At 37.4% G+C, this 223998-nt stretch overlaps 3 protein-coding genes and 2 long non-coding RNA genes across 11 annotated transcripts; 3 read left to right on the top strand and 2 right to left on the bottom strand.

Annotated features, from left to right (window-relative positions):
* Positions 1–8866: 8866 nt before the first annotated feature.
* LOC120316041 (guanine nucleotide-binding protein G(q) subunit alpha) lies at positions 8867–107196 on the bottom strand. Its single transcript, XM_039361184.1, has 7 exons — positions 106950–107196; positions 69046–69230; positions 40934–41088; positions 29533–29661; positions 27953–28082; positions 16756–16909; positions 8867–15380 (listed from the first exon to the last, which is right to left on the bottom strand). Exons 1-7 carry the CDS (start codon positions 107083–107085, stop codon positions 15190–15192), a joined length of 1080 nt encoding a protein of 359 aa, XP_039217118.1. The 5' UTR covers positions 107086–107196; the 3' UTR covers positions 8867–15189.
* Positions 107197–107355: 159 nt separating this feature from the next.
* Positions 107356–126165, top strand: LOC120316032. The gene is made up of 3 exons (XR_005558846.1): positions 107356–107909; positions 109002–109077; positions 125724–126165. It is a non-coding gene; the product is annotated as an uncharacterized LOC120316032 (long non-coding RNA).
* LOC120316034 lies at positions 114712–142775 on the bottom strand. 2 transcript variants are annotated; one of them, XR_005558849.1, is made up of 4 exons: positions 142638–142775; positions 133728–133804; positions 116888–117019; positions 114712–115865 (listed from the first exon to the last, which is right to left on the bottom strand). It is a non-coding gene; the product is annotated as an uncharacterized LOC120316034 (long non-coding RNA). The 2 variants fall into 2 exon arrangements; XR_005558848.1 differs by lacking the exon at positions 142638–142775 and adding an exon at positions 142446–142568.
* CEP78 (centrosomal protein 78) lies at positions 142564–171117 on the top strand. Of its 6 annotated transcripts, none has more exons than XM_039361142.1 (17): positions 142564–142703; positions 147041–147324; positions 147805–147980; positions 148067–148139; positions 150178–150281; positions 151595–151769; positions 152705–152818; positions 155168–155232; positions 156910–157015; positions 159338–159355; positions 160626–160761; positions 162047–162092; positions 162286–162429; positions 166343–166420; positions 167127–167293; positions 167753–167903; positions 170216–171117. In XM_039361142.1, exons 2-17 carry the CDS (start codon positions 147072–147074, stop codon positions 170708–170710), a joined length of 2301 nt encoding a protein of 766 aa, XP_039217076.1. In that variant the 5' UTR covers positions 142564–142703; positions 147041–147071; the 3' UTR covers positions 170711–171117. The 6 variants fall into 6 exon arrangements, with proteins under 6 accessions (XP_039217076.1, XP_039217062.1, XP_039217053.1 ...); XM_039361128.1 differs by having other exon boundaries at positions 142601–142739; XM_039361119.1 differs by lacking the exon at positions 142564–142703 and adding an exon at positions 143024–143142.
* Positions 171118–177755: 6638 nt separating this feature from the next.
* On the top strand, positions 177756–201268 carry PSAT1 (phosphoserine aminotransferase 1). The gene is made up of 9 exons (XM_039361102.1): positions 177756–178029; positions 182003–182063; positions 183250–183319; positions 184960–185165; positions 187919–188091; positions 188313–188482; positions 194383–194511; positions 197064–197201; positions 199061–201268. Exons 1-9 carry the CDS (start codon positions 177970–177972, stop codon positions 199161–199163), a joined length of 1110 nt encoding a protein of 369 aa, XP_039217036.1. The 5' UTR covers positions 177756–177969; the 3' UTR covers positions 199164–201268.
* The last annotated feature ends 22730 nt before the right edge of the window (positions 201269–223998 follow it).

The raw sequence follows: 223998 nt of genomic DNA, 5'->3' as shown, positions 1-223998 counted from the left end.
CTACATCGTTCGCATCAAGGGTGCCTGTGGGGGCCTGGGCAGGAGTGGGACAGATCTGAGGGTCTCTGGCAGAAGGGGGTGGGACCAGGGCAAGTGCCAAGGCATGGTCCACCTGGCTCAGCCTCTTGACGCTATGAGGAGAGTGCCCCACTGCCTGCCAAAACCCCTCCCCCGGAGCCCATCAAGCTGGATATGTGAAGTAGGCCAGGGCCATTTGCTGGCCACTTCCAGGCGATGGTGTATTTCTTCATTCCTCACAAAGAGTGACACCTCCCCAGCATGCATCCTGGGGATGGGGCCGACAGGGCAGGTGCTGGTTCCTCGCTGTTTCCAGACGGCCTTGTGGAGCTAAGACTAAATGCATTTCAGCATAAATGGCCACCACAAAATTGTACATTGGCTCCCGGCCAGCCTGGGCCAAGGCCAAGACAGCGGGGGCCGTTCCCTCACTGTTTCCAGCATGGCTTCGTGGGCCGCATCTGCCCCCCCTGGACTTGTGTTTGACATGTCTATCTTAGTGCATTCCTGTCAGAGAGGCAGTTAAGCAGTGATTTGGAATGTTGCTGATTGCTCCATTCTAAATGCCCCTCCCTCTCAGTCATGTGATCCAGAGAGGAGGTATATAACCTGCTTTGTTCCTCAGAGTCCTTGCTGAAACAGCTATACAGAAGTGCAACATGGTACCTCACTCCACAGCAGAAAATGTAACCACCTCCTAGGAACACTGTTGGCAAAGAGAGAAAAAAAAGGTTTACTCCACCTTTTTATTCTTTTCAAACCCAGCAAAATCTTTGTAAGAAATTACATAAAGAGGCTTAAGGCTTTGGCTAGTAGATAGACTTAGTATAAGGAAGTTTCTGATGTGATTGAACCGGCTAGATATTATATTCTTATGACATATTCTCCTGGTAATCTTCAAAAAAAATGTTGTAGCGAGTTACTTCCAATTAGGATAAGAAATACTTCCTATGGGGTTGCTGATCTACAGCCTTTACTTTGCTTTGATTCCACTCTGTTGATGGTTACAACACTGAACTCTTCTCTTGGGTATGCATGTTCATACTCTTTCCAACTCAGCTGATGGTCTTCTTGTCCTCACCCTCCCTCCACCCATTGCTATATATATTTTCACCTTAAATCATAATTTCTAGAAGAGGTTGAGGATGAAATTTGGGAAAGGATTTCTTAAACTGGCTTTATTTCCAGCCAGTTTACACATGGGAGGCTAGCAGCTGATGGCTACAGTGCCGAAAAGCCTATAAAGCTTATTCTTGTTCTTACTGTTTATTTTATTACTCATACTTTTATTTTCTTACTCTTTTTTCCTTGCGGGCTGACCCTGGTAACCTTGAAAGGAAAGTGTGATGGGGATATATTACGGGAATTCCCCAAACTCCTACTGCATTGTGATCCATACTGAGGCAATATTAGCTCATGTATTGAAAAACATGGTTGGGCCTAAGGAAGTGCAAGGCTGGAGGGCCCTCTTTCTGGGAATCAGGTACAGAAGGTGGGGTAAAGGGCATTCTTTCGGAGTTGAATTAGCAACTGAGGATTGCTAATTAAAGTAGCTAGTTTTCTTGAAGAAAGCTTTCCAGTACATAATTGGTAGACATTATTTGATCCCAGGAGTATAGAGATGATAAGAAGTTAGTCTCTTTTCCTGTATTCAATCCTGCCTTGTAGGAATTCCCCCCCCCCAATCCATAGGTGCTGCCTTTCATTTACAGATAATTAAACTCCACTTATTCTCAATATGTAGTAAATTCTGTGATCTGATCCCACAGATTCCTATCTTGCAAGTTTCATCCTTGATGTCTTATTTTCAGTACTGCTTATTGCTCTTTGATATGCTAAGCACAAGGGTGCCCTTGACCTAACCAGGAGAATATGGTAATCAGGGAGTGGTGACAATGAAAGAACTGGAACAGTTCATGGGTGTAAATGGTTATTTATTAATATCAGACAGCCTCCTATATCATAAACTTAGGAGCTATAAGTTACAGGTAATCTATGTTTTATATACAGAATACAAATAAGGAGAAGAAAGTGCCAGTGGTTGAGTTTAAGACATTCTATACATTGGTCTAATAAAAATATTAGACATTGCCTCTTCCCCAGGCTAATATAATTAATTTTGCTTTTGGGCGTACTGCTTGTATGATGAAAATGAAGGTGAAACAGGCTGTAACATTCAATGCCTATTGAACAGTGTTATACAGAATAATAATTGATCTTTAGATTGCTGTCATTTTAATATTCCATTTATCAATATTTTAACATTTTAGAGTATCAGTGCATTTAGGTCTATCCATAAAGGTAGTCCTTGACTTATGACTGTAATAGAGCCTGTTCATTATGATAAGTTGTAGTGATTGTTGTAAAGTGGTGGTCAGGTGACTGACTGATTTTATTTTTTGGGGGAATGGTGGCCTTTAGTAAATATACCAGTTGTAAAGCTAATGCTATGGTCATTAAGCAAGCCAATTGTTCATTATGGGCTGGGTTTGCTGAAAACCAGAAGCAAATGCCAGGTTTTGGCAAAAACATCATTAAATGTGGTCACATGACTGCAGGATGCTGCAAAAAGCCATAAATTCCAAGAGCCCGAAATGTGGTCATGTGACCAAGGATCAGCTGTCAGAACTTGGAATAGCGTTATAGCTACTTCTGCTAAGCTCTGTCATAACTTTGAATGATCACTAAGCAACTGGTTATAAGTTGAGGACTACCTATAGTTTCGAGTGCACTTTATAATAATAATAATAATGATAAAGTTGGAAGGGACCTTGGAGGTCATCTAGTCCAACCCCCTCCTCAGGCAGGAAACCCTATACCATTTTGGACAAATGGCTGTACAGTTTCTTCTTGGCGCATTCACTGCTTCTGGAGGCAGGTTGTTCCACTGGTTAATTGTTCTAACTGTCAGGAAGTTTCTCCTTAGTTCTAGGTTGCTTCTTTCTTTGGTTAGTTTCCACCCATTGCTTCTTGTCCTGCCTTCAGGCGCTTTGGAAAATAGCTTGACTCCCTCTTCTTTGTGGCAGCCCCTGAGATATTGGAACACTGCTATCATGTCCCCCCTCGTCCTTCTCTTCGTTAAACTAGACATACCCAATTCCAGCAACCATTCCTTATATGTTTTAGCCTCCACTCCCTTAATCATCTTTGCTCTTGCTCTTCTTTGTACTCTTTCTAGAGTTTCAACATCTTTTTTACATCGTAGTGGCCAAAACTTGATATGTCTATCCATAGTTTCAAGTCCCTGGTTTCATCAAAAGATGTTTTGGGCAATGAAAAGTAAGTTTGGATTAACTTGTGTATCCTATAAAACATCAACTTCATTTTGTTGACGTTTACAGAGGAGCCTGAAAAAGTCTGGCTGGCTTGAATGAGAAACAAAAAGATGTGCCTGAATGAGATCCAAAAGCAAAGCCACATTGAGATCTAATCAACTGTCATACAGTATGCCTACCTCCACGTGCATAATAGAAAGCTGATTTTAGCTCAAAAGCTAAGAAGATTTTTGCAAAATATGTATTATTTATATAGGAGCAGCATGCTGGCCTAGTGTTGAAGATGCTTGCCTCTCACTCGGAAGGTTGAGAGTTCAATCATAGGTAGCCGCTGACATTTCTCTCCTAGAGCACAAATTAAAAAAATCTGCTGTGAACTCCGTGTGACATCAGGAAGGATATCCGGCTAGTAAATGCTCAGCTTCATTCACCACAACTCAACCCAGAATTAGGGAATTATGGGATTGTAAATAAGGAGTTTAATGTATTATTTATATCATAACAAGATTATATATAATTTGTTTCCTTTGGTTTCACTTTACATTTTGGGGCTATCACCATATAATACAGTAATAATATAACGAGGAAATGTATCAATAAAACAAGAGCTGAGCGTGCCCTTTCCTGTACAAAAGATTGAAACTCACCAATTAAAATAACAACAAGCCAACACAATTATTCCAAGGTAATCACAATACAAGGGCATTTTGTTCAAGTATGATAAAAATGGAACCTAGGTATCCATCAGCTGATGCTGCATTTCGTTTCTAGATTTTCCAGTTTTGTGTTTATTTGGTCTTAACCACAAAGAGTTGTTCTTAAGGTTCGGAGGAAGAAAAGACAAGGAAATGCCTGTGGAGAACCATTTTGGTAGAACTAGAGAAGTTAAGAGATTAAGGAGACAGTGATCCATTGAGCAATTAGTCTCTATCATAGACTGCTGGACAAGAGCCAGGTCTTAACAGATGATTCAAATGAAGGTTTAGCCATTGGTCAGAACCTTTAGTTTTATTTTAGGAAGGTTCTGGTTGGCCATTTTCCCCCAATATTTTTGGTTCTTGTATTTCTTGCAACACTGCTAATGAGAGAAGACTCCTCTAATCAGCTAAGGAAGTCCGCTCTACTGCTCTAGCAAAATAGTAGCAGCAGCTCAAGAGAATCAAATTTTTAAAATGTGTATGGTATCAGGATCAAATTGCATGGGCCACTTAAAATATGTTTAGTTCTAATATGTCCTCATTTCTGTCTTAATTTTGTGGTAGCATGGAAAAAAGTGGATACTGGGGAAGATGACAGCATGAAATGACTGGATTGTCTTAAGTGGCCTCTGTATAATGGAAAACAACACAGCCACTATGGAGAAAGAGTGGAGTGGCCTCTAGCTCTTTTTATCCATCTAGCTAATCAGAAGAAAATATCCCAGATATATTTATGAAAGCTGTCAAGAATCAGATCTTCTAGTCCAGTGGTTCTCAACCTGTGGGTTGGGACCCCATTTGGGGTCGAACGACCATTTCACGGGGGTCGCCAAACAACGCAGTCCGCCATTTTCCCCCCCTTTTCTTTAGCTGTGCTACTCCCTTTTATTCTATTGGCTTTTGAAAGCCAATAGAATAGACTCTCTTGAATAGAGTCTAATTCTATTGGCTTTCAAAAGCCAGTAGGAATTGTCCAGGCTGTCTCTGCCCTGCTGAGCCCGCCAAAAGTCCATTCTGCAAACGGTGCTGCACCAGTTGAGTAGTCCTCGACTTACGACCGGTTGAATAGTCCTCTACTTATGACCGGTTGGGGGTCGCAGCATTAAAAAGGTTGAGAACCACTGTTCTAGTCAGATGTTCATGGTGCAGCAGGATTTTTTTTAAAGGAATACAGTAATTATTGAGAACAAGAGAAGCACCTATTCTACTGTAGAACAATGTTGCATTCACAATGCTGCATTGTCAGTCCCATCCTAGACAGTCAATCAACATTTATGATGGCCGAGGTGTGGCTTTAGATCATACATAGAGGCAAGTGTCTTTGAACCCAAGCTCTTTGCTAAGATAAGAACATGTGGATTTCTTCCAAATAAAGGCAGACACTATAGATTGAAGCTGAGAAAAAAATCTGAGGTTAGCATCTCTCAATTTATTACAATTCAGAGAAAGAAAAAAGATGAGGAATAACTGAGGCAAAAAGAACAGACAAATAACATGACTATAGTCTTCAGTCTGATCTTTGTTTTATTGTGCTGTGTTGAAGTTTTTATTTAACAATTCTTTGCACACTAACTTTAGCATTTCATCTGTATCCTTAGATTGTACACAAGGCAATAACTTCTTAGAATCTTATCTAAAGCTTTCTCCAACATCTGTACATCCTGGCAGAAACTCATTTGTAGCACATGAGTGGCTTTGTGTGGTCTGTCGGGAGTCTTCCATCTTCTTCCATAAATTTTATTTTTTAAAAACAAGCAGCTAATCTGAACGCCTCCACAACTGATTTCCATAACTACTGTACTAAATGTTTGCATTTCAGATTTTAGATTTTTTTTTTCTTAAAGAAGAGTTTATTTTGCCTCTGGTGAAAATCATCTATTTGACAAGAAAGAAAGGAAGGACTGAAACCTGTAGACACATGCATATAAGCCATATGGGCAGCAAGTTGCATCACATTGACCTTATAAACATCAGAAGGCTAGGACAATTTATGACAGCCCTATATCCTTCAAGGTTGGAGGAAGAATTCCAGTAAGGCATCAAAGCAAGTCATAGAAGATAAGAGATGGCAGCTGGAATTATCCAGCTGCTTGATCAAAAGCAGAAGGCAGGGAAGGTTGTGAAAATCTAAAGGACTTTGTGAGAAGTGGAATCAGACCTCCAAGCATTTACTCCCCAAACCCAGATATCTTATTAAATAAATGTTAACATGGATGTCAGACAATGATTTGCAGCCTATGTGACATGCTGCCTGTGCAGGTGCAAGATGTTCTGGCACTTACAACTATGAGAAAATGGACATCAGCATGTTACCTGCTTTTATCAGAATGCCTTCAAAGCCATAATTGTGAGAGTGTTGTCTCAGCAGTAGCCACATAGAAGATTTCTATTAGTACCTACCGTATTAAAATATTGTGACACTATTTATCTTCCCCTTTTTTGTTGTGAGAAAAAGAGAAATGTAAAAAAACATATAGGAAGGAGGGCAAAATATGATTTGATCTCTCTGTAAAATTCCCGACACAAACATTCCAGCCACTTCTTATGTGGCTCTATTATTAACCACAGTCTGAACTAAATTAAGGCTCTCCAGTGAATTAAAGATGTTGCAGATGAAAATGTCCCTAAATTTAAGATTTGTTCCCCAGAAAATGATCAGTTTAGACTGCATCCTTTACCACATTCTCAGAACATTAACACTTTCCTATTTTCAAGGTAAATTATCTGGGAAACCACTACTGTATGTTACTGCCAGTTTAAGATCAGAAGAGGAAGAAGTGATGATGGAAACCACAGTAATTGAGCCCATAGATCTTCCTTACTCAAGGATTCAGTCCTACCCCTGGACAGGAATTTGATCTTACCTGCCTTTTCCACATTTAGGAACTTTATGGATCACAGTCTTGAATCAACACTCAGGTTCTGATGCCTAAGATGTCTTGGAACGTGACAGAAAAAGATGGCTAATTGAATGATACAGGAATGCTGTTTATATAACCAGGTTCCTTGGGAATTACCACCAGTCTAGAAATGAATGCTGGCTGGGTCCTGGGATCAATTGGGAAAGAGTTGTCACAAAAGAAACAAATACTTTTGCAAATAATTGAGTTGTGTGCCAATAATTCTTACTCTTGGATTTCGTGAATCTCAACTTTGATCATGGTTTTCACTAAAACACCTTTGTTGCATTTCAATGTTGACTTGATTAGATTACTCTTTTACCTAATCAGCCTATCTATTCTTGACTTCACCTGCCTGACTCATCTCTCTTTCTCATGCCTGGAGGAGAGAACAGCAGAATATCTCAAATCGTTGTATAATAGCTCAAGCTTAAAGAAAACAGGCCAAGCGGTCTGATGCAAGACCATTTCCTATCAACCTCTATTACAGCAGGCTGCAGACAAAAAAATAGTTTGGTCAAAAATCAAGTTATCATGCTAGCAGTAAACACCTACCAAATTAGGATATTTGGGGAGATCAGTACAGTAAATTATTAATAATGTCAAGGTGAAACATACGATAAGAAAACTGGTTGATTTTAATTACTAATAGTGTGCTCATATGCTTAACCATTTGTACTTCGTGGATAAGCATTATGAACTAACAACTACAACTTACTATTACATTTCCTACTACAATACTTAGACTTCTATTATTACCATCCTATATAGACACAAAGAAGGGATTATACCATAGAGAGTAATATATAGCCTTTTTCTTGGCTGAAACAATCATTCTAAATTTTACTGGTCATCATTGACCAAACATAATCATAATTTGCTTCTACTTACTAGATTTTATTTTAAGGACCAGACAGTTTGATGTACAAATCCATTTTTTTAAACACGTAAACAATATTAACTCAAATAAAATGTTAATTACAGATTGATCAAGAGGGGCACGATGGTTCAGCGGTTAAAGACACTAAACTTGTCAGTTGGAGAGCTGACAGCCTCGGTTTGAGACCCAAGCTCTGTGCAAAGGGGTGAGCTCCCATTACTTGCTTCAGCTCCTGCTCACCTAGCAGTTTGAAAGCATGTGAATGCAAGTAGATAAATAGGTATCACTTTGGTGGGAAGGTAAAAGCATTCCATGCACCTTTGGATATAGCCATGCTGGCCACATGACCATGGAAATTGTCTTCGACAATGCTGGCTCCCTTGGCCAAGAGATGGAGATGAGCATCATGCCCCAGCGTCAGACATAACTGCAAGGGAAACTTTTACCTTTACCTTTTTACAGATTGATCATCTGTAAAGTTATCCAGTTAGCTTTTCTTATGAATTTAGAAATTCCCATTCTATAAGTACTGTGAACAACTTACACTCAACGCAGTTCTCACCACCTAGCAAAAATTTAAGTGTGTTCTAGAGATTAAAGTAGAACTCAATGTTAGACTGCTCACTATGAAGTATACGCATCTGATTGCTATTTGATATTTAAGGTTGTTCTGCCTTCTGAACATTATTTTAAATTGGATTAGGAATATTCTTACCATTCATTTAAATAAGTAGTTGTAATTTCAAAACCAAAAGCCAACAGGTGTACAGTATGAATTCATGTTGTATGTCTCCAGAAAGGAAAAAAATCTATTAAGTTTTATATAGTTATATATTCTTTAGTGGGGGTCTGTTCAGTCCTTAAGTTTTTTTGGTTAATATAAAGTGATACACATAGTATGAACTTCTCACTGAGTTATTTACATATGTATATGAAGGGGTATTAATATATCTTGATAATGAATCTATATTAAAGATGTTTATACCATCCAATATGGGGGAGTGGGCGAACATATTACCTTTTTCAAATATATTTAGGATATGTAGCTTTTTAGCATGCCTGGTTAGGATACAGTATTGCACTTTGAAACAATCATGGGAATAAAAGTATTTATTCCTATAATTATAAAAGAGCATTTAAAGATAACAATGAGCCAAAAGTACTTTAAGAGATGCAAATGTAGAGGAAGAAAGATGCCGGAGTACAAAAGTATGGCCAAAATGCTGTAATCATAACTAGTGCAGTCATTTGGGTATTGTTATACAGTAGCTGATGTCAAAAATGTTCAGTCTCAAACCATAGATGATACATGCATTTGAAGGATATTAAGAACAAGCGTAAGTAATAAAATACTGCTGAGTTAAAAGTACAAGAGTCCCATCTGGTCAACATGTAGGTTCTATAAGGCGAGCTTTCAAGATATTGTTATAAAGAAATCACTAACAAATTGAATTTTACAAGTATGTTGAAGGAAGGACACATGGCTGAATCCTTCTGCTACCTGGCACTTTTTAAATCTTGTATCAAGTCTTTCTGATTAAACTTACTAGCTCCCATTTCATTTCCAAAGTACTTGTTCAAACATAAGTATTGTCTATAAAATTGTAGTTAACTGCATTCAAGGTTTACTTTGAAGGAAATACAAGGAAAGTGACCCATTTGCAAGAATATAGGCATAATAACAATTACGGGGATTATCCATGTTTTAAATGCTATTTAATCACAGTTAAAATGTTTTCCAATATACTAGAATAAAATGGAAAAGTACTGCTGATGAAGCATGCCTTGCAATGTGTAAATGAGTTATTGTGAATTATTCCTGGACAATTCAATTCAATAGAGAGATCAAAGCAGAAATATTTATTAACACTGTATCTTTAAGTGAATAATGTCTCATTCACTTAAAAGGCCCAAATAGCGAACACAAAACTCCAGATTAGGGGCTATAATGATGTGCAAATGAGTTTCCAAATTAAAATAAGGCTATATAACAAAAATATACATTTAATATCGACTATGATGTATGTATATGAGGCATGTGGGCTAAAAAGCTATTTACAAAAGCCAGGAATCTGCCTAAATAACAGGAATTAGCCTTTTGCAATATTTTCCAGAATTTGAGGTCAGCAATGTGAGGGAACTCCAAAGCCATGTTAGTTTCCCCTAAAATAGGGCTTTAGGAAGAGGTAAAAATGTAATGATAGCAGTCACAGCCATTCCACATAAAAAAGAAGTGGGATTCCATCATATGGTTGTGGCCATAACCTTGATTTTTTTTTTAACCCCACCTGCAGAGATCCTTGAATGTGGATTTGGATGTTCTCACCACTTGTGAAATGAAGGTACTATTGCTGCAGGCGTGAAAGGATGCTTTCCTCAGTAAAATGTTTTGTTTTGAAATACAAAAAAAATTCAAGAAGAGGAGCACATATTTACACCCGGTGTACATTTTATTTTTGTTGTGTTTTAACACTTATTAAAATTCTTTTAATCATTTAATTTTTTTTTGTGAAAATTCCAAAACAAATGGGAGAAGTCAACCTGTACGTCAAAAGCAATTTGGAGCTCACAACCAAAAGCTGTGGTAAAGCCCAGCGGTCTCTTTAATATGCAGACATTTCCCCCTATCATTTCTTTTCTGGGGTTTTTTCGGGGGGGGGGGCAAATCATGCAGTCATTCTTGACTGATACATCACATAAAAAGTCTGTTCCCTTTAAAACCTGGAAAACAAAAATCCTGCCATGGTACAATTAAAATGGATCTGGTTCAGATAATCTTCACAATGGGAATACTTTTGAATAAAAAAGGAAAAGCTTTTTGTCATTTATTCATTTTTTGTATGTCTGGACTGAGGATGGGAGATATCAAGAGATTTAGAAAAAGAGAAGCTGTGAGTATTTTCTCTGGTAAGATCATTTCTATGCATGGATATGATTCATCAGCTTTCTTGGACAAGCCCCATTGAATTGAATGGGAAACACTGTTGCACAACTTCCATTAAATATAAAATAGACGTAAAAACAAATTTCAGGTTGGCTGGGATCCTAATAATTATTAAGACACAGCTTTCCAAGAAACTGATTTGCAGTGTTACATTGTTTTGGCAAAGTTACAAATCATCTTAAGTTTACTTTGGATAACTTGGGAGGCACTGATATCTGGGCTCAAAATCTGTTAAGGCATATACCAAAACCACACCCGTAACTATCCTCACCTTAATCTTCAGATAATAAATCTTAAATGGGATAAGGAGTACCACTTTAAAAATCTATGTTGCATTTTGATCTCTGGCATAAAGCAAGGTAGCTATTGCAATTCAAAGTTAGGTTGCCTTGGCAAAGTTTTCCTTCAAATTCAGAATATTCCCACAAAAATGTAATTTATCTATACTATAGCTAAGAAAAAAATGTCATGTTTAAATTCTTTATTATGGAAATTTAAAATTACAGAGGTCTTTCCAGATGATGGCCTCAGTTGAGGTTGTCACTTCATAGTTTTTGATTCTCCCTTCTTCTGATGCTTCCAAAATTCTTCCAAAGATCCATAATAAAGAACAATTCCACATCCCACAGCATATTTAACCTCTTCTGTTCTTTCCTTCCTTCAACCTATTTTTAAAAAAAAAAAATAGAAGAAAAAAATCCACTTGAAGTGAAAAGGTTTGCTTCTTCCCATTTTAAGAGAAGAGATATTGTCATACACCAGATATGGGACTCAGTTACCACTTCCATTGAAGAAAAAAATGTTTGGTAGGCCTGGGCTCTGACTTTTTCTGACCTCAATCACAAGCCCCACAGCACCTTTCTACTTCTTCATGCTTGAGTGAAGCTGAAGAAAAATTTCATCTGCTTTAAGTGTCTCATTAACTTTAATGCATGGATTTCTTCCGACAGACATGATTTTTTTTGCAGGCCCGCAAAGAAGCCTGAAAAATGGCAGCTTCTTTAAGAAATAGCAGGCCTTACAAGAAGCTCAAAGCACTTTTTCTGAATTCTTTTCCAAGTATACACTGCTTTCACGTGCAGGCCTCACTGAAGAACTGGCTGAGATCCTGGGCATCAGATACAAAGTCGCTTTCACAAGGTCAATTGTGATGAGAAAGATAAGCCGAGGCTACTAACTACTTTCTGATCATTTTGTTATTTGCTTGCTATCACTTCTTCCTTGTCTCCATTCAGAACTGGGAGGAAAGCTTTGTAAACTGAGTGAGGGGTTTGCCATTTCAAATGCTACGCGGAGATTCAGCTCCTATAATGGCAGTCTTCCTAGCTGAAGGATCCTGTAAAATTGGTAATGCCATTTATATATAAAACCTCAAGTTCCATTCTTAAAAGCTCAAAGGTTAAATAAACAATAATTCCTTTGTAGGATATCCTTCATTTGCATCAAAATCAGGAAAAATCCTTAATGCTGTAAGAAAAGACTTATGTGTCATTTTTCTCCTACAGTGCCAATTTTAGAGTTAATTTTGACATTCCAACATGAAATATTTATAAAGGTATCAGCTGCAACAATGTCACATTTAAAGAAAAATACATTTTTTTCAAATGTTAGTTTGAACTAAAATTTGAAATATGACATAAATGAAGAAGTGACAGCTGACCCAAACTGGAGAGGGTAACAGGTGATAACTATTGCAAAAATGAATTCCTATGAATTCCTATTGCAAAAATGAATTCCCCTGGTGGCATGAAGCAATTGTATGTTTCCAATTTCCACTGGGTGTTGGAAGTACAAATACAAAAAAATGTAATACATGTTGAAATGTGCACCCTATATTTAAGAATGCTTCCAACCCAAAGTGATTTTTCATGATACTGTTGTTGCACCTGGAAATTTATTGCAAAGTTGTTACTATCATCCCTTTTTGTGATGATGATAGTTTTCAACATATGCTCCTATTTCCTTATCAAAGCAGACAAGCTTAACTAATTGCAGAGTTGCTAGCTCAGTGACTCTTGATAGCTGATAAATGCTTTCAATATCATGTGGCCACAGAGAATCCTCATTGTGGTAAAAAATAAACCAAAACAAAAAATAAACCATTTTTACCATGAAAAGACTGGGGATGCAAACTAACCTTTTCATTTGCCAAAGAACAATGTAATCAGACAAAAAAGAGCTTAAATTCCTCTGTGTATGCATGTGCATGTGAATGTCCACTCCAATTTTTCTCAGGGCAGTGCAAATGATTTTATACTGCATAATTCTAGTACCACTCTGAACTATAATAATTGTTTGTAAATAAAAATTAAAAACAAACCTAGTCAGAAATAAACTGACAAAATGTACATTCTTCTCTGTTAAAAAAGTAAATAAAATAACATTATTTAAATTGTGAATTATCTGTAAGACATACATTACAATTACATAGATACATATCAATACAGCACATTTAATCTGCCCAAAATGATTACAAAGCCTGTATGGATGCTGTGAGATACATATACATATACGTATACATATCTCACAAGGATTATAGCATTCATAATTGCACTAGGCCTACTTTTTTAAAATTACAAGATTTCATGATTAGGGAACAAAAGCAATCCAAGTTTTAATCAATTTTAATATAAAGAATTAAGGGTCAATAGAAATTTTATTAGTAATATGTTGTAGATTATCCATGAAGCATTATTTTAAGAATGTTACACTGGGAATCTGGCCCTTGTGCCAATAATACTAATGCTTGGCAGATTGCTCCTACACTTGAGGTTTAGTTGTAATTTATCGCATTCGTTGTCTCCTCTGTGTCCCAAAATGTAATGCAGATAATTTATTTTAATCCTACAACTGCAAAATCACCTTTTAGAAAAATTAGTCGAATTTCGTATCTGACTTTTCTACCTCATGTGTACAATTTTCCAAACTGACAATTTTTATTTACAGAGTTGTTTTACACAAAATTTTAAAAATCTGATTTCATCCAAAGGAGAGAGAGAGAGAGAAAAGAGGCAGAGAGAGAATGTCCATCAAAACAGGTATAGTGGATCCCCCCCCATTCTATTATTAAAACTGATATATTTACTCAGAAGCCGTTCTTCTGAATCCACTGGACTTTTTCTCAGTTATATATAGTTTAGCCTTCCATTTTGTCATTTCACACACAAATATAGCTTTATATGTACATTCTCTCTCTCTCTCTCTCCCTCTCTCTCTCTCTCTCTCTCAGCTATTTTGTTTTTTTTCCATTAAAAGTGCCTTACTAAAGAAAAGAAAATAAGAACAGTGTCCAATCTTATAGCACTTTATAAATACAGTATTAAAACTGTTTTTGAATTTAGCCATATGCATATGTATGTAGCACCATTTTTTACTTATAATGTTATGGGGGAAAGGTTGGCGTTGAGAAATGGAATGCTTTTTAGTACAAAGAGGAAACAAAAAAGCTAAAATCTCTTTGTTTTAATATTTGGCAGTTGTCTGGAAGAGATTCTCAATCAGTTAACTTGGCATCTCAAATCACCATCTTATATTTTGCAGTCACTGTTTATAAGAAGAGCCAAATCTGGCCAATACTTTCTGCACAATTTTTAAAAATCTGAAACTGGGATGAGAAATCTAGATAGTCTGCTTAATTTAAAAAAACAGTCATTCCAGACCATAGTATTTCCAAGGTATATATTTGGCATTTGTGATTAAGAAGAAAAAAAAAAAAGGGGGGGGAGGGGGGAGATCTTTTTTAAAGGTTGGTTTTGGAAGAGAGTAAATAGATCAAAAAGCTAATCTGCTTCAAAAATGTCCTTTCTCAGTAATTTGTTGCTGTGTTCTATGTAGTTTGTTTAATTTCTATGGTACTGTTATGGATAAAAATCTATAATACTCCCAATGAACAACATTCCTTCAGTGCAAAGATGATACCAAAAGGTAGGTATACTTTACATCTGCCAAAAGTTAAACAAAACCAGAACACCAATAGATTTGATCCCTCATAAAAGCAGTTTCCTATGGCTTAAATTCTAGTGACGGGTTCCTCCCCCCAATCTAAAAAGGAAACCTGAAAATGAAATTTGTGGGGATAGGTATTGTACCTGAAAAAGGTAAATCAAGACAGACACAGGCAGAGACAATAGGAGAGCCCAACTTGATTTTGCTTCAGTCACAACAACAACAAAAAAATCAACCCAAACCCCTATCATTTTGTGAGTGCACAACTGAGAATTTAGAACACATTAAGTCACAAAATTTTGACTTAAAAAAGAGGAAATGAGCTGTGAATGTAGTTCAGCATCTTTTGTTTCTTTTCCTCTGTAAAGTTTAAATAAAATTGTAATATTTACTACAAACTCTGCAAATATTAACAGAGTCCAGGCCAGCAATAAATTAGTATTACGCAGATCGTTTTCACAGATAATACAGTCCCTCTTGAATATCTTCAATTGCCCAAAGTGGGTGGGTAGAGATCTAAGAGGCACAGTTAGACCAAGTTGTACTCCTTCAGGTTTAATTGTAAGATAGTGTCCTTGACGGCAGCAAAGACAAAGCGGATATTCTCTGTGTCTGTGGCACACGTGAAATGGGAGTAGATAATTTTTTCACTCTCAGGATTCAGGTCAACAAACATCTTCAAGATAAATTCTCTTGCTGCCTGTGCATCTCGCTGAGGTCCTGTTACACCAGAAAAGAAGTATATTGAATTTATCTTCGAAAAAATAGAGGTAGTCCTTGACTTACAACTATTCGGTTAGTGACCACTTGAATCCATGACAGCATTTAAAAAAATGACATGACCATTTTTCAATTTATGACATTGTAGTAACCCATGGTCATGTGATCAAAATTTGGACGCTTGGCAATTGGCTTGTATGCATGACGGCTGCATTGACCCAGGGTCATGTGATCACCTTTTGCAACATTCTGACAAGCAAAGTCAATGGGGAAGCCAGACTCACTTAATGACTGCAGTGATTCCCTTAACAATTATGGCAAGAAAGGTTATAAAATGGGGGGAAATCTCACTTAAAACTGTCTTGCTTAGCAACAGAATTTTTTAGCTCACTCTGCTCGTAAAATCAAGGAATACCTGTAAATGGCTATTATTACACTGTGGTGATATCTAAGCAAGAAATGAGGACTGAATATTGAAGGATGGAAGAGAAGTTGTGGACTGAAAAATGATACATCCCAACATTTTACTCAACAATCATGGTAACTTGGAGAATTGACATTTAACCTTTTAAACTAAAGATGGTTAAAAACAAGCCAAAGGCAAGAATTTCACAGTACATTAGGATGGGAGCTACTATACTGGTATACTTTAAACAAATAGAAAGAATATAGAGGGAGAAATGATTGAGAAAGAAGACAGGGGCTTCATTTTAAAACAAGATTAGAGTGACTGTCACTGGGAGATTCCAGGCAATATAGCCATTGGGAAAGAAACATGTCAGCTTTCAAAGGTGGCGGGAAAAGTGAAGGGGAAAACCCTTCTCTTTGCTTCAATTGCTGGTACGTTTTTCAGCAGGTGCGCTCTCTCTCCACTTCTCAATAAGTAGAGGTACAAGGCATAGAATGTATAATTATCAATTTAACAAACACATCCTTTTAGTAAGACATGCAAGTCTCCCTGCACTGCCTCTGAATTTGACTTATCCTATTCTGTTAATCCTATGAGATTAAGAAGAATGAAAAATATGGTAAACTCCATCACTCCAGTTATGTATACATGCACAACCAGACAGTTTAATAAACAAAACATCCTCCAGTCACATGGATAAATTTCTTCCTCCTCAAATCTTATTCAGATGAACTGAAGAAAACAAACCATGGTATGTTCAAGGGCTGTTTTTCTAGTTAACAAATAACAACTGACGCTCTGAACATGTAGTTAAGAATGCACCATTTAATTAGAAGTTTGGGAATGGTGGCCATAATAATAGAACTACAAAAGGCAAGCTTGTTCTCACTTATCAACTCTATAATGTTGTCTTAATGCTGTTATACTACTTGCACACAATGTCTTATTAAAAACAAACAAACTTACCATCATACTCCGGGAAATAGTCAACTAGATGTGAATACATTATTTTCTCCTCTAAAAGGTCTTTCTTATTTAAGAATAGAATGACTGAAGAATTCTGGAACCAGGGATATGTGATAATTGTCCTAAATAGTGCTTTGCTTTCCTCCATTCGATTCTGGAAGAGCAAAAAATAGTCAATTAACATTAACGTACCTATAGTGATTGTTTCAAAAGCATAATCTGTTCATATGTTTTTGTTTTGTTTTTCTTGGATAGATGCACAAATCATATAATTAATAGATATATAGGCATATGTATAGATACAAATTTATGAATTGATGAATCTGGAGTTCTGATTAAATTCCAAGGTTCAAGTCATCTGATGAATTAGAAAATAACTGGAGGTTTGCAATCTTTCTCATCTTCCCTTTTAGCACATTTCTTCCGTTTCTTTTTTAGTATTAATCATAGGCTGAAGTGATTTCAAAAACAGTTTACTACAGAATATTTTTTCCCCAAGTCAAAAACTTCCGGGAAGAAATGGTGAACTGAAGATAATTCTGCCCAAAATGGATAACTCAAACAAAATGAAGACCCAGTTAAGACCTGCTCTTCGTATGTCCTCTTCAAACAAGGAAAGGACCCAGGATCACCCACAAATGCTCCTTATAGTTGCTCCTCACAAAGAGGTTGCAAAATAGGTTTAGAGCTCTGGGAGACTAGGGAATAGTCACCTTACTCAAACCGTAGTCAGGATCTTTGAAAGGACACTGGACAAATATACTTCCTTTTTATATCACTTTTGGAAATGGTTTTTTAACTGCTTTTCAGCTAGCAGAAACCTTTGGACTGACAAGTTTTACACCACTTGGAAGATTTCCTTCAAATCTTAGCAAAATAATTTTAAATAAGATTTTGGAATTAGTTTTAAGTATCCTTCCCACAAGAAAATTCTTTTGTTTTAAATTCTCTTTTTAAAAAAATGATAGGATGAGACTTTGAAAGTGGACACTAGAGGGAATCAGAAAGAGCTAAAAATTACAATTAAAGGAGAGGAGCTCTTAAATGTGACTTACAGTACTAATGTAGAACGAAGCATAATATTGGATATGTTGAAGGATATTTTTGAACAACTGACCCAAAAATTAATTTTAAGACTGTCTATTTTGGGTGTGAAAGATAAGGTCCACATAGGAAGGTCCAATTAAATGGATTCATTGCTACTTGTGCCTAGGTATAGGAATATTCTGAATTAATAATAATAATAATAATAAAGTTGGAAGGGACCTTGGAGGTCATCTAGTCCAATCCCCTGCTCAGGCAAGAAACCCTATACCACTCCAGACAAGTGGGTGTCTAGTCTCTTCTTAAAAACTTCCAGTGTTGGAGCATTCACCGCTTCTGGAGGCAGGTTGTTCCACTGGTTAATTGTTCTCACTGTCAGGAAGTTTCTCCTTAATTCTAGGTTGCTTCTGCACTCCAATTCCCAGAATTCCTCCCCATGGACCATTTCTGGACTCCAAGGTTAGAGACCTCTGGTCTAAAGCTCTAAATTTCCCATTTAAGCTTAGTTCTATACCTTTTAACTTTCCTGCAATCCCACAGTTCTAAAATGGACCCTTTAGATCAGGGGTCTTCAAACTTGGCCCTTTCATGACTTGTGGACTCCAACTCCCAGAATTCCTCAGCCAGGCATGCCTGGCTGAGGAATTCTGGGAGTTGAAGTCCACAAGTCATAAAAGAGCCAAGTTTGAAGACCCCCTGCTTCAGATCCTCATCCTTATTGTTAACAAGGAACACGCCTGACTGAGGAATTCCGGGAGTTGAAGTCCACAAGTCTTCCAATCGCCACATTTGGAGAGCCCTGCTTCAGATCCTCATCCTTATTGTCAACAAGGAACATGTCCCATGCATTCACCACAGCTTTAAACAGTTAGCACCTGGTAGTAGTTAGTTAAGGGTCAACGGAATTCAAGGGGGGGGGTTGACTTAGTTTACTTATGGCTATGTGGATATCTAGGCTGATCCCACTTTTAACTTTGCCCCCAGTGTTTGCCATTCCTTCCTCTACAATCTACCTTTAGAGATAGACTGTGTTTAGAAAATGTTAAGGGATGTATAAATAAATAAATAAATAAATAAAACGGGATTTACACCAGACTTGAAATGCTGAGGTTTTAAAGATTTGTTTGTAGATAAGTGATGGGATAGAGAAAGAAAAGATCATCCTAATAAATATTAAATGCTCCCTGAAGAATGTTTTCTTCTATTTTTGACTGAACCCTATGGCCCCACTTTGCTTCTAATAGTTTATAAATGAAGAAATATCCTATCTTTAAACACTGTACCACTGTAGTCAGGGATTATTGCAGTTAGACAGCTGCAGGTTTTATTACCTGATTTGGCTATAATTTAACCAGTAATGCCTCCTTTAAATCTGTTGCTAAATTTGCATTCTTCAAAGATGCAAAATCATTTCAATGATATTGTTTTTACACAGAAAAGTTCTAACAGCATAAATGGAAGAATCAAAATTAGTAAATGCACATATACACATAAACATATTTTGCGCCTTAATCTGTTCCTTAGTCTATCCTTCTAGATAGGCCTTTTAATATTTGTTGGCAATAGTTCATTACAGTAATTTCATAATGCACCTAAACGTCTCTATCATCTATTAGTCATTAGACCATCTGTTTTTTCTCTTGATCAGGATTACCCATTTAATTAGTAATACCAAGAACAGAAGCACAATTCTTTGTATACACGACTGTTCTTTAGTTCTTTACTTTCATACATTTTAGATAGAAGTTGCTTTGATGCTATTCTCTGTTCATTTCTTCAGACACAGCAGCTTTTGTGAACATATGCTCTGCTGGTCTAGATACTTGCATACATACCTCCTAAAAAGTTATCCAAAATTCCTAGATTTAAAACTACTCCAAATTCACATTTTTAAATACTCGGTGCCTTCTTTATACATTTCTACCTTTTCATCTTTACAAAATAAAACTGTAGGTATGGAGCTTTAGAATAATGGACAGCTTATCTGCAAATACCAATAAATACTTTATTATACAGTGGAATTCTCCAAATTAAGATATTTACTCTTTGCCAATCACAAATTACGACCCCCATGTTTTTCATCCTAAACTAAAATCCAACACGGACTACGATTTGCTCTCTGTCTCCTCAGAGTTATAGTTAGACAATGTAAAACTTTATTTTATGCCAAACCACACAAGTATTGCATTCTTGTGTGCTGCCATTATGTTAAAAATATGAACACTAATTGCAGAGAATTGCAGAGATAACTAATTTTCAAAAGATAGTTTAACCTAATGGTATTTTTTTTTTCAAGACAGTTTCTATATACATTAGTTAGCCTTAGCTAACTTGAGGTATCCAATTTCAGGTAGTTAACAATTTATTTCATTGTTAACAGGAATACTATAATTCCATTAGGCAGACTAAGCAAATACACCAAGTACCCAAAACTTCTGGAACATGTAGTAGAATTCATGTATAAAGGATTTTTCCAGAGTGGAATCAATATTTTATCACAGCTTTAATGGCAAGGCCATGTTTAATCCTTGTGATCCTAACACTTGTAACTTTTTTGATAATGAGTAGAAAACTCTACTGCAGAAGCATTTTGGGATTCATTAACCCACAATTTTGATAAGATATGGCACTTAGGATTAGGTAGTGCACATGTGCAATGCACTAATTAGCTATTTATTATTATGATCACTGGAAAAGCTTTTATAGCAAGATAGATATTAGGAAGGCTAATGTTACGTTTTAGTAAAAAATCAGCCCTCAGACAGCTAGTAAATAGATCTCTGATTGTAAATAATAAAGCTTAAGTAAGGCCATGAATAGCTCAAAGTAAACTAATTTTTTTACAGTTGACTAATCAATAAGCTGATGACCAAATATAGGCAGGATTGGATTCTTTGTCTTTATTGTGGTATGTTTGATTACTTGATTATTTGACATCACGTCATTGTTGACTCTTATTCTGCACATTAAAATAGCAGCTATAATTAAAAATGTATTTTGAAGCTTCAAAGTTATAACATGGTTTTACCAATTTATGATAATCAATAAACATTTTGATTATAACCCTATCCCTTTATCACATATCATAATGCAAGGCAGACTACTTGAATTTTAAAAAAAAATTAGTGAAATAAGGTTTCAATAGGATCTTAGACATTTAAATAATTTTCATACCCTATTTATTGGCATTGTTCACAAAAAATAAGTATATCTACTGTGTAACAATCCTGTTTCGAAAGATAATTTATCATACTTTTCTTCTTAAAGAAAAGAAGAAAATCTGTGAGAATGGGAAGTATAGACTTCAGGGTAACTTTCACTAGGACCAATAACTGGCAGAAAAGAATTTTTTCTTATCCTTATTTTTCTTTCTATTCTTTATATATTTCTTATTTGTTCCCTTTGTAACTTTTACTTGTTCTGTTTTCCTATCTTTTTCTAATGTGCATTCATTTTTACTATAGTAATTATAATCTTTAATAAGATTACTTGAAAAAAACCTCCCCCATGTGTGCAGCATCACATCATTCTATTCCATCCTATCCATTTTGCATATTATTTTTTCATTCGGTTTGTAACAAAAATATTTACAATAGATGCCACATTTACCGAATGTACAGTAACATTGATCTGTCCTGATCAAGTCATTTTCAACTCCTGTTGACCACATGGATAGATTTTTTTCCACGATAATCTATCCCTAACCTGTTCTTTTGAGGCTCCCAATAGTGTAGTCATCGCCAGTGAAATTGAATCTATCCATCTTGCTATTGGCCATTCTCTTCCTCTCTTTTATTTTTCCCAGCATTACAACCATTTCCAGAGAGCTGGCCTTAGCATAATCTGTCCAAAGTAGAATAATTTGAGACTGGCAATTTGTGCCTTGAAGGGTTGATTTGTTTGAAGATCCATCTGTTTGTTTTGTTGGCTGTCCAGGAGTCATCTCCAACACAAAAGTTTAAAAATGTCATTACTCTTCCTATCTTGCTTCTTAAAGTTCATCTTTTGCTTCCATAGAGTATCACAGGGTATACCATGGCTTGTATGATTCTGATTTTGGTAGATATAAAAACACATCATGGTATTTGAATACATTTTCCAAGGCTTTCATGGCTGGTCTATCAAGGGCTAGCCTGGATCAGCGTTATTTCTTGACCACTTGTTCCTGTACCAGTGATACTAGATCCTAAAATGCAGAAGCTAGCCACCATTTTGATGTCTTCATTGTCTTTTCTAAAGCTGATTGTTCTACCTGTTGTCATTAGCTTGGTCTCGTTTACATTTAATTTTAGTCTCTTCTTTTTCCATTGTGCTTTTTGAGTTTTAGTACTAGAGCTTGCATTTTCAGCTATCAGGGTAGAGTTATCAGCAATATGCCTTGAATAGTGGTTCAAAAAAAAAAAAAAAGGAATTGGAATAATTTGTGACCAAATGAGGCAGTATTTGTCATATGGTAGGTATCATCAGACGTTTTGACAGACTCCCAAACATAAAGATATGCACTTAAATCTTAGCGCCCAATATGAAGACAAATATTCCAGAGAAATCCACAAAACATTTCAACATTGAGTCAAAACACCCATAAACCTTCCTAATATTTTTAGAGGATCAAAAATAAAATATAACAGTATCTAAACATACAAATTATTCCAGGAAATCTGAATTACATACAAGCATAAAAATAATAAATAAACACTGACAAATGCAAACACCACATGCCAGATATCAATCCTGTTTAGAGTCAATCCCAGCTTTCAGTCTTTGGATACTGTCTTCCCATCCAAATGGAACAGGGAGGTCTTTGAAGCTTTCCAGAAACTTATGAAAGATGAGGTCAATTGGATTCCCACTGGGAGTTCCAACTAATTGGGGCAGCTAATCAGAATGGCTACTTTTGAAGCCAATCAGAGGGTAGAATCTGGAGAAAGTTGACCCTATTTGATCTAACAGAATGGATACATTTATATAAGGGAAGCCAATTCCTCAGATAACTGGGTTCACATCCATATAGGGTTTTAAAATGCCAACATACACCTTAACTTGCACTCAAAGGCCAACTGGTAACCAATGAATCTCCTGAAGTATAGAGGATAACTGAAGATATTGAAATACTCCAATCAGAACTCAGACTTCCAGGTTCTACAACAGCTATGGCTTCCAGATTTTTGTCAAGGAAAGTCCCATGTAGAGGACATTATAGGAATCAAAACGGATGTGACTATGGCATGAATTACTGTGGGCATTCTGATCCAGGAAATTGCTGCAAAAGATGTAGCTGTATAAAAAGCCTCCTATCCACAAATGCCAGCTATTCCTTGAGCAGGAACTTGAATTTAGTAGAATTCCTAAATTGCAGATTCTGTACTTACTTAGCATCAGAGACTAAACTTCCCTGGAATAAACTCAAACTCACTTTGTCTTGGAGAAATTCAGCTGAAGATTCTTCCTATCCATCCAAATCTTGACCTATTCTAGGCACTGGGTCAGCACTTGTACCACATCATCAGTTTATCTTTTATCTTGTCTAGGGACAAGATGTATAACTGCGTATCATGCACATATTCATAATACTAAACCAAAGGAAATCTCTACAAGTTCAAGATGAAGGAAAACCACTGCAAGACAGCACTCTCTCTTCAATCCCTTGAAGACAAACCAAAAGGGTGACATGGCCAATGGAATCAAAAAACATCAAAAGGTTAAGGAAGGCCATGGGGGTTGCACTGTCTTGATTGTGATCTCTCACAACCATCACTGATGTAGATTCTGTGATGTTACCCAGACTGAGTGCCAGGGATACAAATTAACTGCTTCCTCTAGTTAGGATCCTTTGCATCTTATGGGATGAGCAGAACTGAATCATGGAGACTTAGTCATCTCTGGTGAAAGTCTCATGCTACAGTATGCTAACATTCTATTGATTTTCATATGAAAAAAGGCATAATCTTTTATATTAAGTCTTTGTCATACCATGCATCTACATTTGCCTCCAGAACCAAATAACGGTTCTGCCTTAATGGCAGCATTTTATAGGCAATTCTGGGTTAAATTATAAAGGAAGAGATTAAAATAGATAAAAAGAAAAGAAATGGAGGAAAACAAAAATAATTTACAATTAGCCATTCTACCCAAAGGCTTATAGAACCCTCTAGTGTTCACACAGTATATAAATAAAATACATCTAAGCTGACTTGCAATTTAATGATGAGGCAGAAGGACTTATGGTATAACTGCATCTGTGGAATGCTAAAAATTCACGTAAAATAAAATAAAATTGGTTTGGAGAGATTTGCCAATAAAAACGTGTTATGAATTGATATATCAGTATTTCATATGCTTATTTTCAGCTTTGCTTTAAATTTGTTGTTTTGGAAATTTTTTTAAAATGGAAACATCTCCCCAAATATTTGTTTTAATTTATAATTTGTATGATGGTCTATGTCTGATATTTGCCAATTTTTTTTCATTCTGATGTGCACATTAAAATTAAGCATGTTACACATAAAATCTCACTCATCTTTCTTTTGCAGATTAGAATATTTCTTGAAATGGTCATTTAAAGTCATCCAATACAAAATACTTTTAAATATATTTTTCTATTTTGGATAAAGCTATAAAGAAAATATCTTCCCCAAAACTACAGGAATGCATCCCATTCCCATATGGAGAGTAAATGTTTCTTTAAAACTTCCTCCTTCCATTATATATTCAAGATGGACAGTATTTAATATTTATTTACTACGTATATGTAGGGGTGTGGGTCTATACATATGTTGTTCATAGTATGTTTAGGTGTGTCATGTATGTGTTTCATTTTGAGAGCGGGCAACTAAATTTCATTTTTGATGTGTGCCGTTGTGCCCACAGTAAAAAAATGACAATAAAGGTTATCTTATCTTATCTTATCTTAAAGAAAAAAATTGGGAGTATATATTCACTTAATGAGAATAGGAATTTGTATACTGTATATTCACTTAATGACTGAAATATAACACATTTCTGAGTTAGAAAGTAAAATAGATAAGAGAATCCTCAAAAAGTCACACATTTCCTAATGTACTTTATTAAAGAGTTTGAGGGTTTACAGTTTATTGGCAATAAATTATTCCATCAGCCTTACTAAATATAAAACAGAGAGACACAGATACAGAAAACTGACATTACCTAATTTGTGATCAGTTATTTCCAAGCAATGGTGCACATATTTTTGGGGTATGAAAACTAACAGGGCAAACTATTATATACAAAAAATATGGGCAGCAAATCTCACATTCACTTGGACCGATGATATTAGCTAGTTGGATAATGAAAAACCTACAAGCAATAACCATGCTCAGAAAGTACCAAGAACTACACAATTCAACCAGGAGCTACATACATTCCCTTCTATTGGAAGTACATATTTTTACTGTCACCATTATCCTAATAGCTTATCCAATTAGGACTTTATGCGGGCAAAGTATGTTGTCTATCACTGAACACTGAGCTGTTCCCAGGAAATAGAAGATTTCCATTTGATTGTGGCAGGTTAAAAAAAGCTAGAGTGGGAAGAAGGGCATTTAGATGTCAATATAACTATTACTTCTCAAGTATAGCTCTTAGAATCCTTCCTCCAATGTCTATGTTCTCCCACATCTAAAGAGGCACGTTCACCATTCCCAATATAAAAGAATTTTAAAAGCTTCCTATGAAGACCCAATCAATCTAGAATAAGCAGTTCTAAGTAATGTCAATCAAATATGCTTCCTGTGTCATGAAAAAAGAGATTATTCACAGGTTAAAAATGCTACAGAAATCAGAAAGCAATAAGGAAAACTATTGCTAGTTGTTCATCTTCTTAAAACGTAACCAAAAGAACAAAGTAGTACGATAGAGCTTTGTTTAATCATGTATCAATTACGAGACTTAACACACAAAAATGCAAAGTAGGATTATGCTATGTCATAAGCTCATCTTAATGACGCTAAGGGATAAGTGAGATATTGAGTTCTCTTTCAGAATATGTTGAGATATTCTGTTAAAGTTATTAACAGTAAATTCTGACACTATAAAGTGCCCCCAACGGATTGTGTTCTACTCAAGCATAAAACAATTGTTCTATTTAGACAAAAGAGGACCGCACAAAGATTGATGTTTTAATTCATAACATACAGCAAGAAATTCCTTTACTAAATAGTACCCTTGCACTTTTTACTGTTCCAGTGTTGTATTTTCATTTTTTCCCCTTCCTATTTTTTTCCTGCAAGTGTAGGGTCTGCTTTTTTCCAGATCAACTGAGTGATCCATTAATTGATCCATTAATTGTGACAGGAATTAATGATCAACTTGTCACTCCAGTCTAAAAGAGAATGGCCCAAAGTCACCTAGCCAGCTTTCATGCCCAAGGCAGGACTAGAATTCAGAGTCTCCTGGTTTCTATCCTGGTGCCTTAACCACTAGACCAGGGGTCTGCAACCTTGACAACTTTAAAACTTGTGGACTTCAGCTCCCAGAATTCCTCAGCCAGCTATGCATAGACCAAAGTGGTTCTCAATTTTATTTCTATAAATATCTCATTCCAATAGATTTGCATTTTAAATGACATTTTGGGATAAATTGTGTCAACAGAAAAATTTCGGAGTGGAGAAAGAAACTGATGAGAAATGTAAATACTAGGGTTCTGAAGTGCTCCACATGTGATGCAGAAGAAGTGCTTTAGAATAGGCAAGAGTATCAACACAGGAACTTTTTAAAGCAACTGCTATTATTTGTACATCTTGCAGCTTCCCTGCAGAAACTATGCAATCCTAGAGAACAAAATTCTACTTTAATGATAAGTGTACATTCAGATTACAGCCTATTTAGTACCTACCGTCTCTTACAAACTAAATCCAGAATTTTCACTGTCTTAATATTATGCCTGAATTAGGTGTCTGAATGCTTTCATTCCCAGGTTCTAAAAAACATTTTCGTAAATAGAAGCTAGTCTTCTTCCAAATTATTGAATTTTAACACATAAGCCATCTCTAATCTGCCTAGCAAGGACAGTTAACAAATTTCCAACTTGGAATTTTATGCATGTTTCCGTTTACTTTTAATAGTATTAACAGTAAAGTCTACATAATTATTCAGGCTTGAAGGATTAGTACAGGCATATTTCCCCAAGCTGTGAAGAGAAGAGTATGAGACCTTTGAACTTTTCAATTAGCACTTGCCAAAGCAAAGAGCAGGTCACATGGCAAAATAGTCTGTGGACTGTAGGTTCTTCCATACAGCAGCATTAAAGTGCCATTATCCCATGTAGGAGTTGGCAGAAAAGTACTATGCTAATTTAGAAAAGTACTCACATACCACAGCCCTCAATCCATTTAAAGTGGGAGGGGACAAGAGGGTAGGGTGGGGTGGGAAGCACCACCTTCACTGCCAGTTACTGCCACTTACTATTTGTAGAGCCATTGCCCCACCCCTGCTATTCTCTGGAGTTGCTGGAGAAGTGAGAGAAGAGGAATGAGGTCTTCTGTTATCAGTTCAGAGAGTGATCATTTTGTGTAATCAGAGAACTGAAGGGGAAGGAGCCATTTCCCCCCCCCTTTCCTCATCCCTTCTTTTGCTACTCAAGGCAGGAGAAGAGGAGAGAGAGAGATAATGAGCAACTGAGAATACAGTACTCATGAGGAACATAGAAATGGAGAAGAGAGCTCAGAGTTCCACTAGGCCTAAGAATGAACAGGCCTTTAAGGGGCCCAAAGTATAGATCATATAATAGATATCTATTAATTTGGGAGTTATTCTGCTTAGAGCTTAACTAGTTGAAACATAATTTTGTTTATAATTGATTAGTTACTTCAGAGATAAAAACATAATTAGCATTGTTATATCTATCCTCTATGCTTACTAAAGGAGTTATAAATAAAAACATAATTTTGGAGAAGCAGAATTTCCAGTTTTAGAGAATAAGAAATATTAGTTAACGTCCAAAAGATTAAAGCAGAACCATATGGACCAACATCTCCGAGCCCAGTATTTCAAAACCAGGATGAAATCATAGAAAAAAAAATCCTGGCACTAGGTCAGTCATAGAATACTATCACAAAATTATATGAGAGTTTTTTGGGGAAGCAATTATTGCCTTAATTAGAAACATACTTCTGGAAGGCATTTGATAATGGCCTACCTCATTGTCTGACTCCACAAGTACTTGATCATATTCGCTAAGAGCTACTAGAAACATAATGGAGGTGACATTTTCAAAACAGTGTATCCATTTTCTTCGTTCCGATCGCTGTCCCCCCACATCCACCATTCTGAAATAGGAGCAAAAATCATAGAAATCAAAGCAATGTACAAATACTAGAATGTTAGGACATGTTTTCATTATTATATTATTTATATGCTATGTCTGAAAAATCATGATAATAGGGTGAATACATCTACACTTCAGCATTCTGCAAATGCTACAAGCCTACCATTGTGAGGCATTTATACATTGTAACTTGGAGTAAATATAGTTTTCTTAAACCCATTTAATGTTCTTTCTTCTGGACTGTTGATTTCACAATATTCTTTATCTTCAGAGACTTTGCACTTATGGCTCTAGGGAGGTAGAAATTCTTGTTTTCCTTATGTGATTCCCTGACAGGTGCTTTGCTCTTCCAATTTTTTTCCAAATGTAAGGGTCATACAGACTAATAAAGCCAATCAACATCTTTACTAACAAAAATGACCCTCTTTTTATTTTGCTTCATGACTACAGTTAATGAAACTCAAAATAGAAAAAAAAACTTCAAAAAAGGTTCTTTAGAATACTGTATACATTTGTATGGAACAAGAACCATTTGTCAAACTTTGTATTTCAACAAATCTACCAATGAATTTCAACAAATCTACAAAGTAACAAGTTTATATAGTCGCTACCATTATACAAGTTAAACACAACACCTTTAAAAATGAGTGTAATTATTAAAATTCGAACAGGAAGGTTTTATGCTCAATAAGGGCAAGAGTCCAATATTTTCCAGAGTTAACTGTAATAGCAATAATCTTCTATGTATAATGACAGAATAATAAAATAGGGAAATTCTTATAAGGACATTTATATTATTTTTCCAGTTTATGTTCTTACATAAGATGAAGCAGAATTAATAGCTAGGATTTTTATTAGAATTGGTGGACTTGATCTATAAATATATAAAATACCATTTGTCTGCAATTTATAAATTATATTCATACTTTACCACACAAAAAAAGGGAGTGGGAGAAAATAAGACATTTCCAAAAAACATTTTTATTGGTACAATTATCTTTATATATATATTTGCTCCTGTTTATGACTTAACACAATACTTTGTTTTGCATTCTCCACTTTTGATCAGTGTAAAATATTGATCTAAACCAGTGTTTCTCAACCTTGACAATTTTAAGGCATGTGGACTTCAACTCCCAGAATTCCACAGCCAGCATTGCTGGCTGTGGAATTCTGGGAGTTGAAGTCCACATGTCTTAAAATTGTCAAGGTTGAGAAACACTAATCTAAACAATGAACATCTCAGGGGTTGAATTGTTTTTCCTGAATTGTTACTATTAAGCAAAAAGAAGAAAGGGAGTAGGAGAAAAGAATGCATTTCCAAAATAGCATTTTCTATTGGTACAATTATTTAAATATATTTTTATGCTCTTGGTAGGAAACTCCTCTCCCCCCTAAACAAACTCCTCTAAAGTAGCATTTTAAAGATTAAAAAAAAACCTTTTATCTACCTGAAAATAACACTTTGTAAGTCAAATGGGTATTCAATGATTCCTGTAGTTGGAACCCGAACTCTAAGAACATCTTGTTGAGTGGGTAGATATCCAGAGGCTGCTATGCGGTCCAAATCGTTAAGATAACTATAGATAGAAGAGAAAAATCAGGAGTGAAAGATAATGCCCCACTGACAGAAGGAATTATATAAAGATAAAAACAGCAAAAGAGTTGAGATAGGGCACACTTGGAAAAAAACTCTTGAAAACATAATTTTATAGCAGAATTTAAAAAAAAAACCTCTGTATAGGTTTTGTAACTTTTACATTGTTACTAGAATTTTTCATGATCTCCAGAATGATCAAAGTATTAAGGGCAATAATTTAAAAAGCATTAACCTGTCCTGGTTGTACAGGTTCAATGTGAAAGAGATGTGGATTGGTAAGATTCAAAATCAAACGCACATAAAGTGAATTGGATCAAAGTGCTGAATGCAATATAGAATAGTTGTTTGCTACAGTGAAGTTCTACCTTAAACAGAAGTTTGTCTGTTCTTTTTCTATATATGTACATCTAGCAGTGGCATTAACAAATAAGTTTAATTATTGTTAGAACAGGTTCACTGATATATTATTGCAATTTAATGAATTGCAATTCATTAATGAATTTAATACCACCCAATTATGGTTCTTGAGATGGTTCACCATCAACTGGCTCAATGCAAATATAGTATGACAAATGATCACTTAACTGTACAGGTAGTCCTCAATTTACAACCACAATTGAGCCCAAAATTTATGTTGCTAAGTGAAACATTTGTTAATTGAGTTTTGCCCCATTTTACCACTTTTCTTATTAAGTGAATCATTATAGTTGTTAAAATAGTAACATTGCTGTTGAGTGAAATCTGGCTTCCCCAGTGACTTTGCTTGTCAGAAGGCCACAAAAGCTGATCACATGATCTGGGACACTGCAACTGTCATAAATATGAATTTTGATCATGTGACCAAGGAGATGCTGCAATGATCATAAGTGTGAAAAATGGTCATACGTCACTTTTTTCAGTACCGTTGTAACTTTGAACAGTCACTAAACGAACTGTTGTAAGTTGAGGACTACCTGTAGTTAAGTAATATGATTTTCTCCCCAATTTACATGTTATTGTATACAGTATCATTTCATTTTTACTGGCTTTTACGGAACTATGATGTTATATTACCTGCCTCTTGGCAGATCACTTACTTAACAAAACAACAGCATTTAGAATAGCATCTCTATAACAATTCTATACTGATATTTTTCCATTTAAAAAGGAGCCCACTTGATCCTAGCAGCTTGCCAGATCTTTATAGCCAAGATCAGCTCTCTACTTTTCTACAGTGTCCATATCTGTACTGTATTTAGACCAATCTTGACATTCTTGAAGCCATTTGCTCTTATTAGAGCTATCCTTGCAGACTCATGATGAATTAAGATGTCTGCTCTACATTTAAATATGGGCTTGGTCTCTGTAAATACTAGACTTCAGCATTATCTTTTTAACTTTTGGCTAATGTTAATTTCTTTCCCATGGGTCTGCTCTCTCTGATTCTTAGAGAGACCTTCAAATCAACTTTATTAAAAAAAAATTGGCAAGCTTTACTCCCTGAAACTCTTAAGGAAAGATTTATTCTTTCAAAGATTGAAGGATTAAGCTTCCCAACTACCGGATGTATCCTTAAGTAGTGTATTTGGGACAGTGACCTTCAAAGCAAAATGTGGTTCCCAGTTTAGCAACACAAGGGGTCTTTCCAAGTGACATACAGATGGGAGGTTGAACAACTGGCCCTGTGGTAGAGCTGGAACAATCTGGAGCTGAACACACTTAAAACTGTAGAGATGAAAATGGATTTTAGGAGGAGCCCTCCTATTCTACCACCTCTTACAGTATTAGACAACAGAGTATCAAGTGTAGACACCTTGAGGTTTCTGGGTTCTATAATCTCCCAGGACTTGAAATAATACCTAATATTAGAACCATCATTAAAAAGACACAACAAAAGATGTTTTTCCTGCGTCAGCTCAGAAAGTTTAGACTGCCCCAGGAGCTGTTGATAGAGTTTTCCAGAGGAATTATTGAGTCTGTCATTTGTACTTCTGTAACTGTCTGGTTTGGCATAGCAATCAAATAGGACAGGTAAAGACTTCAATGAATAGTTAGGATTTCAGAAAAAAACCATTGCAATCAGCCTGCCTTCTAACAAGGACCTGCGTGGGTCAGAAAGTGGACTAAGAACGTATCTACAGACTCCTCATATCCTGGACATAAACTGTTTCAACTTCTCCCCTCAGACACCGCTATAAGGCACTGCATGCCAAAACAACTGGACTCCAAGATAGTTTTTTCCCTTTTGCCATCACTCTGCCAAACACCTAATTACCACAGTACTGTCTTAAGTGTAGTATGGCTGTATTATTATTACCTTTCTCATCTTTTCTACTACTATTTGGACTATTTCAATTAATAGAGGTATTTTCAGAGAAAGCTAGGAGGTGGCTGACTCCCAAGATTTTGCTGTATTGATTTGTGTAACTTTTTCAGATACAAATTTTTGTATTTTGTATCAGAAACTGATCTAGTGTATCTTGTCCTTTTTCTTTGGTATGTCATAATGGGACAGTGCTCCTTTTTGCTATGAGTGTCTTATACATGACACCAGCTTCACTTTTCTGAGCCTATTTCATTATGGATTCAGGTGGATCAAGATGGAACGGATCAACAGTATCCAATTATTCACTCGAGATGAGTCAACTAAAAATATGCTTCCGGCTCATCCTAACTGCATCAATTGTGTTATTTTTGTAACTGATGCCCAGATTGATCTCCATCCTCAATAAAATTGAGCTGCCAAGTAGGGTGACACATAATACAGTCTTCTCCCTGTTAAATGAAATCACAGGGAGCTATATTTATCCTCAGGAAACTAATGTATATGGGCATAAGTCTAACTGCTAAACTTCAATTCTGATCTAAGTGAGAGAAAGAAAGAAAGAAATACAAAGATGGAGACAGAACACACAGATCTACTGGTAAGTCAATGAATGCATCATCCCAAATTAGCATATCTTTTAAAACAATTTAACTTCAGCATTAAAATATTTATTTATCTAAACTGAAACTGGATTCATGAATATGAATCTTCACTATTAAAGAGCCATATAGCTACATTAAATTGCTGAACATGAAGCTTCTGGATCAAGAACCTATTTTTTCTTTTTTCCTATCTCAATTTTAGATAATCCCTTTTGCAGACATGAATGCTTTCTTGGAATTGGATAGTCTTGCCTGGATTTTAAAGTATTTCTAGCAAAATGATTACTGCTGTATTTAAAAAGTTTTTAAGCTGTGGGTTACATTCTAGGTAGCTGCAAGCAACTGGCAGATTGTTGTTTAAAGCTGACCAGGCTTCTGCAGGAAAAGTGAGCCCAATGTCAACCCTCATTCCCACTTTGTCTGGATAAGGCTGCAATAAACTTGCTCAGGAAAAACAAGAGCAGGGGGCATTCTAAGAAATGGTTAACCCCACTAGTGCTGTAATTGGTTTTGGTAGCTTTCATCACGCCATCTGGAGTATATCTATAGGTGTTGGAATTTCTGTGGAACTGTGTTAATGAAGTACAATATTTTATCCATTATTTTAAATTTATATTATTTCAAAATAGGGAAATATGGGAGCTTTTTTACATTTTTACTGAAGAACCACAGCATTTAATATAACAGCCAGATATAAACTAATCCTATACCAGCATAAAACTAAGCCAGGAAAAAAGAAAAGAAAAAGAAGATAATTATACTGTGCGAATACAGAATTATTTAGATAGATAGATAACCTTTATTGTCATATTTATATTGTGGGCACAATGGCACACATCAAAAATGAAATTTAGTTGTCCACTCTCAAAGTGAAACACATACATGACACACACCTAAACATACTATGAACAACATATGTATAGACCCACATCCCTACATATATGTAGCAAATAAATATTAAATATTGTCCATCTTGAATATATAACAGAAGGAGAAAGCTTGAGAGTTCGCAAGGTTAATGCCTTATGGAATGAAATTCTGGCTGAATCTGGATGTTCTGCTTTGGATACCACGAAGCCTCCTTCCAGAAGGTAACAAGGAAAACAGGTTGTGTAGTGTCCCAGATAATCTTACGGACCCTGCTCAAGCAACGCTTCTGTGCTATGTCCTGGATGGGAGGGAGGGAATAGCCATTGATCTTTTCGGCCATTCTTACCACTCTATGCACCGCCTTCCTGTCTGAAGCAGTGATGCCTCCAATTATTTATTACTTATATAGTAAAGCCATGATTTAATAGACTTGGGGAAAGTCCACTGTTCCTCAGGGTCTGTATAATAAAGCATGTGTCATCACAGCAATTTAAATAATTTGTGTGATGACAACATAATGTAAATGATAGACAGTTGACACAATGACATCATCACATAAAATGATAAAGAAAAGCTACAAACAGGGCTTGTTATGGACTGCCATTCTACCCTTCAAATTTTTTGTGTTTTTTTAAATTATTTTCTGAAATGGATTAAATTATTAAATAATTTATTAAATAAATTGTTATGTCAAAGAGTTCCATTGAGATTCACTAAGTTCCAACTCTTAACTCCCAACTTTTTAATTTTTTTCTAAAGTACCAGTATTTATCAAATATTATTTTAAAAAATCAATGAAGTTATACTTCTAAAAGTTTCAGAGATGCACCATTTCTCAAATATTTCAATGAAATTTACTGATACAATTTCTGAATAACTTGCCTTATCTGAAATTAAATGGGGACTTATTTCCATTCCATCTACAAAACATTCTGCGGTAACCGATTTATTACCTATGATTGGGACACTAACTAGTAAAGCAATCTATCTTCCCATTCTTCAGAGAAGTGAACAAATCTCTCCTCTTACTGAGCACTGCATGATCAAGAATTGGGATAAAAAGAGGCAGATTAGAGGTCAATATGTGTTTCTATATTATTCAAGGTTCTAAGGACAATTTTAAATACTGTATGAACTTATCATTGACATAGTGGGCAGACTCAAAGACAGTGTAGGATAGGGGGACCTGGTGTGCTATGGTTTGTGGAGTCATGAAGAGTCAGACATAACTTAGCGACTGAATAAAAAATGAACTTATACTGGTAGTTATTAAGAAAACTGTGACAGTTCAGTTGGTGCCTTTGTATATTTGGTGGGTGATAAATAAGCTCACTATGATAAATCTATCAGATTGGTTGATAGGAGTAAATCTATGCTAAGAAAATACAATGAAAATTACAGGTCTTTCAGTTAGCTTTCGCGCCCCCCCCCCTTTCAGTTAGCTTTTGGCAAGAAACAATATACTACTAACCTGAATGAAATTACTGGTTTTATTCATGGGAGAAGGGTGCACAAACTCATTTAGCATTTTAGGGGTTGAAGTATTGCAAAGTTTGAGTAACTGCCTTACTGTTTTGAAAATTATCTATTCTGAATCATATTTACTCCCAGAAAAATCTGGATAGACTTATAGCCAAAATGGATGCTAACAATTTTCTATTTTTAGGTTATGCGCATATTACACAATTGTAGAACTACAGTATGTCAACTTTTGTTCTTATGTTTAATACTGAATAAATTACAGATAGAGATTGAGGTTCCTTTGAAATTATTGACAGTCAGCTCTCCTTCATAATACAAACATATGATTTGCAATGGGAATTTACTATTATTTACATAAAAATAGGTACCAATCTGTTCAACTAGTCTTTTTCTTGAATCATGCAGAGATATACCACTGAAGACAGTGCACTACATGAACAATTAATTGTTTAAAAATGTATCTTATAAAAAAGAAACAGAACCCCCCCCCACTATACATATAACACCTATTTTATAAGCCCATAAAACTATTTAATAAGCCCAATAAAATTGAATAGGACTCATTATGAGCAACAGTTAAAGCATTAAACCACAGAACTAAAACATTAGAATAGGGAAAATAAAAGAAAAAATGATGAGAAGCTTTTAGTACCTTTGAACATGACGTTTTTCTGGACCAACTTCAAGCTTAAGGAGTGGGAAGTACAATGGATCTAGTCAGTAACTGGGTGGGGTGGAGAAAAATCTAGCCCATCCAGCCCATCCACCTCTTAGGGCTTACTTTTTTTTTCACTCTTATTTAACATTTATATTAAGTCACCGGGAAGTCATTCATTGGTATGGGGTCAGGTATCATTATTATGCTAATGAAACTCATCTATACATCACTATAAGATGACTAAGCAGTGTTCCAGTATCTGAGGGGCTGCCACAAGGCAGAGGAGATCAGGTTGTTCACCAGAGCACCAGAGGGAAGGATGGGAAACAATGGTTGGAAACTGACCAGAGAGAGAAGCAACCTGGAATTAAGGAGAAACTTCCTGACAGTGAGGACAATCAACCAGTGGAACAGCTTACCCCCAGAAATCATGGGCGCTCCATGATTTTTAGGAAAAGACTAGACAATCACCTGAGATGGTATAGGTTCTCTTGCTTGAGCAGGGGACTGAACTAGAAGACCTCCAAGGTCCCTTCCAGCTCTATTCTATTCTATTCTATTCTATTCTATTCTATTCTATTCTATTCTATTCTATTCTATTCTATTCTATTCTATTCTATTCCATTCCATTCCATTCCATTCCATTCCATTCCATTCGTTCTTTCCCAGTACTGGAGGCTGTGGGGGTGGGGGAAGAAAATGCTTCAGCCCAATACATGATTGAATGGCTGTGGGTTTTGAAGTCTCCTAATTCTAGAGATTCTCTTATTTCAGTTCAGGATTGGATTGCATTTCCCAGTCGGAGACGGTATGCAGTTTAGGTGGTCCTTTTGGGACTACTGGCTCTTGTTGAAAACCAGGCAGCAGCAATGGCCAAGACAGCCTCTTTCAATAGATCTATCATGTGCTCAATTGTACCACTCCTAACATGGTTGGCCCTGGTAACTCACATTTGGATTACTGAAACATGCTTTAAGCTGCGTGCTCTTTTAAACCACCTGGAAGCTGCAATTGGTCCAGAATGGGCCACATTGAGAAATCTTTGAAAAGTCATTCCTCTGTGACCTGTACTGCCTCCCCATGGATGTCTGCATAATTCAAGTTGCTAATTATCATCTATGAAGCCAACTGAATTACTTAAAAGTCTATTTCTGCTTGTCCCAGAAGAATGAGGAAGGTGGGCAATCTTTAAATCGCTTTTTTGAAGCCATCTAACTTGGAAGGATCCAGGAGGCTTGCCGTCTCTGCTGCAGCACCCAGCTTATGGAATATGATTCTTCCCAAGGTTCAGATAGCCCTGTGCTTCCTATCCTTCTGTAAGGTCCTGAAAACCTAGTTCTTCCTCCAGGCACCAGGCCAGGCTGTGAGTTGAACACATGCAGAATGAAAGGTTTTTGAACATGCATACAGTGGCAATTTGGTTATTCTGTTTCTCTTTATTTCATTATATTATTGTTCCATTATTTCATTCCAGATGCTTCCTATAATTTTTTCCACACTTCTATATAATTATAAGTCACCCAGTCCTTTTGTAAGTTGGGCAGCCATATCAATGAAACAATCTATCAATTGGTCAAAGAGATACATAACAGCAGGCTCACCATTAGCTTATATCTACATACCTCTGCTGAACAAACACGTTTTCCTTCTTGCTAGTTACCTAAAACTAGCAAGAAGAGGCGAACTGGACTTCCCCAGAGGGAAGAGGAAATTTTGTCATAAGGATACTGCATTCAAAAAGGATGCTACTTCATTTTCAACACATGGACTATGCCTTGTATAAAACCCTTAATATCTCTAAGCTTTTTCTGTCTATCCTTCCCTGATACTCTTTCTTTAAACTTATTTTTACATTTGGATACATTGGCTTGTCTTGATAACTGGTAACTTGCTTAACCCTGTTCTCTAACTATTATTGATAGGAAGGTTCATCACATGGTCTCATCATAGTCTTTTGCTTGCTTACCAGTCAATTGAATTAGCTTATTCTAAGGGCTCCAATGTATTATCATATAAAGGCGCAACTCTAAAACGTTTAGTTGTATTAGAATTTGTGACTGCCTCAGAGAGCCATGATTGCATTATGACCACACAAATTACCTTGCTATAGCACCTCGGGCCTATCTCTATGGCAACCCAATAAAATTACTGCAGCCGCCATTCTAGATTTTATTGAACAAATTACAGCTATAATTAACTTTTAAAATATGGTTTATAATAGAAATATATTAAGAAGTGCAATTTCTTTTCAATAACTGTATCATTAATAATGAGCTTAAATGGTTAAAGTATTTTTATGATAACAGATCTACAATATTTCCCAACAAAATATGGTAAATAAAGGATTAGGGGATCAGGAGAAGCAAGGACCACACGCTTCTGTGCTACACATCTTTCAAAGGTGACTAAAACCATCTCACTAATGAGAATTTCCAGGAAAAAACATTACAGTGCATTACTGTAAATATAAATTATGCAAAATAAATAGGTCATTTCTGAATTACAGAAATCTACAATTTTCTATGTGTCTCAGAATGAAAGGCATGATATTTGGTTCAAAGTTTCCTACTTTGGTAGCATAACAAAAGAGATTTAGAAGCCTCAATCCCCTTCTCCCATTTTGCCGTATAGTTGTTTTTCAAGCAAGCTATATTGGCTTCTTTTAGGCATTTTGGCTATGATTCAAGATCCTAGTTATCAATAAAACCCTTAATGGCACAGGGCTGATTTATTTGTTGGATCATCTCTCCAACTGTTTCTGCTTGTTTCATGAGGTCCACCAGGATAGGTGTATTTTGGGTCCCCTCCTTGAAAAATGTCACTTAATTAGTCCTTTTATGTTTTGGTGCCTGCCTTTTGGAACAATACACCCAGTGAGATTTGGCTGGCTGTAGTATGCAACAATTATTGAAATCTGACCCTGCCAATGTACGCATTACTGGGGTTTTAATGTATCAAAAGCCACTCTAATTTATGCTCTTGTGTTTTCTGGATGCATTAACCCATACATATAAGTACGAAAGAACCACTAATGGGTTGCACATTCCTAGGATAATAGCCTTTTTTGTTACCTAATTATCAAGCAGTGCAAATTGCTTAATAAAACTACTCAACTCTGGACACAACTGGCCTAATTGTGATCAAATTTGAAATTATATAATTATAGGTTAAAATAAATATACTATGTAAAGTTGAACCCAGAGTGCAGAATGTTTAGGGTTAGGGCAGTGATGGTGAACCTTTTAGAGACCGAGTGCCCAAAAACTGCCTCCACCTCCATCCCGCCCCTGCTCTGCCCCATCCCACCTGCTTCGCTCCGCCCATCTCGTCTCCGCCCCGCCTGCCCATGGGCCCACTCACTGCCCCCATGGCCCGCCGATCACCCAGGCGGTCCAGCAGCACGCCCTCCACCCACACTCCACAACATCAAATGGACGTGACAGGACGTGAGGGCGGAGTCTTGTCCCCGCTCCCCAGCTGCCATATCCTTGGCTGTGCTGCTCTGTGCGGGCTGCGCTCAGGGGGTGACTCTCCTCCAGGGGGGCTACTGGTGAGGGGGGGCTGCGGGGGGAGGAGGGGCTGGGGCAATGGTGTGCGTGCCCCCAGAGAGGGCTCTGAGTGCTGCTTCTGGAATGCGTGCCATATGTTCGCCACCACTGGGTTAGGGTAATTAAAAGAGGAGTGGCACTGTCCCAGTGATCCTACTGGAGGAGGCCTCCTGCACTGGACATCATTAAGGAGCTATTGCACCTCATACCCATCATTACACTTGGTTTGCCTTGAACATCCTGTCCAACCATAAAACTAAGAATCAAGATCTCAGACACTTTCATCCACTATCTCACACGTCTGTTCTTTATTATCTTTTTTGTTATACTTTTTTTTCCCAATTTGATGATGCTGAATGTGATTACAAAATTCTCAGCCAGCTTGGCCATGCTATCATGGCCATTCTGCTATCAAACCAAATTCCTACTAAATGGTTTTAGAGCTTTTTAAAAAATATTTTCCTTCTAAATTTGAGTGAGTCAAGAGTTTCCTAGACATCTTGAAACCACACATTTCATTTTAATCACCAGGCACTCAACTACCCGAACTTGCTATTAGAAAGAATATAAAACATATACGTGTAAAACACATCAGTTTTCTATGTACAATTCTTCAACTAGAATTTGCTGCAAACAAAAAACAGTATTCAAGATAATACATTATTTGTATCCTCTATTCTGTACATACTATGTATAAAAAAACCCTACACAGCACTTTAGGATGCAAGTATGAGGGACAAGACCAAAATAACCAAGCATGTATTTATTATTAGTGCTGTTTAACTAATCCAGCTGAGCTTTTGAAGGCTAGAAAGTGTAACAGACAAATAAATATATTTTGCAAATTTTGCCAAATAAAACTTTTGAGCTTTTATATCCAGACATTTTGGTCTAGGTTCAAAATGTTCATGTTCATACACAGCCATTTGCCTTATCAGTCAGATTCTGTCAGTTTTGACTGCCAATTCTACTTCTTGGTCATATGAAGAGGAACTTCTGGAAAATATACCATATTATCTCCAAAAGAAGTAACCCTATCTTCTTTATTCCAGAAATTCTGAAAAATAAGATATTATTTCTCTTCCTGCCCTACAATAATGTATTGTTTTCACACACATAGCAACAAGTGTGAACCAAAGTACAGGACGTCTCTTTTGCCGCAATATTCAATGCATGAACATCATCTCTTAGTCTCGCTTTCACTGGGTAAGGACAAACAAGAAGAGAAGAGAAAACAATGCATGTTTCTTTAACATCTTTGGAGAAAAGGTAGGAGACATACATACATACATACATACATGATTATACAAGACTCAGAATGAGAACTTCATTCTTTGAAAACCAGATTATTTCTTATTTTTTGAAGGGTAAAAAAATAATTTTATAATAATTAAATAATCCCCTGTTACAGCTATTGTAGCTTGTGAAAAATTAATAGAAAACTCTTTTGATTTTTAATGAGATAAACTGAAAGATAACTAGATAAAAGGTGATCAAAAAACTGGGTTCTGGAAAGAAAAGCAAGGTGGCATATTTATGTATATACTAACAGCATGATCATCATTTGACAAGAAGGTTTAGGATAATACTATCACCATCAAAGCATTTCAAGAAAGCATCTCATACTTGCGATATACATCTAAGTAATATCTGATTAATTCAGCAGGTTGAAGCACCAGTTAAAAGTTACATTAACTAGCTTTCGAAATTGAGATGAGAAAACCAATATTAATGTGTGTATATTCATATACATTTTAAAATTACATTGCTAAAACATCTAAACTTACTATTTAGTAGAATCTGACAACTGATATTCCCGTCGTCTGTCATAGCATTCTTGAATACCAGGATCGTTCCATAAGATCTTTATTGCATCTACATAGGGGTTCTCAAATGAGGACACTTTCTCTATATCAACTTCTCGAACTATTTGTGCATTGACCTATTGAAATAAAAAAAAGAAAATCAATACATATTTGTCATATAAAATGTACACACACCAATTTTCCTTATTGAATTCCCAGTTCAAGAAATGATTTGCAGGTAAGGAATATATTATTATAGCCTTATAGCAATACATTTTCACTATAGATAGGAAATGAAAGTAGGGCAGTCTTTTTCTAGAAATGCAGTGAGATTTTTTTCATGGTTTTGATCAGCCATTTTAATTAATTAATTTCCTAATTCCTTCCTGCATCATAGGTCAACTCCCTTGAGACCTGCTGGCTCTTAAAAAAAAAAACCATCTAATTTTCAACAAAAAATTACCTCAAAATAGTTTTAATCTGGACAGGGAAGTAAATGGGAGTCCCAGAAGGAGCTGTTACATTATATTAACAAAACAATTCCTAATATTTCCCTTTTTCTATGGAAAACTGGCCCCAAATATTGAATATGCATTGTTAAATTTTTGTATACCTCCTTAAGATTCCATATTTAAATACCCCCAAAGTGCACATTTTCTTTCCAATATTATGTGATTTTTAATTTTACGTTTTTTTTTTCAAAATTTTGCACATGCGCTTCTCATTTCAATGAAAAACAATGGATTTTGGAGAAACTGAATTTAAACATAAAACAACTTATATAATTTAAACTTGCATCTGAATACAAAGGGAGAATTCATTAAATGGGGTTTCAAAGCTATCTTTGCTAGTCTTTTACAGCAGCAGTCTCCAACCTTTCTGGCTTTGCAAAGCGGCGGGTGTGGGGGGATAGAGGGGATGATTCTGTGTGAGCAGCTCTATTTGCGCACTTGCGCAAATTGAGCGGCACGCATTCACTTCTCTCACAGCCTAGTTCTAAATGGGCCATGGCCTGAGATTTCGGACCCCTATTTTACAGTATCCCCCTAAAACACCTTCCCCCCCCAAATCACACTGGACAACACAATCAATACTATTATTACTATTATTCCTGTTACTATGCTTTGCTTTGTATTGTTGCTGCTACATTTTGATATTTATTCATCCTTCAGCTGCTAAATGAAAAATGGGATATTAAATAAATAAATAAATCCATCCATCAGTAGCCATGAGTTTAGGAAGATGCCTCAAGTCACAGTCCTGTTCATTTAAGAGTAGTGCTTTGCCATGCAAAGAAGAAAATGGGTCTAACAAACTACCACAATTAACAGCTACTCTATCATATCTTGTTCAGGTTCAACCTTACTGTAGCTTGTTTCATCCTATCTGGACCCTATTACAGGTATCTCTCAAGTTACAACCATTCATTTAGTGACCATTCGAAGTTCCATTGGCACTGAAAAAAGTAACATCATTGTATTTCACACACATGACTGATCACGGTCATGTGATCAAAATTCGGGCGCTTTACAACTGCCATGTATTTATGATCAATATTTGTTACCTTCGCAGATGGCTTCTGACAAGCAAAGTCAATGGGGAAGCCAGATTCACTTAATGACCCATGATTCACTTAATAACTGCAGTGATTCACTCAACTGTGGCAAAAAAGTTTGTAAACTGGGATGCAATTCACTTAACTGCCTTGCTTAGCAATGGAAATCTGGGGCTAAGTTGTGGTCATAAGTTGAGGACTATCTGTACATTAAATCAAAATCAAATTAACCATGATACAGCACTACATGTAATGTTTTTACTTAATGAAAGTTAGAGATAGACCTACAGTCCTCAGATATAACAGCAAACCATTGCTTGGAGCTTATAAATGAGTCTTCTTACAGGATGCTGCATCTTCACTATCCTAATTTCTTTTGACCAGAATCTCTTTTCTGCAGCTTCAAAATCAGCACTTGGACCACCTTTAATTTCAAGAGTATTGTTTAAATTTCTATGGAGATTTATCCAGGTCATAGTTATCCCAAAGATGCTTTTTCACGAGGCAACTGGACTTTCTTGTTTTTTTTTTGAAGATGTTTCGCTTCTCATCCAAGAAGCTTCTTTAGCTCTGACTGGATGCTTCTTCTTTCCATTCCCCACTATCTAGTCAGAGCTGAAAAAGCTTCTTGGATAAGAAGCAAAACACCTTCGAAGAAAAACAAGAAAGACCAGTAGCCTTGTGAAAAAGCATCTTTGGGATATTTTTTTAATTCTCAGTTATCCAGGTCATAGTTATCCCTTTGGCAGGCTGGGTTCTTTCTGGCTCTTTCTGCTGAGCATTTGTTCAGCACTTCTCTCCTCATGGCAGGGAGTGGGAGGTGATGTAAGCTCCGCCTCTTTGTGTTCAGAGGCCAGCGATAGCTGTCAGTCTTGGTTGGTAGGCCACACTGTTTTCCCCGCCTGCTACTCTTCCAGATGAATTCTCACAGGCTGATGACTCTCCTGTAACTTCTCTTCCTGGTCTGAGTTGGTTATGCCACAGCAATAGTAGCATGGGTTAGGGTTAGAGGAGAATAGCCGTGGAGGGAGAAAAGGATTTTCTAGAAAAATGCTTCAAAAATATAGTATCAGAATCTTGGGATAGTTTGAGGGTAGGCTGCATGCCACCAATGAATTGCAGGTAATGTGCATCTATATGTACATAGTATGTGTAAATGTACTGACATTTCTATTTGGACTATCACAAAATGCAGACTGTGCATGTACCTGCTTCACAAAATTGCATTCTTTGTGAAGGTGTCTTCTGAATGCTTTGCACAACCCCAGTTTCCAGTATCTTGAGCATATATATTCTGTGTGGATTGCTTATCTACTAGTGCAGGAGTCCCAACCCCCAGTCCGTGAACCAGTACCAGGCCGCGGCATGCCAGCAATCAATCTGCACAAACAAGCAAAGCCCCATCCACGAGATCAGGCAATACACAAAACCACGCACCCTCTGGTCCGCAGAAAAACCTCTCTACATGGAACCGGTCCCTGCTGCCCAAACGGTTGGGGATCTCTGTACTAGTGTGTCACATTTTTTAAAATTATTCTTCATCTCCAAAAATACAAAACAAAGAAATAAAACTAAAAGGTTGGGGATCTCTGTACTAGTGTGTCACATTTTTTTAAATTATTCTTCATCTCCAAAAATACAAAACAAAGAAATAAAACTAACAGATATCAGACACCAACAATGAAAACAAAAAATACATATGTAGAAACAACCCCCCAGATATCAAATACATCATAGACAACTAACATTAAACATAAAAAATCTACCCTAGATAAATGCTAACAAATGTTTTTTCCTCCATGTACATAAAAGGTCTACAAATGTGTAATTATCTTGCAAAATTGCTCTTTAACTATTTCTAAGTGACCTTTGGAATAACAGATTTGAAAATGCCAGGTGAATCTAATCCTCTATGAAAGAAAATTTTAATTACAAAGTTAAAGATTTAAAGAATCTAAAAAAACAGCAAAAAAGTTAGAAAGGGATTAAGGATCCAGATAAAACTGGAATATTGAAACTTTTACAGTAAGATTTTGGAATTATGAAACTAACAATAATATTTTCGAATTAATTGTAAAATGTAAACAGCTTCTTATGTGAAATAGATCCTATTTTAGTTTTTGCAAAACATAATATAAAGAATTCCATGATTTCAAAAACTGGACACTAGAGAGAAATAATGATACTGAATAATACTTTTAAAGAAAAGAATCAGAAATAGTAGCCATAATACCAATAATGGTAATGATGTCTGGTTCTGTGAATAGACTATAAAGCCATTGAAGAAATGTTAGATACAGAACAATCTTTTCCTGGTAAGATAAAGATGGCATCGAAAGTGAATTTACAACTGACAGGTGAAAATAATGATTTAGAAAAGATGTTTCAATGGCTCTACAAAAAAAATACAAATAACAAACAATGAGAGTGACCTGGATAATATTTTTCTACTGAATTTACAATAGAGGCCTGTTAAATCTTGAAGAACTTTGTGCAATGGAACAAGGAAGAAATGAAGAAAAATCAAATCCTATGACTGTTAGTTGTAAAAGGAAGCAATATAATTTAGGTTTATTTGATCAAGGTTAAAATAAGATACTGTTTGTTATTACTTCTGGCTATTCTGCTAACATCAGGACTGAAAGGAAGTTTTTTATGGATTTGTTCATAGAGAAGAGATGGGATATGTAGTGAAGAGATAAATAACTTACATAGGGTGAAGAGTTACTAAATTTGTTTATACTTGTGATGAAGTATATATACATAGATATAAAGATATAAACAGGGAAGATAGATACAGTCTTCTTTTCCTTTTTCTTCTTCTGTCTTCCACTTTTTACTCTTTCCTATTTTCTTTTCTTAGTTTAGTTTATATTAGGTTTTAATATTATAATGAATATTCTTAACAAAATTATATATAGACACAGAGAGAGGGGGGAGGGAGAGGGAGAGGGAAGGAGGGAGGGAGAGATCTATGTTCTTCTCCTGCCCCTGAAAATTAAATTCTGGAGACAATGTTCTGGATCTGTATTTTAGTACAGTTGTCCCCAACAAGGTATTTTCCAAGTGTGGACATTGAAAATATTTCTACAAACAATTGAAACCACATGATGTGTAATTTATTTATTTATCTAACATGGTTCTTAAACACACCTTGTCTAAATCTTGACTTGTGTAAAGCAGTAAATGCTTGCTAATTATTTTCACACACCTTTCAATGAAGCTATTAGCTCAACCAGCTGAAGTGCTAATTTAATTGCTTGAAATAATTATAGTCTGTATACATATTAACTCTCTTTTATATATATGTAACTCAGAAAGGATCCTGTAAAGAAAATCCTGGACCAAAAATATGGATACCTAGATCCAAAAATAAGATATCAGATCAAGAAATATGATTATGAAGTGATGAATATAAAAGCCAAAAATTTCCGACAATATGTACACACCATCTAAAATTCACTGTCCACAGGACACAGCTGTATATATTTCACACACAGTTTTTTTCCACTGGAGTATTAGAATATGGGATGTCCCCAGCACAGGCTTTCAAATTCATGAAGGGGGGGGGAGACAGGACAGCCCATTATAGACAGTAGTCTGATCTTTAAGGGGGGGGGGAGAAAGCCTTCTTCAAGCAAGGCAAATGAAATCCATCTGGATCTGTGTTGAATAACAATTGCAGAAAAATTGCTAAATTATTTGACAACATTATAAGCCTGCAGGGACTTCGTTCAAGAGTCATCAGGAGTCAACAACTATATGGCAAGAAAAGAAAAAAGAAAAAGAAAAAGCCAGATAAAATACAACACTAATTTTCTACTCCCAACAAATCAAACAAAAAGGAAGCAAAACAAAAATACAAAACAAAACCCTCTGAATAATTCCAAATCATACTGTTAAGGAATTTTGCTTTAGTAAAACTTAAATTATAGCACCCACATTTTCATGGTTGCCAGATTTGTGACTCATGTAGACATGCACAAATATTAGGAGAAAGAACTCATGCTTGTAAACTTCACTTTAAATATCTCATTATTTATGTAAAAATTAATTAGGTTATATTGCTTTGTACATTTTCTACTGGAATGTTTATTTTGTTTAATGCTTCTTTTTAAACAAAATGATCACTATTTTACTCTACTAACAGTGCTAAATAGTGGCAAAAAGAAAAGCCATGACTATCACATATTTTTATATAATTATAAATAAATTATATAATCTGAAATAACAGTAGAATATAGATAACATTTAAATTAAAAATATCTAGAGAATTATATCACAGATAAAATAAGTCTAAAATATTAACCAGATTATTTAAAAGCCCTATTTTATTGCCTTTGATTACAGGGCTAACATATCTAAGCTGCAGAAACCCAGGGTCAAAATCAGCTTAATCAAGTACTTTTGGTTATGTCTACATCAGGGGTTCTCAACCTTGGCAACTTTAAGACTTGTGGACTTCAACCCCCAAAGCTGGCTGAGGAATTCTGGAAGTTGAAGTCCACAAGTCTTAAAGTTGCTAAGGTTGAGAACCCCCTGGTCTACATTTTGGCAACCCAGATTTCAATAGCCATCCCTATTTTAAAAAGAGAGTAATTAAATAGCACATGTGAGAATTCACTGCTACAAATCAGGTGTAGATTTTTCTTTTGAGTCTTGTATTATAGTATCTTGGCTATTCCCCAAGGAGGCTTAAGATACTAATCTTGCTAAAGCTATACAGGAGACAGATTGGTAGGTATTATGGAGATCAAGCAAATTCATCTCGACTTCAGTGGAAGATTATACATTAATGGAACTTGACTCCAGTCAGATTGGCATGCACACACACACAGACACACTGTCTTGAAATCCACAAGTCATAAAAGAGCCAAGGTTGCCTACCCCTGTCTTAGGCACAAAGCCAGCTGGGTGATCTTGGGACACTCACTTCTCTCAGCCCTACAAAGAAGTCAATGACAAATCACTTGAAAACCCTTTCCAAGAAAACTGCAGTGACTTAATGTCCAGGCAGTCCCCAAGAATTGGATTTGTCTGAACAGAATAAAATTAATATTTTTAAAATGTGCATCCTGGATTCAGGTTATTCAGTTATTTGATAATGTCTGTTAATCACAGTTCAATTTAAAAAGTAACCAAAAATATGTACATAGGTTCAAATAACATAAACAAATGTTCCAACTTCTGAATCTCATTTTACTGAATATTTTCTAAAATTCCCAATATAACATTTAAAAACACCCAGTTTGCAAGAACACACAAGTTTATTATTTCAAAGCTAGTATAAATATTTGATAATAATTTCAGATGTTACTTAAAGCTTCTTACAAAGATGAGGTTTTGTCTCTGGAAGTAAACTTCCAGGACCTTTAATGAATACAAAATTCAGAGGTAGCAATACTACCACAATTAATGAATTTAAATAATAACTTGAACACTGTGCCATTCTGAAGCATGGGGTATGTACATTGGAGTAGAGAGGATGGGGTAAAAATTGGCAAGATGGCAGATAATGCATTGAGATGTAAAGACTGCCCCTTTTGTTGGTGAGTCACTGAAGTATGCATATTCGAAAGGATCAGAGTTTGTATCATAATGCTGTCTACCATCCTGCTGATTTACAACCCTTTGTGCAGATTCTATTGCACTTAAGCATCTCAAATGTTAAAATCTGCTCTTACAATTAAGCTCTTTCAGGATTTCTAAGGTCCTTTTATTGGCTACCTGCTGTTTGGTTTAGGGTCTTTGGTCTCTGGTGAGATACCTTTTTCTTTAATATATTGTTTTCTTTCAGTTTTTATCTGTAAACTGCCAAGAGCTGAAATTGAAATTATATGAAATAAATAAAACATGGATTTGGATAGGATGCTAAGAACATGTCTCCAGGCATACTAGGGATGCTAATCATCACTACTTTTTATTGAAAAGGGATCAAACAGGATACAATATTTTTGATAAATCTTGGAGGACTGAACACTGGTATATATAAATACATGCCCTGTGATAAGACGGGAGGGGGGAGGCATGGAAAATTCAACCATCCTTTTCAGCAAAAAACTGGAAAATTCAGCAACTCTTTAAAAAAAAGGGCAAAGAAAGCTTTTTCACAGCTATGAATATTGTCATTCCAAGTTGAACTGGTCCTTATGGTTGTTTTCTTGACAATAATGTGGAAACGATTTGTTACTATCTTGCTATTTTCTGTTTCCTATTGTCTTTTTAATTTTCCAAGTTCATCCTATGTCGCAAGTCTTTTGTGGTACCTTTCAATCCAAGTACTAATCAGATCTGATCATTCTTAATTTGACAAAATCAGCCAATATTTGTTAGATGAATCAACCAGACTTGGTTAAAATAGTGTGAAGAAATAAAAATAGGAAGAATAGAATAGAAACAAAACTACTACTGTGTTTAAAAACTACCTTTTTAAAAACTACCACTTTAGACCATCTCATTAATTAGGATTAAATAGCCAATCATGCCTAAATACCCTAACCTCACTAAACCATGATTGCCCTCTTGGTTTCATCCAACATAAAGAGTACATATTAAGCAAATGCACAGCTCTTCTGCTAATGATCCAGAAAGCAGGTTTGTTCAGTTGAAGAAATTAGGTTCAATTTTCAGTGGAAATTGCATTTGTGCAACTAAAACAATGCTCTATTTTAATATTTTATGCAATTGGTAATCTGTAACTGGAAAAAGGTTCTAAAGTGTAACAAGATGGCCAGTTTGGAATTAGCAAAAATAGTGCTGGGAAAAAACTGGTTTATGTAAGTGACAAAACACATGCTGTACTTCCAAAAGTATCTGACAGTATACGATTAATGGACCACAATATTCAGAAAACCGTGTGGTATCTAATGCTGACACAAATAGAAAATACATTGTAGTATATTCTAAATAAAAACTGCTCACATTTTAGATTGTTGATTAAGCCCGGTGTGTCATTTCTATATTTGTAAGTACTAGTATTAGAAATTTTCCTTGTTTAGGAAGAATTTGTGTCATCTTTTTTTTTACTCTAGGTAACAACAATAAATTTGTTCCCACCAATTTTGTTATCTTCTCTTCTGCATATTATAGATGAACATTCGTGTCAATGTATATTAGAAATACTGTAAATAATAGATAAAAGGTAAAGAAGGCCCTGCAGATTTTACTCTGCTATTCATTGCTGACTGAAAGGGGGCGGTGCTCATCTCTTTTTCAAGGCCACTGAGCCAGCGCTGTCCTAAGACATTTCTGCGGTCAAGTGGTCAGCATGACATCATGGAGCACTTTCCCACCATAATGGTACCTATTTATCTACTCGCATTTGCATGCTTTCGAACTGCTAGGTTGGCAGGAGCTGAACAAAACAGGAGCTCACCCTGTCATTTGGCGCTTGAGTCTTGAACCTGGACAGCCGGCTTTCCAGCTGACAAGCCTAGCATCTTAACCACTGAGCCACTGCAACACCCTGTAAACCAGGGGTATCAAACTGCCGGCCCATGAACCGGACACGTCATCTGAAAGCTGCGCCCACTCCATTGCCGGCAATGGCAAAGCTGTCCCGATACATCTTGCGACGTCACATGACATCGTGAGTTTGACATGTCTGCTGTAAACAATTGTAATAATTTCCTGGCCAACCCAGGAGAAAATGTCTTCATAACAACTTAAACCCTTTTTAGTAGCATTGCACTACATTCTAACAGTTGTGACAGCTGGCCCCAGATTCATGACTCTTCTTGCCCTGCAATAATGTTAACTCAAAACATATAATGAAATAATAGTATGAGGATAAAACACTAGCTTATCTTCCAATCAGGAAAGGCATTAAGAGCAAACTTCCCCTTCCTTTATGGCATAGCACCAATATGTTTCTCTTTATCTTACAAAAACTATTGTAAATTCATCTTCAGGGATGGAAGATGGAATGGGAAGGGGATTGATATGGTACTCAAAAGTGTTTTAACTAATAAAATCAGTATTGTACTTTTATGATGCAAGATCTGTCTCTTTTACATATCCACTGTGACCATGCATGGCTCCGTGAAAGGGGCAAAGTCTGCAGGATTATGATTATTTTGATGAAAACATCAGGCCCGGCACATGGCTGTATTTAGGATCTATTCATTGCTCCTTGATTTTCACGCTTATCTTTTATTACTTCATCTAGGCCAGTGGTGGCGAACCTATGGCATGTGTGCTAGAGGCGGCACTCGGAGCCCTCTCTGTGGGCATACGTGCTGTCACCCCAGCCCCGCCTCCTCCCATGGCCCCACCAGCAGTCCCCCTCGAGGAGAGTCACCCCCAGGCACAGCCTGCACGGAACAGCGCAGCCAAGGACATAGCTGGGCAGCAGGCAAAAGACTCCACCCTCATGCCCCATAACATGCAGATGATGCTGTGGGGCATGGGCGGAGGGCGTGGCTGTCATGGCGCTGCAGGGCTGCCTGGGCAATCTGCTGCGGTGGGCCATGGAGGCGGTGCATGGCCCTGTGGGTGGGCGGGGCAGGGGGTGGGTGGGGGCAGGCAGGGCGGGAGGTGGAGCAGGGACGGTGGCAGTTTTGGGGCACTCGGTCTCTAAAAAGTTCACCGTCACTGGTCTAGGCTGTTGTCCTAGAGCAGGGGTAGGCAACCTTGGCTCTTTTATGACTCGTGGACTTCAACACCCAGAATTGAAGTCCACGAGTCATAAAAGAGCCAAGGTTGCCAACCCCTGTTCTAGAGTATGAGATTTTTTTTAAACATTATTTCTAGTAATCCCAAAGGAGATTACTATCCCAAGATCATGCCCCAGTTGATCATCCATAGATTGATGATCTACTTGTTCCCGACAGAATTCTTCTTCTTTCTTATTTGTTACCCAGACTAATTTATATGAAATTATTAATAAGCACATGGTGTTCTGCAATTATTCTTGGCAATTTGCTTCATCAAAAATTAGGTTACCGCTTATATAATATTTATTAACATATTTCAATGCTTTAGACCTTTAGATACAGGAAGAAAATATGTTTGTGTATTTTAAAATGAAACTACCTTTCATATTTATGTTGTCTCTCATGTTTCTATATGATTTCCTATGCATCACTTTTAGAATTGTCTTGCAAGTGAGGTTAATCAGCTGGAAAGAATCTTTAGCTGGTTTAACAAAGCCAGTGAAAAATAAAGCCTCAAGCAGAAGAGAGGAAGATAATGGAGAAGATATTTGAGAAGGTTCTGCAGGGAATAGTATGTGATCCTGCATATAGAAGGCTGGCCTTGGGGGAAATGATAGCTTTCAAGGCTGTCAACCTGATTAACAAGTAAGTTCTAAGTTGAAAGCCAAGTATCATAAATTCTAGTGAGGCACAGTCATTCATTTTTTCAGATCTAATTCACAGATATTGATGGTACAAGTTTAGGAGATCTAATCAGATAAAACACTTTTGGGATAAGCTTAAGCTGCAATATGTCTCCTTTTCAAAATCTGTATTTTATGTTACAAATAGTAACAAAAGGAATGAATAATTAATTTTTGTTTATGCTTCATGTGGATTAAAGTGTTTCTTGACAAATCTCTCTCTAATGGGCAATGTAAATGGCCCTTCAGTTTCTAAAGAGAACATCCATCCAATAAATCTTCCACTGCATTTTGCTTAATTAATATGTTTCAGTAAAAAAGCTATAGGTTTTGGCCATATATTGTGTCAGAACCCTATGCTCTCTTTATTAATGATGAATAAATTAATAAAATTGCTGCATGCAAGAAGATAAGCTACAGAAGCACTTTTCTGCATCTTGCACCCAGAACCAAAGATACACAACACACACTATTAAAAATTGAAAAATGTAAAAAAAAAAAAGTAAAACAATGTAAAAAAAAAATACACATCATGGTAACAGAGGAAAGGCTATAACAGAATTTTTGAAATGTGTCAAAGAGAAAGCATAACACCCTGTTCCATTTTTGCTCTAACAAACAATAGATTTAATTTTTAATAAAGCAAGTTTCTTGCCTTCAAGTTGCAAATATTGGCTTGCAAGTATATAGTTGAACAGGATTTCCTATGTTCACACAAGACTTGTCATGTTCTGACTAACTTCATATTCCTCCTGTATGATTATATGCAAGATGCAGATTTTTAATTTATATGGTTTACAATTGGATGTCCAAAGTACAAAGCGTTCTAATTTTTCTCATGCTACACACATCATGTCATAGACATGCGCTGTGCTACAAAAGTATGCTAAATACTCTAAACTGCAAAAGGAAACAATTAACCTTAAAGCCTTTTTTTAAGCATTTAGCAGGACTCATTTGGAAATACGTTATTTTTAAACTCTATGAAATTTTATGTTCCCACTGTAAAGCCTGAGAACTTTATAGGTCTTGCTTAAACTGCCAGGTAGAACAGAGTAGACCCTGTTATGAATATTATTATAGAGAGATAAAATTGGAAGAATTTCTTTTGGCTTTATGTACTTGCCTTGTTGAACAATGGTTTCTGCACTAGTCTCTGAATAATTGATTCCATAAGTATAAAACTCTGCCAACTCTTCAAAACTGTTACAAAAACATCTGAAAGTTTGGAAGAAAAAGGCCAATGGCTGAAAGTATAGTTTTGAAAATCTCGGTATAGTTATCTTTAAAAGAATTAGCTGTGTATTTTGTAATTTCAAAAGAAGCTCAAGAATTGCACTATAGTACACTTAAGAGGAAATAATTATTTTCAAAGGCTTTGCTCTATGTCAAGGGTCCCCAACCCCCAGGTCGCGGCCCATTACTGGGGCTGTGGCCTATCTGGAACTGGGCTGTGCGAGTGGTGGGCCAACGCGCATGCACACAGCTCGACTTGTACAAGTGGCAGGCCGGCATGCATGCACACAAATGTACAGCTCAACTTGCAAAAGTAGAGCTGCGTGCACATGTGCACTGGTCCGCTGCTTGTGCAGCAAGGTTTCCCTCCCTCCCAGCTGAGTTGCCAAGCTGCAAACTGCTGCTCTATGTGACAAAAATTTTGCGATAATTGGATAAAATGACCCCCACACACACAGAGAGAGAGGATATTCCTATGCAATGTGTCTAGCATCCCTAGCATGGGGCTTTGGTAACAATATTACATTTAAAGCCAATCCCATATTTTAAGTATTGGTAGTCCATGTACCCACCTTGGTAGATGACTTATGCAAGAAAAGAGATTGGAAGTGAGAGGGGGGATGCAACTCTAATAAACTTCCAGGACTTCAGTACCATTGACCATGGTTGTCTTCAGGACTCTTGGAAGAGTTGAGTACTGGGGGCAGTTTTATAGTCGTTCTGTCCTGTCCTATAAAGTTGATTTCAAAAGGTGGTGTCTGAGGTCCATTGTTCATCACTCGGGTTACTGATCTTTGCAGTCTCTACATAGTTCTACTGTATCTTTTCTGCTATTGAACAGTGACATTGCTGGGAGAGATCAGTGAGAATTTTGGAATGAGGTGTATTCAGAATGCTAATAAGAGAACTACAGCTTCCTACTCTCTAATTCCAAAGAAGCATTTGGCATACTTGAATTTTGGCTGAGCTTGTAAATGGCTTGATGAGAGAGAACAAGATGAAATTATATTCAGACAAAACAGAAGTGCTAGTGGTAAAGAGGAAATTGGACTTGAGAATTGAGGTGAATCCTGTTTTGGATGGGGTTGCATCCGCCAAAAGTAAGTTTAGTTTAGGAGTACTCCTTGACTCCCAGCTGTTGCTGGATTTGCAGCTGTGACAAGAGGCACCTTTGTACAACTAGTTAATATGCTAACTGTGGCCACTCCATAGCTGACTTGGTGATACTATAGTTATCTACGCCTTGATTACAACCTGTCATTGCTACTGTAACATGCTTTTTGTGGGGTTACTGGAAATACTCTAAAGCTGCAATTGATATGTATCATGGGAGCTAACCAGTGCAAGACCCAGGGATCATACAGTGTTTGCACTAAAAGACCTGTATTGGCGTTCAATTATCTAGTGGGCACAAACTTAGCCTGAATTAGATTGTGCTCCAGGATAATGAGAAAATAGATGACTTAATTGACTGCTCAGCTACATAATTCCTCTGTGAAAAAATGCTTGTGCTAGTTTTGCACATTATGTCCTTTAGTGTCCTTCAAGTTGAGCTTGACAGGATCTTCAAGAAAGCCAGGAGCCTTTAAAAAAATATAGGTAGTCCTTGATTTACGACCACAATTGAGCCCAAAATTTCTGTTATTAAGTGAGACATTTGTTAAGTGAATTCTGCTCCACTTTATGACATTTCTTGCCACAGTTGTTAAGAGGATCACTGCAGTTGGTAAGTTAGTAAAACAGTTGTTAAGTGAATCTGGCTTCCCCATTGATTTTGCTTGTCCAAAAGTGATCGCAGGAACTTGGGACACAGCAACGGTCATAAGAACGAACCAGTTGCCAAGCATCTGAATTGTGATCACATGATCATGGAGATGCTACCAAGGTTGTAAGTGTGAAAACTGATCATAAGTCACTTTTTTCAGTGCTATTGTAACTTTGAACGGTCACTAAATGAACTGTTATAAGTCAAGGACGACCTGTAAAAGGAAAACCATTCTGGAAGAAGGCAATGTCAAATTATTTCCATATTGTTTCCAAGAGAACGACATGGGCTTGACCATGAAGCTTAACTTGAAGGACACTGAAGGACACAGTGTGTAGAAGTACTGGCCAGGTCTGAGATCATTTCGTTTTGTCACTTCAACCACTGTCAGAGAATGCTGCTCCTACCTGAGCCTATTTAATACAGACATGTCAAACCTGAATAACTTGCATGTTAAATTTAGGTTGGGCATGTAAAATATCAAGGCCAATGCTGTAGATGGGAGGAGATGCATCCTTCAAATGTGTCAGTGGGGACCGGTTTAGGTGTATCCAAGTACTGCAATTTTGGAAGAATTACATATGCCATTCAATAATTCATAATGTGAACAAAACTCACTTCAGTAATGCCTCGATTTCTATTTTGAAGATCTCTAACCTGTGTTTCACACCTTTTCAGTTTAAAACTCTTTGTCTTTTTGCTCTCTTATAGGGGATAGAGCTTAACTAGCTAGGGGTTAAAACAAGCTTAAGATCATATCTTAATTGTTATCATGATTCATTGCTGTCTCCTAGAAAGTAATCAAATTTATCTGTGTAAGGTTAAAGTAGATGGCCTCAAAACATGTAGCAATATAACTCAGTTATTAGACTGAAACTGGTATCCCCAACTCAGATATTCTTATTGCATGCCCAGATAGATTATTATCTTCAGGAAATATCAAAGTAACAATATTCAGCCAGAAAACAGAACCCCTTCACATTGCTATCCAAATCTTTAGAAACATTTGGAAGTGGTATCTTTAGTCTTTATTTCAGCCAATTTGAAATGATGAGATCAAGCAACAAAAATTGGTTTGCTTCAGGTTCTGAACTAAGGGAAAAAAATCATTCATCCTCACTCCATAGGACAGGACAAGAAAAGCACAGGGCTAAAGACAACTTCACATTTTGTCAGTTGTCAGTTTTTATCAGTTGTCAGTTTTGGGGATGAAGGGTAGCAGCAAAGCCATGGGGGGGGGGGTTTGCTTTCCCCTTACAGAAGCTCAAGGGAAGCCAAATGAAGATAAGAGGCAAGAATTCCCCTAATGGGAGAAGGGAGCTACAGCATCTCAAAAACAAAACAAACAACTAACTTAAAGTAAATAGATTCCTCCCCACCCTTTCAAATTAGGCTGGAAATAAATCAGCTTAGCTTTCCCACTCAGTTGACATCATGGGAATATAGAGGCCTACAGCTGCTTTCAAATTGGCACAGAATCCTCATGTGGAATGGTCCTTAGAGAGAAGCAGCGAGAGACTGTATTTGGGAAATAGACAATTAAAATTATTATCCCCATATCAGGATCCAAGACAATAGCAGGCCTCTGGGTAAAGTGAATGGTGAATTTCAAATGTGAAATGTACTGTTTAACAGAGTTGTAAGAACTGAGCACTTGACCTCCTGGTGCAAAGGAATCAGTTTTAAAAGATGTTTCTCTCAGTATTTGATAGATGCTATCCCTACTAGGCAGAGAATTTTTCTGACGCAGAATTTACTAAATATGGAGCACACATATACCATTTTTGCATTTTGTATTTTTCCTGTTCATCAATTTATTGCTACATATCTAACTCTACAAGCTCTGTGATATAATTAGAGGTAGTCTTTGATTTATAACAGTTTATTTAGTGACCATCGAAGTTACAGTGGCAGTGAAAAAAAGTGACTTACGCCAGTTTTTCACACTTATAACCATTGTAGCACCCCCATGGTCACATGATCAAAATTCAGACGCTTGGGAGTTACGTTCCAGAGTTATGCAATCACCTTTTGCAAACTTCTGAAAAAGAAAGTCAATGGAGAAGCCAGATTTGCTCAACATCTGTTACTAACTTAACAGCTCCAGTGATTCACTTAACAATTGTGGCAAGAAAGGGGCAAAACTCACTTAACAACTGTCTCGCTTAGCAACAGAAATGTTGGGCTCAATTGTGGTTGTAAGTTGAGGATTATCTGTATTTTACAACCCGACTGGATCAGTGTGGCGCATATGTACATATGCATATAATCAAACCTCTGAAAAAGGTAAGGCATACGCTTGGGAAAATGCCACACTCTAAGAAATATCTGAAAAGAAACAAATAAATGTTCCTATTTAACTTGGGTTGGATTTTGCCTAAGAGGATTGTGTAGGTATGTATTTGTTGCACAGACACTTACACATAGAAAAATATGGCATAAGCAGAGAGATAAATTACTATATAAAAGAACAAAATCTGTTTTCTAAACTGCAAGATCTTTTTTTTTTTTTTTTTTGCTAGAGTGGGCAAATGTCTGCTGAATGTCTAAATCTATATCCTTTCATCATCTGTTAATGCTGCATTTTGTATTAAAGAGCTGAGAGATCTCCCAGCTTGGCTGTTTACTCTGACCTAAAAGCTAGTCCAAGCTTGCCAGAAATCACATGAAACTGGACTTTCTTTTGAGGACAAAATCTCTATTGTTTGTAAAAGGGATTATTCTAATAGTCCTGGTAGGAGCAACTGAGGTGAAAAAAAAAACCTCAAATATTCTCTTTAGGTCATGTGCTGCTAATAGGTATAGTGTATAAAAGGGAATACGAAGCAAGATTATTTCTGTTACAGTTATATTTTACCTAAAACAGAAGCCACTTTCAGTACACTACCTTCTTACTACTAATTTGTGACCTCATTCAAGAATATCCTTGTAGTGAATTACTTTGTCTCACATTTACTGCCCTCATGTTACAAATGCATGGATTAAATATGCAACTGGAACCGTTAAAATATAACTCTTTTCAGTAATATATAAGTCTGTACAATATGGTATTCAGGCATACAAATAAATTAACTCATAATCTGGAACTATTCAGAAGTTAGAAGCTGACAGAAATTCTTCATTTGGGAGGCAATTGGCTATTTCTCATTTCTCCTTGGACAGCAAGACTTTTGTTCATTTAAATCTATTACTTCTCCAACAAATGAACAGCTGCAAAAAGATGAAGAGATATAAAGAAAGAATAATCTATAACAGAGATCCCCAACCTTTTGGGCACCAGGGACTGGTTCTGTGGAGAAAGGTTTTTCTGCGGACTGGAGGGGGGGTGGTTTCATGCACTATCTGCATTCTGCAGATGGGGTTTTGCTTGTTTGTACGGACCGGTTTCTGGCATGCCGCGGCCCAGTGCTGGTCCACGGACCAGGGGTTGGGAACCCTTGATCTATACACTCTGAAATACTTTACAATGGCTATCACCAATTAAAAAAGGAGGAGAAAGGTATATTGTACAATGTTCTGTGAGCAGTCTCTAAAATTTGATTAAATAAATAAATAAATGCAAAGAATTTCCTATGGCTTCTCATTGTGTAATAATTGCATAGTATTTGGACAAATTGATAATAAACATGATTTCATATGATAAAAGAAACTACTAGATATGATCAGTTTATATAATTAAGCTTATCAGTTTCCACATTAAAATTTCTTTACTATATACAGTAACTATATTCAGATGTTATTAATTATTAAAGTAACTATATGAAAGTGTCAGAATACACTGAAACATAAACTAACCAAGGACATTGTATTCACATAATACACTGTGTTATGGAAGGAGGAAAAAAACCCATTTTTTTGCCTTTATTTAAATAGAACAACAGCAACAAAAGAACAAGAAAATGGAAAAAGCAAAACAGTAACAGCAAAATAAATACTAAGGCTTTTTGTCCATATACGTAAGTATATAAAGTTTTACACAATAGTTTCAATAAAAGATGATTATATTTTATTTTAATTGTCCAAACATCATCCAAATCTTTAAACAAGTTGCAAGTAACATCAGACATTCAATTTATTTAATGTTTGACATTATAATGGTAGGTTTGTGCTTTATATACTTATGTATATCGACAAAAAGCCTTAGTATTTATTTTGATGTTACCATTTTGCTTTTTTCCACTTTCTTGTCCTTGCTATTTCTTGCTAACCCTGCCTTTAATGGGAACCAGCTATCTAAAATGGAATGTCATCTCCCAATTTTAAGGAATCATAATTACATTATGGTACAGTTAAATTAAAGAATTTCAACTAAAGTTAAGTGCGTCTTCTAAGACAATAGTGCAAGTCCTTTTATCATCTGAACACCAATGCAATTTTTCGGTGAAGCAGTTGTTGGCATAAGATACATATTAAAAGGGTCCTTTTCAAGAGCCTATTACCATGTCAATGGACAGAAATTATACCTAAAAAAAATTGTACTTGGTTGAAGATGCACACATGCTTGTGCACGTACGTACACACACACACACACACACACACACACACACTCTCTCTCTCTCTCTCTCTCTTATATCACATAGACATGCTATGTGAACAAAAGATAATTTATTTTATGTCATCTGGAGCAAGTTGATTTGAAGAAAGAAACTATATACAGTAAATATTGCCATTTTAACGTTATCTACTGTCAAATGGACAAGCCACCAGACACAGTGCTGAATCACATAGTGTCATCAATGTACAAGGAGCACAGGAAGCCCAACAGGAAGACAGAAAAGAAGGATGCACAACTAGATTTGACTTAAAACTACAGAAGGGCCAAATGAGGCGACACAGTTATTTTGGGAAGGTGAGGGGAAAAAGCAGAAAGATGGCTAAGTTGCTTGCTTACAGAATTCTTTAAAAAATGTCCATTTAAATAAAAACAAAACAGGGAGAAAAAAGTGTTTAATTAATTGCCTAAAATGACAATAGATATTGCATCTTGCTGATTGAAATTTATGGAACACAATAAGGGGGGAGGGGACTCAATAGTAAAATGCCTCTTATAAGGAGAAAAAAGTTGTTCTCAGCTTCTTAATTTCTTATGTATGTCGTAGACAGCCACCATTTCATATTAGCACATATATTTTTCATTACCATCGTAACTGTGAACAGTCGCTCAATAAGACAGTCAATACACAAGGACTATCTGTACTTATATACTACCTGTATAATAGCACTTATACCATACAACCTACAAAATTATTGCCCTGCAGCATGACCCACATTAATTGAAGCTTCAGCTCACAAACAGTGCTTTCTTCCAGCTATCTTCCCACACCTATCATTCTTGTTCAATGCCTTTCAGTGTAGAAAAGTGATCTGCGAATCCTTTGTTTTTACCCTGGGTTTCCTATCATATGGAAATGTATGAGAACAATACGTATTTTTCCGGGGTGATTTTCACTGGATGATTACTTCTGGGAAAATTAACAATAGCATTACACTTCCTCCACTATCTGTCTAATCATGGTCTGATGGATACCAAAATCTTTTGTGATAGTTTTGTAGCTCTTTCCAACCTTGCAACCATCAAGTACCCTTTTGGGAGGGCTTCCTGAGTACTTCTATAGAGTGGTCTCCAATGGAGCAATCAATGCATTCGTTATTTTTTTTTTAGGAGAGGGCCTTTCAGTTTCAAATCTGATTGCTGTCTCTTTGATTTGATTTAACTGGCTCCCTTAGGAAAGTTGATTATCCTACAGTGAATGTTGGATTAACATAACACACAGCACTACTGGGAATACTTTAACCGGAATTTCTTTATTAACTTAGATGAAGTTCTGATCATATTGTGAAATCACAGTACTGTGGGATTATCCATAGCAAAACATGGTTCACTTCCTCTCATTGTTGCTGAGCATGGTATTTTTCTAATATGGAATCAATCTTTTCTTGATGATAATTTTGGCAAAGAGGAAAACAACAAATGGTCACGTCCATAGTACACAGAAATGATGAGTAACACCATGCCATAAATATGTCAGTGATCTTAGTATCTGCATATTTTTAAGTGACCGGTCTTTTTTATTATATCAAAAGCCATTCCTTTTAAGTGAAGTGAGCTATTAAAAAGATGAGCTATTAAATCGACATTTTCCTAAGCTGTATATGCAGGTATATTATTTTTTTTATCAGAGGACCTATTACTAAACTAAAAACCAACTTCTCTGAACTGTGAGCTATCTGAGGTGCAGTGTGATAATTTACAACATGAGCCTGAAGGTGTGTAATGATTGTTGAAAGCTTATTTAGTATTCCACCAATTCTTGTTCAAGTGATCCTCAAAGAGACACTGCATTAATTTCTGCTACCATATTTCTTCAAACAGAAAAATAGAAACTATTTCTTCAAATAGTTAATACTTAAAACACTTAAATAAAGTTCAAATAAATATGCTCCCCCAAAAGACCAGGCTAATAAGATCTTTATTTGAATCATTTTCATAATTTGAACTCAATTTTGATTTGTATTGTCATAAATGAAAGCTGGATTATCTATCTATCTATCTATCTATCTATCTATCTATCTATCTATCTATCTATCTATCTATCTATCTATCTATCTACCTACCTACCTACCTACCTACCTACCTACCTACCTACCTACCTACCTACCTACCTACCTCACACACACACACACACAAGCAATGTTCTTGTCTCCTAGAAAAAACAGACATGGTCCAAGACAAAGACATCCACAAAAGGTGAGATCCTGTAAGCATGTGAGCGAAATAAATTCAAAGATTTCTTTAAAATTTCAGGTAAGATAAAGATGGAAAAGAAAAAAAAAAACCTGTGCAATCTTTCCAAGACTAAAAGGCTCCACAAAATGGCAAAAGCCTATCTAACTTTTCACATTTCAGCAGTAAATGTGAGGTTCACCAAAAGCACAGGAGACATGACTAAAGCTCCCAACAGCCCTGTAGCTTTGGGATGATGTTCCTGATGATGATAAAAAACAGTGGAGACTTTCAAACCTGCTGGCTGTTCATTCACTATCCAAAGAATGACACTGCTATACCATCCAGATGCGGTGTCAGCAGCTAGCTAGTAGCCCTTTTCCATTCCTTCATTTAAATAAGAAGAGACACAATTTCTTCAGCCTAATGTAAAAACCTACCTGTTCTCTCTGATGTACAACAAGACGACATTTCTGATCATCTGTCTACTGCCTTTGTGAAACTCTGGAGCCATCCTTATCTCTATGCACATTACAGCTCAAAATAAAACAAAGAGAGAGAAGCTTGTTATAAAATAAGCTACTACAAGTCCCATAAGAAAGAAACTATTCCAGTGCATTACAGGGACAGTAGTTCTCTCTCAAGAGGCAGGTGTAGCCATACATTTCTTTTTAAATGGTTACAAATGATCCAAAAGGAGATTTTAACAGTGCTTTTCTCTTTCCTTTTTTTTATAAAAAACAATAATAAAACCATTATTTGAAGCTTCTTTTGAATCAGCTACAATGATGCTTTCTAAGCATCAGACAAAATATAAACTCCTCTGTTGAGGGTTTTTTTTTAAATATAAGCAACAAATCAAGATAAATGTAAAAATGCTGAACAAAAAAGCAAGAACAAAAGCAAAGCAAATGCAAAATTTAAAAAAAAATCCAAAAGATGTATCTCCTTCACTTCCATCATTGTCAGCGTTCCAGCTGTTTCTTATCCATTGAATTAGGCTGCAGTCCTAAATATGCTTCTTTGGAATGAAGCCTCTCTAGGCTATGTTATATAATTCTTGGATATTTTTTTTAAATAGCATACAGTATTAGGAGTCCACTACAACCTGGACTCATTAGGGAAAACAAATAATCAATAACTCTTTGTTACTTTCTAGCAGTGGTTCTCAACCTTTCTAATGCCGTGACCCCATAATGCAGTTCCCCATGTTGTGGTGACCCCCAACCACTTATACATCACCGGGTGCCAGGGGCGTGGCCAAAGAAAAGGGGGAAAAAATGGCGGACAGCCTTGTTTGGCGACCCCCGTGAAATGGTCGTTCGACCCCAAATGGGGTCCCGACCCACAGGTTGAGAACCACTGCTTTATAGTGAGACTGCTCTTGTGAGAGTAAAGGTTAAATTTGTATATATTCCTGGAACTCTTTGAGCCACCATCTTTAACCTATCAGTTCTATGCATGTAGCAATCAGAAGAACTTTAAAAATCAAAGCTGATAGAAAAAAAAACAAATAGCTTATTAAAATTAACAGTTACTCAGACTAAGATACATTTTCTTAGTAAAAGATTTAAGTAATTCCAAAATAGCCTTTATGTCTAGAACCCCCAGAATCACAGGCAACAAAAGTAAAGCCTAATTTAAAGACTAATGTGCGGTAGAGTCAGAAATGTAGTTAGTAACTGGCAAATGCAAATTTTTTTGCCTGATATTCAGATTACATCTTAAGTCAAATGAATTGAGATATGTAAACTGAGGATTTACTGTACTTTATGTGTCATTTGCTATGGCCTCAAAGTGAACAACAGTTGCAGCTTTCCATGTTTCCTGAAAGCATCTCAATAGACCTGTGTGATACAAAATGTTGGATTAAATTACTTCCCTCCTGATCCAGCATCTCTTCTGTTCAAGATCTAGGATGGACAATATTTCAGAGTCTGCAGGGCCACAACTCATCTGTTTCACTTTCTGAAGAGCTGTAAAAGCCATCTGGTAAGGCTGTGAGGTAGTAGCATGGACGTGTGTATGTTTTTTTAAAAAAATATTTTATGGGTTTCCTCCCTCAGAGCATATGAACCTTTGTCCCTTTGTTTCATGGTGTTTTACCAATCTCATCAGCCAGCCTTATAATTTCCTCTATGTGACCAAAGTCAAGAATTGCTTTGTTCATTCAGTGAGCTGTTGTACAAAAATAATATCCTACAAAGTGAGAAATGCTATAGTGAATTATCTAAAGCGAGAGCCAAAAGTAAATCCCCTCCAAATTCCAGTTTGCCATTGCGGCCGCCGCAACCGCTGGAAGGCAAGCTCCGTCTTCCACGTTCGGTTTTGCTCTGCTGGGGGACCCTGGAAAAGATCGAAAGTCACCCTGTAGGGGTGACGAGCAAGGAGAGGACCCCCACTTGATCGAGGAAGGGCGGCAGCCCTTCCGCTCAATCCGGGGCAGCCCTCCAAACTGGCAGAGGAAAGATCGGCCATAGTAATATGGCCTGTTACTAGGCTGCAGACAGCCAAAGTCAAACTTACCACCAAGCACTTCAAAAGTAACGCAGATGAAACTGGGTGAGATCCGATCTTCTCTTTACCCTACATATTTTCTTTTCCTTTAAAAGCTACCGAAGTATCTTTCCCCCTGTGAGGAGAGAGGGAAGGGAATTTCTATCCCACCCTCTAAGAATAGCGGCAACTGACTACCCAGGTGAATTAAAGCACTAAAAGAATATCTTTAATCTAATTGGATTTATATGTTCCTGAAACTTGGGGACCAAAATTTTTCCTATTGTTATTGGAGACTTTTGCTTTTATCTACAAGAAAGAAATAAAACTGGAAAAAGCAGTATAAAAATTTTGGACTTAAAAATCTTTAAACGGCATCTGTAACATCTTGTGGTGAAGTTTGGTATTACAACTTGTTATTTCCTAAAAGAGACTTGGCTCAAAGCCCAGACCTTAGATAAGACTCTTCTGATCTTGGCACCACCTGTGAGAAACCCAGATGTAAAAGAACAGCTGGGCGGCATAACTGACCTACTTGAACTGTGAATGTAAATCTTTATTGACTTTCAGAGTTATATATGGGGAATTGCCTTCCTATCTCTTTATTTGAGGAATACTGGTTACTATATGAGATGATGAAATACCTTGGACTATAAAATCTTGCTTGACAAATGACTTCTACTATAAAGACTATTTAAAAAAAGTGAAAGTGATGGATGAGGACCAGGAAAAGATTCTTTCCATGTTGAAAGCAATACATGAAACCATTCTTTCAGCTTGTGACGAAATAAGATGTTACAGAAAAGAACAAGATGTCAGCTTAGATATACAAACCCAAATTCCAACTACAACTAAAGAACTAACATTACAGAAGGTAACAGAAGAAGTGGAACAATCAAATACTAAGACTACAAATACTAATACAGTCAATGGAATATCCAGAAAAGGAACTGACAACACTGAAAATGGAAAAGACTTCCTGTATAAACCAGAAGAAATTTGAGGAGCAAGAAGAAGAACAGAGTGAATGGATGATAAATATACCAGGACAATTATGGGGATTTGGAATAATAGGGAGATGATTTAAGGAATACAAATAGGCTAGCCCTTCCAAAAAATGGCAACTAAATGGTATCTCTTATTCCAAACAATATATATAATAATATAGGGAGATCTATTTGATGATTTAAAAGCCTTGACATGGAAAGCTAGTTGGCAAAGAAAGAAAGCCAGAATAAGGCTGAAGAAAATTGGGGTTTTGATTTATTAGAGGGGGTTTCATATTACTAATTAGAGGGTCAAAGGGAGAAGTTGAGATAAGAGAAATTTTGGTCATTAAATTTAAAATATTTGGAAATTAATCAAAAATAAGGATGCTATTTGTTTAATACTTAAAAATTAGATCCAAAAGAAAAAAATATTATGAATATGTTTGATTTATTAACTCAGACAATATATATAATGGGCTTTGATTTATTAAATGGGATACTGTATTATTAATTAGATAATGTAAGATGGGGGAAATAGATAACTTTTAGGAAATAGAAATAGGAAATAGAACAAGATTATACCAAAATAGATAAGATGTATTTTGAATATTAGATTCTTTTATGAATTGAGATAAAGGAAACTTTGGGTACCTAAAACCTGGAAATTATAAATATCAAATGTTAACTCTGAATATATTGATGGGAAACTAAAATTGGGAAAAACCAATAACAGGACATTGATTGAATGTAAAGATTGAATGTAAAAGTAATTAAGATATGTATAAGCTAAAATTTTATTGATAAATGTAACAATGATGTTTTTATTTAGTTGATATAATAAGAACTGTATTCGCTTAAATATGAGATAGTAGATATTAAGAGAAAAAGAGAGGAAATATTTGAGGTTGTAGTTTGAGATTTGTACTAAAAAATTTTGTATGTTACTGAATTATTGATTAACCCAGCCACCACATTGCTTTTTAAATACCTAAATGTAAAGTTAGAAAATTAAAAAAAACAAAAACAAAAGTAAATCTCCCCAACAGATCTCTCTCACATATGCTCTCATTTCATTCCAGAAGAAACTGAAAAACCACCAAAGTGTTACTGCATAATGTTTTGTTTTCAGAAAGCAAATGCTACATTTTTCCTAATTTCCTTTGACCATTCAATCACACACGTACCTACTGTAATTGCTTTTACAGTGGATATCTCTGAACAAATGAATTGCTAAAAGACACCTACTGATCAGTTAAATAAAGCAGATATATTTAAAAGAAGCTGTACTGCTAATGAATGTACAACACCTAGAACGTAGACGGCATATAACAATACTAACAGCAATCACAAAAGGATTTTGTTTTGTTGAAATTCTTCTAAGCTATATCGTCATCAACTTATTTTAACAATTGGACTAAAAAAAATAACTGCAACATGGGATAAATCAAATGGTTTTGATTTGATTTCTCCTCCCATCTTCTTTTTTCTTTACATAGCAATAAGGACCCAAATATATGCATAATATTTTGACATTTATTACCCTTCCTCTTGGTCAAAGCTTATTAACAAAATCAGGACTTTTCCTAGGGATTTAGGTAATCAGCACTAGTATTATTATATACAAACTCTTCCCAGGTCAGCCTATAAAGATTCACGTATTTCATCTATGCTGCCAGTTTATAGTACAATCTACCTGAAATAGCAATAGCATTTAGGCTTATATAAAGTCCCACAGCGCTTTACAACACTCTCTGGGTGGTATATAATAAGCATTATAAAAATGCCTCTTGAGCAAGCCCCTTATATTTCATTTTTCACCCCCCCCCAATCTGTTCTTTTGCCTTTGTTTCTTCAAGCTGTTTCCAGAATATATTCTCTGATACTTTTGTGATGCCATACATCAGGATTAAGCAACTTGTTTTCTGTTTAAAAGTAATAGTTCCCAGCAAAATCATCTGTTGGAAGTTGCATCATATGTCAAGGCAAACGCCAAAGGGAACAGGACCCCCTGTGCTCTCTCAGATACTTTTTTTCATTTCTTCTCTTTTTTAGAGATACACTTTTCGTTCTTTTCCTCCTCTTAACCGTAGCACACTGCAAACAGCTGGTGCCAGAAGTCTGCATTCATCCCTAACAGAGGGCTTCTGAAAAAGGCCAAGGGTTGCAGGAGCTCGTCTGCCTCAGCAGTAATAATGTTGTTCTCACAAAAAGAGTGGAATGTGGACACTGTGCCATTTCTAATTTCTTTTTGACCGTTCTTACTTTCTGTTCTCCAACCCCATTCCATTTGCAAGAGAAGCAATCATCCAGCAAATCAGAATTACATTTAATCACAATGGAAAGATGGTCCATTTTTCCCATTTACTATCTTCAGCAGCTGACTAGTGATATTTAAGTTAGCCTCATGGCAGGAGGAGGTAAACGTTTCCTTTCGCTAAAGTGTTGGCATTATATACCTCCAATATTTTTCCAAGTTAACATTCCTCTCTTTCCTTCAAACTCAATTACAAATAGTCCTCAACTTATAACCACAATTGAGCCCAAAATTTCTGTTGCTAAGCAAGACAGTTGATAAGTGAATTTTATCCCATTTTATGACTTTTCTTGACTCAGTTGTTAAGTGAATCACTGCAGTTGTTAAATTACTACTACGGTTGTTAAGTGAATCTGGCTTCCCCATTGACTTTGCTTATCAGAAGGTTAAAAAAGGTGATCACATGACCCCAGGATACTGCAACCGTTATAAATAGGAGTCAGTTGCCAAGCGTCTGAATTTTGATCATGTGACCATGGGGATGCTGCAATGGTTGTGTGAAAAATGGTCATAAACCACTTTTTCCAGTGCTATTGTAAGTTTTAATGGTCACTAAATGAAATGTTGTAAGTTGAATTTAGAATTCTGATAATTGTTCTGAATAACTAGCAGGAAATGCCCAGAATTGTTGTTTCTCCTGCAGATTCTTAAAAGATCAGAAAAACAAAATAAAAAATAGACACAATTTTTCCAAGCACATTTCAGCAGAAATTTAGGGGAGATAAGGCAGAATCAAGACAAGCTTCTGAATATAATCCAAACTGTTTCTCCATGACATTGTATCATCAATGAGCAGATTTCATGCTGCCTAAGGGCAAAATTCTTGATGTGCTTCCATGCAGCTTATATTTGTTAAGTTGTTTTTTTAAGCTGTGTTCCTTCAAGCACAGATTGGTTGTTTCTAATTTCCTCAATCTTTGGCATACTATGATACCATAAACTGTGAAACTGGCACTATTTCTTGTATCTTTTTATATTAAGTAAACACTAGACATTCTCCTTTGGAGAAGCTATTCTTATGGCCTGCAGAAGCCATTCTGGATAAGAAGATAGCAAAAGACTCATTCACCTTTTTTCTACTTGCTGGAGATAATGACAATACTTACAGACTTAGAAATTAAGATTTCCTTCCAAACACTCATTCTATGAAATCCTGTTCTGTTTATAGATCTAGTTTATACAGATCTCCTAATTTTTCACACAGGTGGTAAAAATATTTGGGTGCTACAGTATAGCAATTTGGCATACAAATAGGAGATCATATGATTCAATATGACTTTACAGAAAAAGATTTCTTTACATACAAAGCAAGCATGTTAGGCTTAGATAAAGAGAGATAAGGATTATTTTCTGTGTGAAAGGAAGAGTGATTAGTCATGTGACTTCCCATTTAATACATATGCATACATATCATTATTATCATTATCATCATCATTATTATTATTGAAAAACCAATGAAGGTAAAAAATCCAACAGAATAGTACTTAACAGAGACTTAATATTTTTATCAACATGCTTTAAATGTCACAGGATATATCTTTCTATTACTTTCCACACTAGATGATAAGAGTCTTTTGTTTTCCAGAACTGTGAATCCATAAATTCAAAGTCATCCAATGCAATTCCCAGATTAATAATTGGAAAATATTTTCCGGTATATTTAAAGCAGAGAGCCTACCTTATTATGCTCATAATTGTATGGGATTCTGAGTGTATCCATAGCTCTGATCATGGACTGCATTGCTGTAAATATATTCTGATACACAAGCTTTGTGAACCCTCTTTTGTCTTCATCAGAGTATCCTGAACCGTGGATGATTCTCATTTGTTTGATAAATGTGCTTTTGCCACTTTCTCCTGTACCTGCAAAACATTTGAAAATAGATGCATCATTAGATTACAATGGTTGTAGCAAAAGCATCAGCTCCACAGCTTTACTTGCCTAATTTAAGAATTACACTAATAAAATAATATAAACCCTAACAATTAACTTATTCTATGTCACAATACTAGGTTAACGAGTTAAATCAAATCTAAAACCTTGTCATATTAAGCGTTACTTAATCTCTACCTTGTTATCATATGAAGAAAAAGAAGTAATTTGCACCTAACAATGAAACATTTTATATACAGTATAAATCTCATTTTCCAAGTGAGAATATTCTGTCATTCATAATCAAGTAATTAGTTACTTCATCACAGTACCACTAGAACCTTTATGTGATAATGAAATACAGAAAAATATCCATATCATCACAAAATAGCTTTAGATCCCCCCCTCACAGTGAATTTTAAAAATATTTTGCTCAAAAATCCCCACCTATGTTCACACCTTAGAATTAGTTTTAAAAATTTTGTTACATTGCATTTGAAAGTATTTATGTGCCCTTGCCCCTTTCCTATAAGGGACTCAAGTAAACGTCTTTTCTACAAGAAAACATTTTACAAACATACAAAGTGTAGAAGACACTATTTAGATGACATAACAGCAGAGAGGCAATGCTTCTATTTTGGTGTCACAATGAACAAGCTCATGCACTAAAAAATAAATAAACTCATATTCATCCCGATTTCACTCTAGATTAGAGGTCTCCAACCTTTTTGTTTTGGCGGCCCAGAAAGGTAGGCAGGCAGGCACCGCTATGTGCGTGCATGCAAATGGACTGCGCACATGTGCATGCAAAAATGACCCCTCACACACGTGCATGCACACAAACAGCAGCACGCAAGCACATGTGCAAACAGGGCTACATGGGTGCGAGTGCTGCAAATGGGGTGGTATTATCGCTGGCGGAATGCTATGGGTGGCGCTAGAGCCAGTGGGACGCTCAGGGGCGGGTATAGCACTGGTGGGATGCTCCAAGCGGCATTAGCGCCAGTAGGACGCTTGAGATGGCGTTAGCACCAGTGGGATACTCGGGGTGGTGCTAGTGCCGGCAGGACGCTTGGGTGTGGGGCGGCGCTAGCACTAGCGGGTTGCCTAGGATGGCGCTAATGCTGGTGGGATGCTTGGGGATGGGGCAGAGCTAGCACCAGCGGGATGCTCGGGGTGGCGCTAGTGCTTGTGGGACGCTTGGGGTGGGGTGGTGCTAGACCCGTGGGATGCTCGGGGCGGTGCAAGCACAAGTGTGCACTGGCCATCTCTTCACAGCCTGGTGGTCAAGCGGCTGTGGCCTGGTAGTGGGCTACGGCCACAGGTTGGGATGCCCTGCTCTAGATGTTTAAAGTAGATGTCCCAAAGGAAAATAATTCTATACATCAGCCATTCAACTAATTTTTTTTATATATATCCAGGATGAAAATTAGAAAAAGAAGAACATCCAAAATTTGATTTAAGGACATCCAAAATTTGATTTAAGGACATCCACTAATGAAATGAGTGACTTTTAGCAATTCTGCAGTTTATGTACCCTCAACATTATTTTGATATGATATGCTATGGTGTGATATATGATATGGTACGATATATATGTTGTTATATGATATTATGTTAGACTTAGGAGTTCAGAAGGTGTTATCAGGCAAAGAATAGTTTTTTAAAAAGGTGAACGAAGTATAATTTCTGTGTTTCTCTAGATTCTATCCTAAACGTACTACTCATAAAGACATTATGGCTAAACTGGTTACACAACAAGCAGTGGCAAATCCATCTAAGGAAAAAATATGAAATATACTCGATGTGAACAAAGATATGCATAAAATAGTTATAAGTTTTCAGAATTTCCATAACAACATAAAAAGTAATGTATGCTGTTTTCTTTAGCAGCAGGCATTTTTACATAAAATTTGGTATAGCATATCTTTAGGTGAGGTCAGTCTCTTCTGACCATTGGCATTGCTTATGAACATATAGAGCATATGTATCAGATAGGAAAGGCAATTTGTAAATATTTTAAAGAACTTGAAAATATTTCACTATATTTTATCTGACATAATAATATCTCCTTGACCCTTACAAACAGCAATCCCCAACTTTGTGGCTTGGTGGCCCAGCTGGGACGGGAGAGAGGAACTGGGCCGTGTGAGCGGCTGGCTGGTGTGTGCACGTGTGCAGCTTGACTTGTGTGAGTGGCAGGCTGGCACGCACACACATGCATGTGCAGCTCAACCTGCTGAGCCGCTGCTCACACAAGTCTAGCTAAGCCCGCGTGCTGCCCTCCTAATTGCACGGCCTGGTTCTGAATAAGCCGTGGCCCTGGGGCTGGGGACCCCTGCCTTATATGATTCAGAGAGAATCAGAAGTAGACCTCAAATGTTTCTATCACAAATGCTCAGATTTTTACACCTCTTAATATTACATGTTAGCAACCAGCTACTTTCAGAAAATTGAGTCTTAGACTAATTACAAATAGAATACCTTCAACAGGTAAATCTACATAGTATTTACTGTCAATTCAGTATTTTAGCTGGGTTCCAATTTTCTCTGAATAAGTCAAACTAATCATCACAATTACAACAATACTGACTCTAGGTTCATGAAAAAATCAAGCAAAAAAAAAAAAAGATAAAAGGTGATGACTATCTTCTAACAGCCATTTCAGCTCAAGCATTCTTTGTCTGCCCATCTTGTGCTGAGGAACATCCATTCTAGTCCTTGAAGTTCTATATATCTGGCCACTGATATTACAGAATATGATTCTTAATGTTATTTTTCAAGATCTCATAAACTGTCTAATAAGGAATTATTAACCATCTTGTTTGCAATTCAGCCAAGATGAGCCATGTATGTCACCTGTAGATTAGATTACAACCAGCTTTCTTCCTTATAGTGAAGGATGCTTGAATGGAATGAAGAAAGCTGGATTGTATTTGAATTGTGTTTGAATGCAAACACATTGCTGATTTACAAAGCAATACAGCATAAAAGATAGAAACTTTGGTTGTTGTGATCTAAAAGAACCACTACAACAAGTGAACTTCTTAATTTGCCCAAAATTCAGAGATCCATTAATCAACCAGAGCTGCAAAGATTTTCAGGGTTGATAGAGTAGCTCACTCAAGTTAATAGAATTTACTTTTTCATTGACAAATGTAAGTCTCTCAATGTATTTGTAAACCTGAAGAGAAAATTTGGAAAGCCCAATTTTGATGGTCATTGTTTATTTTGAACATTAGTGAATAATGCCGAGCTTGCACAATATACAATTACTTTTTCAATTCTGGAAGTGAAAAATGGTACAATTATTTTGCATATGCTATTTTCTTTGTTCCATATTCTAAAAGTTATTTAAAACCTCAATAGATCTGAGGACTTCCGGTTTTGTGTGATAGTGACCGGTTGCGGGCTTGCGGATTCTCTGCACCCCTGTGGCTAATTTCGCTCTGCCTGGGAACCCTAAATGGGTCTAAGTTGCCCCGGAGAGGCGACAAAGAAAGAAGGGTGCTCCAGCAATTCTAGAATGGTGGCAACCATTCTGTTCGACTTGGGGAAAGCCTTCTAACCCGACAGGAGAAAGACTGGCCATATTGTATCGACCATCCCAAGCTACTAGCAACTGAAGTCCAAAAGCACTAACCAGCACAACTGTGAACAGCGTGCTTGAAACTGGGTGAGGATTTTGATCTTCTCTTTTCTATTCTATTTAACTTCCTGGAAAAAATGCCCAAGGAGCAAAATACCTCCGAAAGGGAAGGAGGGGGATTTCCGCCCCACCCTTATACTAATGGAAGTGGTGAATTAATCTTTTTATGGAGGATCAAAATATATGGAAGTGAAATAAATATAAAACCTGAAATTTAAAACTTAAATCTGGATAAATCTAAAATTGTTTGAATGGTTAAGACTCTCATTTTAAAGATAATTGTTTATTTTGGAAATTGAAACATAGTTGCTGACACCTAGTGGTGGATGAAGACTATGACAGCTATGACTTTAATATAAGACTTGGCAAAACTTGGGAAAAGCTCATCTGTGTTTGTGACCTTCAAAGTTTTAACAACAAAGAACAGCTGTGACAAAAAAAGACAATAATCTGGACTGTAGACAAAGAGAGAATTATAAATTTCAGAAAAAAATCTTTTTTGAACTATTTGGATTACAAATATCTGTTTAATTGGGACTCTAAAGCTTTTTGCAGAGAAAAGAAAGGAAGAGAAAAACTCAAATTCTTGGCCATCATGGATCAGAGACATGTAGAAAGAACATATCAAGAAAACATAAATACTTCAAAGGAGGAAATATATAGTATACTGCAACTAATTCAAACAACAATGACTTTAAACCACAAAGAAATCCAAAATAACTTTGAAAATATAAAACAATCTATTTCTAAGTTAACTCTACAACAAAAAAATTCCCAGAAAACAACAACAGAGAAGGAGCAGATAAAACAGATAAATGGATATAGAATTGAGAATAGAGACTTTAAAAATGGAACTTAACAAAACAAGGAAACATGATTTAATCCTAGTGGAAAAAAATTCATAAGAATTGGAAAAAACAACTTATCACTTAAGACTACAAAATAAATCTGAAGACAAGAAAATAGATTGGATAAAATGGACTGTAGAGATGTCAGGAACATCGGAGAGAAAGGAAATGGTAAGAGAAGCGGAGAGAAAGAAAAAGAAAAAAGATTTTCAACAAACGTGGAAAGTCAGAAGCCCTGTACAAAGACACTTCACCTGATTTACTTTTTATATCTACAGCAACATTTAAAACATACGGAAAAACTTTCTGATCCAGCAAAATACATTGATTAAGAAAGATACTGGGCAAAGAAAAAAGACTAAAGTGGAAACCAAGAAAATAGATGATGGGAGTTACCAGAGAGAATATTTAAAAAAGAAACATTTGTTTGACTATGGTTAAAGAAATAGAAAGGTTTTGGAGTTATGTATGTCATTCTAAGAGGGATGAATTCCCTAAATAATATAGTATGCTTTTCCCCTTTTTTTGTTCTCTTTCTTGATATAAGTAATATAAAAAAGTTGAAATGACTTAGATAAAGGAAATGTTTTAAGATACTTAAATGTAATTGAATTTAAGAAAATTATAATGGATAAAAATGTTTTGAATAAGAATTAAAGGACTAGATGATTAGATGTATTCAATGGAATGTTTAAAGATTAAACATATTTTTAATTAGCATTAAAAAGAATAAGAAATTTAGGAAATAAATATATATTAGCTTAGGAGGGATATATATTTTAAGTAGTATGTTATTTTTATGTTTCTTTATTCTTGCTCTCTTTTTTTTTCATTGTTTTATCTATTCCTTAAGAAACATAAAAATGTGAGATGGTTCATATGGAAAAAAGAGTTAAATTTTTAAATGTAATTAATTTCTGAGAAAATCTTAACCAGTAAGAATACCTAGAATTTGGTGGGAGAAACAAATTAAAATAAGGACTGTAATAGGATCTATGATAAGGCAACCAGAATGATTGGATAGAAAAGAATTATTATATTGATGTGATTATTATTTTTAAGAATATTGGGGGAAAATTATATATTTAATTGTTATCTATCAAAACAATAAGAATTGTATTAACTCAATGTTTGCAAAAGAGGATACTTTGTGGAAAGAGGAAATCAGCTAAAACCATTATGTGGATTATGGATTATAGAAATCAATTGTTAATGATTGTTTTACCAATGTAACCCAGACAATACACTATTCACCAATTATTAAGTGATTTATGTTTTTTAAAAAAATCAATAAAATATATTACAAGAAAAAATAATAAAAATAAAACCTCAATAGATCTGGGGTTCTGTTCTTTGATTTTTTTTGCATTAAAATTCTATGCCAACAGAAATTACCACGCTTTCTTTAAGTATAAATCCTGCAAAATGATAACTTTGGGATACTGTTATATACTTCGGAATTCCAGCTTATTTTAACATTAAACTGCTATTGTAAATATTTGTGAACTGCTCAGAGACAGTGAGATGAGTGGTATATAAATGTGATTAATAACATATAAATAGTTGACCCAATATAACCTACCTCTTTGTTTTAAGATGGAGTAAAGGGAAACTGGCTGGTTTTCTTTGATAATGTCTCTGGTCTAAAGTTCATCAACAATGAATTGCAGCACACTTTGTACCATCTATCTAAAGATGAAGTGTCAGTAAAGATAAAGGAGTTGTTGATTAACTTACTTCTTCAAGTTCATTAATAGGCATAAAAACTCTAAGCAGCCTATTACATATACAATGGTAGAAAACCTCTGTTGCGATGTGCCAGATGAAACTTGTAGAGTTCACTGAATTGAGTTTTGCTTTGCAATGGTCATATAGTGAATTCAGTCTTAGTGGTCTGTCATGACCACTTCGTTTCGCCAATTTCATGGGATCTATTCGGACTAATCAGAGTTGAACAAAAAAAAAAATGACCTCAAGTGTTACAGTCAACCTCCAACTCAGCCCAGCATCTGCCAAAGCACTTCAGGGAAATGGCTACCCAGCCTCTCTTTGAAGATCACTTGCCTTGCCTTTTTCCTAATGTCCAATAACCGTTCTTAATGACCCAGTAGTTTTAAACCACTACTTTGATCCTGGCCCCAGAGGAAACAAAAAACATTCTCCTCTCTTTGTAACAACCCTTTAGATATCTGAAGGTTACTGTAATCTCTCTCTCTCTCTCTCTCTCTCTCTCTCTCTTCTCTTCTCTTGAAGCTAAACTTAATTAAATTGTTTCCCATAGGACTTCATTTCCAGTTCCCTTATCAACTCAGTCCAATTTGTTGATGTCCTTTCAGACTGCAGTGCCCAAAACCAGACACAGTATTCCAAGAGGTTTTGACCAAGGCAGTGTAAATGGAACAATTACTTCCTGACTCTATGTTCCTGTTAGTACATCCCAAAATAGCACTGACTGTTTTAACAGCGACATGATACTATGAGCCTATATTCAACTTTTCTTCTACCATCTCCTGTATCCTATACTTGTGCTTTTCATTTTTCCCTGTTAAACTTCATTCTGCTTGGGCCCGCTGATGTTTATCTAGAATGTTTTTAGAACTATTGTGGAAAACAAAGCAAAGATACTACCAATAGTAATAGGTCCTTTGGGAAAAATCCCAATAGCTGAGCATCACTTGAATACCACCAGCATTGACAAAATCACCACCAGTCAACTGCTTTGCTTGGAGCAACTTATATCCACTTTAATACCAACAAAGAACATCTGCCTATCCCAGGTCCTTGAGAAGGAGTAGAGAGTTTGATAACAATGCCAAAAACAATTTAAATATTTACCTGTGCCACCAACCGTAACAGCATTTTTTTAATTACATGATATCAGGGCAATGCATTTGGCACTTATCTCAATCTTCCAATAAAAATTGAAGTAAAGTCATTAACAAATACCTTTTGGTTTTGATTATTAGTCAATAATGAATCCGTATAGAAAGTATTATCATCTAGCCCATATTTTACCATTTTGATCATGAAAATATCATAAGATTTTGCTGAGGTCAAGGTATACTGTATTCATGGCTTTTCCCTGATCTAGTAGTTCTGTTGAGGGGGGAAAAAGGTATTTTGCCAAGACTTGTTTGTGACAAACCTATGCTTGCTCTTATTAACTTTGAATTCCTATAAAAGTGTTCCTAAACTTAATAATCTGCTGAAGGACCTTGTCCCATGCAGATGTCAAATTGATAGGTCTGTAATTTCCTGTGTTCTCCTCTTTCCCTTTTTTGAATACAGAGGCAACATTTACATTCCTCCAAAACCTCACCAGTTCATCCCTAGTTGTCAAAGAATATAGTAATATAGTATAGTATATAATAATATATAACAATATAATATATTACTATATTTCACTACTCTGGATTGTATTCAGCCACAATTTTTCCAAATTTCTTTCCCTCAGGAGTCATGGTCCTGGATTTTGGACATGTTTTCTAAGTCCATTTGAGATACCGTGGTTCAAAAATTATTGCCCTATGATGCATGCTTTGCCCAATTAAAGATCACACATACATACGTATACAAATATAGATATAGAGTTGGTGTGAGTAGGTGGCTATTTAAATTTTCCAAATAAATAAATAACTAAAATATACATGTGCACATGCACACACAACCCATAAAGGCAGCGCACAACTCAATGGAATGCATGAGATGCATTTATCTCTCCCTGGGTTTATGTGACATGGTTAAGAATACAGAAGGTGATACGGTATTATGGCAGGGGAGGGGGGAAGCTGTTTCTCCAAAAACGAAGAGGAGAAAGACGGACTTAACATAAAAGGAAGGATTTTGTAAAAAGTCTGTTTCCTGGGAACCTGAATACTTTAGTAGTACTATTATGCCAAGTACTCTAACAGACAAAATACTCCAAAGGCAAAGATCCAACATCAATTCCATTCCATTTTAACAACAAACCACAATTTCTCACTTCACTGTCTTCTTCCTTCCAAACAGCAGGTATCATTTTGCAAAATTTACCAGCGAAACAAATTAAGTTATCATTCTTCTTCTTACACACAATGTTCTACAACATCAAGTTGACAATAATGCTTGTTTCATTTCCAGTTCTTTCCCAACAGTTAGCACCCAGTCGCTGCATGGAGAAGTGAGACAAACACTGATTTATTTTGCTGCAAAGCATTTAAGCAAATGCATGAAAACACTAGTCATTTGTAACAGCAAGAATATTGTTGAGCTGTAATACAAAATGGCTAATTAGATGCAGACATTGTGTTGCACTAATAGAAGTCCAACTTACGTACACTTACACACACACAGTATCCTAACTAAATTTCAACACGCTCCACCCGTATTTAATTATTAATTAATAAAGCCATAATATAACTTTCCATTGGGGCAAACCAAAAGATGTACAGCAAATTTAAATACATCGTAGCAGTTTCCTTTTCTCCACAATTTCAGAAAAGTTAAATGTTTGATTGCTTCCATCCTTTCCTCTTATATGTACATGTTTACATTTGATCTGCTAGATGTGTTTACTACTTTTATCACTGGAGTGATAAAAATGGCCTTCTACAAGTTTATTAAATGAAGATTTGGGGCCACATTTAAGAGTTTAAGGCAGAGGAATAGAAGATTTTGTCAGACACAGATCTCCAGCTCCTATTTGTATTATTAAAACTTTAACAAAACAAAAAACACAAGCAGTCCCCACTGCTTCTGGCAATGTATCTATGCTGTTGGATGGACCATGTTTTTGGAAGATCAGGATGCTAGTTGTGGCTTTTAAAATTTTGATCAACTGTGCTATAAATCTTCAAAAGAAAATCTGACACTCTAAATGTTGTGATACTGGCCAGACATGTATCTTGCAAACTTACAGTACAGTAATTTTTGTTCTTTTTAGTTCAAAAAAATACTTCTGAATGTTCAGAATTATCTGTTAGTACCAGGTTTCTTCAAAATAACACATTTGCTGTTAGTCAAAATCCCATCTGTGTATTAGGATGAGCTCTTACTTTGCTAAGTACTTAGTATAAACAATAAACAAAAAACATAGAAGCAAACCAGAAGTATTCTCCATAGCTAACTACCACAGTGAATAACCAATCAGTGAAAAATATAAGCCAATAGTTTACTTATTTACAGTTTTTATGCTTTGCTCTATGCCATTTTAATCCCAGCAGTTCACAACACTTAAATAAAACAACAGAAGTTGAAAAACTCTTAAATATTTAAAGATCAATTAAATTTTCAATAACACAAAACCAGTGTACCTCAGCTGACAGTACCTGACACAAGCAGGTGAATCCAACTGCTATTAGGCCAAAAGGTCCATAAAACCATTAGTACTTTTTCAAAAGTTAGCAGGGTAATTGGCATCTTAATGTCTAAGAGAAGACTTTTCCAGAGAGTAGATGCCATCACCAAAATGTCTGCCTCTGAACTTCCCCAAAAGCAATCTCATGAAGGTAGGTAGCCATACCTCTGCTCCCCAATCAAGTTAACATGATTCAACTAGAAAGACAGTCATGGAGATACCTGAAAGCCAAACCATGCAGGGTTTTATAGATTAAAAGGGGCATTGTCTTACCTGAACGCCATTTCTCAGTACGGAGATGGAGAATCCACCAATGGGTTTTCTCTGTCTGCCTGCTCTTGAGACCAAGTAGCCAAACTTGACATGCCCCCTCTTGCTAGGAGATCCAGTCTTGACGAGGGCGAAAGTGGCTGATACTAGACGAGGTGTTGGCTCTCAACCCCAATGCCTAACTGACCTTAAGGACGGGTGTGGATTCTCCATCTCCATATTAAGAAAAGGCGTTCAGGTAAGACAACGCCCCTTCTCCAGTACAGTAGATGGAGAATCCACCAATGGGACATACCAAAGCCTCACTGTCCCGATGGGTGGGAAACAGATAAGACCAGATCCACTTCCCCAGAGACCACCTGCTCGAGGACCCTCCGACCAAAGGAGGCATCCGCTGAAGCGAAGCGGTCAATCCTATAGTGACATATAAAAGGTGAGGGCGAAAACCATGTCGCAGCCCTACAAGTCTCCTCGATGGAAGCCTGAGTGGCCCATGCCGCAGATGTCACAGCGCTGCGAGTGGAATGGGCTGTGATATGACTTGGAGCCGGCAGGGAGGCAGAACAGTATGCCTCTGCTATACAGGCCCTGATCCACCTGCCTATAATGCCAGCGGACACCTTCTATCCCAGGGAAGCTGGACAGAAGGAAATAAAGAGGGCCTCAGATCTGCGAAAGGGTTCCGTGCGTTTGATGTAACGCTGCAGGGCCCTGCGGACATCCAATGTGTGCCACTGCCGCTCCAAGTCATGGGAAGGATCAGGACAAAAGTTAGGCAAGATGACTTCCTGTGTCTTATGAAAGAGTGAGTTGACCTTGGGCATGAAGGTGGGATCCAACCGAAGGACTACCTGGTCCCGGTGGAAGATGCAAAGATCATTCCTGACCGAGAGAGCAGCCAGCTGACGTGATGGTGATTAAGAATGCGACCTTAAGCAATAAGGCCCGCAATGGAATATTAGTGATGGGCTCAAAAGGCAGTTTCGTGAGTGCGTGAAGCACATGAGGCAGTTCCCAGGAAGGATACCTATGTACCACGTGAGGCCTAGTGTTGCATGCACCCTTAATGAATGCGCGTATCCTGGGATGGTGAGCTAGAGGAACTGAGTCCACACAAGTGAGCAACATCGATAGCGCCACCACCTGCCTATGAAAGGTCGCAGGGGCCAGGCCTCTGTCCAGACCGTCAAGAAGGTAGTCTACGATCTGGGGAATAGTTAATTTGTAGACATCCAGTTGCCGCCTTTTGCATCAATGGCAAAAATTTTCCCATGTGGAATCATAAATGCAATTGGTTGCCAGCCTACGAGAGGCCTGAATCATGGCAATTGCCCGTGGTGAGAATAACTCTTGTGTCATGATGCTGCACTCAAGTGCCAGGCGGCTAACTGCAACCACTGAGGGCCCGGGTGTTGGAGGACCCCCTGGTGCAAGGACACACAATGTGAGGGAATCTTCCACGGAGACCGGGACAGATTCATCAGGTCGGCAAACCAGGGCCTCTGAGGCCAGTACGGGGCCACGAGGATCACCTCCGCCTGCTTCTGGAGCAGCTTGCGGATGGTCGCTGGAATGAGCGGGAGGAGAGGGAAGGCATAAAGTAGACCTTGCAGCCACGGAATCTGCAGGGTGTCTGTCCCCTCCGCCCCGGAAGGTAATAACAGGAGAAGTACCTGGGGAGTTGGGTATTGCTCAACGATGCAAACAAGTCGAGGACCAGATGGCCGAATCTGTGGGATATCTCGGAAAAGAGATCCGGATATAGTGCCCACTCCGAGGAGTCTATCGTAGAGCGACTTAGAAAGTCTGCCTGCTGGTTCTTGACCCCCGAGATGTGTTCGGCTCTGAGAGAGGCCAGGTTGGACTCTGCCCAGGATCCTATCAGCTGTGCCTCGGCCATAAGGGACTTGGACCTGGTGCCTCCCTGCCGGTTCACGTGGGCCTTGGACGCCATGTTGTCTGTGAGCATCAATACGTGACGGCCCCTGACCCAGTGTTGGAATTGGCGAAGAGCTAAGTGAATGGCCCTGAGTTCCAGCCAACTGATGTCATGTCTCAAGTCTGTGCGGGACCAACAGCCCTGCACAAACTGAGACTGTAGATGGGCTCCCCAACTGAATAGGCTGGAGTCCGTCGTGATGGTGAGACGGTCCGGCTCCTTGAAGGGTGACCCCTTGGTTACCGCTTGTGAGAACCACCAGCGTAGAGACCTGAGGGTGTGAACCGGGAGCCTCACCTGGCGGTTGGATGTGCTGGCATTCACTCGTTGGAATGGCAAGAGGAACCACTGGAGATCCCGCAAGTGGAGTCTGGCCCAGGGGACTATGGCTATGCAAGAGACCATCTTTCCCAGAAGCTGGGAGAGTAAGACCAGTGGAACGATGCAGTCCTTGTACATCGGTGAGCCAGGTCCGACTGGGCTGCCCAGACTGAGGACACTTGGATCAAGATGTCGTCCAGGTAACACTGGACGCGTACCGGTACCTTCCGTAAGTGGGCAGCTAGGATCTTGGTGAACATCCTGGGTGCTGAGGAGAGGCCGAACAGAAGGGCCTTGTACTGGAAGTGACGGCCCCTGTAACAGAACCTGAGGAACCGCCGGTGATCTGGATGGATGGGGATGTGGAGATATGCTTCTGTGAGGTCTACTGATGCCAGGAAGTCTCCTTGTCTGATGCCTCCTAGGATGGAATGGTTCAGACTCTTGAGGTCTAGAATTGCCCTCCATCCCCCTGAGGTCTTGGGGACCACAAAGAGGATGGAGTAGAATCCCGTTCCCCTGTGGTCCGGCGGTACCAGTTCTATGGCCTGAATCTCTAGAAGATGTTTTATGGCCTCCTGCATAAGTCCCTGTTTGGTTGGATCCCGAGAAGTGGGACAGGTGATGAAGCGACCCGGTGGGTTGGCCAGGAACTCCAGGGACAGGCCGAACTGGATTGTTTGTAAGACCCAGGCATCCGTGGATGTGAGTTCCCACTGATGGAAGAAGTGGGCAAGTTTTCCCCCTATGGGAAGTGTGGTATAAGAGTCACTTGGACCTCCTGTAGGGGCGTCCTGCCCCTCGAAATGGCCTCTTGGATAGGTTCTGCTGCCTGGGCCGAAAGGCTGACCTGTCATATGGACGGTCATATGGCCTGTCCTGCCTGGGTATGAACGGGAGAGCTGAGTGGCTGTCGAACCTGCTGCCAGTTGAAAGGACTGCCTGCGAAATAGGGAGTGGCACGTTTGTCGGACCGTTTATTGAGATGAGCCATGATCTTCCACTTGTCCTTGTTTTCCACAAGGTACGGAGTCAGGGCCTCCCCAAAGAGATTGTTGCCCAGATATGGGGCAGTTGCGAGATGCCATTTGGCCTTGGCGTTGGCCTGCCACTGTTTCAGCCATAGCATCCTTCTAGCTGTAATGTTGAAGGCTAGAGACTTGGAACCAAAGGTGGCCGACTGAAGTGTTGCGTCCGCAGCATACTCAGTGGCCGCCACCATTCTGCTTAGGTTCTGGTGAGTCCGAATATCCTCAGAAGGGACTCTGGCCTGAAGCTGACGAAGCCATAAAAGGGTGGTTAGGACAAAGGACACACAAGTGGTCGTTTTAATTGCCCATGCCGCTGATTGATGGGTCTTTCAGAAAGTTTGGTCCCATTTCCTGCTGTCCGCTTTAAGTGCCTCAGACATGTCCCCAGAGAACGCAATCTGGGATACCAGCGGGGTCCAGGCCTCATCCACCTTGGGGACCTCTAGGGCCTCACTTAGGTCTATAGAGGTACTAAAAATCTTTTATCTGTCCCGCTTACTGAAGGAAATGAGGAAGGGGAGACCCATTGCTTTTTGATCCCTTTGAGAAATATAGAAGGACAGGGAACGTGGTGCTGAGCTGCCACAGTTTCAAAGAATATCAGATTTGGACTGGAATCCGATGTGGCCTGCGTCTGAGGGAACTGATCTGACCCAATGTTTGCCATTGAGGTGGCCTTGCGAAGCAAGGGGAGAAACAGGGCTGCATTGAATAGATCTCCAGATGGGTTCAGGGGGGAGTTCCTCCTCCTCTGAAAGATTGAAATCCGGCTGATCCTAACCCTGAGGAGATGAGTATCCGCTCATTGAGGAGTGTGCAGGAGATGTGGGCTCCTGAAATATAGGGATCCCCGTAGGAGGGACATAAGGTGGCATAGCTGATGTGGAAGCCCCTGTCCAGGTGGATAGAAGGACCGTTCTGCTAGAGCGCGGTCCACAACCTTGGATAACAGGGCCTCAAGTTGGCCATCGGAGAAAATGTCTCCGAGGTCTGGACTCCTGAGCCCTGCTGCAGTTGGTGTGAAGGTGGTCCAGGAGCTGAACCTGAGGGAAGGGGCGGTAGACTGGTTGCTGTGTGCTGAACTAATACAGAAGGGGGACAATGTGTGGCGGGGGTTTCTGTCAGGGAGCACATGCCCTGAGTTGAGGTTGAGGAAGGTCAAACTCAGGGGCCGCCATTTGATCCATCTCTAATCCTGCCTGTCTCTGCACTCAGGAGAACTCCTTCTCTAGAACCTGGTGCCTACAGCTGGCTTGCTTTTCCGCCAACTTGGAAGGCTTCTTGAGATGGCCTTAGACTTGGTTTTGAGCTTGCCTGCTGCCTCCTGTTTGGAGGTTTTGTGCCAGCTGTAACCGGAGGACGGGGAGGCAGTGCTCATGGGTTGAGGCACCGTGGAGTCCTCCATTCTGGGTTGAGCTGTCTCAGGGAAACTGAGACGGAGCTCTGGCAGGCAAGCGGTTGGCGGAAGTGAAATTGGAGCAAGTAACAAGGACTGCTCACCTGACTGGAAAATCAAATCTATCTGGGCTTGGTCATGGCAATTGAGACAGATGCCGAAGGCACGGTTGGGGACCCACTATGGGCTCCGCCTGGAGGCCTTAGGTGGCCAGTCAAGGTGCACCAGATAGCCCAGTGAAGGGCGCAGAGGGCCTGGGCAAGGCCTGGCAAGGAAAGGATGAGGACAAAGGTGGTTGAGCAATTTGGCGTGGTCTGTACGTTAGTAAATGATATAGAACAAACGCTCCTCCAATGCAGCCTAGGTCTGTATGACTATGAGGCTCTGACTTGATAAGGTCTAAAGAAGAGACCATGTGGCAATCAAAATGGCGGCCGACTGAGATTGAAGAGATAATTAGAATTCCTAGAGCTGTGTGTCCTAAGCAGGGAGTGAAGTCCTGAAGAAAGGGGGGGATTGAGCCACAGGAGTAAGAAAAAAATGACTAAATCATGCAAAGGAACTATTTGATTCTTTGTTGCCTTAGGCAGCAACAAAATGGTGGCCACAACTCTTTCTGTCGTTGAAAAAGGGCCGCACCAATGTAAGGGAAGTTTTGGCAATGCTGGGGTAGCAGTGGTCGCAGCGCTAAGTGCTATGCCGGGAATAGCTCCAAAAATTGGCCTCCGATCGAAGAGCGAAAAACGGAGCCCTGGAATCAGTTTTTTTAAAAACTTCATTGCCTGAAATGGCAACCAAAATGGCGCCTGCGGCTTGCAAATGGCTCTGGAGGCCTGGGAATTAAAATTGTACAGACCAATGTGGGAATGCTGAATGCAGCTTCTCAGGTCCTGAGAAGGAAGGTGAAGATCGTTCTTAAGGTAGCTCTGTGAGCTACCCAAAAAATATTTTCCCCCAGAGCCCTGGGTAAAACAAAACGAATAAAAGGCAGTTGCCTCCCCTCACCTCCCACAGTTCAAATCCTCCGATTTGAGGCAGCGCTGAGCCCAGCGCTTCAGGGGAAAACAGCAGGGAAGGATTCCCAGGCTGTGGTAAATTATCAAAATGATTGAGGGATATTGTTAATAAGGGAGAATTCACCAATAGGTCTCTACCTGCTAATCTGCTGAGAGAGCCAACCCCAACATGTCTTAAAGAGCTTGAGACCCAGTCAAGACTGGGTCCCCTAGCAAGAGGGGGCGTGTCAAGTTTGGCTACTTGGTCTCAAGAGCAGGCAGACAGAGAAAACCCATTGGTGGATTCTCCATCTCCTGTACTGGAGAACTAGCAGTTTTAACTGTAAATTTTCTCTATTCAAACAGAATCTGTCTGTCTATCTCTCTTCTATCCCTCCCTCCTTCCCTCCATTATATTTAAGAACTGCCCAATTCCCTCACAGAGGTACCCCGGGCAGTGTACAATATTGAATTTAATACTTTATTTGGCCAAGGAATTTGTCTCAGGTGCGGAAGCTCTCAGTGTACATGCAAAGCAACAGAATCATAATCATAATACCAATAGGGGGGGAGTAAGAAAGATAAGAACGAAAAACAATAATACTACAGCCATACTACATGAGTAAATTCACACAGACATTAGACAGCACTGTGAGAATTAGGGGTTCAGCAGAGTGATGGCATGAGGATAAAAACAACTAAACTGTATCTAATTGTTTGGGCCTGCAATGCCCTGTAGCGAGGTCCCAAAGGAAGGAGTTGAAATAGCTTATGTCCAGGAAATGAGGGGTCTGCAGATATTTTTTCAGCCCTCTTTCTGACCCACACAATACACAAGTCTTCTGTTGAAGACAGGCTGGTTGCAATGTTTGTTCTGCAGTCTTAACTATCCTATAGCTATTCCATAATTAATTGTAATAAAAGATAAAAGCATAAAAAACAGTATGTAAAAATTTAAAAGTGGCAAGAAATGTTAAAAATTGATTAAAAACTTAGGGGAGGACATTCAGGGGGTTAACCAGCCACATGGCTGCATGCTCCTTTGCACACCCGAAGCAAGGCCACTGAGCCATTTTTACACCTTTATGGGAGGCCAAGGGAGTGCAGGCCTGTCTCACTTCTGCGGGGAGAGTGTTCTACAGGGTAGGGGCAAAGGCAGCTATCAGAATTCTTTGGCTGATGGGGTCCTGTCTAACCGGGTGGCGCAGGCTGATGTAATCTGGGTCAACGTCATTAGGGCTTTATAAGTCATAATCAACATCTTGAATTGGACCTGGAAGCAACCAGCATCCAATGCAGCTCGCATAGCGTAAGTGCAACATGCCCATTCTTTGGGTGCCAGGATTGCCTGTACAGCTACATTTGGTACCAGCTGAAGCTTCTGGATACTCTTCAAGGGTAACTCCATGTAGAGTACATTGCCTCAGTCACTTATACTCCCATCATCTCCCATTTGGACTATGGAATGTGCTCTACCTGGGGCTACCCTTGAAAACTATCCGGAAGTTTCAGCTGGTACAAAGTGTGGCTGCACATATAGCTGTTAGATTAACTGGAATTAGGAATCTCTTTAAAACATCAACACTCTTTCATAGCAGTCAATACTGTATAATATCTGAGTTTAAAAATACAACAGTACTATATATGTCATCTAGTTCTAATGAAATATGCTCATTTATCAACACCTTTCTGGGTCAAAATTCTATGGAATCTTGATAAGTTTTACATCTATGATAGTGTTATTTTAAAAATAAATCATAAGCCTGACCCAAATTAGTTGACTAAGAGTAGAAATCAAGGATCTAATTTCTGCAGCAGCAACAGAATTTGCATATGGTAATTAATGTAAGCTATTCTTTGGAATTTGTCTACTCTTTGCATCCTCATGGAAAGTCCATCTATTCAATAATGTACATGAGAACATCAAGAATAAAATTGGATGAAGCCTAGAAATAATCTAAAACCAGCTTCATTAAAAATGGCCTTCTACAAGTTTATTTATTTCATTTGTACATCACTAATTTTGCCAGGAAGTACCAGAGATTTACAACAATAAATCATACAGTTAAATATGCTTTGTGTCCTCCAGATGTGTTTGACAGTAACCTAGATTCCTAGCTATTCACCATAGTTACAGCATATTCAGTCCAATACATCTGGAAGGCACTAGTTTGGGGAAGATGCAATCCCCTACTTCCAATACTACTTAAAAAGAACTATTTCTCTTACACACTGAAAAATTTTACGAAAGAATTTAGCACACACACATTAAAGTAGACATTTATGGAACTGAAGCATTTGTACAACTGCCAGCACTAAGATTCTAACTCTGACTAAATGCTAGAAGTTTACAGAATTTTATTTTAGATTAAATGAGGACTGGAAAGCTTTTTAAGGATATGCTATGGTGGCTGCTTTCAATAGTTTTGCATATTTATTTATTCATTTATTTGCTACCTTTAAATCTAGATTTTAACTCAAGAGTTCATGGTAGTTTCAAAGACATTTCATTTTACAGCCACAACTACAATGCTATGAGGTTGATTGGGCTGAGAGAATGTAAGATGTATGATGATCTTAGTCCAACAGCTTCAGCATTATACAAATACATAAAAAAAATATTCTAACCAATGACTGCATGAGTAGTAATCCATCAGTAAAAGGAATGAAGCTATGAAAAAACAACCATCAGACTTTTGCAGAATAATTTTTTTCAAGATGGTCCCCTAGGCTACCCAGTATCATGCCATGTGTTATATAGCAATATAACTGTTGGGAATCAAATTCTAAATGAAATATAGTAGCTTTCAATTCAATTTACTATATTAAAATTAAAACAGCAAATAGTCTGATTGTGTAATAAGATGAATATCCTTTCAGTGACACAGAACTAACATTCCAATAGATTTAAAGATAAGGAATTTTAGCTGCATCCCAACTCAGCTGCTTCTGATTTCTTTTTCTCCCTTTGAAGTAATCAAATTCATGCATCCCATTTCTTCACAAGCTGAATCTCCTTCCTTTCTCTTTCTATGGTATAACCCAGAGGTCCCCAACGTTTTGGGCACCAGGGACCGGTTATGTGGTGAGAGGTTTTCCCGCTGACCAGAGGGTGCATTGTTTTGTGTGCTGCCTGCATCTTGTGGATGGGTCTTTGTTTGTTTGTGCGGACTGGTTGCTGGTATGCCACGGCCTGGTACCAGTCCACAGACCGAGGGTTGGGGACCCCTGGTATAACCTCTCACCTGGCATAAAACTGGCTAGAAAATGCTGCTATGCATATTAAATAATCTCCCTCATTATTCTTGTGGAATGAGGAGTGGAAGGGAAAAAACTGGGTCAAACACTGACATTTGTTCGGCTACCGAGTGAACCCATCTAATCAACCAGCAATGCGCTTCCAATACAAGGGATTAGAAATCAATTACAGAGCCGAACAATTTCCATGGCTTTTTCCATAGCAGATTAAACCATTCCCTGAAAAATTCATGAATTTTTATTAAAATCTGCAAGACAAAACGGGAGCTTGAAAAATATATTTTTAATGGAAAACATTTGCCAATGCTATGTAAGTCTATATTCAAATTATTAGTTAATTATGAAACCTATGCATTTCTGAGATCAGCAGTGCATAGATAAAGAAGAATATCCTTTTTGGGTCAGTCAAGAATATATTAAACAGGCCATGGAGAGGAACTTAATATACTTTACTAAGTCTTAGGATGTATATAGTGATATTTTGAGATGTAATATTTATCACATACTGGTATATTATTCATAGATATACATACTCAAACACACACACATATATAAAATATATGTTGTAATATTAGGACAGTATTAGTAAACATAATTATAAATTATACTACAATCAATATAAAATAATAATTATGTAATATTTATGATATATATGCGATCGTGAAGCATGATTGACATTTTCAGTAAAACTAGTTTTTAAAAGCATATTCTTTCAGGACTATACCTCTATTTTACTAAACAACATTTAACATATAAAATATAGAAAATCAAACATTAAAAAGGAAAAAAACACTGAAATCTACTTGAACTAGAGCAGTTATTTTTGAAAATATTAATTCTGTAAGCAATTTAGTTTGTTGAACAACATTAACTGTGAGAACGTATTACAAATGTCAACTATTTAGCATAAATTTAAGTCTGCCACATTTTAAGAAAGCAGAAACCACATCCCCAGTTAAATAATAAAAGTCCCTCCTTCTTAATTTGACCCCAATAATCAATTTGATGCATCCTGCAATAAAATATTGCTTCTGAAATTTATGTGAAATGGAAAGAACATGTGTTAGGACTTTGAACTTTTTGAATTTCATTCCTAAACATCTTTCTGTTTAGTTAATATAAATTACAAGTATATTGAAACTTTTTCCATGAGTAAATCACTTAAATATTTTATAAAGGCCAAGCAATACACAATACAATGATGGTATACTGGTACACAATCTTAATTTTCAACTTAGAACTGCTTATCACCATAAATTTTTCAACATAGTGATTACATCATGTTTATTTCTGTATCAAGTACAGCTGATATAGCAACAATGACTATCTAGAAGGATCTAGCTACTGTCATCTATACTTTTGTAACTTAAAGATCAATTTCTGTAGCACAATACTCTTAAAAGTCATTTGAAAGCTACTGCTAGTAGCTTTTACTGCTACTGCAAAATAAATCTCATATCCACCCAGCTGTGGGAAGGCAAAGCATATTTTAATAGTAGTAGATAGGTTGTGGCAATTCAGGAAGAGGTTTACACACTTGTACCATGCCAATATATTGACGCACATACAATGTGGATGAAATTTCTTTTATTTTGTGTCCAGGATCTACTACTATATGTGGTTGTATTTCCAGTGATGCCATTTCTTGTACACAACCATCCAAAGTAAGCCTCCTTTGGCTTGTTCAATTTCTCTGTTCCTTCCTTCCCTTTTTCCCTCCCTCCTTTTTAAAACGTGCTCTAATTTTCTATTTTGTATAAAGACAATATTTTCAAGCTCGTGAGTTTTTTCTCTTGTCTTCTTCATTAATCCCTCCCACAAATAATTTATTATCTTGTTTTTTACTTGTGTAAATGCTAACATTAAGATATATGTTAAGATGTCATTTTAATTAACATGTTTATTGATATATTTGTATTGATTACATTAAAAAGTAATACATCATTAGGCATATTTATCCACTGTCTTTTGTCCTTGTAAACAAACTCTCTCCTGTCTCTTTTTGAGAGTACAGTACATGTGCACGTGCATGTACACAGGACAGAATATGACAGGAATTATTCCTTCATAAAGGTTGAAGCTATCGTATAAATAATTTCATCCTATTTTGGTGAAAAGCAAACATTTCATGGGCACTTTAATAGCCTAGATTGTGCAGGAGTTTAATTCTGAATAGCAGTGATAGGATTATATTGAAGTTGGTTTTCCCCTATCTAGAAGCACTGGGGCATCCCTGTGACCTGCTGCCCAGTTATCAATAGACAGGGAACCCCCAGGATGAGGAGGACCCTCTGCCTCTAGCCATAAGGGGGGGGGGGACCGTCCAACTCCATCTGACCGTGTAGCAAACTTGTTGGTTGACTCTGGGAAATGCCAAGTGAGGGTGGAGGAAGTGAGTCTGCAATCATTCCCATGGCAACGTGCCTGGAATGTCTTTGCATGTAGGTGGGGAGATGGGTTCTGCTGGGGGAGGGGGTATGGAGAAATGCAGAGGTAATACTGCTGAAGGAATGTAAAAATCATGAGCAAATCTGTTAATAGACAGCAACTCCTGTCCTGGGAAAGGAGGAAGTGTGAGAAAGAGACGTAAAATAACCATATAGTGATTCTGCATGGTATGGGTGTGTGTGTGGAGAACTGTCAGACTTTCAAGATCCTGTTGATAATGCTTGCAGCAACAGAGTTCAAGCCATCTTTGTAGTGTCTCTTTCCTGACCTGGCCTACCTTGAAGGGTTCACAAAACTCTTTCCAACTTGGTTTGTCTTGGTGGACTACTGCTTCTTTTATATGATTTAACATGATGGTCCCGGGATTGCATGTACCTCATGAATAGTTTTGCTTCATCTCCGAAGTTGCTACTCAGTGAATTTTTACTACAGTATTTCTCAACCTTCTCAACTTGAAGATGTGTGGAATTATATCAGTTGAAGTCCATACAGTTTAAAGTTGACAAGGTTGGGAAATACAGTGTTAATGTATCAGAGCAACAAAATTATTAAATGTATGGGGAAGAACTACGTTAACCGGATTTAATAAATTTCAGTTTAATTAATTTTAATTATATGTTTTAAATTAATTAATTAAAGCATCCATATGACTGCCCAGATCACAGTATGTGAAAATACTGCAGTCCTGGCTTCACTCATTTTTTGGTGACTATTATCATTCAAAGGCTCTAGTCAACCTTTAGCTTTAAAAAGGTTGCGTATCATTGCTTTGAAACACATGCAACTCAGTTCACTAAGAGCAACACAAAAGGAGGAAGACCTTTTCCACAATATCAAAGCTCTAAAACTAGTCGCTGAAGATTTGCGCTGAAGACTTGCCTATATACTGTCTTATCAACATTTTAAAAACTATGGCAATCTTATTTAACAAAACTTTTGGTCGCAGAGCTGATAGTTCAGCAATAGTGTAGCTGGCAAACAAAGTCTGGATATAATTATAACTGATAGCAATAACAACAATTAATCCTTAACATGGTGATTTCTGGGAACAAAAAAACGATTTGAAAATTTCAATTTCAAGATGGTCCATAGACACTACTTTTGTGACAAACCAATACCCTTTGTTTGAGGGATAATTTTTACACTAGATCAGGTTATAGAGAGAGGGTAATGTGATGATGTTTATTAATATATAATGCCTAAATCAGGCCTGAAACCACTTCAGATACATAGGATAGATGCTTGAAATTCTGGTACAAAACTATATAGAATTAAAATTGCTTATGAGCAGGGATTTGTTCAGAATAGCAAAATTAAAAGGAATTTAATTTCTATATAAAATTTATTCCTATTTCTTCCATGATTTTTTTCATGATAATAATATCATTGAATGTGCTATTTAAGAATATTTTCCTATTTTTGTATTTAAACAATCAAGAATTGGATTTTTTTATCTTTCTAGTGCAAATATCTATATATACTTCCACAAAACTTAGTTCAACCTTCTAAATACCCCTGCATGTTATGTCTTATGGGACAATGGCTAATCTGGAAATGTCAGATTTAAAATACTATATTCTATTTGATATTGGCCTTTAATGTTTGCAAACACATTAGTTCTTGACTTATGACCATAACAGCATAAAATTATGGCCATAAATTTTATCATTAAACAGGTCACCACATCACCCTGCTGGATTTTATGATCCTTTTTGTGGTAGTTGTTAAGCAAATGTTAAGTGAACACGCAGTTAAGCGAGTTTGTTTTCCTCGATGAGTATTTTTTTATTTTGCCAAAAAGTAGAAGTAAACACAAAAACAATGAAAATTGTGGTCACATGACCACAGGATTCTGCAAATGGCTGTAATGCGATCAAACAAATTAAGACAGAAATGAGAGAAGAGGCTAGAAAGACATTACTTCACTGACTATCGAAGATTCCTTGGATATTGGAATGGGACAACTTGCCACAGCCAACTCACCACGGCCAAATTGCTGCCGGACAACTTGCCAGAGCTAACTTGCCACAGGACAACTAACTGCAGGACAATTTAACAATTCAATTTAATTATTCAAAATAAATAAAAAATTATTTTCATTTTTGTGATTCACATTTCATTTTGTCCCTCCTTTTGCATCCTTTGTTTAATGATTCTATTCCACCATTTCTTTGATATTAGTGTAACACAGTGGGAGTCTTGTCCTGTAGTGAATTGTCCCGTGGCGAGTTGGTGGTGGCAAGTTGTCCTGTGGAGAATTGACTGTGGCAAGTTGGCTGTGACGAATTGTCATAGACCCCTTGGATAGATATTGCCAGAATGGATACACCAGAAAGTCTAATCAATCTTTTGAAAGAATCTTCCAAATGAACAAGAAACTAAAATAAAACCAAATTTGAAGAAACAATGTTCAGAATATAGAAAAAAAAGTGAAACAAGGACGTACAGTGTTCCTAAATTTGTTTAAGTTGTATATGTGTTATGATCCTTCAACTCAATTTTAATTCCTCGTAACAACCTGAATAGGTCCATGCATTTTTTTGGCAATATTTTTGAAAGTAGTTTCCTTCTCCCTGTGCTCAAAGGAAATGTTTGAGTGTGTATTTGTTGCTAAATTATCCATGTTTGTTAACCATGTGTGCAATGTAATTTTATTAATTTATGTACTGCAAGACCTCGTATTTCAAATTTCCAATGACAAAGATCTGCAGTAATACATTTTCCTTCCTAACATATACTGGCTAGTGAACGTTTCCTACAATTTCACAGATAAATTCGACAGCACTTTGTGATTTCTTCCCTCAAATATATTAGCCACATAGAATATAGGTGGAGGTGGGAACCATATACAGTAATTTCATGAATTATAGCGTTCTGATTTGATTATATGCTGGTCCACGTCAACTTTTAGCAGGTACATAAATAGAATAGCTTCTGAGTTAGCAGATTTCAAAAGCGAATTCTCATTAAATATTGCCAGAAAAAAGTAGTGTTCCATTAAAAAGCTATTTTTCAGTAAAGGGTCAAAAAAGAGGCACACTCCAGTTGGCATGTTTAGTAACCAATCGTGGTTTCCAGGAGTTAGTAAGCCTCAGCTTTCTGTTTTCTATAGCACTTCCTTTTGTATGACCTGCCAAGTAACGTTTTTTCAAACATGGATCAAAGTGGAATCTTTCCTGTTTGAGCACTTAGACCAATCCCACTGTTTTAAATCAAGCAACTACAGTATGTTACAGTTCGTCATATGACACCACCCGCTGTGCTGCTGTGAAAACAATGATCTCTGCTTCCTATTCCGTAGATGAAAAATCTTCAAAACCCTGCCACCAATTTTGATTTCTAGATGTCACTTGCCGTTTCATTTTTGTGGATTCCTAGCTAGCAGAATAATAATTTGTTTTACAGCAAAATCTCCAAACAGTAACTATAAACTACTTCACTGTTTACAGGGTAAAATGGGAAATCAGCACCAAGGAAGCAAAATAAAGTAGCATGCCAAAACATAACTAAATATAATAAACAGTAGACTAATACTAATACTAAAAACCTTGCCAAGCTGTTCCATCTCTTTTACATGGACAATCTGAAGCTGAAAGAAAAAACACAATCTGAAATAGAATTGTTATTCAACATCGTTAGTATATACAGCCAAATTGGGCAAATGTACTATCCTTACCATCAACAGGGAAAGAAAAGTGAAAACTGAAGGAATCAAGATGTTTAATGGAAATAATATCAAGAGTTTGAATGAAAATGATCATTTCAAATATTTGGGCATCCTTCAAGCTGACAAGATCAAGTATACTGAATCACACTGTAATCACACAGACTGATTACAAACAATGTTGTAACAAAGTAGTAATAATGGTGCATTGGAAGTTCTGCAAGAAATACCATTTGCCTGCAAGCAAGAAACTGGTGGGACCACAACATAGATAAAGTAATAGAACATTAAGAAGCAAAAGTGCTTTGGGCTTTAAAAGTAAAACAGACAAGCACTTGTCACACAATACCCCAGATTTAATAAGATAAAAAAAGTCTGGATAGTGGACATGACAGTGCCTGGAGACAGCAGAATAGAAGAGAAAGAACTGAAGAAAATCACAAAATACAAAGATCTGCAAATAGAAATAGAACAACTATAGCAAAAGAAAGCAAAGATAGTGCCGATAGTAATACTGAAGGTGTCTTGGATGCAATTCCAAAACATCTGAAGCAGTAGATGAACACCATCAACATTAACAAAATCACCATCAATTAATTGCAAAAGGCAGCTTTACTTAGAACAATCTGCAATGATACCTTTAACACAATCAAACAACACTTGTCTGTCCCAAGTCTTTGGGAGAGATTCAATAAGGGGGTAAAAATGCCAAATCCAGTCTAAACATCTGGCTCACTGTGTAATAATAAGCATAATAATGTGACAGGACAATCAATCAAAAGTTAATGCATAATAGGAATTATACTTCATTGTTAAAAATGTGTGATAAAATAAATTCTGCAATGGTCACAATACAGAAAATAATTTCATAACAAATCATTAACAAAATATTAACAAATTAATAATTTTCTATAAATGCAGACCCCCTCCTCCCAAATGATATATTAATTCCAAAGTCTGTGAAAGGTATACCATGCTAAATTTCATTCAAAGCATCTAAATATTTAATAATGTATTAATTTTTTTTCTCCCTGACCCAATTGGAACTGGCAGGACTTGAATAAAACTTGAATGTACATCAACTTTATGATTTGATTTCAACTGATCCTCAGTTACCTGCTCTGTCAGCACTACGTATCATCAAGATATACTTTCATTAAAGACAAGCCTAAATTATATAGAAGCATTGCCTTTATCTAATAAAAATATGCTTGGTTCATGAAACCTATATTATTTTATACTGACTGTTCCCACCCATCCCCACCTCATAAATGATTGCATTTTGCAACTTTTAATATTTAACATTAGCCTTATAGTTTAATGCAGGAGCATCCAACCTTGGCAACTTCAAGACTCGTGGACTTTAATTCCCAGAATTCTCCAGCTGGCTGGGAAATTCTGGATGCTGAAGTACACAATTAGAGTTGAAGTCTTCAGTGGTGCATACTACAACCAAAAATATCTCTCTCCCTAACACACGGGTGTCAAACTCACTGCGTCACATAACATATCGTGACTTTTTTTTACATTGCCGGAGCTGGGATAGATGCGGCCTCCATATGATGCGACCAGCCTACAGGCCGGCAGTTTGACACCCCTGCCCTAATATCACCTATATATTTTCTTGGTACAAATATACTGTGTAGTAGATCCTTTCTTTTTTGTACACTAGTAATACTAACTTTTTTTTGGTTCCTTTGAGTCACTCTGGACTCCTGATGACTGCCTGATCATGTCCCTGCAGTTTTTTTGGCAAGATTTGTGGAAGTGGTTTGCCATTACTTTCTTTCTAGGGCTGAGCAAGAATGACTGGTCCACAGTCACTGTGTTGGCTTTGTGTCAACTAGCCGTAGAAAATAGAACTCATGATCTTTTAGTTTCTAGCCTTCTGCCTTAACCACTACACCAAACTGGCACTTCAACACTAATTTATTAGTGTATTATTGCCAAGCATATATACGAATGCTCTCAGTTGTAGAAATAAATTCCTACAGCCAATGTAGTTTCCAGGCATTCTTTCTAAAGGAGATCCTTGCCAAATGTAATCCTCAACACCCATGACGTAATTGGGTATTATGGGTTTTGAACTCCAATAACAAGGAATCATGCAATTTTTGAGGATTTTATGCTGTTGTAAATTTAAAAAGATTAGATGCATGTAAAATTTTTTGCCACTTAATATAACAGACATGCAAAATTTGGAAGTCTTATGGAAATAAAATGGAACTCATTTAAACTATGGATTGCTGTACTTAATTATGCGGATATATGAGGCAAGAGAAAGGAGATGAAATAATATAAAAGGTTCAGCTGAGAAACACTAGACAACAATGAAACATGTCTACACACATTGCCTTATTACTGATTCAGTTTTATCAACACAAAATAGTTTAAGAGGAAATGTTGCTGACATATAGTGCATTCAGTAAATATTCAGACCCCCTTCATTTTTGTCAATTTTGTTATGCTGCAGCCTGATTCTACAGTTGTTGAAATTCATTTTCCCCCTCAATCTACCCTCAGTACCACATAATGACAGTGAAAACAGAATTTTAGAAATGTCTGTAAATGTATTAAAAACTGAAATATCACATTGACATAACACTTGAAATTTAGCTAAGGTACCTCCTATTTCTCTTGTTTGCTGCTGACACGTTTCTATACCTTGGAGTCCATGTGTGGTAAATTAAATTGATTGGAATGATTTCAAATGGCACACACCTCTTTTTAGAAGGCCTCACAGCTGACAATGTATACTGTAGCACAGGGGTGTTAAACTGCCGGCCCGCGGGCCGGTTTCATCATACTGAAGCCGTGCCCACTCCATTGCCGGCAACATCGAAAAAGCTCCGATATGTTGCGTGACATCACATGACGTCGTGAATTTGACATGTCTGCTGTAGCACAACAAAAGCCATAAGGTCAAAGGAACTGCCTGCAGAGCTCAGAGACAGGATTATTGCAAGGCACAGATCTGGGTAAGACTGGGAAAAGCTACAATAAAATTTCTGCTACACTGAAGGTTCCTAAGAGCACAGTGGCTTCCATAATTCTCAAATGAAACAAGTTTGGCACAACTAGGACTCTTCCAAAAGCTGGTTGCCCAGTCAAACTGAGCAATCAGGGGAGAAGGGCCCTAGTAAGAGAGGTGACCAAGAACCCGATGGTCACTCTGACTGAGCTCCAAGATCCTATGTGGAGATGGGACAGAGTTCCAGAAGGACAACCATCACTGTAGTCCTCCACCGAACTGGGCTTTATGGCAGAGTGCTAGATGGAAGCCTCTCCTCAGTGCAAAACACATGAAAGCCCACTTGGTAGTTTGCAAAAAATGCACCTGAAGGACTCTTAGACTGTGAGGAACAAGATTCTATGGTCTGATGAACCCAAGATTGACCTGTTTGGCCTCAATTCTAAATGTTACTTCTGGAGGAAACTAGGCGCTGCTCATCATCTGCCCAATATCTTCCCAACAGGAAAGCAGGATGGTGGCAGCATCATACTGTGGGGGTATTTTTTAGCAGCAGAGATTGGGAGATTGGTCAGGGTGGAAGGAAAGCTGAATGGAGCAAAGTACAGGGATATCCACAAGGAAAACCTGTTCCACAGTGCTCAGGACCTCAGACTGGGCCAAAGGTTTACTTTTCAAGATGACAGCAATCCTAAGCACACAGCCAAGACAACTCTGTAAATATCCTAGAATGGCTTAGCCAGAGCCTTGACTTGAACCCTAATGAATATCTCTGGAGGGGCCTGAAAATGGCTGTCCACCAATGGTCTCCATCAAACCTGACTGAGCTTGAGAGGTTTTGCAAGGAATGGCAGAAAATCCCCCAATCCAGGTGTGCAAAGTTTGTCGTGTCATATCCCAAAAGACTTGAGGCTGTGATTGTTGCCAAAGATGCTTCAACAAAGTCCTGAGTAAAGGGTCTGAATACTTATGCCAATGTGGTATGTTCTTTCTTGTTAATAAAGCTAAATAGACATACACTGTGCACACAATTATTAGGCAAGTATTTTGACCATATCATTATTTTCATGCATATTTTCTACCTCCAAGCTGTATAAACTTGAATGCTTAATGGATATAAGCGTACCAGGTGATGTGTGTTTGTGTAATGAGGGAGGGTATGGTAACAAGGTCGCAAGAAACATGTTGAGAAAAAAAGACGCACATTAACTGCCAAAGATTTGATAATAATCAAATGTGAAGCTACGAGGGAACCCACTATCCTCCAGTGCTGTCATATTCCAGAATTGCAACCTACCTGGAGTGCCCAAGGTAAGAAAGGCTGAAATCCGACTACCATTGAATAAGACACATCAGTTGAAATGGCAAGACTAGGCCAAGAAATATCTGAACACAGGTTTTTCAAAGATTCTATGGACTGATGAAATGAAAGTGACTCTTGATGGACCAGATAGATAGGCCCATGGCTGGATCAGTAGCAGGCAGAGCTCCACTTTGGCCAGCAAGTCGGAGGTGGGCTACTGGTATGGCTTGGTATTATTAAAGATGAGTTAGTTGGACCTTTTTGGGTTGAAGATAGACTCAAAATCAACTTCCAAATCTACTGCCAGATTTTAGAAGACACTTTCTTCAAGCAGTGGTACGGGAAAGTCAGCATCTTTCAAGAAGACCATGACTTTTATGTAGGACAATTCTCCATCACATGCATTGAAGTACTCCACTGCATGGTTAGTCAGCAAAGGCCTCAAAGATGAAAGAATGTCAGGGCTCCCTTCCTCACCTGACCTAAACCCTATTGAGAACTTGTGGGCCCTTCTTAAAGGAGAGATTTACAGTGAAGGAAAACAATACAGCTCTCTGAACAGTATCTGGGAGGCTGTGGTTGCTGCTGCACAAAATGTTGATCATCAACAGATCAAGAAACTGACAAGACTCCATGAATGGAAAGCTTATGACTGTTATTGAAAAGAAGGATGGCTATATTGGTCGCTGATTTTTTTTTTAATGTCAGAAATGTTAATTGTACATTTTGAGTTGTTTATTATTCTCACTTTAACAGAAACAAATAAATGAGATGGGCAATTTTTCATTTAGTTGCATAATAATTCTGCACACTAATAGTTGCCCAATAATTGTGCACTCATAGAAATAAGCCAAAACATCACTTTTACTTTCTTAAATATTCAGGTTTGAGGTTTATTAACATTTTGGGTTGACCGAGAACACTGTAGTTGTTCAATAAGAAAATTAATCTGCCAAAATACAACTTGCCTAATAATTATGTCCAGTGTAACTATATCAATAAAAATATATTAATAAATAATGCTATAGAATTTACATAGCCATTTTACATTTTTCATTATGACATCTTTCCACTTTTAAGATGATGTAACGTAACAGTGCTTTATGCTGGAATAAACCGAATGTAAGATAAGGAATGGCAGGAGCTGGAGGCGGATTGACAACATGGATCAGCCTAGTTAGTATCTCTATGTAGCCACAAGTGAACTAACCTCATTCCCCCTTTGAACCCCAAGTACTGACTGCTAGTTGAGAAGATTCCTGTGCATAGGCTTTTAGCAATAAATCAGATTAATTAAACTTTCACGTGTGGACCTAGTCTTTTGTTCCTGACATTTACCAATTTTCCCAACATTTTACTGGGCAAAAAATTGAGAATATTAGAAGGTATTTGCATAGGAATATATGTATGTATGTATATCCTTAATGTAGTTTTCCCTGCAAATCATCCACTACAATGTGTTTTGAATTTAACAATCCAGCCAGATCAAACCAAATGTCTTCTAATCCAATATGCTGTTCCTTATAGGGAACAACCAAATATTTCTAATCAAATCAAAATATAAAAGCAATTGATAATAACACAGGAAATATAACCTAACATTCTATTATTTATTCAACAGTATCTAATGCAAGCAAAGTTAAAAAAATTAATACAAAGTGATATCTTTGTTTGCAAACAAGTAATTGTTTTGTTCTCTTACTGAGTTCTATTACTTTAACGTACAGTAATTAGAATGACATTTATATGTGTATAAGGGTAAAAGTAACTATTTACTAGTTACTACTAGCCCTGGAAGGTATTGCTCTCTGTGTCTACTTAGACCATTTTAAGGAAGAAAATGCTAAGAATATTATAATACCATCTGATCACTACACTATATGTAAGGACTTGTATCGCCATAAAGAAGTGTTGTAAAATAATTCATGTATTTTTTTAAAATTAACATTTTATTATTTGGTGAAATCAAAAGATGTTGTAAATATCTACTATTATTTCCTAAGTGCCATTAAATTTAAAAAATGGAACAGAATATTCTAGGTCTATCACTGATTTTATTTCATTGTTTGGTAGTTTTTACTTGATTATTTGGTAATATAGGGCAGGCTATTTTTGTTGTTTTATTATAGTTTTTAAAGCTTTACAGGTCTGTCATCTACTTATAAAAGTTAATTTAACGACCATTCGAAGTTACAATTATGATAGTACAATACCCTGGGGTCATGTAATCACCTTTTGTGACCTTCTGCCAAATAAAGTCAACCGGAAAGCTAGTTTACTTAACAACCATCTTACTTAACTTAATAACTGCAGTTAACTATGGTGGCAAAAAGATCGTAAAATGGGGCAAAATTCAATTAACACTTTGCAATAGAAATTTTGGGTTCGATTGTGGTCATAAGTTGAGGAATACCTGCATTTACAAAAAAGGAAATTTAGAAATTGTAGTCTGGGGCTCAAGAGGTTGGAAAAGAGTTGATTTACAGACAGAGCTTTTGAAATGAGCCATTAACTGTTGTTTCTGAAGGCTGAGTCATTATTCTATTATTTGGGAAGGAATCAATGTAGAATTATGAAGTCAATAATAAAGGGCAAATATCTTTCTACTTGTGAACCAAAAGTTGTGGAAGATGTAGATTATCTCCTAAATTGACAATATCGGTTACCAGAAAGAATTGAGGCAATAAATCAAAGAATTTGGTTGAGAAATCTTTTTTATTTTCATCAATACAAAAAGTATCCTGAATGTGTCCAATAATCCAATGGCAAAAACCTGCGTTAATATAGTGTTCAGCAATTTTTTTTCTGATTGGAATACTAGTAAAGAATTTCTGTAACTTGAGTCTAATTTATTTATTTATGAGACTTATATACCGCTTTAAGTGCAAGCACTCTCTAAGCAGTGTACACCAGTAAGCAATGTATATATATATATTTACATTGCCCCCAACAATCTGGGTCCTCATTTTACCTACCCCGGAAGGATGGAAGGCTGAGTCAACCTTGAGCCGGTAAGATTTGAACCGCTGACCTGCTGAACACAGTCAGCTAAAGTGGCCTGCAGTACTGCACTCTTAACTGCTGTGCCACCTCGGCAATAGCAATAGCACTTAGATTTATATACGCTCCATAGTGCTTTACAACACTCTCTGAGTGGTTTACAGTTATCAGTATATTTTCCCCAACAATCTGGGTTCTCATTTTACCGACCTTGGAAGGATGGAAGGCTAAGTCAATCTTGAGCTGGTCAGGATCGAACTCCTGGGTGTGGGCAGAATTAGCCTGCAATACCAAATTCTAACCACTATACCCCCATGGCTCTGAACTGACATGTTTCATCCAGAAATGTAAAGAAATCAAACAAGTTATTTACTTCTTAGTTTGTAGGGTTTTCTAGCCTAATTTTTTTTGTTTTGCTTGGTACTTGGCATACTATAAAATTAGGCTTGATGGCAGCAGACCCCTATATATTGCTGTCTGGAAGTTAATTTTAGCTTTTAAATCCCTTGAAATTAGGATTTTACTATCCAAGAACCTGATTGCTGTCGTCGTCTTCTTCTTCTTCTCCTCCTTCTCATATTGTTATTGTTATTACAGTATCTCATCTGATTTTTAAAAATTTCCTCAGAGATCTTCCAAAAGTCACAAATTTTCATTGAAACCCATTTGCCCAGACATGTAACAAAAAGTTTTTTCTTATGCTGTTTTCAAGTACAAAATGTACTTCATCCAAGGAATCTCCTGGTAGTAAGACATGCCACTAATGTTCCCTTTTCAATAATCTTTAAATTCTACTATTCTAAATTCATGGTTTTATTTCAAATTATTTACGCAATGGTTTGGTGCTCTTAGCAAAAAGATGTTCCAAAATATTAATAAATTAAGTATTCAGATTATTGGATTTATATAGTGCATTTTAAATGGGACCCTAATGATATTTTTCACATTAAAGATCTACACCAGTTCAGCTTCAACAAAGATCTATTACTGTGTAAACTGCTCTCAGACCATCCTTCTTAGATTCTTAATATTTCAGTTGGGAATCTGCAAACCGCTGTCATCTCTGAAACATTATCCACATTTTTGCACTTATTTTGTCCTGAATTTCAAACCGACTTTTCTTATGTTCTTGTCTACTGGAAGATTTGCATATTAATTTGCAAATTCTATTTGGCTTAATAAAGGCCAAAGGCCTATTATAAATTGCTTTTTAAAAAAAGAATCATTAAATAAAACATTTATTTTAAGTTCAATAACCTTTACTTCCAAGAAACTGACACATATTTTATAAAAACTTCATTTCAAGTTATGGTTCCATGTATATAAAATCTGTTGGGTGCAGCACCACCTGACTTTGGTTGATCTGAAAAAAAACCTTAAAAGCAGAGCCTGTTAGTATTCTACCAGGAAATCCCAGGGCTATAGGCTAATCTGGGGAGTAAAAACAATTTAAGATGACAATACAGTACAACGTAACTTCCATACTGTTGTCAAGGAAAAAAAAAAACCAGGGATGTGTTCACATAATCATCATGAGTAGAATCTGACTAAATAAAATCATTATTATTTTTTTTACAATGGAGAATATTATAGACTCAATAAAATGGCTTTCCCTTGTTTTTATGATCTACGTTCCTTCTGAATGTGGAGCAGGATATAAATAAAGTCTTTTTCTAAAGTGTTCCAACTCCACATTTTAGTCAATAGTTCTGCTACTTCTTGGTAGCTTCCCATCCAATTAATGACTAGGTTTGATCCTGCTTATAGCTTGTTAAGACTGCCCAGGTTCAGTTAGGACAGTGGTTCTCAACCTGTGGGTCAGGACCCCATTTGGGGTCGAATGACCATTTCACGGGGGTCGCCAAACAACACAGTCCGCCATTTTTTTCCTCTTTTCCTTAGCTATGCTACTCCCTTTTATTCTATTGGCTTTTGAAAGCCAATAGAATAGACTCTCTTGAATAGAGTCCAATTCTATTGCTTTCAAAAGCCAATAGGAATTGTTCAGGCTGTCTCTGCCATGCTGAGCCCGCCAAAAGTTCCATTCTGCAAACGGTGCTGCAAGTTGTCTGCAGCGAAGGCGAGCTATCTGGAAGTTTCCACTCCTCCCTGCTGAGCAACTACTAAAAATGTAAGTAGAAGAGGGCCAGGGGTGGGAGGTGGGAGGCTGGCGGCACAGGGAGGGTTGCTGGCGCGCGTGGGGCCCGGCGGGTGCCTTACCTCCCTTGGGCTGGGCCAGCTGGTGGCCCTGCCAGCTACACCTCGGCCGGCGCAGGGAGCAGCACCACGCATGCGCAGCACTCCCGGGCAGGGAAAGTCCTCGACTTATGACCGGTTGGGTAGTCCTCGATTTACAACCGGTTGGGTAGTCCTTGATTTACGACTGGTTGGGGGTCGCGGCATTAAAAAGGTTGAGAACCACTGAGTTAGGAGGTGCTACCATTTAGCTTCAGTAACTCAAAAGAGAAAACAAATGTTGGAAACAAATGATAAATGAATATACCTTTATTAAGTGATAATTGGAATATAGGTCTTCTACTGAATAAAATCCGTATGTCAAATACAGCAGATAAATAACACTAAAGGTAATTTTTGGCTTACTCTCCAATCTCAGAACATCTATTTGGAGTTGAGGGAAGCCTTTTTTTAATTTCTGCAAAGTTTGTTCTCAGATTAACATGGATCATTCTGGTACACAGGCTAAAAACAGTGAATATTGTACGTTATGATATAAATGTTTTCAGATGTTTGATGAAACCCTCAAGAAAAAAAATTCAAATTTTCTGTTCTTCACAAAAAAGTCTTACTGAGATTTCTGAGCTTTTATAGTTCTAAATTTACTTGCAACTTATTGAATGTCAACTACATTTGTATAACTACCAGTTTAGTGACAATAGTCTTAATCTACCAATCTTTGGAAAGCTTAATTGGAAAGCTCTGTACATACATAATTGAAATTTTCATAGAAAAATTGGTGGATCTGAACAGTGCATTTGTTAGTTTTTAGAAAAAAAATAAGAAAACTGTAATATCTTATAAGAATTTGCCATCATCCACCCATTCTATGACCCATTCCTATTTTTTCTCCCAAAGAGTGGTGACCAATGTATTTGTAAATGAGGCATACTATTATAGTCAAGTTTTTAACTAGCATACAATATGAATATTATTCTAACAGACAAACAGAACTCCTTATGTTCACAAGCAACGAATACAAAAAGTCTACTATTTATATATCAAATCATCTGGGTTTATTAAGAATAAAAACCAGATACTCAGAGACATCTGATTTTGTTATAACACATCCTTGACATATATATTGGTTAATTTCTCAGCTATGGGTAAACACTCATAAGGAAGATACCAAGTATCTAAATGCGCTTTCCACACATCCCCTTTTCCTCCAATCTGAAATTGTACTTAAAGACTATATTTTTAATAATTCAGCAACCAAGGAACAAATTATCTGATAATGTTGATCTGCCTTCCTGAACTTGACATCCTCCAGACACGTTAGAATTATAATGTCCAAAATCCCCAGGTAACTAATTTTGAGAGTTGTAGTGTCATCACAATTGAAGGCATCAGCTCTGAGAAGGCTACCCTAAAGAGTTGGGTAGAGCAGTTACTTGCCCCAAAGGTGTTATTATTCTACCTGGATATTCTTATGACAATACAAAGAGAAGTTCAACTTATTTATTTCAAGTCAGCTTACTCCTGACAAGCCTGAGTCAATGGAGCCCAAAGAGCAAAGATCCTTTTCTTTGCATTATTATATTCTTTTTCCACCCATAACAATATGAACTACACAGCAGAACTTACATAAGAAAAAAGACATCTATGTTGCTGTGCAGCCCCTGACTGCAGAGTTTGTTTTCTGAGCTATTCGCCAATTTTAATTTTTCTTAATGGAAATGTCCCTAAGACTGAAGAATTAGTTTTGTGTGCAAAACAGAGGCAGGCTTCAATAAAGTCATGAGCTCTTTGTGAGGTTCACACATGGCAGTCAATTTTATAATACCACGCCTTCCAAGCAAACAGTACTGCAGACATTTTTTTTTCAAGCCATTATTCCTAGTCACAGCCTCCCCTTTGAATTAATTACAGCAGAACATAGAGACCCTCACCAAATGGACAAGTACTTTTTTCTCCCATGTCTTTAATTTGGGTGGCTTGAAGCCCCAAATGGCAAGAGCTCCACCGCTTCCTATTCTCACACAGATCTAGCTGGCCAATTATAGGAGTCCCTGATCCAAAGCTTTCATCTTTCTGTACCAATAAAAGATTCCCAGTTCACAGCCAGCCTCTGGTAGAAGGCTAGATCCAGACCCTTGCTTGCCTTCCACCTCATCTGTGTTCAGATCCTGCTGCCTTTCAAAGAAAAACCACTGCTCCAGGGCAGAGGAAGGACTCCAGCCTTCCTGAAAAGGGAACACATATTCACAATCCTGTCTTCATCAATCCTAGAAGGCAGCTCCTTCAGTCCAGCTCTTTATTTCGGGTCAACCTTGGCAAAGGCGGGGAGGGGGAATGCGTTTTCCCTTCTTGCTCTCTTCGCATTCCCACAACAGGCGTTTGCCGCCCATCTCTCTGCCTGAAGCTCGGCATCTTGCTCTACTTCTCCTCTCTCCCTTTTCACCCGACCTCTCCTCTTTCTCTCCATTTTCGGGAAGGCGTCCACTCCACACACGAAACTACCCACAGCAAGCACAAGCAGCCATTCGATTCGCTGCTTGCTCGGAAAGGCAGGAGGAGACGGCGGGCAAATATGCCAGGAGAAGAAAGGGCCGAGACGGCTAGGCAAAGCAGCCCGGCATCCGCATACCTCGCTCCTACGCCCAGGATAACGCATTTTGTTAAGGATGGAGATGGCACAGTCCCATTGAAAAAAAAAAAAAGGAAGCGGGAAGGGATTGCAATTCTCTTACGGCCCCTCCTCATCCTGCCGTTTGAACACACCTTTCACGCCAACAGACCCAAGCTCTGGTTTCCTACAGCAGCAGCTGGCTTGGCTACCGCTACGATGTGCACAACTGCATGGGAATAAATCCAAATAATCTAGGGCCACTATTCTTGTGAGAGCTCTCGCGTGCGTGCACACACACGCATCAGCACACCCAGGATCACCCCTTTCTTCTAGGTAGACCTAAGGTCCTCCGGCGCATTTATGCAGTCTCCCTCTTTCGCCTGGGATGAAGCCAGATTGGCCCGAAGGGAGGAGGGGAAGGGGGCAAAGCAGTTGGCCAAAATGGGGTGACGGGCGCCGCCGGTTAAGTCTTACCCAGCAGCAGCAGCTTGAGTTCTCGGCGAGCGTCCCGCTTGTCTCGGCGGAGCTGCCTCTCAATTTCATCGTTGATCCGCCTGGCTTCCTTGGCTTCCTCGCTCAGGCAGCACGCCATGATGGACTCCAGAGTCATTCTTCCGAGCTGGTTCAGGCGCAGCCCCCCACCCCCCGAAAACACGCAGACCCCGAGCCACAAAGCCGCGAGCGCCAGAAAGCCCCCCCGCTCCTCAGTCGGAGCGCCCCTCCCGTCGCCAGGCGCAAGCGAAGGCAAGGCGACGAGCCCCGGGGAGAACCCTGGCTGCTAACACGCCGAGACGCCCGGGCACCTCCGCGACGTGACCCCCCCCCACGCCTCCGCCACAGGCAGGTGTCCCCCACCTACGCCCCCCCCCCAAACTCTTCGCCGCTTCCCAGTCCTCCTCTCCCTTCAATCCTGCGCCAAACCGCGGAGAAACACCCGCCCAGGCAGAAGAAGCAGCAAGCGCGCTGCCCGGCAGAAAGCAAAAGCGTCCTGCTTGCAAACAACCCCGCTTTCCTACCCCTCCCTCTTATTTCTGCGCTGCCGCCGCCTCTCGGCTCCCTCCCTGACCTCCCTCCCGGCAAATCGCGCGGCTCTTCCCTTCTCCGCTGGAAGCCCTAGCGACTGCGCCCGAAGCCGCCCTCCGCTCCGAACCCGTCCATTTCCTTCGCTTTCTCTTCCCCCTCCCTCCCCCGCTGCCTTTTCCCGAACGCGGCCCCCAAGCGTCCGCGCAGGAGACGCGGCTTCTCCCCTGGCCCCGAGAAACCTCCGGACTGCTTTTTGGAAAGTCAACTTCCCTCGCTCGGAGCCTGGGGGCGAAGAAAGAGGGAGAGAGAGGGAGAGAGAGCAGCGCTTGCTTGTCCTCGAAGGCGGCGGCAGCGGCGGCGACAGCCGGGGAGGGCCAGCTCTTCCTTTCTCGGTTCCGCCTTTCCTTTGGTGTAAGAAACGGGGGTGGGTACCATGGGAGGCGGCGGGGGGAGGCAGAGACTGGTGCATATACTGTGCAACCAGACTGATTTCAGTAGCTCAGCTCTCCGGGCGTGGTAAGGCAGGAATATGGCGGATCTTTTCTCTTGCTTTCTATTCTGCGCGCACCCCCCTCCTCCCCCCCCCGAAATGAAATCCCAGGGAAGTGGAAGCTTCACACCCGCCGCTTCGCACTGCAGCGCCCGCAGTCAGAGAGGGAGGATCGAGCCTTTTCTCCCCCTCCCACCCCCCACCCCCGCGAGGGGCTGCAACTAATGGATTCATATGAGCGTCGCCGTTATTCTCTAGGGCAGGGGGCTGCCGCTTGAGAAAACTGAAAACCTTAGAATTTTACAATTTTACATCTCGTCTCCCCTTCTTCAGTTCTGCATTTCTTTCTCTGCCCTTTCCACAACATCATATGGCAAGCCTTCGCGCTCTCTCTCTCTCTCTCTCTCTTTTTTTTTTTTAAAGGATCCAGGATCCTATTGGGAGAAAGGAGGCTTAATGGATCAGGTGAAGCTGAGATGAATTGCTTGAAGATAAATCCAGTTCTTCAGAAATATTATGTCTGAGGTTAGATGAGAGTCACCAAGGGAATTGCATGCTTGCTGCCTGCTATTATATTTGTTAGATTTATATCCTACTTTTCCTGCTCGAGACATTATATGGTAGCTAGCACTCCTAGTGAGATTTCCTCACAATAACCCTGTGAGGTAGAAAATGGAGTGACATAAAGTTATCTGGTCTGAGCATACTGTTATTCCCAGTAATGGGAATAATGGTAATTGAACTGCATTGGTTCATTATTTATTATATTTCCGGTGGATAAAACAGAGTTTAATGATCTTTAAATCACTTCACTTACCAGATGGTGAAAGTTTAAGCCAGACATTTCCATATCTGTTTCCTTCTAGGGCGACTGCCTGCGAAGACCAAAATAGTCTCTAAGACCTACCCTCCATGCACTTAAGATAGGTTCTTGTGTAAAAATAAATAGTTGACAAACACAAATTACTACTGAGTGGACTTAATCTGCTTTATTTTTCTCTCTTGGAAACTAGAATCCTGAAAATGATTGAATGGAGAGAATCAGAATATACAAATGCTTACTTGAAGATTATGGCTTCAGAAAGAGTTGTAAGTGTTTCGGTCTCCAAAATCTTGGTCTGCAACAATTAGAGACATTAAAATAATCTTAAGAGTCCTGCCATAGTCAACACTTAATGTTGTTACAGTATACGCACAGCAGTCAAAAAGATTTGGCACCCTTATGCGAGAAACTGATTCTCACACAGAGCCAAGTTTTGCAAGTGAATTACACCATTATTTTCATGTGAAGATGTAATACAGATGGGTCCATGAAATTGGAAGGGCTTGAGCTCAGTTTGAAGGATATTTTTTACCTTCACATCTTACATGGCTTTCCAGATGTTATATAATTATAAGGAGAAAATTGGACTCAGTTAATTAACAATTTCATAACTTATTTACAAAATATATGAAACGGGACATGCAAGATTTTTTATTTTGTACCTATAAGACATTGATCAAGCTTCCCTTGATTTGTGCGGTTGCTGGGCAACATCAGTGCACAGCTGCCACTTTAGGTTTGTTCTCTAAGTGACCTACTACTATTCTTAGACTCTATAGAGTTAGTCCATAGTTTAAATCTTGGGGTTTTTTTATAAGAAAGAAAAGTCCAACACCAATACATTTTCTGAAAGAACAAGAGTAAGGAAACACTTGCATAATTTCAGGGTGACATTACAACCTGAATCTGTATGAGAATTTCTATGACAACCTGCCAAAATGATTTTATTAAAATAAATTTACTGCCATGCAGTTAGAGAATCAATTTGGATATAAAGATCCACTGACAAAAGTTCAACAAACATCACAAGTTTACATTTTGTTCTTTCATGTTCAAGTACCAAACTTAAGTATGAACCATTCCCATATTATGACAGAAGAAAGTTTCAGCAAATCTAGGCTTCGTCAATCATTACCCTGATAAATTATAAGAAATTGGAACATAAACATAAGCAAGGCAGCAGTGGTGATAAACAATAGTAGAATAGTACCAATAGAACATCAGTGATAAAAGTATCTTCTATATCAAATTGTGGATTTCTGATTCAAGTTATGAAAATATTTTCTATTTTTGTTTAGAAAAAAGTATGGCTTACATACTATATATACATACGCATATAAGAATTGAGTGTCTTCTAGTAAAAAGCTTAAAAAAACATGGTTTATTATAGACCTCTTAAAAAGGGCACAGAACAAGGAAATGGAATGCTTACATATCTATGCAGACTCATGATTGATTATATCTTGATGTGATCTGTCCTCATTGCTGTTCTGACCACTGCAGCTTGGTTCCTGGTCATTAGCTCTGCTAGTGGGAGCTGATGAGAGCGGGATACCAACAAATATGAAAAGAAGACCTGTACTATTTTAAAATTTGTTACATATTTTTATAGATTGGTTGGCTAAAGTCTATTGATTTATTCACAAGGAGAGAAAACATATGCATTCCATATTATCCAGAATCTAGATTCATCAGAGTTTGATCTTAAAAGAACAATCTAATGATAATGTATGCAAATATTTAACTAATATTGTTAAGTTCTTCCTTTTTATTGAAGTATCAGTTCTAAGGCATCTTCTCTAAACTGGTGGCCTCCAAATTAATACCTGCAGGGAGATTGGAGTGAGATTTATATATACATATATTATTCCTTTATCTAGAATAGTTTTGATTTTCAACTAGTGTTGGTGCTTTTGTTTGCGATGGCAACTTAATGTGGGATATTTATGAGCAGCACTTATTTTCATTATAAAAAAAACATCTCTTAGTGATCTTAGCAGCAGGTAGCTGTAAGAAACAACTAGTTTGGTGCACTTTCTCTAGTGGGATAGTAACTATATTTAGCTTTGTTCAAAAGAAATGTGATTTCTACAAAGTTCCTAATGGGATGAATCCAAAAAAGGCTTTCTGGATTCAGCTTTGTTGTGTAGTTCTTTTCTATGAAACCCGTTGTGTCCTGTTTTTACATTTATTTCCGATATTTGCTATTCTTCCTCTTCTCATTTTCTTCATTTTCTGTTCCAGATAGGAAGCCTACATGCTTTTTTTACTTCATGCACCTCCTAGGTACCATGCAAACTGATTGTAAAGTATTATTTATTCCTGTAGTTATCTTCATTAAGAGTATTAAGTTTTTTTCAGGGGACTCATATAAATGTGTTTTCACACAGTATTGGCAACTATCATGTAATAGCTTGTTGTTTAGAAACAGCCTTACCATTTATGCCAAGACTAACTCTTCCTTGAGGGTCAGCTTGGGACTGCATGGCCTCCATGACAACCATGGAGATATCTCCACTAATAACTAGCCAGATACGTGAGGCCAGGCACACTCTGGATTTGTTTTTTTCCACTTCCCGGCAAGAGCTGTAAGACATTCTCTTTGGGCTGATTTGTACCACTTAAGGGTAAAAGGCTAATGTGAGGTGTAGATTAATATATTCATATTACAGAGATCTGCCCTTTTTAAAAAATATATATAATTTGTTTTAAGGTATTGCTTTTCATGCAAAGTTCTTTAGATATGATGGGAACATATAATGATGCCTATTTTCTTTATATTATGTCGCTTTCCCTCCAATTTGTCAAAGCCATTGAGCTTTATATTGTTAAACACCAAATATATTGTGAGCTCAATTACACTAACTCTCTAAGAGTGTGTATCAAGGGCATCCTCCCAAGGAAGAATAATTGTGTTTTTGTACAGATGATGGATATACATATTCATTTTCAAGATTCACTAATGCGACAGTTACTTAATAATTTTCAAACTTTTTCTTAGGGTTGACATGGCTGGAATTGTTTAAGCATGGCTTACTGTATATGTCACAAGTAGGTGGGCTCACACCACACGCTAAGCTGTAATAGTTGGGTTCACAGGTTATAGTATAGCATTGATATGTGAACTTAGCCATTACCTTTTCATGAAGGAGTTTAGTGGAATCAGAAAGAATAGGTGCACAAATGTTTGTGATCCTTCTGTTACAAGAACTTGAATACCCTTATTGATGAAGCAATGGTCACTGATAGAAGTGGAATATGTATTCTTTTTAGTAATAAATATGGAAGGCAATTTAGCCCACATGTTTCTTCATTAAGAAACTAAACTATAGAAACAATGGTTTGTCATAATTAAGTGAATCACTATGTGCATGTTAAGTGATGACAACATGTAGTCACTATTTGCAATCTACCAACATTTCCAACCTTGAATGATCCCTGTAGGAGTGGTCATTAAGTGAGGACCACCTGTACTTGGTTATTAATCTACTGAAAACATCAGTTGGTGCTTCTGAAAGATTTGGGCTATTGCAGTGGTGGCGAACTTATGGCACACGTGCCAGAGGCGGCACTCAGAGCCCTCTTTGTTGGCATGCATGCCATGCCACGGAGATGGCAACCATCCCTCTTCAACCAGCCGCCTGAGGTCCCACGTGGCCGGATGCATCCTGGAACAGCTGGCTTCCCTCCCCCTGTCCCGTCCCTCCTGGCCTCGCATGCTCTCCTTTTCCCGGGCATGACCCACTGCATTGCCTCCTCAGTTGTAGGCCACCTGTCCAGCTCAAAGGCAACTTCTCTGAACTGCTGGCAGCGGGCTGTGGAGCCCCAGAGTACACCGGTTGAGGAGCCGGCAGGCTGTGGCTGCTGACGGACACTGTCGGCCCCAATGCGCTCGCTGGCCTCTGTGTGCGGAGGCCAATGGTGTCAGGGCAGCAGCTGCCCCGGCCCCTGCCTTGCCTTGCCCCGTGGCAATGGTACCCCCGCCCTGCCTCGCCTCGCCTCGCAGGACAAGTCTGCCCACTGCCCCACCTGCCGGAGACACCCTGGATCTCCCCCAGCCCTGCCCGGCCTCCACAGGCATCCCTCCCCATGAGCAACATCGAGGCCACATCCCACCTGGCACCCGGCAATAAATAAGTGGGTTTTGGGTTGCAGTTTGGGCATTTGGTCTCTAAAAGGTTCGCCATCACTGGGCTGTTGCCTACTTTTCTGTTTTCCAATTTGATTTTTATTCATATGGGTTTCAAAACTGGTTGGTTCTGCACATTATAGTACCTAAACCATAATGTGGTTTGTTTGATTATAGAACATAATGGCTAAACAGAACCAACTGGTGGCCTAAAGGTGGAGGTGTTTTTTAGACTATATTTCAGATGGCAAGACAATCCAAGCCTATATTACTCACCCTAACTGAACTCACAAGTAAAGTGTAGCTTACTAGACTAATCTGGAAAAAGTGTCCTCATCTCCACTCTGACACTAGACTAGAATAGGAACTACTTTGTGAGATAGATTTCTGGAATTTTTCTCTTTATTCATAAGATCTGTATTCTGCTTTTCTCAAATATATATATCCATTCAAGACAGTTTATTATAACTAAATCACAATAGGGAATTACCACTTTATTGTTATTGTTAACCTAGTAAGCAAAAATTCTGCTGAATGAAGCCTGTTTTTGCATGCCAGCAAAAGCAAATAACGGAGAATATCTTTTAGTACAGGGCTTTTCAACCAGTGGTATGCGTACCACCTGTGGTACTTTGCCACGTGGCAGGTGGTACGTGACTGCTAGCCAAGTGTAGCAAGGGAGGGGAATGAGCCAAGCAAGCCAAGCCTGAGGGAGAGACAGCTGCAGCTGCAAGACTGTCTGGGCTGAGCAGAAGCCGCAGGAGCCAGCAGGGCTCCAGCTGATTGGGGCTTCCCGAAGCAGTGAGGAGCTGGAGGTGAACTGAAGAAAAAAGGAGGGGGGAGGGAGAGGAGAAGCTATAAAAGGAAGTGGTTTGGGCAGGAAAGGGGGAAAAAAGACAATGGAAAGAGAAGGAGAGGTCAGCCAGCAGGGAGGAAACAGACAGAGAAGCAGCAGCTGTTGCTGGAAGAAAAAGTCCCCTGGTTCTTTGAAGGTGAACAGGTTTCATTTTAAAGCTAAAGCTTTTTGCAATTGCCGGAGCCTTTCAGTCGGGGATTGCAACATGGTGACACCCCTGAGGCAGCTTAAAGAAAAACAAACAAACCCAGAGTTTATGTGTTTCTTTATTTTGTAAGCCTCTCTTGCTTTGTACTGATTCCTGTGTCTTTAAGGGTACAGGGAAGGGATTGGGGGGTGCATTCTCAATACACTGTGTGGAAGAAGAGCTAAGAAGGGCCGACCAGCTAGCTCAGGGGTCTACAAACTTAGCAACTTTAAGACCTGTAGACTTCAACTCCCAGAATTCCTTATCCAGCCATGGTGGCTGAGGAATTCTGGGAGCTGAAGTCCACAAGTCTTAAAAATGCCAAGTTTGAAGACCCCTGAGCTAGCTGATAGTGGTGCATATTAATAAACATGGATAAATTCATCATACATTTGTCAGTGCAAAGGGAAAGTGATTCAACAAAGGAACAGCCACCAAAGAAATTAAAACAGATACTTTTTTCCTACAGTTTGTAATATTTTAGTAGACTATAGAATAAAATACAAAAGCAAATAGTAGGACACTGGGGAGGAAAAAGGGAAAAAATGTGAGGGGGAGAAGGGAAAACGAACAGACTTCCTCTGTTGCAGTAGAAGGAAGCATTAACACTGAACCTCAACTTTTTACTTTTCCATAATATTATAAACTAGCCATTTCTAGAACAACAAATGAATCTAATCAGTAAAACCCCAAATTCCCCCCCCCTTTTTTTTTTAGTCATCAAATTTTTGACACCTTGCTAAGCACTGGTGGTACTCAACTATTGTCATGTCCTAAAAGTGGTACAATCTGTGATAAGGTTGAAAAGCCCTGTTTTAGTAGGATAATCTATTAAAAATATAAATGAAGACATGGAGAGTTCTAAGTTTGGTTTCAACTAGTTGTGTTTCTTCTTTAGATGGGACATAGAGAAGGCCTTTACCGCTTCACATAAAGAGTAGGTAGATTGTGCTGCAAAGTGGTAGGCTCTTAGGAAGAACTAAATTTGTTTTTTATTGTTCTAAATGTCTCCATAATTGAAATGCAGAAGGTAATTGTGGAATGTACAAATACAAGTAGTCCTTGCAGGCAGCCAAATACTTACGGTCCATACTTAACATGTCAGATCAGAGGGGCATGTAAATCCTGCAGCCTGTACCAAGGATTTCCTTTCTGTGCATGGAGGGGAGGGGAAATCCTTTGGCAGGCTGCAGGAACAGAGCTAACCCACACCCATTCCAGCAGCTCCATAAAGGATTTCCCCTCCATGCATGGGAACCCTCAGGCAGGCAGTACTCACTAACAGCCAGGAGGATTTCAGGTGCAGAACTGAAATTCTTTAATGGGCAGGGCCTTTATTCTGGCCACTTAATGATCTGGGAGATGCTTAATGACCACAGCCTGGAGTGCCAGGTTTGTAATCTTACTTAATAACTGCTTCACTCAGTGCCCGTGATTCTGGTCTCAATAATGGTCATTATTACTAGACTACAAAGCACCAAACTGAGTTCATGTGAATGAATTCCAGATGAATTTTACATAAGAAAGAAAACAATAGTTCAACATTATCAATTGTAACATCTTTTTAAAAAACAGGGTCATAATTAATGAACAATAAATTCTGAGAAAGGTTTCTACTTAGACCTTTAAGAAATCTGGGCTAAAAGTAGGCAGTAAGATGTTTACAGTAGAGGAGCTGCAGCTAGTCATGAGACTGCTTACAAAAGATCCCAAATGGTGATTTTCCATAGTTGCATAATTCCATCAATTTAGTGCTATAATGTGAAATTGAAAGCATAAAACACACAGGAAGTAACCCTGTAACGATAAGGTACTTTCTGTATTTTGCTGGAAGTCACATTGTACTGCTGGCTCAGACACAGCTGTTCATTAAAATGAAACACTGGAAGTAGAAAGACAAGCAACAGAAAAACCTGTGAACTTGAAGAAGGCTGCAATACAAGTAGTCCTCAGCTTACAACAGTTCATTTAGTGACCACTCAAAGTTACAACTACACTGAATAAAGTGATTAATGACCATTTTTCACAGTTAACAAGCTTTGTAGCATTCCCATGGTCATATGATCAGATGCTTAGCAACTGGTTCATATTTATGACAGCTGCAGTGTCTCGGGGGTCATATGATCACCTTTTGCGATCTTATAAGCAAGGTCAATGAGGAAGCCAGATTCGCTTAACAGCTGGGTTATTAAATAACTTCAGAGATTCACTCAAAAACTGTGGCAAGACATGTCGTAAAATAGGGAAAAATTCACTTAACAAATGTCTCACTTAACAACAGAAATTTTGGGCTCAACTGTGGTTGTAAGTCAAGGACTACCTGTATATACAGAACTTAGCATGCTAAACCAAAGGATTTGCCATAGAGCACTGTTTTTCAAACTTAGCAACTTTATGATGTGTGGACTTCATAGTTGGGAAATTCTGGGAGATAAAGTCCACATATCTTAAAAGCTGCCAAGTTTGAATAACATTGCACTAGACTAAGGTAGGTACACTAAAGTTCCACTGAAAACAGTGAAGAAACTTAGTCATGATAGTGATTTATGTAGAAATTAGATAATTAGTTTACTCTATATTCAATGCAATAAATTTAGACGTGTCTAAAATGGCAGAGGGTTAGCTTTAAGCTATGTATCCATTATTTGTATTGAATGTAGCTCAGATATTAATATCCTCTGCTTAGTTTACCATGCATTTTAAAACTGATTCGTAAAAGAAGAAGATACTGAGGGAGCAAATGGCCAATGGCTTTGTATACTATTTCATTTGGATGGACTAAATATGTTGCAATTAAATTAAATACACATATGATTTAGGTGATTACCCCATCACAATTCTAATAATAGAGTGTCTAACAATATTAAAAACATGCCAACAATGTAATACACACGATGACTACACCTTGAATTGTACATGAAGCCTTCGGCAATCCCAAAACTTGGGCTTCTGGACTAGTTGCTGCTTCTGAATGCTCTTCAAAGGTAGCCCCACATAGAGCACATTGCTGTCATCCAACTGGGAAGTGATTTAAGGCTGTAGAAAATGCAACAAGAAGAATAAACACAGGATCACAATGTACACTGATTCATATAATCTATGGGCTCAGAATTATCTGTGATTCCCATGAATCTCTTTTATGGCCCATGGTTACTATAAGTAGCAAAATCAGTGCAGTTTTTTGAAGCAAGAAGTACACAAAACATCATGACATTATTTGCAGGTAGTTCTCATTTAAGATCTACTCAGTCATCAACTGCTCGAAGTTCCAATAGCACTGAATAAGGGGTACTTAAGACAGGTTCTGGTAGTTGTACAATAGTGGCCAAAATTGTGGTAACCTTTTGGGAAAAGTGTACAGTAGAAATGCCACCTTTGGTTAAGTTTCCACCATTTTTTCTTCTAATTTCTTTATAACTGTAGCCTTGTTCACTTAATAATACTATTTTACATAGCTTTCTGGGCAACTCAACTCTTTGCACCATTACTTTAATTTTATTACGTTTTACAAGCTCACTAAATGAAAGAACACAAAAAACCCAACCAACTTAATAGCGATCACCTAACACACTGACAAATGTCCTCCTCTCAGCTTCAATACATGACATCAATAACTGAATCCTACTCTGATCTGATTGGCTCATTGCCAAAACAAGATGACACCTGATTGGCTCTCTAAACACTCATGCTCATTGGCTACAATCAGATGAAGGAAAGCTACCTGATATCAGCCTAAGCAAGTTGTGCTTCCTTTTTCTGCTTACTTGGCTATAACGTTTCATAGAATACAGTACAGATAATTGAACAAACTTTGTTGCATTACATTCTTGATTAAATTATCTTTCCACTGATATATAATTTTATGGTACTACTCCAAAAAAAGTGGTGTCATTAGCCATCAAACCTCAAATGTACACTTTTCCCCAAAGGTTTCCACAATTTTGGCCACTTATGTACATGTCCATTTTGGTCAGACACATAATAAAGTATTGGCTTTTATTTATGATGGGGTTGATAGCTTTGATTCCAGGAAAAAAAAAAGAGATAAGGGTTTCTTGGACATAGAGAAGTATTTATAGGTAAGATTACTCCATTGTATGGTCAGACTGCTTATACTTTTCTGATTGCTACTGCAGCACCTATAATTCACTTTCCTATACTTAAGAGGCAATATGTTATCTAGTACTTCAGCCATGAAGCAGAGATGTGAAACATGACCCCTCTACTCTTTTTTGTAGCTTTGTAGATGTCTCCACTTGCACTGTCAAATTACATGGCACAACTGCCAAAAATAGGAGTTTTCCACCTAAAATAAATAAGATTATTGAAAGTTGTGGAATAGACCCGAATCTCCCCAACTATTAACCAAAAGCTAAGAAAGCAACTCTTGTAAATCTGATATGCATTAAATTGCCCTGCCCTCTATGACAACTCCATACATTTCTGAAACATATTGCTTCCTGGAGACATTTTTCGTTTATTAAATAAAAACTGTTATACGAGCTTCGGTAAAAGCTAACCAAATTCCATTGTAATCATCCATGTATAACCTAGATCTATAGGAAATTCATTCATTAACTGTAAATAACACCAGGTCTTCAATCTACTCAGTAATTAGATCATAAACTTGTCTTTCTAATTGCCAATTATAAGAGCACAGAGAATCCATTTTCATCACCCAGTGATCAGTTTCCATAGAGTAAGTAAAAGAAATGTGTGTGTCTGAAAATATTAAACTTTGTCTCAGTCACATTTATACGTACCCCTAATTCTTCCCAGAATACAGTAACTTTACCACATTGCAAAAACATGTGTTTTAATGAAGTGTTATTTTGATGCATTTCCAACAGCATGAAGATGTAATTCCTTTTCTGTACAAACAAAATGGAGCCTAATAATGCTGATGTATTTGTTGTATAAGCTGCAATCTAAGACTTCATGAGGTTCAGGGAATTTCCCAATGGAAAACAGATTTCTCCAGTTTCTTATTCTGGTCACTCTTTAAAATTTGCATACAAAATTTATTGATAACATATAATTATAAAGCTGTGGGTTTTTTGATTTCATAAGATTTAATATATCTCTTCTGATACCAGAAAAGGCTGCAAATGCTGCTGATGCAAATCAAGATGTCATTAAATGTAAACAATACTAATGGGAGTAAACAGCACTTATCTTTTAACATAGCAAATAATAAAAAATTATTCTTATCATTCATTCGCTAATGTAAATATATAATACAATGGGCCCAGCATCTATCATATCATTTTTTTAGTGAACTTTAATTTATGGACTACTTCAATTACCAGCAATTTAGTATAAGAAAAGGTATTAAAGCACAGGTTCTCTGAAATAATATACTGAAGTTTTAGTGATAAAAGAAATAGTAATTCTATTATATTTTGAACCCCAAAGAGGCCAATTAATTAAAAGTATTATGGATGGAAAATTTGCATTAAGTGGAGATGTCCAAAATTTCTCAAAAGGTATGCATAATGTTCTAATTCAAGATCCCATATTTAACTCATAATTGCATCTTTTTTCAAAGATATATTCAGAACTGAAGAATAGAAATTAATAAAACACTGTGTTAGGTTTTTGAGTATATTTGTATATGAAAAATATGTTATATGTTGTTATGTTGCTATGTTATGTTATATATTATTCAACACATATATATCCAGAAAAAAAATTGTGCCAGTAGCACTCCCCATCAGTTCACAGAACATCAGATAGACTGTTTGCCTTTAAACCTATTTGTTCTGTGAATATTTCTTTCAATTTTTCTTTGAATCTTTTCAGTCCCTTCTCATAAAGTCATACAGTTTTGATAATTGCTTTTTTCCATTGTTTTCTTTTTTCATGACCTCAACCAATGATAGGTATTATTCTTACAATGGTATTTTTAAGCATAACACATATTGATCAGATTTAAATACAATATTTTAAATATTGACAAAGCAGTTACATTAATGTACGCTCATCTGGGCATGCCTATAAATGTCAGCAATCTACAAATGTCATTTCCCATTTTGATACTACTGCTTACAGAATTTTTTCCTTCTTGATATGTGTGTGTGTGTATGCGTACACAGTATATAGTTTATGTCAGAGACCCAGTATATTAATAGTTAACAGTGCTGGACTGTGAGTAAAAAAAGTCTTCCTTAGGCACAGAAGCTGGCTAGGTGATTTAGGGCTAGTCAGTCTCTCTTAACTTTAGACTTGGAAATCAAAAACACCTGTGTACCATCCCACATTGGACCAATTGTAGATAATGGTCTTTAAATTTCAAAGGACAGCTCTTTATCCTGGAGTAGATTAACCTGGATTGCCCTTAGAGGGGGGATGGTTCTTTAGGTGTTTTGAGGTGGATATTTTTTGGGTGGTTATGTTTGTCCTGGGTGTTCAGGGTTGTTTTTGTTTTCATGATTTTTCTTTCTGATATTATTGCTTTTTATTTCCTAATGTAATACACCAAGAGTTTTCTAGTATAGGGCAGCCTCTAAATTTAAACAAATAAACAATATACAGTTTATGAATCTATTTCTGTATAGTTACTGAAGGTTACATTTTTGCATTTGTTTTAATTTCTACATGCATACACCAGTATTTTACATTGTAATTGTTTAATATGCTAGTATGCCCTTCTTTCTTTAATCCTGCATATGATGGATACTTACTAATAGGAGCAGTTCCATTAAATCTAGCCAGAGTATTGAATAATCCAATTGCAATAAATGAGATTATTCATAACAGACAGCCTTGTATTTAGCCATAAATGGTCTGAGGTCAATCAGATATCTGAGACTATAACATTTTCCCTACTAAAACTTTAAAGATACTGAATATTTTATTAAACAGGCATACATAACATATTGTGATCTATTTCTGTTTTAAATTGTGATAACCCAGTAAAATTCTGATTAATACATGCTAGATTTATTTTTTTTACATTCATGACTTTTATTGTTTTATTAAAGTATAAAATACAAGGAAAAATAAAAATAGGAAATTAAGGAAAGGAAAAAGAGAAGGGCGGAAGAAAATATGAGGTACAAGGGGAAAAGCATTGACTTCCGACTCTTTTTAGCACAGTAGAAGATAATATTACAGCCTCAACTTTTTACTTTTATACATTTGTATATAACTAGCCATTTCTATAACAATAAATCTATCTAATTGGCAAAACCAAAGTCAAAGTTTAATTTTTTTATCACAAAATCCAGAAATGATATACAAGTAAAAAACAAATATGTTCTCCTCTTTGAATAAAGCAATCAATTTAACCATTTCTGCTTTATTTTACTTGCTGTGGAAATAATATATATTTCTGTTTGCACTTAATAATCTTTATAAACTATCACCATTTATATTAACAAAATTCACTGTATTCTTTCAGATTCTTTAACCTTAAAGGGGAAAAAATACTTTTTTTCCATCCATTTTAAAACATTAAATTTTTCTTTAAAAGCATTTCTAAAATCAAAACATTCTAATACATCTTTTTTAAAACTTTCCCTTAACATAACTACTTTAAACTTCACTTTCAGACCTATAAAAGTCCAATTAACTCATTAAGTTTAAATCACTCCCTCTATGTTACCCTCATAGAATTTTATTTTGTATATATCCGTTTTAAAACTCTATTTTTTTTAACTTTAACATCTTTTTAACTTTCTCTTAACATAGATACTTTTAAATATACTTTCAACAATATTTTACAAGCTTTAGAAATTAAGCATTATATATAAATAAAAAAATACATGTTTAAACTTTACAATAAAACTTTATTTCAATTATAAATATTAGACCAATAAAAATCCATCCTAATTCCAATTGGCTCATTAAGTTCAAGTCATTCCTTCCAGCTTATCCTCATGGAATAAATCTTTTTCTTCTCTGGAACGTTTATCAAGTAGTTACAAACTTCTCTTTTTCTCAAGGATTTCTCAACCTTGTTAATGTCCATGAAAAAAAGTCCCAAATTTGTGCTTTTGAAGGCTGCAGATTTTCTTGGAACTCTTATTTCAATTGTGTTGGAAGATTTATATTTAAACCAGCATAATAAAGATTGGTGTCAGATTTATATTCCAAAATTGCAATTGACTCTGTATTGTCAACTACTTGTGAAACTGCCTTGGTGGAATACATGCTAGATTTATAATCTCATAGTCCTGATGTTTATTTCATAGTCAAATATTTTCCATAGTAGAATTCTATAGAATTTGATAATTTTTAGATTACTATGTTCAATACAATGAAGTAATACATTCCAGATGCAAATTACTTCGTGTCCAAACTTAGAATTAGGTTGCTCTGATGTTAACTCAGTTTACTTTTGGGAAGAAGTGAGGCTATGTATAGTGTAATCAGGGAAATTCATCTAAAACTGATGAAATATTGTTCTATTGTTTGTAGACATTCATATTCACTGCTTTTTAATGAGCAATTTTTTTAAAAAAAAACTAATAAGCTCAGCGGTGAATTACATATAATTTCTTCAAAGTAGGATGAAGTGAATTAATTTTGAAACTTATTAATTAATGGTATATATGTATTATTGTGCATGGCAGATTTACTTGAATCTATTGACCTGAAGAAAACAAATGTTTAGGTAGATTTTATTACTTTGCTGCTTTTTTTTTTTTGCTTATTAAGAATATATTATTAGGCTATGTTTGTATCAGTGTTATTCATGCATATCAGTGAGGTGCAAGAAAGTTCTGCAGTTGTTTAGGGTCCAGAAATGTGATTAAGGTCCATAGTTAACACTGATGGGTTTTTGAAAAAGTTTCAATGAATCCCTTTGAAGTTTACAAGGTAATGTCTCACATTTTTTCTACTAACTTTGTTTAATCTCTTCAGAATGTATCTTTGAGCTTCATGAGACCAAATGTTGTTTTACTTTTGAATGATAAAATGTCCCTTGAATTTGGCTCAACTTCTGATGATTGCATGGATGCAACCATATAGATATTTTTGTAAAAATACAGAAGTACTTAGTTGAATTCTCTAGATATATACTTTTTTTTTTACATCCAGTCTAGGTTCTAGCTATGGAATATTCTGAGAATTTCCCATCCTGTTTAACTTCTCCAAAATGAGCCAAAGTTGGCTGGAAGTCCCTCCCTTAGAAATATCACAAAATGTGTGTGCTTTCTGGATTCCAGTCTAAGACATGATTTACATGAATTAGGAAGAGCAATCCTCAGAAAATGATATAGCAATTATTCCACAGGGAGAAAAAGATAGCTTCAGTAAAGAAGTCAAAGGGAATAAGAAATACTTGAGATTACAAGAGGCAGAGAAAATGCAGAGTAATTTTAATAAAAATAAAAGATTGTTTTAGAAATGAATGAAGGGATAAACAAGATGCATTCAGCATTAAATGGAATTAAAAATAAAAGTGATGACATAATTTGAGATACTGGAAGAAGTAATTTATAGATGTTTATGGGAATGGTAAATGTTATATCGAAGAGTGTAATTGAAAAAAAAACAGTAAATATTAGTGTCCCAAAAAATGGATGAAAAGAGGTCTTAAATGCTGGGAGGATATTGCATAATAGTAAGACTGTAGATGGGGATAAAATTTTACATATGAATATGAGGACGAATGGTTGTGTCACTTGTTTAATGTTGCATTAAGATGCATTTGTGCTTGATATTTGAAAGATTTCCATTATTGTTTTGCTATGTAAAGAAAAAGCTAGCAAGAGAGGCTACAAAAAGCAATATTTTAAGATTGCCTGGTAAGGTATTCAGCAGAATCCTGACTCAAAAAGTGATAACAATAAACTTTTGGACTTGTACTGTGGCTTCATGTCAGGCATGGGTTTTGCAGACCAGATTTTTGTCCATTATCAGGTAACAAAAATATTCATATCGATGAATTTTTACTAGACATTTGTGGATTTAGAGAAAACCCAAGTGTGAAAGTGAATACATTTAAATTAAGGAAGGCTTTGCACAAATAAGCAGTTGAAAACTGGTTGCTAAATGTGAGAAAGGTGATTTATGATAGAAGCATGAATTAGAATAAATAGAATGATTTAAAAATGATTCTGTGTTGAGCAGGGAGAAAGATAAGGATGTTCCCTTGATTGTTTAATATATTTCTGCATCAGTAAAAAGGAATGCTTTCAGTGACATTAAAGATACATTAGTTGATGATGTGAAGGTATATTTATTTATGTATGCAGATAATATTGTGTCGTTGGCTGAGAACCCAAATGCTTTGCAGTGAATGTTAGATTTCTTGTATGGTGCAACTTTGAGTCTGAAAACTAATGTAATCATAATAGTTTTGTTTGATTAGAAAAGTGATGAATGATTGGAAGATTTTCATAAATTGTGGGAACAAGAAAAAGTTGATGAATTTGTGCACCTTATGCACAATGAATTTGTGTACCTCTTCTGTAGATGGAGAAAATGGATGGAAAAATGTTAAGATGCGTGGATGTTTTGAGCTAGTCACTTTCTCTCAGCCCAACTCTGCTCACAGGGTTGTTGTTGTAGGAAAATTAGAAGAAAAAGGAATATTACGCATATCTCCTGCTTTGAATTTCATGTAAAGTAATGAAGGTGGGATAAAAATCAAATAACTCCTGATAGAAAGATAGTGAGTGATCTATGATCTGTTGTGAGGAGCAACTGCTTTTCTTTCTATCTTTAGGAAGATCTTGCATAGAAATTAGAATTGGGATCAGGAATTCTGTTGCTAAGCAATATAATCGCTAAGTGAAACATCATGTGACTGTGATAGACTTACAACATCACTTTCCATTCAGTCATTGGGAGTCACCTGAGGTTGCTAAATGAAATGTCACGTGACCAAAACTTGCAACTTTACTATGGGCTTCTCCCTTGACTGCCTGTCAGAAGCTGATTGAGAAATGACAATCACATGACCATGGGGATATTGCACCCCCCCCCCGTTGCAAAGTGCTCAAATATCGATCATATGACTGCAGGGATGCTGCAGTGGTTGCAAATATAATGACCAATTGTAAAATTACTTTTTCGGTGCTATCATAAAATTTGAAGAGTTGCTAAATAGAGCAGTTGTTAAGCGAGGTCTTCCTGTTCTTTGTAAAATGAAAGTTTGGTGTGTCAGGAGAAAGATAGTAAATTGAGTGCAATTTGAATGGGGCCTTAAGAAAAGTGCACGATAAGGTATAGAATCAAGTTAATTGTTCAACCTTGATTTTTGTCTATTTTAGGGCATTATAGGCCTAGTTACTTTGCCTTCATCAAATTAATGCTCTCTGAATCTGTTAGACCAGTTCCCACATTTGCAGCCAGGATTTCAGAGAACTGATTGGAAATTATTGAAACTACATAGTTCATCTGGAATTTATGAACAGAATACAATTTTTTAATGTGTGAATTGGCTGATTGCCTCCAGGAAGATATGCCCAGACAGCACCTTTGATCTGAGCACTTGGTTTGGTTGGTTGACTGCCAAATAAATTGGAATTTGTTGGCACATATCATAAGGTCCTGTAGAGCTTGGTTATTTGACTCAGAACAGAATTACAAGAAAAATGTAGATTGGGGTGAGGTGAATTCACAGTAGAAGCAGGAAGAAACATTCATTTGTAAACTTGTGCTAATATATGTGTGCTGAAAATACCATCCAGTTTAGTGAATCACATAATGAGATATGATACAAATATGCAGTCTTGATTTTTCGAAGTCTATTCTGAAGATAACAGAATATTTGTTTTGTTTGTAGATCCAGACAGAGAAAATACAACTTTCTTGTGAGTGCCTCTCAGTGGATTTAATGATTGGAGCTAGACTTGATGATACTGGATGATAAATGTATTTCCAAAGTCAGAAGAATTGTACAAACTGAAAAGCATTGCCCTTCCTCTGTAATTGTAAGTGACAAGATAACAATTGTTTTAGTCACCAGTTGAAATGGAATGTGGTTGATAGAGATTGGAGAACAAACTCCACTGTCTGTATTGTTAAAGTCAAGCTACTTTGTTAGTGTAGTAAGACTAATTGGCTTTATTATTACACTCTTAAGTACTTTCATTCATCTTCCTCTTTGCCTGCAGTGTTTGGAATCATTTGTTTAATTCTACCTATATTTTATGACTGTGATTAAATAATAAAGTTTTTATTACGTAATAATAAAAATGTTCATGTGACACATTTGATTTAAAAAATATAGTAAATAATATTTTGGTTTTGCTCTTTAACAGTTAATTTGGAAGAATTTGATATTAACGTAACTTTCTGCGTGTTAATATCATGTCTGTGTGCCCATGATCAAAGTAGATTTTCCTAATCCAAAGCTCTCTAGATATGTCTTAGAAAATAGCTCCTATTTAATGGATTGTGTAGTTCTGTGAGCTGCAGTTCCAGCACATTTAGGTGACAGCAGATTGGAGATGGACGGACTATTTATATGGGTCCTGCAAAAAATATACATGTATATATATCAGGTTTGATAGGTCATCCTTATCAAAACTGATTCTCCCATGTTTGAAAACATTAGAACTGATATAATCTGAGGAATGCTTAAGATTTTGGAAGGAGAATAAAGAGTGATACTATACAAAATGCTGAAAAGAGATTATCCCCCATAACTGATTTTCCTTTGCAATGCTTAGTATTGAGCTGAATGCATCCATATATCTGATTGATAATGGATTATACATTTTAAAAGTTCATATGGGTGGGGTTACATTATTGAATCCTACAAAAATCACGATGCTAAAAAGGGGTAGATTAATGTTTTCTTTGAAATGCTGTTTATCTGGTTGGAAGCAGTTTTTAAGCATGGGGAGATCACCCTAATCATAAGTGAATCTCCTATATTTCAAAACATCAGAGCTCATTTGTTCTAAGGAAATGCGTAACAGTGTAGAAGACATAGAAATTAGGTGCTTTTTTTGCAAATTAAGGCACACTATTAGTGACATAAAGTATGAAATCTTTTGCTTTGGGAGAAAGTATTTTACTTAGGAACTACACAAAATATTATATATTATCTATTATTTCACTCTTGTTCTTAAAATGCTGATTAACAATATTATATAGCGAAATTCTACATAAATATCTTTTATTTTTCTAAAAACTGCAACTAAAGGCCTCTTCTTCTATCCCTTTCTTTTGTATTTCTTACATCTTTGTGCTTTCTGAAAAAAATTCACCAAGATTTTCCATTGATGAATTTACATCATAACCTAAAGCAAAAGTTATTCTCTAATTTTTTTATTATTAAAGAGACTGATAACACTTATGACTTTTAAACTGAACAAATTAGAAAGACAAATTGTAGGATCCTATGAATGGAATCACAAATGTGGTTTAGCAGGCTTATGTTCAGAATGGAATGCATTTTGTAAATAATAAGACATATAATATTTTGCACTTTTATTCACTTAGTGAAGAGCTTCATAGTACTTGCCACAAATTCACTTACCTTAAAACTGATGAGATTTCCAGTTATAGTGTTGTGTATTTACAGAAAATGTTTTAATAAAGTAGCCTCTTTAAGTCTAACACCCTCCTGTTAGTTTTTTTCAGTTTTCATCAACCTCAGCAACTTTAAGGTGGACTACAACTCCCAATTTTTCATCTTTTTATTCAAGTATATCACCTTTATATACTGTTAGAGTAAAGATATTTATATGCCCACATTTACTAACAGAAGAAAAAAAACTTTACATGAAGTAATGTACTTACTTTTCCGCATAAGAAATTTGCATTTATCTTTCAAATGTATGGTTTAAATTAGCAGTAACAATATTATACAAATAACAATTCCTTATTCTATTTGCCCTTATTTTGTTTCAATTGTGGCCAATTTTATTTTCTGTAAGCAGTTAAGTACTGTTGTAGCTGGGTATTTTGGTTCATACATTAAATGGTTGTTTTTTAATTGGTTAATTTGGCATACACTAAGGAAAAGGCTACATATAAATGCAGTAATACATTAATAAGCCTTCAGATGGAGAAAAGGGTGCAGACAGTGTTGTTATTTATTATAACTTCAGTTTCTAAGGCCAGTCAAAAGTGAATCCACTGGGGTCCTCTGCATGGCCTGAGAGGGACAGCAAGGCTCTTCTGGTGGACAAGGGTACAGTGCTCACCCTGACCTCGCCTTTCTTGGCTGGAGACAATGGATCCCCCCAGCCCCGCCCAGGCCACCACAGGCGCCCCCTGACATGAGCAATGTTGAGGCAGCCACGCCCACCCTGGTCACCCCCACCCCAGCCCCCCAAGGTCAACCACAATCCTGATGCGGCCCTCAATGAAATAGCGTTTGACACCCCTAAGATAGATCTACCAGATAAGGATTGCAAAAATCTGAAGTTATACTGTAATTGCCACAGATAGTCCTCAACCTATGATGGCAATTGAGAGCATGACTGCCATTGCTAATTAATTTGATTGTAAAATGTGACTGCTTTGCAATCCAGATTGTCCAAATTGCTATTGTTAAGTGAATGCCCCAATCATTAATTAAAGCAACTTCCTACTAGCTTCCCACAATCAAGTCACTGGGGAAGCCATTAGGAAATTGCAAGTCTCAGGCTCTGCCAGATGGGGGAGGAAATAAGGGGGTACTTGGGGATGTGTGGGAGAGTTGAGGACAGAACTGCTTGGATTTTCAGTCCCAGACCAAGATGCTTCTGAAGCCTCTCCATTCTGGGGCTGAAAATTTTCCATAGCTAAAAAGTCTGCTTGGATTTCAGCACAGAACACTTTTAGCCAGCCCCAGAGTTGAGAGGGAAGCCTCTTGACTCTGAGGGTTGGCTGAAAAAATTCTGTGCTGAAATCCAAGCAGAATTTTGGAATGGGGTGTTTTCAGCCAGGTCAGAGTCAAGGACTGCCTTCTTGTCTTGGGTCTGGCTGAAAAAGTTCAATGCTGAAATCCATGAGGGTGGCTGAAAATTCCGGTTTTTCAGTTAGGCCATGGAGAGGAATGGAAGTCCCCTCATCAGGCAGCAACAGCCTGCAACCTTCCTTGCCAGCTTCCCTACTGACTTTCTGTGAAAGCTGGCAGGGAAGATTGAAAATGGTATCACATGATCATGGGATACTTGGCAACCAGTTGTAAATGTGAATGGGTTGACAAATACCCAGATCAAAATCATGTGATCCCAGGAGTGCTGCAACAGCCATTACTTCAGGAATCTGTCATAAATCATTGCAACTTTGAATAGTCTCTGAACAAATGGTTATATGTCAAGGACTGCCTGTATATAAATGAAGATAGAATGAACAACAGACCTGACATATTACATAACAATTGTGCATAACGTACTTTATTAAATTGAACTGGGTAGGAAAGTCTATATATTTAATCCTTTAATATATTTTAAAATATAAAACAGTAGAGCGAATATGGGCCAAAATTGTAAGGAAAGCAATTAAGCAGCCAATTTTATTACAAATTCTTCACATTGCAAATTTCTTTGACTAAGTTATCAAATTCTTATAATTATCTCAAGGGCTGGTTTGTAGTCTGTAATACATAATTTATTTTTTTTTCATAAATAAATATAAATTCATTTTTTCATAATTTATTTTTGGTATTTTTTCACAAATACCTAGTTGCATAGAATATTGGGGGAGGAGTAACATGGTCTCTTATAATTATATAATAAACTTATCTATTAATAAATGATTTTAAAGCCTCTAAAAATCTATCGCTATTTTTCCAATCAAAAAAAAAATCTTAGTTGTAGAATATTAAAAATAATAATGTCATAGTTTCGATTTTAAAAATGGGGAAAATAGCACCATCATTAATCTAAACATATGTAGTTTCCTGATTATTGTAAAAATATTTTAATTACATCATATACTCTAAACATTTATGCAATGGTTTCTAGTAATCTGTCATGTGACATTACTATGTTAAAAGTTTTACTAAATTTGGAATAAGATATTGCATTTGAAATCAATCTTATTAAATCTGCTCAAAAATACCAATCCTTTAACTATAAAAACAATTGTTTAATATTTTAATGTTAAATTTATATTATATAACAAGCCACCTACAAAACCTTAATTGATAAGGAAAGCAATATGTAAAATATATTCTTTAAATCTGTATTTGTTAATTTATAATGAATGACACTCGCTTTATTAAGTACTGTCTAGCATTTCTGTTAGCTTATTCCTAACTAAAACAGCTAAAATTGCTATTTCTAGTTTTACATCTCATAAATAGGTTTTTTGTTTGAAAGTGTATTCAAGAAAAACGAGGCTATCTAAACTGTGTCTTGAACTATGGAAAAAGTGAGCTTATTTTTAAAAAATATTTATGCTGGGAGTTGCATATTTAGCAATTTTTTTAAAGGGGGGAGGATTTTTGGTAGAAAACATCAAGGGTCTGGTATCATAGACTCTGCTGGATGTTTACAGTAGTCTGTGGTTTTACTATGCCTTTATGTGCTTTTCTTGCCATTGTTCTACTATGATCCAGTAGAATTGCTATTGTGTGACAGGCAAAAGTAGGTTGAACCAAATGAGAATGCTAATGCAATCAAATAATTATTTGAACAGGCATTATATTTTCAGGGTCTTTGAGGATCTCTTAGCATGAAGTAATAGCCATCTAGCAGCAGCCCAACCTACCCTTCAAGATCTCCCGGTAAAAAACTCTAAAGAACAGCTTCAGGAGTTCCTAGAACAATTCCAAATGCTTTTGGAAGTTGTGCCTTTGTGCATTTTCCATTTAGTATTCTGTGCCAGCTGGCTTTTAGAAGAACACTAGGGAGAAACAGCAAACCAATTTCTCTTTGGAAACAGACTTTAAAAGGAAAGGTGCTGTGAAAGAGCCTAGAGGAAAAATAGGCGAGGAAGTTGGACTTCAAAGTTAACAGCACAAAAAAGGAGCTTGTAGAGAAGGCCTGAAAAAAAATCATACTTCATGTTGTATGGGGGTGGGGGGGGAGATGGCTGCTTCACCCATGTTTTGCAGAATACAGCTTCTTGATTTTTATTATTAGTACAGTACTTGATTTTTTTTATATCTTAGAATTAGACTATCAAAATAGTGTCATCAGCATAGCTCAGATTGATATTTCATCTTAACAATTTTAAATCTATCTCATATTCCAGTCCAGCTTTCCCTTAATATATGTTCAACATACAGGTTGAGTGGTGGAATATACTGCTTTCTGTAACTTCCTTAGCAACCTGGAGGCAATCTAGGTCACTATGTTTTTTTGTCTATACATTAGCTTTTAGGCCTTGTATACAGATTTCACATGAGGACAATGAGATGTTCTTGGATTCCATGTTTCTAAATACTTTCCACTGCTTAAAATGATATATATATATTTCTTGACATGAACTGCTTCTTTATGCCCAGATCATCATGGTCAAGTGTGCTGGCAGTGAGCTTTTAGAAATCCTACCCTGCAAAAGTGTGTACTGTAGAGAGAAGTATTTTTGGACAAAAGTCATTGCCTTCTTGCTGTATCAAAGACTCAGAGGCTCAAGTTCAGAACAATAATAATCATATAGTGTAAACAGATAAAAAAATTGGTGTTTCCATTCCATATGAACCTCTGCCCTGTTTGTTAACTATATATACCAAGAATATAAACAATCTATTTCCTAAATAACTCTATAAACTATATTTAAGAATTTTTCTGTTTTGGAGTAACTATGTTGTATTTGCTGAAATTTGTAACAAATGATCCCCAATGCATTTTTTTTTCACTGAAGTTAACAAAATTGTTAACTCTTATTAAATTTTCCAGCAGAATCTGCCTGCCGTTTCCATTTTTTTTTTTTTGATCATATAAAGTGCACGAGGGCTATATCCCATCAGTCTCTTAACATCCTAGCATAGACTGAGGATTTTCTGTTCATCCAATGCCTTCCATTTGAGGAGTAACAAAATTAATTTTGGACGAGTGGATAATGAGTCTGCTTAAGGTCAGAAAGTTTGTTATTTTTTAAAATCATTGGTGCCAATAGTTTAAAGCATGTTGCCACATACATATAAAGAGATGGCCATGCAGAGGTCTGTGGATCACTTAAAAGGTTCTTTAATGACCTGAATGATTCTGTTCAAGCCATCTGAACCATATTCTTTGTATACTCTTGGATATTCTGAAACACCTCTTTGCAATATTTGTAGACACCAATAGATGCTTTCACTATGATAGACACACCAGTACATACTGTAAAAGCCGAGGTGGCGCAGCAGTTAGAGTGCAGTACTGCAGGCCACTTTAGCTGACTGTGTTCAGCAGGTCAGCGGTTCAAATCTCACCGGCTCAAGGTTGACTCAGCCTTCCATCCTTCCGAGGTAGGTAAAATGAGGACCCAGATTGTTGGGGGCAATGTAAATATATATATACATTGCTTACTGGTGTACACCGCTTAGAGAGTGCTTGCACTTAAAGCGGTATATAAGTCTCATAAAATAAATAAAATAAAAAAATACTGTATATCTGTGAATTTGCATTATTAGAGAAGGAAAATAGGGAAGGTGGCTATATGTGAGGGATTTACTAATAATGTGGAGATAAAGATAATATACTGGTCATTCCATTGTCTCTTGTTTCTTTCTATCCTATAATTGTCAGAATCAAGTAATTCTGAATGAAAATAACAGAAATGTAAAATAACAATGAGAAAAGTTTAGTTACTTTAGTAACTAAAGTTACTGTTGTATTTTCCCAGGCTCTGCTATTTGTATGTGTATCCTGTTTCATTCTAGAAGGACTTTCTGAATAGATGTGTCTATTATTATAAAAGGCAATATTCAGTTGCTCTCAGGCCTGGCCAATATTGCCAAAAATGTACACAAACGGGCTTGTATCAATAGTTTAAGTAGACATTGGGTTATGAACCGTTGCTCACAAAAACCATAAATTATTTCAGAGTATCAAAGTATACTTTGAGAGGGAATACATGTCATAATAAAGTAATTATTTTATGATATTTTAGGACAACTATGAACAATCTTTGTACTACCTTAGTTGCAATAGGAGGAACTAAACAAATATCTACCAGAGGAATTAAAAGGAACTAGTCTTTTAAAACAGAGGATGTTATGGCTATTCTTTCTCTCAACTGTGCCTAAAGGAATGATGGTTGGTATATCATATTAAGAGCAGATTATCAGCAACACACTAAGAATCATATATTGTATTTTCTGGATCTTTTTCATTACATTTTAAGTGTAAACAGTCATAAAGATTTTTGCCAGTATAAACATTTCCAATTAAGTAAATTACAAAAAACCTGCACATTGAGTCAGTCTTTCCTTAACTGGATATCAATATTAGAGCTGTTTAAAAGAAGTGCATAAAGAAAGCATATTATCATGAACAAAATACCCCTTTTTGAGCCATTAATGTAACCACCTCCTCTGGAAAGCTCACAAAGCTGCTTTGCAAGTTACTTTCTTTTCAGTGGGAGTGCTAGAGAAATGAAACGGCTTTGCATATATCCACATCTTCAAACAGCTAGAGATAACCATTCAAGCAGTTGTTTGAGTTGTCCAAGAGATATGATTTCTTCCTGGATGGGAAACTAGTAGGGAAGTCCAGGGCTATAGCTTAGACTAGAAACAAACAAACACTATGGAAGATAATGGAATACCATTCCATGTTGCCAAAGAAAATTATGTGACATGCAGTTTGAGTTCCATTTGGCTCAAAGGAGAGTTCACCATTTTGCTTGGACTTACAAACATTGAATATTTCAGGCATAGAGAGCTACAGTATTTAATTGTGCAGTGTGGTACCTTTAGTCACGTGCAGCCTCAGCCATGTGGTACGAGATCATTTATAGAAAACCTGCATGCACATGATTGTGCCGAGACTGAAAAAGAAACAGATTGGTTGGGACTATTATATTTTTCTAAACTACTGTAGGCATGTTAAAAAAAATGGTCAGGTTATTTTGATTTCTATAAAGATATACTACTGAAATTTAATAACGTGTTCCATCAAGAAACACACAAACATATACACACAGATACACACACACACACACACACACACACACACACAGAGAGAGAGAGAGAGAGAGAGAGAGAGAGAGAGAGATTTTTTTCAAATGGATAGCTGGAATAGAATTGCTATTCTGCACATATAGAGATTCCTGGCCTACAAAGGACACAGTAAACAAAAAGTTGCTGTGGATAATGGGACCCGCCCTTCATATACACTCAGATATCAAGAAAGACACATTTTTATTTTTTGAATTCTCAAGAAACATTACATTGCAGCTCCCTTATACTTAAAACATTAGAGTATATGCTAGCAAAACCAAAAAGCAGAACCTTGCTGCTGGTAGTTTGGGGGGGATGTTAGCACCTAGTCTTGATTGACTGATTGTGCGCCACCATGTCAGTATTAACTCTTAGTGACCATTTTTCTAGAGGACTATTGCCCATTTTAGACCTTCAGGGCTTCTAATAGAATAGTGCATCCATCAGTGCTGTAATTGAATCCATCCACTTTGCTTCTAGTAATCTACTACTTTTTGCTTCCACTTGTCCCAGCATTATAGACTTCTAGGAGCGCTAGAGAGCTAGATCTTTACATTATGTGATGATTTTAGTTGATCTTAATAGCTAAAGAAGATCAGACCTTTTCATTAATGGAGGACTATGAAATTTTAGAGCTAGACTGAGATATCAAAAAGTATACAATAAATCACTCCCATGTTGTTTCCAGGTAAAATGTCCACAGGACTCAAGTTCCATGTGAAGAATTCTACCTTTTATAGTGGAGAAAGATTTTCTCTTCTAGATTTTATGTTTTATGTACATTCATCAGGGCTTAACAGAGAGAGAAAGGGGGGGGGAGAATGTTTCCAGATATTATTTACACTAAAATACTTTGTAAAAATGTATTGTTTTTGTGTTTGGATTCACATATGCACAAATATTGTGAGGGTTAAGTTTTAAGGACCAAATATGAATTTCCTTTCAGTCTTTAACTCTATGGCTCATCATGCCTTCCTATGACTGAAGACAGTCCGCATCTTGGAAAACATCTTTGCTCTACATTGGAATGGCTACAAAAAAAGGAGATTTATAAGACATGTGTTCACTCTTTATCTTGAAGGTCACCTTGACCAAGTGGATTTTACCATTTTAAAAACTGGCAAATAAATCCGAGGGACATCCTATGGCATTACTCCAGTAATGGAGGCACTAAAAATCAGAAGTTTTCATCTAAGTATCAAGTAGACATCAATTGACTTGCAAGAGGGGAAAATCAAGCTCAGTAATTGACCACATACTTTACATTAAAAATGCTCAAAGTTAATTTTCTAGTAAGTAAAAAATTTTGTCCAAAACCTGCAGAGCTAGGGTGTTCAATGCTTCAGACTCAAAAAGAAAAAGATCCTTTGGAGCATATGTGGATACACGCAACTCCTGGAAAAATCTTTTCTTGGGCTTGTGCTGCAGCTATGGAGCTCAACCACACTCTAAATATTTTATTTTCTCTTTGAATAAAGTGCTGCACAGCTATAGTAGACAATATTGAACAAGACCGACCAATATAATTCACTATCTCATTAATGTTTTGAGTGACTATAGCAAAATTGTACAGGTTCCCAACTTATGACAATTGACCCCAAAATTTACAGTGATAAGCAAGACAGTGGTTAAGAGTTTTGCCCGCTTTTATGATATTTCTTGCCACAGCAGATAAGTGAATCATTGCAGTTAAGTTAGTAACCTGACTGTTAAGTAAATCTGGCTTCCCCATTGATTTTGCTTGTCAGAAGGTCTCATGACCCCAGGACACTGCAGCCATCATAAATACATGCCAGTTGCCAAGCATCCAGACTTTGATCTTGTGACCATGGGGATGCCACAACTCTCCTGACCATGGGATGCTGCAACAGTTGTATGAAAAATGGTCATAAGTCATTTTTTTCAGTGTCATTGTAACTTTGAGCAGTCACTAAACACATGGTTATAATTGGTGGACTACCTATATTTAATTTGCCTCCTTTCTAAAATCTTAATATTTGTGATTCCATGCTCTTGAACAGAGGCAGAACAGTTCATTGAAATACATATTGTGTAGCTACTGAAAATAAAATTCAGAGTAGAATTTTCTATTTGGGAAGAGTTGTATTTCTGAACGTATGTGTGAGCAAATAGTTAGAAAAGATTATGAAGTGTGTATAATTATATGATTTTTGTAAATAATTTGGACTGAAAAATGATTATTATCCATCTAGTTCTTAAGCCGTGTACTTATTCATGCTTCATAGAAGCTAATGCATTGCATTAAGTAGAATTTTTTGAGGGTAATTGCTTCTTGCAGCTTTAGTCTCACCATTCCCTATTTTTTGTAAGCAATTTGGCTTGACCGTTCAATTTGTTTTTCAAAATATGGTCAGACTACTATGAAAAAGCAGAACATATGAAATAAATACTGAGGTCATTTCTTGAAACACATTCAGCAGTATTACTGCTGGGGTTCATAATTCATTTATACAATCCCAGCTCATTTCAGTTGACAGGAAGCTGACAGCAAAATGCCTTCCTGTGAAGTAACTCAGATCCAATGTACGTAATCATCCAGAATCTTGCCTTTTCTTATATAAAATGTCTTCATACTTAAGAATATATACAAAAAAGGTGCATACATGCTGTTTACCATTAGTCTAAAGAATACCTCAGAATGAACTGGAGAAAAAAAAAACCCTAGGAAATCTGTACTTGCATGTGCGGTCTCTCTCTAAATCAGGGGTCTTCAAACTTGGCCCTTTTATGACTTGTGGACTTCAACTCCCAGAATTCCTCAGCCAGCCACAGCTGCTTGGATGGTTCCTAGTGCTACCTAATCATTGCCGTTTCATTATAATAAGTAGCAAAATTGCAATACAATTTATTTTTCATGTTAGGAGTATTACAACCTATGTGTCCATGCTGCTATAGCCTCTCCATGTTAATGTCATAGCTATGTAAGTTGAAACATCTGACATCAACATAGATTAATTTTATCTTCAGAATGGGAATCATTTTATTACCCATTGTTACCAGGAATTTAATTATTGCCAATATATTTTTCCAGTTTTCTTTTTTAATGGCATAGAACTGTGGTTAAATATTTAATTAAGGATCTCTCTCCCCTCCCCCCTATAGCTTTAACAATTACTATAAAAATGGCAATTTTATACCATTATGTAATTTAAATCTTTTTTTTTCTTAAGTTGAACAGAAGATATAGCACTATAAAACCACAATACTATATTAATTTTAAAGCCACATATTAATCCTAACTTTGAAACTTTCTGGACACTGAAATTTTAATGGTGACCAGAAAAAGGATTTTGGTTAATGTATTATTTTAGCAGTAAAGTATTTCAGCAATAATTATTTAAGCCTAAAAATCTTCATAGAGTTAGCAATCTTCCTGAAAAATAGTAGTTATGATACGAAGACTTGCTGACAGAACCATCATCCAAATTTGGTATCCTCTCTTATTTTGCCAGGAAGGCTGCCAACTACCTCCTTACAAAACATTGTTAGTTATGGTACAGTAGATCCATGTTTGAATCTTGGTGTCTCCATAGTCAAAAGCTCACTATTTTGACCTGTTTCCACTAATAATCTATAGCTGTTCCAAGGACATTCCAGAAAGTTCTTTATCTACCGCACATTTTAAATGGACTCTTGGCAGTGTATAGTATAAAAAAACAAAAACATAATGTAAAATTACAACATGACTTAAAATACCAAAATTATACTATTATGGGTGCCTTTTAACAATTTCATTTAAACATTCTTTTTTCACCACTTATCTAAGTTCTGGCAGGAGAGTTCCAGAATTAGGGGCTGCCACTAAAAAAGATTTGGTTTTGGATACTTTTTCCTCATTTTTTTCAACCTTCCCACTGTAAGATGTGCAGGCGCTGTTTGAAACAGATACTTCGAAAAGGCTTTATAGGTCGAAAATAGTATGTTGAATAGTACCTGGAAACCTATTGGTCACATTTCAAACCTGAAGCACAAGTGTTGTATGTGAAAAGGAGCTCTCATTGAATAAAGAGATTGCTATATTTTGTATCAGTTGAACTTTTTGAACAGTCTTCAAAGGCAGCTTCATGTAGGCTGCGTTATAGTAATGTATATAGGATGTGACAAAGGGGTAGATCACTTTTGTGAAGGTCTCTTTCTCTAGGAAAGTGACAATTAAAATGCCAGCTAGTTCTTTTAGTTATGGCCTCTGTTTGCCCATCCTACCCTAATCCTATAGTTATAAACTGAGAAAGACCTCCAAGTTTTTGAACTATATATTCAAGAGTGCTACCCTATTCAGAGTAGCCATCGAAAAAAGATCTGGATAATATACATAGTGGGATATGACCAGCATACTGATGATGTATGAACTCTTCAAGTGGTTTCATGAAATGTTACAAAATAGGGGTAAAAGAAAAGAATGCTTTGGCAAGCTAACCTTCCCCCAATGGAATAGCATATTCAGGAAGAAGCAGTACTTCAATTTCTAACCCTTGCAGGCAGTCCAGAAAGCTATCATGATTGATAATACTGAATAGCCCTGAGAGGTTAAAAAAATAAAAGAGCCAGGAAGGGTGCATTTCCTTCCATGAAGTCCCAACAAAAATAAACAAGTATGACTAATGCAGTCTGTCCCATGCCTTGGACTAAAATCTAATTCAAAAAAGTTCAAATAATCTGCTTCCTTTCAGGATGCTCATTGGAGCCACTCCCTTTTCTTAACACTCCTCCCCATCAAGGAGAAACTTGGAGCCTGGATGATAATTATTCCGCACAAGTTGTTCTAGGAATGTTCTCTTGAGAGATATACCAGTTTCTTTTATGGTGGCATCAACTGCTTTTCCAATAAGGTGCTGATCACAAATATTTTGATACCTTTATCACCACATTTTAAGCTTAAATATGATATCATGCCAGTGTGATAAGGTTAACTTTGGGCCTTAATCCACCCATGTTCTAAGTGCCTTTCTCTCCTAAAGCTCTATCAAAAAACAAAAGTGCCCATTTCCAGGATCTGTGTGATAGTTAGATGTCATTTGGGAGCATTTTGTCAATGTCCTTTTAGATTTTTGTATTCCAGAAATCTAGGCATTCACAGCAGAATTGCCTCCCAAATTTCTGAAGAAATCATACTGGACTTCAGCAGGGTCCAAAAGGTGCTTAAGGCAGATGCTTAAGCTTAATGTGCTTATCTATCCTGGAGATGCCTGGAGTAGTAACTAATGAATGATTTAAGTGAATCAGGAAATGGCAAAGGGCTCACTATATAACATTATACATATTTAGATAATGTTTTCATTGCTTTAAGATAAATATCAAATCTAATGTCTGGAAAAGATAATTGGGAATGTCTGGAACATAATTGTTCAGCATGAGTAGATACAGAAGCATTCTAGGATGCCTGGCAGTTCACAGTGCCACCATCTATCCTCTGGGGAGAATGTATCTTACATGGCATCTACCTTCTAACCCCAATATGCAGAAGAGATGGGGCTTTCACACTCTGCATTGCCATTCTATAATTAAAAACTCAAAAAGCAAAAATTTGAAATAATTTCTATAGTGCCATCTGCTGGCTATTTAATATAGAGGCATGATGACTAGAGGATTTAGACATCTTTCCCTTATTCTCAGTAAAATCAAATTTACAGACATAAGTAGAATAAAATGTTTTTTCAGAAAGATAATATGAAATCCCCAGTATGAAATATAAGTGAAGATTGAAATTGAACATTTATTCCTACAGCCTATAAGACAAATGAAGAAAATGAGACTTAACACCACATATAGAAATGCAAAAATGTAGCATAAATTCTGACTCCATGTTACCTATTTCTACAGAAACCCTAGAATACCTGAAGCAGTAGTTTACTGCTTCACTTTGTGAACATCTCCAACCTTTTGGAGATTCCCCAAATCTCTCAGAAGCTATAGAAGAGGATAAAAGACCAGTCCTCTCCCAGCTCTTCACAGACTTTCTTTTTTACAGAACAAAAATAAAACTATATTTTGTCTGGGGAAATGGGAGTATAACTCGAGTCCTCAAACTGATATCCACTATTAGATATATCTTCTTTTGAACATATTCATTCTTAACATCGAACTTGTCCAATGCTAAACCCCAGCATACAGATATTTTCCTGTGTTCTATGGATGGTTTCAGAGTGCAAATTGATGGCCCCACTATTAATGCTACAGCTTCTAAACAGTATAAGGGCATAACAATCTTTCTCTGTCAGAGATCAATGAGACTTTGGGGAAGGGGGAGAGGTTTACTCCAAGTGAAGAGCTTGGTCTAGTACAATTGCTCCAGTGTGTCTCTTTGGAGTGTCAATAGTTAACATGGAGTGCAATTATTAAGACATATGAGAACAGTTGGACTCTATTTTCTTACTAATCTTTGTATAATCCACACAGAAAAGAATTTCTCAGGCTTGCAGACTAGTACTCTGAGACAGTACTATATTATCTATATTGTTTCCATCACCTTAATGGCCCTCAAATAACCTGATATTGCCATGAGGCAGTCAAGCCTAGATACGCTGGCTTAATCTCCTACATCTATAAGTGTAGGCAGCCAGGTTAATATAATGTCTAAGCTGTGAACAGTTAAGTATACTTTGGGCATCTATTTGGGTGCCAGAGTATGAGCAATGGGATTTTTTTCCTATTCTACCACAATGGCAAACTCCCAAGCCCTCATGCTCTCTACGGATCCTCGATAATGTTAAATATCATTTATTTCCCGAAGTGATGTGTTCATATGCTGTAATTTAGGTTCAAATTTAGTTCCTGGAAACTGCAATATACTTCACTTGCAACTACGGTACCTGCAATTACATGTCCCGTCTGTTTTTAATGTAGCATGAATCTTCCCAACCTGGTTGTTGATGTTGTGAATTACTCTGAACTGCTGAAAAATGTTTCTTGGCATGTGACTCACACCAAGTCTTCTGTTTGACATGGGTTTCTCTGATTATTCTCCTGGCCAAAGGAAGAGGTCTCTCTCAGTGTATTCTGTAGTTGCCTTCTGAGAAAGTTGCCTTGTACCTCATAAATTCACTTGGAACTGAGATTTCAACCAGACTTCTCTCTTGTAGGTATGTCCCTGGTTTCCAAAGGATTTGAATGACTCTTGTGGTCAGGATTAGAAGGGTCATCTTTACTGATTCTAAACCTTCTCTCCTGGTGTGTGGGGGTCTCTCACGTGCATTCTGCCATAACTGTTCCAAATTTGGCACAGCTTTGAGATGATCCTCCATTACTGCAAATTCCCATTTCTAAGGATTTTTAACTAGGGCCTTGACAAGCAGCATTTACACTCATTGTACCTGGTAAGGATATTAGTCATTGATGGAGAGATGCCCAGTGAGATGGCCATTTATTACTGCATTCACTCATCACATTGGCAGTATGGAAGTTCCTCTGGTCCATGACTTTAATATTCAAACTCATTTATTTGGGCTTTCATTTTGGCAATCTTTCTTGGGATACCTGCTTCTCCATATTTGAAGCATTTGGAAGCTAGTTTGCCAAAAGGCATGTGGGCTGGTTGGAAGCTGGGTGGTACTTCACATGGCTTGATTGGTGCTTTACTCACTGCAATCTTTGCGTTAACCCTGATTGGATGGGTTTCCTTTTATTTCAAAAGTACATTGAGGTGGTTATGCTGATACATTTGCACTATCCAAGGTCTGGAATCCACCATTTTCTATAGTGCTTAGTCCCATTAGATTTGATCATAGATATCTGGTTGGCTAGCTGGGCCATGAACCTAAATTGTATTAGCTCTTTGGCTTTGTCAATTGTGATAACTGCTACACATTTGCATCAGGTAATATATGACCTTTCCTCCTTGTGGGTAGAGAAATGTGTAATAGGAATCAGATTGTTACTGTAAGCTTCATTTCCTATACAGCAGCGTTTCCCAACCTCAGCAACTTTTAAGACATATACACATAGGCTCCCAGAATTCCTTAGCCATCATAGGGAACCTATTTTAAAGATGCTGAAACACTACTACTGAGGAAACAAGTCTTCCTCTACAGAAGAAATTATAGTTGAGAAACACTGCTCTATAGCTTATCAAGGAGCTCCACCTTCTCATTGCTCTGTTGAATCTGAAAGGTTGAAATAAAAACTTTGGTATGTTTTAAGTGCTTTGCTACAAAAGCATTTTTAAAAAGATACGGAAATTGTCCACATACTAGACCAGCTTAGTTGCCTTCAAAACTTTCAAAATAAGACTTTCACTCCGACCTGCCGCCTAAGGTCCCATCCTTCTTCCATCGCTGTCATCATGTCGGCAAACAGCTCCAAGCGTACCCGTCCAATTCCTACACTCCTCTCCCTTCCCATTCGCCACCCACCCCGGCCCTCTCGAGCACTTCCTTGTAGACCAGAGGGCCTTTTTCTGGCTTGTGGACTTCAACTCCCAGAATTCCTGAGCCAACCCTCTCTTTCTCTTACCGGAGGCTTCAGCTCCGTCCCTTTTCTTCGAACCTGCCAACAGCCGCCCGATATGCGGCCGATAAAGCGCATGCCCAGGACCAGCCTCGAAACACCCCCCCCCTTCTCCCCGGCTGTTCTCAGCTACCTCGGGTTCCTCAAATGGACCTTCCTTGCCCACGTGTTCGAAACAAGAAGCTCCGGGCACTTTACCTCGCTTCCTTCTACAGCCAACTGCTCCGTTGTACGGCCTCCCAGGCTCCCGTCTTCTCCAAAGCGGTACCCGGCCCTTTTCGAGGTTTTTACAATCTTGAGGTCTCCTGCTCTTACTTTTCACTATTATACCTTTTCTCCCACATGCCATCCCTTTTCTCTCGCGCGACCAAATCCTGTCAGCCGTTTCTCGGATTCAGGCCCTTTCCTCCTCCGCCCTCACCCCCCCGTCTCCGCCAGCGCAAACTATTCTTCAGGTCGTAAAAGCTTGGCGAAGGACAAAAGTGTTACGCTTTTCCTATTTCAAGTCGTAAAGAAAGAGAAATACAATCCTAAGAGAAACGCCCTCTGGAAAGGAGAAAAGAGGACTTATCCCCTGAACAGGAAAAGATCCCGTTTTCATCTGTTGAGAACGAAACTGCGCCTGCGCGCGAAGTACTATGCAGCAGGAGGGAAAGCCACGCGAAGGCCTTTTAAGCAGGGGGACGGCGTGTTTCAGAGAAAAGTAGGATTGCTCGGCGTTAAGAAGAACGGCGGGTTAGGACTGGGATGCTGGCAGGCGTGGGTGAGCGCTAGGAGAAAGGGAGCGCGGCAACCTTTGCCCAACTTTCCTGGCATCTTCGATACACCGCCTTGCCCGAAAATTCTGTAACTGACACCAAGCAGAGATAACATTAGCAATATAGACAAGAGGGGCGTCATTGACAACTATCGCTGCGTGAGCGGTGGCCAATAAGGGAGCGCGCTGATGGGGTCACGTGAGGGAAGTTTGTGTGGAAAGACGGTTGGGAAACCAAGGAAACGGTTAGCAGGAGAGGAGCGCGGGGAGGGGGCGGAGCCAAGCGCGCGGGGCAGGTGAGGGTCTTTGTGTGTGGGTGTGGACTTCGCTTTCTTGCTTCCCTTTCTCTATTTCTTGTCAGGCCATATCTTTCCCCCTTTTTCTGTGTTGCCTAGTGGTGGGATAGGTAGAAGTTGAACAAATGAAGCTTCCTCCCCCCCAATAACAACTGGTTTCCCACTGAGCTGCTGATTTTTCTGAAGTGAGTGACCGACTTTTGGGCGTGGATGTTCGTTTTGGCTATGCGCGTGGTGAGTCTGAAATAAATAGGAAGGTGAGTGGAAAGAGGTCCTGGGTTATACACAGCGCTGAATCCCCAAAGGCAGACGAAGTGGATGTTTAATCTACGTTCGGTTGTATTTATGGCTGTTTTAATTTTTTAAATTGTTACTGCTTGTACGCCGTGCAAAGCCACGTTCAGTATATATCAATTTGCTAAGAGATTTCTTTTAGTCTTGGTTTTAAATGTCACTGGTTAACGAGTGGATGGTGGATGGGCGACATTCTTACACATAGCAATAAGTATTTGCATGTAGGGATAAGAAACAATGATTTATCTCAGTCTGTGGGTGCTGCCAAATATGCATTGTGGGCATTGTCGGCATGGGCAATTGTTTTTGTTATCAAAATGATTTTGCTGGAAAAGTTTGATTAGTAAGTTTCTACTAAACTAAATAATAGGATGTATAAAAATCATGTAACTTCTAAAACGGACATGGTATTAAAATATGTAATAAATGAAACAGATACATTTTGTACCATTCATGCATAAATCTGCAAAATAATATTGAAAAATATAATTATGCCATGTGGCATTTTTCTTTATGAAATTTGGTGATCTCATGTAGTCTCTGCCATTTAATAGGAATAGCTTTAATATAAATTTATTTGGCCTCATGTACACTGTGAGGGAGCACTGATGTTCCTGGTGGTTCCAAACACTGTTGAATAGTTACTCTTAACTATATGTAGTTCTCAAAACTTTTTGATAATAAAGTGTTCCATATAAAAGGAAAGATTGTGGTCTGCTAGTCTAATCTTTATTTTATGTTGCAGAATTGCCTGGGAACCTTAAAGGTACTTTTTCAAAAGACAACTGGATTGTTTTTTCCTTGAAGAAGATGTTTTGCTTTTCATCCAAGAGGCTTCATGAATTGAAGAATGAGTTGAAGCTTCTTGGTTGAAAAGAGAAATGTCTTTTTCTTCCTGGTGGAAAAAACAGTCCGGTTGCCTTTTGAAGAAGCAAGCCCCTTTGAGACAACTATGACCTGGATGACTGAGAACTTCCACAGACAATTGCCTGGGAAAGAAGTAAAAGTTTGTTCTTGGTATTAGCCAGAACAATTCCTAAAAATGACTAAATACTTTGTAGCAGTTAAAAGATAACATGATTCCGTCTGCAGGGTGGAATGGATTCAAAGCTAAAGCAAAATAAATGGGAGTCAGGAAAGAGGAGAGGAGTTAAACTCAGATACCAGTTCTTCCATAATCGTGGCAACATTATCTGATTGGACAGGTGGTCTGGTTGCTTTGAAAACATATATACACCAACAGTTTTTAAGTTTCTAGCTAATGAATTAAATTAAGATTTAATATTTCTAATTTAAAAACAGGATTGCTATAAAATTTATTTTTAAAATAAGCATAATAAATTTTTTAGTAAGTTTGTCAAAATTACAAGGTTACAGGCAGGCCTATTTCAAAATAGAAGGCATTAATTTATATTTTGTATAGTGGTTGTTTTTTTTATAATGCTGAATTCTGTAATAATTATTTAATGTTAGCATCTTTTAATGCATCGGTCCCCAATTTTTCTGACTCTGAAGATTGAGGGGACGGGGGGGGTAAAGAGACGATGGATTTGTGTGCACGCGTGCCACTTGCACAAATGCAGCTTCATCTGCTCACCTGGCTCTTGCCCAGTTCCCAACAAACTATGTCCTAGTATTGGGGGTTGGGGACCTCTGTTCTAGTGTTTTCTTGCAGTTGTGTACCTTCAGCATTATAGTTCCTTCTTAGTTTGTTTCAATATTCCATAGTACAGTGGTTCTCAACCTGTGGGTTGGGACCCCATTTGGGGTCGAACGACCATTTCACGGGGGTCGCCAAACAACACAGTCCGCCATTTTCCCCCCTTTTCCTTAGCTGTGCTACTCCCTTTTATTCTATTGGCTTTTGAAAGCCAATAGAATAGACTCTCTTGAATAGAGTCTAATTCTATTGGCTTTCAAAAGCCAATAGGGATTGTCCAGGCTGTCTCTGCCCTGCTGAGCCTGCCAAAAGTCCCATTTTGCAAACGGTGCTGCACCAGTTGAGTAGTCCTCGACTTACGACCAGTTGAGTAGTCGTCAACTTACGACCGGTTGAGATCGCGACATTAAAAAGGTTGAGAACCACTGCCATAGTATATAATTCCTATTGGTTCTCTGGATTTTGTTTCTTACCACTTGGCTTAATTCCTTTTCATCTTGGATTTTGTTTTCTTTAAAAGAGATAAATGAGAATACTATAATTTTTAGAAAGAAGTAGTGCATCTAAGGATGTGGAGACAGCTTTAAAGTGAGAAGTTGTTTGTTGATGGTGAAGCCAGGAATACTTGAATATTTGCTTTATTGGCTGCTTCCAAACTAATGGAAAAGATTTAATTTTTCATTTAAATATCAAATGAATTAACGGAAGAAAATAGAGGTATATCATGGTATATTGATAATACTTCAAAATCAATAATCATAGTCATAATAAAGTTCTAAAATTATACTATAAAAATCTGCAAAAAGAAAAACATAATTGATCAGTTAAATACAGAAATTCTAAAACTGTGCTGCAAGTTTCAAAGGATGGGCTTCCTGCCTTTAAAAATACGTATCTTTATGGTAATACAGAATCTATTCATTGAGTGATCTAATCTAAGAAACTATTTACTTAGTCTCCAGTTGTAATCCTCCAAAATGATTAGTTCCTGGATGTATTTATAACTTTTCAGACTAAATTTCTAAAAATGATCCATTATACCAAAACTAAGTACACAAAAACTCTTCATAGAATAACAGAGTTGGAAAGTCATCTAGTTCAACCCCCTGTTCGAACAGAAGACATTTTACCATTTCTATGCATTCAGAAGTCACTTTTCCATATATCATTTTAGCTTATCCTTTAAAATCATTAGTTTTAAAAAAATGGAATATTTAGGACAATAGTTTTGTAAAATGTCTTTTATATATGTATACCTGTTCATTAAATTATTGTATTTAAAAATGAAAGAGTCATGAACTCGTTAAATGTTTGTAGGATTTACCCCCCAAAAATTGGGAATGGATCCTGTATTTGTATTCTCTCTTGCCTTTATTTTAGCTATCTATCCATTGAGATTAGCCGTATTAAATCTGTCATTGACAAGGAAGAATGTATATTAACTTCTGCAGGAAGGTAGCATTGGAAACTAAGCCCCCTTTACAGTCGGGTTTGATCTTGAAAGAAAAAAGAGGCATAGAAGAGGTATAAATTTTATAAATTTTAATTGGTTAGAAGGTGTTAACAAAAAATTCATATTTTTTTTATTTCTTAGCTTTGGATCATAACTCAGTACGTAACTGAAAATGATTGATTCTGTCAAAGTAAGGAGACAGTGCAGTATGGATTTTTATGCTCATTATGAGCAGCTCTGTGCTCTAGAAGGCTGTGCCCCTTTAACATCTGTGAAAGCCAAAAAACTTTATAATATTCTTGATATCAATGCGGATCGTATTAAAGCTGCTGATTGGATACCTCTTCTCCGTGCAGTCAGACATAACAAGACGTTAACTTCTATTTCTATAAAGAGCTGTCACCATCAGGGTCCTGGGGACTCAGGTAATTATCCATTCATTATGCTATTCTGTCCTTAAAGCTTACAGAAAATCTTTTTATCAGAACCGTAGAATTTAACAAGACTTTTTTCTCAGAGCTTTGGTAGGCAACATTATAAGCATCATCTTGTTTTGTTAAAAAAAATAAAGTTGAGCTAAGAATGTGGTTATTTTTTTTTTATTTTCTAATTGAATTTCTTTTGTAACTGCATCATTTCCGTATTCAACATTTCAGCTGGAATTTGTTCTTAGTCTTTACATTATCTAAAGAGGGAGAACAATGTCTTTGACTTCTACTTTGCTTAATTTACATTATCCAAAGCCGAGGATATACGATCTAATTATAAAGTTAATAGGTGGCACATAGTTAATATACTATATGAATAGTTGTATTTTGACCACACATTGTATATTTAATATTAAAGCTGTTCTTATGTCTATTTATTTTTTGTTTACTGATAATTAAGCTATTCTTGTTTGCTAGGTCTTGAAAAACAGGGAACAGGTATAAGAAGAAGAATTCCAGCAATTCGATCTAAAGACTTAACTGGACAATTGTGTAAAGCTATCAAAGGGTGTCTGATTGTGTCAAAGGCCCTGGGAAGTCTAGAACTACATGGGTTGCTTTTGAGGGAAAAGGACTTAATATTATTGACAAAAGTAAGAATATTACATTGCAATATATTTTTGATCTTAAGATGTATTTGTTTTAAAAAAATACTAATATTCTGTTTTTTTTTATGAAGGGGTTGGCTGATACATCATCTTTAAAGAGACTATCTTTAGCCCACTCACCAATAGGTGATGGAGGTTTGGAAAGTAAGTCTTGCTTTTTCTAAAGAAAAAAATATGCCTAAAACAGTGCTATTCTCAAAAATCCTGTTTGGAGTAATCCCATATATTTGTTAGGTGTGTTATTTATTTGTTCAGTTTGCATGACCACCTGCTAGCCAGGCAACTGTATTAACTATTACAAACCTATAAGGTATACATTTAATTGAACACTTTTTTAAATCTTGTTTTATTTTATTGGCAGGATAAGACATTTTACATATTTATGAAAAAAATCCAGCCTTTTGGTAACATTTTACATCACAATCTGTTATAATTAAAATATTATATTGGTTCAAATAGTAAAGACTGAGATAGACAGTAAACCAATATGCAAGGAATAACTGTTTCTTTGACAGTATCTTGCTAGTGGTTGATGCTATCTTAATTTCTGTATAATATTTTTCAGATATTAACCCCTTGCACGTTTAGAGGTATTAAGGGGATAGTTATCATACATACAAAATCTATCATTATTGTTACATATTCATCAATCTCATTATTTTCTTCCTATTATAGAAGGTATGTCTAAAGCAGTAAATTTGCTGTCTAAATCTAAGTTTCTATGGTTTGAACCATATTCTTGAGATCAATTTTTCCTAGGCAAATAGAGTTTGATCAGTTGATTTTTGTCTTGTTTGTAAATGCTTCTATTTATTCATAAGCTTAATTTTAGTAACAGATTTGGCACCCATATTTGCCATATGCATCTGTGTAACTGCTATATACTAATTTTTTAAGGGATGGAGAAATGTTATCATGTATGGAATAAAAAAAAAAGACATGCTGTATGTCAGGGGTGTCAAACTCAATTTCATTGAGGGCCGCATCAGCATTGTGGTTGCCCTCGCGGGTCTGGGTGGGTGTGGCCAGGGTGGGTGCAGCCTTCTGGGTGGGTGTGAATGGAGTGGGTGTGGCCTACTGGGTGGGCGTGGTTTCGGCAGGCAGCGGGGTGCTCTCCTCAGCGCTGAGAGGTTGAACCGGGTGGTGCAAAGCTCGCCAACTTTGCACCTTGATGCCTGCTGAAACTGGGCAGGCTGGGGGCTAGGCAGCATTGCATTTCTCATCAGATTCACGCCACCCAGCTCAGCTCTTGGTGGTGTGATGAGGGCGCCCCACTGCCTGCTGAAAGTGGGCAGTCTGGGAGTTGGGCAGCCTCGTGTTTCTTTTTGGATTTGTGCCGCCCGGCTCAGCCTCTCGGCGCTGTGAGGAGAGTGTCCCACTGCCTACCGAAACCCCTCCCCCAGAGCTCCTCAAGCCGGATATGTGAAGTAGGTGAGGGCCATTTGCTGGCCACTTCCAGGTGATGGTGCATTTCTTCATTCCTCACAAAGGGTGACATCTTCCAAGTATGCATCCAAGGGGTGGGGCTGACGCGGCAGGGGCTGGTTCCTCACTGTTTCCAGACGGCCTTGTGGAGCTAAGACTGAATGCGTTTCAGCATAGATGGCCACCACAAAATTGTACATTGGCTCCCGGCTGGCCTGGGCCAAGGCAGCGGGGGCCATTTCTTCACTCTTTCCAGGATGGCTTTGCGAGCCACATGAAACCACTTCGCGGGCCGCATCCAGCCCCCGGGCCTTGTGTTTGACATGTCTGCTGTATGTAGAAGTGATGCTTAGTCCCCCATATTGCATGATATGCTTGTTGTCTGGCATATGTAGGTCATATAAATCAGATTCATTTTTTATATACAAGAGCAAAAGTTGCTGTACAATAGGCTTTTAAAATTCCAATTTGCTATATGATGTGAAATGTGAGCAAACGGCTAAATCTGAGATTATAAATGGAAGCCAAATATAATGTTTATATGTAGAAATACTTTCTTCTCACTTGTACCACACCCATCCTTCCAGACTAGATGTTAAAGGGATGGGTGGGGATACTGGAGGAGGGAGCTTCTCTCTCAGTGATAGAAGAATGTTCCATCAGCAAAAGTGAACCGTAGAGCCTTTAAGTGAAGGACTGTATTTTTACTATTTAAAAAATACATTTAAGATGAATAATGGCGTTTGTTTGTTTTCAGTAATTTGTCAGAGTGTGAAGAATTCAGCTTGCATCAAATCTATAGATTTTACAGGATGCAGTTTAACCTGGCGTGGAACAGAACACATGGCCAGCATCCTGAAAGTAAAACAACTTTGTATAAAATTCATTTGAAGTTTGATTACAGGTAGTCCATGACTTACAACTGGAGTTAGGACTAGAATTTACATGGTAAGTTAGTATGGTTGTAAAGTGAGTCCTCATGTAATGACTAAATTTTACAACCATTTTTACTGTGGTCGTAAATTGAATCACATGGTTGTTAAGTGAATCATGTGATCATTAAGTGAATCCATCTTCCCCAATTGACTGCTTGTTGGAAGCTGGCTAGAGAGGTTGCAAATTATGATCATGTGACCATTGTAAATGTGAACTGGTTGCCAAGCCCCTGAATGCCAAGTACATGATAGTATGTTGTAACTTCAAGAAAGGTTACTTCCGAGGCCATTGTAACTTTGTTGTTAAATCAACGGTCGTAAGTCCAGGACCACCTGTACTATTTGAGTGATGCTATTTCTACTTGCTTTTAATTTGTGAAGATAATGCTAATAATTTCTCTGTCTTAAGATGTTTGTGGGTTGTAGTTGTTTCAAAATGTTTAAGAAATGTATTGTACTACTTAACACTCTTTTCTGTAGTTCATAAATTTGAATATATTGTAACTTCCCTAAAGAATCTTTCAAAAGGTTAAAAATTTTTAAACAGCAGTGAATCTGGGCGTAATGTGGAGTCTGTTTCCAATTGTTACAACAATTCTTAAATCTTCAGATTTTTTTATTTGCTTGTTTGTCTTGCCCTTTATTCTCGTCTTCGTTTCTATGCCATATGTTTTTAGATTGGCTTGTTTGTAGATATGCTGAATTTTGTTCTATCTGCATGCTTAAATTTCAGCAGATTTTCCCATCCTTTCTGTTTCACGCTACACTCATCACCCATTTCAGTCATTTTGAACAATAATTATAATGAGATAATTCAAACAATCCTAAAAATATGAAGGATACTGGGTTGGGAAGAGTTGGTTTAAAGTATTTAGAATTGTAACATTTCTAGACAACAAAATAATTTTAATAAATAATATTTATGGAGGTTATAAAATATTTATGCTGACAATATAATCTGATGCTGTACTCTTTTTTTTGTCAATGAGGCTATTAGCCAAATTATACTTTCTTCTGAGGATGTAGTATAGGTTGCATAGTTTGTGAATGTACTTACAAACACCCATTTATATTTCTCAAGTTCATAATAGTATAACATTCATATAAGGTGACATTGTGTTCTCAGGAAATAATGAATTTGAAATAAAATATTTTAAATCTTTTTAATAATAATTATTTTTTAGTTTCATTTTTTATTTTTCCCAAAAAGCTAATTAATTTTTATATGGTCTTTTACAGCATCAGGCAATGAAAAGACATGGTGAAGCTTGGGCTGAAAGTCTTCGCTATAGGAGACCCGATTTTGATTGTATGGCTGGCTTGAGGCGTATCACTCTTAACTGCAATACACTTATTGGTGATCGAGGAGCTGCTGTTTTAGCTGATTGCCTTGCAGAAGATCTGTGGTTAAAAGGTGTGTATTGGAGATTTAGCTCTGAATGTATTTATTTTTGTGTTTTACTGAACAGTAATTCAATTTTTAAAATATCAAATTGTTATTTAAAGATCTAATATTTTTAAATACAATTCAAGTTTATTGTACCCTTAATTTTTATCACTTTTTAATGACATGTCCTAGCTCTCAGATTTGTGTGGACTGCTTTTTCAAATGTGGCTCAACACGATTACGGCCTTTTCTAATTTCTTATTTTTTTTAAAGACTATGTAAAATACTGAATTCTAAAGAATTTGTCACCAAGTAATATATGTGTTATGTGTTGAAGACTATAAGTCTAAAGGGAGTTTTTTCCAAAGTAGGTTATGCACATAGTGGGTTTATGTACTGTTACAAGACATGAATGGAAAGTAATGTCTCCAGTGTTACAAGTTGCTAACTTAACAGATGCTAAAAAAACCCACCAGAGCTTCAAGCACATCAGTAATGCTTGATGTGCTTGCAGTTCTAGTGTGTTTTTAGCACTTGTTCTTTCACTACATTTGGAGAAATTACTGTGAAGAAAAGTTGTGTTTCTCTTGTTCATGAAATGGAAACATATAGTGAGTTCTTGTCAGTGTGCTTTAACCAATGCACCATCATAAAATCCCTATGTCAATACTGACCATTTTGGTTTGTATTATTATAAAGAATGAATTATCAATCTTAAGAGAGCTTTAAATAAACTTAATCAGAAAACTATTGTCAAACAATACTATGTGAAAGTCACGCAACCATGAAACTGGCAAATTTCAGTGCTTGAGACTGCAGATTATAGTATTAAACTAATTTTTTTCTTTGAATTATAATTATTTTGTCTTGATGTCAGAAATCTATTTGTCTTTGTCTTAACCGTTGTGCTTAAGTATTCATAGACCATGTGGCGTGTTAATGTCAGCTCTCTATTATTCAAGCACTTGATTTACAGCAATGTGGAATTAGCAGTGAGGGGGCAAAATCACTTTTGGATGCATTTAAAACTAACACAACATTGGTGGTTCTGGACATCAGAAAAAACCCATTAGTAGGTATGTCTGCTTCTTTTTCTTTTTTCTAAAGGTTTAAAAGGATTAAGGTTGGAATTCCATTTTATCTGGAGTTTACAGCATTTTATTTATTATAAGATAATGTCATTTCCATGGAGATGTGCAAATCATTCCATGCATAAACAGTTTCATGCACAGTTGGTTTGGGGTTGTCTGGCACATTTCTGATCTTAGAAAACCATTTTGTACCATTTAGTCTCAGAACATCTAAAACTTTTGTTTTGGAGAGAAGTGATTGGGGAAAAGAAGGAAAAAGTCAAGTGAGAATTTCCTTGGCAATTGCATGTATAGACATTACCAGTGGCAACAGAAAAAGAGGAAATTGGAATGATGGGGGATAGAGAGATTTATGGGATATACAGTACCTCACTTCCACATTAGTAATGGTGAGGGAGGGGAACTAAGGGGAAGTTGGTTTGGTAAGGGAAGGTATTGAGAATATGGGGTTGGGGGAAAGGAACAAGGCATGGGTTGTGTGGAGAAGAAGGAAAGAGGGAGAAATGCATCCTAGACTTACTATACCCACACCATTTACTGTGGGTTCCTCTTAGTTTTTAGTTTGTCTAGTTCTGCCAAGCTGCAGTTCCTTTAGAACAATGGTTTGTTCAGAACAAACATATTTTTAGTTTTGTACATCCTTTTTTTTCCTTTTACATTTTCCTTCAATTTCAGTATAAGAAAAATCAGGGCATAGTTTATAACTTTCCTTTTTGAAAAGCACCATCAAAGAATGACTTCAAATATGCATAGAAAAAGTTAATGCCAAACATAGCAGAAAATTTAGTAGGGAGTCATAATTTAAACATGGTTGAAGAAGCACGATTGCTTTTAACCCATTCTCATTAGGCTTTCAAATCTTTTTTCCCAAGGTGCTTTCTTATGTATTTCTATTGCTGGCTTCTGTAGGGCTGTACAATGTTTTAGATTTAAAAGCCAATTTTTTTTAGTGCCTGTCTATAATGCGTAATTTCACCTGAATCATTTCCAAGATCACTAGGCTACAGTGCAATCCTGGGAGAAGATAACGTTTGATTTGAGGAATTGCAGTCAACATTATATATTTCTAACCTTCATATGCTGCATATCTATCAGTAGAAATATACGAGGAGCCCACATATGATTGTCAGAATAAATTTATGCTATATTATACTGTTTTCTGGCAGTAAGAACTGATTGTCATCATAATTGGCTGTGAAAAATTGGTTCAAAACCAATACATTGGTTAAGCCCTTTTACTTAGATAGCCAGAACAACATTGAACTCAAGTATATGCATAATATTCTACCTAAAAGAAAAAAAGTAGGAAATAAACATTTAATAATGAGAGTAGAATAAACAAGCATTACCTTAATGAACCCTGGAATTTTGTTTAGTACAAAACCACTGACAGCAGTAATTATAGCTTATTTTTTCTTGCACTATTGTTTAAAGACTAGTAACTTTTGAAATCCAAGGAAAGAAAAATGCATTAATATGTTACATTTTGAATGTAAAATATATAACAACTATTTATGTCTGAGTAATTCCCTCACAATAATATAGGTAGTCCTTGACTTATGACCGGTCACTTAGCGATTACACTAAGTGAAAAGCTGTTACATTACACTAGACCATGCAAAGCTATTTACAGAGTTTCAAAAAACGTTATGGCCTCTGAAGTGCCCCATGATCACATGAACAAAATTTGCCCTTACCATTAACTCAGGGATGCCACAGTGGCCCCTTCACCTATAGTATCTCTTTTCAACCTGCCCTCTGGGTTTCTGCAGGCCTTGTACCTGCTTTTTACTCCATTACGTCTCGCAACTTTCTCTCCACCCTCCCATCACCAATTGTTCACTTACCTTTTGTAGAGCTCTGGAACTTGCATTGGGGAAGGAGAGCAGGCCAGTCTGCCTCTAAGTATTTCTAGGCCATGTTGCTCTGTTCCAGAAGTTGGCACCATTTTTTCAGCAGCTGCAGTGAGTTATGGCTACTCTAAAAATAGTGCCTGGGACAGTGCCATGTGGCCTGCAGGGATGTTGAGGGATGGGAAGTAGAGCATTGGGTCTTTAGGGGGAGGAGGAGGGCTTCTCCTACTCCTGCACACCCCATACTCTGTTTAATGCTGTATTGGGGAAAAGGGTGGGGATCATTAAGGGAGGTATTCAAGTTAGGTGCCTTGTTTAACAACCATCATGACTTGCAATCATGGTGGTAGGCTCTAAGAACTAAGAATGTAACTAAGAACAGATAAAAGCAATGATTGGTAAGTCACATAGGGATTTTCTTCTGTCTTTTTTTGGAAGCATATGATGCAGGTATTAATATTTTATTATTCTATCTTTGTAGATCATGCATTAATGAAGAAAATAATTGAAAAGGTTCTCATGAATGCCAAGGACACTAACTTGGAGGTATAAGCTAAATATTCTTCAGTGATTAATAACGTAATGAGCAGAAAATAATGCAACATGTTTCTGCTAGCCTTAACTCTTGTTTAAATTGTTGTAGGTTCCTTTATGTTTTTTACAATGGAACAGATAGTCCTCAATTTCTGATCATAATTGAGCCAGAATTAAGGTTGTAACTTGTTGCAGTCATTACTGTACGTGTGTCACCCTGAGACTGCCCGATTTTACTACCTTTTTGCAGCAGTTATTAAACAAATCTGTTGCATCTACTGAGCATTCTTTGTCAGAAAGGGGAAGTAAAGGCAGAAAACATTGAAAATCGCAGTCATGTGACGCAATCACATCACTGGACACTGCAAACATCTATAAAGGCAAGCCCAGATGCCAAGCAACTAAAATGCAATCATATGATTGCGGGGTGGAAGTAAGACTGTTGTAACTTCAAAATTGGGTTGTAAGTATCTTTGGAGGGGAGTCTATTGTAACTGTTAATGGCTGTTAAACGAGGACCATCTGTGTAAGAACTTTTTTAGTTTGTTCAAATGTGCATTTTTCCTGATCTGCTCAAGACCATTCTATTCAAGTAAATTTTGCACAGATCCTGAGCATTTTCCACCAATATTAATTCTGTTATCCAGTTAGCAATTTTTCAGTCTGTAACTCAGGATTGGGAATCTGTTGTTCCAGTCCTAAAGCACAACATGCTGTCATCCATTGGTTTCAATGTAGATGTATATAATATTGGTGCTGTAGGAAACCTATGGAATCCTACAGATTAAATCCATAGTATAAAAGTAATATTTTCAGTAATTGGCTATTTAATTAACTGAACATAAAAGAATTGCAGTGTGTTTAGTGAAACCTGACATGATTTTTCCATCTGCTATTTGACTGGTTCATATTCTTCAGTAGGCAAAGGAGCAGTTGCGGGTCAGACTAAAATTCAAATTATGTGATGACAGTATAACAGCAAAGGCAGAGTTTGACCAAATTAATTATTACTATTTTTTTTGCAAAGTAGTAACCATGGTAATCAATAGGTAAAAGAACCTCTTGTGAATTTATCTGCAAAGTAATCAAATTAGGTCAGATAGTGTTTGTTCCATTCATGCAAGTATTTAGACGACTATTTAGTCTAAATATATTTGATTGTGCTTAAATGAATAATTTACTATTGGAGAATATTTTGTAGAAGAGGATACAGTCCTTGAATTGAGGTCTAACTAATGCAAAATAGTAGAAATACTATTTTTTATAATCTACTATTGATGTAGCCTAAAATTACATTTGCCTGACTGATGAAGCTTTTGATCAACTGTAAGATCCTTTTGGTACATGCTGTAATTGACCAGAGATCCCACATTCTATAGCTGTATATATATATTTCTAAATGAAGAACTTTGTATTTGCCTCTTTTACATTTAATTCTGTTTCAGCATGTTTCTTTTATCTATCAAGATTATTTTGAATTTTCATCTCTTTTTATAGTATTAGCCATCCTACCCAAACTATTTAAAGAAACTATTTTATTAATAGGGAAAAAGGTATATATTCAAAATATTTTTAATTAGTGCTATCCTAAAGCCTCTTAAGTTAGTATGTATAACTGCATGTTACTTATAGTTTGAAGCAACTACTATTAAACCAAAATAACTGCTGTTTTTTCCCCTGCTATTCTAGTACAAGTGGCTTCCTTCTCCTCTTTCAAAAGATGTTAAAAACAAACCCAAAAAAAGAACAGTTATCTTGGGAAATGGCAGGAAAGGAAAAGCTACTATACGTATTGGTAATTATTTTACTTCTTTTGTATGAGTTGATATATAAATTCTTATATCAGCAAGTTGCTATTCTCTTATACCAATAGAAGAGAATAGGTGAACTGTGGGAACCTTAGTGCTCTCTGAGCTTGTTTGTTTATTTGCAGACATTGTATTATTAAAGTAGGTAACATTACCAGTATTCTTATTCTCTTATACATTTATAAAAGTTTAAAAACGGTGAAATTAAACAAATTGTGAGAAGATTCTTAATGAACACCCAAATAAACTGACAATAATTATTTGATATAGGTAATTTGATTAACTGATCTTTAAACATTTGGAAATCACAAGAAAACATGATCTAATTGTGTTATGCTTAATCTCATTAGCCAGTGTGTTTTAACCAAATAAAAAGTCAGCTGTCACATCTTTCTGTGAAGGTACAAAACTATCCCAACAGCCAAGAGAACTAATGTATTTTTAAAGGTCCAACATTTAGAAAATGTCATTTAAAACAGGGGGGCCCAACCCCCTGTCCGTAGACAGGTACTGGGCCGCGTCATGCCAGCAACCAGTCTGCACAAACAAGTAAAGCCCCATCTGTGGGATGCAGGCAGCATACAAAACCATGCTTCCTCCGGTCTGCGGAAAAGCTTTTATCCAGGGAACTGGTCCCTGGTGCCCAAAAGTTTGGGGACCTCTGATTTAAAGTGCTTAAATTTGTATTTTATTCTTTCATATGATAATTGTGGCCAACCTGAACAAAACTATGAATATTTTTCATACATGCTAGATAGGAACAAACAATCCAGTTATAGGCTGTTATACTCATACCTTTATACAATAAGGAAATTATACTTTCATAAGGCTAACAAATTTGACTAGATTTTAAATGTGCAGTGAATCCTTGTTTAACTCAATTTACCAAGGATTATCAAAGTCTATTAATATTCTTGGCTATTTCTGGAAATGTAGGTAAAATATAACTTATTTTATATCACTACTATTCTATTTCTTCCCCTCAGTATAATTTACTTGGAAATAAGTCCAAATATGTTTTTGTTCTATCTGGCTCTGACCTTTCCATTCTGTAGCATAGGTGAAGCTGTCTGTTAAATTGTAGACTAGATCTCGGTGGCATTTCAGAATGAATTCCAAAAAGGAAGTTCAAAGTATATAGGAGTCTGAATATCATATTTGTGGGTAACTTTTTAAAGCAGCTACCTGTTTTCTTGGGATGGTATGATTGTCCTCACCAACTGCAAATGATTCTGAGAAAAGAAACACTTTAAAACTTGATGGCGAGATGCTACATTTATGTCCCTGTCAAAAAGCACCTTTTTGTATATGAGTCTGAAATGCTACCTATTCTTAATTAAGAATTTTATAAAATGTTTCATTTTAACATAGTTTGGATGAATGTTGAGTTACATGTATATTAAATATCAGCTTTTCGTCTGATAACAGAAGCATTTCAATATTGTTCTGAAGCCCAAGCTTCTGTATACATTGATAAACATGAAAAAATATAGTTTTTATTGTGTGTATGTATCTGGGTTTTCTAATTTCAAATTATCAGTTTATAAGACAAGCTTGATTCAAACGTACAAAGGAAAAATAAGCCTTGTAATGTTTGCTCTCTATTGAGAGTACTGAGTTGCTTGACTTAGTTTGTTCCCGTGTTTCCCCGAAAAATAAGACCCAGTCTTATTTTTATTTTGCCTCCAAAAGAGTCACCATATCTTATTTTTGGAGGGTGTCCTTCCACTCAACTCGCAGTGGCAGCACCGACAGCCCTGCCCAATCAGCCCATTTCTTCTGTGGCCGAAGGAGCAGCTTCATTCTGTAACTGAGAATGGAGCTCCGGCCTGCATTTTGCAGTCAGACGCCTTTCTGGAACGCCTCTGCAGCCAAAAACTGAGCTATGGATTCAATCCATAGCTCGGTTCTCGGCTACAGAGGCCTTCCGGAAAGGCCTCTGACTGTGAAATGCAGGCCGGGGGACACTGCAGAAGAAGTGGGCCAGCAAGTAGAGGCAGGTGTCGATTTATGGGAGGCCTCGTAAGTGGGTGCAGGTCGCATGTGCAGCTCCACCCCCCCCACCCCTGCCTTAGCTTGATTTTTAGGTGTGCGCCTCGCCCCCAAACTAGGACTTATTTTGGGGGAAGAGCTTATATTAGGCCCACCCCTAAAAATCAAGCTAAGTTTTATTTACAGGGAAACACAGTATTAGTTTCATTCAATTTCATGTTATAAATTCAATTTCATGTTATAAATGGAAAAGTATCTAGATTATGTTTTCTTGGTTGATTTTTCTTGTTTGGCTATTTTTTATGCTTTCACTTCAGTAATTTGGAGACACCGAGGTAAGCATGAAAAATGAGATTTTTGGAGCTAAAACTGCAATCCTCTATTCACTTTGGCATGAATTCTACATATTATTGTATTGTAAGTACCAAATGTGAAACTATTGTCCTGAGCACCAAAGAGAGTGTTTCAAGCATATAATTTGCAGAATGCTTGAAACGTCCCACTTCATGAAGTTTCACACCTGAAAAAGTTTGAAATGAAGCATTTTGCACATCCTAATTAGAATAGGAAAGGCTGAAAACATGTACGTGCTTGTTTTTATTGGCAGTTTAGAATCACATTACGATATTATAGGAGCTATAATGTATACTGCAGCTGTATTTAAGACATGTAGATGAAGGTCATATTAGTCTTTGATGGCAAAAAATGAAACTGAAATAAAAAATTAATGAAAAAACTGAAGTGAATGAAATGAAAACGAAAAACTGATGAAGTATCTCACCCTTTCATAAAAAGTTTAGTTGAAAAATTTGTTAGTAAAATTGTTACGCTTTCTAATAACATTTGTTAGGCTCTGTATAAAATATTGTTTATAGTTGCTATAAGGTGTGATGTTACTTGATGTTAGTTGTTCCTCGGTGTTTTAATGTTTTACAGTGTATCTTAATTGTACGTCTGTAAGCCACATAGAGTAATCACTGGCGAGATGGGGGGCATACAAGTTTAATAATAAATAAATAAAATAAAAATGAAAAGAAAATATCCCTTTCTTTTGCAATATACAGGATGCATGAAAAATAAGGTCCATAGACAGTTTATTATATAAATTATTTTAATATTAAAATTGGTTATCATTGTTTTCTAAATGATGCCTTACTTATTTGACATATGACCTTGAGTATTCCTAAGTGCAGTAAAATTTTCTCTGAAAAAAAATGGTCTGATTTTCAGAAGCATGAAAAGGAAACTTTAAGCAAATTAATAGTAAATTCTGAAAATCAAATCATTTTTTCAGTCTTGTCCAATCTGGCACCTTCCAGATGTGCTGACATCTACAAAATACCAATTTGGATCACTTGGAAGAATTGGGTATCAAGAAGATAATTATATCATTTCTACAGCTATAATTACATGGGGGTAGCTTCCAATTGTTGAATATTAAATCTAGAGTTTGTGGAATGAAATAGCTTCTTGCTAGATTGAATAACTTTTTTAGACAATTGTGTTTATAGTAGAAACTCAATGCCATCCATATTCTCTAATCCAAAAATTCAACACTTGTTTATGTGGGTTATTTGAAAGCATTCTTTCTTTTGCTTGGTTCAGGATTTTCATCAAAAAAATCACCCAGTTCCTGTAAGACAGCTTCATGGGATCAAGACAACTATGCTCCAAAGCCATTACCCCCAGGAGCACATGGCTTCCTGCCCTGGCGTACTGCTGAACGTGCAAAGCATCATAGGTAATATGTACTGAAAGTGTTAAGTTATGTATGTATGAATATATGCGTGTATGTATGTAAATGTGGGAAAAGAAAATAAATTATTCTTAGGGAGTGGGAATACATATTTTCACAAAGTAATAGATACATTTTAGACAGAAAAGTATAGTTTTGAAAATGGTTCCATGCTTTCTCTACTGCTGCATATATAGTTGTGGCTTTGAAAAATTGAATTCACAAAATACTTCTAATTAATAGTTTCACAGAGTGATTGTAGCTAGACCCTATATGCACTCAATAAAAAAAATTAAAAATAATATTTCTGCCACTGAAATATAGCCAGCCAGAATTAAAAAAAATTAATAAATAAGAATTAAACATCTATTAAAATCACATAAAAGGAACAACATCAATATAAACCACAATATTTTTACAAACACAGTGAAAACCTAAACAGTTATAAAAACTCTAAATACTATCTCCTAGAACAGATTTTATTACAGTCATTTGCCAGAGTTCCTCTAAAAGCAAAATAAATAGAAATAAATAGCTATGTAGTTGATATGATTAGGTTGTTGTGCATTTAATGGACAGTGAAACAGACTTTGGCCACATTCAAAGAAACAGTCATCCTGGTCAGCTAACAGAATGGATCTGAATTGCTTGAAAAAGAAGTTAATGAAATGCAATTGCATGTCTTTATAAAATATATAAATCATCTTCTGTATGTCATATCTCTGTTAAAATTGAGCCACTTATGTTGAATGTTAAAAGTCTCTTAATTCTTTCACCCAAATCCACTCAGTCACTTCTCGTTCCCCACAGGAACAATAGAGCATCCAATTCTGGTACAGTAAATTTGGCATTGAATCATTTGACATTCAGTTGATAAGCATGTTGCTTCTCTGATTCCTGCTGGAAATAGTAGGGATAAATGGCAGTGTGTTGAAGAACAAGAAATAATATTATTTCATGATCCATACTTCATCATTGTTACCAAGTTCTTGACAGACTGATGTTTAAGAAGCATGGCTTCCTGTTTACATTGTATTCTATAGCTAAAGTTTTTTTTAAAAAAAGATATGTAATGCTTTGCATGTGTTTATTGTGGAGATCTGCATTGATAGTACATAGATCGGTGATATTAAAGGTTAAAGGTTAATTTATAGGTATTGAGATATATCCATGATCAAATACTTCTGATAAAATAGGATTTATTGTATTGATAGATTTATTGTGTTAAATCTTTGGATATTGGAAATGTATTTTGTTTTTAAATTTTTTAAAAACATTTTTCTTATTTTAGGGCTTCATCTGCAAAAAGTACCCATGAATTTCCATTGCAGATACAGGTAAAAAAAAATCCTAATCAACAAATTAAACTTTTATAATTGATTTTTTTGAAGAGCATTTCATAATGTTACATGATTTTGACAGTTGACTTGTTGTCAACTTTGCCAATATTGCCAAATATGATTTATTTATTTATAAAGTGGAACTATTAGAATTAGAACTAATATAGTTATACTTGCTTTATCTACTCAGACAGGTATTCCTGTGACAGTGACTGTAGAAAGTGCTTCAGCATCTGAAACTGAGACAGAGGGTACCATGGACAATGTGATTTGCAAAAAGAATACCATAGAATCCCCCAAATTAATCAATTTAAAACAGTGGCATCAGTTACAGGTATGGTTATGCAATCAAGTCTGGCTTAACAATTTATAAAACAATTACTAATAGCAATATTATGGAAATTATCCATAATAAGATTGCAGTATCCTTTTTTTTAAATACGGATCTTAAATGAGGTGTAGATGCTTAATAAGGATTGATATCTTCATTTCATTTAATCTTGGTGAGGGATTATAAAGTTACACAATTTGGAATAGTGGCAGTTTTCTTTCCTGTGACATTTTAAGTGAAATAAAAAATACACATGTAAGTCTTGCCTAATTGCTAGGCAAGGAGACATGATTCTCCCCCCCCCCTGAACTGTCAAAACTCATTGTAATGGAACTTGTGGATAGCTTTGAGGAGAAAAGAGAAAGAGATGTTGCCTAGGAAAGAGAGAGACAGACTGGGGGGAGGCAGGAACCTCCCAGTGGCTGTGTTAATTGTATCATGACATTCCACATTCTGTAAGTTAGTATCTACATCTACTTGCTAGTGTTATAACAACCCAGCTGCCAGATGCTTAGCTGTTAGCGGTACACCTGGAGGATCAGAGATCATTCTTGAAATTCCTGTCTTGGCAAGAGAGTAGGAGACTTGCAAGATAGGTGTCAGCTGTCCCAGGTGGACCAGGCAGAAAATAGGACTAGATGAACTAATTTTACTTTATTGTAAGGCTACAGCAGAATCTTGCAAGTGTGAAGGTACAGACTTCCCACTGTCAATTTTCACTGCTTGATCGGGTCCTTCCTAAGTCTCTCTCTCTCTCTGAACATTAAGCCACTGGGAGATCTTGTCCCTCTTGTCTGATTGATTCCTAGGCAGCATCCCTTCCCTCTTTCTTCAAAGTCATCCCCACATATAGATAGATTTCCAATCTCTGTCAAAAGAAGGTACAGGAAATCCCCAAGTTACGATTGTTCCCTTAGTGAACATTCGAAATTACATGATAAGCACCCCTTACTGTTTACGAAAAAGTCCTGAAATTATGAATGTTGCCGCACCATGGCAGTCGTTCACCCTTACGAACGACCGCAGTGGCATTGCAAAATGCACCCTGGCTATTCCCCCCCCCCCCCAGGCACTAGGCCTGTGGATATTCACCTAGCGAAGATCAAGAGATCCTTCACTTTTTTGGCTGCTCCAGGCCTTCTGTGCATTCGCAGAGAATGGAGGCCTAAAGTACTGAGATCTCACCCTACTAATCTTGTAGGTACTTTAGGCTATTGTACAGTACTTTAGGCTATTCTCTGCAAACGGAGGCCTGGTGGAGAACTGCGACAAAAGACTTTACCAATGCAGGTAAGGGCTGAAACTTTGAAGCCTTCTCTGCATTTGCAAAGCCTTTTGCAATTTTTGCAAAAAGCCTTTCCTGCTGATAACAGGCTGGAAGGGACGTGTGCATGCTTCCAGGCCTCCATTTACAGCTGCAGGCTCCATTGCATTCGTAACTTGAGGACTACCTGTATTTCTTAAATGAATTAATTAAGAACCAAGAAGAAAAAAAGCAGAATAGGTGTTTAAAATGAATAGTAAATCATTAATTTTAACTTAATCTATGCTACTATTTGGAAATAACATGTAGTATAAGAATAACTTTAAAGGTTGGATCATCTTTAGATGGTGAGATATAGTAATCAACACGACAGTGTAACAAACTAGTGAGAAAATGTATTCCATGTTACCTGTGTGTGACTAAATAAATAAGGGAAACATGTACACTGGTCTACTGTTAATGTATTAAGAAACATGCACAAAGAATCTCTATCTCACCAGAAACTAAGACAGGTTATAGAAACCCTCATGACACATGGAATTCAAGAATATTGGAGAGTGTGAGGGTCAAGGCAAGAGTAAACAGTTCCTAAACCAAAGATGGATACTATGTAAACAGAAGCAGTTGTTTGGGTTTAAGGCCATCACGTGCTGCACCCAGCATTAATTCAGAAATGCAGGAGGAAAAAGCTGAACGTTTAAATCCCACAATTATACATTTTCTGACAGGCAGTATGCGTTCAGTGATTGTGTATGGCTTTATTCTTGCCTATATTAAATATTTTTATCTAGGCAAGTTGTATAGTGACTCTTGTACCAGATCTAGCAGTGGAGCAGTCAAGATACATTGTGAAGTATCAAAACTGAGATTTATTGCTAAATCTTGGTTGGGGAATTGACAAAATGGATATATCTGAAAATCAGGCTCCATTAAAGAATATACTTGAGTGGTGTGCAGAGAAAATGCAGAAAGGAGAAAAGCAGCAAGTATTCATACTAGTCAATCTTTTAACGTATTAGCTGTATTAGGAATAGAGAGCTTATTTTAGGGATAGGAAACCTTGACATGTTACTGAATATTCTTTGCATACCTTGTTGGCCATGGTATATATTGAGTGCATAATGTGGGAATTGCAATTTAGAATATTTTTTCTATAAAAACAGTATTCCAAATCTTTAAAACCAGAGGTGTGCAACGATGTGCATCAACAATAATTCTTTACTTGTTTCTAGATCAAAACATACTTGAGAATTGTAAAACATTTAAACTGTGGCATCGGAATGTAGCCATTGTATCTACTATATACTGTACCAATGGAAGCTTTCTTTTCTGTCACCTTTTTTTGCACCATGCAGTGGGTTTCTCTTGTGCCCCTCCAAGATTCTTCATTCATACCTGCCCAAGGCCTCCATTCACAATATATCAGGGTTTCCATTTCGAGTCCCAGCCAGGGTCTCTACTCATGACTCATCCAAAACCTTTTTTCATCCAGGCTTTTTTCATGAAAGAGGGCCTGGGTGGGGCATGAATGGAGGCTGCAGCTCCACTTGTGCAAAAAAAAAAAAAAAAGTGGCACAGAAGAAGACTCCAAGTATAGTAGTGGCGTGCAATATGGGCAGAACCAGATGGTGGGGACAGCTGGCAGCAATGTGTAAGCAGGGGGTCAAAAGACAGTTGTAAATGTGGGTGGACCTGAATTTTGTTAATATGGGGGCTCTGCTATAGCTGGAACTCTTGAGGACCACTCATAAACCATTAAAACTTTGAATATTTGCGGAATGATCGGACATTAAGCGGGGACTATAAAGGTATCTATGGAGGCATGTGTTGAGACCAGCATTGTTTTATCAACACCCTTTTTATATGCTTTCTATAACAGAGGTCCCCAACCTTTCTGGGTTGGTGGCCCAGTGGGAAAGCAAGGGGGGCCATCTTTATGTGCACATGTACACACATGCAAATGTGGCTGCCTGTGTGGGCAAGTGAACGAGGCCGTGAGCATGCACACTCCGCAAATGGGGCTGCTAGTGTCGGTGAGAGGCTCATGGTTCAGCTAGTGCCAACGCAAGGTGGGGTGAGCACACGTGCACGTGCACTGGCCAGCCATTCATGCGGCTCAGTGGCCAAGAGGCTGCAGCCTGGTAGTGGGCTGCAGCCCAGTAATGGGCTACAGCCCGGTAGTGGCCCGCAGCCCGTAGGTTAGGGACCTCTGTTATAGAACATCATATGTATAAATAAAACTGGCAGGGTGCAGCCTTGCTTTTGTCATTTTGATGAAATTTCTGATCCTGTAGTCCCACTTGTTTATGCATATCCCTTTTAGAATCTATGTATTGATATTTAAATATACACTTATAGTCTTTAAAAGTACCTTTTATTAAGTTATTGATCGATTTAATTTTATCTGTTGACAGTCATTCTCCTAGGTTTGGGACTTTTTACCCCAATACTTCAAATATTTTTCAAGGTTGCAGCTGGGATCTCTGTACAGGTAAAGCATATGGACTTTACCACTGAGCTTTTTTTCTGAGATAACTGGTTCACAATTAACACTACCTTTTAATGTATGCTTTTGGTTTTAGCTTGCATAATATAGCGTATTCAACAAATTATGATTAAAATCAAAGATTAGCATAGTCTGCTTTTTGACAGATGGAGTATGAAGAATGTTACTTGAGACTAAAAGAAGAACGAAAAGCAAGAATGATTGCTGAAGAACGGATAATGGAGGTAGCAATCATTTTCTTTCTTGAATACCAACATGCAATAGGATATAATATTTTTCTTCAAAGTATTTGAAGAACTCCACTTTATAAAAAAATTAGTTTCCATGCTATGTAATATTGCTGGGATAAGAACTGGAAAGAGCCTAAGTTTACTTGGCATGATAGCCAAATACAAAACCTACAGGAACATACACTGAGTTATCAGGTACACCACTACAATATCTCCTGGGATACCCCCTCCTTTGATTTTTCTCCATTTCCCCTTTTAATATAGTATCTAGGTATATTTGGTTTCATGGACTGATAATCTGTATAAACAAATGGGCATTTTAAAGTTTTCATAATGCACCATGTGATTTCTGATAAGCTGCATAATTTTGATACCATAGTAGCAAAAACATTTTTCTTCCTCAAATGAGAAGTAGCACAACACTAGTTTTGATCTCTCTTTGTCCTTTTCTTGATGGACTTTCAACTTGCAGATGAATTTGTAACCTAATTGATGAATATTTATTTATTTATCTGGCCATCATTACTCCATTTCTTTATTACTGCCCTCAGATGTGTTGTTTCTTATTTCATCTTTGATCTGGGACACCAGAAAGGAAGGGAAGCATCTGAAGGAAATTATAGCATTTCATTCCAAAAATCTTTATTGAAGAAGAGGTATTTGCAGTATTAATACAATTTTGTTTCATTATTTATTATAGTTGGAACTGGAAAACACTCAGTTACGGAATCTAAATTGCTCTCTCTCAGAAGTTGTCCATGCACAGTCAGTAGCCAGCATAATATTAGAAGATGAAGGAGTGCTTGGTAGCATTGAGAATTCTTTCCAAAAGTTTCATGCTTTTTTAGATCTTCTTAAAGATGCTGGGTAAGAGAGGCCATTGATTGCCTTTTGAATGATCCTTGATGCTATATATCTGTGTATAACAGGTTTAAAGAATAGCAATGCTTCATCTATTAAAATATCAAAATTAGCTAATCATTCTTGAAAAGCAAAAACTGATTTGTTGAAGGTTTTTTCCGCTGGTTTTAAAGCTGGACAGAACAAATCTTTTTGTTTTTATTGTATTTATTTTTCTTCCAGTTGTGATATATTTAAAATATATCTGAAGATGGTGTAAATTTTCTTATAATTTTAAAGCATGGCTGGTATCTGGGAGGGGTTTGGTTCCTTTGAATTTCAATCTCCTGCCTTTTCTGTCTATTCTCTAGTAATTTAGTTTCTTCTACCATTTCAGAGCTTAGTTATATAAATTTAGTTTTTTAAATTAAAAATTTATGGTTTCCCTATTTTTAAGTGCATTTGTCATATTTTCATATTTTGCAGTCTTGGACAGCTTGCAACAATGGCTGGTATAGATCAGTCAGATTTTGGCGTATTACATCATCCTCAAATGACTTCTACTACAAAGCCAACTGTGATAGAAAGGGAGAAGTCATTTGAAGAAGAAAGGCAAGAACACATGCAGAATTTTAAAGTAAGCTTGTTAACTCAACTGCCCAAAATACATAATTTGTATTTTTTAAAAAACTGTTTGCTTGTTTTTACCTACAGAATTTTCACAGAGTTCTCTTGGATTTCTATCTTTCCTCTGATACTTTTGAACAGGCTTGTAAATAATGAAAATAATAGAAATAACAATTTCTGTATTGATTCAGTGAAGATTATAGTCTTTCAGCTATATTGTATTCTGATTATTTGGGTTCTAACTAAGAGCGTAGAATTCATAGTATGTAGGAAATTTTAAGCATTTGTTTTTGCAAAGTCAATGGTGTAAAGTCCCATTAAATTTTAAAATTTCCAAATATTTAGTGAATCTGTTAATTTTATAACTTGGTTGATTGATTTAGAGACCACCATTCCAATATAATTCCAGTTATAGGCAGTTCTTGACTTATGACTACAATTGAGCCCAGAATTTCTTTCGCTAAGTGAGATAGTTGTTAAGTGAGTTTTGCCCCACTTTGCAACCTTTCTTGTCACAGTTGTTAAATGAATTATTGCAGTTGTTAAGTTAGTAACATGGTGGTTAAGGGAATTTGGCTTCCCCACTGACTTTGCTCTTTAGACTGTTGCAAAAGGGCACTGCAACTGTCATAAATGTGAACTGCTTACCAAGCATCCAGATTTGATCATGTGACCATGGGGATGCTGCAACGATCATAAGTGTGAAAAATGGTCGCAAGTTACTCTTTTCAGTGCTGTTGTAACTTTGAACGGTCACTAAATGAATGGTTGTAAGTTACGGACTCCCTGTAATTTACTTTAAGAAATAGAAAATGGCATGGGTTCAAGAGCTCCAATTAACAAACTTTTCTAGGCCTGTTTCGCAAGAGTGGGAAACCCATATTGTAGTAATGTATTAATCAATGTTCAAGTGGGAGGATAATATGTGTACATGTGTGGGGGTTTCTTGTCTTTTTTTAATACATCATTTTTTCAATGTTTTGTCAATTTTATTGTTTCCTGGAATTGCTAACTCTGTGAACCACATTTTATTCTTTTTGATCATGATGATGCTGAAGATTACTGTCTTTGATTCAGGTGTCTATTGGTCTGTATTACTGTATAAGTTCAAAAATGAAGCCATAGATATTCTCATTAATGAGTACAGCAAAATTATTAAAAGCACTGCCATGATAAAACTTATGCACTGGAATTCATGTAGAAAGTTTAACTTTACTATTAACAAAAGCTACTGAGACCACATATTTGAAAAAAATTTATGAACATCTTGGGGGATTTTAAAATAGACCAACAGATACCTGAAGCACAATGTACCAAATATCATCATTGTTATTATTACTAGCATTTCTATGATATGTATTCAAATAATTCTCTTAGTAATTTTTAACTAGCCTTTTATGGGCTCACAGAGAGAAACCAGAACATACTCTCTGTCCTTTTATAATTTGTTGCATTACTGTGCAGCAAGTTGAAGATGCATGGTGCTCACTGGAAGCCCACCAATTGGCCTGGGTCATTTCCTCATAATTTGTGGCTACCACTGACAACTATTTAAACATTTAGTACAAGAATTTGTGTTTCAAGCACTTTACATAGAGTGACTTCATTCAGTTTCTCAAAATACTTACTAATGAGAGGTCCGTTGGCATTATACAACATTTTGAAAAAGAAATTACAACATCTTCTAAATGTAATACATCATATAATGAATATATATACTGTATTATCAAATATAATTAATGTGTGCTGTGCTTTATGTTTTTAACTCTAAAAAACATAAATGGCAAGGCCTCAAAATGCTTCTATGTTATATTTTATCTTTACATCTTTACACTGAGATAGTTCTGAAATAGAGGAACCATGGAATGAACTGGTTCACATCCTAATTGAACTGAGTTGTGGTAGTATTTCAGTCTTTTGAATCTGTGTTGAACAAATAGTTCAGACATATGAAGTGGCACTGTTAAATTGTGAAATGACTTATTCAGGAATTGTCATCCTTGTGATTGATGGTAGCATATGCCATTAGCAGCATAGCTAACTGGCTGAACCATCACACAAAAAGGAAGATATTGGAAGCAATTATTAACTACACATTTGGAAGATTTTGTGAGATTTGCATGTTTTCTGCACTTTCTGGCTATTTGTTGTGTTTAATTTTCTTTTTAATTTATGCAGCAAACAGTAATAGTCTATGTATCATGACATACTTATCAGTGGAATTTCCTGCCAAAATATCTGCTAGGTTTGCAAATAGATTATGCTTAAAAATACAATATTATTTCAGAGAGTCATTTTTAATTGTTTTATTGTTCTTCCTAGAATCCTGGCTCTACTGCTTTTCTGAATCCTCTCACTTTCCAGAAGGACTTTGATTCATGTCAAGCAGTAAATAGTGACCTACCTGCAACAGCAAAAACTCAAGATCTTCAGGGTCTTGGTCCATCCCAGCAAAGCTTGTGGCAAGACATAGAAGCTAAAATAGATAGTTGGCGAATAGAGGATCATGAATCAAAACCCATCCAGGCAGCATCTGAGAAGAACAGCCAACCTCTAGAATTGGAAGCACGGGATTCCTCTATGAGGCAAATACTAACTGCTCGACTATCTGTCTCTGAACCCATTATCAATATGCTTAGTAACAAATTTGGTGCTCCTACTATTGAAAGTAGTAAAGTTTCCTCAAAAAAACTTTCTTACACCATGGGCTTTACTGCGGAAGATAAAAATCTACAACAGTCTGACCTTTCTAGAAATGACAGAGTGGAGTCTGATTCTGAAATACAAGAAAGCATCCATTCTGTAGGAAGTGCTTGAAGAATCCATTGGATTGTTCACTAAAATCAATTTACTGCATTTTTGGAATTATCCAAAATTATTATGCAATAATTTTCATATGGTGGCAAAAGTAGAGAAGCAGAGACCAGATGCTGGTGAATAACAATTCCAGCATCCCATATGATTCGTCATACTGGTTGGAACTGTTGAAAGTTGTAACTTAGCAACAATCTGGAACATCAAAACTTTCTTACTCTTGCATGTAAGGATTTGCTTTTTTATAGATACCTTTTTGCCAGGTGAGTCTTTAAGAATTTTGTTGCCAGTATTCAAAAAGATTGATTGCACATTTTGGTTTTTATATTGTTTTATAAAGAATCTGGTGTGTTTCAAATTCTCATAATTATAATGTGAATAAAGTTTTTACATGATTCTAAGTAAAAAAAGATGTTTTGTTGTTATTATTCATTTTGGTGATCTGAATAATGCCAAATTTTATTCATTCTCAAATTGAGTTTCATTGCTGTTGTGAAGCAATTAAAATTAAAAAGATTAAAAAAAAACCCTTGGTGTTTTTTTCGCCAGAAATATAACTTGTTTTAAATGATAGCTTGAAAAATTCAAGCTTTTTTTATTTTAATAATTTGGCTATTAAAAACAATTTGTTTCACATAAAAGCTTGATTTTCTTCTATATATCTAGTTAGTATACGGAATAGGTTTGCATTAATAACTAGATATTATATCCCTGCATTTCATTAAACTGTTATTAAATGCAAACTTTAAAGATACATAACCCAACACATCCTGAGACAACGCACAGCCACTGATTAAGCCAAGTCCCAAATACATTTTTAAAAAAACCCAGTAATCTCAACTTATCCACTTCCTTGTCATAATAAAAGTACATAATGTAGTTTTAATAAAATAACTAGAAAACTAGTTATTCAAAACCTATTTGAATAAAATAGACATTACAAGTAGTCCTCAATGATCACAACTGAGCCCACAAAATTTACATTGCTAAGCAACACAGTTAAGTGAGTCACGCCCCATTTTATGACATTTTTTGCCTCTTGTTAAGCAAATCACTGAAGTTGTGAATCATGCAGGCATTAAGTGCATCTGGCTTCCCCACTGACTGCTTGTCAAGCACCCTAGGAAGGTTGCAAATGATAATCCCAGAATCCTGGGATGCTGTAGCCATTGTAAATACCTGTTGGTTATCAAGCACCCAAAGTCTGATCACATGTGTAAGGATACTGTAACGTCTTCAGTGGGAAAACTGGTCATAAATCACTTTTTTCAGTGCCACTGAATGGTCATAATGTTTAGAGCAGGGGTGTCAAACTCAATTTCATTGAGGGCCGCATCAGCATTGCGGTTGTCAGGCCGGGTAGGTGTGGCCTGGATGGGTGTGGCCTAATGGGTGGGCATGGCCAGCTCTTCATCATTTGCGTAAAGAGTGCCTGTGGGCGCCTGGGCAGGAGTGCGACAGATTTGAGGGTTTCTGGCAGAAGGGTGGGACTGGGGCAAGTGCCAAGGCATGGTCCACTGGAAAAGCCTCACTGTTCCTCCCAGGCCACGCGAGGGGGGGGCTGGATGGTGCTGCGGGCTTCCCGGAGCCCTGGGCAGCAGAGGTCAAACGCCCAGCCTGGCCCTCAAGCACCCGCGGCACCAAGCCCAGCCCCACTTCCCCAAAGGGGTGCCCAGCTGCACTTTCCTCCTCCTCAAGGCTGCTGCTGCTGTGCTTGCTCTCCTTAGCCAGACTGCTCATGATGGGTACGAGGGCAAAGTCAGAGGGAGGCCTACTCCCTCTCCATGGGAGGAGACCCGGCTTTGTATCCAAAGCTTCCTTAGCAGTAGGATGGGAGACCCCCAGGATAGGCCAGGAGGAGGGGGCAAGGGGATGGTGAAAGGGCAGGGCAGGATTAAGGCAGGACTTCCCTCAGACCCTCCTTCCGTCCTTCCTTCTTTCCTAAGAACAGAGTCGTGGGAAAATATTTGAGATGAGGGAGGGAGAAAAACAGGTAAGAAATGCAGCTGAGGAGGTGTCACCCTTTGTGAGGAATGAAATGCACCATCACCTGGAAGTGGCCAGCACATGGCCCTTGCCTACTTACATATCTGGCTTGGTGTCAAGAGGCTGAGCCCAGGCAGCGCAAATCCCAAAAGAAGCGTGACGCCACCCAGGTCCCAGCCTGCCTGCTTTCGTCAGGCAGCGGAGCACTCTCCCCACAGTGCCGAGAGGCTGAGCAGGGCAGTGTGAAGCTTACCAGCTTTGCACCTTGCTGCCTGGTGAAATTGGGCAAGCTGGGGGCTGAGCGGCAGCACGCTTCTTTTTGGATTCGCACTTTCCGAGATCTCTTGAGGCCACTTGGGGGTTTATGCCCTCAAGATCACCTGTATCAGTGCAAATGGGGTAGAATTTTCTTAGAACTGCTGAAAGGACTTTGGTGTTGTATCCCTCCCCCTAGGTTAAGAGGGCTGCTTAATGTTAATATAAATGGCCTCTTTTACCTCTCAGTTCAATGGTCTCTATCCAGAATGTGGGCTTTGCTGTCTTCAAAAGAGTAGCCTTTGTCTTTCAAATGCAGATCGACTGCTGAATCTTTTCCTGATGGGTTTACTCTCTTTGTACTACCCCATTCCCTAAAAATAATCCCCTCCATCTCTCTTTCTTTCCATTTGTTTGCTGCCTAATTCCCAATGACTCTGGGTTGGCATAAACACTTTATTTATTTACACAGTTTATTTTGAAGTGAAAAGTCCTTGAGTTCCCCATCTATTATTGATATACCTGTTTTGTTTTTCTCCCAGGCTAATTGAACAGATTTATTACATTAGTCCTAATCAATCTTGAAACAATATAAAGTTTAAGCAAAAATCTGATAATTTGGATTAAAATTGGTTTTCTTGAAATGACATAAATGTTTCAGGCAAACCTCAGTGGACAGAAAGTTTCATAAACAGACTTTCTATTAAAACTGTTCACTAAAAAATGAAAGCAGCCTTGTTTTCCACAAGGATAATGAATGAAGCTACTTTTTAACAATTTTAAAACATCAAAATTTAATATGAAGTGTTCTGCATAGTGACTGTTTAGGCTTTTATTTTAAATCTTTCTTATAAAATCATTTAATTTGCCATCAGCGTATGTAGTTTATAATAGAAAAGCATAATGTGATTTCATATAGTTGCACTGGAGAAAAAAAAAGTCACACATGGTTAACGTTTTACTCTTTGGTGCTTTATGTTGAGGGTCAAAGAGTTTAAATCAATATACTGATCTTTTTTGTTGCATAACTAATCAGAAGATAAGGAGCACTAGTTTAGATTTTTTCTCTTTCAGCTTCTTTTCTGACTTGACTGCTTAGATTAGTTCTTGGACAGTTTCTTAGTATGCAACTTTTCTATAGTGTACTTTCTTAGTCCTTTTCTGGAAGGTCATCTGCAACAATTCATAAAGTTTTTACCAGATTCCTTTATCACGCAAGAACATTTGTTCTTTCAGTATGACATCAGTTTGCTCATTTCATAATCATGAAATATGCTGTAAATGCAATACACACAGTTCAAAAATCAGTGGCTTTCCCGATCCTTATACCTCATCATTTTTAGTGGGTTGAAAATTGCATCACAATACCCTTGTGTAATTGGACCTTAACCTGAATAAAATACCTTTTTTAATTCCCAGCATTATGCTGAAATCCCAAGATTCTTTCAGTGGGTTAATTTTGTGAAATAGGATGAACACAGATGCCCAACACTGAATTGAATTATTGGTCTTATTATCTCCCTATTGTTTTACTCCAATGTTTCAGATAAAGGTATCTTTATATTTAAGATAAGGACCCATATCATCAAACATATATAACATGTTGGACAGCTAGATATGTTTTGGAAACAGGCCAGCATAGATAGAAAAAAATATGACAACATTTTCATTGTTTTTCTCTAGCAGTTGTTAGTTTAAGTATATTGGAAGTGATTCAGGGTATAATACACAGCTACCATCGCTGGTCATCTATGGAGATTTGCTTAGTCACTTTAATTGTAATATGGTTATGTACAAAAATAAGTAAAATCAGGTTAGCTGAGGGGAAAAGGTGTTAGTTGCACCCTGGGAGAAAGGAATATTAGTTACTCACAAATATTAAATATGAAAGTAAATTATAGCGATTGTTTAAGTTATTTTTATGTTGGTTGTATTGTAAAACAGAATTGGTATACTATCAAATCTGATAGACCAACAGCACATCCATTTAATAAATCACAATTTGCATCAATTGATGTCATTTTCATGATAAGGACATGTGGGATAGACAAAAATAACATACTTGCATTCTTTGTGTGATTAGCACATTATGCAAAAATGATAGAAATAGCTGTAGAAATTTGACCTGTCACATATCTGTTCTATTGAGATGGGTTATTTTAGAACAGAAGTGGGGAACTATGGCCCCTTTTATCACTTGTGAACTTCAACTCCCAGAATTCTTGAGCCCTTTTAGAAGGTCAAGCTGATAATGTAAAAAAAGCTGAAGGAATTGTGTTAAGTGGTGAAAAATCACTATCTCTGAGTATTTAGAGAAGGGAGCCTCAGAAAAAAGAAATGGAAGGGCATGGGAGTCTGTCATAGTGGGAGATAGACTGTGCAATGCCTTGTTAGAAGTAAGATCTTCATCCTGGTTCATCCAAGCCGGGAATAAATAAGCAAACATGGTGACTGCTTTGGGAAGAAGGTTACAGTTTATTGCAGAAAGATGGTCTTCAGGAAAGTACAGAGGAGAGAAGAGCAGAGCGAGATTGAGCACATGGGCAGTAGGTTTAATACCCCCCCTAGCCTTTTGTTTGGAAGTTTCCTGTTCCTGTGGCATGAACCTTGAGGCTGTTTCTGAGTGTTTGTCTAGGCCAGGGGTAGGCAACCTCGGCTCTTTTATGACTCATGGACTTCAACTCCCAGAATTCCTGACTCAGGAATTCTGGGAGTTGAAGTCCATGAGTCATAAAAGAGCCGAGGTTGCCTACCCCTGGTCCAGGCCTTGATATCTGTGGTTTAATTCTATTATCATATCCTGCTTCCCAGGTGATGGGGCTGATTCCTAGAGTTTGGGTGGGGTATGCAGATCTTCTCTTTTGTCTTCTTGATTGCTCTGGCTCCAACTTTCTGATGGTTTTACATTTGCATTTGTATGGGCCTAGCTCTTGCTTGGGGCAGAGAGATAGATTTGGGGCCAGGTTTGGTTTTAAAAAGTCCTTTTGAGGAAAAATATATTTTTCTGCCCTTTTTAATATTTCCTTCTGGGGGGGCTAACTTCCATCAGCCTCATGGAACATTTACTTGGCCTTTCATGAATTCAATATTTTCTAGATTCTCCCAAGAAATTAGTTGGACAAACTGCATAAGGAGGTCCAGTCTCTCTGAAAGCTGGTTAAAATGGCCAGCAAAGCCCCAAACTGCCATTTGAAGACCAGTAGATTACCAGTTGAAGTTGATTCCTTTATGTGACAGAATTTTGGAAGATGTCTTTTGTTTTCTGATGGAAAATTCTATTTGATCTGATTTTGACTTCAGCTTGCCTCAGCGGTGGACTGGCCAGAGACAGAGGCTCTGTGGAGGTTCTGTGCTAAGCTCATATCCACAAAAACAGTAAGCAGGCTGTTAGAACTGGGTCAAGGAAGGCAAATGGATCGACTCACTCTTGATATATCAGATATTTAAGGGGTCCTTGGTGCTCCCTGAGCTTGCTTGCTTCCTTGTAGACGTTTCATTACTCTAACTAGGTAACATCATCAGTGCTAGTAAGAAGTGCTGTTTACTGTAAGTTTATATTCTGGTGTTTTGCCTGTCTGTGTGGGTGGGGGTGGTCTTAGGGATTCTTTGGCTGGGCTGTTTACTAATGGCTCTTTGGCAATTTCTTGATTGGTGATTTGCTTACTTGATCATTGGTCTGAAGTTGACCTTGGGGTTAATCTATGCTGATCTGAGTGCTGATTACTGGCGGAGAGGTGCTGGAGTCTTTTTCTCTTTTAGGCTGGTTGATTGTCTCTTTTGCATAGTCTATAGATATTGTTAATGTAGATTTTTTTTTAGATTAGATAACCTTTGTCATTTTTTTACTGTGGGCACAACGGCACACATTAAAAATGAAATATAGTTGCTTGCTCTCAAAGTGTATACATACATAACACACATTTAAACATACTATATACAACATATGTATAGACCTACATCTTTACATATATGTAACATATAAATATTAATCACTGTCCATCTTAAATACATAATGGAAGGAGGAAGTTTTAGAGTTCACAAGGTTAATACTGTATGGAACAAAACTGTGACTGAATCTGGATGTTCTGTTTCAGATACCATGGAGCCTCCTCCCAGAAGGTAACAAGGAAAACAGGTCGTGAAGAGGATGTGTAGTGTCCCATTCTTACTGACCCTGCTCAAGCAATGCTTATTTGCTATGTCCTGGATGGAGGGGAGGGACCGCCAATGATCTTTTAAGCCAACCTCACCATTGTCTGCACCACCTTCCTGTCTGAAGCAGTGATGCTTCTAAACCAGACTGTAATGCTGTATGACAGGATGCATCACCATAAGGTAACGGCTTATGTTAACAAAAGGCACTAATGGTGTCCCATCAAGTTGGTGTCAGCTCTTAGCGACCACATAAGACAGGCATCCCCCCCAATTTGCTCAACTCAAGTTCAAGACGGCTGGCAGAAAACTGGAACAATTCCATCCCTCCGTCCGTACTCCGAGGGCATCCCGCATTGTTGTGAAACATCATCTTTCCAGTCGTGCCACAGTTTATGACACAGGATCGTGCTAATAAGACACCTCCAGTGGAAGCCAGCCTTCCCGAATGGAAGTTGTTACTCTTCCCGGGAAGGAGGCCAAGATTCAACAACTCAGCTTCAGCACACAACGCTGCCGGAGGGGAGGGGAGGGCCCGAGGAGATTCGCTCGTCCAAGACTGCCGCTGACTCGGCAAACTCTGTCCCTCCCCTACTCTGTGGATCGCATTTTGCAATCTCTTCTCTGCTTTGCCCTGAAGGACGGGACAATCACGCCGCCCGCTCGTGGCCACTCGTCAATAACGGGCCCGGCTGCGAAGCGCTGACCAATCCGCTCCTGGGCAATTGCCATACCTCTGCGAAAGAAACCAATAGAAAAGCAGAACCTCCGAGGAGCCCTGCAGTTCAGGGAGCTCTGGAGTTCGAGAGAGCTAAGAAGAAGAGAGGCGCGCGTTGAGGCAGGCAAGAAGAGCTCCGCCACTGGCAACCATGGACGCTAAGAAACACGTAGCCAATTTCGGCGCAGGACCTGCTAAGCTCCCGCGATCGGTAGGTAACTCCGAATTGTCGAAGGCAATCTGAGAGGGTATCCTAAAACGGAGCGGGAGGGATGCTCCGCGCTTTTAATTGAGGAAAGTTGCCCTGAGACTGTGGTGCCGCTGATGCCTGGGAAGCAAGCGTGGCTACCGAATAAATCTTGGCTTTTACATAGGGATTACTTTAAAACCTGAATGCCGAACGTTGCTCTCTTAAGTGCCCATCTGAGAAAACTTTTGGAAGGATGCTTGGAAATTTTGACTGCAGGACTTTTCTTGGAAAGAGATGATGGGGGAGATGCTTCTATATTTTGCATCGGGCCAATTTATTTTGATTTTTAACAAATACTTTTGGTGCAAAGAGTCGGGAAACGATGTCTCTGTTTACTAAACTTCCTAGTAAGGTTGGCACAGTATTGACTTTATCTTTTAATCCTAGTTTAAAGTAATATAAAGTTGGCATATTGATGTTTTACTTTTCCAAATCTGATGCAATCTAAAAGACCATTTTTTTTTGTAAAAAACAAAAAAACAAAAAACAAAAAACCCCAGAACATTATCATTTGCAAATAAGACATTAATAAATGGGAAAATAACATTTTTCTTTCAAAGGTATATTTACAAAGAAAGGGCCCACATTTCAGAATTGCAGGATATTTTGTCTTTGTGTTCCCCCCTCTTTAATTCTTAGTATTAGCATGACACAGTCGGATCTCCAGCTTGTTATTTTTATTTCATGTTATTTCAATCATAACAAGTTGTATTTTTGGTATAGCAGCAAAATCTTATTGCTAGATTGGCTTACCTCATGGCTTTAAGAATAGTGCATACTCAAGTTATAGTTGTATCCCAGAGCACAAATTCTGATACATGCAAAAAAGTAGGGCTTTTCCTGTTTTTCCATCTGGGAAAACTGGAGTATCTAATTTCATTTTGTTTGTGCGTTCAAAAGAGGAGCATTTGAAAAGTCCATTGTCTTCTCTTACTGAATAAATCCTTTGTGAATGTGTAGGGCAGACATAATTATAGATACAGCAGGGTACAACTTCAGGCAGCTTCATGCTAACTGAATATTTCTCATATGCAACTCAGTTTAATCCAAAAAAGTTGCATCAGCAGCTGTCTTGATCCAATTACATTTGAAGGGTGTGGCTCTTTATATCTGGTTTTTCAGCTTTCCAGCAGAACTGCATGTCTAAACAGTTTCAAAAATAACTGTTTCTTACTGAGGCTTAGAAAAAAAAATGGCATTGCCATCTATTTAGCTTAGTTAACATTTTATCTGGGACATTCCCCTTTCCTTTTAAAGGAAACCATTTTCTCTGTGAACTAGCTTGTAAGGAGTACCTATGGAGCGCCTCAGTCATCCAGGTCATGGTTGTACCAAAGTGCTTTTCAAAAGGCAAGTGGACTTTCTTGTTTTTTTCCCCCTTGACAATGTTTCATTTCTCATCCAAGAAGCTTCTTCAGTTCTGACTGAACGGTGCGGAATGGAAGGATTTATATTCTTTGTAGTCAACTGGTTGTTAGCACTTTTAGAGTTGTTAAGGAGTTTATCTGTATCCTCTGGGTATCCTGAATCACCTTTTGAAGACTGCAAAGTCCACATTCTGGACAGAGAGGGCTACTAGTTTGAAAAAGGGGTCAAAGTGGCCATCTATATTAAAATTTAACAGCCCTCTCTCAATAGAAGGGGAGGGATAAGACGCCACCTATCTCTTGTCTACAACATAGTCCTTTCAGCACTCCACATCCATTTGCAACTCTGATTCAGGTGACCCTGAGGATACAGATAAAACCCCAAGTGATCTCAACGACTGACCTAAACTGACAGATAACTTCAAGGAATCTAAACCTCAACGACTGACCTAAACTGACAGATAACTTCAAGGAATCTAAACCAATCTTCTCTTTCCCACCATTCAGCCAGGACTGAAGAAGCTTAGCAAAATATTTTCAAGAAAACCAAGAAAGTCCAATTGCCTTTTGAAAAGCACCTTTGAGACAGTTGATAAGGATTTCTATACCAGGGCCTTATTTCAGAAATTGAGTAGGACTAGATGAACTTTTTTTAAAATCAGATTTGATGTTTAGTAAGCCTTACACCTGAAGGCACTGGTATAATCGACTGTACAAAGGTATCTTTATTTCTCAGTTAGGTTTAGATAGATAGATAGATAGATAGATAGATAGATAGATAGATAGATAGATAGATAGATAGCAAGTGAGCTAATTTTCTGAAAATGGCTAATTTAACAGACTGGCCCTGTGGATAATATCTTCCAGGAATCCAAATCTACAGCTGATGATCCCATCATTGGGGCCAGCAAATCACAGTAACTCAAAAGAGTATGACAGCTTTGAAGATCTAGAAAACCCTTTAATTTAATTGTTCAATGAAACAAAATAGAGAATGAGTCTTTTTTATGCTCTAAAGGAGAAGGATGAATGACAAAAGTTGTTCTGTGAATAACTCATCCAAGATAAAAGTGGCATAAATGAGAATTTTTATCTTACTGTGGTCTGCATTAGAACATGGATCTTTTGGGGCTGCTAGACACTCGTGGAATTTTTGTTCACATGTTGCAGCATGGCAATTGCAGTTGTGGGCTTAGCCAATTGCAGAATGATTGTTACAGAAGTTATAAAACACTGTTTGATATAAATTCCCAGCCACTTCTAGCTCCTGTTTTGCTTGTTGCTTTATTATTTATTTATTAGGATATTTATATCCTACTTTTCTTTCTGTTGGACAGTCAAGGTAGCTTACAATAGTAAAAGAAATACAAATTTTACACAAAAAGATATCAATACAAATAAAATCCAGATATAAACACTATTAGGGAGAAAGCATGGAGGAAGAGATGTGCTTTTATAAGTTTCCTTAGTACTAGGAGATTGGGGGACAAGACCATCTGCTTTCTTTCTTAAAATCTTTTTTTTTGGCGGTAGGGATCCTTCAAAAATAATCCGTGGGTTTCAGCTGCTTATTTTTTTGTGCTTTTTAAAGAAAATGTATAACAAAAAGAATGTTGGTAAAAAGATGGTGAAAGCTGATGCTTTCACTTTGCAGTGTGTCAGTTTCCCTTTTTATTATTATTTTTAAAAAACATAAAATGTCAACTGGGAATTGAAACCCGGCAAAGTCCTTCAGAAGGTATATACAGCACAATGGCTTCTCTTGGTATCTTGTTGGGAATTCCAGCTTTCAAAACAGACTTGATATTTATATAGTTGCAGATGGCCTATGATTCAACTGGATAACAAATCCCTGTGTTACTTGTAAAGTCTAAATGACATTTTTGTGTTGATGAATCTTTCAGGCAAAGATTTCCCAAAGTGACTCGTTTAAAATAAAAAATAAAAAAATAATCCAGAACAGCTGAGAATCTAATAGATAGTGGAATGTGAAAAGAAGACAGAGTAATCCAAATGTGAAGAAGAATGGCTAGATTGTGTGGGTAATCCTGGGGAAAGAGTTATGATCCATTTGAGTTAAGTTGATTAAATGCAACATGCAGGCCAATGCATCCTTCAAATTATTTTTCCACTTAGAATCCATACTGTTGTAGACTGTAACATTTTAGATGATCAATAGTTGGCAACAAAGTTGGCAACAATAGTTGGCAACAAAGATCAAGAGTTTTTGCTTCTCCTCATTGCCCTGTAGTGGTCTTCTGAATTTTTGCAGGCCAGATAAAATAAGCCTAGAAGATTACTCACTATTGCAAAGCACATACTTCACAACATGGAAGATATTGGGACCAATCTTTGGCATCTTAGCTGATAGAAACATCAGAGACATTATCAGTCAGATCAGGCAATACTTGGCTATGATCTTGGTAGAATTATACTATTTACTCTTGGATAAATGTTAAAGCAAACATGTTAGGATGCAAACAATAATGAATCTAAGTGACTTTCTCTCTATAGAACATATGATTTGCCTGTGACATGAGCATAATTACGACAAATATTTTTTGCAGGTATTATTGGAGGCCCAGCAAGAATTGGTGGATTACAAAGGCCTTGGTATTAGTGTCCTTGGTAAGGAACTCATCTTTATTTGGGGTGTTAAAGAAAATGAAGACATAGGGAACAACTGCCATAAAGAAGGGGGGGTCAACCTATTTTCCAAAGCACCAGAAGGCAAGAGAAGAAACAATGAATAGAAACTAATCAAAGAGATAAGCAACCTAGAATTAAGGAGAAATTTCCTAATAGTGAGAACCATTAACCGGTAGAATGGCTTGCCTTCAGAAGTTGTGGGTGTCAACCACTGGAGGTTTTTTAAGAAGAGACTGGATAGCTAGTTGTCTGGAGTGATAGGGTCTCCTGCTTGAGCAGGGGGTTGGACTAGAACAGAGGTCCCCAACCTTTTGGGCACCAGGGACCGGTTCTGTGGAGAGAGGTTTTTCCATGGACCAGAGTGTGTGTGGTTTTGTGTGCTGCCTGCATCTCATGGATGAGGCTTTGCTTGTTTGTGCGGACCAGTTGCTGGCATGCTGCGGCCTGGTACTGGGGACCCCTGGACTAGAAGATCTCCAAAGTCCCTTCCAACTCTGTTAATCTGTTACAAGCAAAGGATCAATACTCAGTTGATCTGAAAGAAAGGGGACCTTGCACTTGTGGGAAAATGTTAGGGGAAAAAAGATATTTGATCATTAGAGAGACTGAGCAGTATTTAAATTGTTCTGGTCCTGTTGCAGCATTCCAGCACTAGTATGCAATGCCAACTCTTGTTACTATTCCCCTTTTAAGTTTTCTAATGAAATGAACTGAGGCTCCAACTGTTTCAGCTCTTTCTTCTGAACCAAGAAAATTTATTGTATTTCACTTTATTTATTCTTATTCTTTATCACTTTGACGGGCATGGGAATGTTCGTGCATTCTTCTGTCTGAAAGTCATTTCAGTGGTGGGAGCTTATCTATGGACTCCATTTTTGGAGTCTTGGTTCTTTTGCCTCTATTCAATATATGAAACATGATACGTAAGCAGAATGTGCTCACTGGTGCATGCGATAGAAAATTCCTCACTTGGGCCTACGCTCCATTTATCCATGACACCCTTGTGGAGTTTAGCAAATTAATTTGTCTTCTCTGTTTACTGTTTCTTAGGTGTTTTTAAAATGAGCTGATTTTTAAAGCTGCTTGAAGAAAGACAAGTTAAAATGCAGTCATTTGAAAAGCTATGTTTGTTTTTATAATGATATCTTTGATTTCCTTTCTCTAGAAATGAGTCACAGAACATCTGATTTTTCAAAAATCATCAAAGCAGCTGAAAACTGTTTACGTGAACTCCTGTGAGTTATCCTGTTTATTCACGCCATTAAAAGCTTGACTTCTGAAAATACTGTAGTGACAATGTTTTTCCTTTGGATGTGTAGTATATCCATGATTTTTCACTGAAACATTATCTGTGTATGGTTTATTGCTACAGAAATAAAATGGGGCGCTTTGTGTTTGTTTTCGGCATGGATTGTTCCAAAGAATTTGCAGGGAGGTTTTTTTTTATCATTTATATTCTATGATAGCTTGTAACAGCCACATGTTACTTCTAATGTCTATGTTAATACTGAACATTAATGGCTGGATCTCAATTAAGTTCTTTGCCATTGTTAAAATCAGGTTGACATTTTTCACATTGATTTAAACAGAATTTAAATTTAACTAATTAGATCCAATGCAGTCTTTTTAACAAATATATTAACTATTGGGAAGAGGATAATTTAAAGTAGAGAATTGGCCAGTGGATTTTAAAAACCATTTTCTGCTAGGGGTGCATAGAGGATGTAGCTGTCAATTGTCTTAACTGAAAATCCACGTGACATTCCTTGCAAAAGTTGATACAACTATATGATGAAGCACAGGTAAATTTGCTAGGGAAAAAAGTCACGAGCTTCACACTATTTGTTTTCTGGACTGTTTTATACATGACTGAGAGTATCTTCACTTTCCATTATATTTCCTTGTGACATATGGGGCTCCTGAGTGGTAATAAGGACAGAATATATACATTTCTAGAGGTGGATTTTGATTCATTCTCAACACAGTTGGTGCCAATAGCTGAACATATCACTCAGAATGTATTCCAGAGATGGAATGCTCATACATTAGTTTCAAGAAAGGCTAGAACATTGCCTTTTAGGAGTTTTAGGAGTATGCCTCTGCAATCCTTTCAGTTTGACAAGTGCTGTTTTTGCCAACTGTTGTCCTTTGGGGAGACCAGACTTCTTTTTTTTTTATTGAAAAGTTTTATAAAAATTACAGTATACACCCAAAACCCACCCCCCCTAAACCCCCCCTCTCCCTCCCCCACTTCCCAGAGCTGAGTATAGGGTTACAAATATAATAATCAAACTCTAACTAACATTAACCAACTATATAAATAACCAAGTCCATAATGCGCTTTAACTCCGTGGAGACCAGACTTCTATCAAGCGTGCCTGTATGTGGAATCTACTTGGAGGATGGCATGATTTCAAGATTGTCACCTTGCATATTACAAACATGCGATGTATCTGGATTGAAGTGATTGATGAAATTAGTTCTGATTTCTTGGAGATCTCTCTTTTAGAGGGCTAATTAAATTCTATTATTCAAATATTGAGCCTTTTCCCCCCAATTCAATCTGGCATTTTGAGAAGCGGAATAATTGTGCTGTGCATTCTTCCATCAAACAAACAGAGCAGTATAAAACTCTTACCTACTAGATTATCAAGGCCCATTCAAGTATAAGCAAACATACGTGTCTTACTTTACAAATAATATCTATCAGTCTGATAGAAGAAGATTATGCTTTGAGCCATCATTTGGGGTGATTATTTTTTAAGTAAACATTAAGTTTTATAAAGTTTTCTCTGTTTGGATGCCGTCTTCTGTTTTTACCAGGCATAATGAATGAATAATCATTTTTTCAAATCCTTTCTTCTGTTTTGTACAGCAATATACCAGACAATTACAAAGTGCTATTTCTCCAGGGTGGTGGCTCTGGCCAATTCAGTGGCATTCCACTTAATCTCATTGGGCTCAAAGAAGCCAGGTGTGCTGATTATGTGGTTACAGGAGGTTGGTCGGCCAAGGCAGCAAAGGAGGCCGAGAAATATGGAAAAGTGAACCTTGTGCATCCCAAGCTTTCAAGTTACACAAGTAAGTTAACTTGAGAAGGCTTACATTAAAATCTATACTAGGTTTTTTTTCTATTGTTTGATAGTCTTCACATTATAGAAGTGTGTACATATGCAACTTTTCTGTACCTGTGTCTCTTTGTACTTATACCTCTCTACTACAGTTCCCTTCGACTGGTCCAAAAGGATTCTATGGTTGATGGCATTAAAAGCCACTGATGGTTCAAGAAAGGCTAGGTTAGCTGCATTGTCCCTTTTCTAGCACTGCTGCATATTCCTGAGAAGTGTCATCCATGTTGGTGAAGTATTATGCCCAGACATAAAATACCTTTACAAAGGGTCCAGATAATCTGTTTCTTCCAGAGTCCTCTGCAGTTGCAATATTTTTAATACACGTCCACAGAAAGGAGAGATTGGAGGCTGGACAAACGTTGTTCAGGGCAATTGTGTCTTAAATAGGTGACATACCAGTGGAAGCACATACATACCCAGAGAACTAACCACATGCAATCTTCTGGGAGGATTTCAGCACTCAAGACACAAGAATCTAACAAACAAGTGGCCAGGTTAACAATCTTAAAGATGCTGTCTACTTCATCAGGAGTTACAGGATCAGGCTACTTCCACTAAGTATGATGTTGACTCCATCATGACTAGACTGATTCAGTTGGCATCCAACTTTGTGAATCTGCTAAATCAGGGTCCCCAATCCCTAGTCTACGGCCTAGGCCTGGTCTACGGCCCATTGGGGAACCGGAATGTGCAAGGAGCGGGTGAGTGCATGGGTTCATGAAGCTCCATTTGCACAAGCAGTGGATGTGCACACAAAACCATCCCTCCCCCTGCTGTTGTTGCCAATCTACAGAACCGGAAAGATTGGGGACTGTTGTGCTAAATGCCATCTTCACAGGATCCAGGAAATGTTTCTGTGGTCTGTCCCTCTCCCCAAATGATCACGTCTCTCCATAAAAGGCAGCTGGGTGGCTATCAGCAGACACAATAAGAATAGAGAAATAACTATGTTTTGCTGTTATATAATTTCTAATATAGGCCCTTAAATATGCTTGGTTTAGGTTCAGTTTCAGTTTTCTCCTTTGGTGCTCTTGGGTCCTGCTGTTGTTTCTTGATATTTCATCTCCCATGGTTCCTCAGAAAACCAATTGTCATACCCCTCTACATTGAAATGCTGTACAACAAGAGGCTACGTAGAGCAATCCAGTCAAAATTTCTTTGTCACCTTCCTATTTCCAGCTAGAAAGCAAGGGCTCAGACAGTTCTGAAACATGGCCAGTGTGATACATGGTATACAAAATTATCTTTTAAAATACATGCCATGTTATATAAAGATAAGTACAAGGTTAGGTACCTTAGTATCTGCCAACTAATTTGGGCTACAATTCCTTCATCTCATAACCATATTGACTGTGGCTGATAGGAATGAAGGCTCCTTGGTGCTCTCTGAGCTTGGTTCTTTTCTTGCAGATGTTTCATTACCCTAACTAGGTAACATAATCAGTGCTAGTAAGGAGTGCTGTTTGCTGTCAGTTTATATCAGGGGTCTTCAGAGTTGGCCCTTTTATGACTGGTGAACTTCAACTCCCAGAATTCCTCAGCCACCGTGCCTGGCTGAGGAATTCTTGGAGTTGAAGTCCACAAGTCATAAAAGGACCAACTTTGAAGACCCCTGGTTTATATTCTGCTATCTTGCCTGTCTGTGGGTGGAGGTGGTCTTTAAAATATCTGGAAGGTCTTTAGTTTCCTATCACCGAGCTAGTGGACACATATATTTCTATTCTAAAAAAGGTAGGTTGTGTTGCTCTGAATTCACTGCAGTGTTTCCAAGTTGGTTCTCTAGGTATTGCAAATATCAGATATTGAATGTTTGCTTCTGTCTCTGGCTTTTGATGCAAACCAGTAACCTTTGCTCATTCCCTGACTGAGATGGCAGGTTCCTAATCATGAGGAATTCATGGATTTCAAAGGAAATGGGTGAATTATTTTGGTGTGAGAGAGAGAGAAAGTATAAAGTAGTAATTCTCGTTTTTTATGATCCTTTATAAAGGTTCTGCTGATATTTAGGAGCATTAATAGCCATTTTAAGGTTCAATAAGTAATTGAGGATTAATTTATTTGCTTCAAAAATAATTTATAGAGGAAATTTTCAGCACAGCACTTTTCTATTGTTCACTAAAGCAGCCCATCTTTTTCTTTAGGCTACTGCTTTAAAAGTTGTGACTGCTTTAAAAAGTTGACTCATTCAAGTTACAGCAACTCTTGCAGTAGCTGCAATCTTTTTCCAAGATCATGCAGAGGCTTTAAAAAAAATAATAGGCTATTTTAATGAATAGCAGAGATGCTCCAACCATGTATGTTGTCTTCTGAGTGATTTTCAAAATAAGAATTAACATTCAAAACTAGAATGCAATGCCAGGGAAATGCACATGGAGCTTTTGTATTTTAAAAAAGTATGTTCCTTTAAATGTCCAAATACTTTGAAACTGAAAGTTATTTTGATTGCTCACCAATTACTTTCTTTCCATATCAAATGGATTTTCCTTTCCCAGTTTATCAAACTCTGCTTTTTCCAAGAGGTTGCACAAGGTTGTGGAGGCTGACGTATTTTTTTTTTTTTAATACTTTCCTTGCTGAAGTAGGAGATTAACTCTGCTGGTAGTGCATTTGACCTTTGGCAGTCCTTCTGGCATATCAATGCAACCAACAGGCTGAAATAAAAAAAAAAGTAACCATTGTTTTCCATCATCTTATCTTTTTCAGAAATCCCTGACCCAAGCACCTGGAACCTTAATCCCGATTCCTCTTATATCTATTATTGTGCAAATGAGACTGTTCATGGTGTGGAGTTTGACTTTGCACCTGACGTTGGAAACGCAGTCTTAGTTTGTGATATGTCATCAAACTTTCTCTCCAGACCAGTGGATGTTTCAAAGGTAACTTTCCAAAAGGCATTTTGCAATATGTAATGATCTCAAATTTAAGGTCACCAAGACCAGTGCCTCTGCTCCTCTTACTGAGGGCTGATTATATTGAATTTACAAGCTTGGATATGTTCTATGCATTAATGAAGCAGTTAGAACTGTATAAATGTTTTACCAATGCACCCATGAATGTAATGGATCTTTCTTTTTATTTTTTCCCACCCAATGATAAGTTTGGTGTCATTTTTGCTGGTGCCCAAAAAAATATTGGTTGTGCCGGAGTCACGGTGGTAATACTGCGTGAGGATTTACTTGGATATGCTCTGAAAGAGTGCCCCATTGTGTTGGACTACAAAGTGCAAGTAGAAAATTCTTCATTATACAACACACCTCCATGCTACAGGTAATTTTATGGTGGTAATAACAACAATAACAACAACAACAACAACAATAATAATAATAATAATAAAGTTAGAAGGTACCTTGGAGGTCATCTAGTCCAACTCCCTGCTCAGGCTCAGGCAGGAAACCCTATACCAGGGGTAGGCAACCCAAAACACTCAAAGAGCCACTTGGACCCGTTTCCCACCAAAAACAAAACACTGGGAGCCGCAAAACCCTTTTGATATCTAAAATGAAGATAACACCGCATATATCCTTTTTTACCTTTATTATAGGTGTGTGTATGTGTGTGTGTGTGTGTGTATGTGTATATGTGTGTGTGTGTATACACACACACACACACACACACACATATATACACATTAAAAATAAAAGTAAAAATATGACTCTTGGGAATACCCATACTATTAAAACAATGATCACCAAGAGAATGCTTTAAGAGAATAAAATTACATACACACACAGGTAAAAAAAGGATATATGCAGTGTTATCTTCATTTTAGATGTCAAAAGGGTCTCTCTCTCCCTCCCTCTCTATTTGCCCTTGGTCTGCCACTCCTCTTTCCCCACTCTCTCTCTCTCCCTCTCTCTCTCTCTCTTTCTCTCTCTTTCTCTCCCCCCCCCTCCTATCTGCTGCTCACCTGGCAAGCTTCAAGCTGTTGTCCAACAACCTCCGGGGTAGGCAACCTCGTCTCTTTTATGACTCATGGACTTCAACTCCCAGAATTTCTGAGTCAGCCTAGCTGGGCTAGCTAGCTCTCTCCTGCCCTTCCTTTTTCCTGCTTCCTTCAGAAACGCAGCAAAGGGAGGAGCTCCGCCCAGAAAGCTTTTCAGCTCCTCGAAGAACACTGTGAGTGCACTCTCTTTTACACACACACACACACACACACACACACACACACACACAAAACACACACACAGAGAGAGAGAGAGAGAGAGAAGCAGGGAAGTGCAATTGCCTCTCTCTGTCTCTCTCTGCAAAGGCAGAGGAGGCTGGGAGCCACAGGGGAAGGCTCAAAGAGCCGCATGCGGCTCCGGAGCCGCAGGTTGCCGACCTGTGCCCTATACCATTTCAGACAAATGGCTGTCCAGTCTCTTCTTAAAAACTTCCGGTGTTGGAGCATTCACAGCTTCTGGTGGCAGGTTGTTCCACTGATTAATTGTTCCAACTCAGAAAATTTCTCCTTAGTTCTAGGTTGCTCTTTGGTTAGTTTCCCTCCGTTGCTTCTTGTCCTGCCTTCAGGTGCTTTGCTGAAGAGCTTGACTCCCTGTCCTTTGTGGCAACCCCTGAGATATTGGAACACTGCTATCAGTGTCACTCCTCGTCCTTCTCTTCATTTGACTAGACATACCCAATTCCAGCAACTGTTCCTTATATGTTTTAGCCTCCAGTCCCCTGATCATCTTTGTTCCTCTTCTCTGTACTCTTTCTAGAGTCTCAGTATCTTTTTTACATCATGGTAAAAACATTTTGCTAAAGTTAATATTAATTTCATTCTACTAATTACTTAGAAGTTTCTTACAGTTGACTTACTTTTTGATCATTAGTGGAAAGGAGGGTCAAGACAAGTTGGAGAAAGTATGTGGGGTCACCTGAGTTGGGAGAGCAGGTTCTTCAATCTTCAGAGGTCCCAACACAATCTTGAACTAGTTGTTATGTCTCCACTTCCTCATGTTGTTCTGATTCTAGGAGGAAAATTAATATCTGAATAGGAATGCAATGATTGCAAATAGAATCCTAAATGAAGCTTATTTGTGGTTGTTCCCTTTTGACTATTGCCTACCAATACAGACCAAGATGTATTCGGAACCAACCCAGTCATTTCTTTGACTGGGTGTCTCTTTCCACACCATGCTATTCTATATGTCACCTGCAAACATCTGGTTGAAATAGAACAGCGGTGTCAAATTGGCAGCCCGTGGGCCGGATGCATCATACGCAGGCCATGCCCACCCCAGCTCTGCAAAGGCAAAAAATATCGCAATACAACACGATATGTCACGTGACGCAATCAAGTTTGACACCTGTGAAATAGAAGCTCACTGAATGAGCTTTGAGCCAGTCACTTTCTACCTCACAGGGTTGGCTGTGGTGACATAAAGCAGGAGGCAGTACTATATATCTCAACTTGAGCTCCCAAATGAAATGGTGAGATATGAATCTAGCAAACAGAGAAATATGGGAACGGCTGCCATTCCATTAACTCTGGACCCAATAGCATTATAAGTAGAGCTTCACTTTAACTAAACCAAAGATCAAGTAACTTGGCACCCTCAAAAGAATTGGGCCACAATCTCTCTGGATCTATGTATACAGTAGTTTTAGACTTTATGGTGCCAGATTGCTACTCTTCATCTAGATTTATCAAGAAATGGAGGGAAGTAATTTTTCCTCCTAGCCCCAAATTTCAGGTAAAGCCTGGCTTAGTATTTCCCTTTTGTCTATTGGTGAATGTTGGATGTACTATCTAATCCATTTAGTACCAGCATACAAAAACTTTTGTGCTAACCTTACTCTTGAGGGAAACTCTTAAACTGTTTGAAGAACAGTTCAGAAAATTTGAGTGCTGCAAGAAATGTTAACTCTAGAACAGGCGTGTCAAACTGCCGGCCTGCGGGCCGAATGCATCATAGCGAAACCACGCCTACCCCATTGCTGGCAATGGCAAAAAAGTCATGATACAGCATGACACCCCTGTTCTAGAACAATCAGTTATTTGTGCCATCATTACATAATACAGTAGGACAGGATAGACCTCTCTTTCTTCTGGGGCTGATCAATTGCCAATCTCTAACTCAGTGTATTTGGTAAAGATTTTGGGCACAGATATGTAATAGTACTAGCATATTAGCAGAACGTGTTCTAGTATGATAATCATTAACCTGTAAATTGGCCGGGTATGTGCGCTCTGAGTTTATTTTTTTTAATCAAACTCACCATGCTGTGTGTGTTGCTAGAGACTGGCTAAATTTTCAATTCTGCCTACTACTATTCTTCCTTTTTGGTGACAGCATGCTTTGCCAAGACCCTGAATTAAATGTTCAAGAGTTGGCAGACTGATGCCCTGAATTAAATTCCTGCAGTTTGGATCATTTTAACTTCCTGTCAATAGCAAACTTGCCTTCCTGACATTAATCTTCTGGGTAGATATTAATAACCTTTTCCCCAGAAGAAATCTCATTTCCTAGCTACAAGGATTTGCCTGATATTTAAATCTATGACTAAACCTGCTTTAGGGACAGCACTGAAAGTGGCAGTGTGGCTTTAAAGTGGGTCATTCAGTTATACTTCTCCCCCCTCCTCCCCCCCTCCCATCTGCTTAGGGAATAGGGAAGCTTAGTTGAAATTCAGCTCAATGTGGAGAAAGGATTCTGCACTGGCCAACAGGGATAAGCAAATCTGACTTGGCAAGAGTGCACAGGAGGCAGGAAAAAAAAGCTCTTGAACAGAGTGTTATCATCAATGTTTTTAGATTATATTCTGCCAAAGAAAGCCAAAAGGCCAGCAAAATGTTAAGGGACAGCAATATTTCTCTTCTCATAATGATTTCAGCCATTCAGAGTTGTTGAGAGTTGGGCAGCATGCAAGTTTAATTAACAATAATACACTATTATTGCGGGTCACACAGTGAGCCAGATGTTTAAACCGCATATGGCATTTTTATCCACCTGTCGAATCTTTCCCAAGGACCTGGGATAGGCAGATGTTGTTTGATAGTATAAAAGGTGTCCTTGTAGGATGTAAGCTGCTGCAAATAAAGCTGCCTTTTGCAATTGACTGATGGTGATTTTTGTCAATGCCAATGGTATTCAAGTGGTGCTCCAGATGTTTTGGGATTGCACCCAAGGCGCCTGTTACTATTGGTACTACCTTTGCTTTCTTTTGCCACAGTTGTTCTCATAGTTGCTGTAATGTTTTTAAAGAAAAAATGTTTAGTTTAAACATTGTTTTACCAAGCCCTTCTTTGGGGCATTCACCTGAAAAAGGCCACCTTACAGGGACTAGGGTGCACCAGCTCTGTGTAGAATGGTAACTTCTGAGCAGGTAGCTTCTAAAGAGTGGGCAGTTGTAAGACTATATTGGCCAGTGAAAGACTGAAGACCCAGTTGGCTTTAATACCGCTAAGTGCTGCACAATAATTTGTTCCCAAAACTGTTAATTTATAATAATACCCCTCAAGTTCAGTGAACATAATACTTCTCATAGTAGTTAGGAACCTGGAGTATTTTGGTTAAAAGCTTGCCAATATATTCAGATGCTTTGAATACTGTTAACCTTGGCAAGAGGATAATAAATATCTTTCAAAGTGGGTTGAAAGGATTGTTGAGAGATTTGTAAGTAAAGGTGCTTGAAATTGTTTGAAACTCTAGTGTAGAGTAGTCATACTAGTGATTGTGGTAAATATTCTTTGGTTTCAGCCTCTGGGGATTGCATTGTGGTTCAGAAATGTACAAAAGTTTACTTGCAAATGAATTAAAAGCGTTCAAGATGGAAGCATCCTTTGCTCTTTTAAGACAAATTCAAAGGTTACATTGTGTGAAAATTCTGAGACTATGCTCATATCTAAAGGCAATTCCAACCTCTCAAGGACCCAAGATTGGAGAATGTTGGTCTAATGGCTTTTGGAGTACTCATTAAACACTGTAACAAGAGAAAATGTTTTGGAAATATTGCAAAGGTGCACACAATTTATCATTATGCAAAACAGAGACCACAAGAAAGGTCCCGCTTCAGCAATTCCGTAGCTAAAATTGCACAAAGTGAATTGCTTGTATTTTGTGCTTTCATTTCCATGCAATAACTTTCTTTGAAAATGGTAGCTAACAAATGCATGAAGGCTACTGAGTTCTAGTAATCTTTGTTGGCAAGTAGCTTTGCAAAAGCATGCTACAGTATATGCATGAAAGAAACAGATGGATAGTTAGTTCAGTGGATAGGTGGGGACAGTGCTAAAGTTACCCGTGTAACACCAATTCCTCTTCCTTTCCTCTGTTTGAACTGAGATTAAATGTTCCACACTTGCAGAACATTTCTTTTCCTTGCAATTTTGCCAGGGGTGTGCAGATTGCATTGACTTAAAGATCACGTCAGGCTTTCTGCTGCATGTAAAGGGTCTCTCCAAAAATGAGAGAGGGAGGAATGTATTTTTTGGGGGGGGATGTTCAGTTTTCGAAGGTGAAATGGATGTCTGTAAGTTTAAAGATGTTCTCAGAATGCAACAGCAGCTAAATGGACAAAGATTTTGATTTTATGCACTTTGGGGGCCTTAAAAGGGACTGATGTTCCATCTATACGTTTGCACGTAATTTCTACAGCAATGACAGAAGCTTAGCTTGTTGCTCTGATGGAAATTTCTTGGTACCTCTTAATGGGCTATTATGCATCTTAAAGCAAAGAAATCCAGTAGCTGTGCTTCCCAGCCTTGGTAACTTTAAGCCAGCCATGGAATTTTGGAGGTTGAAGTCCACCCATCTTAAAGTTGTTAAGGCTGGGAAACACTGTTTTTATAGTGTGAGGAGCTTTAGATGCTTATCATTTGTCTTGCTTGCTTAAGTTGTTTAAACCTGCTGGTTCGCTGAAGCAGTTGCTAATCTAGACCAGGGGTAGGCAACCTTGGCTCTTTTATGACTCATGGACTTCAACTCCCAGCTGTGCTGGCTCAGGAATTCTGGGAGTTGAAGTCCACGAGTCATAAAAGAGCCAAGGTTGCCTACCCCTGGTCTAGACAAATGTGGTGGGAACCGGGTTGGCTTTGATAGACAGAGACTTTCTTTTTCCTGCTCTTTCAAATCTCCATGGTTTTGAGTCAATTCTATGCTAGATTTTCTAAGCCTCATATTTTATATTATAGAAGCAGAATTTGTTGAATGAGTAATTGGTGACTCTCTTCTTGATTCCAGTATCTATATCACGGGCTTGGTCTTGGAGTGGATAAAAAACAATGGTGGTGTTACAGCTATGGATAAACTCAGCCAGATTAAATCACAAATGGTTTATGATATTATCGAGAAATCTAATGGATTCTATGCGTAAGTATGATTACTGTAAAGAGAGGGGCCTATAGTAAGGCATGACTTGTTGCCTGAATATATCTGTTCATGTCGAGAAAGAGGGAATTAGCTCCTTTAAAATTGCCACTGAAACTTTTCCCCATGTTAGAGGCACACAGAGAAGTTAATGATCACAACAGAGGCCTTGTGCGTCCTTTTGGATAGATACAAAAGAAAGATTATGAATCCATAGCAAACGGAGGAACACGTCACGTGAAACATTACTGTGCAAAGCAGAAATATTTTGGAAACATATTTAAAACTTTTATCTGATGTAGAAAGGGGCAAAAAAAGATAACCTTTTAAAGTAAATAAGTGAGTGGTCACTTTTACAGTTAGTTGACTGGCAAAAGAAGGGAATACAGTTCAAGAGTAAAATAACAAATTGGCAAATAGGCTTGCAGATTAACAACTTGCTTCATCATACAGCTGCCTCTTTCCTTCAAAATATGTGTGGAATAGCTGTAATGCAGAGGTAGGTTAACATGTTGAACTTAACCATGACTGAAGAATCACAATTGGCTGGATGCCCAGAACACGCTAAGCCATAAACATTACGTCTCTGCAGAGATCCAGATTTTAAAAGGAAAGAGATGATTGGAGTAAATGGGGTGTTTACTCCATAAAGCTTGTACAACCCAGAAAAATATTATTTCATTGAAGCAGCAGCTGATAGGTGTGTTGTGCTCTAGGTATCTTGAATCACCTTTCCCCTTCAAATCTTCTCAATCCTAATAAACTTTTCTGAAACATTTCTCAAAATGATTTGCAAACAATATATTAAATTTTACGATGGCTTAGTGCAGGGATTCTCAACCTTGGCAACTTTAAGACTTGTGGACTTCAACTCCCAGAATTCCTCAGCCAGCAAAGCTGGCTGAGGAATTCTGGGAGCTGAAGTCCACAAGTCTTAAAGTTGCCAAGGTTGAGAACCCCTGGCTTAGTGCAATGTATGAACCCAGACAGGGTTGGAGTATAGGCAAAAGGTCCCCGGGGATCTGCTGGGCCAAGTGTAATGGGACGGCAGGAGCAGTAACTGGCAGCCTTCCAGTTCTACTCATTATCGGTTGGATTCCCACCTCTGAGGAGGAAGAAACCCACTGGCTCATATCTCTAGGGAGCTGCAGCATTCACCCCACTGTCATGGTCCAGGGACTTTCCATTTTTTTTCAGGCTATGGCATCTGGCAGGTAAAACATTATTTCCCCGAGTTTCTGATCAAGAGGTAGAATTAAAGACTAGATTTTCATTAAAGAAACTTGGCCGTGTTCAAATGAATTTTTCTTTGTTGCTCTCTCATCCTTGGGAGTCAATTTACTCTCAGACTTGCTTCCCAAATCTTCGTTCCAAAATGTGGTTAAATTAACAGTTTAACGACAGTTTCACACAGATTGCCTGGGAACAAACTTCAGGGTTAGCATATCACTTCAACTATAGGGATATGCTTGGTTTGTTGGTTAATTTTAGTACAAATATTTTTTAAAGTTCCTTCTAAATGCGAGGCACATTGAGCTGAAGACAAGCATTATCATGTCTCAAGAAAGCATAATGGCTTAAGCCAGGGGTCTTCCAACTTGGCCCTTTTATGACTTGTGGACTTCAACTCCCAGAATTCCTCAGCCTGGCTGAGGAATTCTGGGAGTTGAAGTCCACAAGTCATAAAAGGGCCAAGTTTGAAGACCCCTGGCTTAAGCCATTCTGCCTTGTCTTTTCACTTATACAGTGCCTCCTCCTTTTTGTTTAAGTAGGGAAGTCTAGTTGATGCTTATGTTTAGAAGGATTAGAGAGATTACTGTTTTTCAAATAATTGTTGTCGGCTTTTTAAAATGTTACTCCTCTAATTTAGTTACTAATTACTGTTTGATGTTTATAAAACAATTATCTCCTAAGAGCATGGGTGAATCCAAGAAATTATGGCAATTGCCATGACTTTTATTTATACTGCTCTTGCAACCAGAGCTGATAATGCTTCTTCAAATTAGACACTGGGGAAAATCAGTAGGACTCAGCCTAGTCTCTCTCTCTCTCTTCTGGTCTCTCAGGGCTCTTACATTAACTAATGAGAATTATGCTTTAGTTCAAGAAAAACTTCAAAGGCTTAATGATTTTTTAACAGAAAAATTAAGGACTGTTCACATTAATTAGCCTTTGATTCTGATTTGCAACATGTTAAGTGTTCAGCGCAGTGCAAGCTGGTGTGCATAATGATCAGGTATGTCCTTTGCATGAGAAGTGCTTATCTGGTCGGGCTGGCTAAGAATAATGAAAGTTGACCTCCAGCATATCAAGTGGACACCAAATTGGAGAAAACTGCTGGAAAAAGTCCTTTCGTTCAACAGAGTTTTCAAATGCCATGTCATTATCTCTTGAATAGGTCTTTGCAGAGAAAAGCAGCTACTATGACTGAACAAATACCGCACTATTTAGAAGCATAACTAGCTCACTAATAATTCAATGCATCAACTAATATATATTATAACAAATCAATAAAAGTGAGGTGGTAATAGCTTCTATGCCTGTGACTTTTACAGATGCCCCGTGGAAAAAAAAAGCAGAAGCAGAATGAACGTTCCCTTCCGGATTGGCAGCATTAAGGGTGATGAAGCTCTAGAAAAAGAATTCCTTGAAAAAGCTGTAGAAAACAACATGATATCTCTGAAAGGTCACAGGTAAGAGAGAGATTTGGGAAAAAAGCTTTGTCTCAGGTTTTTCTAGGATATGTCTGGATAAAATGAGTCTTGAGCTTGTGGTTTATACATATATGTTTGGATGCATCCACACATACTCATTCAACAATGACAAATACCTTCTGTTTTCAGAATTAATGGACAAAAATATAACACTATTAACTTGTAACCCATTGGGAGATGGTTTCAGTTGTGTCATTATTGAGATCGACAGAATTACAAGCAGGCAAAAAACTATTGGGAACGGGAGCGATTTCTGATTTCCTGCTGGCTTCTCCACTGAATTTGCTTGTGATATGCCTGCAGGGAGAAAGTCAGTGGAGAAACCAGCAGGGAAGATTACAAGTTGCTTGGGTAAATCTCCGCTACCCATTCACTTTCCCTTAGACCCTCTGAACTTATGCCAGCCACTCATACATGTACACACACTCTCTGTTCATACAACACTCTTGTGCGCCGTCTCCGACTTCACCACACCTCTTGGGCACACCTCACACCCTCCATGTCCCTTGCCCCACCTCATGTGCATCCCCTCGCTCCCTCCCCCTCTAGCAGCAGCAGTTTTCCTGTCTGCTGGCCTTGGATTTGCAACTTCCTGTTGGCTTCTCCAATGAATTTGCTAGTGAAAAGCTGGCAGGGAGCTAGAAAACACAACCGTGTTTAAACTTCCTTCTGGCTTCCCCATTGACTTATGGGAAGCCATTGGAGAGTGTTGAAAGTGATAGTCACATGACTGTAGCTGACCATGGTAGTGTGGTAGTGCTGAAACAGCCACAACTTTCCCAAATTTCAATCCCATAGAAATAATGGTCCTAGATTTAGGACACATTTTGTAAGTTAGCCCATTTGAGTTACATTGGTTCAGAAACAGTTGCCCTATGACGCACTGTTCTGTCCATTCAAAAGTGACAAACAGATGAACAGGCACAAGATATTTAGTAGTATATAAATGAGGGTTATAATGAATGTTTGTTCAACTATCTTTTTTAAAAATATAAAATTTTCACTCAAGCAATAATTTCTGGTTCCCCGAGCAGTTTTGGCAATCCTGGATCATATGAATGTGGTAATTTCAAGATGAAATATAGACACTGAAAACATACTGTACATACTGGATGATTCAGGATCCTTTCTTTAAGGACAGTGAAACATATTCAGATGGGAAAAGCAGAATTTAATCCCTTTTACTGATAATAGTCTAAAAGGGAAATTGTTTGGTTCTGAGGTAAATGAGCCTCATGAAAAACACCCTCTTCTGGTTCTGATCTCATGATCATATAATGGTGACGACTGGAGATTTTTCACAATTACTTTAGGATTTAGAATACAGATGCATTCTCCAGTACAGCCGAAGTTCTTCCAGTGCTCAGCTGATCTTGGTTGAAAATATATACTCTTCTACATTCCTTCCATGTAATCCTCCATTCTTTTATTTCTGGGTTGTGTCTATGGAGATTATCAATCATCCAGATCATTGTCCAAAGGTGCTTTTCTAAAAAAGCAGCTGGATTTTCTTGTTTTTTTTCCCTTGAAAACGTTTTGCTTCTCATCCAAGAGGTTTCTTCAGTTTTCAAGGAAAAAAACCAAGAAAGTCCAATTGCCTTTTGGAAAAACACCTTTGGGACATTCTTCTATGTTCTTTTCTTCCCAATTTCATACTGCTGGACGGCTTGCCTTGGATGTTCCTTTTATGCTTATACTTTCACAGAACAGTAAAAAGTCATTGTGGATGAATAAACCTGCTTTTAGTATAAATAAATTGTTTTTGGAACTTGCCAAGAAATAAACTGAGTCACCATGCACCCCTTCCTCTCCCCTCCCCATTTTCTTTCATATTTCAGATCTGTGGGAGGAATTCGGGCATCTTTGTACAATGCGGTGACGATCGAAGATGTTGAGAAGCTGGCAACGCTGATGAAAAGCTTCATGAAGCTGCATTCATAACAAACTAAAGTAGATGGTGTTGTGGTGAACCACTTTTGAAATAAACCAGCAAAGAATTAGTAATTAGAAAAAGTTAATGCAAAATATTCCATGGCATTATATTTTTGAAACAAAGATGTTGATGTTTTTTTCTGGCCAGTCAAATATGCATAGCAGTTTTGGCTGACTTGGAAGACAGCCAAGCTGCACCTTTGACCCTAAAACCAGTGCTTGTTTCTGTGACTGTTCAGTGGTCCATAAAAGGATTGGTAAGATTTTAATTTTTAAACAGATTATATCGGCCATAAGTTACCAAGAATTCTGTGGAACGTACACTCAATGCTGTACACAATCTAAGCTTGTATAAAATATATTTAAGTATACTTTGTTACATTTTCCCCACGTTTGTTTCTTCCTTGATTTATTTAATTGTTAAAGTCTGAATCTTCAGCTTGAGCTGGCCATTTTTTCAATGTCTGATCATTCCAAGTGCCCATCTCTAAAAGTGCCTAAAGAAACCGCCGCCAATTATGCAGACCACAGGCCTCAATCTGGCAAATATTTTGAAACAATATGCCTAATGAATTGAAGGCCTGGCTCAATTATTATACTACAACTGTTAATATATAGTTAACCATTCCAAGGTGCAGGATTATTTTTTTTTTACTTTTAAAATAGTATGCTTAAATCATTTTGGCAATTTTACATTCTCACAAAAGTAAAAAAATTCTTTCGTATGCTTTCCCCTTTTGAAGTCAACATTACTTTCATGTTTTTATAAAGCTGAGTTGACCCCAAGGTTCACTTTATTCATTACCTTTGGTCAGATGTATAATTTTGCTTTTTCAGAAAAGGCAGCTGCAATAAGCTGGGACTAAATGTGTTTTGCACACTTAATTCATAGAATCAAACTTAAAAGATTGGAAGGATCCATGGAGATCATCTAGTCCAACTTCCTTCCCAACACAGGGTTCCTGTCCTCAGCCCTGCACGGTCTCCATCTAGGAGAATTGGCACCTGTGAAACAACTCATATTCTTTAATTTTGAATGCCATCTTCATATATTGTGATCTTCATACACTCCCCATATTTACACCCTCAATCCAATTCTCTCACCTGTGCAATAATGTTTCTTTTTTTAAAAAAAATAAATAAAACAATTAGAACCTCAAAATTAACTATATTGTTAATTTATAACATTGAACAATCTCTCCCCAGCTGCTTTTTACAAAAATAAATAAATAAATAAATAGCACATTATAAGTTGGTGGTTTGATCAGTTTCCATCTCCTTAAAATGGAAGCTTATCACACAGGGAACAGAATTTCCAACTGAATGCAGAATTATATCACATTCAATATGGATATACAGTAGACTCATATCTGGGTAGAAGGCCATATGTTGTCTCATGGGAAAAGCATTGAGGACTATATGAAGGTGGGGAAGGTGTCCATCTCCAGAGTAAGCTATATTTTGCTTAATTCCAATCGTTTTTAACCAGATGTTTAACTTTTCCAATCACATCTAGGTTTAAAAGTATTACATTATGAGAGACCTTCTGTCTTCTACAGTATCTGCCTGTCCTGTTGTGATAGTTTATGTACTTTGGGTCTTTCTATTAAAAAGTTCTCCCTGGGATTTGTGTATGTCTTGTTCAAACCTGGTTCTTCAAAAGTGGCATTTCATCCCGCTTTGAATTAAGTTGAGTAGCAGGCTCCTTCGATGTTAGTTTTATTCTTTCCAGATATACGCAATTTTATTTTCCCAGTGTTGTTAATTTGCTTTTAATATTGTATGTTGCTCAGAGTCACTATAAAATCAGTCAGCTGTACAAATGGGATAAATACATTTTAAAGAAGAATTGGCTTCTTTAGTTTAAGACTAAAACTGCACAGCATTCCTTCAGAAACTGCATTGCGCATCATTTTGTACAGTATTAAGATTATTTAAACATCGTTACTATAAATAATATTCCTTGTTTATTTCTTGGCATAATGTCTGAAGTAGATGGCGATGTACCCCTTTAAACGACACGAGTGTGTCTGCTGATTTTAAAATAGCAATGTTTTATTTTTTGTATTCCACCATTAACTGAAAAAATAATAATAAAAAACTTAAAATAGCTTTTTGTGATTTGATTTTCTTTTAATATAAAACATAATAAATATATGTTCTGTGAGACTCATAGGATCATTATAAAACTTCTTAAACTTCATAAAGGTCAGGGAAAAAGATTTAATCTCACAAAGTTGAACTTTGTTTAGGATGAGAATCCCACCTTTATTTTTTTAGGAGAAAGAGCACATTTCATAAAATGCCTGTGCATCCACTTACAAAGTGCCCAAATACCAGAGAACCATGTTGGGGATCCAGCATTTAGTTTCTTCAGCTAAAGACTATAATATCAAGATCCCTCCTCCTCCTCCTCCTCCTCTTTGCTGTAGTATTCTTCCAAGTCTTCTCCAACACCAAAGTTCAAAAATGTCAATACTCTTCCTATTTTGTTTCTTCAAACTCAACTTTCGATTCCATAGAGCAGTGATGGAGAACCTTTTAGAGACCGAGTACCCAAATTGCAACCCAAACCCCCATATTTATTGCTGGGTGCTGGGTGGGTGTGGCTGCGGTGGCCAAGGCCGACTGGGTGGTCATGGCTGCGATGGGAGTGGCCACCTTGATGCTTGTGTGGAGGGACACCTGTGGGGGCTGGGCAGGGTTGGGGGAGATCCAGGGGGTGTCTGGCGGCTGGGGTGGTGGGCCGGAGGCTTGTCCTATGGGGGTGAGTTGAGGCGAGGCAGGGTTGGGGTGTCAATTGCCACGGGGCAAGTCAAGGCAAGGGTCGGGGCAGTGCTGCCTGATACCATCGGCCCCTGCACACAGGCCAGCGAGTCCATGGGAGTAGACAGTGTGCCTGCTGTCCTGCATCATGGTGAACTGACCCCCGCCCCCCCGAGCAGCCCAGCTCAACCAAGACGGAGGTAAGGCAAGGCAGAGAACCAATTGTTAAATGATTTGAAACTCACCACTGGTTGCTTCCAAAAGCCGTTCACTCACTCTCCCGCCAAAATCTTTTATAGGTTTCCCTCACTCCACCCAGCTCTCGCAGCTGTTCCTGGACTTGACTCCGCATGCATGGAGAGGAGGAGGGGAACAGCCCTGCCCTGCGTCCCTCTTTCTGTGGCAATGGCGCACGTGCCAACAGAGACGGCTCTGCGTGTCACCTGTAGCATGCGTGCCATAGGTTTGCCACACGGATATATACTATACTATACATACATACATGAGAATTATGTTGCATTGTTGGACGGAGGGAGGAATATATGAATATGTATACCTGTTTGTATACTATATACTATACATATATCTTTGAAATTGAAGAAAGAAATAATAATTATGCTGATGACACTAGCCTGATAGCTGGAAATGCAAGTTTTGATGGAAATGCAAGTTTTGAAAGCTCTAGCAATAAAAATCAAGGGCCAATGTGAAAACACGGTGCTTAAATTAAATACAAAAGAGAACAAACTAATGCCAACAGGTAAAACCACCAGCCTTAGAACTGTTTGTGAAGATATTGAAGTGATGGATAGTAAAGGAACTAGCCCTCAAGAAATACATCACAGATTAGCACTTGCAAAGTAGCCACGAGACTTTGGGAAAAAATATTCAAATGCCATGATGTGTCTATATAGATGAACATCAGAATCATGCCAGCTATGGCATTTTCTGTGACACTCCACATACATTGAATAAATTAACGGAAGATTATACAGATTATGATCCATTATATTCCTTTGCCAACCTGAAGCCAGTCTATTTCACATCCCTACTCACTTCTACCGGTCCCTCTTCAGAGACTGTTTAGCAAAACAAATGTGTTTATCTGAGATTTTGCAAGCAAGAATTCCCTTTTCTGTGCCAACTGAAGATGTGACTGGTGCTGTCATTTTGGCCAATGATATTGACTAGTAGAATGGGAAGTGATTGAAAGCAGCTCTTGTCTATCAAATCAAAGAAAAATGGTTCCATTAGAGTCAAAGGCACTGATTTTGTGCCTCATGATGCATGTGGCAGTTCCCTGTTCCAAGGAGACTAAAGGTGATGTAGTTTCATTTCTTTGAAACGCAAGTTCCTATGTGAACCTTATTTTGCATTATTTTAAAAGGTTATATCCATTTATCTGAAATGCGTAATCTCATTCTTGAGCATGAACATGTTTGATATTAAACTGTCTTCCTAGATAGCTTTATTTTTTAACAGACATGACAGCATAGATCTTTAATCTTGTCTGCCAACCCAAGATGTGCTGACATTAAATTAAATCTGAGATGAATTTAATATCACCTTAAGGTGGCTGAACATAGCAAAGAAAACAGATTTCTTATTTTGTGCCTCCAAATTATTAAATGTTAGAAGTAACATTAAAGATGGTAGTATATTTTGATGGATTAGTTTCTGTCAAATTAAGGTGAAAACATTATTAGGCTTGGTATTATATCAGCATATGATTAATGTTTGTTATATTACACTCTTCGAATGTTAAATAAAATGTGGGGAAAAATCTCTTCACATTTGATAAGGATGTGCATAATTAAAAACTGAAATGTTACTTTGTTTTAAGTGAAATCAATCATTTTAATTGGAAAGAAATATCTCTTATTTCTGTTGGTAATTATACTCTCGATAATTTTAAATGGAGATTCATAACAGTTTGTGATAAATTGGCTCCTTTTAGGCTAAAAGAAGCTCAGAAATTATAATTAGCCCTGGATTATTCCTGGATGACTAGATCAAAGAGATTGAAGGAGATAGGAAGAAAAGCTGTTTAATACACGAAGATTTATTAGGTTTTAAAGCAGCTCAAGAATATACTTATGTATGTTGGTAGCAAAAACAAAAGCTCCACAATTCCAAGAGGGGGAAAAAAAAGCATCTTAAAGAGTATGAAAGGAAATGAGTATTTTAGTCTCTGGACAACATTTGAGCGGAAGAATTTATGTGTCAGGGATTTAAATGTGCAGAAATATTGTAGCAGGAATTGCTACTAAAATGATTAGAAATCATAATTTGAACAAATATAATTAGCTCAACCTGATCTCAAGTTCATTCTCTCTCTCTCTCTCTCTCTCTATATATATATATATATATATTTTCTCTGTCTCTCTCTTTCCTTCTATCCCTCTCTCACTCCACTCCCAAAACCAGGACTTTTAAAAAACACTAGACAACCTATTCCCCATTGGGTCCTTCCTTCCTTCCTTCTTTCCTCCCTCCCTCCCTCCCTCCCTCCCTCCCTCCCTCCCTCCCTCCCTCCCTCCCTCCCATGCAACATCATTATGCCATCTCATGAATACTATGCCTGTGTCTATTCAGGTTTCTTTCCTGTTTTGCTACTTGTACTAGTTATTTTTACCCCCGAGTGTAAATTCATATGGTTGTTTTTCTTCTCTTTCATTTCTTTCTAGGAGGTCCAGAAAGAAAAGGAGAGATAGAGGTGATCCATGTGCATGTTTGTGTCTCTTCTGTGGCAGTATGGCAGTAGATTCTAAGAGAGTAAATGGGTGATATATGCAGATGGTGATAAATTAATATTGTGAGTGGAATACATAATTTATTTTAATTAGTTAATTCAATTAAGGTACATATTTTTTGTTTTGGTCTTGTCCTGGGTTTTTTTTGGTATATTGGCAGGTATACATACACACCTACTCTCCAAGCATGTAGCATGCAGACACATATTTCCAAGACAAGTTTCACTTGCGATAGAATTGGCAATGTGATGTTGACAAGGTGGGGAAGGTAGACATTGAAAAGGATTTGGATTGAATTTATGATTTTTTTTCAGTTCCCTTTTTTTTCCAGGAGACAAGCATCATGTTATGCTCAAGATTACCTTCCTTTCAAGCGAGTGCAGTAAGTAATATGTCAGCATCTATCACCTTGTATCAGCTTTATTATACTGCTGTTATCAGAACTCTTCCAGAGTTGAAGGTGACATGCAAAAAGAAAGCCTTTGTAATGTCAGCAGCAAGGTGAAAAGTTACAGTAAATTAAGCCAGAAAGTCTGTAAAGCAATCTGCTTGCTTGCAGAGTGTGTCTAATAACGCTGGAACATTTTCCTAAAAATAAAGAAGGAAAAAAAAAAATCTAAATTTTGCTGAGCTTTCAGAAGGTGATATAGTCTCAGAAAAAGTAGGTGAAGCAACTAATATGTTCTCTGAGCCAGCCTATCTTGAAACATACAATCCTTTGGTATCTACTGCACTTCTTCTCTAGAGTGGTGAAAAATCCTTGGGCCAATTAAATTTAGTTTCCTTCATATACAACAGCCTTAGAAGGAAGAGTTCAGTTACAATTCCTTTCCTTAAGAGTGAAGTTCTCCCTTGTGGCAGGGATTGTACTTTGATGGTTGAAGCCTCCCAGGAGCAAACAGGGGTATGTTTAGTGATATCATTATGTCATCTAAGTGAGATGGGGCAAAATCAGTTGGAGGGGAAGTTAGAAACTGTATACCTATAATATTTTCAGTCAATCAGTCAGTACGTTTATTGTTGTAGTCACAGGTCATAATATGTAGGGTGCCATAAACTACAATAAAATAACAGTTAAAGAGTAAGATTGTAACAAAAAAGTAATACAAAGAATATTGACCTGTTAAAGGTTACAGCAGAACAAAGGCAAAGCTGTAACTCAAAATTAAACATTTCTTTCTAAGTTTAAATGACAGCAGAGCAAAAGCAGCAACTTGGTTGCTGAGAATTGGCACCACTTCTGTAAGAAGATAGTTCAGTTTTTTGAGGTTGCAGCCCTTGTATTCACATACATCACTAATTTGGGCCTGATCTCATTCTACATGCAGAAATTGTTTTGTTTTGTTTTTTCATTTTTTGTATTTTTAAGCGGAGACTTGGCACTTAGCTCAGAGATTCAAAAATATCTTTATTTTATTGTTAAAATAGCCTACTGTATTCTGGTTTTTTTAATGTTTAATATTCCATCAATGGTTCTGAACACTAACTATAAAACTTCTTTGTCCATTCACTGATACTTTATTACATCAATTATTTTTCATTTGCTTGATTGTTTTTTCTTTTCTTTTTTAAAAAATGAATGAATATAATAATAATGAATGCTGGGAAGGGGAGATGAGAAAAGGATTCATTTTCTGAACAACCTATTTTTGTCCAAAGTATTATCCCTAACAATTAACGAAAGAAAATGTCAGCCAGTGATATTTTTTGATGTTACTACACTATTCACTTTTATTCTCTCAGTGGTTCCTTTGGTATTTGTATAAAGATGTTCCTGTGATTCTAGTTTTTCATTTTGAAAACTAGTATTGGGTGATATAAGAGGAAGACTTTTCTATAGCTGGCCAAAGGTGTAGTATTTCCAGCTCCAAATATTTCTTATGCAGATGGTTTTTCTCCAGGATATGAAGCTGTATTCTAAAAAACAGGTGGCTTTTCAAGGTTGAGTGTTCATTTTATTTCCCTTAATTTCTAAAAAAGTTTAAAAGTGGTTTGTTATCTGCCACTGCCTTTAAAATAGTTTATTCTGAATTACTGTTTATTTTGTTTTATGCTTATTAATCAGAAATCAAACTGAACTGGGACATTCAAGCTGCAATCCTATATAATGATCTGGAGGACTTTAATGCAATCACCATCTTCAGTGGACAGTGGGATACTTCATAATGGTATAAAGCAGGGCTTTTCAACCTTTTCATCGATTGTACCACTTTTAGGATATGGCAATATTCGAGTACTACCTAGCAAGGTGTCAAAAACTTAATGACCAAAAAAAAAAAAAAGGAAAAAAGTGATAAAGTACAGATAGTCCCCAACTTACAACAATTCTCTTAGTGACTGTTCAAAGTTACAATGGCACTGAAGTGACTTATGACCATTTTTCACACTTATGACCTTTGCAGCATCCCCAGGGTCATGTGATTTATATTTGGATGCTTGGCAACTGATTCATATTTATGATGGTCACATCATAGTTGGTTGAAGTATGGGCTGCTATATAAATGTTTGAAAGAAAAGAAAGAAAGAAAGAAAGAAAGAAAGAAAGAATAAGGATGTTCTACCCATTGCAGCAGCAGCTGTATGTTCTGATGCAATCTTTAATCTCTTCTATATTCAGACTTGAATGCATCAGAACAAGGGTGTTCAACCTGGGCAATTTTAAGTCTCAGCCAGCCAGTTGAAGTCCACAAGTCTTAAAGTTGCCTAGGTTGGACCCTCCCTGCTTTAGAACATTAAGTCTTTTTATTATATTTCATGCTCACACACACTGCCTGATGCAACTCTAGTTATCCATGATGACAGAGTGAAAGCTGAAGATCTCCTAAAACTGCAACCTCTTCCAACTCCATTCTGAGGTTCTGGACTTTGAGTCACTGCCAAAATAGCAGACAGACAGACATTGAAGTAAATATATAGGTGTCAGGCTAAAAGGAAGATGCACCCTCCCACTCTATGTTTTCCATCTAATGTTCGTCACAGCTTGGCAACCTATTGTGCCATACATCTCAAAGAAACTGCTAAGACATAGCAAAATAATAGCACTTAAAAGTGAATAGTTAACATTCTGTCAAAAGGTAAATGGGTTCCTGGGTAAGCTGTGGAAACTGCTGTCATTCAGCATTTATAACCGGGATAATAAGGCAGTTCCTGTTAGATTTACACAGATGGGTTTCTCCCATTTGCTTCTGCTTTGCAATATTTTATCACTTGGGTTATGCAACCTTGTCTGAATAAATACAACTTTTGGGCTAGGTCGAGGTTGGCAATTTGCAGCTCTTCTAATGTTACTGAAGCACAAGTCAGCCAATTCTGGATGAATTTGCTGTGCCTTGACATTCAGCAAGGTCCATGGGTTGCTCTAAGTAATCAGTTTGATGAAGGCCCTCGGGATGAACAGTTGGACACCCTTGGTCCTTCCCTCTGACAACAGAGTTATAACAAAGTGGAGGGTTAGCAGAAAAGAGAGAGAGAGACAGATGTCCTAGAAGAGTCTTTCTGATGGCAAATTCTATTTTCTGTTTTTGAAATTGAAAGTAGAACTGACCTCAAGATTTTTGAAGCTGTTAGTAGGAGCTGAGTTGGAGAAAGCTGTTATAAACTGATATCTAGAAAAATATAAGCATTGTTGTAATATATGTGTGGGTTTGTATATGTGTGTGTATTAAAAGTATGGCAAAATTCAGAAGTAAAGCAGAAGTGACAAATGATTTACTGCTGAAATTATCTGGACAGGACAAAGAAAGAGAGAAGACTGGATTAGCAATGAGGCAAGATAAGGAATAGTGGTATTCTTTTATTTATTGTATTTATATCTCACTTCCTTCCATTAGGCGGTTCCCAAGAGCATAGATAATGGTTCCAAATGTAGCTTTCTATCATAACCATTGACCCAAGCTGACTTAGTTTCATCTATTTTAGGAATGATGTGTTTTCACACCAGAGCCCTGACCTTATGCATAAAGCAATAATTCGCACTGAGGAAAATTCCTACGAAAAGGAAAGAAGCAAATCTAAGAGGGAAAAACTGTTAAATCCAAATATTTCCTACCAGATGCTGTTGGGGACTGCATGGTGTTTTACAGATGTTTATTCCAGTTTTTCTCTCCCAATTGCCTTTAGAAGTAGGACAAATAAATATTGAATGGTCTGATCCCACAACACACTTAACTTGGTCAGTGGGAGATAGTGTTAGAATAAGGTCTGTTGATTTGTAAACAGGTGAAGCCTGCAAAAATTAAACTTCCCTACCCAATAAGTTGCTTTAGGAGGCTATGAAGACCCAGCCTATTATCCTGATTGCTTACCTGGTCCTTCAGGTAAACAAATCTCAGAGGCCAAGCTCTACTTAGTGATGTCATGAAACCTCATTGGTGCTTTTAAGGTGCAAAGCTTCATGGGGTAGGCAGTTCTTGAAGAAAGTGAGTGGGGATTCAGGATGATAACCTTTGATCTAATTAATTTGTGCTCCTGGGGAAAAAACAAGAAAGACTGGGCTGGGTCAGTGGTTGATTAGGCTGAACAGATTGTGGTAAAAAGACTTCAGAAGTAGGTTAACTTCAGATCTGATACGTTTCTTTCTTTCTGAGGAAATATTAAGGGGATGGAAGGGCTAGGGAACAAACAAATACCAGGCCTCACCACATCCACCCCAGCATTATCAATCTTCTAGCGGAGTGTTAATAGCATAGGCAGCTGAGATTTCCATGCCTGTAATACAGATAACCCTCGACTTACAATCATTCATTTAGCAACTATTTGAACAGCACTGAAAAAAAGTGACCTATGATCTTTTTCACAGTTATAACTATTTCAACATCCCCATGGTCACATGATCAGAATTTGGGCGCTTGGCAACTCGCATGTATTTATGCCAGTTGCAGTGTCTTCGGGTCATGTGATCACCATTTGTAACCTTCCCAGCTGGCTTCTGACAAGCAAAGTCAATGGTGGAAGCCAGACTTGCTTAACAACTGCATGATTCACTTAACAACTGTGCCAGAAAAGATCATAAGATGGGCGCAATTCACTTAACAATTGTCTTGCTTATCAATGGAAATTTTGGATTCATTTGTAGTCATAAGTTGAGGACTACCTGTAATGAGGTTTGCAGGACTTAACTTATTGGCCTTTTTGCAATAGTCTGGGGATGCTGAGATTGTGCCTCAGGATTCATAGAATTGAACTTCCAGAGGAAGTTATTTTAGTACTTTAGTCAACTTTGCATGAAGAGTGCCTAATTAGTTAATGGTTTTATCTACCAGCAGCCTCAAAGAACTGAAATAGTAATTGTATTGTATCAGTTTTGTATAATACTGGCATGGGGTATCCCCACAGTTGAGCCGAGCAAGCATATGGGGAATTCACTCTAAGTGGACTATGTTCAGGAAGACAGCATGCAATTTCCAAGCTCTATACCAGTGTCTCTCAACCTCAGGAAAGTTAAGATGTGGGGACTTCAATTCCCAAAATTCCTCAGCCAGCCATGGGAACTGAAGTCCACATATATCTCAAAGTTCTTGAAGTTGGGATAAATTGTTCTGTCCAGTCCAGCAGACAAAAGATATACCAAAGTTCTTCAAGACTTTAATGGGATCTAAGAGTATTGAAATGCTCCATTAAATAATTTAATGCAACACTTTAGCATTGCTGTCCTTCATGGCACTGTGTTTTAAAACAGTGTTAATATGTAACCAAGTAAAATAAGCAAAAAATAATGGTGCTAACATAATTAGGTTGGGATGACCTCTTCCACCCCAAATTGAATAAAATTAAAGGGGGAAGGCTAGTTACTAATGGAATCATAATTTGTAAAACGGTAAATGCTTTTAAAATGATTTCTCTCTTTCTCTCCAGGCCATATAATAGTTATACGGTATGAATCAGAGGAAAAATATATTTTTTCTTTAGGAAGAAAGAATCTGCCCAGGAAAGATAAATGATATAATTTTCACAGAAAGAATGCTTACTAATTTAAAAAGGGCATGTGATTTATTGGAACACATTTTTTTAAAAAAAGAAGTCATAATGCCGATTATTTAGTTTTACAAGTTTTAATCTAAACATGTCCTAAGCTTAATAATGTTTGCTTTGCTTGCCTTTAGGTTGTCATGTAAAGTAGAATAAGCTTAGCAAATAAAAAAAAAAGAAAACAAAATGCTACTCACGCATTTGGGTTCTGAGTAGATGAATTTGATAATCTGAAACTGAACAAAAATTCCAGTATCCATTATATGACCAAAATAGAGCCAAGCAGAATGCAGATTTTTAAATTCTTTAGAACATTTCATCAGGCTCAATTTTCCTGAAACATGATTTTACTAAATCTCCCTACTCTCTAGTTTTCCAAAATATTTGAAAGCTACCCCTTTTTAAGTTTTAAACTAGATAATAATGATTAAGATATCAATATCAGACAGTGACACTACAGATTCCAAACCAAATACTATTATGAAAGGCTCTGTTTTTTTCCTGTTTCAGATCAGTTTGTGGCAGCAAAGATAAATGTTACGAAAACATGAAGAAAGAAGTTCAATAATTAAGATTTGGGTTAGGGTGACTAAGGACTAGGCATTGTGAAAACCATTTTATTGTACCCTGGTTGAAAGGTTGAAACTCAAGTCAACAACACATACAAAAGTGTATTGTAACCATGTAGGAGAGGTGTGCCTTTTAATGTTACCTTGCTAACGTATGGCTGTCAATAATACACTTATTTATTTAATTTCTATGGTTCTCCATCTTAACTGGGTGACTCTGGGCAGCTTACAATTCTACAACAATAAAATATTTACAATCAATAGAAACAGTACAAAAATAAATAAATATATCAACCAACCAATCTAAAAGTAAAACCAAGCGATGGGGCCCTTAACACATTTGGAGCCCAAGTTCAGACACTGGTTTACTGATTTTAGGGCAGCAATGTGGTGGATGTCTTTAGGGCAGACACCTTTCAAATGCTTTAGGAAATTTTCCCCAGGTCTTTGACAAAAGACTGATTTCTCTTGGGTCACATATACTGTACCAACAAAATATAAGATCCAAGGTTAGAGCTGTCACAATGATTTTCTCTAGAATAAATTCAATATTACTCTGATACCATCAGATTTAATTTAAATGTTATTTCTTAATACTCCGTGTGTAATTTGTTTAAAAAATTGGAAGTGATAATAAAGCTTCTATTCCTTTTTCACATACATTGGTTTTTATCACCTGTTCTTCATAGTATGAACACATGAGGGAGACAAAGACATGTTAATAATGGATGTAAATAATTGCTGTTCTGTGAAGCGTGACCACTCAGTTACTTAAGTTTTAGCTAGGAAATTATGAGACCTTCTCATCAGTACATATGCGTGCTAATATATATAGGAAACATAGCTTTTGATCATATACATGCTCACATAGCAACTTGTGCGTGTGTACACACACACACACACACACACACGCGCAAACACATAATTTAGCAACCAGAATTGAGACTATTAACTTGGTTGTTAAGTGAAACTGCCACCGAGTTTATGATCTTACTTCAGCTTTGCTTTACAGACCTGCAAAAGTTGTAACGGTGAGGATTGGTGATAAAGTTAGTTTTTCATCACAGTCTTAACTGCAAATGTCGCTAAACAAAGCAGCTACTAAACAAAACTTATTTGAAATAACTATCGCTCTAGAAGGAAAATGAGAAAAAATTATTCTCATTTGGAAAAGTCTTGTTCCGAGCAACAGCTCGTGATCTCTCTCCGTACTGCAGCTAAAAGCTGTATAGAATTCCAAGGCTGCATTTCAACGACAAAAATGTTGCAAGACTCTTTATGTCTCTCTCATGGCATGTCTTAATTTACCTCCTTGAACTATAATCCAGCAAAAGAAAAGCAGTTTTATGTCTCATTGATTTCTGTTGAAAGCACAAGCACTTAAAGATATTTAACTCTGGAGGATCCTATAATCATTGCTTGGAATTAAGTACTACTGTAGCTAGAAAACAATACTTTGGTTATTACATATTGTAAAACGATGCCAGAATAATACCAGGTGCAGTGTCCATAGGGGGCTCCACAAAGTCAAGACAGCATCCACAAATGTGTGCATGTACAAAAGAGGTGGAGCTTTGATCGCATGATCATGGCTGCCATCTTGACATTTATGACCCTCTTCCTACTGACACCCATAAACAGCAGGTTTGTGGTTTGAGGGAGAATATGTAAGCCAATGTTTTTTCAGGAATCTGAAATGTAAGGAAATATCAATTATTTAATATGCTCATTCATTTCAAAGTACAGCCTGTATCTGCCTTTGCTCCAGATTTGGTAACAATTAATCACAAAGCAAATTTTACCTTACATTAGATAATGGCAATAGGATTAATAAGCTTATTTCACAGCTATACTTCCTTCAGCTCCAAACACAGTAATTAAAAAGATATTTCAAGTAATTTCAGATCAAATTATTTTATATAAAACAATATATCTTTCCCTGCAAATGGGTTGACATTGTAACTTTAATACTTGGAAATTCAGGATAATTCCTCAGGATAATTTTATCTATTATTCATGCTTCTCTAGGCATATTACTCCCTTAGGATATTTTCTATATGACTGCTTAGGAACTAGGATACTTGCAAGGCACATATAAGATTTTTGGAATGGTTAGGATTAATTCATATTAGTTATTTATTCTGTCCTTTGGTATTTGGGTTTGGCCTTTGGGACAGTAAGTGATACTGTCCAAGATTAAATGGAATGGCTACTTTTAGATAAAAATGAAAAGCAAAGCTTTTGAAACAAGAATAAAGAAATTTAAGGGAAGCTAGCTACCGGTTGTTGATGGTCATTTCAAATCATTCCATTCCCAAAGCTCTTTTATCCTAACTGGAAGATTGGTAGGCAACTCAAACTCTTTCTACTTTATTTTCTTACTGGCTTTTTAGACTTCGTGTCCTTGATTGTTATCAAGAATAAATATACCCTATGCTCCCCTCTCTCTGGATAAAGTACTTGGAAGGTATTCTGTGGCTAGACAAGTTAGCTTTGTCCAACTATCTAAATAGACCCCCATGGCAAATGCTTCTTTGATATTAACTGGATTTCCATTGTCCAGGGAAGTCCACGTAGGGCTCAAAAATGGTCAAGAGAACCACAACTGTACAACCTAACTGTCTGTCTGTCTGTCTGTCTGTCTGTCTGTCTGTCTGTCTGTCTGTCTGTCTGTCTATCTATCTATCTATCTATCTATCTATCTACCTACCTACCTACCTACCTACCTACCTACCTACCTACCTCACAGGATTTACCAACCTTTATATACTGGTACATGGCATAACTATGATTTTTAGCTATAGTTTTTAGCATGTTCCTTACTAGATGTACATGCATATATGTATGTATATGTCAGCTTGGAAAATATGATCATGGATATAAGCTAACAATATATCTTTTTTGATTGTCTTTGCCTATTGATGAATATGATTTTATGACATTCGGTTTTTTTAGATGCATAGCATTAATTGAACACTGAATATGTACAAATGGGTAGCAAAAAATCAGATCTCTTACTCAGATTTGTTTATTAATTTAATTTACGATTCATTCTTTTCCTCTAATGAGTACTGAATAAAGCTGACCAAATGAGAACAAAGAGCAAAGTCCCAAAAGCTAAAAAAAGACCAAGTCTAAAATCAATTATCAATTAGCTTAGTGTTTCTTTAGAGCAGTGGTTCTCAACCTTTTTAATGCCGCAACCCCAACTGGTCGTAAGTCGAGGACTACCCAACCGGTTGTAAGTCGAGGACTACCCAACCGGTCGTAAGTCGAGGACTTTCCCTGCCTGGGAGCGCCGCGCATGCATGGTGCCGCCCCCTGTGCCAGCCAAGGCGTAGCTGGCAAGTGGCAGAGATGGCGCAGGCCGACCACTGGCTGGGCCACTAACTGGCCCAGCCCAAGGGAGGTAAGGCACCCGCCGGGCCTCATGCGCGCCACCAACCCTCCCTGTGCCCGCCGGCCTCCCACCTCCCATCCCTGGCCCTCTTTTACTTACATTTTTAGTAGTTGCTCAGCAGGGAGGGGTGGAAACTTCCAGACAGCTCGCCTTCGCTGCAGACAACTTACAGCACCATTTGCAGAATGGGACTTTTGGCGGGCTCACAGGGCAGAGACAACCTGGACAATTCCTATTGGCTTTTGAAAGCCAATAGAATTAGACTCTATTCAAGAGAGTCTATTCTATTGGCTTTCAAAAGCCAATAGAATAAAAGGGAGTAGCACAGCTAAGGAAAAGGGGAAAAAATGGCGGACTGCATTGTTTGGCGACCCCCGTGAAATGGTCGTTCGACCCCAAATGGGGTCCCTACCCACAGGTTGAGAACCACTGCTTTAGAGATTCTCTAAATGCCAAGATAATTGGGGTGGTGATAGTGCAGATGTTATTAAGAAGTGGTATATTTATGCCTGGAAGCAACCCAGGAGAAAGTTTCTCTCACATACCAGAAAGTAGGCTTTTGATAATGGAGTGGGGGAAGAAATCCTTTTTGGTCCAGCTGTTTAGGCATTTAAAGATTAATACAGTACAAATATATAATCAGGATGCTAAGTAGTTAAGGACTGAAGCTTGGACCTGGGACACCCAAGCTGAAATTCACCTTGAGTACTTTAGCTCCCTGAATGAGTTTGGTCTACATTATTTTTCAACCTATCCCATCTCACAAAGCTGTTGAGGAGAAATATTGGAGGGCAGAAAACTGAACTGGAGAAAAGATAAGATATAAATTCAATAAATTAAAGATCAAGAGCTTAAACTGTGCCTGACTAGCACATGGCAATCCATGTAATTCTTTCAGTATAGTCATCATATGCCTTTGCACCATGCATCAATTGCAACATCGGGACACTTCTCAAGGATAGCTCCAGGTAAAAAATGTTGTAGGGTTTAAAATAGGCAGTGGTTATCCATACCTTAGAGCCAAGTATGACAACCTGAAGGTTTGCAGTTAGTTTGCAGCTAGTACTCCAGGCATAATTGCTCCTTGCCTCTCTTTGCTATTGGAGTCTGCTTAAGTACCCTTGTTCTTGTTTTTTCAGAAGGAAAGCAAATCTCAGTTTAGTTTGAATCTTAGTTCCTGAATCTACTTTCCAATTCATCCATAGCACTTCCATCTTATCTAGATTTTATTTCATGTTATTCCCCTTCATCTAGTTCATTATCACTTAGACATCTTTCAGGGGTACCAACCCTGAGAGTTAGAATCTCAATAAATTGCTGGAAAAGATGCTTGGACGGTCATGATAAATATTTCAATTTTCAATTTTCTTTTGCTTTGTGTATTCAATCAATGTAAAAGATTATTTTATAAACATAATGTGAAAGAAGTAACATCTTTCTGCTCTTCAACAAATTATATACAGGGTATTCTTTTTATATACTCCTTGTGTATTTTTATACAGTGCTTTAGAGTAGTTCCTCAGTATATGTAAGATTTCATAAATACAGGCCTAACTGTCCATACTGGCCAGATTGAATTTTCACTTTCAGTCATTTTATCAAATGATCCCCATCAGAAGTTAATGAAACAAAGAGATTGAGTGCAGGGAAGAGATTGACTTAATATAACAGAGCTGAATTAGATAAAAAAGGGAGGAAGGAGATCCGCAATTACAGATTGACAAGTTGTTTTAATATCCACTAATGCAAGTCTGGAGCAGCTGGATTAATTAAGTAATATGGTGAAAGCAACCCAGGTTGTTATGAATTTCAGCATACCTTGGAGGCCAGCGGGTTTAAAATGCAACTTCTGACCATACAAAAGTGCTGGGATTGATAATTATCTATTATCATGGGTCTCTTGCAGTGATTTGAAAGGGCTGGTTTAAAAATGAGGGGTGAAAATAGGCTTTAAGATTAGCAGGACTGTAATATCCCTTAGAAATTGGTCCTTGAGAATATTACACAGACAGAACTGAATCTCTTGCTACTGGCAATGGTTTGTTTCCTTGGCATATTTATTAAGGCTAACCAGAGAGTCCACTTCAAGCTTGAAAATGGACAAGGGGTATACCATTATTCATTTTCTAGAAAACAAAAGCGAGGGCACTTTAAAAGGTTGTTTCACAAAAACTGGTTCAGAATAATAAACAACCAAACAGAAAAAGGTAAAAAGTAAAGAAGAGGAGAGGAGAGGGAAGGAAGGAAGGATCTGGTGACAACAGAATTCCACTGAAACTTATGTTTAAACGTGGCCCATAGAATACAGTTTTATGTTTGTACAAATAAATAGGGTTTCTATACTTTGATTTATGTGTGAAAGCCTGTATGTTCAGGGACTTGATTTGTATTCTCAAATATCCAGATTTTAATTCTACCAATTCTGAAATAATGTATTTGAAATGAAAGCAGTTTCGCCTCGATAAGCCTCTTCTTAGTGTTTTCCCAGAATAACCTTGCATTAAAATTATTTTGTTTACTTTATTAATTCAAGAATGAAATATGAAAGTAAAAGAGGTATGGATGTTTTCTTTCCTTGCTTTGCATTTACAGTTCCAGTTCTAAAAGCTGTGGAATCTGATATGGGTTTGCAGCAGTTAAAAATGTTACAATTCACATCAACAGCCCCAAAGCCTAATGTGCTATATGCCTTCAGGAGATTTGAATAATTAACAGCTTAAACATAATATTGTAAGCACACATTATAATGATCCTACCATGCTTAAATAAGACATTTAAGAAGAGTAATTTGATATTATTCTTGATCACTCTTACACTGTGGCCACTGATGGGATTCAAATACTTCAGTGTTTCCCAAACTTGACAATTTTAAGACATGTGGACTTCAACTCCCAGAATTCCACAGCCAGCGTTGCTGGCTGTGGAATTCTGGTAGTTGAAGTCCTCATGCCTTAAAATTGTCAAGTTTGGGAAACACTGAAATACCTGAACAACTGGTTCTCTGTGTGGATGCAGGCCTGGGCCTCCGAGGCCTAGAATGGACTTCCGGAAGTGACATACATGCACTTCCTGTGGGCCATTCTAGGCTTGGGAGACCTCCTTCAGGCCTCTGAAGTCTAGAACAGACTTCCGGAAATGACATCCACGTACTTCCAGTGGGCTGTTCTAGGCCTGGGAGGCTCCTCCAGGCCTCCGAGGCCCAGAGCGTACTTCCGGAAGTGACATCCACACATTTCCTATGGGCTGTTCTAGGCCAGGGAGACCTCCTCCAGGCCTCTGAGGTCTAGAATGGACTTCCAGAAGCAGCATGGGTTCAGTCGGTTCTCTGAACTCAACAACATTTAGCTACCGGTTCTGCTGAACTGGTGCGAACCGGCTGAATCCCACCACTGACTGTGGCTATGGTATGCCATTTTTAACTATTTGGGAGCAATTTCTAATTCCTGTTGGTTTTATTGGCTTCAGAATGATTATCTTCATTTAGGTTTATGCTTAAACAAAGCAGTCTAGCACATCTACAAAAACACATCAGAACAGAAGAAGTACAGCAGATGGGCAGAACCAACATATTCATAAGAAAGATATTAAACAGACAGAGATTTTGTAATGCTGTGGGATGAATAAATTAAGGAAGTCATAAAACATAACAACAAGCAACTGCATAATATATTTCCAAGAATTTTGGCAACTGTAAGCTGACGATGAGAAAGACAACTGGCAAAAACATATGTTTTCCTTCAAGACCAATAAGAGAACAGTAATTACTAATAGAATTGGGAAACTTTAGAGAGTGAAATGATGATTTCACTCTGCAAAAGTAACATTTGCTGTGCTAGAGTTCATAATACAGTAATTTTCTGAAATTGCCACTTCATTTAAAGAAAGATAGTCGGAGAATTCAGTGACAAAATGGCAGGGCGGATGGCATTGTAAAAGTAGACTTTGTAGTCCTGGTTTGTTTGGATAAGGGGCCACAGTTCTCTATTTACTTATTTTCTTTGTATGCTGTCCATTTCCAGAAGCTCTAGGTAGCTGACAGTAAAAAAAAAAAAAATCATAAAAAGAGCTTCCTTGAAAATAATAAAGTCCACCAATGACATAGACTAAATGCAATATCAAAATTATGTAGAAGGGTGATAATATACAATATAGAAAAATATATCTGCCACATTCAAGTATTCAGTTGCAACATGTCTCTTCCTGTGCTTGATGGAAAACCTGATCTTAACTCTTCTCCTGGATCCCAGGAAGGAAGAAGTAGAACAGATTATTGGGGGAAGGAATTCTACAGTAGCAGAGCAGTAATAAAAAATGTTTATTACTGAGTTCCCATCAGATGACATTCCTGGATAGATGGGACCCAGTGGGAGTTGATCCTATTTGACCTGATCAGATAAGCAGATGAATATGGGAGAAGGCAGTCCTGCAGATAACCTGTTCCAGAACCATATAGGGTCTTAACGGTGACAACAGCATATTGAATTGCACCCAAAAGCTGAGCTTCCAAAGTTGTGAAGTCACTTGATTTATGAGAAAGAAGGAATGATAGAATAGAATAGAATAGAATAGAGCTGGAAGGGACTTTGGAGGTCTTCTAGTCCAGCCCCCTGCTCAAGTAGGAGAACTATATCATCTCAGACACGTGATTGTCCAGTCTCTTCTTGAAAATTTCTAGTGATGGAACACCCACGATTTCTGGGGGCAAGCTGTTCCACTGGTTAATTGTCCTCACTGTCAGGAAGTTTCTCCTTAATTCCAGGTTGCTTCTCTCTTTGATCAGTTTCCAACCATTGTTTCTCGTCCTTCCCTCTGGTGCTGTGGTGAATAACGTGACCCCCTCTGCTTTATGGCAACCCCTCAGATACTGGAATACTGCTATCATGTCTCCCCTATTTCTTCTTTTCTTTAGACTAGCCAAACCCAAGTTCCGTAGCCGTTCTTCATGTTTTGGAGTGAAGAAACTGCATGATTACTTGAGATGCTTATTATTAGACTCTTTTGGCTTTAATAATCCAGAATTCTGATTTGAGTCTTGTTAATTACTTTCAGAATATTTTGTGTTCTTTTAGGTCAATTCAAAGGTGACAGGTTTGCGTACTATGTTTATATTAGGAAGAGAAAGATCCATTTCTGTGAAGACCTAGGAGATATTATTCAGAGGTCTTCATCCGATTGCAGTTTGTCTCTGTGTCTGCAATTGATTCTGCTTGTATCTGGTGATGTAAGTTTGTACTGTATATATGTCATGACTTGGAAATGTTATATCCAACAGACACACTGATATCCTTGAAAGTGCAGTCACGGAACTGAAAAGACCAAAAGCTCAAACTAGCTAGCTTTTCCAAGCAATAAATTATTCCCAAATTATATCCTGAGATGTAAAGTTATTTTTCCTCTTGCAACAGTTATCTTGCCTGGGAGGTACAGTAGTTGAAAACTTCAAAAGGATCCAAGTTCAATTGCTGTTGACAGAATGCGGTAGTATAGTTTAACAGGTAGTGCAATTGCAACAGTATCAGCTTTGCTCAAGATTACTAGGCTAGCCGCTAGAGCAATAGTAGGATGACTGCCATCTGAAATGACTCAACTGCACATTGCATTGGCTGTGATTGACTTCAGGCAAAACAAAGTCTTTCTGGAGGGACATGTCCCATTTTTGGGGAGATGATTTCAGGGCTGGCCCTATTAGGCAAAGTAAATCAGACACTTCTGGCAACAGATGCTACAGGGGAGGAAGATAATAGCAAAAGTGCGGCAGCATAGAACAGTCCAGAAAGACTATTTCATGCTTTCTTCTATGATTAAACCTATCTCTGGATGCAGGCCAAACTTCACAAAATTTTGTGCCTGGTGCCCAGATTAAATTGGTTGGTTTAAAGCAGGGGGTCTTCAAGCTTGGCCCTTTTATGACTTGTGGACTTCAACTCCCAGAATTCCTCAGCCAGCAGAGTTGAAGTCCACAAGTCATAAAAGGGCAAGTTTGAAGACCCCTGGTTTAAAGGAATGTTAAGATATGAGTGCACCACACCACAAGCTTTTTAAAAGAACGGTTTGAAGCTAAGTTAGATTATATAGCTTCCACTTATAGTTAAATACTGGCAAGGAATTATCTATTCCGAAAAATATACTTCTTCTATTTTCAGATCAAAGTGTGCTTTTATCACTGTGATAAAAAGTCTTTTTTGATATCTCTAGAGAACCCAACCTTTTAATGGGGCACTTGTGGCAGAATGTTATTTTTCCAAAACTCATATTTTATTGTACAATTGTAGGCTTAGTCTCATTGATGTAATGCAACTAAAATATTTTTTCCATGTTCTCATTCCCTCTGGTCCACTTCTGTGCACAAGGAAATCAGATGGAAGATATCAACAGATTGCCAGGATTTGAAGCATTGCTTTTTCAATGAACTGAGCACAGTGCCAGTCTAGGCTATTGATTCGCCAAGCAGGTTTTACTTATAGTTGCTTGCATGCATGATATAACTTCCTATCAGTGGGGTTTTCCAGAAAAAAGAAATGCAACTTTTCCTACAGAAGTAAATGAAGCAAATATTGTTCCCTGGAGGAAATAGATTTGTATCCACAGGTCCCTTCTGGCATAAAAAAAGAGTATGTTATTGCTACCTATACCAGAAAATATAGAGATGCTGACAAATAAATTTTAGATACTTTTGCTGAGTAGTACATAGTATATGAACAAAGCCGAAGTCTTATAATACATTTTTAAAATGGGCAATAATACCAGAAGTGATGTTTGTTGCATTGGAATAATATTTTATTTTATGTCTGCAAAAGATTTTATATCACTTACCTAATATAATATATTTATATAACTTTGCATAGAACACCCAAGCTTCAACATCAGAATCATGATCTCTTATATGTTTCCTGTATACTATAATAATTTATGATCTCCAAAAAAGATCCCAGTGTTGTCAAACAGTGGTGCTAATGGATAAGCCAACTCCATATTTACTTTTGCAAACCCCATAAATGTTATGGGAATGCATCCCAAACCAAATCTAACTAATTAACAAATTATGCACTGAATATTGTGTTATATGTCTGTATATCAATGTGTGTGTTTGTAAAATTCATAAAAAGAAAGAATTGGAAGTATCAGAAGATCATAAATTTGGAGAGATTTGCAGTTAAGAAGGAAAGCAGAAGACATCCTTCTACACAGAAATCCCTGAGATGAGTTATTTATCCATAGTTTCTTTCAGGTCTTAACTGCAAATTCATCACTCTTGTCTTTATAATCATCATTATTAGTGATCACTGTTATAAGCATTCCTCTGACTCAATGTACTATGGAATTACTTCTGCTCTGTAATATCCTAGACCAGGGGTGTTAAACTGGTGGCCCATGAGCCGGATGCATCACATGCAGGCCACACCCACCCTGGCTCCACAAAGGCAAAAAAGTCACGATATGTCACGTGACGCGATTGAGTTTGACACCTGTGTCCCAGATCTTGGGAGATATTGAAATGTTTTCAGCATTATGTCTACTTTCTCTCACAAAGTGGGCTCATGGGAATGCTCCTCACCATCCATGTCCTTCAAGTTCTGACAAAGGGCTATTATTATTTGCAGGACATGAATTAATTCTCACACCTTCTATAAAAGAAGATGTGGGAGCTTTTTGTCACATTATTCCATATTCCTTTATTTGCAGGGGGGGAAAAGTGCATCAAACCAATATATATTGGTTTGATTTGTAGAGGTCCCAAAGGAACTAATTTTTGACTGGTCTGTCTTTGAAACACACAGCCATGTACTTCCTGGTTGGTAGAATTAGGCTTCTAGTACGTTGGCTTGCAAAATAATCTCTTGAATTTGAAATCCAACATTATATAGAATGCTTGGGAAAAGGCCTTGTTTGCATTGGTTGCATACGCCAAAATATGCCATAACTGACTAGTACTTTGCTTCCCATTTACACACAAGTTTTTCTCAGAAGCAGAGATGAATGTAACAACTATGTGCAGAACATCCCTGGTTCAAAACACAGTAAAAACATCCAAACTAATCTGTAATGGGACCATGTCAGTGGAATTCCGAAAAGCCAATTTCTGATTGATTCTTCATCTGGGTGAATATATATATTGGTTTGATTTGTAGAGGTCCCAAAGGAACTAATTTTTGACTGGTCTGTCTTTGAAACACACAGCTAATTTCAGGTAAGACTTGTAGATTTTACTTGATGTTGTTTAATTAAGAGCTACTTCATTTTGGTTTGATGTAAATAAGGCTTTGTTAATTTTCAGGCTCTCTTCCTTACTGTTAAAGTTGTTGGGACGTTAATAGAACTCAATACCTTCTCTATGCAGTTGTACATGATGTTTTGCATGATTGCTAGTACTTGTGTGGCTTTAAATTGAACCCAATGCTATTATGTAGCAGTACATGTTCAGCTGTCACTGATTTTCCAAGTTATCTTAACCAACAATAACTTTTTATGTTATTTTATTCAAGTGTTAATTCTCTGTTTTGTAGTTCCACTTTGTCTGTAGCTGCAAGACACGCAGTCAACCCTTGATTGTGATAGTGGATTTCTACCATGCTTAGGTGATTGTATAATTTCCCTCCCCCCCCCCATTGGTCTGTAGATGGCTTTAAAATTGTGTTTCTCCAGTAATTTTCCAATTTGGTCTCTAACTTTCCCAATATAAGGCAGAAACACCTTTCCTAGTGAGAGTAGTCTTAATCTTAGATGTATATATGCCTTTATTTTTAAATAGCCTATCAGATAATTAGATCATGGCCTACTATTAGCCCAGAAGCTTATCTCCATTGGAAAGTTGAGGACGTTTGGCCATATAAAGATAATGAATTAGGATCAAATCAGAAAACCAATATAGAAAAGATGAATGAATGGGTTGAGGGGAAGGGAAGGGAAAGACTGGGAATATGAGAGCTGAAGGTACTTGATGAGATCCTAATAAAGTTTAATAAGCAAAGGCAATATATATGAATTGGTGTAAGGATGTGGCGGAAGCAGGGATGATTTGTGACAATAGAAAGCTAAAAAGAAACAAGTCAGTAGTATAGGTGTAAATTACATTCAGCTGATATTTGTCTTTTAATTCTTTGCTTTTTTTGGACTTTCTATTTCTTACTCCTTTCTTGCACTTGGCATAAAGTATGTACCTCAAAGTGAATAGTATGATGGATATATAGTATACACATGTTTCATAATTAGCTTTTATTTCAGGGAATAAAAATAAGAAACATTAAAAAACAGGAAACCGGTGGCTCAGTACTGTGAAGGAGCAGGCAAGATATGTATGATGTTATTGTTATCTTAAAGGCAATAATTTCTGTGTTGAGAGAACCAACAGGGGACAGGGTTTTATTTACCTTTTCCCTCCCCTCCTTGGC

Source organism: Crotalus tigris, unplaced genomic scaffold, assembly GCF_016545835.1.
Source record: "Crotalus tigris isolate CLP2741 ecotype Arizona unplaced genomic scaffold, ASM1654583v1 scf7180000017585.4430047, whole genome shotgun sequence".
In the NCBI taxonomy this organism is placed as follows: Eukaryota; Metazoa; Chordata; class Lepidosauria; order Squamata; family Viperidae; genus Crotalus; species Crotalus tigris.
The sequence above is the reverse complement of the archived record's forward strand: the minus strand, read 5'-3'. Positions and strand labels throughout refer to the sequence as shown.

Coding starts and splice junctions, on each gene's coding strand:
- CEP78 (XM_039361142.1), top strand. CDS start 147,072: ATGATTGATTCTGTCAAAGTAAGGAGACAGTGCAGTATGGATTTTTAT. Junction 147,981..148,066: donor ACTTAATATTATTGACAAAA/GTAAGAATATTA, acceptor TTTTTTATGAAG/GGGTTGGCTGATACATCATC. Junction 155,233..156,909: donor CCAAGGACACTAACTTGGAG/GTATAAGCTAAA, acceptor CTGCTATTCTAG/TACAAGTGGCTTCCTTCTCC.
- LOC120316041 (XM_039361184.1), bottom strand. CDS start 107,085: ATGACTCTGGAGTCCATCATGGCGTGCTGCCTGAGCGAGGAAGCCAAG. Junction 69,231..106,949: donor ACTCAAGCTGCTGCTGCTGG/GTAAGACTTAAC, acceptor AATGTTTTGCAG/GTACAGGAGAAAGTGGCAAA. Junction 16,910..27,952: donor TTGTGGAGTCAGACAATGAG/GTAGGCCATTAT, acceptor TTGCTCTTCCAG/AATCGAATGGAGGAAAGCAA.
- PSAT1 (XM_039361102.1), top strand. CDS start 177,970: ATGGACGCTAAGAAACACGTAGCCAATTTCGGCGCAGGACCTGCTAAG. Junction 183,320..184,959: donor AACTGTTTACGTGAACTCCT/GTGAGTTATCCT, acceptor TGTTTTGTACAG/CAATATACCAGACAATTACA. Junction 197,202..199,060: donor ATATCTCTGAAAGGTCACAG/GTAAGAGAGAGA, acceptor TTCATATTTCAG/ATCTGTGGGAGGAATTCGGG.